At 38.6% G+C, this 245262-nt stretch overlaps 8 protein-coding genes across 25 annotated transcripts; 5 read left to right on the top strand and 3 right to left on the bottom strand.

Moving 5' to 3' along the window:
* The first annotated feature begins 23483 nt into the window (after positions 1–23483).
* PNPT1 (polyribonucleotide nucleotidyltransferase 1) lies at positions 23484–44573 on the top strand. The gene is made up of 29 exons (XM_049800221.1): positions 23484–23674; positions 24397–24457; positions 24769–24843; positions 25727–25832; positions 26854–26903; positions 27399–27462; positions 27549–27596; positions 28262–28375; positions 28640–28826; positions 29350–29401; positions 29728–29785; positions 29938–30034; positions 30131–30233; positions 31462–31532; positions 33024–33060; positions 33827–33893; positions 34005–34094; positions 34982–35035; positions 35141–35247; positions 35917–35988; positions 36086–36149; positions 37795–37878; positions 38366–38449; positions 40493–40599; positions 40690–40745; positions 41314–41392; positions 41828–41875; positions 42259–42418; positions 43208–44573. The coding sequence occupies exons 1-28, from the start codon at positions 23484–23486 to the stop codon at positions 42412–42414; spliced, it is 2382 nt and encodes a 793-aa protein (XP_049656178.1). The 3' UTR covers positions 42415–42418; positions 43208–44573.
* Positions 44574–47954: 3381 nt separating this feature from the next.
* Positions 47955–71809, top strand: PPP4R3B (protein phosphatase 4 regulatory subunit 3B). 5 transcript variants are annotated; one of them, XM_049799626.1, is made up of 16 exons: positions 47955–48478; positions 49649–49704; positions 55981–56079; positions 56263–56883; positions 60334–60411; positions 61219–61335; positions 62315–62431; positions 62846–62977; positions 63861–63963; positions 65088–65129; positions 65812–65970; positions 66679–66848; positions 68012–68151; positions 68647–68810; positions 69273–69475; positions 70095–71809. In XM_049799626.1, the coding sequence occupies exons 1-16, from the start codon at positions 48337–48339 to the stop codon at positions 70188–70190; spliced, it is 2439 nt and encodes an 812-aa protein (XP_049655583.1). In that variant the 5' UTR covers positions 47955–48336; the 3' UTR covers positions 70191–71809. The 5 variants fall into 5 exon arrangements, with proteins under 5 accessions (XP_049655583.1, XP_049655585.1, XP_049655584.1 ...); XM_049799628.1 differs by having other exon boundaries at positions 68626–68810; positions 69351–69475; XM_049799627.1 differs by having other exon boundaries at positions 47957–48459; positions 68626–68810.
* A 1793-nt stretch (positions 71810–73602) lies between these two features.
* Positions 73603–92691, bottom strand: CFAP36 (cilia and flagella associated protein 36). The gene is made up of 10 exons (XM_049799630.1): positions 92538–92691; positions 87349–87413; positions 86838–86939; positions 85813–85927; positions 84137–84224; positions 83168–83219; positions 81125–81251; positions 75999–76168; positions 75373–75528; positions 73603–73762 (listed from the first exon to the last, which is right to left on the bottom strand). The coding sequence occupies exons 1-10, from the start codon at positions 92653–92655 to the stop codon at positions 73676–73678; spliced, it is 1080 nt and encodes a 359-aa protein (XP_049655587.1). The 5' UTR covers positions 92656–92691; the 3' UTR covers positions 73603–73675.
* A 27513-nt stretch (positions 92692–120204) lies between these two features.
* CCDC88A (coiled-coil domain containing 88A) lies at positions 120205–203734 on the top strand. Of its 11 annotated transcripts, XM_049799718.1 has the most exons (34): positions 120852–121392; positions 121510–121610; positions 140016–140124; positions 144368–144437; positions 148992–149050; positions 149834–149917; positions 150480–150620; positions 151692–151861; positions 155665–155746; positions 156430–156588; positions 160248–160394; positions 161422–161566; positions 161870–162054; positions 164249–164386; positions 166912–167982; positions 168549–168676; positions 172420–172561; positions 173169–173345; positions 173866–174027; positions 176878–177155; positions 177365–177508; positions 178529–178715; positions 179087–179232; positions 179865–179957; positions 180147–180361; positions 186116–186199; positions 187237–187440; positions 187736–187807; positions 188347–188433; positions 188784–188864; positions 190335–190600; positions 192285–192774; positions 197113–197212; positions 197770–203734. In XM_049799718.1, the coding sequence occupies exons 1-33, from the start codon at positions 121330–121332 to the stop codon at positions 197175–197177; spliced, it is 5745 nt and encodes a 1914-aa protein (XP_049655675.1). In that variant the 5' UTR covers positions 120852–121329; the 3' UTR covers positions 197178–197212; positions 197770–203734. The 11 variants fall into 11 exon arrangements, with proteins under 11 accessions (XP_049655668.1, XP_049655670.1, XP_049655669.1 ...); XM_049799711.1 differs by lacking the exons at positions 197113–197212; positions 197770–203734 and adding an exon at positions 120205–120295 and having other exon boundaries at positions 121010–121392; positions 192285–194258; XM_049799713.1 differs by lacking the exons at positions 197113–197212; positions 197770–203734 and adding an exon at positions 120237–120295 and having other exon boundaries at positions 121295–121392; positions 192285–194258.
* A 144-nt stretch (positions 203735–203878) lies between these two features.
* Positions 203879–208751, bottom strand: LOC126038254 (prolyl-tRNA synthetase associated domain-containing protein 1-like). Its single transcript, XM_049799722.1, has 4 exons — positions 208278–208751; positions 207263–207364; positions 205661–205995; positions 203879–204888 (listed from the first exon to the last, which is right to left on the bottom strand). Exons 3-4 carry the CDS (start codon positions 205745–205747, stop codon positions 204451–204453), a joined length of 525 nt encoding a protein of 174 aa, XP_049655679.1. The 5' UTR covers positions 205748–205995; positions 207263–207364; positions 208278–208751; the 3' UTR covers positions 203879–204450.
* A 106-nt stretch (positions 208752–208857) lies between these two features.
* MTIF2 (mitochondrial translational initiation factor 2) lies at positions 208858–220511 on the top strand. Of its 4 annotated transcripts, none has more exons than XM_049800257.1 (15): positions 208858–208914; positions 209523–209644; positions 210324–210561; positions 211063–211168; positions 212463–212634; positions 213042–213202; positions 213628–213804; positions 214362–214501; positions 215735–215859; positions 216364–216568; positions 217430–217682; positions 218373–218513; positions 219342–219506; positions 219720–219860; positions 220257–220511. In XM_049800257.1, the coding sequence occupies exons 3-15, from the start codon at positions 210337–210339 to the stop codon at positions 220424–220426; spliced, it is 2181 nt and encodes a 726-aa protein (XP_049656214.1). In that variant the 5' UTR covers positions 208858–208914; positions 209523–209644; positions 210324–210336; the 3' UTR covers positions 220427–220511. The 4 variants fall into 4 exon arrangements, with proteins under 4 accessions (XP_049656214.1, XP_049656215.1, XP_049656213.1 ...); XM_049800258.1 differs by having other exon boundaries at positions 208865–209098; XM_049800256.1 differs by having other exon boundaries at positions 208867–209644.
* A 608-nt stretch (positions 220512–221119) lies between these two features.
* On the bottom strand, positions 221120–223300 carry RPS27A (ribosomal protein S27a). The gene is made up of 5 exons (XM_049800261.1): positions 223099–223300; positions 222577–222631; positions 222360–222445; positions 221624–221755; positions 221120–221302 (listed from the first exon to the last, which is right to left on the bottom strand). The coding sequence occupies exons 1-5, from the start codon at positions 223144–223146 to the stop codon at positions 221153–221155; spliced, it is 471 nt and encodes a 156-aa protein (XP_049656218.1). The 5' UTR covers positions 223147–223300; the 3' UTR covers positions 221120–221152.
* A 5091-nt stretch (positions 223301–228391) lies between these two features.
* On the top strand, positions 228392–236084 carry CLHC1 (clathrin heavy chain linker domain containing 1). The gene is given in 6 exon segments (XM_049800143.1): positions 228392–228526; positions 229045–229114; positions 230222–230417; positions 230420–230457; positions 233220–233421; positions 235488–236084. Coding segments are annotated over 6 exon segments (561 nt in total). The 5' UTR covers positions 228392–228485; the 3' UTR covers positions 235502–236084.
* The last annotated feature ends 9178 nt before the right edge of the window (positions 236085–245262 follow it).

The following is a 245262-nucleotide window of genomic DNA, read 5'->3' as shown; positions in this document are numbered from 1 at the left end:
GTTGTTTCTAGGTTTAAAATGGTCAGTTTTCTCTTGATAGGTGCAGAGAGGAGGCTGAAATGGCTTTTCTTCCTTCAGTCCTGGGACTTGCAGGGCACCAGACTGGTCCCTGCAGTGAATTAAGCAGCCACAAATCATCCCCAATGTCCCCAAGCTGCCAGACTCTGCCCCAAGAATTTACTCTACCTTCATGCTCTGCCAAGATTTACACCGGTTTTGTCACTAGCACTTTTAAATCTCTGCTAAATCTCTTATCTGACAATGACCCAAAATTTATAATATAGAGAGAAAAATAACATTTATATACTTATCAAATGGCATGAACAGCAGAGGCAGTTATAGCTCATACACGTGCCCAAGCCACATTCAGCCCACTTGTTCCTCCACAACTCATTGTATGCATAGACTTGGCTTAACCCATTTTATTTTCACACAGACTGTCCTGCCAACCACTCCACTCCCCGTCTGTTTGCAATATTCAGGTCTATATAAGATCACTTACAGCCCAAACTAGCCAAGCCAGAGGTTATCACACAGCTCAGGAGTGGAGATCCAGCCACTTGCCAATATATTGCTACAGGTTGGTTGAGACCTAAACACAGTTGCTGGGTGTGGGCACTGCTCTCCACACACAACATTAATCACAGCACTTTTATGGAAGCAGGGAGCTGAAATAACAGCAGCCCCTCCAAACCAAAACACAAACAGGTGAGCAGAGCAAGACGGGGACCACAGCAGGGCTGTGCAGAAACTGGAAGGTAGCTGGTATTGTTTTGGATAGGGGTGCGGTATGTGATCAAGCATGAGAGTGTCCGAAAGAAGCCCGTAATCAAAATGAGAAGGTGGTTCAGAGCCCAGACAAGAAGAGCTTTTGTACGCCACACTGCGCTAGAAAACCTGCATGTTTTTAGGAGGGAAACCTGCAGGTTCATTTGATTTTCCAGGAAAACAGGACTTTGTATGTTCCTTGCAAAGGACACAAAGCTGCAGCAAACATGCAGCAAGAGTTTGAATAGCTACTTGGATTAAAAGGGATGCTGAAATCCCAAGAAATTACATGAGAGCAAAGTGTTTGCTCAGACTTCACTATATCCTACTGGCATGACCGTTATCAATAACACGCTCCAGGAAAGTTTCTCATATAAATCTCTGTCACTGTTGGAGAAGAATCTAAATCAGGATCACATGCAAAGTTTAATAACTTCTCAGAAATAGAAGTCAGAGAAAAAGTAAAAAAAAAAAAAAAAAAAAAAAAAAAAAAAAGAAAGGACTTTGAGTAAACAGAACTTAAGGAAATAGAAATGCAAGTTCATTCACTTCCCCAAGACCACCTGAACACAGTGCAGTGGGATTATTTTGTTTGGAAGGCTCACAAATGCAAGTTTATTGTTGAATCCTGTTTCCATGACTGCAAAGAGTTGCTTATGTTTTGAATGATCATCCATGTTTCTAACTTTATAACTCTCCTATTAAAATATAGAACAGCTGCTGCCCCAGTCAGCTGTTCGGCATATGGAGCCCACCAGGGACAAAGCCCACTGTTAACACAGAGAATTATTTTTAACGCCCTAACATTTCTAAACCTCACCATCATCTCAGCAAAATGGCACGTTTCCACACTCCCCAGCTGGGGGAACACCTGCGTAATGCAAAGCTGAACTGTGCTGCATCTGGTACAAAACCCAATTTTATTTCATCTGGCCAGCAGAAAAAGTTATCAGCCCCAGTGAACAGAAACAGGGCAAAAAGTTAACTGTGTTTTATATCTGGGGAAAAGCAGATGTCTAGTTAAGATGTTTATACTGCAAACATTTCTGTGTATATTTGGAGGAAAGAAAGCTATTTAATAAAATGGAGTTGGCTTATTGTTGCCAAAGCAAATTTGAAGGACAGTACAGCAGCTTTTATCATTTTTGCATGGGAAAAAATACAGTCTGATTTTATATTGATATAGATTATGTACCTTCAACAAGTAATTTTTCTTAAAGTAAGTTATCTCAAAGTTAAATCTTTTTAAAGCCTCCCATTTATTGTGTATATTTGCTCAGCAGAAAAAAGGTGCAAACATTGTGTCACAACAACATGACAAAGTAGTATTAAAGGCTTCCCCTGACTTATTCTCTGGTATCTCAGAAAACACCTTGATACTGTATTAGGGGCTGTGTGGCCAAGTCACAAAGCAATGCTTCCAGCAGATCAAAATACTGGACTTAGGTGAGCTCCAGGTTTTGTCTGTAAACACAGTCACACTGTCAGTCACATGCCATTTCTGCTCTCGCTTGAGAGAGAAATTATTTCACTTTCCAATCCAGAATCTCAACAGTCCCAGAAGGGGAGTGCTCTGCATCTCTGCTCCCTCCCAGAAATACATCTAGATAATTAATATATTTTAATTTTAATATAATATTTTTGTAATTTCTACATAACCACACAGCACGTATATATTCAAAACAGGGCAAACGTTCCCACTAACATGCTTCAGATCAGACCTTTGAAAGTGAAAGGTGTAGCTCTCAGCTAAGCCCTTCAGCAGCTCCTACCCTGCAAACACATACTCTGGTGCACTTAATTGCATAGTTTTAATGAAACATTCTTTTTTTTCTTTTCCCCCTGAAGATGCCCCCTAAAGCCTCTGCAGTTCTCGTCTACAAAAGCTCCCTATGCAAAGGCATGCACCATCCCCATCTGTACACCCAAACAATCATACAGGACGGCTTTCAAATTTAGCAGCCTGCCAGCTGGGTTGACAAAAGTAACGTATTTATGCTGTTAAACTCTGAAACCACAATCATGAAAGTTACACAGACACCTCAAGGTCTAAATCCTGCCAATGCCACTCCACAAACATCTGAACCTGTGACCACCTCCTCTTGAGGGTCACATTTTCTTCTGGCACTTTGAGTGTTTCTGGAGTATCTATGTGCAATATATGGGAATGTTTCCTATACAGAATATATACAACAAACACCCAAGTGGGAAGTCAAAAGAGCGAAATTCTTGCAGGCGGCATGGAAACTAGGAAAACAAACAGATTTTGGAAGCTCAGAGTAAGGGCTGTAGAGGGGAAGCCAACATACCAAAACAGCAGGGTAAAAAGGCATTATTAAAATCAATAAGTCATCCTCTGAGAAGCTGAGGTTGTATACGAATGAGGAAAATAGAAATGTTCCTGAGATCTAGAAGGTCACACGTCAAAACAAACAAGGCAGGCCAAAGGAGCAACTTGCTAATGCCTGGACTAGCAAATCAAGCCTCTTCCAACCACAGCAGAAGCAACCTCCCAGGAAGCTGATGGAGCCAAGAAGTGACCCACACATTAGAGGAACAAGCAAAAAAGATAATGCCATGGCAGAAAAATGAAATGAAGCTTTCTATCACGTTCCTGGAGGAGGAATTTGGCAATACCACCGTGCCAGAGCTATTCTTACAGGGAATGTATCAAAGGACCCGCCTTGAAGAAAGAAGTGGATAGAGGAGGGGGAACAGCAAATTTTGCTAATCATATCCAGTTGTTCAGGTAAGGATGAGCATCCTCTGGAAAACAGGGACCTTGCAGTACTCCAAATATTGAGCAAAAAATGCCAAATAAAACCAAAGGGCATAAATGTAAAAGTGATGCACGTGGGGGAAAACTTATCCCAGCTTTGTTTGAACAGCAAAGGCCTCTGAACTGACCATCACATCTCAGGAGGATAATGTCAACATTATGACAGACCATTCAAAGGAAACCACAGCTCCAGAAAGCAAATCCAGCATCAGGAATAATTGGGGACAGAGCAGGGAAAAAGCTGAACATTTACACAGTTGTGTAAATCCACTACATCTTGAACACAGCAAGCAGCTTGGGTCCCATCCCCCTGACCCCTTCCTACGGCAGGATGTTGGGAATGTTAAACCTCAGATCGGTCTGAAAAATAACTGCACGAATTCACAGAAAAGCCTCCCAAGACCCATTAAATACATGGCTGTCCTGGACAGAAGCTCTTCCCCAGCACCTGCGGGCACAGGGGAAACATTTGCAGTTTGCTATTAGCAGGCCCAAAGCTGTTACACACCCTTGCCAGAAGCTCTACCATCAGCACAATGTTACCATCAGCACAATGTTACAATGCCAAATGCCTAAAAACTGAAAATCGCACCAAAAAGAAAAAGGGAGGTAGCCTGCACAAAGCATTTTGATGCTAAGTCCATCGTTTGCATTAGTAATGTTTTTGTGTGGCTGCTGTAGTCAGTCCATGGTGAACTGCCAGCACCAGGTTTAGGTGACAAGCCATTGCACCCAGCTCAGAAGTGGCCACAAAAGCATTAAAGCAAACTCTGTGAGCAGTGAATGCTTGGGGGGCTGGGGGAGAATCAGCTTCAAGGGAGCAGAATTTAACTTCTGCCCAGTTTAAAGGCACTGCCTGGGAGAAGGTAGCAGGAACCAGATCATTGCAAATAATGGTGTTTCTAGGAAAGCCATTTCTGGACACACTTGCTAGACATGAATTGACCCTTGAAGTGATTCAAAGGCTGAGGCTGAAGTTTGCATTTTCTGCTTTCTCTTCCTGTAATGAACCAGGTTCCAGACAATTTTGCAACCCAGGGTCGGTCTAAAGACTACCTGCAAAATTTAGTAAGGCAAATGTTTTGTTTCACGAGAGCTTTAAAAGCTGGCACAGGTAGGTAGGCAGCGGAAAACATGAAGCAACATGCCAAGTACTCACAGCAAGGCCGGTGATTTTGTACTAAAAACCAAATCACAAGGATCAAAATAGTAACACGAAACTTTAATGGGGTCAGAAGATTTCTGCCTTTGCCCTGGTATGCTGGAAAGGGAAGACCTAAATTATACAGTGAACATCTTCAATAAAGCACTAAAATTTCATGGACAATCAAGCAGTAGTTTCTTCTAATGTATCACAAAAGGCCACAGTTTCTTCTGTTTTCTGCAAACAGAGAGCAGATCAAGATGACATATGCTGATGTCTTACTGCAAGCCAGACTCATGCATCATTTTCCCCACTAGTGCTGGGAAACATCAGACTGGAACCACAGCGAAACCTTTGCAAGACCATCACATTTTGAGAGCCCACTCCATCTCTTAGCAAACTGGCTGCGGTTCAGCTTCCCACTTTTATCAGGAAGCTTCCCCCTCTCCAACATCCCTTTTTTCCCCCTGCTATACAGTAGACACATTGCTGGCTGTTAATTTCCATCATACCAGGTTGAAAGCTGCCCAGTTCCATCACAAGTAAACATTTTTCAGGAATATGTTTCCTTGCTCAGTTTAAGAATTTTTTTCCCCCATGTCTAGAGTTGGCAGAAATTGAAGACACAGCGACATTCTTGTGAAGCTTCAACTTGCGCTTTGCACAAAGACTGTTTGTATACAAGCATAAATAAAAGCTTAGAAAGGCACCACATTCACATCATGGCAAAGATGAAAATAAAGCTCCCCTGAAAGATTATGCACACATACACATTACAGATGCACAATACATACATGCAATACTGATATGTAAAGAAACAAGGACCCAGCCAGTACCAACATCCCAATCAAATCCACCTGCTGGCAAGGCACCAAGATAACAAACACATCTCTAAGCTGGCAGCTTGTTGGCACAGCCTTCTCCTATCATAAAATTAGCAGTTAAGTCACTATTCATCTTGACATAATTTGATGCTCGTACCTAGGCCAAAATCCCTAAACCAGGCTATTTTCCAATATTAAGTCCAGTAGCTTGGTATGTCTTTCTCTTCCCCGTATTGTGAGAGATGGCATAAGCTCTAACCAGCCTGGGAAAAAACAAAACACATTTGCAAAATTTCCAGATTCTGTCTTTAAGCATCTATTACTGAGTTTCCAAGATATTCAGTCTGAGCACTGAGTCCTCAAGGCACATTTCAGAGAGGGGTAGAGCACCCCCAGCCCACTCTCACCCATCTTTAACCTGCCTCTTCAATGGGCTTTGGGCAGCATCCCAACACATCCTCCACTGCCGCCTTTTCTTATCTGAATTCAACCCTTCCACTGCTGTGACATCACTGCAGGGATATTTTCCATCTCTGGCTGGTAGAGTATTTCTTCACCTTTGGGCTTACCCAAATTTGCAGACACTCAGGCACTTGGGATCAAGGCTTTTGCTCCAATTGCTCTTGACCAACATCACTCAAGCTGAAAACACTGTGCTTCAGGGAGGAAAAATACTACCTAGATGTTGAGAAAGATCAGCCTGCCTCTGAAAATTAGACAGTGCTTTCAAGCAGTGTAGGATATTTGGTGTCAGAGGGGTGCTTTCTCACAGCACAGGCCCCAAAATCCCACTGATCAGCTATGCAATCTGGGGTATTTCAACAGCTGTCCTCAGCAGACACTTCCTGAGGTTGCCTGGAGTCTCAAAAAGGATGTAAAATATTTGTAGTAATTCCCTGAACAAACCCAAGAGGCTTCCTCGAAGCAGAGTCCTCAGCTCTGTTGACTTGCGTTTTTAAAAGGTAATATAAATTCCACTTACACTGGTTTGTTTTGATGTTGAAAATTGGTCTCCATAGACATGGTTGAAATCATGCCCTGAAGCGCCGAGGCTGGAGCCAACAACCACACAAGCTCTTCGCCAGTACAGAGCTGAGGAGGTTTTAAAGGTGTAAATGCCATCCTGCCTGCCGCAGCGGGACTGAGAGAGTGCAGGGGAGACTAAGCAGCGACAGGGTGCCCCATCACAGACAAAAAGCCACAGTTGTGGCCACCCAGGCACAGGAGAAGTCTGTGGGGTGCCCCACCCATGTCACCCCTAACCCAAAGACCTGTCCCACTGCTCACACATTTCCTTCACCAGGCATAGAGACAAGGGGGCAAAAAGCACTAGAGAGCCCATCAGAAGACTAAAATATTATTTATTTTTAAAATGTCATTGCCCTGCAGAAGCTCCCTCAAAGGCTGACATGCACCTAGGACTGTGGTGGTGTTTGCCAAGCAGAAACAGCAATAAAAAGAAATAAGGGTGAGACAAACGGGGGAATATATGGAGAAACGACAAGTAGAGGTTTTTATATGGAAATTTATATCGAGGGTAACATTCCTGTCTAACACAAGTGTTTTAATGCTTCCGGATGCAAGCCTCAAGCCAAAATCCAGTGAGGTCTGATGTTACAATAGTGTTTAAGTTCAGGGATGCTGAACGTTTTGCAAGAGCTACAGGTTTTCTCAGCGCCAAAAACCATCCAGAAGAACAACAAAAAAGCTTTTAATTCTCCCCCAAATAACCCCTTGCAATGTCTCAGCATGAAGCAATCACGAAGCAGAAATGAGTCCTGAGGCACCAAACCGCCCAAGTTGATTTGAACATTGTGATGCACAGACCACTTCAAAACCTGCCCACCCCATCCCAATCGGGGCGGGGGGGGGGGGAGGGGGGGGAAGGAGGGGGAAGAGACAAAAAGCAGCAAAAACCGGAGAATGACCAATATTTGAGAAAGCATTATTTTCATTAAACTGTTTTCTTCCCCTTTCCAGCTCTAAGACTGCTTCTGCCTCCTGCCTCCACCACCCTGGGGGTGGTGCCATAGCCCTCCCTACCGCTGCAAAGCCCAGACAGAAAGCAGCCATCGAGGATTTCCCTGAAAGGCCAGCTCAGTTTCAAATAAAGCGCAGGATTGCTCCACCGAGGGCAATATCAGGCTGAGATCAAACAAGGAGACACGTTCCCCAGGTCTTTTTGCAACACAGCAAGCGTGAGCTCACACGAGCGATAAACTGTTCAGAACAACTTGTCCCAGAGACGCTGCTGCTCCTCCGTTGCTGCCAAGGCCCATTTCTGCTTGGGTTATGCACTATGCCAATTCCTCCCGTATAAGATTAAGCTGCCTTGAGGCAATTTCAACTTACACATCTGATATTTTGAGCATTTTCTATGCTCTGCAGCTCAGGAGCCAGTGCAGCCCGTGTACTGCCACTTCTCCTTTTCACCTCACATCACCCTTGCAAAGGTGTTCATCCCCATTTAAGGGCTCACACACCTTTTCTGGGCCTTTAAAACATCAAAGGGATAATTCAAGGAAATAATATTTCACTGAAGAGCAGAACTGAGCCATCAGTGCCATACAGGTCAACTCTGCAGGGGCATGAACCTGATAGCAAAGTGTATAGGACCTGTTTGCTTAGATATGTCCATCATACTGAAGAATAGTTTCCCAATTTTGAGACTGTTCTGGGTTTATTAAATCCCATTAGTTTATTACGAGTACCAGTAACATATCCCAGAAACAAATAAATGAGCTTTTAAGCCTAAAAGCTTAATTTCAAGACCATCCTGGGCAGCTCCAAGTTAAAGAGGCAGATACCAAATGAAAAAAAAATTAATAATCTAAATGGTCTCTGAATTCCTTATTTGTTTACTTATCTGACTACACATGAATAATTTCAGTCTAGCACAGGCCTGTTTGGGTGCCAGATCTTGTTTGCAAGTCTGCTCTGTGAAAGGCAAATGTACAGTTGAACTTGGATGCTATGCAAGTATCAGCCAGCTATTAGCGTTAATTGCTAAACAATTTTTCCAAAAACTAGATTAACTATAAAGCTCAATGCCTGCGGTTGTTGCTGGTTACTGCTGTGAGGAAAACAGTTACTAACAAAACTGGTTGGGCTCAAATTATAAATACAATTAAAATGCTGCATTTACCTAGCCAGAACAGTAACTCTATTTTATGGAGATGTGGTTTTCTGCATTAAATCCAATTTCTGTACATTTCTGTATGCAACAAGATGCACAGATCTAAAGGGACACTTGTAAGCACAGTAACCACGATCATTGTGATTCAGCTCACAAAACACCAAAAAAATTTTGCAGGTGCATGTCCAAAGCCATGGGTTAAACCATTCAGATGAAACACAATTGTGTAACAAAGTTATAAACAAGATTATGGAAAAGTGGGGAAGGAAAGAAACTTCCTGAGTGTTTGGCATTATTCTTATTAGTGATGGCTGAATTCATTTTGCCTCATTTCCAATGTAGTCAGATATTCAAATAAAACTTGAACACCATCTGTTTGCCATGATCCAGAGACAACAAAGATTGGAGACCAAAAATCATGAAGATGGCAACAGTTACACACAGATTTTGCCTGTACAATCAGTTTGTATCAGACCAGGTCTGGGATCCGCGAGAAAGGCTGTTGTCTAGCCATAACATGGAAAAAGTTTCCTCCAAATGCAAAAACATTTATAACTGAATCAGCACTGGCTTGGTGGAAAGAATATATTTACAAGGAAAAAAATTTTACAAGAAAATTTTGCAACTGTAATCAATTCCTCCATGAAAAGAATCTATGCTCAGGTCTCTGGACCAGCAAGGCAGAAAGCACTGGCTTTACAGCAAGTGGCGAGGAATAGTTTGCAAAATGTTTGCATGTCACCTGTACTCACATCTGCAAGCGTCATCACGAAATAAGAAAAAGAGCGTTGTTCCTTGCATTTTTGTAAAACTCTTAGAAATCAAGATACCTGCTGAAGTTTTTTTAGAAGGCTGGTGAAAACAGGAACATTAAAACTCCATACTGAGGAACTCCACTTAAGTAAATCAACTGAATAAAGTATCCAATAAAACGCACAAAAATCTAAAGCAAACTTAATTGTGATAACTGAGTGTAATGATGTTACATGGCAAAGCTCATCACAACAAATCACAACTGAAACTTTTCCCCACAGTATTATTAAGGGCAGGTTTCACTCCACCTAACTCAGACAACAGGAACAAGATGCACATTTTCATTTGGTACAGGAAAATCTGTGGGGAACAGGAGGGCTGAGGAAGTATATCCATAATTAACTCAATTTGGAGGCACAGTTACAGTGCAAGTGTGTGCACTAATCATTTTCCTTCTTTCACTAACATCTGTGCTCCTAATTTTGCAACCAAGAGTCGCACATTTTCCTGAACAAGAATAAATCTGTGCAAGCCTTTGCTCTGACATTTGCTCAGCACTGAGACCAAACTCTCATCCCAGCCAAAAACAGCACAACCAGGCACACAGGGTGCCCCATCCCATCCCTCTGCTATCAGCAACAAAAGTCAGGGGACACATACATCCCCTCAGGTATTTTGGGATTGCAGCATGTGTCCTGCCAAGCTACAAGGGTCAGGCTAGGAGGTGCCATCACCAGCTGCCTGGTCACAGAAGAGAAATCCCATCCAGGAAGCATTAACTAACACCCACCCAGTAAAAGGCAGGTGCTGAACAGAGACCCCAGATTGTCAGAAATGCACCCTTAGCAGTATTCTACTGCAATCCTCAAAAGCATATTCCCTCCTGCATGTAAGCAAGCCACAGGAGCCACTGGTGTTCAGGGCCAGCCCTGGCCAGGGATTCCTCTGCAGAGGCCAACAATCCCCAAACCTCGGCCAAGAAATTCGGTTTCATTCCAGCTCAGCCACTCAGGGCAAGAGGCTCACAACCTCATGGAGGCTTTAAATCCTTCCCAGGGACAAAAAAATCAGCCCTAGCCTCAAAATTTTGTGGCATGGCAAGTCAAACCCCTTTTCAGAGCACAAAGCAGAGGGGAAGAGAGGATTTTCTTTGCATCATTTTTTCTAGACAGCCTCCTTGGAGGCTGTGTGTTTGCTGGTGCCCATCAGCATCTTGCACTGTACCACTGTTATATGTAGAAACTGCTGTGCAAGTACAGCTGACCATGCACCACTGCCAGGAGGCATCAAAGCCTTAGCACAGTCTGCAGAAAGTAAAACAGCTCAAAAAAACCCCAGATGAAACTCATGCAACTAAGGTTTTAGAAAATGCTGATTATAGTGCATTTGAGAAACATTTTGCAGCCATGCAATTAAAGCCTATAACACAGCACATACCCACAAAGGCAAGATTACAGATGTAACCTGGATTTTTTACATTTCCTTTTGCACACTTGGCCACAAAACCTGAAGCTCCCAGTGTCACTTCTGCAGGGAAGCTCACATGCACGCATGGGTGATGCGAGTGCGTAACAATAACAGCCAGGCTATAAACTACACAACCAGGAGATGGGTCTACAAGGCATGAGCTTTTGATAGAGCAAGATAAAGTTCTTATTAGCATACTTTTACAACTAGCCCTCTCAAAAGTAAAAGTATCAGACCAAAGCAGGTACAGGAAGAAAATACGAGATTTCCAGATGACATCTTGTTTGTTGATCATGGAAGGGGCAGCATTACATCTGAGGATTTTGCAACTACCGAACAACTGCTTGGAATTGGAAAAAATACGTATGATCCTAAAGGGAAAAAAAAAATCACTGAAAGAAAATTAAATAAACAAGAATACATAGCTAACATGATACACTGGATATTGCTGCCCTGAGTTCATGTGTTTATACATGCCTGTACATCCACAATAGTTTTAGTATCTTGAAAACAGCAATAACAATTAAAAATTCTTTAACAATAGGTGATTTTTTTTCAGAACTGGGGTGTAAGTCCTGAAGCCAAAGGTAGAGGGATAGAGTGTCACCCATCCTGTGAACCATATGCTGAGCGTTGTTGATAAAGACCAGTCAAGTGATGCAGAGTTAAAAATCAGAGCGTACCACAGAGAAACTCCTGGTTTTCCTTTAGATGCTCTTTACAGCCACTACAGAGAGTTACAAATAACTTTAAAAGGTTAAACTGGGGGGGGTGGGATGCTCTTAGGACCTGGCAACACCTGAAAAGAGCTCAAGGCCAAACACACAGTGTGAAGTTACATGATAAATCAAAGGTTGAAGTTGAATCACTGAACTGTTGTCAGCTGGGGAGCAAATGCCGGCCATCATGAGCTGAAGTATTCCCCCTTCCTCTACTACTTTGACTTCTGCAGCTGCTATTACCCTATTAAAATTTTTTTATGTTTTTCTACACATTTCAGGTCCCAAAACACAGTTGACTATAGTTAGTTTTAAACGGCAGATACCCTTACGGCTATTAACATGTATCACTATTCTACTACTTTTACTAACAATGCTGGCATTTTTCAAGCTAGTTGCAACTTGTGTAAGTAACTATGAGTTAAACACCATATACTTAATTCCTTTACCAACCTTTCTTTCAACAATGCAGCAATGTGCAAGTACAACTATAGTAAGTGTTGACCGGATTTATAACTGGGTCCTGATTATAAATCATATTTTTATCAGCCTTAGAAACTTTTTATAGCCTTTTTCATCCTTCATTTTATAGGAATACGTGCTATCTCCTCTGATCAGAAGGACCTGTATCAAGGTATAGCTCTTATTACATGCCCCAAAAGATAACACAGACTGTTTTAAAATTTTTTTTCTCCTAAGCAGAATCCCCCAAATTAATGTAAACATTTAGGGATTCCAAGGAGTCATTCTGAAAAAATAAGTTTGAGTCTATCATATTTGTGCTCATTGTAAAATTTGAAAGATCTGTACAAAGGGATTGACCCAGCCCTGCCAAAATCAATGACATTTGTCACAGCAAGAGGATGGAGCCACCATGCTGGAAACAGATCAAGGACATGGCATGGGTTGACAAACTGCTTGATCATTAGCTCTTAAGATTAGACCTCCTTTATAAGGTGAGTGGGTGAGAATAGCAAACAAAACCCGTATCAATCACCACATCCACACACTTCCCAATTCCTATTTATACTTTGCTTTGAAATTAAAGAGAAAAATGCAAACTATCATGCCAAAGGGAAAAGAGACAGAACAGATACAATCCAAAGGATTCTGAGCTGTAAGGCTGCTGCTTTATTTCAAGCATGCCATCCACAATACAGCACTGCTGCAAATTCAGACTGTCAACATCCAACTTTTGACAAAGTTTTGAAGACTTTTTCCTTGAGTTCCATAGACAGCAAAAATCAAAAGGCTTCAATGGCTAAGGTGTTTTAATTATTGACAAGTTGTAGGCAAGCGATCATCTCCTGTCTTTTTTCCGATTTTTACATTACGTCCTCCTGTCTTTCTCCGAGACTACCAGGGTCTTTCTGCATGGCACCACCAGCAACTTTGAGGCCTCCAGAGCTTTGGTCTTTGTTAGAGAGGCCCTATTAATCACCGTCTTCTCTTTTTCTTCTCTTACTTGAAAATGCTTTTTAAAATTAAAACACTCAGTTAAAAGAAAACGGATCCAGCGTGAAAACGTCAGTAATCATTAAATAACTATTTCAAAACATCATATCCACAGCTAAATAGTCATGACTAGCTTTTCAAAGGATTTGAAAAGTTTGAAAATGAGTTCCAAATTCACCTTCTAGACTGTTTTTGTGCCATCACCTGACACAACACAGATCAATCACATTTTGCCTTCAAATCACCCATCTTCACCCCATGCTCCATTGCCAGCTTGAGCCATGTCATCAATCCTTATTGCTGCCTTCATCTCATCATCTTGTTTAATTACCACCTCTTTTACTCATCCATTTGGTACCCTAATCCCCAACACAAAGCCTTTCACCATTGTCTTGCCCTAAAACAGGCAACAGCCCCGCAAGGTGCTGCAGGACAGAGGCAGACCCCAAACCCACAGCCACACTCCCAAGCAGAGCAGTGGCCAAAGGGATTTTAATTGGGCAAATGCATCCTCACATGACAGCAAGAGACAGCTCATGTTTCTCCCTGACAGAAATAGGAAAGCAATAAAGGAAATACATCAGGCCTTAAAGTTATAATTCCTTTAAAATTTGTCAAAAATTTAAGGCAATAGTGACTGTAGTCCCACTATCTTATGGGTTACCACACAACAAAATCCCAGACAATAACTGTTTGGGTTTTTTTAAAATGCATTTAAAAATAGATTTAATTTACATGCCTTTTCTTTGCATTACACACTGGATCAGACAGCTACTTGCCAATCAAACAAGGGTCTCTGTTTTAGACACACACACCCCCCTGAAAGGATGCCCACCCTCTGTCTGCCACTGTCATTTGCTCAGTTTTCAGCCCTGGGCAAGTAATTCAGGGCCTCAGGTCGTTTCAGACCTATTTGTATTCCCTGGTATTTATCATAATTCCTATCATAATCATTTAAAATCATTGTTGTTGGCTCTTGACAGCCAACAACAGTCTGCATGGCCTCATAAGTTGGTACAGAGAGAAGCCCCAAGCAGTGCTCAGCCCTCAGATGGGATTTTTGGGGAGAGGTTGCCAGAGTACAAATCATTTTACCTTGGGCACTGAAAAACTGAATTGACAGTAAATGAGCACAAACATCTGGAAGCTTTGTGCATTACACATGATGTTCACTTACATTTCTTTTTAAACTAACTCAAGATACAGATCACAAAAGTAATTTGTAGCGTTAGAAGTGGTGCTAATTGAGTTTCCAAAAACAGGTATCTAAAGTTATCCCATACAGAGTGCTTTTGCATTTATTTGTTAAATTCTGGCTGTTTTGTTAAGAATACAGCACTGAATGCTCAGAGCTTATGTAAATGCCTGAAAAGGTTTAAAATCACACCCCTAGGTCCTCCTTTTTAAACCATGGACTTAGTGGCTCTTCAGCCACTCTTCACTCCCATTGCACACACAAAGGGGAGAGTGCTGTCTCTCATAAATTTTGTAAAATTTACCATTTGTGTAGATTTTCCCTTTCACTTCAAATTAAACAAAAATTATTTTCTGTGCCACTCATTCATCCCTGCAAGTTAAAAATTGCCCATATTTCATCTGATCACAATGAAGAGCTGAGCTGGGAATTTATCTCAAGGATTAGATAGCTATTAAGTAACATGTAATGAAAAAAAAACCTGTTGTTTTCTATTGTTCCACAAATATCCAGTCTATCTTCTGATGTTTCCAAGCAAGCTGTGGAGGAGTTCCGTGAGCAGAAGCTGCACTCTGCGGGCATCTCCATAAAATAGCCGGAACCCAGCTTGGACTGCAACAGGAGAACCATATGCCTTGGTCAGCTAACCAGTGCCATCGTATGGCAGAAGATTAAATAGAGAAAGATGTGCAAAATAACTCATTTTAGGGTTTTCCTCTGTCCGGGGAGCTTGCTACAAATGTGGGCAGGGTATTCTCAATTTCTTCAAGACCCCAGCAGAAATACATAGCACAAGGGATAGTCTCCAGGATGAACATGTGATGTTTGACACTGCTCCGGAAGAAACACAGTTATCCAGCAAACTGTTTAAAAGCAGTAACTCTCACTGTAGTTGCTCATCCCTCTGATTTTTCTGGTAAAGCTAAAGATGATTAAGTGACACATCTTAAGGGAAGAGAAACTTTGTTGTCAGACAAGGTGACTTTTAAAGCCTTTTACTGAGCTCTGCAAGGCATTCTCTCAGCCAGGAATTGGGATAACAAGAGAAAGGGACTTCCAAACATTAACAATGGCACTGCCTGAGACCTACAGGGCCAAAGCTGCACTGCTTTGGTAGATGCTCCCTTACTCCTGCTTGCAGGGTGTTCTTTTATTAAAGACTCCTTCCCTCAATATTGTTTCTCCAACCACACCAGCTGCTGCCTCAGCTAAAGGGGACCACCCTCTCACACTCATTTACACCTAGTGGCATTCACCCAGCCTTTACAAATTACTACAAATTTCCCCCCACTTCATGACATTCCTCTTTTTTCCAACCCAAATGCCCTCATTTATGACCACACAACAAATAAGAACCAAGTATTTCAGGTCCATCTACTCATCCCTTTCATCTGTCTGACCCCATCATCATCCCCCAGCTCCCCAGCACAAGCCTCAGCCCCAGCTCAATACCCACCACCAAAGCATACTTACCACTTCAAAAAGGATGTTTACTTCAAAGACACTAAACATACTTAAAAGAAATATTTGGGGTAGCATTTGAGATTATGCAAACAGGCCTATGTATTTAGTAAGTAAACACACATGTATACAAATACATATGTAGTAAGTAAATACATATGTATAAAAACAGGACCCCCATATGGATACCACCACCTGTCCCAACCACTGGCCTGAAATATTCCTGTTTCCAGGGGAGCTGCTGAAAGAGAAAGCAGCTCAATAAAAACTGGCATAAAATATGAAGGTAACTCTTTTGAGAGGACAGACTTCGTTACAGGGAATAATTTTGCTTTAAGAAGGGGATGCAAATACACATTAATACTATCTTGCAGCATGTGCAGATAATGGTTTCAGAAGAACCTGAACTTAAGCCATCAGATTAAATGAATTAAGGTAGTTTCAACAGCCAAAGGACCCAAATCCACAGCTCCCAGAAAGCATTACAGCTCTACTTCAGTACCTGGCCAAGGACATTAAAATTTCCAGAAAGAAGAATTACAAACCATGTCTTTATTTCCAATATAGAGGGTTTTCTATGAGCATATATAACAATTTCTTTTAGCAGCAGACAGGCACCCCCCATCACCCTGCAAAACTGCTCTTGCAAGCTCACATTAACATGTTTTAGTCAAAGCCTGTGCGCAGTTACAAAGTCCCTGCACCTGAATATACAAGTTTTCACTAGAGACCCTCAGTTTTAAGGACTGCTCCCACCCTATGTATCTGCCGAGCTCATTTTTAACCTGCCAGAAGACGGCAAAAGACCCAATTGCCCAGTCTTTTTTTCACATAAAGCATATCTTAAAGCTGACTTGTTGGAGACACATTACATCCCATGCACTAGCAGAACACCTTGATTGAAAACACTTTGCTGAACATTAAGAACGTTTTATTCTCCACTTAATACAATAGGACACAGAAGAGCCCAGGCAAACATGAGGGGGTTGACTCCACCTGTTCAAGTGAGGAGCCTGTCTTGTCTTTGTTGTTTTGTCTGTGTTGTTTTCTAACACAACTGGGGAAAAAATAGCAGCTGTTTTCCTGAAGTCTTTCACTAATTTTAGATTTCACAGCAATAAAAATCATAACTCAAATATCTTGGAAGCTTATTACTCAAAAGAAAAAAAAGTATGATAGACTGTATGTGTCTATTACAGTGGGTATGATAGATTGTATGTAAACACATAAGTTATATATACATACATACACACACAGTGATTACTGTCATATCCAAATAGCTTTCCTAAAGAAAAAAAAAATTTCCTCTGACAACTGTTCAATCATCTGCCTTACTTGCATTTCATAGGGTGTTACCCCCGCAACTCACTTCAAAAATCACAGCACTGGTTTGGGAAAAGGGGATTTGCATCTGCAACTGCTTCATACGGGTTCAAGCACCTGCCTAAGAGAAATACTTGGTTGTAAACATCTCCAACTTACTCAGCAGGCCAGCAATGCTTGGGATGATCACAGGCTTTAAATTTAGTTACCTACATCCTCTGCTTGAACCTATCCTTCATTCCCATAAACAAGGCACACGCAGTACTACTGCATCACACCTCCTTCCTGCCCAGGGAGTAGGGCAATGTATAGACCACAAGTACTCAGGAAAGAAGGGAAGGATGACTGGTGCTGCCCTAAAATAGGATGAGATACAGGTGCCCCACCAAGATAATGCAAGTCAGGAGTCAGATAGCTGTGGCTGGGTAGCTTGTTTAATGCCATCAGCCTACCTTATTACTTTTACTCTGAAACCCCTCATTCAAATAAAAGATTACAACCACCTGCCACAAAAGGTTTGATTATTAAGTTCATCCAAATGAGTTTTCTCAAGAAAACAGTGAGATTTACTCAAGTAATCATTACAGCTAATACAAGCTAAGGAAATCTAGCAGCATCTAAAAGCTATCACAAGAGATATGGCAGGGAATTAAAGTAGAGCTAAACATGACAAAAATAGGGAGAGAAGACTAAGTGAAAGAGAAAAAAAGTTTTAAAATCATGCTATTTCAATGTGTACTCCTAAGACTTCTTTAGAAAGTTAGGATAAGAGCTATGCATCCTGCTAAAACAAGTTTACCGGTTCAAAAAAAGTTACTTGCTCAGGTGTGGCATATGAGCAGGCTCTCAGGGCTACTTAATGCTGGTCCTAGTCACATTCCATAATTGTTCTTCATGGCTTATAATGAAATCAGCAGATTGAGGTATCATACCTGGGCATAGTGGTATGGCTGGAACGCTACTGAGAAACTTTACTGGAACAGTAACAGGCACAATCTCTTACCACCATTGTCCTTATCTGTAATGAAGGCAAAAAAAGGGAAAAATAAATCACTGTTGGAATTTTGTTTATTATTATTTAAGGTAAGTGCTCTCTTTGTCATTCCCCATGAGTTGCTTTCACGTAGCCAAGTTTGTGCAATGGGTTCCACTCCCCCTCCCCCCCCCCGCCCCGAAATTTAAAAAAATAAAATAAGTACGTATAACTTCATGCAAAGACTATTTAAGGAGCTCAATTTAATCTTACAGTATAAAGTAGCATATAAACTTAAGCCCAGGAGAAAGCAGAGCCATAAGAAGCTATCCAGTGGAAGAGTGTATGCAAAATGGTAGCTGTCTCTTGTTATGGAAGTTGATAATATGCTTACCATTGACTTAAAATAGGTACACATCACTTTTTTACAAGTTTTTTTGTTTTTTCTCTCTACCAGGGAGGCAGCACTTTAAATGAGACATGTATGTAGCTGCAGAATGGGGAGTGGGCTATGGATAGAATTGGGTGATCAACTACAGATGTATCCCGTCCAAAATAAGTAAGTGGCTTAAGACTGAGTGGATCATAACTAATTCTCCCCACACTTGGGAAACTTGTGGAGTTTGCTGCTGCTATCCCACAAGTTGCACCAGCACACCCAGTAAGCAGGAGAGGATGGGGCATAGACAGCCCAAAAGGGAGCTGCTTAAGCTGCTGCTGAAAGAAATGCCTACTCTTTACCATGGGATAAATATCAGTAAGACTTATACAGCATAAGAAGATGGAGTAATGTCATTACAGATATTAAACATCTTCATTTCAATGTGGCAGAGGCTGCTAGAAAAGGCTCAAAAACTACTGCTGGTCTCCAGTAAGCTTGACTAATGATCTAAAGCATATTAAAACTATAGAAACCAAGTACATATATTTTCTCAATGCTTTCCACAGAAGCTTACATGTACACATCCAAGCTATGTGGGTGTTTCAAAGAGCAGAAGGCATCTGGTGAATTCAGTGTTTTTCTTAACACTGTTCCTCTGAGCAAGTGTCTCCCAGGAGAAACTCACAGGCTTTGTATGACTTGGGAGACTTTGAAATGGTTATAGCAAAGCTTTCTGAAGAAGCAATGTAATGTTTTTTAAGAAATTTGCATTAGTACACTATTATGGAGGTGAAATTTTCAAATACAGCAAATAATTCTCTAAGCTGAAATCCTATTTTACAAAAAAGAGATACTAAGGATGGGCTCTACAAATTCTTGGCAAACTCAAGCTTTTTATGCTAAATAGCTGCAGGTATCTACATTGGTCTTGACTTTGTTGTTGTTGCTTGTTTTGGGTTTGTTGTTGTTTTTTAATTTCCAACTGATTCCTCTTGCTTTCAAGTGGAATAACTTTGCCAGGTAAACACAAATCCATAGCCAGTGGAAACAACACGTATGGTTGGTGCTCTTCTGAACAGGGCAAGAAATGAGGTAAATAGTGGCAGCTGCAGCTACTGAGACTGAAACATAGGAAAATGATCTGGTGGCACTTGGGAGAGCTGTTCTGGGGGAACGTGCCTCATATTGCTGCACAATGGGAACAACCTCCCCCACAGAAAGAGATTTTGACCTCCAGGGTCCCTCTCTGTGGGGTATGCTATGAGGGTAGCTTGCCAACCTCAAGGCTGCCAGGAGAGAAAAGCCTGCTTGGGTGATCTCTGATTTCTGGGTCAAGAAAGATTTTGGGAGGGGTTTTAGTCCTAGACATTGTTCCAAGGAGTATGCATACAAATTTTAATTAGCATTTTCAGCATGCCTGTAGGACTTTGGACAGATACATTATCAATAAAATAGCAGAGAACTCTATCTCCACATGTGCTGTCACCAGAGCTGAGATTAGCCCTTATTTATGATTGCTAAACATCTGTGGGTAGGCCATTCACAGCAGAGGTCCCTTGGCTCTGGAGCTCGTTATTTCTCTTGTTGAGGAGTCCAAATGTGCTGGTCTTGAGAGCGTGGTGCGTGGACCATCTATTTGCCACATTCAGTCTTGGTTTAGGAAGACAATATAATGGGAAATATAGTCAGTAAAGCACGATCTCCCTAGGTGAGACATGAATAAGAGTATTTGCAGAGGTTAATTGTAGAAAGTGATCTTGTCAGCATGGTGTTGTACATGCAGAGTGTGGTGTTGTATAGTACAAAAAGATCAAGCATCTGTGTTAAACAGGACTGTAAAAAGACCTTTTCAGTATTTTTTGCCTACTTAAATGTTGGTGGGTGGTTCATGAGCTGTAGTTTTGAAGTTCCAGTGCAAAACATGTTTATTCTCAGTTTACTGGCATCTGCTATGCATAAGCAGAAGTTTGGAAGAAATATATCTCTTATCCTAATTCCAAACTAGATAGGGGAAATATGAATGGGGAAATAAAAGTGACGTATGTTCTTGGGTGGTGTTTCTTACTATTTATACCATTAAACTGAATGTGGATCTGGGTGGAAAAAATACCAGAGAAAAAATCTAATGAGGAGAGAGATAAAGTGCAAATCTTGCTAATAAATGAATAAAATTTTGCTTTTTCATGAGGTTAAACATTAATTTTGTTTGCTGCGTAGTATCTTGCAATTAATCTGAGTTCTTGTATCCTTTTTCTGTTACAATGGCATGCCCATAACATGTTAGCCCATGACAATTATGAAGGGCATACACTTCAGGCTTCTCATTTTGGTGAGTGTGGAAAAAGCTATCTAATAATTTTGGTTTAAGTCAAAAGATCTGTTTTCAATGCTTCCTGCTGTTTGTGAACTGTTTCACTCTTCTAATGCATGTTCAAATGGAAAAAAATAACAAGGTTAATAATAATTTTTTTAAAGCATCATTTTTTGGTGTTTATTCTGGACTTTTTTTACAACCATACATAATCTCAGCTATAGAATTCATTCTTTGGTACAAGTAATGTGGATGAATGGCTTTTTTTAAAGTTGAAGCATGTATTTTGCATGGCTGCTTCTCAAGAGTTTAGAAGTTATGGCATTTCTCTAAGATCTCAGAACAATGTCAGAATACAAGTTATGACTGTGTCATATTGCTGATGACAGAAGTCAGGAGGACAGAATGTCATGTTTCTTTTACACAGAAATTATTGAGACAGTGTCAGATGTTTGGAGCTAATGCAAAAGTGTTTGTTGTATGCTGGTTACTGTTGACAGCAAAAGTGTTCAAGAAAAACACTTTTCACATGAATTCTGTATGGTTTTGTCCCTTGTGGTGAATGGACAGTGCCTGTTAGAAAGATCTTTGCTTCTAGATCACTTCCAAGTCCTCCTTACATATTCCTCTACACCTTTGTTACGCTTCTTTCTAAATTCTGCAACATCAGTCTGTTCAACCTCAACATAGGTATATCACTTTGTGTTCATTCTCTATGAAATACTACCCTGCTGTCTCTTCTTTGCTTGTCATTTCTGTCATGTAATTCTCTGCTTTAAGTATGTTGGCTTGCCCAGTTGAATTTAAACTTTAAAAGCCCTAAGTAACCACCTTCTGTGCTTAACAGAAGACAAGATTTGTGTTGCTCATCTCTCTTGTTTTAGAGGAATGCTTCCAACCACGCCTTTATCACTTCTATGAAATAAAATACCTTTTTGTAACAGTATAGAGCTTTGAACAGCTATTTGCTGTGAGCTAGAGAATAGCAATTTTAATGAGTAATAATGACATAAAAATATTTCCAAACAATCCTGTTTGTCAGCAGCAACGTAAATGTGAATTCAGGCAAACATGGTGAACATTCTTGCTTTGCCACCTAATATATTTTTGTACCAAATAAAACTGCACCAATGAATTCTGAATCTGGATAAAGTTAACGGTCCTTTTGCCCAGCCCAGATCCTAAGTTTCTGGATCACTCATCTTATTTCTTTCTTCTGTCTTGCCAAAAAGATAAGAAACATGTTGGCACAGAAGAAAAATTATTACTTGGACTGTTCTCCCAGCCAATGAATCTGTTTTCTATAAATGCAGCTTTAACATAAAAATCCAATTAGGTAGACAGAAAAGATTAGTAAACAACAAGCAATATCAAAATAGTATTAGAAACAAACTAGTAATAAAGAGTGTTAATTTTTTCAATAAATATCCCTCAAATTTAAATTGTTAAGTCCAGATCACAGATGAGTTTAAGATGAAGTGTGACCATTTGTATTAATTTAATCCTGCACAGATCTCACTGTTGGGGTGATCAGGTCTCCATGATCACATGACTGTTCTGTCATGCTCACAGACATAGATAATAACAAAGTAATTACTAATCTCTTTTGCTTTATACAAGTGAGCAATAATCTGTCTGAAGAATAATTAATGTATCAACAAAACCACTGTCCCATAAGTGTAACGTTCTGTTGCGCTCTGAGCATGTAACAGCACAACAAATATTTTAACTGGCAAGCCTTCCTGATAAGCAGTAACAACTGTTGTGACCCTCCTCTTGCACTCTGAAAAATATTTTGGTGTTCCTGGCTTAAGAGTGCTAAGGATGACTATTCTTGCCTTACCAAGGAGAAAAGCGAGGAACGGCGTGATGGAGTCACGCCTTCAGTTACTTGAGACGAGTGTGACCTTGAAGTTGGGTGTGAATCTCTTGACGCTGTTGCCGTGCTCCATTTGCCAGACCCTGCTATGGAATCTGTGGTTAATACAGCTGTAAGATTAATTACTAAAAAGATAAAAGGGGCCAAATTACAATTCTTCATTTTGAAATGGGCTGGGGGGGGGGGTGTTATAGTTTTGAAAACAGGAGGCACAGAGCAAGGTCTTCTAGGCAAATTAATTCCAAATGTATGTATTTTTCCTTTCAAGTGTGAGCTTATGCCGGCACCGACTCATTCAGCCATGCTCCTGAAGGAAGGGCCCTGATTTTTTTGACTGTGTAACATGTACTAATTTTTCCACACCAGGCGTTTGCGGCTGCTGTCACTCAGCAGCAATACTGGGCCGAAGGCGCAGGCTGCCGAGCCTGGGGCAGCCGGACCAGGCCTCGCCGGTGCAAAGGTGCCACAAAGTCTCCTGAGGTGCCAATGGCGGGAGGGAGGTGGCAGCCCTGGTGCAGGTGTCCTCCCCCTCGGTCTGGGCCCCTTTTGGGCTGGCCTCCCCCAGATTTTGGTCTGAGCCTGCTCTAAAGCCGTCTCACACCCAGGGGCCGCCACGGAGCATTTTCTGCCGCTTTTAACCTCAGACTTCTCAGCAGGGCCCCGCCGGAGGCCCCCGAGCCGCCGCGTTCGCGCGCTCTGCACCGCGTGAGCCTCCTCAGCCGCCGTAGCCGGCGGTGCTCCGCCAGGGGGCGCAGGGACGCGCTGGCGCTGCGGAACCGAAACTAAACCGCCGGTCCGAAAGCCAATCGGTTTCGAGCTTACTGCGCGGGAGCCGTCCCCCTCTCCCCGCCGCTTCCGAGAGCCAATCGGGTGGCGGCTGCCGTTGGGGTTGCCTCTTCCTGCCCGCCGGCGTCATGGCGGCCGCCACCACGAGCTGTCGCCGCGTCGCGCTCGGCGGTTTGGCCGTCGGGGCCGCGGCGCGATGGCGGCGGCTGCTGCTACCGGGCGGCTGCGTGCTGCGGTTGGCGCCCGCCCGCGGGGCGGCGGCGGCGGCGGCGGCGGAGCCCGGGCCCTGCCGGACGGTGACGGTGGAAGTGGGGGGCAGGTGAGGGGCGGCAGCGGGGAGGCGCGTTGCGGGTGCTCCCCGCTCCTGGGCCTGGGCTGCGGCTCTGGCTGAGGGGCGGCTTTCGGTACCGGCGGTGGGGAGGGGGCCGGCGGGCCCCAGGACCCCGGTCGTCGGCGGCGGCGAGAGAGCCGTGCGGGGTGGTGGGTTGAACAAACGTGAGGAGAAGTTGCCGCCGATCCTCCTGCCGTGCCGTTCCTCGCCCTCCGCGGGTGAGCAGCAGGCGTATTTCCTTCCCTTTCCTGTACGGAAGGGAGAATGTTCCGCAGCTGTGGCGGGAAAAGGTGTTTCGTGGGTGCGCAGGCAGCTCCCCTTCTCCGTGAGGGTACAGCAGGTGTGCATTGCGTTTTCTGGCGGCAAAATTAAAATCCAGCTTGAACAGGTGGGTGATTCCTCCTCGCCCGGCGTGAGGGAAGCATTGCGGCTCTAAGCCACATATGTTGCTGTAGGTGACATCCCGTGTGGCTGGCTGCAAGTCTTTGCTTCAAGGTGAAAGAAGCAGGACATTTGAGACAGAAGCATGTTGAAGTTAAGGGGGTTTGGTCACTTTTGGTCCGAGGGTTTCAATTTCCGGATCTAATCAGGATTTTTATGTCTAATACGGAGCGTAGCCTACATTCTGTATAGTTGGTGCTGTAGATGAATGCAGAAGTTACTGGAAAATTTGAATTCACTGTGAGTAACAGATTATTTCTTTCTGACAGAAAGATGGAACTGTCTTCTGGAAAACTTGCTAGGTTTGCTGATGGATCTGCTGTTGTTCAGGTAAAAAAAAAAAGTTAAAATTTGTGCAACTTCAAAATTTCTGGATCTGAACAGTCATTGTTAGGACATCAGAGCCTATTGAAAGGATACAGAGCCTCAAGTGGCAGTTTAATCCCTAATGAATGTACAGCTGTGTTCTGTAGGAAAGAAAATTGTTTGAAAAGCAAAAATAATGGTGTGAGTCATGGATTTACGTAGTTGTTTTCTGCAAAGAATATTCCGGTGTTTTAGTTTGTGAATAAGTTTAGGACTTCAGACAATATTTTAGCTGCAGGTAATTTAATTTTTTTTTCTTTTTTTCCTTAATCCAGCTAGGTGACACAGCAGTAATGGTCACAGCAGTCAGTAAAACTAAGCCTTCTGCATCTCAGTTTATGCCATTAGTGGTAAGTACTAATGACAAAATTAGTTTTGTGATAATCAGTGGTAGCCTCAGTGGTAGTAGTTATTAAATAGTGGAGTTCAAGATGCTGGGAGGAGTGAGGAGTGCAGTCAGCAGCCTACAGACCCTGAATTTCAGAATAGCAGTTTATGATAAAATGACTAGACCTATGGATGAGGGATGAGCACTGGATATTGTATACCTTGACTTTAGCAAGGATTTCTACAAAAGCCTTTGTACCAAAAAAAGTCTTTCTACAAAAGCTCTTTGTCTGCCACAACATCTATGTTCAAATATTATATTTTAGATGTGTGAAAGACTGTTTGGAGTATGAGGCTCAAACGGTTGTGGTTATTGAGGGTTGTGGTTATTAAGGTTTAATGATGCCTGTTCTACCTTGAGGCTGAATAAGAGTGAGTTCCTCAGGGGGTCTGTCCTGGAAAGAGGCCTGTTTCCTACTTGTATTGGTGACCTGGAATGCCTGCTCATCAAGTTTACAGATGACACCAAACTGGGGGAGTGCAAATGATACGCTCAGAAGCAGGGCTGCTGTCCGGAGGGACCAGAGGCTGGAGGAATGGGCTGACAGGAACCTTATGAAATTCTGACAAACATGAAGTCCTGAACTTGGGGTGCACTAGTGCCCTGCAGCAGTTCAAGCTGGGGTCTAACTGGCTGGGCAGCCCATATATGATCTAGAATGGGAGAGCCCATTTGAGCATCAAGACAGAGCCTTGAATAATGTCACCTGAATTCAGCGTTGACCTTGCTCTGAGCAGGGGATTGGATTATAGGCCTTTGGAGGCACCCCTTCTAACCTGAATGGTTCTGTGGCTCTGAAATAAGTAATCTGTTGTCTTTAGGAATCCCTGTTTTATTATTAAAAGGTTGACTACCGTCAGAAAGCTGCTGCAGCAGGAAGAATTCCTACAAACTATCTAAGAAGAGAACTTGGTTCCACTGATAAAGAAATTCTTACGAGCAGAGTAATAGGTAGGCTGGAACACTTTATTGATGATGTATTTTAAATATTTTGTAATATTCTCAAGAATGTTTGAAAATATAGTGATTTATAACTGCTCTTTGCAGAGTTGATTGTTTCTGCAGTAATGTCAGAAGAAAACAAACTTGTAGTTTCTTGTTTATCAGTACTGATTTTTAAAACGATATATCAACTGGGGCTGTGTCTGTATTCCTTTATATATAAAAAGCCTGGATCTTGAGAAACGTTGTTGTCACCTTTGTTGATATTAAGATCTCATCCTAACTGCAGAGATAACATCCCAACAGTTGCACATCTGTCTGGACAGGTAGAAGAGACAACCAAGCTAAACTCTGAAATACAAAGAGGCAGACTTACTGATTGGTATAGACTTATTCTCTCCCTCTTGATTCTGCTTGAAAAGTCATCTCCATCATGGCTATCTCCATTGATGAATGAGATAAGGCCTTGAAATTCAACATTTATATAAAACTGATGTCAAATACATCAGCGTCTTAAGACAGCAGTGAAAAGAATTAGGAGAGGGAACAGCCTATAAGGCCTAGGCTGTTACAGAGTCCTGTACACTTCAGACTGCAAAAAAATTAATAGGAAATCTACACATTATGGAAATAATGCAGTATTATGAACATACACACTTTTGTTGCCTTTCTCTGTTTGAGGACTGTGTCCCTTCATTGAAGAGATTTCTAGTGAAATACTATTTAATAGATTATTTGTATCCTAAAGCATAGAAGACTTTTTCAATGTTTTTACCTTGTGTTACCTGACAGTGGGTACACTCACCCAACTAACTCTCACTCTACTCTGAGTGCTATTGAAATTTTAGAGTTGATTATATGTCATACTAAATTTCCTTCAGGGTTCTCTGCCTTTTCTCTTCTTTTTTTGTTTGACTGGGTCTTTCATTTAAACCATGTTGTCAGTTTCTTCTGGGGTTATTACAAGGCAAATTGAATACTAACTACTGAAAACCAAATACTTCTTAGACTTGGAATATTTCTTTTGCAGATCGGTCAATCAGACCACTCTTTCCAGTAGGCTACTTTTATGATACACAGGTAGGTCACGTTCGCTGTCCTTAACTATAGCTACCTTCAGAATGGGAAACCTGGGTACATCCAGTGAAAATTTCACGATACAGGCATTGTTTTAAGAAAAGCAAGTTCTCATTAGCATCCAGGAGGGGTTTACACTTTGCAAAACAGTCTAAGAGTGTAATGCTGCTTTTTAGTTTGTCATTTCCTTATCCTAAATTATTTTTATTACATGCTAGTTTCCAAATCTTGTTGTAGAGATACAGGAACAAAATTCAAATATCCTCTGTACAACAGAGGAAAGAAAGGCTAATAATATATGTTATATGATACGGTATGATATTATACATTAGTGGGTTTTTGTGACCTTTCTAGATTAATTACCTGAAGAAATTTTCATTTGCAGTATAGGCCTGGATAAATATGTGGAATGTTTTGTTTTATTGTTCTTAGCTTTGTATTGACAGCTAATAAAAATGTATAGGTCAAAATTATTCATTGTCTTTTATCTTATGCCAGATCCTTTGTAATCTTTTAGCAGTAGATGGCGTCAATGATCCTGATGTTCTGGCAATTAATGGAGGTAAGAGGATGTTTAAATCACACATGAGCAGTTATTTTTAATGTGATCCATTTTTTTCTAATACAGATTTTATCTCTTCATTCTAGCTTCTGCAGCACTTGCATTATCTGATATCCCATGGAATGGTCCTATTGGTAAGTAAATATTTTGAAATGATGATGATTTGAACATAACGGAAGACTTAGACCACAGTTCATGCTTTCTTTTTTAACAAGAATCTGAATTTGAAGTCTGCTAACTTTTGGTTCAAGTATTGAAAATAATTATACAATGGATAGCATTATTGCACTTGAAAGCACTATTTTTTTCTGGACTAAATATACTTCTGGAAGGATTTATATTCCAATATAGTAATGACTTAATTTTTTTTCTTTAGAGAAACTTAGTCTTGAAAAGCATCATTTGGAAAATAGCTCAAAAAGAATACTTCTTTATTTCATTGTGAATATTTTTTGGAGAAGAGAAATGATCTAGCCAAGGACAAATGCTTAGTTGTAGTTTCCTTTCACCTGCCTTTTTTCTAAAAAACGTATTCAAATGACTAAAAAAACCTAATAGACTTACAGCCTTGTGTATAATGCTGCTTGGCATTATATGCCCTACCCAGTAATACTAACCAAAAGAAATTAAAGAACAGATAATTTTGCCTTACAGTTTTGTTCTGATTATATAGCTCATGTTTTAAAATTAATCCATAGCTTTAATTGCTGTTTTTAGATGTATAATTTTCAAACTTAAATGACACCTTAAAAGAACTTACTTATTATAATAATAATAGTTTTCTGGGGTTTCTTTGTAGGTGCAGTAAGGGTAGGACTGGTTGATGGAGAAACCATTATCAATCCAACTCGAAAACAGATGTCTTCTAGTGCTTTAAATTTAGTTATTGCTGGAGCTCCACAAAATCAAGTTGGTAAGTAGGTTAATTATTAGTATGTCTTGAGTGTTTGAAAATCAGGTAGGTGCCTCTTTGCAGATATTTGCCTAATCTTTGAAACTTGTGTTTTTACACAATAGTAGGAATAAACAACAGTGATAGGTTAGGTACCTTCTGGTTAGGTGAAGTAAATTCCATTATATTTATGCAGTTGAATGTTAATGTTTTTCCTCAGCTGAGTTAGATTGTTATTGAACAATAAAAAAGTAATTTACTTAATTTTTAACTTTCCATTGATAGTTATGTTGGAAGCAAGTGCCGAGAATATATTGCAACAAGACTTCTGTCATGCCATCAAAGTAGGGGTGAAGCATACCCAGCAAATAATTCAGGGAATTCAACAACTAGTGAAAGAACAAGGTGTTGTCAAGAGAACTGTTCAGAAGTTATTTGTTGCTCCTGAAGAGATTGTGGAATGCGTGAAGAAGTAAGTTCAGAACAAATAATTTTGATCTGAATTATGTTAAGTGACTCAAAATGCTTATTTAATGATCATTTAATTTGATGATTTCTGTTTAGATAGTTTGGGTGTTTTGTTTAACAAAATAGCATGTTTTGTAAGTTCAGAATTACTTGCTGCATTTTCCATAGAGACTTAGGAACACAGCCTTCAGCTCTCTGGCTTTATACTTAGTAAGAAGGACAGAGCAAAACAAATACCCTGAAAATTCAGTAAAGGAATTATAAGTTAATATGCCATTCTTGTGGAATGGTTACAAGAGAAGTCAGGATGTTGGTGTGTAGGATCCTTATGGTGGAAGTGATAACTAGTTTGAGAGGGGTGGTGGGAGAGCAGGCAGGAAGGACAGCTGGGGCTAGTAATGTTTATGAATGTCAGTCTGGTGATTTGATATTGCTAGTGAAAACAAACATTTAATCCTCAAAAGAAACTAATTGTGTAATTGTTTTTTAAGCTGTGATTTCAAAAATTGTTTCTTTTCTTCTGAAAGACTTGCTTTTAACAAGATCTATGCAGTGTTCACAGATTCCAGCCATGATAAAGTAAGTAATCAGTTCAAACGTGATATAATTATTTTTAATTAATATCATAATGAAACTGTAGTAAGATTTAGTTTAAGCTAATGTTAATAAAAACTCTTCTCCTCTTCTGCATGTATTTGCAATAGTAATAATAAATTGTTCTGTAAATTCTTATCTACCCGAGTATTTGTTTGCAGTATGTTACTGATCTTTTAATTTGTGTGAGAATCCTAATCCTTATTCTTGGGAGTTTTAGGGAATTTTAAACTAAGCAAAAACACAACAACCCAAACCTCCTTTGTTGTTCTGCCTTGTAGAGTTAACTGGTTTCAAATCCTGTGTTCTAGATTTCTAGAGATGAAGCAATTAACAAGATAAGGCTTGAAACAGAAGAACAGCTGAAAGGTATTATTTTCTCCTTTCTTAATATTTAGAGAATGCTTAAATGGAGCTAGCACCACTTAGAATTACAGTGTGCTCTTTGGCCAAGCTATTTTAGCAGAAGTTCTATAAAATTAATTTTCCAACTTCAGATGCAATTTCTTTTTTATACCCAGAAAAATTTCCGGAGGCTGAGCCTTATGAAATCATAGAATCTTTCAATATGGTTTCAAAGGATATTTTCAGAAATCTTGTTCTGAATGAATATAGAAGGTAAGTATATCAAACGCCTACTGAATAATATTTCTGTCAACTTTTTGTCCCAGCCTTTAGTTCCATTGATCTCATAATTTCTGCTTGTAACTGTAGGTGCGATGGGAGAGATTTGACTTCCCTCAGAGATATTAAATGTGAAGTGAACATGTTTAAAATGCTTCATGGATCAGCGTTATTTCAGAGAGGTCAAACACAGGTAGTATCTTTAAACGTCAGAAACTATAAATTAATTTATCGAAAGCTGAAAGATTTGTATCTTTCATTTAAATGCAAAGTTTCCTTTTTCTTCACATTCAAATAGTAATAACTAGAAAACAGTTTAGATTTAATTAAAATACATCTGAGTCCATTAAGACAGTAGACAAAGCTTGGCTCCTTGCTACATGAACAGGACAGATATAAGCATATGTGCCCAGAATGAGTATGGTAAGCATTATTGTGTCTTTAGACTTTCTGAAGAATGTCTAGTAACCAAAGTTAGAAGCTGTAAGGATTCTCCTTGTTCAGATCAGGTTGGCAGGTTTGGGGCATTTTTGGTTGGTTAGGTTTTGTCTTGGGAGTAGGTGGTTTGAGAAGAAAGCTTTCCGATTCGGGATGGCTTGAAGTAAAATTGCTTGTTAATAAGATAAGTCCAAAATCATACCTTTTTCATCCCTCTAGATAGACTCTTATGTTAGAGATACTTGTTGAAACAAAAGATTTTAATGTAAAATATAATCTTGCTCATTTTTAGAAAAATGGGTGACTGAGTGGTATGCAGGACAGTGCTAAATTGTGTATGTCATGAGAAGTCTTTTAAAAGAAACTTCATATATAACCTGGACTAAATAGGGAAGTTGTACCCAAAAAACTACCTTGAGATTTATTTTTTTCTTTTTTTTGCCAAAAGTGTCAGATATTGGGTGGATTGAATTAAGAATGTACTCAAGATTTGGTCTCCCATATTTTTATAGCTCATTTTCCTAGAAGGCTGTCAGCTGTTGATCTGACTTAGTACAGGGTACATGGGTAGTTGCAAACAGTGATTTATTCCTCAATGTTGCTCCTTCTTACCCCACTAAAAAAACATATGCTGCAAGTCTATGTGATAAACAGGCTTGCTCTTTTGCACAACGTGGTGGCTGTATCTTGCCCTGGCTCTTAAAGTTGTTTGGTTTCTTAGTGAACAAACTATTCGAGGCTCCTACTAGGTTAAGAAGCATTAAATTAGTATTTTTAAATGTGATCACCTGTAAGATTATACAAGCTTTACAGATTATGAGTAAGTTTGTGCTATGAAGGAAAAAAAAGTTTGCAGAGGTGGTAGGTGATGGCATCATATTTGTTGCTGAAATCATTCTTTTTGATTCTTCATAAACAGTAAAAGTTGTGAAAGGTGGAAGTGTTTAAGAGCAATTTATTTACCCTCTCTCTTTTTAATTTAGGTTCTCTGTACAGTTACGTTTGACTCTCTAGAATCAAGTGTAAAATCAGACCTTATTTCAACAGCAGTGAGGTATGTACATCTTTTGGTGTTTTGTTGGTAATAAAAAAGGGTGAGCATTTAAGCACATTTGATAAAAATTCCTTGAACTTTGACATATATATATATTCATTAGGACTGAAAAAATGTGTAAAATTAGGCTTTGAAGTGGCCTGTTCTCAGAAGATCTTGACAATTGTTTTTTGTGAAGGTGACATTAACTCCATAGGCACACATTTGAAATTGGACAGTATTACAAGTAACATCCAGTCTGGTTTCAAGAGAAAGAAAATAGTGACTTACTCTTGAATCTGTAAAACTGTGTCCATATACCAAGTCTCTTTAAATAAACAGTTGATGAAAGTTGATTCTCTTTGTTCCAAGTATTTATTATCACACTTGGAACTTGATATCTGTTCTATTTATTTAATCTGTTTCTCAGATGTTTTGAAGTTTTGCTCGATAGGTTGGATGCAGGTAGCCTGTGAAGTGCTGTTCTGTTTATCAAGTTTGGTTTGAATGGAAAATAAAATAAAGAGCAGATAATTTCGTGGGGTTCCCCCCCCCCCCCCCCCCCCCCCCGCAACTGAATCAGCCTATCTATATATTCCCATTTTGTCTCAAAATAAAAATGTTCAGAAGGTGAAAATATTTGTGTTCTTAATGGAGTAAGGAAGATTTAACTTACAATGTAGCAAGCAAGTCCTTGTGCTGTTAACATTTTATTGCTGAGGGCTAACTTGTTGGGGAGGAGAAACTCCTTCCCTTTAAAGCTGCAGTTCAGTGATCTCATCCCACCAGTGTTGCAGCTTCTACATTTTGATGTGTCAGCTTTGTGTTAGTTAATTTTTTTGGCCTAGAGGTGTTTGTCCATAGTATGTAATTTTGGTATTCTTGGAAATTAGTTTGTGCTAAATAATGGATTTTAATTAGCACTCATTGCATTGCTTCGTGAATGAGAGATTGCCTCTATGTGAAACTACGGGCAAGTCTTGACTTGAAGCAACTTTATAGATTAGCTTTTTTGTATTGATTGCTAAGAGTCAAGTCTTGTGGTACTTCAGTAACTTTTTCGAGCATGCTTTTTTCATTTAATCAAGAGCTATTTTGTGGTTACAGATATTTTCAGTATTCATTCTGAGCACTTACTTTTCTGAGTCCTTACTGCAATGTGTACAGTAAGATGCTGCTGTTATTGAAATTTGAATATTATTTTTTTTCTTGCTTCAGACACACCAAAACCAGCATAAGAAACTGATAGGGCCTATTCTATTCTAAACAGCTAGGGAAACTGTTTTAATGATGATGATTAGCACATGAGATTTTTTTCTTTGTAGACTGTGCTTTTTCATGTGTTTACTCCACAGAAAACCTTTGGGAAAATGTGGGTGATCAGCAAATCTATTGATTCATTGTTTTTTCTGGGTCTATTTGTAAGCATAACTGAATATAATCTTACGTATTATTGTATGTAAGACATGTTTGGTTGCTCTTTTTTGACATGGTCTTGTTTTTAATTAATAGTGGAATAAAAGATAAAAACTTCATGCTGCATTATGAGGTGAGTTTTACCATGTCACAGTTTTCTGCATGATTCACAGAAGGGCTTCATACCTTGCTTTTAAAGGTGAAATTGATCACTTCCAAGGATATAAATTATCTCTAGATTTGTTAAAATGTATTAACTCTAATTCATATGTAAATTTATACTGCAGTTTGTGAACAAAAGTGCTGGTTTCCTAAAAAGCCCTAGATAATTTGTAAATTGCCATTTTATACTGCCTTTTTAAAATCTTAACATTGGGTTAGCCCCTTAAGAATGGGATATTACTGAAAGCACAATTAACCTGCTTTATTATTTTTAGTAAACTCTATTAATAGTGTTCAGCTGACATACTGCACCAATAGTAAATAAGTGCTTTTACATCTTGGATCTCTCAGCCTTTGGAACTTGCCCAAAGTATTTCGTACAGGCAGCAGGCTTATCTTGTTCCATTATATGTATGACAGAAACAAGATTTCTGATATGTTGTTTGACGAGTTTAATTGGAGTAAGCGTGTGTTGGTTTTCAGGTACCTTGCGACTGCTTTATTCTCTTTTGTTCAGTGGAAGTAAAACATTTACTAAACGCTACCTAAACTGGTCCTGGTTTGCAAACCGGGTGACTGATGGAAGTCCTGTAGTGGTTTGATTTTATTTTTTTTTAAAACTTGTTTTTTCCTTGAGATGCACAAAAACTTAAAAAGAATTTTTTTCTAAATGTATGTTTTAAAATGGAGAAAAAATATTAGTTAATTTTCTATATACACATTTTTTTACTTCATAGTTTCCTCCTTATGCAACTAATGAGATTGGCAAAGTTACTAGTATGAACAGAAGAGAACTTGGACATGGTAAGTTCAGACTAGAGAAGTCCCATGCTGTAAGTTTTAATATTTTGCCTGATTGTTTTTATTTATGGATCACTTGGTGTTTTGTTGTGTTTTGTTCGTTTTTTTTAACAGGTGCACTGGCAGAAAGAGCTCTGAAACCAATTATTCCCCAGGATTTCCCATTCACAATACGAGTTACTTCTGAAGTCTTAGAGTCAAATGGTATTATGACTTTCTTATTTTTAACTTAGTGCTAGGGACTAAATTTGGCTCTTAAAAAAACCTGAGTTGGACACACTTGAGTTGTAGGCATTTTAGGTAATAGATTTCATTTTTAACCTTCTTAATCTTGATAGCTCTATTACCTGAAGTACTTAAAATAAAAAGGATGTATGTGGTCATGAACAATGGACCTTTCTTTCCATTTGTGTGATAGCACAGTATCAGTATGAGAGGCAAACATAAATTCTGAGTTTAAGAAAATGGTATTTGGCGGCATTTTTATGCTACAGAGTAAGGAAAATAAATCAGCATGTATTGAGACCCATTCTTCAGTGTTTAATCACAGCTGGTACCCTTACTGACTTAGTGGTAACTTCTAGCTGGCTGTTTTGTTCTCTCCCATCTCCCCAGTTTGGGAGAGAGCTATCCATTTCACCTTTCTGCAGATTCCCGTGTGTGGCAGGAAGCTCCCTGAGGTCCACCTCCTATTTCATAGCACTGTAGTGAGATTAGGTGGGTTGCAGAAGGGGTTAGTGCACAAAAGGAAGGAGTCCCATTTGCAGCTTCCTGTGAAACCCACAGTTTCCTTGTTTAGAATATTTAATGTTCATTGTGGTGTTTGAGGGGTTTTGGTATCAGTATCATAAAAGATTAAAAGTATATTATGCGTTTCTTGTTAAAATTACTTATGCTACAGAAAAATTCTAATTGTAATTATTTATTGTGGTATGTGTGGTGCTGTACAGTATTTTCTAGCAGCAAGTTAATTGTCAAACTGTCATTGAAGAATATCACTAGCAAGTTTTGTTTAGATACTCCTGACCATTGTTTAATACTTCCACCCCCTCCCCCCCCCCCCCCCCCCCCGTATTCTTCTAACTCTGTAGGGTCGTCTTCAATGGCTTCTGCATGTGGTGGAAGTTTGGCATTAATGGATGCAGGTACAAAATATGGCACTTAAAAGGATAAACTACATATGATAACGTGTTACAGGATTTGTAAATGGCCAAAGGTTATAAAAATGTATTTTTATTTACTACTATTAGGAGTTCCAGTATCAAGTGCAGTGGCAGGTGTAGCAATAGGTCTCATTACCAAATGCAGTGTGGAAAAAGGAGATATTGAGGACTATCGCTTGCTGACAGACATCCTGGTGAGTGTTTCTGGTACTGTTGGTTTTATTGCTGCTTAATTCTATAAAATACATTCTACGGCCTTCTTTTGTAACTGTTTACCCAGTTACTTCAGGAACATACACTACTGGAAATATTGAATAGTTTTATCTTCTCTGTTTTGTCTCCCAAACTCCTCCCTTATTTCACAAAATCTCTGTGAAATGTCCAGTCATGTTTCTTAGTTTTTTGTAATTACTCAGTTATTTCTTTTAAGCTCTCTCTTTCCAATTAATTTTGTCTTTTCTCTTGGGAGAAGGAGATTAATAATTCTTGAATAATTTACTGAAAAACACAATGTATTGGATGGAGAATGAGCACTTGACAAAGTTGCTGGGGCGGGGAAATGCACATTATCGTGTTGCTGATGCTTGTTCCTGTGGCAGCCACTGCTAGTAGAAAATCAACTGTGGATCTGTTGTTCAGGAACTAGTGCATGAAAGCTCTTAATTTATAAGGAGAGAAAGGAACAGTGTTAATCAAAAACAGCAAAATAAGGTTGAAGAAAAACACGTGAGTCTCAGCAGTAATTCCAAGTCTGCAGAACTACTTTGTGGCTTATTGAAACACAGAATGTACTTTTAGTATAACGAGGCTTGACGGTGGGATAAAGTTACTCCAATTTGCTTTCTTTCTGTCTATGCTGGTAGGGAATTGAAGATTACTATGGTGATATGGATTTCAAGATGGCAGGTACTAATAAAGGAATAACTGCCTTGCAGGTATCGTAACATTAAATCTTCCTAAAATGGAACACTGAAAATGTATCTAAAAAAGCTTTCCTTGCATATTGATGTAACTTGACTCTTTTTGTATTAGGCTGATCTAAAACTGCCAGGAATACCAGTAAAAATTGTAATGGAAGCTATTCAGCAAGCTACAGGTAGGTCCATATTGTATTTGCACCCATTTTATCATATTAAGTGATAAATTGTATTAAATTCTAAGTTTTATGAAACTAAATAATAAATTACTAATTTTTTTGTTCTCATCGTGGAAAAAAGCTGCTGTCTTCAAAGAAACTGGGCTGGTTTCGGTGTTGTCTGTTATACTTCCATATAGGCACTTCATGCAAAATAAACAGCTTTTTGTGTTGGAGGAGAGCATTCAATCTCCAAAAAAGCCAGGCCCTTCCCACCACACTTAAGTCTCATATTATTGTACATAATGTCAGTGAAATTGTCTGCTGCTCCTGGAGGTTACTTTTTATTAAAACAGAACAAAAATGGTGTGATATTAACAGTCACCAGTTTAGTACAATGGGTAACTTGTTTTGAAAAATTGCAATAAAATTAGTGGCATAGCAAAGTGGGGAGGGAGTGAACTTATACAGAAGAGCAACATCAGGGTAGAGGAATACATTAAGAAATATTTACATGCAGTATTTTGGATTTGACTGATGGAAGTACAATATTACTGGGCCATGTCAGTTTATAAAATTTTTGTCATACTGTGTGAAACCATATGTGGTGAGTTGGGGAAAAGAGGTTTATTTTGTGCTGTGTGATATATCAGTAAAAAGGATTGTTAAAAATAAGCTCCAAACTAACTTTAAAGTAAACTTCAGACTAATTTTTAAATGTGTCTTGAGCAGCGAGTTCTTAGAACTTAAGTAAAAGTCCATGTCATCTCAGGGAGTTGATGGTTAAGATCTAGCGGCTTGGTACCCTGTGAATAACAGAGGTGTAAAGGCTGCAGTGCAGCTTTGCTCACTGAAACTGGATTGCTTTTGATTGGTGAAAGTTGGGAGAGCGAGGAGGCATCTGTTGCTAGTTAAATATGTTAAGTGTTACCGTAACACCAAAATGGATTTGGACTAACACAAAACATCCTATTACATGACTTTTTTTAAAAATCCAACAGAATAATGTTATAGAAAGAGTAGCAAAAACTATTTCTTATTTACCATAAATTCAGCTATATTTACTATTGAAATTTACTGCTGTCTGTATTCTGACATGCACAGCTAAAATATTCTTAAGCCATACGAAGAACTGAAGCTACAAGCTTTAATAAGGATTTAACTAGTTGTAAGAGAAAATTTTCAACTTGATTGCAATAACAAGATTTTAGTAAGAAAACCCTTACTAAAATGTAAGAACCAGTAATTCCTATTTAATGGTATATCACTTAAGGCAGCTCAGCTGAAGTTCCGGGCCAGTGTATTATGACATAACTAATCAAGGCTAGACCTTGTTGCTTTTATAGGCACTGTGATTTATTTAAATAATACACCGAAACAGAATTCTCTGTAATGTTCTAGGCTGCATAAAATCAATAAATGTGCTGAAGGCATAGGTTTTGCATACACAGAGCAAAATGTTGGTACCACAACAAACATGGCGCTACCTGAAGTGTGTTAAGTTACCAAGATAAATTCTGAAGTTAGGCAAGAGGCAGACTTTATGAACAGATGTTTATCTACTTTATAACAAAAACTGCATAAATTTATTTTAATCTTACACAAAACTCTTTATTTTTCCTCCCCCCCCCCCCCCCCCCCCCCCCAAAAAAAAACCACCTCACAGCTGCGAAGAGGGAGATTTTACAAATTATGAACCAAACACTGGCAAAACCCAGACCTAACAGAAAAGAAAGTGGACCAGTTGTAGGTAATGTTAGTTGTATGTTGATAAGAATGCATAACTTTTATAATTAACTTTTTAACAATAAGCTGCTGCTTAAAACAGCTTTTTCAATGAATGTTTGTTATATGTTTCTGCACCTGCCTCTGGGGGTTATTTTTCTCCTTTTTTTTTGAGCTGAATTTTTGGTTTTTATTGCCATGTGAGGCAGCACTGTACTATTTCACTATATACCAGAAAACAGAATTAAACTGAAGTTATGTGAAACTCTCACAAAATCAGAGTGGATATAGATGTCAGTATTGGCATGGCTTAAAGTAATTTACACTCATCAAAGTATTTGTATTTTACGTTTTCATTTATTTCAATTCTTAAGTGTAATTATGTCAATGTTCAGCAAATAATACAAGTAGCTATAGAAGCTTAAAATGTAAATGAATGTGACTAATTTTTTGTGATAGCTTTCGAGATTATTATATTTAGAATTTCTAAGTATTTTTAAATGTTCTTTCAGAAACTATCCATGTTCCATTATCAAAAAGGTTAAGATTTGTTGGTCCTGGGGCCTATAATCTGAAAAAACTTCAAGCACAGACTGGTAAGATATTCTTACTTCAGGTGACAATTTATTTTAATGTGTTACTAGCTTCTCTTTTCTATACAAAAATTACTAGTGTGGAGTTTTAATTAGTGGATCTTGGTAGCACAGGTATTACTAGCACAGCTATTGCTAAATCTTAGTTCTATCTTTATGTTCTTTCAGAAACTGTAAGTAGCTAAACTTAAACTTCCCAAATTGTTCTGTAGATCACCTCCATAAAACTGGCATTTGTGCTTTGGCCGCAACAACCTAATAAGTAAATAGGAAGAACTATTAAGAGAAAAGGGTACTTTTAATTTCTGCTTTATGCTGCAGACTGCAAAACAGTATTTGCCTTTGTTTTCAGACTTGCACGTTTAGCTGTTCCAATGCTCGGTACAAACTGAGCCTGTACTGTATCTTGATAAGAGGTGCATGTATTTTGAAGAGCTAGGTGAAGCTCACTTCAGCCACGCTTAGTTGTGTAGATTCTCTCTGTAAAAGTGCTTGCCATTTGTTTTGCAGCAGGAATTCCTGGAAGCTTAGTGCATGTTTGATGGTGTTTTTCAGGGCTTGCAGAAGAGGCAATTAAAGGTTCATCTAGGGACAGTATTGCAGAGTGTTGAATGAAAGTTGTAAAGTCAAGCAAGTCTGATCAGGAATATGCTGAAGTGTAGATCAAATCTATGCAGCTTCTCTTCCTAGAAGCTAAAGCTTTTTTGCTGTGGTTATGAGGGGACATTGAACTCTTTCCTACAGTGCTCATTGACTGTTTCCCTAGGATTCTGTGAAGAGCTTGTGTACACTGTTAACGTGCTGGCATATGTTAGAAATCCAATTCGCTACCCCATTGTAGGAATGACCTGTACTGCGGCTTAAACGGGTAGCAAGTAGTGCGACAAAAGTTTCCTGAACTTGTTATATTTCTTGGAATAAATTGATTTTACTTGTTTACACAGTGGTTTGTCCTGCCTGGCCCTCAGTGCCAAATTCAAAGTTGATGTCTCTTTCACTAGCGTTTCCTAAATAGGGCAATTGATACTTTGGTTGAGATAAATGCAGACTGACAGGTCACTTAGAATTACGCCTATAGCTTGATGTTGTGGTTGCCCTTGGAAGTGAATGAACGGAATTTGTAAAGCATTAAGTGTTTCTGAGAGGCTACACTGTTAAAAACCTTTGTTCAAATGACTGAAACCAGTGAAACTAGACATAGTGCACCCTTACCATCTCTCCAAGGCGATGAAGGTAATATTCAACCAGTAGTCAGCCATTGTAGCAGAGGTGAATTTCTGCTGTGATATTAAATACATCAGACTTCTTTTATGAGCACTTTGTTGTAAATGCAAATTCTTCCCTTTATTGCTTAATATAGTACAACTTCCTTACTTGTTCCCTACTTTCAGAAAGCTAAAAATTAAAAAAGACTGATGTCTATGGACTATCAAGTAGGTGTTCTGCTTCAGCTGCTTTGGACTTGAAACTCTTTTTAATGCTCAGGCTAGCTTGATTAGTGCTTCTCACGGGATTAGGGTGGAGAAAAGGAGGAAAAATCATACTTCCCTTTGGTTGCAAGCCTATGCAGTCTGTTAGCTAGAAAACTAGTCTAGAGGTGCAAAGAATTTTACCATGCAATCTTGCTATGTTCTGGCTCTGAAACACTTTAATTTCCATCAGCTATTAATGAAAGCTATAGTTTTATTAAAAATTCTCTGTGAAATTCATTCATAGAAGCTGAGATTCTTTCATAAAATCAAAATTTTTTCAATCATTTTTTTCCTGCCATAAAAGGATTATAATAACAATTTTGTGTTCCTATATGGAACACAAGTTTGTCCAGGTATTTAGTAAGCATACCTGTAACATGGCTTCCATTAAGTTGCATGTAAAGCTGTCCAACGCCTAATCTGAAGAAGATTCAAAATGATTAGGACTTTCAGATCTTAATGAGTCTGTGAAAAATCATTTTGCTCTATGCAAGTCTTACTGAATGTAACTTTTCTGCTTGCTGAAACAGTAGCAATGTTCACATAAATCCTCTCCTTAAATTCTCTTTCTAAGGTGTAACTGTAAGTCAGCTGGATGAAGAAACTTATTCTGTGTTTGCCCCCACACCTGGTGCTATGCATGAAGCAAGAGAATTTATCCGTGAAATCTGCAAAGATGATGTAAGGACAAACTTTTGTTGTTAGCTTTTTAAAACTGCATTTTGTGAATTTGTGTCTTACTGTTTTCTTTTTCTCCCCCCCCCACTACAGCAGGAAGTTAATTTGGAATTTGGTGCAGTTTATACAGCCACGATAACTGAAATAAGGTATAAAAACTGCTCTGGAGTTGAAGTATAAATTAGTTTATTTACATAGCTATATTCCTGATTCCTCAATATGATGTAAAGTAATTGATTTTTAAGGATGCCAAACTTAACTGGTGACCTTGGCACCTGCATAATTCTTGATATTTTCTCTGTTGAAAATATTACTGTGTTTCTTAATAAGGCTGTTTATTTTTGCTGCTTGTTTAGTTACTGGAATGTCTCTATAAATAAAACCTAAGGCCTTTTTCATCTTTGTATCTGAGAGAGGTGGTAGGAATTTCCTTTTCACTTTTCAGTCCAATGTTTGTCTTGCAAAAATTACATGCACTTTTTGGATGGTACTTATTACTGTAAAATACTGTCCTGAAATAAGTAATTTCCATCCACTTCAATTAAGGAAAAATGGGTGGACACGTTATGGTTGATAAAAGATTTTTTAGAAAGAGGGGAGTAAAATCTTGTTTATGAGAAGTTTACTAATGCATGCTTTGGAGTCAATATGCAGAGTAAAATACCTACAGACTTCTATCGATGTATTTTAAAACAACTGTGCTCTTTTCTGTTGCAGAGATTCTGGAGTGATGGTAAAATTGTATCCAAACATGACACCAGTGTTACTTCATAATTCACAACTTGATCAAAGAAAGGTAATACATGCTTAAACAAGTATAAACTAGACACTTGTACTTGTTTTTAATTGATTCTCACTAAACGTAGTCTCCATTAGCTGTAACACACATACTGTTGTTCTAGAGTCCATTTTTATGTTAAAAGCTGTGTTGGACTAGCAGCACCTTTTTGTTTAACCTCTGCTTGCCCTGTACATAAAGCTGCAAATAATCAAACTATATGCTTGCTACAATCCTACTGTTTATGCTTTTATGCACATCACCAAGTTCTTTAGATCTCCAATACCCTTTTCTATGTAACATGTAGAAACCAGTTATTTGTAAGGTAGTGTTGAGCCACTATGATTGTCTGAAGCATAGCATGAAGAATTCCTAAAAGAAGGAACTTTTGTAACTAATCTTAAAAAATTAATCACACTGAAATAATTTTTTCTGAAAAACACTGTGTTCTAGATTAAACATCCTAGTGCCTTGGGATTAGAAGTTGGACAAGAAATTCAGGTAATTTTTTTTTTAATTTTAAGATGCTAACAAACTGCTGTTCATGTTTTGGAATTTGAGTGAATTTTTTATTTTGTGTTTATGAAGAAAATATTTTGCCATATCACATTCCCTTTCTATGCTAGTTAAAGGCCTGATCACTACAAATTAGATTTATTTAGTGTCATACTCCTGCTATCTAGGCACCACATTAATTTGACAGAGCTATATAGGCTAAATGGTGCCTATTGTTTATGGCTTTTCTAGTGTCAAATTGGAAAAAAAAAAAGGAAACCAAAAAACCCAAAACCAACTAAAAAAATGCAAACCACTACCTTTTAAGGAAAATGCTATTTCCAGCTCTTTAAGTTGGCCAGTCTTAAAGTGGCTTGTTTTCTTAACAGGTTAAATACTTTGGACGTGATCCAACTGATGGTAGAATGAGGCTTTCACGTAAAATTCTACAGTCACCAGCCACAACTGTGCTTAAAACCCTAACTGACAAAAACAGTATTGTCTTGGGAGGTACTGTTCCCCAGTCCTCTACTTCATCCCAGTGACCAGGTAAGGCCATAAGAACAACTTAAGATGACTCAGTACTGCACTTTCTTTACAACTATTGTGAAGAATTGTATCAATCTGGTTTTTATGTTGTACAGTTAACCTTCAGTGGTGTGCAAATACTGCTTGCCAGCTGTGTTGCAGCATGTTGTAAGTTAGTGACTGCCCTTTCATGTGCTGCAGTTGTAAAGAGCTTGATATTGTAAAATTGGCATCCAGTTTCAGCATCCTAGACAGTCTACTTTCTCCAAAACAAACTTATTTGTTAATCTACAACATCTGTGTAAGCATTCCCTCTTCTCTACCTTGCCACCATTTTCTTAAAAGGAAAAAAAACCCCAAAAAACAGAGTGGGGGAAGAGAAGAAAAAATAAGCTGCTTTCTTGGAAGTTTTGAGTCAATTAGTGGAGACTTCTCAGTCAATTAATGGAGTGCCCAAAGCTCCTCCCTAGAACTAGTTTCTCAGCGTGTATTTCACTGTTAGTAGACTTATGCCTAAACTTTTCCAAAAGCTGTTGTGTATGGTGTTTTTTTTCCTTATTGAGGCTACTAGAACAGGAAGGTAAAATTGATTACTCTTGATTGTAAAATCAAGAGCAGTTGCACAATGAGATTGGCAAATGGAAATGCAATGCACCAATGATAATTTAAGGCAATCTGTAGCAATCTTCTAGGAATGATTCACAACACTAGAAGAAATCAAAATTCACTGAAGAATTTTTTAAGAAGTGTTTCTGAATTTGATGCCTTGATATAATTAGTTGGTTACAGAGTATTTTCTCTTTCTTTCAGGAAAAAAGGCGTGATAGTTGATGGAAATACAACCAACCTTTGCTAGGATCTGTAGATGTCTACACAAGAACCTGCAGGTCAATGGTAGTGAATCATGTTTTTAAAATAGACGCTATTTATGCTTAAAGGTGATGTAGAACTTCAAAGTCTTCAAATTGATTAAAAACTCATTTAAAAGAAAAACAGAAACAACCAGTGCTCTTATCTTGTATAGCAAGGGTGAGAATCTAAGAACATGGAATTGTATAGACTGAAGAGCAGACTACATTTCAGTGCTTAAGATTCTTCTTGTTGTCATCTCAAAATAAAAATGCAAAGATGAGAAGGAAGTATTTAACAATTATATTCTGAGAGAAGGAATTCTCCTCTATACTTGGCTGATGAGCTATGACTGTAGTTGAGAGGCACAGTTGGCCAGTTTTACTGGATTTTCAGTGTACAGGATTGGAATGTTGAGCAAAACATAGCTCAAGACTTAGAAGTATCACCTTTAACATGATTGACACTGTTTCAGATAAATACATCAGTAACTGTTGTAGGGTTCAGACTTGCTAAAATATCTGAGCAGAAGGGGAACAAAACTACCTGGCTGAAACATCATCGTTTGTTATCTGGGTTCATTAACACTGAATTTTAAAATATATAATGAAAACATTAAGATGAAAATAATTGTTTTGGCATAAACAATTGATAAATCATCCCCCTAAAACCTCCTCATTAAGAGTGTCACAATTTCTCTATTGACTATGTTCCGTCAATGGATTCACTGGTCTTTTAGACTTCAAAACATTTCCCAGAGGCTCATAAGAACAACTTGTTTTTCTACTGTGAGGTACAGACTTTGAAAAATCAAAGAGGTGTCCCTTCTGATGTTCACCAATTTGTAGATAGACCTAATAAGAAAATCAACTTCCCACCTGATGGCAAGTGGGCTCTGGACCTCCTGAAAGGAAAAAAAAAACAAAAAACAAAAACCACTGGGGAGAGGAGAAATGTGAATATGCAGTAAAAAATTTTCTGTGTTCTGCCTTTTTTTTTTTTTTTATTCTAAGTTAAAATATTAAAGAAGAAAAAAATGATTGGCTGCTGCCTTTATCGTTGTCTGTCTGTCTTTCATCATATAAGACTGAAAAATCCTGGACAGTGTTAATGAAATAATGTAGACAAATGTTAAAATACCTGAACAGAAGATGAAATGTTTCCTTTTCTCATATCTGTTCTCAGAAATTGCCCTCTGCAATCTAAGTAGTTTTCCAAGGTTTAGCTTCTTTCATTGTAGAAAAACTTCTGTAAGGCTCCTCTTAGTAGAACAGATGGATGTTCTAGTTACTGAAATACTACATAAAATACTAACTTTAGGAGTGGGTTTGTTGGTTTGGTGTTTGCTTTTTTTAGCTTGCACATTACCAGTAGCATGCTTGCATCTGAATGTGAAAATCATGATTTATGAGCCAAAAGAATCCCATTCTTTCCTGTAAAAGTATTTTCTTGCCTGCAGTAACAGGAGTATCAATGATTTGTGTGATAGGTCGTGGTCTCAGTAAATCAACTGTTGGAGTGCTGGGGGGTTTTCTGTTTGCTAGATGAAAAAGTAGGAAAAAAAGATTTTATTTTTTTTTTATGTACCTGTGACAGAACCTGTACAGTCAGCCTGACTTTCTGCACTTGTAACAAGTTTTAGACCCTATGGGAAGGGGTGGAAAAAAATATGCTTGGGAACTGTCTGGGAAGAGCACAAACCAGCTGCTCTTACCTGAGGAGAGAAATGCGATGGAATCCAAGAATTGAGTGTGTGTCAGTCTGAACCTTCCCAGAGGGAAAGCAGGCTGGTTTCAGACATCCCAGGTTCACCTGAGAGGCGTCAGTAGTGGCAGGTTGGACCGTGGCAGGAGGCACTTGACTCTCAGGTGATATCATCTGTGATCAGAGAGCATGTAGGTTAATAGTGCTTGAGAGAGCAAACTCAGCCCTATTGCAGTAGCTGTTTTTTCATGTTTGAAATAGTGAATTTTGTCTCTACTGCCCTAGATAATTAGCATCTGTAATGACCCATCTTAAATGGAGCCATCAAAAGGAATTGCTTTGGAAAGTGAAGCTGGGCAGTTGCAGCATTACAGCAGGTCAAGAGGGCCAGAAATGCATTTATTTGACCAAAACTGAATTTTTCACACAGGTGCAAAGCATCGGGAGCTGGGTATCTTTAAAGGCTGGCAATAAATATAACAAGTACTATAAAAAAAGCATAAGGGCTGGCCTAATTGTACTTCTGGGATTACATGCCAGAGGGAATAATACAGTCTCTTAATTTCACTACAAGAAATTTTAAGTGATTTAGGAATGGGTTGTCTGTCTTGGTTCTGAAAACAACAAAAAAGATTAGAGCTCCCTGCTGCTCCATGTTGTGACACTTGATGACTCGCTCTGTCTGCAGCCTACCCTAACAAAATTCTTTGTTTTGATGAAGAATAGAGAACTCTGCCTAAGAGCTATAGCTTTTTCTCTTTGTGGTAATGGGGAGAGATGAGCTACTGGCAGGTGCAGTGCCACGATGAAAAAGTGCTGCTTTGCTTTCTCTGAATCTTACAATGCAGAGATTCAGATTTATTGCTTTCCTGGTCTTGTATTTACCCTGGTTTTAAGTCAGATATGTAAGAGCTGTTGGGGCAAGTCTTGCATATCTTCTTCAGGCAAAGTCCCCCAGAATTGACTTGCTTTTTATCGGTATAGATGGCAAGATCATGCTGTGGTTTCTAACACTCCAGGCTGTGGAGTCCTGGATGCTCTTCTGGGTAAAAAGGAGGCCCGCATCCGAGGGAATGCAATCTGGGTGTATTCTGGAGTGGCATTTTTCCACAGAGGTCATTGATTTATATGCCTGGAGAGGTCATGGATTTATTTCACAGCTTAAGCAGAGAAACGGTTTTTCATGCCACTTCTAGCTTATGTATCTCCTATTCCTTCTGTAGCTGTTCACCATGACGGACGAGAATTTGGTCCAGAATATTCTGCTGTGATTTCATGCTGTTCTGCATATCTGGAGAAGTACTGCATTTAATCTTGAGTAGGAGAGGCCATGCTTAATTTTACGCCCTTGGTTTGAAGAGGTAAAGAGCATGCGTAGAAGTTCTTGCAGAGTGGAGGGAGAGTTTGCAAGTGGCAGATGTCCTGAAGCAGCAATAAGCTGTGGCCATTGGGGTTTGTGTTTCTTTTCGTGTGTTTTCTTTTTACTGAGTTTTCACTGAGGCAGAAATATGCCTGACTTGTAAAACCTTGAGGGGATGGGGCCATGTAATGCGGAAAAGGCCACCAACGTGTAGTGGGGAAGGCTTGTGTAGAACCCAACTGTAAACTGTTTAATCTGACTTTCAAACCATGGTTGGTGAAACCACTAATATAACATGGCCTTTTGTGCAGTTACTGACTTAATTATCCATAATGATATGATGAATGTATCCTAAAGTATGTTCCTATACTGTATACAGCTAAAGATAAGTGTTTATGATAGTTTTCAGAGGTGTATATTACACTTGTCATCTTTTTGCAAAGAAAACTCATGATTGTGTGTCTTCCATGGCCCCTGTTAATGATGAAAATCAGGGCTTGATTGAGCTTGAATCCTGGATCTACAGAACCCCAATTAACGGTGCTTCTCTTAACCTTTCTTAGAGGTGGGTTGTTTTGCACATGTTAAATAAGCAGGCTGACCAGTCCTTGGACCATGAGGCTGCCTCTTAACGAATGTGAAAGACTTTTCAGCTGTTCAGCCACACCAATGCAGCTGATTGAAAACTGCACCAAGGAATGATCAGTGGCTGTCACATACTCAGTGTGCTGAATGGCAGTAAATCTTAGAGGCGCCTGTTAAAATGAACGTCAGAGCAAAAGCTGAGACTTAAATGTTACATAGGTGTAAATTTTCTAAATCTGCCCAGAGAATGTTTTTTTAACATATGGAAGAGTCGCACATAGTTACTTATAGTGGCATATTCTGTAGTAAACTTTTTCGTTCCCTTCATCTGGAACAAGACTGAACTTTCACCAGTGAAAGGCCAGTCTTGTAAGTAAGAGCTATACCGGTGTAACTGCTTTCACCATTAGGCAAGAGCTGGAAAAGTCTTGCTTTGTCTGGGAATGAGACACACCCTGGCCGGGGGAGCCCTTCCCCTTCAGAGCCTGAAAGATTTTGTTGAGAGACACTTTCAAGCTTCCCCTTCTTCCCAAAGTCCCCGTTGTTTCACACAGCTTGACTTCTTGCAGGCTTTTGTGTCCTTTTCCCCTATTCCCATGCGAACACTGAAATGTAATTTTTTATTATTATTCTTAGTACGGAGGAAATGTGTAGCTGTTTTTTGGTAGGGAAGACTAAGATTTACAGACTCCACAAAGCCTGGCAACTGGTCTGTCTTAAATTGTACAGTTTGTAAGGACTAATGAAGCACGTTTCTCTCACGGAGAGAAGAACAGCTTCAACTGTCGTTTAGCTTTTGAGCCGCCTCTACAAAGCACGGGAACGTGCAACAAAGTGCGCTTTATGGCACGGGCGTTACGGTGCGTGCCCTGCTGCGGTAAAGGGTTGGAGTGGCACAGGCGCTGCCCCAGCCGCGCGAGTACCCGCCTCTGACTGACGGCAGGCGCTGTCCCGCTCCCCGCCTCCCCGCCTCGGCCGGAAAGCCGCTCGGGGGCGGCCCCTGCCCTGCCCTGCCCCGCCTCGGCCCGGCCCGGCCCGCCCCGCTCCGACCGCCGTCCCGTCGGCGGCGCGGCGGCAGCTGCCGGCCGCCGTAGCCCCTGCGAGGGGAGCCCGTGGCCGGGCTGGGAGGAAGAGAAAGGCGGCGAGAGTCGGGTTACAAGATGGCGGCGGCGCTGCGGTAGCTGCTGAGGCGGCGGAGCGGCGCCAGCGAGGGCCCGAGCCGGGGCGCGGCGTCGCTCTCTCGCCGTCGGGGAGCCATGAAAAGCGGCGCGTTAAAGGCCCCGCGGTGCCCCTGAGCGGCCCGGCGGCCCCGCTTCCTCCCCCCCCGGCCCTCGTTCCGACTCCCGCCCCCCCCCCCCCCCCCCCCCCCACCCCCCGGAGGCGGAGCGGGCCCGGGCCTGGGCCCGGGGCCGGCGCGGAGGCCCGAGGCCGGGGCTGCACCATGTCGGACACCCGTCGGCGGGTGAAGGTCTACACCCTCAACGAGGATCGGCAATGGGACGACAGGGGCACCGGGCACGTCTCCTCCACCTACGTGGAGCGGCTGAAGGGGATGTCGCTGCTGGTGCGCGCCGAGTCGGACGGTGAGAGCGTGGCCGGGGCTGCGCGGAGGCCTAGGCCGCCCGCCGCCGCCGCCCGGGCCCGGGCCTCCTCCCCTCGCCCCCCCGCGGCACCGGCCCTTGCCGAGCAGCCCGCCCGGCTCCGGCGCCCTCGCCGCCCCGCTCGGCAGGGCTGACACCCGCCGCCGCCGCCGCCGGGCTTGGCTGCTGCTGCCTTACCTCCCCGCGCTTATCGGAGAAGACCCCAGAGGATTTTATTGTTATTATCTTCTTTCCCCTTTCTTTCCTTTAGCTCGCGGTTCCGTTCAAAGTTTCCTTCCCCCGATAAGCCGCCGCAGTGTTTACCACCGTGGCCCTAGACTTTCCCCCTTCCAGTTACCCTGGCCGGCTGCATCTCTTTTGGCTGACCGGAGATGAAGTTGTTACGTGTGACGACATCTTGTTCGTTTTCAAAATAATTTTATTCGCTTTTGAAGGGCGCTTTTCCTCCCCTTTTTGCTACTATAAAAAGTTGGTTGCTTGGTTGGGTTTTATTCCCCCTAGAAATTCGCTGATTGCCTTCGAGTTGTGTGGTGTTCCTCATGTTTTATTGCACTTTAAAGTCACCTTAAGGGTCTCTCTTGGAGGGGGGAGGGTTCCTGCTCACCACTTTGTCAGCCGACAGGTGCTAATGTGCTAAATAAACCACCTAAGACTGGTATAAATTACTCTGGAGCTGTTGCCAGGATACATACACTACTTGCATACACAAGATAAAGTCCCTGGGTTTATAGTATCTAGATGATTCACTTCTGAAGGACAGTTGAAGGAAATAATAGCAAATGGCCCACATGGCTTCTGTGGGCAAAAACATTTTTATGCTGGGTAGCGTGTTACCTGGTGCAAATTTGAATAGGTTTGCTAAACGGCTAGTCATTGCACCAGGTGTTAGGAGAAAAAACAGTGCTACAGAGAATTTTGGTTTAAATTAGAAGACAAAAATACATTTCAATATGGATATTTCTGTTGAATTGTGTCTTAACCTGGCTTATTTTAGGGAATTGTGTTTAAAGAAGGTGGTTCTCCTGGACTTTCTGTAAGATGCAGATTAAGTTGAGGATATGTTGGCTGGCACGTAGGCGGTCGTTGTATGTAAGATGCATGGAGGTGTTTATTTTGTTAAACTCAGTAAATATTTCTCTGTACCTTTTTCAGGTTCACTACTGTTAGAATCGAAGATAAATCCAAATACTGCGTATCAAAAACAGCAGGCAAGTATTATTGCTAGGCTTTATTTTTTCTGATTACCGATGCAGAGGAATTGTTTTGTGCTCAAAGTAATTGCATTTTTCAGAAAAAGAGGAAGGCAGCATGACATTGAATTGTCGATGGTGTTTTTCATAGAGGTGAAAAACTTGCCTAGCAGCCTGTAGGTGCTATAATACTTCGCATCCTAGGAATTAAAATGTGGGTCTCCTAAAAAAACACCTTTTGGACTTAAGGCTTTGAAGAGAATATATGCAATTTGGATAAATATTGAAGTCATTATAGGAAAAAGAGTTACAAACATACACGTGTAACTTTTGTCTCCCATCCTAGGCCGTGCGAAGTAATTGACGAATTAGGAAGGCAAAACTTTGGCCGGCTCTGTTACGGCATATTTACTTCTTGAGGTCTTTTTCTGGAAATAACACGAAGGAATTTGTGGGACTTCTTTCATTGTTACTGTTCAAGTTTTTGTTTTAAGCCTTGAAAACTTCTGCTATCCTAAGTAAAGTGACTAGCCATGGTGAGACTTAATTGCACGGTTGCCTTTCCTGGGGGTAAGCCTTCTGCAAAACAAAGAAGTAAAACAGTTGGGAGCTATGTTAATAGGTCATTTTTGCTTAATCCACTAAAAAAATTAGCTTACTAAATCTCTTCTGCTTTTACTGTTTTTTCCTTTTTCTGCATTAATTTTTGGTGTGTCTGCCTACATTGTTCTCATGGTTATTACTGGGGTTTTTTCTGGCTGTTCCTTTGTTCTACGGTAGATTCTCTGTTCCTTTTGTTCAGTGTTTTATACTGCTCTTCATCATTATGGTATCCAGAAGTGTTTAAGCACTAGAAAATGGCAATTTTCTTCTTCGTAAATCATGAAGAGACAAATCTTTAAGGATTGTGTTTGTTTTGGTGACAAGTTATGTTAGGAGAATTTGAGGAGAGTTTGTTAGCCCTTGAGCACAGGCTGGTTCACTGTAGGTTAGGAGCAAGTCAGAGTTTTGGGCCTAGCTTTTCAGAAGGCTCTGTTTTCTGTGGTTTGTACTTTTCACTTGTTAGATATTGGTGGTTTTAGTCAGGTGGGTGACAGTCGTAGGCTTTCCTTGGGCGGGCCATGCTGAGGAAGGACGACAGTCTTCATGGAGCTCTGCAGGGCTCTGAAAGTCAAGAGCCTTGAACTGCTTCCTGTTTAGTAGAGGAAACTAATACATAATGAAACACGAATGCAGATTATGTTGCTGTAAAATTTTAAAATGCTTCCTTCTGCAACCTGTTTTCTGAAACTTCATACAACTGGTTATTTTAAAGCCACCTTTACTTAATTAGCAGCAACATTTCAAGTGACTTAAGTAGCTTTTGTTGTCATTTTTCTTGTGCAAGTCTCTGTAGGTTGTAGTTTTGAGAAACTCAGGCTGAGGTTTATTTTGGTTGGCTGTTATTACTGGTTCTAATGCTTGTGTGTCCTTGTGGCTGGAATCATTTGCTTCACTGTTCACTCTTTTGAAGAAGTTTGGTTTGGGGTTTTTTTTGAAGAGGAATAATGATTTTTGGTTTCCAGAGACAGGTTCTAGGTTTGTCTAACCTCTGAAATCATACAGCTTTTAGTTGACAGAGCTTTGTCCTCAAGTTTTATGTGCTTCCTTCTGAGCAGAGTAGCAAAAAGCAGACCTTAGTGTAGCATTCCCATGCTTTTCTCAGTTTGTGAGATTTCAGTCTCATCGGTAAAAGATTGTAGTATTTAAACCTGGGCATCTCAGGAACAGACCCGTTTTAAAAACGGTGGAAAGATTTAGGTAAAATGTTTTGGTTAACCAGAGATGAAGAGAGGTGGTCTTCCTTACTGTCCCTACCTGAATGTTTAAGTCTGTTGCATAGGTAGCCTCAAGACTTGGAGGCTGTACTGCTCTGCCCAGGGCAGATGCTTGTACGTGAATGGCAGCATGGAGGAGAGCTCTCTCTTCCACTTGCCAGAGTTCAACTGCAGATTTTCATTAAGGTGCTGATCATCTTGGGTTTGGGGAAAGCTGCAAGATGGTGCACCTTGATGGAAAGGAAACATGCCCTGGCTGCACATCTGTCTTCATATAAATTACTTGAATGGACTTAGAGGATAGTTATCCCTTAAATTGTGATTTCCGGAACAACATTCTGTGAAAAAAGAAAACCAACTGATTTTTAGTTGCTGTGGGTCAGTCTGTGATTCCCAGATACTGTTTGTGCTAAGTAGTACTATAACTATTGACTAACTGTAAACAGGGCAGGCTTGTTATCTGCCTTCTTGAATCGTGTTTGTGGTCACTAGCTTTTGTGCGGAATTCAATTCTATTGAGGTGTTAGGGATATTATAATCATGACCTCTTTCTCCAGAGAAATAGGACTTGGGTTGGGCATAGGTGCCAGGCTGCTCAGCATACAAGATAAAAGAATCTCTAGTTGCATGTATCCAGAGAACATTAGAGCTTGAAGAGCTTTAGATCCCCCCTGCATTTTGGGGCATAGACTTTGAGAGTTACATACCTCCACCAGACACCTGGTCTTGGCCAAGTGGCAGGGTCAGATGTGTTCTGGAAGCTCTAGCAGGAGCCATTTTTAAAAAGTTGTTGCCACACCCCTTTGCTGTTCTACCCCCTGCTTGAGGTTACTGTTCCCTGGCAAAACTGGCAGAAGAGCGTGTCTTCAGTGAGAAATCAGATGGATCAATTCATGTGCCCTGTTCTTCTGGCTCAGTTACGAGGGCAGTAATTTTCAGTTGCGTGGCTGTAAGACATGTAAGACTGCTACAGAAATCCTTGCTGTGAACACTGCCTTCTGATGCTAACTCTCCTTTAGGTGTGCTCTATCAGTTTTGAGATCTGAGATGAAGAATGTGTGCAAATACTGTCTTTCACGCAGAGTTGCCATCACTCATGTGACAACAGCAATCTGCATGAGGCATAATTGGAGTTACTTGAGGCCAGGATTTAACACATTTGCAGGGGTGCTGTTAAAGCCAGCCTGAGCAGTTGCCAGGGGGCTTCTTCACTCCTCTTGCATGCCAGCATGAGTATTCATGTTACTGTTCGACAGGTTAGATGTAGGAACTGATTCAGTTGAAATACCTCTTTTTTTGCTGGATTAATATTTATCAGCATGTGTTCCCCCATCTGGTTCACCGTACAGCATGCTTGTGCTGGCGCAGGGGGATTGAGGGGCCAGTGCAGGAACAAGGAGAGGTGGAGTAGCAGACATTGTGCAAACCAGTACCGACACTGAAGAGGGGTTTGAACTACTCTCTTAGTTCAAATTGTTGTTCTGAATTAATCTCTTCTTTTGTTTGTCTTTATATTGTGTTTGGGTGAACTGAGGAACATTGCTGTTGCTTGTCAATGGAGCAGTGTCGTGGGTACTAATCTAAGCAGGTGGGCGTGGTAGTCTCTCGCAGCAGCTAGGCCTGGAAGATGTCTCCCTGTGGTCTTCATGGGTTGTCTTAGGTCATGCAGGAAGTGTACGCCAGATGAGTAGATTTTGTGTTGGTATTGGAGAATTATTTTCTGATGACATTCTCTTTCAGTCTTTCAGAAATATTTTGGGAGAAACTTACATAACTTCTGCTTTGTGTGGGCAGTACGGATTGTAATGAGTACCATTCAGTAACTCGAGAATTTGCACAAAATTTTTGAGTGCAGTCTCTATGGATGCATGCAGTCATTTAAGTTACTGTGCTATATCTTTTATTTGAATTGTTGTGGGCTATGAATAAGACCTCGTCATGTATGTGTCCTTCTTTGTTCGTTGAGGCACCTCTGAGTCTCAGCTTACCTGGAAGTGTATTGATTTTGAGTGTCAGGGCATCAGTACTTTCACAGAACATTTCAAGATAAACATTTCAGATTTTGAGTTCTGTAATAGCTATAAATTTGTACTTAAGAATTGTTATTTTTTGTTTAATCTCTGAAAGAGAACCAGGCCAGGGAGCGCATCATACTTTTCTGTGCCCACAGTTGACAATTATTATTATTTTTTCCTTGAAGCCCAGCTCAACTGCTTGTTCTAAAATGGCACACTGTAAACATAGAGATTCAGCTGTCTGTGAGCTGGAGACGAAGGTGGACAGCTGTGAGCAAAAACTGTGTCAGCTATATGAAGCTGTACCATTTGTGCACGTGAATCAGAGCCTGAAAGCAGGGAGACTACCTATTAATATTTGTGACTCTAGGACAAAAATGCAAGTGCAATATAGGACACTGTAGTATAAATAAACAACTCTCATAAACAGCATTAAAACCATAGTGCAGTAAGCTTAGTTCTTTCCAGAACAGGAAAACCTGGTTTCTTCAAATGAATATGTAAAAAATGAGAAAAAAAAAAAAATTAGGTTGTGCAAATGCTGTTGTGTTTAGTGTGGCCTATGATGATGTTTTGGGGGAAGGAAGCTGATCTATTGGTCGGCATTTGTCAACAATGATGCTGTAAGAAAAAGATGTTATGCCAAGCCTTTTTTTAAAAAGTAAAAAGATAAACCCCCCAAAACATGCAACTATATATGGACATTGAGAGATTAAGATTACTGTAGAAATTAACTGAAGAATTAATGCCATCAGTGATGCTGATTTTCATTCATTTCCAGAGTGATAATTGTAGCAGCTGGTAAGTTGAGTGTGTTGAGAGAGACTTTTGTTTTTCCGATAGCTGTGCTGATGGAAGAGTTTACCTGCTGTCCCACACCAGCTGCTTGTCAGCAGTCCTGTCCCAAATGTTAGTCCCTTCTCATCTGCCGTGGGAAGTACTCACTAGTGCTCCCTGCCCAGATAATTGCGTTAACAAGGGTCTGTTTAAACCATCTAAACTAACCTGATTTTGATCGAAAACAATTAAGAAATGCTGACTGACAGTAGGTTCCAAGAATAGCAATGATCACTTGGTATTTATTATGTTTTTGTTCCTCTGTCTTTGGTGGATACATGAAGGATGGTGACTGGATAGTTGTATGATACCATGTTGCTGATTGGCCTTGGAGCAGAGGGAACACCTTACAGATAGTAATCAATCAGCTTCATCTTTTCCTGTCATTTGGTGTACAAAGCAAACCAAGAAGTACTTTTGGGGTAAAGATGTGAGGGAGCAATGGCAGTGTCTGTTTCTTGTTGCCCCTGAAGTTTCCTAAGGTGTATGGGGTATCTGTAAGCTAGTCGTTTGTTTGGGTTTGGTTGCTAGGCTTAAAGGTATCACTTTGCATATTTATTTACAATAAGTGATGCATAAGGTAAAGACTTAAAAGCCTTGATAAGTTGTGTGGTGAATATTGACCTTTGTAAAGGTGGGAAGTAAATTACCTTATTGACCATTAAGCAAGGGCTTGCTGGTGGTTTGTTTTCTTTTAAAAAAAAAAAAAGATGTGGTAACAGTTCAGGAAGTCAACAAACTTGGTGGAGTGTTGAACCGTTTTGCTGGAGCTCATCAAATGCACTGCAGAGTTAGCAGAGTACCATTCAGTTTTGAACATTTTAACATGAAGATGAGTTTCCTGTAGGATGCTGAACTATATATAACAGGCTTATATATATAACAGGCTTACATTCCTCACAGTACAGCAGCAAGTGTCCTAATAAAACCTCATTAAAAAAACCTTTTTAGTCTATTCAGAAATTCCAGCGAATCGTCCAGATATACTGTGCAAGTGCACAAATTGAATTGATAGAGGCAATATTAACAGAGGAAAAACAAACAACTTGCTCAAATGAAAATAACTGTTGGCAAGATGTTTGTAGCTTTAGTAAGAACTGAGGAGTTTTATGTTATTCATGCTGTATGTCTTTTCATTCAGAAAAGAATATTTTAATGTCGGGCATTATTTCTCACATTGCTAAGGCTGTATTAAACCGTTTCTGAGGCGGAAACACTGTAAGCTTGGTTTCTTGTTTCTGTTTTATCAAATATGAAAAGACTTAAATTGTTACATTGCAGGTTTTCTTAATCTCCTACAATATGTGCATTCCCCTTTCAGGATTGTTGGCTCAGAAGTATGTTGCAGAAAAATGCCATTTATAAGTGTTTCAGATATGAAGAAAAGTATATTTAAATATATAATATGTAAGGTAGTGGTCATAAAGTAGCAATAAAGAAAGATGATGTCCCCTATGGCAGAACAGGTGATTTAATGTTTTAGTGTCTTATGTTCTTTTTTGACAAGTGTAACTTTAAATAAAATTATTTCTTCTTTAGATGTACGACTTAACAGAATACAGATTAACACACAGTATAGACCTGTTTCAGATATAATTATTTTTTTTGTTTTTTGTCTTGAACAGGACACCCTGATTGTTTGGTCAGAAGCAGAAAACTATGATTTAGCACTGAGTTTTCAAGAAAAAGCTGGCTGTGATGAAATTTGGGAAAAAATCTGCCAGGTACATTTAACTTCAAATACTCTCTTTCTTCCAAATGTTTTAATTTCTTCTGTGACTCCATGTATTTGTGCTGTAATTTTTAAACCTACTTGTAAAATAAGCACATGTTATTTCAGTTATTGACTTGATTATTTTTATATATGTTTTGAGATAAGACAGTAATTGTGTGTGCTTTCTTCTTAGGTTCAAGGTAAGGATCCTTCAGTGGAAGTCACACAGGACCTTATTGAGTCAGAAGAGGAACACATAGAAGAAATGCCTGAAACTAGTCCTTTGATCGACCTTCCTACTTGTGAACTCAACAAACTTGAAGAGATTGCTGACCTAGTTACCTCTGTTCTCTCCTCACCCATCCGTAGAGAAAAGCTAGCACTGGCCTTGGAGAATGAAGGCTATATTAAAAAACTGTTACAGCTTTTCCAAGTCTGCGAGAATTTAGAGAACACCGAAGGCTTACATCATTTGTATGAAATTATTAGAGGAATTTTGTTCCTCAACAAAGCAACTCTGTTTGAGGTGATGTTTTCTGATGAGTGTATTATGGATGTTGTTGGATGCCTTGAATATGATCCTTCTTTGGCTCAGCCAAAACGGCACAGGGAGTTCTTGACCAAAACAGCAAAATTTAAGGAGGTTATTCCTATAACAGACTCTGAACTCAGGCAAAAAATCCACCAGACTTACAGGGTACAGTATATTCAGGACATCATCTTGCCGACACCATCTGTTTTTGAAGAGAATTTTCTTTCTACCCTCACTTCCTTTATTTTCTTCAACAAAGTTGAGATTGTCAGTATGTTGCAGGTAAGTGGTTTTTAATATGGTTTAGATGGATTATGTATAGATACCTCTAGCTGTAGATTTGAAATTGATTACAGATCTTTAACACTGTGTAAGTTAATCATACAGGCTTTCATTTGCATAATGTTTTGAATGTTTCCCCTCATTTCTGTTACCTTTTATTTTGTACTTTAAAAAAGGTAGATTTCAGGTGAGTATATTAATGTTTTTAATGGGTTGTAAACAGTAAAATATTCTTCTTGATTCACAAGCAACATACACATTTTGAGCTGTTTTTGTATAGGTATTTAGGGAACAAGAAACTTTTTGTATTCTATATGAGGGACGTGTGATGTTTTTATAGCAAGTTCTGAATCTGATTCAAAAAAACGTGTTCAGAACCATTCCTGTTATACTACTGTTGCTTTATGGTACTGATTTCAGATGTTTGTGTTGTAGTATAATGTAATTTGGGTTTTTTCTTCATACTGATATGCAAAAGTAATGATAAATAACCAATGTGTTACTATATGAAAAAACTTACTGCATACTTTGTAGTCAGAAGCAGGCTTAAAAGTAGTTGGTTGTGACAACCAAGCTGGACCATGGAAGGAGCCATGGTAAAGAGCTGTGTGTGAACTTCATGACACTTCGTGTATTTTCAGTTCATATTTTGTTGTGCAAGCTAATGGGTACCAAAGTGGTTTTATTCCATTTCTGATCCATGTCCTTAGAAAAATGGTACGTTTGTGTAGAATAGAACATCACAAACCTGTTGGTTTTGAGTGTGGATAGTCTCTGTGCAATAGGAAGATGGAGTGGAGAAGAGGAGGGTAGTTAAAATTGTGGAAAAAGAGAGGCACTGGAGAAATAACATTACTATAAGGAATATTTCTAAAGAATGTAGTAGAGGACTGGAAAAAAATCAAAACTAAAGAATTGTAGATAATTGCATGAATAAGCTTTTGGGCTTCTTTCTACTTCCTTCTTTCTAGTTGAATAGCAGAAAGAAACTAAAAAGTAGATTCCACTTGCAAAATAAATGACTTTGTGTTAAAGGATTTCCCTTTGTATTCTTTTTCATATATTACTTCTCTAAAACCAAAAATAAATTCAGTATTATTCTCCTGAGGCTACAGTCCTGTTTCCATTTAGAGATTTTTTAACTCGAAAGTTCTTTATTTTTCACTTAGGCTTTACTGTACTGAATATTTAATTATGTCTTAACAGAAAACTATTATTTCCTGTTACTCTAGTAGTCTTTGAAAAAATCCTCTGAAATCCTCTGACAGTTCTTTGCTACTCTGTCACTGCTGTCTTTGCCATAGTAGAGAGAGTATATGTCACATAGGTTTGCCTCACTGTTTTAAAGACTGTAATTGAGGCGTGCATGATGATTTACAAATAATGTTGATACTTTCATCATTTGAACTGCCTTGAGAAGTACAAACTAAGAGGCAGCACACACAGAAGAGATGTTATTGATAGCACGCCTGAGGAAAATTACATGGTAGTATGGACCTCAGGTTCAGGACTGTTGTCGCAGTCCCCTGGTGTAAATCAGCTGCTTCTTGTGGCACAAGAACTCTAAAGCTCCTTTGGGTTTGGTGAACACATTAGGAGTCTTGTTACCCTAAATACATCAGCAAAGCTCCCTAGGAGAATGCAGTTTATAGGAGTAACAGATTGTGTTTGCTACAGCAGTAAAGCTCCTTTCTACGTGCCACGAAGCAGTAGATCCCAGCACTGCTATCGATGAAGGGCAGCCACGTGGGAAACTGAGCGAGCATGCAAAGCAAACCTAGATCCATCTTGCGCTTTAGGACATCAGGACTACACTGCGGCAGCCTTATACAAGCAAGAGATCTTTCTGTTGCCAGGTGTTCTGTAGTGAGGATTTTCTAGCCTATTTGTTGTTGATTGTGGTACGGTTGGGTTTTTTTTAACAGGCTTAATCAAGCTGTTAAAGCCAGCAAAGCTTAGAATAAACTAAGTCTGTGTGTTTTGCACTCTCTCTGATGTTGATTCCAGGTATCATTTGTTTGTAAAGCACTTCTTTCCCCACGTCTTAAAATTTTCAGGAAAAAAAATTGGGAGCCTTCGGCTGGCATTCCTGTAACTGTAAAAATTCTGTATTTTGTTAGCTAATAAAGCACGCAGTTTTTAGCAACAGCACACAGGAATAACGGAGAAGTAAGCACCCGCTACATTATGCAGTATAATGTTTATTGGAATGCTGCTATTGTGTTCATGTTTGTTCAATGCATGAGTAAAGTTCGTAGAGTTGAATCAGTACAATGACACATAATTTTGTAATGCTGTAGCATAACGTTACTATTTGCTTTAAAATTTATATTGTATTTAAAAGGTAACAGAGACATTTGATTTGAGAGAATGCCAACACTATTTTCCATGGGAAGGAGTCCAGAGAAATCGATGCACAAGAGGGCAGAAAGTGCCCAAACAGTCCCAAACAGTTCAGAGATGATGATGTTCACCCTGGTTTTCTTGTATCTCTTGAGTATTAAGCAACAGTGTGACTGAAAAGCTTAACAAGGAGTAGAAATATTGTCCTATATGTACTTGAAAATAAGTATCTCTTGGTAGTAGAGGATCTGAATATGAAAAGCAAATAATACTCAAAAAAGTTTTCCAGATTGGAAAAGCTGAGCTTAATGCAAGGTGGGGGGCGGGGGGGCTTATTTTGAGAGCAAGGTTAATGGGGACATGGCTGTGGCAAACTCATAATGTGTTAATCTAGTCATCCTTGCATAGGTGGACTGAAAAAATGTTGGTGATGTTGCAGATCCAAAATAGCGTAACTGATATGTGTGTGACATGAACAGTGTAGTGTGAATGGCATAGATGCAGCATGGTGAAAACTGTATCTTGATTGGCAACTTCTGATGTAGAAGTGTCCAGGTTGCCTTCCTGGGAGGTTACAGGCACAGTGCAGGGAGGGAGCCTGGAACAAAGACGCTCATTTTCTGGAATTTTGATGCATGGGGGTGGGTGGCAAATCGTACAGTGAGTATGTGGGGTGGGGCAGAGCTGTAAACCACAGGGGTAGCATGGCAGAGAAGGAAAGGAAGTGACACTTTCCCTAGAGACTAGTCATTCAGAAGGCAGTTCTAGTAAACATTGCCTATGCTCAGCTTTCACATGGTTCTGGTCTCCTGGACCTGCTTCCGCTGCGCAGAATGAGTACTGAAACAATACACTGGAAGTGATCCTCCTGAATGTGTACCCCTGCATTTCCCTTTTTTGTGATAAAATAATGGAGGTGTGGAGAAAAAATAGAAAAAAAACCCCCTTATGTACCGAATCTTCTAATGTATTTGTTTATTTGTAATTTAGCATCGTAGTTAAGCTTAAATTAAGTTTGACTTTCTACAGTGTGGGATCCAATAAAGATTGATGTTTTAACTTTTAAGGGGCATTGTGTAAGTTGTATTCTTCTTATGTGTTACACAGGAAGATGAGAAATTTTTGTCTGAAGTTTTTGCACAATTAACAGATGAAGCTACAGATGATGACAAACGATGTGAATTGGTAAGCCAGTGGTCTTGGTGGTTCTTTGAATGCTTTAAACTACAGAGATTAAGTAGAAATACTGAAACTGTTCTGCTAGTTCTGCAGTCATTGAGGTATTTCTGTAACTCTAGAATCATTTCCAGTGTAGCTTAGTCTTCATTTATGTACTCACTATAAAAATACTTCTTGCAAGGTGAGCTGTGATTTATTTGTTCTAAATAATTATTTTATTGTTGAGAAAGTACTAGCACTAAGTTGACTTCCTAGTCTTAAAGGTATACTTTCTTCCAAGTACTCTTCAACATACCGTATCACTTATATTTGTCATGTAAGCACTGCTTTTTTCCCCTGTATTTTACTCTTTCAAAAAGATCTTTCAAGTCCTATGACTGAGGATTACCAGTAGTCCCTTAATATGTATTAAAAACTTTATTTATCCTTGACTATGTTTATCAGCTTAAATTGGCCTATTAAAATCTTGCTTTCAGCAAGGGAGGCATCTTTGCTCTTTCAAACAAAAGGCATGCCAGATAGGAGCATAAACCCTTCATATACTAGGTGTGATAAAATAGCTACAAGGTGACTGTATTTCTTTCTGAGGTAAATTGCAATGTCTTAAACTATTTGATTTGTTTATGTACTTTCTTTTGCTTTCCTTTGTTGATGTTGTTGAAGGTTGGAGGAGAGAGAACTAGAATAATACCATTTTCTAGGAAGGCACATACAAGCCAGTATACAGACTCTGATACAAATTGTAACAGTTTCCTACTTTCTGAGAGTTTTCTGAATCAAATACACCTTAAATTATTTTTTCCTATATGATAGGTTAACTTTTTCAAGGAATTCTGCGCATTTTCTCAGACGTTACAACCTCAGAACAGAGATGCATTTTTCAAAACTTTGGCAAAGTTGGGAATTCTTCCAGCTCTTGAAATTGTAATGGTAAGTGAAAACTTAAAGCTGATTTAAAAAAAAAATTAAACCCCAACAGCTATTTAACCCATTTTACAGATCTACTAAGCACCTCTTTGTAAGTTTGATTGGACAGCTTTGCTCTGTTGAAAGTTGAAGTTTATTGTAACGTTCAGAATCCAAAAGATGCCTACAGTTTTCTGAAGTAGCCCGAGTTTATTGCTGTTATTATTTTTACTTTGCGTGATGGAGAAGTCTGTAGTAAATGTAGTCCTTTTGACAATGTAGTGTAAAAACTGAAAGATCCTCTTTTTCATGTGACAGCTTGATTTGTTGTTGTTGTTGTTGGAACAGAGCCAAAGAAGTATTTTTAGATAATCTTGGAACTTGTTCCTATCCGAAAGATTACGTAATCCTGTCTTTTCGGAGGTATAAAGCAGATTAATCTATCTTAATCAGTAATGTGGAAACATAATTTTTTTCACTCCTTTGGTTGAAGCAGCTGTTGCTGCCTGACCATTGCAATTCATGTGTCAGTGCTGCTGTTACTCAGAAACTACGAATTCAAGGGGTTTTATATTCTTGAGTAATAACCTTGACTGTTACGAAAACATAAGTCATATAGATGTTCAGTGATTAAATGAATGCTAATCTTACTATTCTTTTCCAGGGCTAGACCGGTCTAACGTTTCCTGTTACGTTAATATTTTAGGTTTAGAAATTGTACAGTTCTCAGAAAAAATCCTATACCTTAAGCAAACTTATTAATAAATCACAATATAAAAGTTTTCTGCTTAAATTAGGGCTATCAACTTCACAGAGAGCCTTGCATTCTTTCTAAAGGCTGTTTTGGGGTTTTTTTTTTTTCTGTAACTGTATTACCATGTCTCTTGCAGAAACTTTTGGAATAAAATGTTCTCAAAACTTTTAACTCCCTATTCTTTGCAGCTTTACTTGAGAATAAATACCAAACTTTATTTACTTTGATAAATTAATCTCTTTTTATTAGGGAATGGATGATCTGCAAGTTAGATCTGCTGCTACAGATATATTTTCTTATCTAGTAGAATTTAGTCCATCCATGGTCCGAGAATTTGTAATGCAAGAGGCCCAGCAAAGTGACGATGTAAGTAAAAGTGTTTTGGAGTGTGTTGAATATACTAGTTTTAGAGCAAATGGGGGGGGGGGGGGGGGGGGGGGAACAAACCAGCAAAACAAACCTCTCCAGAATTTGGAGTATGGTTATCCCAAAAATGTAGATTCTAGTAACATAGGAAAAAGTAGATTTGATACAAAAATTCCTGTTGGTGTTCCATGTGTTTACAGTACTAAGATTGTAGGTCTGCCTAACATGATTTTATGTGAGGAGGGTTGTGCTTGACGGAACTCCAGTGTCTAAATGCAACTCTGAATTTTTCTGTTTCACTTAAATTTAAAAAAAAAAAGAAGGAAATCTAATACAGAAACTAGGGAAATCATTCCACTATTGAAAGTGTCTCTAATTATTTTGTGGTTTGTTTGTTTGGGGCCTTTTTTGCAGGATATTCTCCTCATCAATGTGGTCATTGAGCAGATGATCTGCGATACTGATCCTGAACTTGGGGGAGCTGTTCAGCTAATGGGGCTTTTGCGTACTTTGATAGACCCAGAGAATATGTTGGCCACAGCTAATGTAAGAAAATACAAAGGGGTAAAGATACTTTACTGTCTCAGCAAAATGAAAAACCTGATATTCTCTATTACTGTTGTTGTTGTTAGAGGATTTAAAAAAAAAAAAAGACATTTTCTTTTTTTGTGTGTGTGTTGTGTGTGGTCTGATACTGATTTTAAACAAGCTAAAAAATAAGCTAAAATTTCCATTAACTTTTGATAATAAAATGTTTGTGTGTGTGGCATTGTGCAAGTATTTATTAAACCAAGCAGTCCCATGTTCAGTGATACAGCACTCTTTATGTTCTTGAATTCCAAATTGTACGTGTGTTTAGATGTCAAAGTGAGAATAGGAAATTTGTAGAAATTTGCTTTAAAACTTGGATCATTCCTTTCTTTCAACTGCTGACGTTCTGAATCCAAACCAAAGTACAATGTATTTGTAATTTAATGCATACTGCATGTAAGAGAACGCATTTTAATCTTACTCGTGTATTGAAACACATATATTATATAGAAAGTAGTGAAATGGACCAGTTGATACTTTTTTCAGTGTAAAAAAGTTGGCAGGTTGTTACGGATAAAATTACTGCATTTAAGAATGGTTTCTGCAAATTTTATCAAGCGCTTTGAGCCATTGATGTATTTTCAGTATATATTTGCATCCATGGTGGGGATTTTTTTGTTGCTAGCTAGTTTGGTTTGATGTCTCACAGGTCTTTTCCCAAAATAAAGAAATACATCTTCTTTGAGTGAAGATATTGTTGTAGGTCCAACCAAAAAGATACAGGCAGACCTGAAGGAGGTGACAGAATCTTTGTAGGCTGTTTCTTATGTTACTACTCTTTCTTATGTAAAAGGTTATATACAAATGCCAGTATTTAATAAAGTTGTATTTGTTTCAGAAAACAGAAAAAAGCGAATTTCTCAATTTCTTCTACAACCATTGTATGCATGTTCTTACTGCACCGCTTCTGGCTAATACATCAGAAGATAAATGTGAAAAAGGTAATGTGGTTTTGTTTGGTTTGGGTTTTTTTCCCCCTTTAAGTCTTGTAATGTTTTCAAGTGACTTACAATCCTGGTAACAGTGATACGCCTGTGATGCAAGCAGGGAAGACAGTTGCTGAAAATTGTTGTTCCCCCAGTGATAGCGGTTCTGTGGGCAGCAGTTTTAATAGCCCTTTCTTGCAGCTTTGAATGAGAACCTATCTTTATATTGTGCTTTGTAAAATAGGTATCTCCCTGATGTGTATTGTTGTTACTAGTTTTACTAGTATAATTTTAAAGAATATTTGCTGTAAAGCAGAGAGTATCTTTAGTTCATAGGTACTTTTTTCTAAAAGTTTACAAAAATGCTGTGACATTCATCAGTGATTACATTATTCCAAGCATCAGGTGTGCTCAAGTGATTAACTCCAAAGCCTAGTTTTTACTTGGCTGTAGTATAGAAGTGCTGAAAGAAATCTCTTCAAAGAAATGCAACTTGGAACTCCTTTATCTAGTTCCTTTTTTATTTTTTCCTGGTGACAGTAAAAGAATTGGAAATCTCCGTTTGGCGCACGCAAATAATACTCATTGGTTTGGCTCTAGTGCTTTACAAACAGAAATTTAACATCATTACAACCTCTTGAGTCAGACTTTTTTCTGAATGCTCATTCAAGAGATTAAATTAAATCACACCAATACATATTTGGTAAAAACATTTCTTTCATCTTACCCATCTTCTCATCTTAAGTGTTAAGTCAAAAAATACATCTTTTATGCATTTTATGTGAAAACAAAACTTGCATCTATAGTACTCGTTTTATAATATTATTCGAAAAATTTAGAATAGGCACTTTCTTTTAGTCTAAGTAGGAATAATATTCTGAAGTATCAGATTACATATTTTCACCTAGTTGAATCTGAAACTTTGTAATGTAAATTGAATACAGAAATCTCAGCTGGCATGCATTCTTGCTGTATGTTTATTTCCCTATAGCTTACAAAAATTTTTGATTTGATGAAAAGTTTGAACAGCTGGTAGAATTGATTGTTTATCCCCAGCTTTTAAATATTTACAGTGCTTTGAAAACCTTTTTCTCGTTTTTGTTTTTGTTTTGTTTTTTTTTTTATTTTCTATTTATCAGATGCAGTAGTTGGGTCCACTAAGAGTAATACAATTTGTCCTGGTAAGTTTTAATTGACCTTGAGTTTTGAAACTTGTCTTGTATTTTGTGTGTGGTGGTTTTATTTACCAAAAAAAAAAAAAAAAAGTCCATACTTTTTTTTTTTAATACTTTTTATTGAAATAGATGTAGGTGCTTTGCTTCATTTGAGATGACAGGAAGGTGAATTAACATGTTCATCCGCTCTTGAGTTACTGGGTTTCACTTTTTTTTTTCTTCCTAGTTAACCTTGCTACTGAAAGTTTAAATCATTGTTAGCGGAATCTGTACTAAAAAGACATAGCTGAGCTTTTACAGTTTGGATTTTTATCTGTGCAGGCTTCTTTTTTGACCATTATGAAAAGACATTGCTAATTAGGTTCACATGAATACAGGTCTGACTGGCTTTTTTCTTTTAACTACAAACCATTAGTCTGGATTGCCATAACCAGTAACTCGCTGATCCTGGAAGATCAATTCAGGGTGATTTTTGAGACTGAAGGGAAAAAAAAAAAAAAGCGCCAAATTTGCATTTGTTGTTTTGTTCTGACATAATGTCTTACTTCCTAAAAGAATCCAGTCCGCCACTAAAAATGTTTCAGGAACTGTAATAGCAACTGAGCTTGGTGATGATTTGGTGCATGACACTATATATATTTTTTTCTTTTTTTTTTTTTATAACTTAAGGCATTAATTTTTCTTGTAGATAATTATCAAACGGCACAACTACTTGCCTTAATTTTGGAGCTGCTTACTTTTTGTGTGGAACACCACACATATCACATCAAGAATTACATTATGAACAAAGATTTGCTAAGAAGAGTCCTGGTCTTGATGAATTCCAAACACACGTTTCTGGCCTTGTGTGAGTATGGAGCTGTTGTGATACCCTCCTTCAAGGCTTTCTGTGTACTGTGTGGAATGTGTATGAGTAAAAGTGTGTACTTAAATTCAAAATTCCTGTTAATTTCTGATTTATTACTGACTAGCTGTTAAGTAATTTCGAAAAAAAGGTAGCAGGTATCTGTTAATGTAGACCAATGCAGTTTATGGTGGAAGGAGAACTGTTGTATATTTTGAAGTCCACAGTGATCCTTTCAGGTCTTTATGACAGTAAGGATCATTTGTGATCAGCTGTCTTATTTAAATGGAAATACTGTCATTTCGTAATAACATCATAAATCTAGTGCTCCTTGTGGAGAGTGAATGAAATTTTGTGAACCTTGGTATTTAAAGAACAGGGGCTAATTCTGGGACGCGCCCACAGAAAAGCATGGGAATGAGCTAATAATTCAACTTAGCCTGTGCTGAAGTTTATTGCTGCTGTATTTCAAAAATAAATTCATGGACACTGATCATATTCAAATACCGAGGATAGTAAAAAATGAAAGAAAGGTTACCTGTCAGCAAATGTTTCTTCTGAACTTTCAGAAAGTGTTTTTTAATGCTCTTGGTTTGGGGGTGCATCTTCTTAGTAACGTCAGGTCAGTTTTTTTGGTTCTTTCCAACAGAAGCAGATTGGAGCCCTGGCATGTAGTTATTAAATTCTTGATTTTTTTTTTTCTTGATATAGGTGCTCTTCGCTTTATGAGGAGGATAATTGGCCTAAAAGATGAATTTTATAACCGCTATATCACCAAGGGAAACCTGTTTGAACCAGTTATAAATGCTCTGTTGGATAATGGAACTAGGTACAATCTGCTCAACTCTGCTGTGATTGAGCTGTTTGAATTCATAAGAGTGGTAAGTTAAGCAGCTTCTTCAGCTCTCGCGTGTATGTGGCATCTCGGGTAGAAATACAAAATCCAAATCTTTCCCTTGCAATAGGGTGTTACTACTTAAAATCACAAACTAAAAATCCCATAGGTAAGTACCCAAATAGAAAGGAGCCGGTAAGCTGCTTTGTGCTTGTTCTACTTGATTGTCCTATCACAGAGTTTGTGTCCGCCCTATTTACATAGAAGTCTGTGTAAAAGTATCCTGCAGATTCAGTTCTTCGAAGTGGTTGGATGTGTTGTTTCTGGACCAAACTTTGAAGTGAGGGACTAAGTGAAATGTGTTGCATCTGAGTAAATCTGGGTATTATTGGTTCTAAATGAGACTAATTTGACTATAAATTTGAATGATCATTGTCCTTTAAAACCCTAGACACATGCTTTCTTAGCCAGAGTCAGCTTTGAATTGGTAGCTTTTCCACTGGCAGCATTTGTGGGAACAACATATATCTGGACAGGACAGACAGGACAAGCAGGAGTGCCCAGTTGGTTGTACTGCTGGGGTAGAAAACAAGGACTTGCAACAGCTCCTGAGCTACTCGCTGCAAATGCCTCGATTTGTGGGAGTCTTCTCAGGGAATCTTTGTGGTCTGGGAAAATGAAGGGCAGTTTTTAGCCGTAGGATATTGTAGCTGCTGTCTTTTCCAGCAAGAAGAAAATGCCTTGTGTCTCCAGGTGACTTTTGCCAGCATGGTGCAAACATTAAGATTTGCCTGACACGCTGAGATTTGTTAGGTGGTGACTGACAAAAAGGTGCCTCATCCTGTGTGTGCTGCTGTAGTTACTGAGGGTGAGGGAGCGCGCTAAAAAGTGTGGGGAGAGCAGGGCACAGCTGGACTCCTGTTCTTCTCAAGAAGGCTTAATCCTACATAGCAAGCATCATGGTTTAATCAAACTATCACGAGTAGAATTGGGATGATACTGAGTATATTGTCCATTTATATGGGAAATTTAATAATTATTTCTAGATTTCAGCTTTTTTATTAAAGAGGAATCTGATGACTTCACATCTGTTCCTTACAATAATGTTTTGACTCTGGACAATGAATCAGTTACTTTTAAAACACTAAAGCTTTCTGAACTTCTGCGTGTTAGTATTTGAGACTGAAATACTGGTTTGTTCTCATGCAGGAAGATATTAAGTCCCTTATTGCACATATAGTTGAAAACTTTTATAATGCACTTGAATCTATCGAATATGTTCAGACATTCAAGGGACTGAAGACAAAATACGAGCAAGAAAAAGACCGACAAAACCAGAAGCTGAACAGGTACGACCCAGTTGCAATGTATTCTGGGACTTTCATGGAATGCCATTAGGTAGTCGCTTCTTACTGCTGGTTGATTTTTTTTCTTTCCTGGAGGGCAGAAAAAGCAGAAGGCTGGGATTGGGGTTGTTTCTCATTCTTGATGAAAACTTCTTCAATTAGAGCAAACCCCCATCTGACTTTCCTTGTGGCCTGCTGTAGTACAGTTCATATTTGTCAGTATATTAAATGTTACATTCAGAAAACTCTCAGCTTATGAAGGGCAGAATCTTCTGTCACTCAGAGTTAGGGTTCGGTCTGCCTTTTTGTCAGCTGGTATTCTGGTGAAGCTTATGTTGACAGTAGAGTGGGGGACAGAGCTGGACTGTCTTCTCAAACACACTGAATTCACTCTAAAGCATCAGAAGCCATTTCTGATCCTGGCGGAGTCTGAAACAGCAAGCAAAACTTGAATCACTTGTCATGTGTCTCTTACAGTGTTCCATCTATATTGCGTAGCAATAGATTTCGCAGAGATGCAAGAGCCTTAGAGGAGGATGAAGAAATGTGGTTCAATGAAGATGAAGAGGAAGAAGGTGAAGCTGTTGTACCTCCAGTTGAGAAATCAAAACAGGATGATGATTTTCCAGATAGCTATGAAAAATTTATGGAAACTAAAAAAGGTATTTACTCCGTTTCACTTTGTCAGCACTGGAAGTGCTCTGTGCCACATAACGTGGAGTATAATGTAAACAAACCAGCTGCTTGTGCTCTGTATAAGCCGGAGTAAGCGTATTCTGTGTAATTAAGTAATGAATTCTTAACATGTCTTTGCAAGCTAGTTTAGGATTAAAATAATGAGTTAAATTGCTCCAAGTGTGCATCTTGTTTAAATGACATTCAAAAGCAAAACTTCACATGCGCTCGTGCGTGCTGAGTGAGCAATGTCCCCTCATCCACAGCATCTGTGCCATGCTCGGTTTGAATGCTCGCGTGCTTTGGATGAGGTCAGTAGGTGAGCCCTTGATTTAAACTGAATTAAAAAGATAAAAAAAGGCGGCTTTTGCCCTGTGATTATGCTGTGATGTGGATTGTACTCCATGGTGTACAGCTGATACCTAAGTATGCAAATGTTTGTCCCTCAGCTAAGGAGAGTGAAGACAAAGAGAATCTTCCAAAAAGGACTTCAGCTGGGGGATTCAAATTCACTTTTTCCCACTCAGCCAGCGCAGCCAATGGTGCAAACGGCACAAACAGTAAATCCGTGGCAGCTCAGACGTCGCCAGCGAGCTCCAATGGCTCCTCTTCAAAGAACGCAACCCTGACCACAGCGGTGACAGCCACGAAGGTGGGAGAACTTGTACAAAAGCTGCTGTTCTCGCTTAGGACAGCAGAGCAGTATCGTGAGACTTTACTGGTTGTAATGTCATAAGGTCTCCAGGCAGGGTATCTTATTGACATGTAAATTCATCCAAAGGCCTGCCTAGTTAAACCCTTACTACTTTTGGGGAAGGTTTAAGGAAGTATTAGGTGGACTGGAGTCTGTTGGTGATCTGGTGGGCAGAGTTTAATCTTGCATCTTCTGCCTCATTTAGCGGCTCCCACTCCTCAGCTCTAACTGTCCAGTTGCTGCTCTGTGTGTGTGTGATACACATAGGAGATTGCGTTTTTCTCTGGATTAATGTTAGTGCCCTCCTGCCATCAGGGAATTAGTAAGTGTTTTTAAGCGGATGAAATACAGTAAGTAAGAATTCCGAGGCCAGATCCAGAGGAGCAACCATGTCTCAAGACATGGGGTCTTAGAATGAAAAAACCATCACCAAGAAACCTTCTGTGGCAGGCTTGCATGTCCCGGGCAGGTTGGCTGGGGGTTATATACTAAAATTGCATGTTGCTGGGTATTTTTTTCAATGTGAGATTTTCTTTTTTTTTTCTTTTTTTTTTCTTCTTTTTTTTTAAATTGGCAGGGAAGTCTAGTTGGCCTAGTGGATTATCCTGATGATGAAGATGATGATGAAGAGGAGGAGACATCTCCAAGGAAAAGACCTCGTCTGGGTTCATAAATGAAACCAAAACTTTGGAATAAAAACTTTTATTATGGGGTTTCAAATGCTGCAACTGTTTTAAGAGCTAAAAAGGATCTGATTCAGAAAGCTTTCTCCCATGAGTATATAAGATAATACAAGGAGTAGCAAAAGAAACTCAGTTATCAGCTAGAAAGGGTTAGTTCTGTAAACACAAAGCTTCCAAGGAACTGAATATCTTTCTAGTAAGTAAGGAGTCTGCCATTCAGGCTGTCAAAAAAATGAAAAATTAAAAAAAAAAAAAGGGTTAGTATTCACAGAACCTGGATGATGGCTTCTCAGCAAGGAAAGTCTCAGGTGTCGGGAGGGCAGGGGGAGGGAAAGGTATGGTAAACACTTTTTTAAAAATATTGCAGGGTTTCCCCAGCGTTTAACAGAAGTAGAAAAAAATCAAGCTTAAATTTTGAACCCAGTAATCTTAATTTTGTAATGGTGCTGTCAGTTGTGTTCTTTTAGCAATGCCTCTTTTAAAAAAAATTTTAAGGGAAAACTAACTGTTTGCCTAAGAACAATCCAGATTTTGGGACCATTTCTTACCAATTAAATCGCATTTCTCATGGTTGGAGGGAGGGACACTGCAGTTATAGTGCATGTTGAGTTGTTTAAAACAGTTAAAAGTAAGTTTTAATTTGTATTTTTCAAGAGAAAATGGAAGCTGGATGCAAAATGGATGGGTTTGCTTGTTTTTTTTGATTAGACATCCAGTCATATCTATGCCAAGGAACGATCGCTTCCAAAATAGCTCCAGGAGCTGCTTGTGTCAAAGTGGTGCTGTACACGGCACACCCGAGTAGCTGTCAGCTTCACGTTGTGGAAGATACCGAATTTGAATCACTTTCTGTGTTGTTAAACGAGCTGTCTCTTCTCGGAGCAGCAAGCCATTTTCCTGTTTGCGAGTTTAATTTGCGTAATTGAGGTGGTAATAAGAAACACTAACAGGTTTTTCATAGTGATGAATTTAGCGGCGTTTTAACACCAAAGTCATTTTGGACCAAGATGGAATTATTACTAACAGAACACTGGTCTTTGAGGCAGAATCGACAAGCAGCACCTGAACCTGGGTGTAATACGAAAAGCTGCTTTTTTAACAAATAAAAGCACATTCCATGTAGGTAAGCAAACTGCGACAAAAATAGATGAGTTGATGGTGATAAGAGGCAAACAGTCCAGGTTTTATTTGCAAGAGCAGCAAGTGAACTGTAAATATTTTAATGTTAGTTTGCCCATATGTGATCTGAGATCATGATGAAGTGAGAGGAAATTGATGTGTCAGAAATGTTAAAATACGAAACCAGCTGCAATCCACCACATAGATCACTCTTGTAATATGTGTTATGGGTCCATTTCTCCTGGAATAGTTTAAACTGAAGCAGTTTCTCTGTTTTGGAGATTTTTGTAGTTAATTTTAATTTTAGCTATCGTTTGGAAAAAGATGGGCTGTCTGTGTAGATATGAAGTATAGTTTTTTCCATAAAACAGAAGTTTATTTTGTATTAAAAATACCACTGTACTTGTTTTACACCATTTGTATACATGTGGTGATATTAATGCTGAACTGTAAAATTCAGGAATTAAAATGTGACCCTGTAATTCCATAATTATTGCTTTTGTTTGGTTTGTTGTACATGGTAAGTTAACTCAGAATTTTAAATGTGGCCATTTTAGAATATTTTTTAAGATAGCTATCCATGCAGTTTTATAAAGTAACTCTATACCACTAGATGAAATCCCAGAGGGAATGTGTGAGTTCTTCCCGACGCATTAAGCTAGACCCAAGCATTCTGATGGATGATAGGACCTGGGGACAGTGGTGTTGCCCTCTGCAGGCTCCAGGCGACCAAGAATGGGACTCCTCAGTTTTCACCTGTGTGATGAAACGCCCTGTCAGCTCCAAACGCAGAGGATCTGAGGAAGTGTTTGCTGGTAAAGCGTAGCTCCAGTGTCATCGTCGTGCGCTCGCTCTCCTGCTCACGATCATCTGGTTCTCTTCCTGATGAGTCTTTTCTCTCCATCCGTAACGATGACTAACTTCCTCCAGCGGTCTACACGCTACGTGTGCAGCAGTTATGTGGTATGTGCCTTTACTCACCTGAGGCTGAAAAATTGCGTCACCTGGTCTGCGGACCCGAGTTGTCCCAATTCTCTTTAACAGCTACCCAGAACAAGTTCTCTGGGGGGCTCCGACAGAAGTGTGTTAGTTCCTGCTCTGTTCCCCACCACCCCAGCTCTTCCCTGAAGTACTGTAAGGAGCTTTAAAAATACTTTCAGACCAACCTGAGGTTTTTTTTACAGCAAAAACAAGAATGTCATGAATTTTTATAGTTCCTACAGAAAGACTGCATAAAGTGGCATTAGATGTCCCGTTAAAAAAAAAAAAAAAAATTACAATCCCTGTAGAAGGTGACATGCAGCACTCTTTTTAACTGGCTTTTGTCTGGGGCTGTCACCCCCACAGACGCTGTTTCCCAGTCTGACCTGGTCGGTGCTGCCTGGGTTCTGCCTGGGGGCAGCTGCGTTCCCGTGCCTGGGGTCCTTCCACGACCGCTCTTTTTGGAAAAGAAAAGAACATCTGCCAACATGTATCAGTTATAAATACTATTTTAATAAAAAGTTACATTGAAACTTGAATTGGTGGGTTGTTTCTTTTAATGTGAGTTACTGTTGCAGTCGGCTGTGTAATGACATAGTGCAAAGGATAGCCTCTCTCCTGGCTTCAGTTTAAGTCTGTCAAAGCTGAACCAGTAAACAAGATTTTTAAAGATTTCTATTTTGAATCCAAATTGCTGGTGAAATCCCTAGCTTTTACTTTGTAACTAAAGCAATTAGTTTTACTTGAAGTTGCATTTATAGCAGAACAGAACCTAAGGACTGGTAAACTGTCTCAAAAGTATGTAAAGCAATGTAATCCAGAGTTAATATGTACATGTCTTGACTCCAAGCTGCATCATCTTTCTCAAAAATACGATGGTCATAGTTGAACTTCCATGTGAATTTAGACTTTATTACATTGCACAGCTGAAAAATAGTAATTTCTTTATAATATTCTAATAAGAGCAACAAAGTTCTATAATTTTAAAAATAAAAAAGTTAAAATTTCTAATGCATTCAGAATGGTTCACATAGGAATTACTTTTAACAGATCTCACTATCTGCGTTTGTTCTATATAGTATCGACTGGCAGAGACCAGTAGCTTAGCAAATCTGAATGCTGCAGGGATGTTAAATGGCCTCCCTGATGAACAGGTTCCAGCAGAAGTCAGGCGGTTTCCAGCATTCTGGAAAATAAGCAGTTTTTAGTGTATTTCAGTGTAATTTTCAATACATTATAACGTACTGAATTGCTTGTCTGAAAGTTCTATAAAACTAAGTGTAATATTGGAAAACAAATCCATTCAATTATTGATGATATAATTTATTCTAAAAACATACTTATGTTCTTGGGGTCTGCAATGAGCTTCTTAAGATTACCGCTTGTTAATAACTTCTTCTTTTAGTTTTTCGGCAAGCATTTTCCTCTTCTGTAGTAACCTTTGCTTCTCTTCTGACATTTCCTAAAAACAAAGTGAAAAAACATTGCAATGAACTGCATGGCTTTCCTGGTAGGTGGTCTGACTTCGAACGCTAACCGCTAACCAGAGGTGGCAGCCAGATCTGGTAGCCGACACATGGTTTCTCCAGCAAGGAGCAGCCACGTAACATCACCTGCAAACCTGAGGCTGCAGCAGCTGTCCTTCAAACTCACTTGCTCTCCAGAATGATTTAGAAAAATACTATTATTCTATTTCTTGAGAACTGGATCTCAGGATGCAGATGACTGGCTCTTTACATCAATCTGCCTTTTTTCCACTGCACCATACCGATCTTTTTGAGAGGACTAACCTCAAATTCAATGGGTGCTGCTTAGTTGTTTTCAAAGTTCCCCAATCAACAGTATTTTGGGCATGTTCTGAGCACAATAAAATGCTCAGCAATGCTGAAAAATACTCAGTGGCAATAGAAGATCTCCAGTCTGAAGTATGTGCTCTGTAAAGAAGAGTAGTGATTTGATTTTCTTTTTTTTTTTTTTTAAACTTAACAGTTCCTACATTGTTTTGTGTGGGTTTTAAGGTCTTCTAGATTCCTCATTTGTGTTGAGAGTTTTCAAGCATTTCTTTCCATATAAATGTAGATTAGATCTACTTGTGACAAATGCATTAAGTCATATTAACCATAACAATGATTAACAAAAAAGTTTGTGTTTCTTTTTCTGATAAAGACCTCTATATTGGTAGAGCTTTATCCTGTCATAGGATTCCGAGGGTTTTTTGTTGGTACTTTCTTTCCCCAATAGGATTTACTACTTTTTTCCCCAAACTAGATTTTCTATCATCTCCATGATGCAAGGATTTTTTTGTGATGTCAGCACTTGTTTTAAGTCAAGGAAGATAGCGGTTAATTCACTAAGTACCTTCACGCATGTCTCTGAAGAGAGACCAGCCTTCAGACAGAATGAGACCGAGGAAGGAGCTGACTGCCAGCTGTACCCCCTCCAAGAGGGCACACGGCTCTCACTGTGTCCTACGCGTCCAACCCTCCCCCAGACTTGGTTTTTTTCTGTTGGAAGCAACTGGGTAGACAACAGCAGCATCCACCCTTTGGAATGCCTTATCTTTCTAAAAGGTACCATTATTATGTCACTTCTATATCCAGTGGTTGATGGACAGAAATCAAGGATTTCTTTCTTTGAAATAAGCCCAAAACTTGGAACAAAAAAGAACAGAGTGAATTTGTTACCTCTGTAAGAAAAGACTGTGAAAGAAAAATGTTTTTTTTTCCATTTCAGCTGGAGAAAAAAAAAAATCCCAGAGATTTAAGGGAGCCCAAACGGTAGGTCACAGACTAGGAGAAAACCAGCATTTAATTTAAGTTTATGAATGGCTAAATCATGAGGATTTGATGATACTGAAGCAAAATAATGCTAACTTAATCACTAAAAGAAGTTCTAGCCTTATAAGTTTCTGCAAACACAGTAACTTAAAAATACTTCCTTTCTACTTCCCCCACATTTTTTTTTTTTTGTTTACCCTGCTATAATATTCAGGAGCAACATCAACATCTTCACTGAAATCATCTGTGTTTTTTATAAAGTGAGCAGGATGATTAAAATGTTTGAATCCTTCACCTCTTTAGGAGATGACTCCTCTTCTTTCTGGTCAGTGTTCATTGGTAACAGTACATTATTTCTCGACTCCTTCTTTGTAGCCATCAGCATGTCTCGTTTTTTCTTCAGGTAGTCCTCTCGTTGCTTCAGCTGCTGTTTTTCAAGTTCTGATAAATTCTGGAATTTTTTTTTTAAAATATATTTTGAAATTAACTTTTGGTATGCATGGCATGTGAGATAAAAGCATTTACGTCACATTTGCCCCCGAAATTAGTAGCTGAAAAAAAAAATCCAAGTTGAAGTTTCAAGCCAGAGCTGTCTGCTAAGAAATTATCATGGGACAAAGGCTGAATGCTGAATTCTATTCTAAAACTAGAATGAAGACCTGAATTTTATGCAAATTAAACTAGTGAATACCAAAAAATACTGTTTGCATGCTGGTTTAAAAAAAAAACCCAACAACAACAAAGACCAAAAACCCCAAACGAAACCAACCAACCAACAACAAAACCACCTGATTACAATACTAGAAAATACATATATTTAAATGTAATACTGTCTTAAATATATATTCTAAATGTAATCCTGTCTTTTTGCATTCCAGTTCTATGTTTGGGGGTTTTTATTTTTGTTTGTTTTAAACTTACAGGTCCTTTCATCCCAGCTTTTTGCGCTGCATTTTCTGAACACTTTCCAGCTGACCTTTTCTTAATGTCTTCTTTCCCTTTGGTACAAGATGGCTGAGGTAAGCTTTCTGTTCCTTTTTGTAACGTGCATACTGGTTTTAAGTCTTCCCTCGCAGATTTCCTAGATTCCCCTAAGCAGCAATTTTACATAAAAAACAGTGAGAAAGAATAGAAATGTATAAAATAAGAAAATAAATTGGTGTTTATTTCCATATCCAGATGTCCTTCTGATGAAATGGAAAACTTAAAAAAAAAAAAAAAAAAAATATCACATTTCTCCCCTTTTATTAATAAAACTTTCTTTCAAAAAACACAGATACTGTATTTGTAGTATGAAAGCAATTAAATAATGCTTTACATCGTAAGTACCCCTACTGCAATAAGTTATAAATTGTCAAATGCTTGGAATGTAATTTCATATTCAGCGTTCTAATAGTCAGTTCATATTGAGATTGCACTTTCAATTTCTGTCTTGGCAAGCCGCGCCAGTCGTCAGCAGCTTCGAAGGCGCACTTTAGCCAACTCTAAGCGTGCTGGTTCAGCTTTCAGCTTCAGAGAAAGGAATCAGAAAATACTGTATTTAAGTGAACTTGTACAGGAGAGGGGGGAAGCGAAGCTGAAGAGGTGGAAAGCGTTACACTGACACAGCTCAGTGACTCCTCTTCAGAACTAGCCTTGCCCTGGCCTGGGGACATAGCGGGAACCCACCAGGTTTCTGACCCTGGCAGGGCTCAGAGCCCCAGACGGGCTGGGCTGGCTGGTGGGTGCCAGGGGAGCTCTGGGCACCCTTGGTGCAATCAAGGCTCAGGCAACTTCTGGTGTCTTCCGCTCCTTATCAAGTCCCTCACCTTGTGTACGATAACAGTCCTGCACGATACCCTGTTTGCCTCCTGCTTTTCTCCGGGACAAATGCTGCCTGCTCTGCCAAAGAAAAGTAACCCTGTCCTGATTCCAGCTGTGCCTTTCATATCTCTGCAGGTACCGAGGTTAGTTTTGCTTTGTATCCTGCCGAACTCCATGGTGTCCGAGATGGTGTCATGGTTACCGAGGTCAGAGTCAAAGCCTCTCCAGTCACCGGACTGTAGGGCAAGGTACGTTTGCAGAAGTTTACTAAGACTTCTCTTGACTTGACCTACAACTACTCCCAGGTAGAGGTAAGTTGCTGCGCCTACTATACTTTTATTAAAAATGAAAATATGCCTGAATATACCCATATAGATGCAAGAATACAGGTAGTGAAATACAAATTTTACTGTGTACAGTTTGAGTCTATCCATAATATCCGAGCTGATACACGTAACTGAATGTAGTTGATTGTAATTCTACTGTGCTGGACCATGGATTTCTGCTGTAATGCTGAGAAATAACTCACACGAGTATTAAGGTATGAGTACTCTCCTTGGTCTCTACCAGTCCACAGTAACAGATGACAAAGCTAGCTCTACTGAACGTAGTGCAGGATTAACACCACTCAATCATTTAAGTTACAAGTAATACACGTTTAGCTCTTCAACATTGCTGCTTTCTTTAGTACAGAAAATTACAAGATTGTGAAAAGGTAGGGCGAAAAGCACAGGAGAGGAAGCGTAATTCAAAGTACAGAAAACAAAACCAGGACAGAAATGTAAAACAAAGTTCAAGCTGAAGAATTGGCATTTCACTGAAATATGTCTGCTGGAAGTCTTGATGCTCCAAAGAATGTCAGTTTATGACAGATAAAAGTTCTTAGAGTTCTGTGAGAGGTGACAGTTAGAATTGCTAGGAAAAAAATCCTCACGCTATAGTTGTCTGATTAAAAAGCGGGGGACGGATGGACGGGACGGGAACCAAACCACACACTGCATGCCAAATACCTACCCCATAACAAATGTTATGATTAAGGAAAACTACTCACCAGAAAGTAGTTCTTTGAAATGTGTTGTGTGTATGTAAATTTACACTGTTGCTGTCCATATTGCAAACACTCAAGCTGGAGATGTTTGTGTCTTAGCAGTACCTGTAGGATGTGATCATAGGACCCTCAGTGTCACTTAACCCACGAACCTGAAAAGACACTGAGAAGAGAGGGGAAGGAGGGTGGGTAGTGAACGTACAAATAGACAGCACATCTCAAAGAATTACAGTTACTGGTATGTAACACTTTTTTTCCTTTGAGAACTTGTCTATATGTACATTCACACTGTGGGTGACTAAGCAACAGTCTTTTCCACGTGGACAATTCTTTCAGAATCTTCTCAAAATACAAGCACCCAGGACCACTCCAGCAGATGCTGCATCCTTCTTATCCACATGATACACGCAGCTCAGTGCCAACACAAGTGCAACTTTTGAAGCAGCTGCCCTGCAGGTACCCAGAAAGGGAAGTGTTCTCCAAGAATGCTGGAAAAGTCACTTGCACTCCAAGGTGTTGAGCATGACCTTTACTATGACATTCACCCTTCTGATCTCTCCATACTGCAACAAGTTGGGTGGTCAAAGTACAGGAGGAATGGTTTTGCAAGATCTAATCTGTAAACTATTTGTAACGGGCTCACCAAAGGGAAATTAAGAAAATTAAGGGAACTACCATTAAATCTGAATTTGTTATACAGTGGAAAACTTTAAAGGGTCCACAGACTGAAATCCTGGGTCTCAAGGTGAAGGGGAAATAGCAAGAGATAATAAAAACCCTGTGTATCTGAAGGAAGAGAAATATATGCCAGACTAGAGGGAATGAAAAACAAATTTTAAAAAGTTCTTCCTTTTCCTGACTCCAGGAACTCATTCATGCAAGGGCCATGTTGCTGAGGCAGCTGATACTCCCTAGGTACAGGATTCCTCCCCACGCTCAGGTTGAGAGTCGTGTTCCTCCGTAACACAACCCTACGAGTGAGAACACGGAGCCAGGATCTGAGCACAGGTCTGATGGGCTGTGAGGGTCAGGGGCCGACTGAGGTGAGAGAAGAGCAGCTCTTCTGCCAACCTAGAGGGGCACAAACCATCAGTGAAAGGTTCTTGCTGTTTCTGTTCCCAGAGTTGTATCTGGCACCAGGAGGAAGTCAAGTGGAAGTCATTATCCAAGACGAACCTTGAGTTGGGAGCCCATATTTTGGAAGCAGGCAATAACAGACTGGTCTGGAGGCCGGTCCTTGGTTCTGTGTGAGAAAGGGGTCTGGAAGAAGATGATTGCCAGTATAGATTCTTCTTGATTTTTTCCACCACTACCCAAACCCACTTTTCTAAAAGGTGATACCAGATAAGCTGTGACAAACTTTCTCAGTTTGGTGAGAATCTACGCTGCCACAAGATGCCAATTCTACAAGGCTGAAGATTTCCAAGGAGCTAAATTTTTTGTAGACCTGTCTCTTCTTTGGCATTTAAAGAGCATGAGAATGCTCAGCACCAGCTCAGCAGGCACTTGGACAGCACAGAAGAAGGGCTGCACTCAGTGCTGAGAAGTCTTGACTCCTGAGCTCCAAGATCTCCTGTCTCTCAAGCACAGGATTAAGTCCTGCAGACAGAGTATTTGCTAGGAACATGCCTTCCTCCTGAACCAGGAAAACAGCCGCTGCAGGATAGACATAGTTTAGAGGCACCATTGCAAGGTGGCGCAACTATGCAAAAATAAGAGGAGTAAAAGCAGGCTGGGAGAAGAGAAAGAAGAATGTGAATATACCTGCAGACCTTCTGCATACTTCTGAGGGTAGAAGGGAGAGAAGACGACTTCACATAAATGTAACAAAACCTCAGCAGGAGGACAGAAGGGATAAAAGCAGAAAAAAAGATATTTAAAAGGTTAGTGACACAATTTATTCAAGTTTCCTAATGTGAAAGACACTAAGTTTAAAAGAACAGAGGGTCCTACAACCACTTCATCTGTTAACAGCCATCAAATGAAAAAGCAAGGAGCAAGTATGCCTCAGGTACTACCAAGGCTAAAAGTATCCAGCTCAAGTGTCTGTGATATGAAAACTTCCAGTGTGAATGCATACAAAGCCAAGTACAAGCCATGGGAAAAATGTAACTAAAGAAAGCACAGACTATTATTTCCCAAAGTTGGAATTATATTCTTGGAAGTGACCTTAGAATATTCATGTTACAAATTTTTCACACGCTCATGAGAGAGCGGATCCCACTGATACGCAACCTGTTTTTGAAGATCACCTCTGTATACCTATATACATAGATACATGTGTGTATATACATGCATACCTATATGTGTGTGTGCATGTATACACATGTATACATACTCACATATATATGCTTCTTATCACCTAAGAATTTTCCTGCTTTCCTGAACAGGTCAGCACCCTTGTGCTTGAGCTGCAGCACAAACATATCAAGAGCACCTCCATCACAACCGGTGATTCCTTTTTTTTCTCCTCTCTGTAAAAACTACTGGCTTGGTCATGCTCTCGAGTAAATAATCATCTACAAAACGATTCAGACAATTTTCACTACACAACTTGGGTGAAGTTCAAGACTTCTTATAAGAGCTCTCCTTAGTATTGTGAGTTGGTAAGCATCACAATCCCACTCAAAAACAAAAATGTAAAATTGAGAAGATTAAAATGAGTAACAAAAATCTGAACCAAAGGCAAGAAGATTCAGTTTGGTGGTCTGACAATTCGGCTTGAATGAATCTTAACAGTTTAAGGTTGGTTCCTTCAGAAACATTTGATTGCTATCAAGAAATCTTGTACAGTTATAAATTAAATCTATAATAGCCATACACAGGGAGAGAAAGCATAACTTTTCAGTGAATGATTCACAACTGTCTACAGGGAACATACTGTTCTTAACAGTAATGGTGGCATAAGCAGAGTAAATTGAAAGATGAAAACTGCTGTTAGACTCCTGTATTTCTCCTCCAATTGGACATGTCTTATAACATCACTGAATAAAAAAACAACTCATGTTGGAAGGCATTTCTGCAGGCCACCTAGTGCAAATACCCTGCTCAAAGCAAGGCTAACTGCAAAGCCAGGATGGTTTACTCACAGCCTTATTCAGCCAAGTTCTTAAAATCTTGATAGGAGTGGACTCTTCAATAATTTGAAAATACTACCGTATTGCATGCTCAGCATTGCTCTTTCCCATAAAATTACCTAACGGAAATCTTGGAGTTTCTTCCGAAACATCAGCTCCCTCAGCAGATTCCTTAACTTTTACAGCTTCTCTTGAATCTCCTGGAAAACCGTAGGTAACATCTGGTGATTTAAGTTTATCATGTGCCTTAAATTAAAAAACAAACAAACAAAACCAAGCATTACCTTTCTTGGCACTGTACTTCAGGCATTAAACTGTCAGCACAAAGAAAGCTCCAAAAGAACTTTCAGTTAAAATCAGGTTGTTTACACTACGTATTGCATTGTCAAAGTGAACACAAGCAAACTACTTATTTTGTTTCACTGATAGGAAGGTTCTCACTGGCTTATAGTCATAAGTCAGCATTTTTTATTTTAGTTCAAAACCTGTTCCCTAATCAACAGTCAGAATTTAGAATATTAGGTAAATTGGTATCTTGTTTCCCAGCTACAAATAGATAATGTAGGAGGGTTGTTTTGCCACACTCTGCCTGTGACTTTCAAGCAGATGTCTGTCCACCAGAAATATGCAATACAGTAAGAGAACCAGGAATATACACTGAAGTTACCACAGAAATAGAGAAATAACCAGCTGAATGGAAACAACAGGTCTGGATAATCTTTCACACTATTGCTTCACTTCTACACTTGTCTGGGAAATCTTGACAACACAACCCCCCCTCTCAAAATAGTAAAGCCAGCTGGGATTTCCCCAGAAAATGTCTATGCTGTTCATCAACCATCTAATTCATGTCAGAACCCCCCAGCATTAATAAAAATGTTAAATTATTTTGTATTAAAATATTCTCTAACGAAAACATATTATTGAACAATAACTATCACGTTCTCTGTCCAGGTGAACTTGACTGGGGCCTCTGAAATCTGGCTTGTTTATCAAAAATATTGATATTCTTGGCTGGTCTATAAAGATTTGGATAAGCCTGCATCTTAATACAACTTGAATTCTTAAAATGAGCGAAAGCTTTAGTTTCCTGGTGGTTTTGTGAGAAATGTTACTTATTTCCTGGAATGTATCATTGTAGTGTGGGATAGAAGAGTTTTGTCACCTCTTTTCTACAGTGTCAGACACTGGGAGAGAGGTTTAATTTGATAGAATATCACAACTGTTTGGGACTTGCATTCAATAGCATAGCTATCATCTGCACCTCTTATGGGTTTGAATTCAGGAGTAGGGTTGGAAATAAAGTGTGGACCTCTGCACTAGCTACATTTGGTCTCCAGGCGGTTTCCTTTGTCAGTTCAGGCTGAAGAAACAGTGCTTTCTCTTTTCAAATTTAGTATGCTCAATTTCCCAATAACAGGAAAGAATAGAAGAGCAATTATGCTCCCTTTTGAAACAGCCTACAATTCCAGCTATTTTTATATGTTTTCCCAGTGAAGGGGAGGTTTATTGCCACTATTCTACCATAGTTAATTTCAATTTCCATTTGTTTCTCAGTTGCTGAATGATTGCCAATTTAGCCAGTCCCCATTTACATTCAGTTACCTTTCTACATGGTTTATTCTGATGGAGACCAACCAATGGTCTAACTTGGAGAGGATTTCTGGTTCCTGGTGATTAGATTCTGGCAGTATTGTATAGACTTAATGAATAACTAACTATACTGTCTATGAAGTGATCCTTAAAATTCCCGAAGGATTATGAATGCTGTAATCTCTAAGAAGCTTATACTTTGAAGTCTCTTTGATCTTGACAATATTAGTAATTCAGATGTTCTCTGGATCTGAAAGGTTGACATCCATTACCAGGATTTTAGAATTCAGACACCGAAGAAGGAATATACTTATCGTATGAACTCCACCAAATGGCTGATAGTTAATGGTATCATGTATAACACTAGTGTCAATGACACCATCACGAAAAGCATAAACAACAGAACAGACCTTTCAAAAAGAAGTGTCAGTAAGACCTTCCTGACAGACCTTTTGTTTGCTTAGGATGGTACACATTGCCTTAAAGTGATACAGTCGACACTCGGGACAGGAATATCAGAGTATTTCTTAATCATCAACATAACTCATTGGGAAAGGCAAGATACTCACTTCTTCAGTCCTCTTCCTTTCTTGCTCTATTTCATATTCTTCCTTAGATTTTCTGTAACACAAAATACAAGTAAATACTCAAAACTTCTTTAATATTAGTAACTTTTAGGTAAATCTAGCACTGCTTAAATATTTGAGGACTATCAAAACAATTACAAGCTAATATGAATTTGTTAGTACCCAAAATACTTCCATGACTTAAATGAAAATGCACTCTTAATAGAAATAATTATGATAAACACACAGAACTCACCATCCTCGGTCTGTCTTTCCCTGTGCAAAAATAATTGTGTAAGAATTTCCACGGCTTATCTATCCCTTGCTTCACTTGCTTATTTAAAGACAGGAAGGGAATTATTTCCAGAATACAGAGGGAAAATAGCATAATTTAACATAATGTGAATGGATTAATCTGCTATTTGTTTATGTTTATACACATGTGAACTGGGAGTGGAGGACAATCCATAAAAGTTGTATCAGTCCTCACATCATCTTAGATCATAGCAATAGTCTTTGAACACAACTAAGGAGAAAGCTGGAGAAAGCAATAAACCATACTGCAAAAGCAGAATTTGTCTTTCCAAAGCTTTAATGTTTAGGGTTTTCCCTGAATGGATTACAGGTAGTGTGCTCCTATTGTCCAGAGGCATCTCACCCAGGTCTAACTTTAGGTCCACCTGGTGTTTCAGGGGAGAATGGAAATGATGGGGCTCAAAGTTGCACATCATTCCATGCACCACCAAGACAATTCATCATGGCAGAGCGGTTATCTCTCAGTCTTTAAATATTCCTGATCACACCCACTGTCTAGCACCATTCCTTTTCTCTTAGGTAGGATTTTGACAAGAACATTCATGTCATCTGTAAGATGAAGGCAGTTCCCTGGAAAAGGCTGGAAGACTTATGCCCTACATACTTTTATTTTTTATTTTAAAATAATGTACAAAGTAGGGCTGATTAATTTTTTACCTTAGAACCTCCCTTAGTATTTTCATTTCTTCTTGTTCAATTTCACTGAATACATCAGAACCCTCTGTCAAACAGTCGGGCAACACACCTATTAAAAAAAATGCCAAAATTTATGCATTACTCTAAAGAAAATTATTTTGTACTCCATTTGGCATCATTCTTCAGGCAGAGGGAAGGAAAAAAACCAAACCAAAACACACAAACCAACATCCAATTCTTCCTCCCTGTAACTGTTTCCAAAAAGATTCTGGACCCTGAGCATCAAGTTGCTAGTAGCCAAAAGGCAAAGGTTTCTGAACTACAAAAGTTTTGCCATCTAAGGGCACAGCACAAGCCATACTCTGCATTGACCATTATATGGCATTTCCTATAGACTGCAATTCAGCCACAGCTAACTGAACCATTTTCAAATTTATATGAAACTTGAAATTTAAAAATTATTCTCCGAAAAAAAACATGCATGCATGTCCTGGTTTCGACTGGGATAGAGTTAACTGTCTTCCTAGTAGCTGGTATAGTGGTATGTTTTGGGTTCAGTATGAGAAGAATGTTGATAACACTGATGTTTTCAGTTGTTGCTCAGTAGTGTTTAGACCAAGTCAAGGATTTTTCAGCTTCTCATGCCCAGCCAGTAAGAAGGCTGGAGGGGCACAAGAAGTTGGGAGGGGACACAACCAGGACAGCTGACCCAAACTGGCCAAAGGGGTTTTTCTATACCATGTGACATCATGCCCAGTATATAAACTGGGGGGAGTGGGGGCAGGGCAATTGCCACTTGGGAACAAACTGGGTGTTGATCGGTGGGTGGTGAGCAATTGCACTGTGCATCACTTCTATATTCCAATCCTTTTATTATTATTATTGTCATTTTATTATTGTTATTATTATCATTATTAGTTTCTTCCTTTCTGTTCTATTAAACTGTTCTTATCTCAACCCATGAGTCTTACTTTTTTTTTCCCCCTGATTCTCTCCCCCATCCCACTGGGTGGGGGGGGGGGGGCGGCGGGCAGTGAGTTGCTGCGTGGTGCTTAGTTGCTGGCTGGGGTTAAATCACAACCATGCAGTAAAAAAGAAAAAACAAAATGTTAAAACTAAAGACATGGAAGAAAGGAATGGGTAGATGAAAATCCTTTCAGAAACGTCAGAGCAGCAGAGTTGGGTGTAAATTATTTTCTCTTATTTAAAAGTATGGATGTATTAGCATGACAAAGGCTGTAACTACTGCTTTCATTTTTTCATATGTAACTGTACAGTGTGAACTGCAAAGTAAGCGCAGCTGATAGTACAGCATTGTTGCTATGCAAGCAGCATAATTCAAATTATCAATATTGCAATTGTTGATGAACTGATGTAATTGTTTTAACACTCAAACTTATCATGAAAATTCTTCAACAAAAAAACCGTAAGTGAAGTTTCACACAAAAGTTTAGACAGAAAAACAGAACTGAAAAATTTGTTAATTTAAAAAGTAGCATAGACAACTGTCGCTGAAAATACAAGCCAAGGGCTGAATATTGAAATCCTAGTCCCAGTAAAATCAGCCGAGTGTTTTCCATTAACTTGAGCTGGAATTGAACCAGTATTCCATACTCATTTATGAACGGATTACAGAGTCATCAAAAGAGCACTAAAAAGATGAAAAGCAGTGAAACCCCACATTTACCACTTCTTACCATTCCTTTCTTTAATGATCCTAATAGCTTGCAATTGCATTTCAATATTTTTCTGTACCATCATTTTTTTAAATAGTCTAAAATCTTCTGCTGCCAACACTGTTTGCAAAATGGCCTGTGGGAGGGAAACATGCACAAAATTAGAAACTCTAGAGAAATCATAACCATCTCAGTCTGCTTGAAATTATGTTAAGATTTAAGTTCTGTGGAGCATGTTTTTAATAATTAGATTTAATTCTCCTATCTGTCTATTTTTCCAGCCATACAAGTTGAGCTAGTAGTCAAGAAAATAATTTGATGGTTTATGTCTTTAGATCAACATGTCTACAATAATATTATCACAAAACCTGGAGGGTTTCCCAGTGTAAGTTTACAACAGCAATTCATTTGACTTCCTGAACAAATGTGTAAGCTTGAGTGAGGAATGTGCGCTCCGAAGAAGCTTGTTACGCATGTAGGAAGATACATGTCAGCAAAGCCCAATTAATACTGGCAGAAGCTCCCACTCCTCTGCCCAATATACCCAAGACAATTCTGAAAGATGTTTTTGAGCAGGTGAAGGGCTGCCTAACCATGCCTTGTCTTCTCAAGGCCAATGTTCCTCTTGCAGATTTTACTCTTTTCTTATAAAATCAAAGGAAAACATCTTTTATTTTATGAAATATGTCTATTGTTTTAATCTTTAAGTTTGTCTGCTACCGTAAACAGACTGAAGACTAACATAAAGCTGAAAAATATGCAAATAAAGGTGACAGAAACACCCTAAGCTTAGAGGTTTATTTTAGAAAACACAAAGCATAGAAGACGAATCTCAAAAGGTGTCCGACACCACACAATTATCTGTCATTATTTTCAAGATGTGCATTTTTCTGGTCAAAGTTCATAATATAAACAAACATATTATGTTCTAGGAAATTACAGTTTAACAAGAAAACTTTTCAAAGTTTCATCTCCACCCTGCCGTATCAGTGAAAATATAAAGCTAAAAATTAAATCTATATATTCTTAAACAAAGGAAAATTTACCTGTGAAGTGTGTGTCTTTGCAAGAGGAGATGAAAAAGCTTCTTGAAATTTCTCTTCATTAATTCCAACTTCTTTAAGATAGTCTTCTAATAATTTCTCAACCTGTAAGAAAGTATAAACCTTACTTTCTAAGAGGTTTTTCCCTAAGAATCATATGATTTTTTTCATAATTGTATATTCTTCTCTGCTGACTTTGTTTTTTAAGACTCAAAGGAAAATAATTGCAATAGTATAACTGATTTTTCAGATATTTTTAATTAAAATTAATGTATGTAACACAGCATAAGAGACATGACTGTGTGTTAAAGTTTCTTTTTACATATCTGGTGTTTAAGCATAAAAGTGCATATGAAAAGGATGACTCAAAGGATTTCTAAATAACACTTAAGACAGGCAATATTAGAAAATTCTAAATAAAAAGATAACACAATTAGAAGTTCATCTAAATACTACTTTAACATTTTAAATTATACTTCTTAGAAATCTACCACAAATAGTGAATAGTGCTCACCAGAGCTTGGTACTCCTGATAAATTTCTGTGTAAGACAACTTGCTTTCCTCTTCATCATCAAAAACTGTGGAAAAAAAACCAAACCAAACCACACACACACACACACACACACACACATTTTGGAGTTATTGTACGCAACACAAATTAACTTAGGCCTTAAAGAGAAAGATTAACCTTTACAAGGTAATATATTTAATCATATGAAAATATAGGCCATGACTGATAATCATAATGTATTTTTCCACACATTCAGGTTAAGCATGTACTTCTGGTAATTTAATGTAATTAAATTTCATAATATAATACCAGGAAAATGCATCTTCATTACAGAAGCAGATTTCTAAGCAAGTTGAGCATTCAGCAGATACGTACACTAAAAAGTAAGATTTAATACAAGAACTACCACAAGAACTTGTGTAAGGTTGTTCTAAGATGGCAGATGACATACATAAAGCAGGAAATTTCTCTCTCTCTACATGTATTTACGTGGAGGATGTAGTGATGACTTAAAAAAAAAAATTTTAAAATGCCATTCATTTAGCAAGAAGCCAAGGTGATACAGGAAAATGAGACCCTGCCCGCATAAAAACAGATAACCCCAAAGAAGAAATCTGCTGCAGGTAAGTTATTTTTTAATTATATCCATCCTGTTTTAGACAAAATAGGCATCTGTATAATATAGGCCGTATTAATCATATTCGTGTAAGTTCATATTAAGAACTCGTGACTGGAAATATCAAGCTCATGATCTCTACGCTTGCGGAATAGATGGAAGAAGCAGAAAATAAAGAGAAACTGAAAAATAGGGTTTGGGGTTTTTTTAATTTACTTTTTTTTCATGTCAACAATGAACAGAGGTAATGTAGAACCTAGCAATTAAAGCAGAGGCTTAGAAATAAGATTTCCTCAATCCCCTTCAAGATTAGCCACTAGTCACTTCCCATGCGCATGCTTTGAAGTAATTTGAAGAATGGGAATTCTGCTTAAATTGGTGAATTAGTGTGATTTAGTCTTCATATATATTTGACATCTCTGATAGAAGATTGTACTGATGCACATAGAACTAGTATAACTTTCACACAAATTTAGAGTGACTTTTAGAAAGCATCATTTCCCAGCTGTAACAGCCCAGAGGCAATGTCGCTTTGAAGCTTGATAAGGTGTGATGCAAGATGGCTGTTCCTAAACCAGAAAGTACTTGCATCACTTTTTAACATCCTACAGCAGTGCAATGATAGAAATCTAATCAAACAGTTCAGGCCCTCTAAATAAGGAAGGGAAACTTGCTTTTTAAGTGACATAATCTGGAAAACCAACATTTGCTGTTGTTTCATTTTTTGCACAAGGGAAGTTTTTTTCATGAAAGGACTTAAACCAAAAAAAATAAAAGCTTTAAAAATATCCAGGGATGAGTTCAAATGGTAGAAAAAGTACTATAAATCTTACTTTAAAAAAAATTCAGCTCCTATGGCAACCACCATATTACCAAACCCAAGAGGGTGAAGACACTTAACTGCCTCTATTGTCTTCTGCATCTCCTCCCCTCTGGGGGGGATCTCCCTTACAGCCCTTGCAGACCCCAACCTTTGTCTTGGTTTCTGTGTTCCCTTCCACCTCCTACTGTTCCTTCCCACCCTGGGCACCCGAAGGAGGGGTGACACAGAGATGTCACTCCGCAGTCAGTGTCCATGCCAATAGCTAGCCTCAGGCTGCCAAGGGGATGCTTCCAAGTCCTCCTCCTCCTCCTTCCACAGCTGCAGGACAACTCGGAAAGCAGAGTGGAAAGCCTGCACAAACTGCTCTCTGTTCTCAGGCTCTGAACAAAAAGAGGATAAAGTGCCAAGTAAAGCAAGCTGCGGTTAGCATCTCCTCTGAGTTAAGTGGCATTAAGGAGTACTTTGAATGGAGACCTTGGATTTTCTTGAGTCAGGGCTCCTAAATCATGTAGTCATTATTTTCCTTAAGATTTTGGCACAGAGTCTTTTTTCCTGTCGGGCGACCAAAGATGTGAAGAACCACTGTATCAAGATAAGCCAGGGGACCCGGATATCCTGGGAGACAAACTCATCATTTTCCTGTTAATATTGAAAATCTTTGCTAGGAGCCCTCAAACAGGATGAGCGTTAAGTCAAGTTTGAGTTCTCCCTGCTAGACTGAGCCACTGACTCATCTGACCTCGCAGACAAGAGCTAGTAAGCAAACCTGAGGGAACTCTTCTTTTTCTCCCCCAGTCCTCACTGACTGTCAAGGCGGCTCTGTGCTGGGAGGGAAGGGAATCACAGGCAACAATATCTGTTTATTCCTTTTGTATCTTGTCTTTATCTTCTGGTGCTCAGAACTATGAATAATCTGAATAAAACTGATAAGACCTCTCGACTTAAATACATACCCACTGATTTAACTTCAGTTTCACAGCAACATAAAAGGAAATTAATCAAGCCATGAGAAATTAATCAAGGCCCCAGAAAGAGAGAGAGAGAGAAAGCAAAGAATTATCAACAGCTGGAAAACCAGCAGGATCATTTATAAGTTGAAGTGCAAGGACTTGGCCTAAGTAACTACAGTTCCAAAATAAATTCCTTACATAGCAATTACCAAAATACAAATTCTATTTTTGAGGACTCACAAATTATTGTCAGTTAATCAAAATGTTGCTAATTTTCTTGTTCAGCCCAAAGACTGAATGTCTTGAGAACTAAAAGAATTCTGTCCTGACAAAATATCTCAGTAAAAAAAACAGCAGTGGAATCAGCACAGTACATTTATAGAAAGGAAAAGAAATAGCACAGATATCTGCAACTAAAACTTCTAATTTTTTTAACTGTGCTTCTTAGCAACCCTAGCACTGCAGTAACACTTCTTTAGCCTTTTCTTTTTTCTCAGTAGCATCTGAGAGTTGTCCAACAGCACTCTGTAGCACAAATGATGCCTTGGAAGATCATTTACTGCAAGGGATTTCCCTACTTTGTTCGTCCAATTTCTTACGTAGAAACAAACTGGCAGGAAGCGACCATTATGTAAGCCTGCCTCACACTACATGGAAATTTACAGAGGTTCCATAAATCTTCTTACTGCCAGTAAATTCCCCTCAACCTTCTAAAGAGAGATCATTGCTCCAGAGAGAGATAATAAATTCCCCCGATTCCTAAACCTAGACCCTTTGCGTGATAAACACTTTGCTGACTTAAAGTTGAGACAGACTTCCCAAAAGAAAACCTCTAGTCTAGAGTTCTCTATTGCTTCCTAGCTATAAAGAGTCTCACAGCTTTACCTTTCTCATTTCCCGTTATACTAAGGAAAGGTGTACATACTCACAATGATCTTGCCTCACGCAAAAGGTAGAAACAATTCAGAATAACCAAGAAGCAACTTGTTTAGAAGCTGTAATTGGAATCAGAGGTGCATCCGTTTCACGAGTACGAAATAAAAATTCTTAACAGACCCTAACAAGAATGACTGCACAACAAAAGACACAGCCGGCCCCTGCTGAGGCCAACCATTACAGAAGCTGTTCTGGAGCCCGCAGCAGGATGGAGGGGAGGAAGGAGTAAGCTCAAGCAGTTACAATACTTCAATAGTAAGAAGCATTCTACTTTGAGCCTGATGTTAGTAAGCCCCTAAAAATAAAATGTATTTGGAAGCCTTAGTTTCCTGACTTCAGTATTTTAAAGTCAAAATTATTAATGAATCCTGCATCCTCTCAGATGATACTAAAGGAACAGATTTTATTCATAGTAGCTGTAGAAAGTTATCCCAAATTAGTCTATGGCAACATGCTTTAATAATTCTCACGTGTGAATGTCTGCAGGCTGGGCAGGATCACGGGCCATCATGTTCTCAAACATGCGTGGGGTTTTTTTCAGTAATCACAAAAGAAAGCTTCCTTTTTTCTAAAGAACTTAAGCAATGCTTTCAGATTTGCCCAAACTGTAATTAATTTGCTACCATTAAGGATCCAGGTGTTCTTTGGCAGCAGAAAATTTGTTCCATAAGTAGCAGAGCTAATTTAGCCAAATCTCTACTGCAGAAAGTCTATTTCCTCCTTTCCTCACTACATACATACACTTATACAGGTCTCCTCAGGCACCTTTACCTGGAGCTACAGGTCTATCCCAGTCCTCCCTCTCACTGCCTATACTTCCAGTTTACCAAGGCTGTTCCTCAAATTACTCCACGATTCCCCTCAGTTCCTTCTTGAGGAAGAAAAGGAAGTTGAACTAGAGTTGCTTCCAAGCTGAACTCATGCACAGGACCACCTACAAAACGTAACTGGTAACTTGACTTCTAGTGCTGGCTATCATTTTTTGAGAGGCATTAACTTACGGTTTCTCATCTCTTAACTGCCAACATTCACAAAATCGCAGGAGTTTAACTTTGGGCCTTCTAATCTTCTGTCCAACTGCCCAAACAGCAATTTTAATCGTACTGTGCCGTTTCCTAAGGAAAAACATCTAGCTATGGAAAAGTATTAAAGGCCTCCAACTGCTTTCTAGCCATGTCAGGGTATTACGCGCAGCAGAACGAAGAACTCGTTTAGGTGTCATACTGTAAGCTCATGCCATAATCCCCTCTACGAGCTAATGAATGCAAATTACCACAGCCTGACTAACGGCTCGCCCAGGGGAGACCGGCTTTCCGAGGGCGAGGCACCCCCTCCCCAAAAACGGCGGGAAAGCGCAGGCGATGGCTGTGCGAAACCCGACGAGCCCCCCCGCGGGATCGCTCTCGGACGGCGCCTGCGGGGACCGTCCCCAACACCGGCCCGAGGGGCCAAGCGCCCGTTTGCCCCCGCAAAACCTGCTGCGCAGGGAGAGCCCCGGCCGGTGCCGGCAGCGGCGGTGAGGGGCCAGGGCCGCGGTGAGGGGCCTGGCGCGCCCCCCCACCCCGGGTGCCCCCCGGAGTGTGCCCGCACTGAGGCCGCAGCCCCGTCCCGTGCCCCCGGCCGGGCGGCCGTGGGCTGGGAGACGGGGGCGGCAGCGGGGGGCAACCAACCCCCAACGCAGCCTGAGGGCAGCGGGCCGCCCCAGCGCGGCGGGTGCGCATGCGCAGCCGCCCCGGCAGAGGGGACGGGGCCCCCCGTAGCGGCGGCGGATCCGGGGGACCCGCGCCCCGCCGCGGGGCCGAGTGGAGACCGCCCCGGCCCGGCCCGGCCCGGCCCTGCCCTGCCCTGCCTAGCCCCGCCGCTCACCCTCGCACTTCTGTTCCATGAACTCCAGGATGGGGATGGACCAGGCGGGCCCCCGCAGGAACCCGGCGATAGTGTCCACCACCCACTCCACGTCGCCCTCCTCCTCCTCTGCCGCCATCGCCGGGGCCGCCGGGGGAGGGACGGCGAACGGCGCGGACGCCCGTCGCTGTAGCAACCGGCGTCACGGGGCGGGGGCGCGCGCGCCTCACGTGGGCCACGCGCCGCCCGCCCGCGCGCTCTCCCGCCCCGCCCTGGCGGCGGTTCCCGGCCAGTGCGGAGGAGCTGCGGTAGCGAGCGAGGGGTTCGGGGCTGCTCTAGCGGCATCCCCGTGTCATCGGGTCCCGGCTCTGAGGGAGGTGCGGCTTATCCGCCACAAGCACATCGGCCTCGGAAGACTGAGCGGAGACGACGCCTGGGGCGGAGGGGGGGGGGGGGGGGGCGCGTTTAAGGCGGCACCTGGCGCTGCCCGGCAAAACGACCGAGAAAGCGGCCTTGTTAAGCTGAGGGCAGCCGGCGACGGGCTCGGGGGTACCTTCGAAAGACAGCGGTGACGAGTTAGCCCTGCTGACCGAATGGGGGTGAGGGGGGCGCCGGCCGGGAGGACCGGGTGCGAAGTCAGCCGGCTGGCAGCTGCTGCCCGGCATCTCCCGGCCTCCCATGTGCTCGATGGTTCTGGAAAGCTGTGAAGATAGTCACAAACGACGAGGTTCGTTACTTAACCAATTTCAAGGCGAGAATAACGGGGCAGGGGAACGGGTTGCCTGGCCGGGCTGCGGCTTCCCGGTCTGCGGGGGTAATGAGGCTGTGATGGGACAAGGCCCTGAGAAACACGGTCTGAGGGCCCTGTGCCCTCCAGGGATGCCCAGCTGCTTCATAATTATTCCGTCAGTCTCAGGTTTACAGTACAATAGAGGTTGGCTTTATAGATCCTGGATGATGGAAGGCTCTTGTTAACCGGTAGTTTGTCACCCACAGAGTGCTGTGGTGTTGCATAGCAAACAATAACTCTTAGGTTCCTTCTTAGCTGTTTGTTGTACCCGGTGCTCTAGTTCCAGATACCTGAATTTCAAATGTTAATCACTCATCAGGCCTTCATGGGAACATGAATACCTCAGCATAATTTGTAACTTAGTAATACTGTAAACACCCTGAGGAAATAATTTTACAAGGCAATATGTAAGAAGGTTTACATTGAAACTTAAAATTGTTTGGGTACTCTTTCTTAGGGCTGGTATTTGTGTCCACATTCCTTTTCTCCACTAAAATTAATGTAACTTCTGTCATTGTCCTCATCTGTTACACTGCTGAAAGACTGAGAAGTTTTTCCTGATGTATAAATTTATTTCCCTCCTAATGTTGGATGACTGCCTGCCTTACTTGTGTGTGTTACTGGTAAGTTTTTATATTAAAAAAACCCAAACCCCACAACCAAAACTCTTTGAAACCTATTAATCCTTTTTTTTATTCTATCCTTGTTAGAGGGGGTTTTTATGCAAGGAAGGAAAAGTGGTACAGTGGTCGTTCCAGTTAGTTACATCAGGCTCTATTCTTGTTCTTCCTCAAGAAAAACTCTCAGACCTTAATGAGATTTCACCTGCATAAAGATTCAGTGCTGGGTGTAGACTAACTTATTTTCATCTCAACGGTAACAATTCTACGCTCTTTTCACTTTAGAGAAACACCTGATCAGCTGTGCTTAACTTAATCATTTTAATAAGAGACTGCACTGGAACATTTTCAAATTTTCCTTTTGCAGGTCACTTTAACTCCCTTTACACCATCAGTGGTCCCATTTCTACAGCCAGTTTTGTGGTCTGAGACTATCAGTAGTATGAAGGTATTACTTCTCTACTCTAGAAAAGCTACCTTAGATTTGATTGTTCACATAATTTAATTACTAGTTCACGCTTACATGGTTGTAAAGTATGTTCATCTCTTGCATATATAAATTGTTATATAGGAGTAGCAGCACTTTAAGCTGCCAGCAGTTACTCTGTGCTATGTAAGGTTATGCTAGCTCTACTTGCACTGGCAAAAACCAATGCTTATATCTTGGTTATCTTTCCAAAATCTGTTCTGCTTTCTCTAAAGCTTCTTGTAATGTTGCACAATTAATGGCTTTAGAAAATAAGTTGCTTTTCGAGTAGTGTTTTGCACCCTAAGTCTCTGCGCCACAGTAACCTCTTCTTCCCCAGCACCCCCACCAAGCATCATGCCCGCTGCACAGGGCCCATGAGTAAGGGATCCCTTCCCACTGGTCGCACGGCTTCAGAAGTGTCAGGTACGTGGGAGGATGTGTGGCCGCGTCCCCTCACTGCCACAGCACCCCTGCAGTCCTTGTCAGCCCTTCCTTCCACCCACTGCTGTGCTGGCAAATCCCTGCTGATAACAACTTTGCAAGAGAGGGGCAATAAACACCCAACATGAAATGAAACTGGAAAACCTGAGAAAGGAATCGGGCAGGGCTCAGACCAGAAAAACCTGGCGTTTTATACATTTCTTCTCCTTTGAATGAAGCAGGTAAAAACCCGTAACAGAAACGTATGCTTGGAAACTAAAGAGGATCTAACATTCAGCTATGACTTCTCAAAAAGGGTAGCATGTATTTCAACACATAGGGCATTTTGTACATCATACCAGAGAGCTCACAATGTGTACCTCACTTAGCAGAATTAATCTGAAATCTTAAGCATCTCGATTTCTCTAATCGCTATTGATGCTGAGATTAATTGTATTAAGGAGGTCATAATGCAAAACCAATTTTGTTCTTTGCATCACACGCTTGCGTATCAGTGCACGTAGCTGTATTATAGGACATGCCAAAAATGTCTGACTTTTCTTGCTTCTGCTAGCAATATGTTTGTGTCTGGTGAGGTCAGCTGAGATGTCTCTAACAGCTCGGACACTGAGAAAAATCTGCTTATTCTTTCAGTGTGGGTAATCTTATTTTTCACTTTTTATTTGTTGCAGAAAATTTAAAGCATTTCATCATAGTTCCAAGAAAAATTGCTGGAGCAATGAATATGAGGGAATTCTGTCCACTATAATCAAAACCATTTTATCACCTCACATGAAACTGCCCAATATTACTATGTTCTGTTCTTAGATGTCAGGGGGAACACCTGAGTTAGTGTTTTAGTTGTTAGTAGCACAAAAGAGCAGGAAATGCTCTCGTGTCTGACTCACAAAAGAGCAATTATTGCTTAATTTTCTGTCTTCTCTGTACAAGTTACTATATTGGACATTTTGACATACTCTTGGTTCATTGCTTTATATATATACTGACAAGCAAATTTGGTCAAGCCTTTCCAGTCTCTGCATACCGCTGAATTCTTTATGTCAGTACACAATTCTCTTCACCTCCAATGGGTTCCACTCATATGCGTAATGCAGCAAATCACAAAGCCCAAAGTATCTTTTCTTCAGTCTCTCTTTATGAAGTAATTCTTGCACTAAATAGCTAGATTATTTTTTTAATTTCTCACAAGTATCTGGAAAATATGCTAGTATATAATTTCTGTTGCTTTATTAATGCCTCCTAAAAGTTTGTTCTTAAGCCTAATTAAGTATAAAATGAAGCTTATAAACTATTAATTTTGCATGTGTCTTTAGAACAGAAATATTGAACAGTTACAGTCCAAGTAAAGCCCTATATCTGAACGTAGTTTGTCAATCCATGAACATTTTACTAGATTGCATCTCATCGTGTGTGACGGAAGCCTGCATTAAGGGGCTAGCCTAACTCCTCTCTGGCATCAAAATACAAAATTGCAGTAGCAGCACAACTTGTAAATATTTTCCTCTGGAGAAAATGGCCATGAAAAAAGCACACAAGATCAAGAGGAAAGCAGTTCTGCTAACTGCTGATTGAATCTTGACGTGTCTAATGGTGTCTTTCTGTCTGCACTTAGACCTATAGCACAATAAGGAAGTCTGAAATTCCAAAATCTTGAGAATATCGGACTTCTCATTGGTGAATGCCAATGTTGATCTGTTACTGCATTTTTTAATTTATTTATCTTTGGGTAAAAAAAAAAAATAAATCAGTCTCCCTTCTTTTATTAGGCCCTGTTTCACAGTATTTGTTTCACTATTGTATATATTCAGGCTCTAAGGACATTTACAGGATAGGCAGTCTGGGTGTTATCTGTGCTAGTTTTGGTATTTGAAAAAGTTAGAAGACTATCCATGCTCCTAATTTTTAGTTTATTGAAGATAGTCAAAACTAATGAATTTGAAAAATAAAAAGAGGCAAAAAGTAGGGCAGATAAGCTTTTAGCTGTTGGCAAAGCAAAGCTAGTTTTTACATCACCTTTAATGTCTTCCTTTTAGTCTTTTCAGTGTGGATAATTTTGTTGATGTTTGAACAATTTTGAGGATATTGGCAAAGGTGCAATACCTAGATTTACAGTTATAGTAAACAGTCTTATTATTACTCTTTTCTTAAGGCTTTAATTCTTCCATCCACCTAATTTGTAATATCTAATAAATGGTCTTACAACTGTAACAACTATAAATATTTTCACCTTAGTAAACCTAATACAACTTTTCTAATTTGTTTTTATAAATTTTCGTTTGGGAGGGATTTTTTTAGGGAATAATTGTATCTCTGAAATTCCAGTCTTATTTTATAAATCTGACCTCAAAGAGAACCCTGATCTCAAGCTATCTTCTGGAAAACTGTGGTGCAAAGGCCTTTTTCTTCATGGTGCAAAGGCCTTTTTCTTCATGGAAACTATGGGCCTGTAGGGTGGGAGCAGACCCTGAGCAGCTGTAGTGCACTCCACTTTTTCTGTGTAGCAAAGGTATACTTAGACTGTCCTTGACATATTTTTATCTAACTTGTTCTTCAAAACTTCTAATAAAAGAGATTCTATAACCTTCCCTGTATCCAATTTTTCCTACTAGACCCACAAATACAGGGCCATTAAATGTAATGGAAAGGCTATAGGAACACAGTGTAATTGTATATTTAACAATGTGGGAAAAAAGGTACATCACACACTGTATTTAAAATGTATAAAGTACTGTGATGTTCTCCTCCGTTACTTTAAAAAAATTCAAATGGTTTCAAGCTTAAATTATGATTCGTTAAGGCCTCTAAATTTGTGCAGTTCATAAATTTTTAAGCTGTTGTTTTTACTCCAGCAAAACATGAACAGTTCTGCAAATTGCAGGCCAGAATGTTTATTCATATGAATGTCATGGGAAAATGGGCAGAGCTTCTCACATCAGCGGTGTAGCTCCCTTGAGTATTAGTTTGTAAGGTTAAGCCTTATGACTACAAGCTTGCTCGCTTAGATTGACTGGCTTATGTGCGTGCACTTTCTCTTCATCTTCTATCTGACCCCTCCAGAGAAAAGCAGCCTGAAGTCAGTAGCCAGACGATTAAAGAGTAGCACATTTCTTTTGTCTGGGAACTCAGTCAAGATTTGTTTCCCGACTATCCAGCTGCAAAACACTTACTATGAGAAAAAAGAAACCATGGGAGTCTGCTTTATGGCAGCAAGACTGCTCTTCCAAAAGAATCTATATTTATATAAAACAGAAAAAACATATACCAAACACTATCTTCTCACATGTATTTTGATTCACAGGGCAAACATTATGGTCAGAGCTAAAGCTCTGTATCCTGTTTATTATACATAGGTCTCACATGGATGTCAGCATATACATTCCCTGGCAATGCCTTGCACATATTTTTCATTCCCCCTTTTTTTTTCCTTATGCAACAGCACATGCAAAAATATACTAAAAATGTAAGTTCATATTTTTATTCTTTTTTATTTTTCATCAGGAAGAAATTGAGTATGTTCTAGCATGTGGGGGGAGCTTTATGTGCTCAATTTAACATACGCTTAGGAAAGTGGTTTGTACTCAGCAGTCCTTACATAAAATGTTTAATTAAGCCTTTTGCCAATATCATTAAGTTTGTACAACACAGTGTGCCTCTGGCACCTAATTTAACACACGAACATTCTCATTTTTTTCCCCAGTAATATTCTTCAGTCTAATAGGCAGAGTTAAATGTGACTTTTGAATAAAAGGTCAAAAGCTAAAATACTAATCAGTCTGGTTTTATTTGCAATTACTTATTGATGAGGGTTTTTTTGTCAAATATGGTGTAATTCAGTGACTTCTTTGTACTTTAGTCAAAGCTAAAATAGAAGTTAATTTGGTTCTAAGGAACACAAACACATTGAAGAAGTGCTTCAAGTCAAATAAGGAATCATGAGTTATCTTAATTTTCCTCCCCTTAGGGATATTGAGCTCCTGCAGGAACTTCTAAAGATCTTCCTATTTAGGTCATTTTCTTTTGTTTTATAAAGCTTTGTCTTGTCTTTTGTGACATGAATGTTTTATACAAATGTAAGGCTGTTTCATGAGTATTCATCCTGCGTCGGATGCCATTCCTAGCTCTGCACTTCCAAAAGCAGGGTGGGTACCAAAAAGATTCAGGAAGGTCACTGTCCAGCAAATGGTTCCTTTTTGCAGCGGGGCGGAGAAAGCCAACGTAAGAGCCCTGTTACAGGCACCAGTTCTCCTTTGGCGCTCACTTACCCAAACCCTCCCATTGTTGGGATGCTGAAGAGGGAACCAGAACTGTTTTCCACCATTAGCATGGGGTTCGGAGTAGCAACTTGGCTCCTTACTTACTTGCTCCCTACTAAATCTGTGCATAAGTCTAAAAGGTTTTAATAGAGACACAAAAATATTCTTAACACAGTCCCTGTTCTCTTTTATCCTGTCATATTTTTCAACTGTCTTCTGCAATACAAATGTCAGAAATGACTATTGAATATTTTTATAAAAAATGAGCAGACTGTTACTAAGAAACTACCAGACCCTGCTGACTCCAACCCCCCCCTCTATTTTTAAGAGACGCTACCATTCATATTTTAAGCTTTTCATATAATGATAATAATGCTTCTTAGCTAAATTATCTAATCTTAAAAGCATCTAAAGCATCCAACATCTAATGCTTTCACCTTATGATTTGTGGAAATAAGAGATACTAAAAAGTACAAGATTACTTGTTTCTTCCCTCTTTTTTTTTCTTTTTCATTTATATGCTTGCTATAAACTGTAAACCATGAACATTTTACCCACACATTTATCCAAAAGTCTATCCATACATTTGATTTCATATATTTTCCCAAAGACATTTTGTTCTTCATTTACCAAAAATAGGATTTATTCAGATATATACATGTATATGTTTCATAGGAATTTTCTCCTCACATTGATGAAGTATTTTAGTAGTATTTTAGTAATTGCTGTAGTGCTTTTACCATTATTTTTTCTGTGGTGTCTGCTCATCTTGAATTCTGAAAAGCCTTGCATTGATTTAGATTTTTCTGTGCAACTTCAGTTGATTGTTATTGAGGGAAGATTAACTAGGGCAAGGTGAATTCTATGGTTTGATTTGAAGCCTGTGAGTTTTGTTATTCTAATCTCTTCTGGCATGAAGCTCTGCAGCTATGAGCAAGTTAAAAAAAAAAGAAAAAAAGAAAAAAGCCCTGTCTCCTTCATTTTGAAGTAGACAGTTTCATTGAACCAGGAGAGATAGCATGGGAAGCCCTAACTGTGGAGCATGAAATGGTATCGGTAAGGGTATGAGATGGTTAGAAACCCTGAGCAAAATGCTGAAATTCATTGGCCACTGCAGAATACAAGCATGTTAGTTATTCTCCCAGTTGTTCCCTGTGTGTGACAGAAATGGAAATCCTCTGAAATAACTAATGAATTTTGTTATTATGGTTACTGCAGTCTGTACTGTCTGAATACGTGAAATTATTTAATAGGAGACTATACAAATAAAGAGCAAGTCAGAGAATGATAGCTCAAAATAAGCCATTTCTCTGGCTACCTCTCCCCTCTCCATTCCCCCTTCCTCCCTACAGACAATGTTGTGAAGGCAAAATGGCCAAACTGCTGTCTTGGGAAATTGTGCAAGTGACAAAAGCTGACATACACATGTATGTACAAATTTCTGACATGCACCAGTGCTGGAAGATTTAAGAATTATAACATTTAAAAAGGTTGCTCTAGACTGCCATTCTAAAACTATTTATGTCCCATGTTCAGAAGAACTGAAGGGCCTTTAAAGCAGCAATCTTTAGACCTCAGGTTACCAGGGTCTGGTTCTCACTTTCAGCTGACACTTGTTTATACAACATGAGATAGGTCCAGCAGGAAATATATTCAATAGCCTCATAGTTAGATTACACAAAAGATCTGAGATATGGCTGTTCAAAGTCCCTGGACTAAATCAGGAAAACCATCTTCCTACAGCTTTAGAATAGGTTTTTACCACTAAGATAGGATCTCCCATAATAAACTACATCCTAAAGCAGAGAAAACTTTGCTGAAGTTTAATCTAAATTGAAGATACATGTTTTAAAAAAAAAGGTATCTTCCAGTTGTTTCAATGGCAATTAAGAAGTGGTTCTCTGAACTGTCAAAGGCCTCTCCTGACTGATGCTGGCAGCCATGAGAGTGGAGGGAGAGAAGGGTAGAAGCTGGCTCATGTGATATTACTGCCAGAAGCAAAGAATGGAACAAAAGAGTAGTTCACCCTGTGGTTGTGACACTTTGCTGTTTTATAAATCAGGCAAAATTTCCAAGGTTAATGCTTTCACTGCTTTATACTATTGCCATATTCCAGTCCAAAAGTTTAAAAATGTATGTAACCATGGCCAAGTCTAAATCTAAATTCCAGAAATACATTGAGTTGAAGCTGACTGCTGTTGTAATAGTTCTAAGCATTTTGACATGTTTTCTTCCCATGAGCAGCACCTTCTTCTTGCAAGGGTTACGCTTGGTCTCATTGTTCAGCCAGTAACTGATCTCAGGCATTCGCAAAATTGGGAAAAGTTCCCTTGTGACTCTTCATTCTTAATTACAAATTAAGACATGACCCTTAATTAGACTACATGTGGAAGAGTTTCCCTGCCATTCTGGAGTTCAGAAGTGTCTTCCCCTGTCCTGCTGTAACCACAAAGGCTGTCAGCACAACACTGCTGACACCACAAAGTGTTGTAGCTGTTGCCAATAAAAAAAAAAGCCTCATGGCCTGGTCTGAGCATTGGTATTACACAAGCAAAAGGAGCATCTTCTGGGTCCACACTACCATAGTCGGTAAAAGTTTGTAGCGTGCAGCAGGATATCTAGTGGTCTTAAAGGAATTTCTGACATTTATTAGTAGTATTTCACTCCATGCTTACAACTGCTGTAAAATAGCAGTGTAAATAATGTAGAACTTCTCTATGAGATAATACTGTATTTCAGTCTCACCAGCAATTTCATGTAATCAGTATAATTAGATTAGGATTGATTATTGTGTAATGGGTTATGGTCAAGGGCTCTGAAGATAGCTCTGACTGGAATTTTGACATTTTCCTTTTAAATTTAAACATAAATCCTGAGCACACATATACTATCTGTGGTTCTTTTAAAACATTTTAAGTTTAAAATAGGATGGTTTTTCTCCCAAGGTGCTGTTTCTTTCAGCAAGAATTTGACTGAGACAGAGAATCTCCTTTTCTCTGCCATAGAAAAAGCTGTCAGAGGGTGCCAGTAGTGAGGGACAGTAAGAGTTACTGCCTCTGGGAATTCAGGCCCTGAAAAATCACAGGTCCATCCCGAATCTAGTGGAAGCAGGATGATACTATGCCAGGGAATTCAAACTATTTTGCTGGTTTTAATAAAAATTAAAATAGGAATCCTGAGTTCACGTAGCAACTGTGTATCTTCTGGATAAGATATATTCACAGCATCATTTCTCCACTGGAGTTGACTATTTGACATAGTTTTGAGACAAAATCTTATCTGAAGGCCAGCACACAGATCAAAGGTCTCTGGATATAGCACAGTATGATGGTTTAATATAATTCAGCAATTTCCTTTGTCAAATTCTGATGATTAACTAATTTTGACATTAGCAAACTATCTAGTGTATTGCAAACATACATATAACCCTATGAAGCAGTCTGAAGATCACATATTAAAACATATTTTAATATATTTTTCAGACTAAAATTGTTGCATGAAGTCAGAAACCAAATGCTTCTTTGACTAATGCAGTATTATGATAACAAAATGTAAGAATTTCCTAGATATATTACTTTCTCAGCATGTGTTAATATCTTCTATTTACCCAGCATCACGGAGATGGGTGACATAGATTCTAATTTTGCATTTAGACATTGTCAAACAACTTCTAGAGTTAAATAGATTTCACAGTAGATAAAATTGATTTCAGCTGATTTGTCCCTATTGCAAGGGCCCAGGCTGTACCTTAATCACCCTTTCCAGCCTCACCTGAGCAACCCACACACACACTCCCCCAGCTCATTGGCCCAGGAGCCCCATTTGAGCTTGTTCAGGTGCTGGCCTCTGTTGTTTGAGCTCAGCTGTAGGTAGGTTTGTGTTCAGTCCAGTCTCTTGCTGCTTCTGAGGGGCTTTCTGGTTCTGCTGGTTATCCTGCCTTGTCTGAGGCTTTTTTTGGGGTGACAGCACCTGTTACTATCACCAAATTCACCCTGCTTGGCTGCTGCAGGACTGTACACTGGTTGGTAAAGTCTGTGTTGTTCCTTGTGTTGTTATGGCCCCTGACTCCCCTTGAGTAGCCCCACTTCTGCTCTTTCTATATCTTTATTTTAGGTGCATCTAAAGTAAAAAAACTAAACAAGTCTACTGTAACCTTTGCTCATTAGTACCACAAAAGCCTTTCACAAATACGGCACCTCGCAAATGCAACATTGTTCATTATGAAATAACTCAGAATGGCTTTACACTTAAAAGCTAAATACACCGTGCAAGGGTTTTCAGGCTTCATTCAGTGTTGAAAACAGCCATCATTCGTGTATTTCATGAAGTGAGCTGTTCATTGCTGCTCTGCAGCTAGAAGTAGGTTACAGCAGTCAGTCAGTATGTAACAGAGGCTACAAGCTCAGTGACAAACTGTGCCAGAATTCTTTAGATGATGCAAATGTTGTTAAATTTTTGGGTTTTTCCTCAGATGGGCAAAAGTTTTACTCTCACGTCTGTCAGTTTTGTATGATGCACATTAAGATGTTTTTTACACAGTCTAATCTGCATAAGTATTTGGGTTTGGAGCATTATTGTAGTTTTAAAGTGAATCTCCAGGCTGTCCACTTACCGCATGTTGATTTGGTTTAGTGTGCTGGAAGGTTTGTCTCTGTTGAGCACCAAATACCCATTGCCTTCTAAAAAGTTCTGAAACAACGGCTGGTCCTCAGGCCAGCTTTGAACAATGCATGAGCTTGTTCAGGGGTACCAGCCGAAAATTACTTTTAGCTAAAACTCTTGAACTGCATACATGGTATTCTCAGCACCATCTACTGATTTTATTTTATTGTACTAAAGTAGTAAGTAATACAGCCTTAGCTTTGGTCGTAGTCTGCATTGTTAACCTTACCGACAACACAGTAATACTTAAACTCCTTCAAAGCTGACAGAAGCATGACCCTGTTTTTGAGCTTTGCCTAACTAGATAACTTATGCTCATAATTGCCTTAAGAGAAGATAAACTGATCTAAGTTGATTTAACTTTCACTCTGTCCCATGTTCTAATCTAAAGAATGCAGCAATAAATTGCCAAATGCTAGGGCATTTTTCTTACTGCAGTATAAGAGTAGGAAAAAGTCAGGGAACATGACTGCCACAAGTCCTTGATAATAATAGTTAAAAAAAAAAAATTCTTAGCCTTAGAAGTTGTATATGGATTTTTGGGAAAGATCTTGTCTGGTTTTGAGGTTGTGAAACTTTCTATACAAGTTGCAGATCCCTCTTTTGAATCTAATGTCTTTAGCCAAGTGTCATGCAAGCTAAGCAGAAAGACTTCTATTACATACCAGCTAGTTTCATTTTCCCTTCAGTTTTTAACACTTTAGGAAATATGGACTTTAATTTCTTTTTAGAACTTCCCTTTAAAAAGGCTACTCAATACTAGGATTACTGAAGTGTTACCTGAGGATATACGGAGAGGAGAATAGATCTAAAGGCTGCCCAGCTTTGGAGTTTTGTAGTCTGCATAGTGCAAGGAAGAATCTTACAGGCAACGGCTAGGGACATGAGTCTGTTTTGAGTCATTCAGTCTTACCACAGGGCTTGGCTTTCAAGGAGGCATTTAGTACTACACAGACAAAAGTGCTGGTTGTGGGGGCTCTTTGGAAGAACCTAACTAGAGTTTGCATTTCTGATTTTTATTATCCACGTGTTTCAGTTGCCCCCAAGAACTCTGGCTAATGGCATTTTATTGTTGATTGTAAAAGCCAGGAAAAAAAAAAAAGACAATGCATTAGAGTAATTCACAGAAACTGTGCTTATACTTCTGAAACAGAAAAATCAATTGGATATACAAGGAAGAAATATTTCAGTGGAGATACAGATGGAAGTGTTTTGTACAGAACATAGTCTGCCCTGTTTCATAGTTTTCAGATGTATAGAACGTGGTAGCAAGTCAGCTGTTGGAAGAATTATGCAAATTAGATTAGCAAATTATATATGCTAGAGAGCATAACTTTGTCCCATTTGCCAATGTGTGTTATCCGTCTTCCCGGAGTAGAAAAGATTCCATGCTAACAATTAATGCTATAGCTGTGGCAGCTCAGTTGTGATAAAGCCACAGGTTCAGGGTGACACCATAGTGTCAGGGTGACTTTTCTGGAGATCTAAGCAAGGCTCACAAACTCATCGCACAACCACATCAGCTCTCATCATTGCTGCAATTGGCCTCCCAAAAGCTTGCAGGTTTGATGGGCACTGGTCAGTAAGGTTTCTAAAGGAGCTCTCCAGTTGCTTAAGAGAGTAGATGGAACCAGTGTTCCTATTTCTACTGTTCTTCACAATTTTAATGTTAGGCCTCTCAATTTCTAAGTAGGAAAAAGCTATACTGTTATAATGCTCTGGCAAGGTTTACTTGTGAGCCAACGTTACCCACTACAAACAAAGGTAGGTGAGGGGAAACATTTGATTTTAGCATCACTGGGAAAGATTTGCCACCATAGACAGCACTGTGAAGAATAATCGTGTTGCTACTTCACTCTTACTCTGGTATTTCCTTTTTATTGTCTGCTAAGGTGCCACCTAATCAGGCTTATACCAGAGGCTCCATTTGGAACAGAGCAAGAGATGAGGATGTGTTGTACATGGCTAGGACCTGCTGAGCAGTATTTTCCTGAATATCTGAATACAACTGCCATATTAGTACGTGTGACAACAGCAAGACACAATAAAGCAGAGTTGGGAGATGAGGAGTGGAGCCTTTCACAACTTTAAGAACAGACTAAATGATAGTAGCATAAGCAGGGCTGCTTGTGTTCCTATTTGGAGGACAGACTGAGTGTAGAATTCCAGTGCATGCATGGTTTTCATTAAGCTTTGTGTAACTTTTCATAGTTGATTTTTATGAAAGCACCATGAGTTATTCAAGTAGTTTAAATTTGTGGACTCTGTATTCAGGATATGGGATTTCTACTTATGATTTAATGTTATGATTTAAAAAGAACAATTTGTAAACTATGCTTTTATAGAATATTCATTATCAAGTGATGTTGCATGTAACTTTGTGGGTTACTTTGTGACTGTATGACGGATTACCTCACAGTAGAACTCAAAGCTGGGAGCCATGCTGTCATAGGACTTCACCCACTGTGTGTCTTACTCATGCTTTTTTAACCTTATAAAACTTCCTAAGTATGGGAAGTGTATAAAACTTCTCAAGACTCTTTATAAAGGTGTGAACAAGCAGGATGTTTAGATTTTGTAGAAAACAAAGATAGGAAATGGAGTGGTACAAAAATGAGTGATTTCAAATTAGTGATAACAATGCAAGGCAAGACAGTGTGAAGTACTTGGTGCGTAAAGCTTTTCACTGTGTCCTTTTTTTTCTAGTTCTCCTTTCTCGAGAGGCAGATGACTGAAAGCCACCCTACTTTTCATCTGAAGGGATCAGAGGTCAGCAACTAGCTTTTGTTTTCAATAGCCTGTAGGTAGAAAGACTGATCGGACAGGCTTTGAGATAAACTGCTATTCCCAATATGAAGAGGCTTTGCGGATCTTCTAAGACCAGGTTTATAATTCCTTAACTCTTTGTTTTTTGTTGGTTAGGGGGTTTTTATTGTTTTAGGGTGGTTTTTTTTGGGGGGGTGGGGGACACGCTTATGATGTTTTCTTAGTCAGTTCCTAATACTGGGATACTGCCACACCCAAGGTTCCTCAGAGCTCAGTATCTGTTCTTAAGATGTTTGCCATGATTGGCTGTAGTAGATGGCCCTCTGCAAGGTTTGATGGTCTTCTGATGTTTTGCATATTACCATAGTGGGCTGGCAAGCAGGGCTCTGAGGCTCATGGGATGCAGTTAATCCATGCTTTTGCACTCTTGAAGAAATCCTGGCAGTACTTTAGGCTGTGAAGAGAGTTGGATGGAGGACAAGGTTGGGGGGAGGTAAGAATTGCATTTGAGACTCTGCTGGGAGTCTTAATACTGGTAATGTGTTCAGTGTGATAAAGTAGAAAAAGTGCTTGTTTGGGAAAGCTGACAAGAGACCAGCAAGATACATTTCTCTGCTACAGATCAGAAGATTCCTTTCTGACACTTTACCTGGCTGTACAGGCTTAGCTTACTATTTTAGAGCAAACAACAAAGCAACTCTGCATTGCAGTGCCAGAGCAGTAATAGAGCACTTCCTGTACTTAAAATTCAATTTTACATTCCCTGCAGAAATACACATGGTTTTCAGTGAAATAAATACAGTTTAGCATGTTTGGTATTAATATGTTTGGTATTAATATTATTGGCTCCTTGCTGTTTGTATGCATTTTTGTGCCAGAATAATTTTATATGAGAAAAATATGTTTTGAAAGCTTTCGTACAGATGAAATGCAATACTTTTTACTTGGAAAATGCCTCCAAAAGGCCTCATGTGGTGTTCTGTGCTGTATACTAATCTATAATATGATGGAGTGATTCAAACTGACCTCCACAAAATGTTTAGCTCCTTGCTACATACCCAGCGAACACTTTCTGTGGTAGAATTTTCATTTGTAAATCCAGGATGCCAGAGGGGATAACAGGTGGGAAAGAGAAGTACTTCCAGAGTGGCAAACTGAAGCTGAACCCACATGAAAGGATGGGATGGTGGTTGAGGAAGTCATTGAGCAAAAGGTACTATTTAATCCTGAAGACTGTAGTGATGCTGTTTTGTGCCAGGCCTTCAGTGCATTCACCACTGAATACATGAGTGAGTAGGTTTGACACTAAGAAGTCAGGACAGGGAGCTCAAAAAGATAAGGTAATAGTTTGTGACAGGCTGAATGATGTTCTGGTTGGTTAGGAGCAGATGACTTGAGATATACAGGGCAAGACTGATTCTAAACAGAATCCTCTGTAGTCACCACTTTAGTGTGCCTGATTAGGGGAGGAAAAACATCTACGCAATATGCTAGTATCTGATATGATTTTTTTTTTAAGGTGCATATTGAGTCTGCATCATGAAGTGTAATGCTAATGGCATACAGCAATGGCAGGTGTAACGAGTCACAAGATAAATGCCAACAAGCCAAGGTCTCAATTGCAGGACTGGATCTTTGGGTGTGCACAGGAATTGATAGCTGGCAGATAAAAGGGCTGAGAGATATGTTAGCAGGGTCTAATTCAGCACGTTCCCTCTCCTTTAAGGCTCAGCCAGTCTCTTGCATAAGACCCTCTGAATCTAATGTGAGTCCTATAAGTACAAAGGATGGTGGAGCTCTAATAATGACACTAGATCACATAAGCAAACTGCATGGTTTTGTGAGAAGGCAAGTTGTGTGGTAAAACACCTGGGCGACTGCAAAATAACATATAGCTCTGAGGCATCAATATGAAAGTTAGTATAAACTTGCTATGCCATCAGATAACTACTTTCTAACAGAAGCATATGTGTAATATCTTGCCTGTTACTGCAAACTAAGATTTGCATCGTATGGATGCAGATCACTTCAATAAGCAGTAACTGATCTCAGTACAATTAATTTGTTCCATTTCCCTATGTGGGCACACCCTGTAACAGCAGCAACTCTTGATTTTAAAATCAGCAGTTCTTTTACTAAATTTTATACACATGACACGTTCAGAATTTCTCATATGCTGTTCCTCCTGTATTTTTTCAGTGTCAGGAAACTTTTGTTTTAGTGTGCTTTCGCCTTTTCTTCTAATAATCTGGTGTATCATAATACATCTTGCCTATTTATTTCTGAAATCCTTCTTACCTGCTCAAGTTTCTGAATTTTTTTCCCATTTTCATCTTTTGAAGCAAAGCATTTTTATGTCGGTCTTTACTGCAAACCTGCATTGTTATTTTTTAGATTTGTCAGACTTTTTTTTTTTTCTTCCTGTTTTAGAGAGAGCATTGCTTTTGGGAGGCTGGCATTTTGGGGTGCTTTCTAGCTTTGAAAAATGATTAAAAAGTATTTGTTCTATCATTTTTAGGTCTCATATTTCATAGCATGGCAAATGTTCAAAGTGGGGAAAAAAAAAAGTCATTGTTCTCAATGATTCTTTCCTGTATGCCTCTAATGGTATCTACACATAGTTACTTGGCAATGTGATAATAACTTGTGTGGAACTGCTGAGATGGGTTTAAATGAGTCTGCTCAGATACTAGTAGAAATTTAGCTATAATAGTAGAGGCTGCGCAAACCCACTAAACACTGCTCTCAGTAAACATGCAGGAGTTGAAGCCAGCGTTACTATAGCTATGCTGATAATATTTTAACTGGTTTATTGGTTTCCAGTTTGGACAGAACTTTGAGCTGCAGGCACACTTGAGCTCTGCAGACAGATGTATCCTGAGTCAAATGAGTGCCTCATCAGCATTAGCAGGCTGTGGTGGGTTGACCGTGGTTGGATGCCAGGTGCCCACCAAAGCCGCTCTATCACTCCCCCTCCTCAGCTGGACGGGGGAGAGAAAATATAACAAAAGGCTCTTGGGTCAAGATAAGGACAGTTTAATAAAGTGATAGCAAAGGTTGTGCGTGAAAGCAAATTAAAAACAAATGATGTTACTCTCTACTTCCCATCAGCAGGCGACGTCTAGCCGCTTCTCAGGAAGCAGGGCTTCAGTACATGTAGTGGTTGCTCCGGAAGACAAAAATGCCCCCCCTTCTGTCTCCCTTCACTTAGCTTTTATATCTGAGCTGACGTCATATGGTATGGAATATATGTTTGGTTAGTTTAGGTCAGTTGTCCTGGTTATGTCCAATCCCAAGATCTTACCCCGCCCCAGACTGCCACTGAGGGGAGGACAAAAATGTTGGAGAGACAGCCTTGATGCTGTGCCAGCACTGCTCAGCAGTAGCCAAAACATTGGTGTGCTATCAACACCTTTTCTAGCTACTGATGCAGAGCACAGTGCTATGAGGGCTGCTATGGGGAGTATTAACTCCATCTCAGCCAGACCCAATACACAGGCCGAAGTAGAAGGCATACAGGACCTGTGATGTCATTTTCTCAAAATGTTGGGATCACAGAGGGTTGAGTCTGAGAACTTTGTCTACTTTAATGGTCCTACAAGTATCATCCTCAATACAAAATTGCAGAATTTGTCCTATAGTTGGATACAACAATTTAGTTATGCGTTTTTAGGTAGAGCCAAAATTACAGAGAGGTTTGGAAGCAAAAAGGATTGTTTGCATCCACATTAGCCTAATAGAAAATCTGTAGAAATATCATAAATGTGTGCAACTTTCTGGGGCCTTATTTGTAGATAAAAGTACTATATTTAGTTTACCTTGTAGTTGAACAGTCATCCTCAAGCCCCCTATTCCTACGCATATACAGAAAAAAAATCTCCTCAAGAGGGCACTATTGGTTTGAGCACAATACAGAGGAGGTGCCTTTCATCTTCATTTTCCTATGTAGTACATTGACAATACAGCCTGAGATGCTCCTAGATTGACTTTCAAGTCACAGAATAAGCTAAAATAAGTGTTACATAAGGTAAAGGATCTTCAATTCTGGTATAAAGTAAATCTAGTTATGTAATGTCTACAGCCAGAATTTTGACTTTCACTTAAAATAGCATCATACTAGGAATGAAGGCTTATTATTTAGAAATTTGGTATTTACTTGACTTAGCTGTTTCACTGTTTTTCTTATTCCTTCTGCAGCTACTATTTTTTTTGGTGTAAAAGAAGGAGGGGAAATCAACTGTCACTATATGTGACGTTGTGGATTTCCTGCTGTTACAGACTAGAATACATAAATTGAGCAGACCCACAGTGACAGTGAAAAATGTGATACTTATGGGAAGAATTTATTTGGTAATTTACAGGTAGCTTCCTGCTTGGTGTCTGTTTCCCAAACCCATGATAACTGAACTGCAATTTATTTTTAAACCTTTATGCTATTAAGCTTCTTTTACTACTTCTTGAACAGTTGGATTTCTCTTTGTTATCATTGTTATTAAGCACTGGGGTAATTATTAGCTCTTCAAAAAGCAGACACGTAAATATGATATTATCTATCATAACAATGCCATCACAAAACAGCCCAAGAAAAATTGGCAGTAAGGAAAGAAAATTACATTGATACCCCACTTTTTTATCAATTGTCTTGCTGCAAGAGCATTTAGTACATAAAACTGTATGTCTCATACCCTTGAATGAGAAATTCCTTCGAAGAAACAAGCCTTGTATGCTTCACAAGAAGGATTAGCAATTCCTAAATGCCTGACTAATTTCTTAAACACAGTCCATGTTGCTATAAAGGAAACGACAGTACTTTTAATAGTTTGCTGTTACATGATTCCACTTAACTGCATCAAGACAAGAGCAGTAAAAGAAAGAACTAGACAGCAAAAGATCTGAGCTCAGAGCAGAACAGTTATGATGTCAAGTTAATCTGAATAATTTGCAAGAGTGTATATCCAGTCAGTGTAGAAGGATCAGCTCTGAAATGTTAAAAAAAGCCTCACAAGCTGGAGGCATGTCAGTCATCTTTTTGATGGAACTATGGATGAATTGGGTAAAGTATCAAGGGTTCAGATGGTGATAATTTGAGTCAGAGGTTACTTGTAGGCTATTTCCACTATTAGTAACCCTGTCCTCTGCAACAGCTTCTGCTTTTCTGCCAGCTGCTATCTGTTCTGCTGTATTCCAAATGCATCACCCCAGGATGAAAGCTTCAGCTCCAGCAGAGATCTCATCAGAGTCAGAAGACCTCTTGATACTTTGAGATAATGATTATTATTAGTGCCAACACCCCTTTTGGGTGACTGTCAGACTAAACTATAGCACAAAATTGGCTATGCTAGTTTGTTAATTAATTTTGTTTGTAAAATACTCCTCTGAGGGAGAGGGAATAAATGTTACCATTAAGGACTTAAATAGGCTTTCAGATGAAATACCATAACCAGCTGCAGGTCAGCAACAAACCATTCTTTGTTAAGGTGTTTTCCTTTTACAGAGATACAGATTTAACAAGCTGAATAATCTCATCTTTTTAAGGTAGACTGTTAAGGTGGACTAGTACTATGATCAAAAATATCCTGTAGGTCATAGTAGTTGAAAAGAATTTTAAGGATTAAATTTTGAAGTATTAATTATTTTAGTATAGTGTTTTCTGAAAAACCCTGTGAAAAGGGCTACAATGTTATCCTACTTACAGTTAATATTTTATACATTTTTTGACCTGTTACTAATATTTAAAAGTAATAATCTTAAGCAAAAATAAACCCTTTCTGGACCACACAAGAATTATCAAACTGGAATCAAGACTGAGATACACAGAAGTCAGAATTCTAATCTTACCCAGGTTATTAAAAAATATCAAACAAATCAAATAATTTTAGCAGATTGCTGATTAATATAAGCATTAGAAAATCAGTAATGTTTGAAATTGCTTCATAATAGATTAAAAAACAAATCTGATATCTCAGTATAAGCCTGAAATTATGGGGAAAAATTACTCTTTTGCCAAACCATCCCTTGACCTTTAAGCTACCAGCACACTATGCTATACCCTTAACTTGGATCATCTCAGAAATCTTGTTACAAAGCAGTATGTAAAAAAAATCAAGAACTTCAGTATTGTATGACCACATTAGGAAAAAATAGAGCATTTTATAAGTATATAAAGCTGCTGTGAAGAATCCACACAAGGAAGATATTTAGATGCTGGAAAGGAATATACAGGAAACAGGTGTTGATATGACAGTGGTTCAGGAAAGCCTTAACAAAATGACCAAATGTATCACTGTAGGTTTTAGCAGAAGGAACATTAGCCATCACAGAAAAATACTTGAATAAAAATTTTTAAAAATGGGGTAGATTTGGGTAAAAAATGGCAGGATAAAAATATCAGAAAATAAGAGAAAGGGAAATAGGTAAGAAGTTCAGATTTTTTTAATGTGTGATAGTGGTCACTATTTTAATTGCTTCTACTTAACATCATTTTTCTATTTAGTATAATGGTAGCTATCACACTGTGATCGTATACCTAATAAGAACCTTGGAGTTCCTTCTCAAGATTACTTCTAATAGACTACCGAAAATAACCTAGGTATTGTTACTATACACCATTAGCTCATTCAGTAGATGTAATAGAAGTGAAGATGATATGAACATGCCAGTAATTATGTGCTACTGAAAACAGCCCTAGCGTTTACTGTGATTCACAAAACCTGCTCTGAATCAATGCATTGGAATTTTGAGGTGCATTTACAAACCTTTATGGCTTATTTTCCAGAGATGAGCTGGAATAGTAAGAATTCCAATCTTGTGTTCATCTCCAATTACATTGATTTCACAATTAAACTGGTGTCACAGTGAATTGAACCATCTGGACATAATGCAAACAAAGGGGTCTTACAGTTAACAGTGGCCTCTGAAAGAGGTGTGAATGAGTAGGCTGTTCCCAGTTTTAGATGGCTCGTGATCCACACTCTTGCAAGAAGCTTAATCAGGAATGCTATCTAGTAAGTGTAATTACCATTTTTTATCCAGCATTAATTATTTTCTGTGACCTTCAGTTTTTTCTATTAATTAGTTCAAATGTTTTAATATCAGTCTTTTTCATGTAATGATGTAAAAGAATAACTTGTGTTTTCTTGGTCTATAAGCTTGTCAAAGGATTTTCCCAAAGGCAAAATAGGGATTTCGTAAAAGCTTTCAATTGTTTCACTAGTATTTCATAGAGAGAAAAGCTGTTTTCAGACGTAAATAATTTGACAAATAACCAGGGGTGAAGTCAGACATGAAAATGAATAGATAATCCTGAGGGAGGGAGCTGAGAAGAACAGAGATTTGAACAGAAATTATTCTACTACAATTATATTCTTAGTGCTGTATATTTTTCATTCTTCTTGTGGGCATATCTAAGTCCATGCACAAAACCTGAAATCTCAAACACAAATGTACTCCATCCGGTTCATTATTTACTGACCTGGGGAAGATCCTAAACACCATCTCCAGCTGGTGAGGAATGCCTCTCTAATGAGACATGCTAACATCAAAGGTGGTGCAGGGCTCCATGTGAAATTGAAGCTAATAACCTCTGCTGAGCTGATAAATATGGGTTTCATGCCAGCATTGCCCAAGCTACTGGGGTCAAGTGACATCAAGACTGCAAAAACGTGGATGAAAGTAGGGAGGTACCAGCAAGAATCTGTGGCAAAGGATAGGGAGGCAATTACCAGTAATGTGGTGCTGTGTGAAGCAAAGCAAACTTAATGTCATAATAAAATGAAACTGAGGCAACTGGAGTTTGAAGAGGTAAGAAGGTCTTTCCCAAGGGATACAAAACCTCTTCTGTTCTGCTAAGCTGAATGGTGAGAGTGCCCTATACTAAAAGAAAGCACTAGAGAAGAAAATCAGCTCAACATTTCTGGATGTTAGGGATCCAAGATGGCATAGTGCTGTTGATACAATTAACAGTGTCTTGTTTTTCTAGCCACCAATCTGCATATACACAGCTAGCTGTAATTGCTAACAATTAGCAGACTGGGCTGCACTTTGCTTCTTGTCAGACGAAATGCATAGCGTGCCCTGTAATTCATCTTCCTGACCTAGTTCATAAGAAACACTACTCATACTGGCAGGAACTTGTTTGACAGAAGGCATGTCAGCAAGAGCTTTTGCTCAGTCTCACTCTGCTGGCCACAACAGAAGTTAGTACCAACGCTATTGTCCTAGGTAACTGCTGTTCTTGCTGTAGTGTTTAACGCTCGCTTTCAAAAAAAAAAAAAAAAAAATCTGTCTTCTTTGTATGCAGCAAATAACAAAGGGAAGTTCATAGACAACATCATTACGAGATTGTAGTTCACAGAAGAAAGTCAGAAAGACAGATAAATGTTTTATTGGCTAAGCAGAAAAAAGATCTGAATTGTAATACTAAGTTCAAATGCTTTTTACTTTTTTGTAAGGCAACATTTGTCTGACATTCTCTTAGGAGTCTAAGCCTATGGAAATATTTAGGAATGGCTATTAAAATTAAAAATCAAGATAAATACTTTGTTGTTTATTTTTGATCACATTGGCTGACTTGCCACAGTAACATCCTTCCTGCCAGTCCAACTGATTGAAAAGGAACAAAAAGCTGTAAGTACCTCCTTCTTCAGATGAATAGCAGTATTAAATATAATACTTTCACCAACTGTTTCACAGTTTAAGTACCCATGTAGTTCTTCAAGTAAATTAAGACTTGTCTAACATGCAATTCAGTGATACAGTAGGAGTTAGAATCTGGCTCTACTGTTGCAGTTCTACCCCTGTCAATATACTGCATTGACCTCTCGAGTTTAAGATGCAGAGAATTTAAAAAAGGTAGTTAAGTACTTAAAGTTAGAACTTATAATCAAGTCATTGTTTATTTTTAACAACAAATCATTATTGGAAGCTACCACTAGATTTGTGTGAATGTGCTAGATTGTACTTTTAAATGTAATTCAATTCAAAATTATGGATTCAATATCCACATGGCTAAAAAGGAATCAGATTGATGTGTTTATGTTAGCTAGGCATGGCTGGAAATGGTAAACACCTGTTCTTGCAACTAGCATTCTGCCTGACAGGAAATTCTGATGTATTTGCATTGATGCTGATGCAGAGAACTGGCCTGGATCACAGATATCCATACAGGATATTGTCTGCTGTCTCTATACTTACTTCTTGCTACTTGGTATAGGTATAACTGGACATAAACTGTAAAATGTCTGGGGTCTCAAAAAAGCCTTAAATGGACAGCAGTCACTTTCCCCAAGCCCCTACTGTTTGGTTCTTAATTTTTCACTCTAAATACTCTCATTCTGAGGTTACTTACAGTTCTTGCTCAGAAAATTCCCTTAAAGTTGATGGGGAATTTTGGTAACATCAGAGCAGATGCAGTAGCAGGGAAGAAATTTTGAAGAATTGCTGTGCAATTTCCACTTCATTATTCATGTTAGAGAGGGATTTCCCCTTCCTCCCACTCCTGTGGAACAAGAAGTAACTTTTAGTCTACTGCACTGGTGGGACCTTTGGGAATTCCCAGCCATACTTGAAAAGACTCAACCCTTCAGTGCCCTTACTCTTCCCTTTATTGCCCCATCTATTCCTATAGCCTTGGTTTGATAGGGGAAACAAGTTTCTCTGGCAGAAATCATAGGACAAGGAAGGTGACTGCCCTTCTCATTAGCTTGCAGTTTTCACTAGCCACTGTCCTGTCAAGTCAGTCCGTATTCAGAAAACTCTAGTTCTGACTGCACTTTCATAACCCTGCTGTGGATCCCAAGCATCCACACTTGATTCCTGTTTTGCCCTCTTCTGAAGTTTCGTCAGGCCAGGCAAAGGCCTAGCAACCTGGCAGTGCATATCAGTAGGCACAAACAGCAGCAAGATCTTTCTCTCTGCCACCTCTTTCCTTTGCTTATGTAGGAGAGGAAGAGAAAACCACTGTCTCTTGCATCAGCTAAAGATGGGTAGATTGTTTACACTCTTCTCCCCAAACAGTCCCCTCCCTTGGCTCACTGTGGGCAGGCCTGACCAGAAATCCTTTGACAAACTCTGACGAGGTAAATGGGGCTGTACACAGTGACGCTTTCCTGCTGTCTGCAGAATTAAGGCATCACTTTGTGTTCTAGTAATTCAATTTTTATTTTGCAACAACAGGCATGTGAGAAAAACAAGTTAAAGTGAGATCATAAGGTAATTCTGTAATTTGTATATCTGGGGTCTAGGCACAGATTGTTTATAATTTCCCCTGTCTTCTGTGTGGAATCTTTGTGATACCAAAGGAGATGCACTAGAAATGAGATGGCGATACTTTACCTGTAGAAGATCAAACACTACATTTCAAATAACAAGGTTAATCTCTAAATCTGTTCTTTCAGAAGTAGTAGGTCACATACCATATTAAATACTGACATGTCTGGTCTAGAGAATGGAGATGTGAGAGAACAAGACTACTCTCTGTGCATTTTTTTTTTTTCAAATTATAAAAAGGATAATTTAAATTCCAAAATATTCCTAGAATAGTTAAAACCTAAGTTTAATGACAAAGTTTCTGCACTTTATTGTTTCAAAGTAAAAGAATCATTCAAACTATCTTAACAGTTCAATTATAGCCAAAATGGAGTATTTTACTTTCCAAGGAGAAGATAGAGGTATAATTTCAAACTGAATCATACGGTTTAGGAGAGCTGCATGTACACTAATGAAATCTGAAGGCTAGAGTGTGATCTTTAGGAGGTGTACAGTGCTGGAATTATGAGAGGAGGAGCAAAGATAGGTTCTTACCATCTTAGGTGGCCCACTGGTTTGTTAATTGAGGAAGTGGTACTGGTCTAAGCATACACCTCAATAGACACCTGAGAGTCCAGATGCTCCACTGTGGAGGTGAAGGACTGGAGGGAGGAGGATTTCAGTCAGCTCACAGTTTGAGACATAAGCAACCACCTGTTACCAGCCTTCTCTGCTTCTGGGTCAGTTAATTCAAGTTGCCAACTTCCTCAGCTGGTACTAAATTGTAGTAGGAAAGTGCTGGGATTTACTACTATAAGTGTAGTCATCAAACTTGCTTTTAGGAGTCTTTCCAGGTAAAAAAGTGCTAAAACAATGCAGCCAAATACATCACAAGCTACAGGTTATAGTGATGTTGCCCTGCCACTTGAAGTAGAGCTGTGACTTCTAAGTATTTCCTAGATCAATACTCCTGAAAGCCAAGCTAAAAATTGAAGCCTTCCATATTCAGTTTGGGATCAGAAAAACAACTCAAAAGACAAACCTATCTTTCTACCTTTTAATTCATTTCAAGGGATGTCTGTCAAACAAGGACTTGGCAATCAAAGGTAGACAGCTTCCTGTCCTATGGCGGGTTGCCTCACCTCTCTTAGATGGCTGCATTTTAAATAACTAGCTTGCATTGCCCTGCAGCTGAGCACAAGAGAGTGAGTGTGCCTGGTCCAGGAGCGGCCCAACTGGTCAAGCTTGGCTAAACCAGTAGGTACCAATGATATCCCTACCATGTGTAGGTATCCTGCCAGTGCCTACATGATGAACGCTAAAGGCAATTGAACAATCTGTAGCTCATCCAATTTCTTCTAGTTATTACTGCACTGTAAATAGCTACCCTTTCAGCAATTTGTTCTGATTGGTATCTGTGTACACCTGAAAATAAGATAAATATGCTTACACTTGGCTTGACAAAGTATAAGCTACAGAAACTACAGGGCTTCTCCACAGGTTTTGAGGGCCCTTGGTCTAAAAAAAAACCCCAACAAAACAACAAATCCAAATAAAAACAAAACTCATATGACTGTTTCTGGACACCTTTTCTGAAATCTTCTCTTGTACTAATCTCCAGATCTAATAAGGAACTGTAAATCATCTGAGATAAAACAGCTTACAATGTATTTCATAAAGATATTAAGCAGTATTTATCTAAAATAAATATTGTCTCTCTGCAGGAACAGTGACCAACAGCAATGCTGAGAATGCATGCAAACTGGATGGTGTGGATGGAAGTAAAAACATCTGAAACTGTTTAATCTTTATCTCAATGCTATGAAATAAATCTCAGTATAAAATGTTTTTCAGGAACTCATGAGACAGCTGTGTTATTAACATGTAACTACTACATGGGCTATCAACTTCTACTAGTCAGTCTCTAATTCCTAGGAATTGCTTTATGCCAAAGTCATTACTGCCTCATTAGAGCCCACAAGAAACAAAATGATGAGCCAGGGAAGTTCCATAGTATTGCATGCACAATTGCATATTACATACTGTTGCCAGATACAGGGAACTTAGTGGTTGGTTAATCAGGCTTTTACAAAAATGCTTTTGTAGTTGCCTTTAAGGGCTAGTAGTTTATTGGCAGTTATTTCACCCATGGATCACCAGATTCTTATTCAGATCCAAGACAGCAGATTTTTCCTTTGCTCTTATTTCCTCTGTTTCGCAGGAGGACTAAGAGTTTACTCCAAAGATCTGGTTTGGGAGGGAAACACCTGATTTTTGCTCAAAACGTACAATTGTGAGAATCAAAACAAAGTCATTTAACTATGCAACTTTGTTTAAAAAAAACCTCTAAAATACAGATTACATACTAATATTTCAAGGTCTATAATTTATTTGTCTAATCTTTTAGTTAGACAATCTCTTCAGTTTCACATGTGGGGAAAAGGTCATGATTGGAATTTCTTTTCCTAATCTTGGACTATTAGGATAAATACTATATCCAGTACTTGGGTTAAAAAAAAATAATCTGTTTAGTTGTTACTGTGATGTTTTTCACAAGGACTTAATTTCAGTCACTTTCACTGCACTGTTTTGTGTTTTGGTGGGATTTTTTTTACCGTGCATGTAAAACTAAAGGTATTTGGCAAAATGCTGTTGCAATTTATACTACATGGAAGAGAAGCTGGATTTAGTTTGAGAGTTTGTAAAATGCTTTGTCAATAAAGTACATAATCTATTAAGCAGATACGGTCCTGTATGTTAATGCAGTATTGGAGATCTGAAACACAAGTGCCAAGAGATAGCTTAAGGACAATAGCTTAGGCAAGCAAATTGCTTGTCATAATTTGCTTTTCTGTAACCAGGTCGCCCCCCTCCCTGCGCTCCTCTTTCCCCGCTAAATCTCTCCAGAAGGCTGGATTTTGCGTTAACGTGGGTGTGTCTAGATTTCACCTCCTTAGGAAAAAAACCTGTCCTCCTTCCCCCTCCCCCGAAAGGCGGGAGACTGGGTTGGGGTGCGTGCGGATCGTGCAATTAATCCCCCATATTTCTCTTCAAGGGCGTCAGTGGCTCCCCTTCCCCACCCCCCTTTCTTCCCCCCCGACGAGTTTTTCCTCACGGGCACCTTTTTTCCCAAAGGGGAATCGAAGAGCACCTCCCTCCCGCACCTCGGGGGCAGAGCTGCGTGTACCAGGCCCCTGCCGCTTCTTCTTCTCCTCCTCCTGCTGCTGCGGGGCAGAGGCTGCCCGCCCTCCCGCCTCAGCCGCCCCCCTCACGCGGCGCAGCCGTTGGGCTCGCGCACCGCCGCAGCGCCGCGGCCGTGCGCGCGCCGGGCACGAGTCCTGCAGCGGTTTCTCCCCCCTCCCCCCCCCCGCGCTACTCCCCGTCGGCCCCGCCCCTTATCTAATTGCGCCGCCATCCCCGAGCGGCGGTTGAGGGCGGTGGGGGGGAAGGAAGGGACCCGGGGTGGCGGAGGGATAACAGGCTTCCGCACACAGACCGAGGCGGAGGGATCCATACGCTAGAACCGCCCGTCGGTGAGGGAGGGAGGAGGGGGTGAGAGATGCGGAGCGGGCGGGGTGGCTGAGGCGAGGTGGCCGTTATTTGGGAGAAGGGGGTGGGAAGCGGAGCTGGTGCCGCGGGAGGCTGCCGCGGGGGGGGTGGGGGGGTGGGGGAGGCGGGTGGCAGAGTTGCAGGCGAACAGCTGGACCCGGGCATTAGGGCTGGGGAGGGGGTCAGGGGGGCTCCAGGAGCGGGGGGGGCGGGGGGCAAGGCGGCGGGGGGCTGAGGAGAGAGCTGAGGGGAAGGGACGGGGGGAGCGGCCCAGCGCGGGGGAAGGGCGAGGTTGTGGGGCGAGGCGGCGTGTGCCGGTCCTGTCCCTATCTTGCGTCGTAGTTTAGTGGAAAATGGAAGGTTTTAGAAAAGGGAACTGATTTAAAATAGCCTCTCATCCCTGCCGGGGGCTGGTTCCTTTTCTGCGGGCTGTCTGTGCCATTGCGGGAGGGGGGGGGGGGAGGGGGGGGGATGGAGGGCAGAGGGATTCTCTTGTGTGCAGAAGGAGCCTGGGGGGCTTAGCTGTGAGTGGGGGTGGGGGTCTCTGCCCCTCTTTGCCTCTTCCCTTCTGGATTATATTTTTTTTGTGGGGAAGGGGCAGCATGAGCTTGCAGAGTTTTACTGGAATTTCTCCTTTTCTGAGGAGCTGCCGCTGCTGAAGCAGATTTTTCCTTCCTTTCTTTTTTTGTCTGATGCAGAATCCCAGTAGCTAGGCAGCCTCCCTCTTTTCTTTCCTTCCTTCCTTCTGCCCCTTCGGTATGTAGAAGGGGAGAGACATCAATGGAAAGGCTGAAATACGCGTAGATGGACTTCCAAATGAATTTTTTCTTGAAAGAGGAAGATAAATCCCAGTTGCCAGTGCACTGAATTTTTGTTGCTGTTGCATTGCTTGGTAAAAATGGGGTTCGCTTACTCCAGCTAAATCCTTGGAGCATTTCAGAGAGTTGCTACAGTGAAGGACTTCTTGTATTTTTTTACATCAGAGGAGCTACATTGATGTTAACCTTTTTTTTGTAAAATGGAGAACGAAATATTCACACCCCTTTTGGAACAGTTTATGGCTAGCCCTCTTGTCACCTGGGTAAGCATTCCTTTTTCCTCACACATTAGTCTATTTGCTCATTGTTTGAAGACAAATGCCTTGCGGCAGAGAATAAGGTGGAGTTAGTGTCACAGTGGTGATGATTATATGTTTTAGGTTAAGACATTTGGACCGTTAGCTGGAGGAAATGGGACCAACCTGGAAGAATATGTGGCGCTAGTGGATGGTGTGTTTCTGAACGAAGTCATGCTGCAAATGTAAGTGTGTGCAAGTTGTGCCTTGGGTTTATTTTTTTTGCTCTTGTCTTGTTTCTCCGGTATGTTTTGCTTTCTTGCGAAAACTCCCTCCCCCCCCCCCCCCCATTGACCTTGTAAATTTCTTTTATACCTGGAGTAGTCATGTGGTCAGTTAAGAGGAGATTTTGGAGCATAACAGATACTCTTTACAGTTTAATGTCCAAGTGATGTATTTGCAGGATGTATAGTGTAATACAGGCTGAATCATGATATGTAGAACTTACTGGAAAATTGGATGACTGTAAATAGTTTCCCAGATTTCCACTGAGAAGCATAAAGGTTCATTCTCATGCTCATAAACAAAATTTTGAATAAACTTGCTTAGCTAATAAGATTCTGATATATATCTTAGTTCACATGACAAACAATTTAAGGATCGTATGCGAGTCACCTAATGTTTTTTACTGAGCGAATGGACCATCCTTTAACTTCTTCCACTTTATTTTTCACAGTTCCAAATTAGAGTAGATAGCAGATGTGCAGTAAAGCTGATATTTTAATTGAGTGTAGAATGTTTTCTGTCTGTGAACTACAGAAGAAACATTTTTACATGGTTTTGTAAATTGTTTATTGAAAACCTCTGATTGTTAGAAAAAATTCTTTATAACTTTAGCAACTTTTTGTTAATCATAGTTTGGACTGGAATATTGCCCACTACTGTAATGCTAGAGAGTAACACTTGTCAAGTGATATAATCATAAAAATGTTACTAGTGGAAAAAATTTCTTCATACCTTCTTTTTATTTTCTGATATTTTAAGTCTTTACAGAGAAATAAATCTCTTGGTTGTATAAGTATGAAAAAATGTAGGCTTATGGATGGCTGGATAGATATAGATACCTCAGTGTGTGAGCAGCTTGTGTTGACAGCTGTTCCTCAGGAAAGCTGCTCAGTGATGAGCATCTTTTTACTCTGTTTATAGTTTTTACTCATATTTAGTACTTTAAAAGTTTTTGCTGTTGGTATTCAGCTTGTAGAACTAATATATATAAAAAGACCTACACATTACCACATCTAAGTTTGAATTCACATCCTTTTGAAACCAGTATTTTCTTTGTCACCTATTTCTCTTCAGCTAAAATTCCAAGTATTCACTTCTGTAATATTGAGACACATGGATAACTTGCTGGAATTAAACTTTCTGAAAAAAATCTGAGTGGCTCTGGCATATTTTAATAAGAATTTTAAGTAATGCATTCACTGAAGCATACTGTTTTTATTTTACAATTTTTTTTTCTTGGACTGCATGTAAATTAAGTAGCTTGTCAATTATGACCATGCATTTAACATGTAGAGCTTCTATTTGGTAAAAAACGTTTGACAGCTGGAAGGTCAGTTTAGTAGTGGAACTGGAACAAGGTGATTTTGAAGAATACAGTCTTGAAATTAAACTTTATCAGTATTTTTTTTTTTAATACTAAGAGTATAAATTGATATCTGGCACATATGTTGGATACTTGTATGTAAAATGGAAAGCTGCTGAGAGGGACCATCCCTATGCTTAAGGCACTGTGTGTTCAATTTGGCTTTGACTTTGTGCATCTTTGATCCCATACCATGATTACTGTAGTTTACTTAGGAGGAGTTGTGTATGTGTAAAAAACAAAAAAAAACCCCAACAAAACAAAACAAAAAAACCACATGAGATGTAAATTTAAAATAAAATAGTTTCTACCTTAAACTAGAGGTGTGTGTAAAAGGGCTGGTGTGGTGTATAAATAAAACTAATTTTACAGATATGTAACTACACTGGAAGGTGTATTTAAAATACATTTTTTGGGGACTGAAATATGTTATGATTGATTGCTACTTAGATTTCAAGCTTCCAGAACTCTGTTCTTATTTGGGGGTGGGGTAGGGGGTTAGTTTGTTCTGGTTTTTTTGCAAGGATTGAAAGAGGGGAAAAAATGTTTCATATTTTGCAGACAGATTCCATCACTGGTGAAGTCACTGTGGAAACCTGTGTTAACTTATAGTCCTGTTCACTCTGAATATCTACCTATTAAACATGTGTCTTCATTTGCAAAAAAACATTTAAAAGATGCAGCTCCAACTAATCATCAATATAACTTATTTTCAGTGTTTTCCATTTTATTAGTAGCTCTCTTTTTTTTTCCTTTCAGTCTTAACTACCATACATTCAGGAAATGTGGCAGAAAAATTTGTATCACCTGACTTCAAAAGCAAAATATTTTTCTTCAGAATGTTTGTGGTTTGTTTTTTTTTTTTTTTAAAAGCTCTCAATGACTTACTTCACATGACAACTAGAGATCTGCGCTTAGGACCTCTGGCACTCTTAGAAGCTTTAGAGAAATGTTGTTCTTGCAGAAGTCACCAGGAGTGCCATTCATGGAAGTATGTGGAAAGCACCACTAGAAGTTGGGATTTTTTACATGAGTTGTGTTATATGGTGCTTACAACTTCCACTGGTTTTGAGATATTTAAGGCTGTTCATGTTTTGGTGTGAGAATACAGCTAGTGCATACCTGTCAGCTAAGGGCTTTGTGATGTGGTGGTGGTGTACGTCTGTTCCTATGGTTTGAAAGCCATGGCAGCATTAGATGCCTTAAAGGGCATTAAAAGCATGAACAAGTGGAGACTGTTAGTGGTGCTGTGGTCCTGCTTTATATGGACTTAAATACTTTATTTTTGCCAAGTGTTGAAAAAACAAATTCTGTGACCATAAAAGTAAGTGTTAATATTGGATTAAGCACAGTTTGTAAACAGTTACACAATCAAAAAAAGTGGCTTTGTTACTTAGAGAAGGTTTTTTGTTAAGTTACAGAAGAGTTAATCCTGCCTTCTGTCAGCTACAAGTGAGAGTTGTTAGTATGGCATTTGTTTCTCCTTGTGCTTGTCTAGACCAAATTTATTTTCAACAATTGTAATGATTCAGACAGAGGAAATAGATAACAGCATTGGAATAGCTGCAGGATAATGGTACCAAGATGGTCAGGTTTTATCAGCATTGAGTTTATTAGTACCTTATACATGAGAAAGACTAATTCATTGCATTCCTTGTATGTGTTTTGCTTTTGACTTTTTGGACAGTTTAGTACATAAGAAAATTACACAGATTCCATTTGGTGTCCAGTTACAACTGAAGAGCTCTTCCTTTGCTGGAGATGCTACAGGCCAATTTTATTATTTTATTTTTTAAATTTTATTTTTAATTAAGGAGACTTCCAGTGTTACAATATTAGCTCCTAACTTGAAAGAATGTCTCTCATTTCCTGTTTAAATTTAGGTCCAGTTCTTAAAAAGTATTCGGTTACCTACCTTCTGCTGGGATCAGTCAGTATCTGATACCTCTGGATAGAAACCCATCTGTCTTTCTAAATCTGAGCCTTTATCTTTGTGTTCTTTGAAACAAAAAGGGGTCATGCTTCTTGGAAATAAATCAGAATGCAAGAGATCACTGCAGTGCTCTTCTGCCATGGAGGGAGGTGGAGGAACATGCCAAGAATACTGTATAACTTTACTATACCACTATAATACTTCCACCATTATGAAGTGCTCATATACTTGAGTAAATGTTATGTATACTACTAAAATAAATGAAACGGTATAATTCAACGGATTAGTCACCTGTTGCGCATCTAGGTGCAGTTACAGTAAAATAAGACTTCGTTGTCCTAGAGATAATTTTCCAGAACCTGACTAACACCGCCTCATTTTTTTTAGTCTTAGTATTGTACTGTTTGTATACTCCTCTGATCCAAAAAGATTAAGGTATTCTTACAGAAACACTCATTTTCTGAGTGTTTTTTATTTTCACTTCTGATAGGTCTTGTTCTCTGATACTTGTTAATTGAATTCCAAGAGGATTGTGTAAGAAATGCTGAAAGTCTTGTAGCAGTAATGAACTGTGGTTCCCAAACAGACAAGAGTCTTACTAGTTCCTTTGAATAAAAATAGACAGCTGCAAGTAATTGAAAGATTGGGACTTTCATTACATTTAGCACCACCATTAATATTTGGTCAAGTAACAAAGACCTGAAACTGAATTTTAATGGTTTTATTTTACTATGCTTTGTATTTGTGGTCATGGATCTGTTTTAAAGGAACCATTGGACAAATACTGTATGCAGAATTCGTAATGTATAGAACCGAACTCTGAAACTAAGTTAATTTAATCCACTGTCTGGAGAACCTGTCTGCTTTCATCACAGTGTTCCATTCATAACTTTTGTCTTAATTGAACATATTAATCAATACTGTCCACATCAGTTGTTGCATCCAGACATGCTGAAAACTACTTCAAAGGATGAAGTACTTTGTTGTTCTCCTGTTTTTCTCCCTTTTGCCGTTCTCCCACAGTTTTTCACTGACTGGATCCACATGCAGGTCTTTCATGCCCATAGAATTTTCCAGGTGGACTGGCTGGCTGTTTCCTTCCACCACTCTGGTGGTGTGTGCCTAGAATGTGTAGACTGCTTCATTGACTTCTTTCTGAGCTCTTAGTCTTTAGTTGTATGCTTTTTTCCAAACAGTTGAGCTTGCCAGCCCATACTTCTGGCTTGCCTATATCTTCCCCTGAAAACTGGACTCCATCCCTAGTGCTTGAGCCAGCTGCCTGACTCTGTGAAAGAGTGCAGGAACATGCATGCCAATCCAATTAACTTTCTTGTGAAGAAGACCAAATAGCAAGAGGCAGCTTTGGCCAGGTTCTGACTGGGCAGGGAAATGGAAAAAAGTTTTGGGGAAAATGGAATTGGTGAGTTTGACAGTAGAAATATGAGCATGTATTTTAGAAAAAAGTCAAATATTATTAAGTCTGCACCTTTCTCACTTTCTTGAAGCAAATGCATTTGATTCACACTTTTCAGACGTGCTCTGGTGGGCTTCCACAGATGCAGGGTGGACGTCACTCTAGTAGTTTGTGAGAGTTGTTGCTCTTAAGAGTGGTTCTGCAGCAGTAGGGCCTAGATTTTTCTTATGGAAAGCTGAATTTTTAACGCTCATTTTTTTTTGTAAAGAAGCAAATTCTTTAATAAATGGTCCAGCAGAATGTGCACCATAGTCAAGGTTGTTGGAATTAAAAACTTTTGATTACAAAAAAGGAAAAGATAGTTCTTATAGTGTAATGAAGATTAATTTTAGACTTGAACATCTGCTTGCAGTGAGCTTTAAACTGGGCAAATGAAGAGGGCATAGGCTGATACCTGAGGTGCTTGGGTTTTTGATAGCTGAAGGGCAAAAAAAGCATAGGTTGAACATGGAGTGCTTGAAGTGTTTGATCTTATGTCTCTGTTTTACTAGGGTGGTTTTTTTATGCTTTGGTACCCTTTCCCACAGTTGATGTCCACTTCCGTTCATCCTGTCTACTCTTGATTTATTTCCGTGCAGTAAAGTATTCTGCGGTTCACTCTTGTTTCTTGCAGTATTTGGAAGATTACGAAGTAAATAATCTAACCTTCCTCTGCATGTATATGTTCACTTCTTTGCTCTCTTCTTCATGTGCAATCTTCAGTATCTTTCTTTGACTCTGTCCCTGTACTACCTATCCCATCCTTAGTCTAGGGTAGTAGCTGGGGCCAGGGAATAAAAGCTGGGGCCAGGGAATAAAAGCTGAGTTAAATATATCTTAATACATACAGGGGTGCTCTATTGCATCTATCTACCTGTTCCATAAATAGCAATCTTAGGTGAAAGATCTAAAAGTAACTTGTTTCAGCACTGAAAATATTCTGGCAAGGAAACAACATATATTCACTATGGCGTTACAGTTTTATTTTCAGAGTATTTTGCATTTCACTCACATGCTACATGCTGTTTCAAAGCACTACGAAAATAATGAAGTAAGCTTACAAAAAGCTTTCTAGGCACATGTTTTATGTGTTTCATTGTCAGGAAAGTTAAGTAAGAGTGTACCGACAAACTGTCTCCTTCTGTGACATAGCTCAGTTAAGGCTGTTGTATATGTAGAGATGTATGTATACTTCGTTGAAGACTACAAGGCAGAGATGCCAGAGCAAGGTAATGGAGGAGATACAGCCACAGACACAGTGTAGCACTACTGAATAGAGCTGCCCTTACAGAAGGGAGAGTCGGCTTCAGCTGAAGTCACAGGACCGTGCGGGGAATGCCACGAGTAGGAGTTTGAGCCAGGGGAAGACAACTCCTGGTTTTGCACTAGTAGCTCTGCTGTGTGCTTCAGCGGTTCAGGGGTGATGGCTGAGTGGTTCATCTAAGCATCATTTGCCCTTAGCAGCACCCGATGTTGAGGCTGGGTGAGGTTTCCAGCTGGCTGTAAAATTTCTGTTTGCAGGGCTGACTCTGCTCTTTACCTGCCTCTGCTTCTGTACTGCCACTGTCCTGGCTGCCTGTGTTGTAAGGAAAGGCAATACAGAACTTGATTTGCTCTAATTTTTGTGCCAGAAAGTCAGTTTGCCCAAGTGGCTGAGATGCCTTGACCCACCCTACAATGTTGCCATGTTTCTTGGTAGTATAGCAGCAGTAAAATCCAGAGTTTTAGGTTAACTACAAATCTTACCTGGGCTGATCAGCTTGCATTTTTCACTGGCAAGGCTGCATTTCTTCAGGTTTCATGGCTAATTTGGGGATCTCTACACCACAAACCCTTGCAAAATGTTGCTGTGCTCTGATCTTTCTTTTAAAAACTAATCTAGTTAACTGACAAATTGGTTGCTAAATCAAGCACACCTTAATCCTATGCTAAATTTGAGAAGCTTACTTCTATTTTTCCTCATTTGTTTCTTCTGTAAAGAAGGGGCTTTTTAGCTTTGTGTTCTTTCATATGTTCCTCTTATTTCTGGTTCCTCCTCCTTTTTCTCTAAACGAAATACCAATTTGTTGCCTGCCTTGTCTTTCATACTGCACCACTTTTCCCTACATAGTAATTATTTAGGGATCAAGACATTTTTTCAAAGTGCTGCTTTGTTAGAGCACATGACCTCAGTGGTCAGAGATTATTTGGTAATAACCGTGTGGGAGTCTCTTGTTTGTTTGTTTGCTTTGTTTTAAAGAATCCTGTAGTTATGCCTTAAGATCCTCCAAAGAGGCATGGCCTCTTAGGCAGTTGTTGTTAAGCAGTATTTACAAAATGCCCCCACTTTGTTTCATTGGACTAACTGATGTTAAGGCATTGAATCGAAGCAAGGATACTGCTTGACCCAAACTGGTTTGGTGTGCTTTGCCTTTGGCTTACTCTGAGGAAAAAGCAAAAAATATCTTGTTTTGTGGTTTTGGATTGGGAAATAGGGAGGGATGAACTTGTAAGTGGCTTGTATTATATCCCTGGCTATTGGTGAATCTTTGAATGTGTTGCACATTTAGATATACTCGGAAACTTGCTTCCTTTTCTATAGTGAGAGGAGATAAGAGTCTGCTTAGGTTTATTACAGAATATTATCCTATTTTAAGCTGGAGGGAAATATTTGGCCTAGTTTTTGTTTGTGTAGTATCTTTGTTTTTCTTAAATAAGCCCTTGAGCAAAAAAATGTCTGGTGTAATTTCCTGGTAGCTTGGGAATATACTTGCTGTATATTTAGTGTATTGTGTATGCCAGCCAAAAATAAAATACAGATACTAGTTGATGTATGATAGAATGTAGACAAATGTCATACTTACAGAGTGCTGGTTTGTATCTTAACAAGAATATTAGTGTTTTAAGATGAAAATAATGCATTTCTTTTACAGGCCCTTATGTGTATGCATATCTTGGAGGTTTGGGTAGTTAACAGGGTTAAGGTCCTTCATGTACTGCTCTATTTGTATCTAGATCAGTAGGGGATTGTATGTGTATTGATGTGCACACAAAATTTGCAACACATGGCAGTTAGTGTGCTGAAGCAATGAAGTTGCTCATGTGGATAAAATTTTTACAAGAAATGTGACTTTTCTTTGGCAATCCCCTTATATCTAGGAGCCTTGTATTTGAATTTGTCTCATTCTCTGGAATAATCTGTACAAAGGGCTCAGATCTGTCGCTTGCTAGTCTAAAAATTGGTATGGAAAAAGATGAAGATGTGTATTTTATTGTTACTAATTTACTTATAGAAGGTTTATTGTACTTCTTAAGAAAGGGAAATTCTAGAATCATAACATTCTAACCAAAAGTATTTAACAGAAATCTTTGTGGCACTATATTTACAACTTAAGATCTTTTTAGTCACTGAAATTGCAATATTCAGGTAGCTTTGGTGTCATCTCACTACAATGATCTTACATCAGTATTTCCTGTGCTTTTTAATACTCAGTGTGCTGAGATGCTTACCTATGGTTAGACTATTTTGAATCTGAAGTACTAACTAATTATTTTTGAGAATTTATAGCTTCAGCAAAGTTCAAAGTAAAGAATAAAACAAGTGAACGTTTTTTCAAGTCTTCCAAAGGAGAAATTATTTTTGGTAGTGCTATGACTATCAAATAAAGCAAAGTACATGCTGCTGTCGTGCTGAAAATTGGTTAGGGTAGAAGAGAAAAACTCATATATACAAACTTGATAATCTCGTAAGAGGTTTTTTAAGCTTAAATAAAGAAGACTGCATAAGTGTGTATTGCTTTTAAATCCTACATAAGTTATTTTCCCTTATATTAATATTTTAAATATCTTAGAATGTTCCACAAATGTCATTTGGTAGGGGCAATAAGTGTTTATTTGCTTCTCTTCTCTACTGCTTGTTGCCTCCTATCTTTCATGACAACTTTCTGGCCCTATTCTGCTTCTCCTATAACTGTTTCCGATGTTCCTTCCAAACTACTACCTGTATGTTTGCAGAATGTTCTTTCCAAGGTAGATTGTAAAAATGTTTTCTCACTTTATGCCCTCTGATGTTTGGTGTAAAGTCATGCTGCATCTTGTGATCCAGACCTATGAGTGCTTACTTATGTAAAGCTAATCATACCGTTGTCACCCTATTATTGTGGATGTAAATGGTTGCAGTGTTTTAATGGTCAGTTACATTGAGGCATTAATCACAAAGTCAAATAGTTTTCAGTTATTCTTCTAATCAGTACCAGACTGAATAGATCCTAAAATGTGAACTCATTTCAGAAGTAGAAGACATTTCCCCTGACGGGGAAAAAAACACACAATGCTTAAACTAGGAAGCAAAACTTCAGTATTCATTGTCCTCAGTGCTTTGTTTCTGTGGTATGTTCATCTTCTTTCTTGCTTGTCCTTTGTAGACTGTATGCACTCACATCCTGTGCTACCTTTTTGTTTTAGTTCAATTTGGAAAGCAGTACAGTGCAAGTATTACAGCAGTCTAATTTTACCTTTTCAAACAATATTTGCTACTAGGCCTTTTGCAATTAAAAAAACCAACGAACCAACCAACCAAAAAAAACCAACAAGACGAGACCCTTGTAAGATATTTAGATTTGTTGAAGTCAGACTTCCTGGTTCTCATCTGCTTGCTCAAAAAAAGTTTTGTTTGTCAAGTTGTTTCTTCTAGGAATTTTCAATTATTTAATACCCAGGAGTGTTTATTTTGTGTGAAAATGTTAAGTGTTCTGTGATGCTCTGAATCCTAGAGATTTTCCTTTCCATCAGGGAAACTTCTTAATTTGGTGGAAGACAGCTTACCTTTTGCTAGCTGTGGAGCAGAGGCTGATCCACATTCTCATTGATTGTTGTGGGGAGCTTACCCAGGTTACTTGGTGCAGTGAGTAATGATTCAGCATTTTCAATTTTTGGTAGAAAGCTTTTTTTTTTTTTGACATAGTACCTTTTAGTGTGATAGGAAAAGAATACATTTGATAGTCAAGTTGAAACAATAGCAGTAAAGTTGTTTCATACTATGTGATGGTAAAGACAGCTGTTGGTCTGTAAGCTTGGAAGTTAAGGATTTTGGGGAGGTGTTAATTCAGTCATACAAGTGTGTGCTTAGTAAATGACAGGTGAACTGTTTTATTTCCTCTCTGTTTTCTCTGATGTTTTGCTCCACCTGCATGCATCTTCCTTATTACTACTAAGGAAAAGAGAAAGGACAAAAAATAAATCTGGGCTGTTCTGGACACTGCTGTTTTTAAAACCCTGGGAAGGAGAAATTAAAGAGCAGTCACCAGACCCCTTGAATATACTATGATTTTGTCTGACTGTTTGCACATTCATGTGTAAACCTGGGAGTGTACAGATGTGAGGGGATGTCTCTTCATGCAAATAATACCACTAACAGTGGGACCACCCAGCAGAGCAGTTGTTGGTCAGAGCAGCCTTGAAGCCATGAGGCGCAGCAGGTTCATATTGATGGAGAAGGGGGAGACAGCACAAAGGCTTATGGCACTGCTTCAGATACAGCTATTCTAGCACACTTCAACCATCAGTGATTAGGCAGCTCCTCTGCTGTGAGTGCCAAACGGAGGTTAGGCATTGTACAGCTACCCTGCGAGGAGTTCAGCCTGGTCAGATGCTGCAGAGCTAAGGCAGCAAGTAGGAACGCTGTCTGCATGTGCTCAGTATCTACTCATATGTTCTTGGCAGTGTTCCCAGTGATCCCCACCAGCCAGTCGATTAGTTGTAGGCTACTTGGTTGTCTTTTTGTAAAAGTAGGCATAGGGCTTCAGCCTCCTAATAGTTTATGATGTTGGACATAATCCTAGGAAATGAGGTTTTTGTGCAAGGGCCGTAAGGCTTTTGATGTTAGACCTACTTCCTACTCACATTAGCATGGGGCAAAACAACTTTGATACAACTGTTGAACTTCTGGCACATAAAGTCAATCTTTGCTAAGTGCAGAGTTAGCAAAGTGTCCTTAAATTGAGGTATTAATATGCAGCTTATTTTGGGGTAAAGGATATCTCAGCATTTGTAATGGTATCTTTAGACGTTTGAGCAGATGTCTGCAGGACTACATGATCATTTTAACCATGCATTGATTGCTGCTTGAGCAGTGTTGTCTCAAGGGCAGAAATAAAGGTGTTTTACAAGTAAGAGGTAGATTGTCATAAATGCCCACTAAAAAGGCAAAGAAGAGTGGTCAGTGTAAATCACAACATTTGCTTGCTTATTGCAAGTTAGGATTAGAGCATCCTTTTACTGGATCCTGTGTAAGTGCACAAAGATGCAATGGCTAAGCAGGGTTGAAAAGTGAACACTTGAGCAAGTCTAGAACATGCATCTCTTGCATCTTCGGCAAGTCAGACTGCGACTCTCCAGTTGTAATAGTCAAGTGTGCATTGTGTAATACCATCAGGCCATCACATTGTTCAGTATCATCAATACATTACAGCCTCAGGGCTTGCATGCCTTGTATGGTGCCCTTTGAGAGGTGGAAGGATTTTATTGCCATCAATTTTTCAGGTAAGAATGTGCCAAGTTAGTTCTCTGCACACTTCAGCAGTGGATAGTCTGTGTCACAAATTATTCTTTAGGGAAGTCATCCATTTAAATCCATTTCTATCAACAGAGAAGTCCTGATGAATGTGTGCCAAAGGTGTAGAAAAGGAGTGTTAAGATTTTTTTCTTTATCTTTTTGATAAATTTAGCATGGAAATATCTTTGACGGCAGAAATTGATCATACTGGCAGATGCAGGAGGAGTTTGAAGTATGCCATCTTGTACCAACGTTTCTAGAATGTGTGTGATCACAAGTTTCAGATACTGACAGTATCGTACTTCAGAATCTGCCCCATTATTTGATACTGTAACTCCTGCAGACTGACCTTCTGACTATGATTGATTTTAAAAATGATCAAACAGTACACTGGTGAAGGCCAGTGCTGCTTTTGTCCCATATACAGAGGTGCTTCTAATAACTCCATTGCCTCAGTGTATTGCTTTGTCTGGTGTTGCTTCAAATGTTTAAAGCAAATTGGAGATTATCAATTATTCTTCAGTGAAGGCCCTGGTTTTATTTTAACTTTCACAGTAAAAGGACACTGCTGCATTGAATTTCTTTGTAAAACACATTTTGTACATGTTTATTATTTTTTTGCTAATAGTAAATAATGGAAATGCTGCTTTATTATTTGAGATCTATCCAAACATTCTGGTATCAGTAATTACTGAAATATTTGGAAGAGAGCAAGAGTAAGCTTCAGTATTCTATTTAATGGGACTTTGCAAAAAAAATACAACTTTAGTAGGCAAGAAACGTTTATGTGTAAAAGTGAATACTGTGCTACTGGAAGCTAAAACAGACAGAGTAACAGTCAATATTTATTACCTTTGGAGATGTACACTTGTGTAGAATTTTTTCCAAATTGCTTGTTTCAACATTTCACTGTACTTAAATACATTCAAACAATGTTATATTTAAAATTAGAGTGGGTTATAGTACTAGACTTAATCATTAAGTACCATCAAGGAACAGATGGCAAGAGAGGACACAACTGGTTTGCAGTCTGCATAGATTTAAGCATGAAGCCATTAAGCTATCATATTCCCATTTCTGATAGATTTTGGTCAATGAAAAATTAAAGACGCATAATCCCTGATTATATGAAGTCTCAATCTGTAATTCATGACACTGGTAGTATTTCAAAATCACTGAAGTTCTCTGTGTAATCAGTAGTTTTAAACTAATGCATTATTGGGATGGATGCTCTTGTCTGTTTTTATTGCTATTGAAATTAATGTATCTTGTCATAAGTAGGTTGCTTTTAAATGTAAAATTGCTTAAGGGTATCTTTTACTGCTCAGCTTCCTATTGACTTCTAGATAGATTTGCCCTATTTTGCTAGGCTATTTGCCACTGAAGCAGTCCAGTATCTCCACCTAGTAAAAGGAGCGACTCAGAGTTCAGAGCATGTATTGCCTTAAAAATGTTTATAGTGTAACTAACATAGTAGCCACTAGAATACTATGTTTTTAAAAAACTGGGTTTAAAAGCTATCTTTTACAAAGCTTTATTTTAGAATCCATTTATTTTCAAAATTATTTCATTTGCATCTTGTCGTGTTCCCAACAGCATGTACTAGTTTATTTCAGTCGTATTGGACTAAATGTATTCTAATAAGTAGAATTGTTTAGTATTAATAAAAATGTAATTATATTATTAAAATTTTCCAGGTCATAAAAATTAAACAATTCAACATATGGACACAAATAATTTATTAGAATCTCTAATAAAGTAGTTGCCAAAAAAAGTAAACTAGTTTAAAAGATGCATGCTCTTGAAAGCAATATGGGTTTTGGCAATTTATGTTTAGAATTTTATCTTTTGGAATGAAAAATATTTGCACATTATATTTAATTAGTTTTTCTCATTAGTTATTTCAAATGCTTGATAAGAAAATTAGTATGTCTATTCTTGGCTTGGACCACTCTGACAAAACAGTTATACAAACAACATATAATGGAAAATGTGTAGATAACATCATGCCGTGTTATTTCCTCTTTGAGAGGAACGAGTTAAGACATCAATACTTAAGAAGATGGACTATATTGACTAAATGAAGATTATTTAAAATGGTGTTTTGTGGATTAAGGAGACTACTGAGCTTTAAAGTTGGAGGCTTTGAGAGAAAAAGGCCTGGTTATCAGTATTGGGAATGAAGGTGGGTTTATTTTTTAAAACAATGAATCTCCTGCTGAAGGACCTAATCACAGTTATTTTGGTAACAGTGCATGGTGTGAGAAGTTATCTGTCAGGCCTGTTCTTGGCTCTTCGATACACTTTGCAAGTCAAAACTGAGAGTTCGAACGTAATCTGAAAGCTAGAAATCAGTGACCAAAGATCAGGGAACACTGGTAAATGCAAACACTGAAGGGTTCTTCTATCAAGTGGCCTCTATTTTAAGTGTTTATGTTTCAATGGGTGGGTCATTTTAATAGGTAGCCTATTAATATTATGTGTTTATGAAGTATAATAATTTAAATCTTTCTAATAACTTTATTTCATTAAATTACCATTGTACAGAGGTAAAGTCCTCTTTGCACTGGAAGGTATTGAGAGCAGGATTCCACTCCAGGAAGAGTTAGAAGATGACCTTTTTTTCAAGTAAAAGTCATCCTAGTCATTGCTAACATGTTGATTGAGAGTGTCAAAGACAACTTACCTCTCTTGTTTGAAGGATAATGAGCCAATACAACAATCTTCACAAAAAAAGTAACAAAATCAAAGAAATAAAACTCCCTACTAGCTATAGTGAGTTATTGAAAAATTAAGATTATTAAAATAAATTTATTCTGTGCACCAGGTTGTTGTGAAGCTGACATTCTGATTTTAATTGTTGATAGTCTGTTCTAGAGCACATCTGTGGCCCAAGTTTTCCCAGCAAAATTCACAATCTCAGTAAACTGTTTCCTGCAATTCATGCCCAAAAAAAAATAATAAAAAAAAAATTGAATGCTTTCTGGTTTAAGATACAGGAATGAATCATTTTGACCCAAAACAGTGTAACTTTTATCAAAAAAGAAGCCTGGAATTTCCATAAATTTTAAGGAATATGTGTCAGCCATTGAACTGGTCTTGATAGATGAAGATACACACCACATTAAAAAAACCCAAACCCATATATATATATACACACACACATATACAGGAGGAGGGGGATACACAGGGTGAATTGGTGGAAATAAAAGAATGTTACTTTACTTTCAACAGTAGTTGGAAGATTTAAAAAATCTTTTATATGTATCAACATTAACTTTGACCACAAGGCTAATACCACAGGATTTCTGATTATCTTTGTTAATGCATAATTTGGTAGAGTTGATCCATACATGATTTCTAAGGATTAAGATGGAGAAGATGAAACATAAGAATGATTTGCTGTAGTACTGTTGCCAAGCGTCTGCTAAAGTGTTCTAAAAGTGCTCACATTCCGTTAGTATCTGTTAGTGCTGCATTTGACACACATGAATTATTTATTTTTGTACTGTGAGGAGAAGTGCTGGTATTCAGGAGAAAAGTCCAGGACAAGTGTAATGACATCCTACAGTTCCTGATCTTGCCCAGGTGTTATGACTTCTGATTTCAAAAATTTATTTTCATATCATCAAGTAAAACGCAAAGATCATGTGCTGTATCTTTGGTGTATGCGAGCCTCAGTAGTGAAATATTGTCCAGCAAAACATGAAGATGGAAGTGGTGACAAAGGTGTGGAACTAGGAATTTGTGTCGTAGGAAATCCTGGGCTCTAATTGCCCATTTTTTTTCCTCCTTCTCACAGATATCCTTGGCACTGATTGTTTCTGCTGCTGTTCAGGAGTTTGTTTCTGTGTTCATTTCCCATTTGTAGTATTGGGAGAGTAACAATTTGTCTTAAGAGTGTGCAAAGATTTACGTTTACATAACATTATGAAGACGTAGTGCTATGCAAATGTTAAAATTTTTGTTCTTACAAGATCTATCTAAATTTTCTAGTGCAGCTTTTGAAATTAGAAAGTGTAAAGCCTGAGCTTTTATGACAGTTGTGTTTTGAGTTGTTGTGTTTTGAGTTCTTGTGGTTGCACACTAATTTTTGTGTTGATACTAAAATAAGAGTTATTACAATATTCAGGAAATTCTAGTGCCCTCTATTTTGAGTGCTCTAAAGGGAGAGTCATCTAAAATATATGGCTGTAGAAATGCTGCTGAAGATGATGAAAAAGCCTGGAGATAATCTGATAGTCATTAAGATTAAAGATGAAGATTAAGGGCCCAAATCGGCCTTTTGGAGATATGAATGTAGAAATAGGAGACTTCAGCTGATCTCTGTACAGCATCAGGTCAGAAGGATTTATCCTGGATTTTCTCTTCTGATTTTAACAAATTTGAATGAATTCAGTTTGGAAAGGAGTTCAGTTCTGCATATCTGCAAAGCATAATCATTTTTAGTCCATTTAGTTCCTTTTGTAGCTACAGGTTGGCTGAATCAATCCAAGGTGACATCTTAGTCACATAGTTTCGGCTAATATGTTCTGAAATGCTTTAATTGTTTATAGTATTTTTAGGCACGTGGTGATGAGCATTTAGGAATGAGGCAATTACCCGTGTAAGAATCTGTGTCCTAATTTTCCTAGATTTATATTCATGTACTCGAGAGAAAAAAGATGCTATGCTTACTGCTTTACTTTTAAAAAATGACTGTGTTGGAGGTGTGTTTTTTATATGATCCGACTTCCTTTCCTGGCAGTGTTTTTTCTATGTTATTTCTATTCATGCTTAGAAGCCAGGAAATTGTGATAGCAATAAACTGAAGAAAAGCCATAAATATATCTTTAAAAAATTCTAACATGCTAAAACCAAAGAAAGCTGTAAAAGGCAAATAGAAGTTTGTTTAGGTAACTTAAATTTAAATGAAAAATATGTAAATTTTGTCGACAGCGATACTAGTACAAAGAGCACGTGAAACTATGAAAGTGATAAACTGCATTAAAGTAATTCAGGATGGTACTATGTTCAGTGAAATAGAGGGAATAGCTCATTTTGGGGGGTTGGTGGTTTACACTTACACATTAGTTGAATTGAGTATCTGTATAGAAATGTATGAATCATATATATGTATCGATGATCTTGTAGACTACTTCCATGTAGTTTCTTCAGATAAAATATTTATCAGTTCCATATGGTGCATGTTCTTTTTCTGCTGTCCTCTGCACAGCCTTCAGTTTATGTGCATCAGTAGCATCTGGCTTTCAGGTTGCAGGTCGTAGGTGTCCTACCAAGACAATTCATGCTGACGTGTAACCTGCTCTGTTCAGTCTCTTCCTAAGGAACTCTGCAAGAATTTGCTGTGTGATGGATGTGCTTTTCGACAGGCAGTTCCTATTCTCCAGGGGCAGATGTACCTGTATGTCACCTGGCAATACAGTATGCCCAAGTAATTGAGGGAAGGCCTGTGGTGAGCCTTTGCATGCTGCTTAGAACCCAGGTGATTCATGTGTGAAAGAAATACAAATGCAGACCTTCCCTGAAGTGTGACTCTCTAGTAACTGAAGCATCATCTGTACCATGTAAAGAGTAACTACCTGTCTTTTAGACAGCACTTATACTAAAAAACCTGAAGAATTGGGGGGGTTGGCAATGGCATTTCTTTTTCCTTGGTGTTTGGTTGTGTCCACTACAATATTCAGGTGATTTTTGTGTTATAGCAAGTTACTCTTCTTCCTGCATTTGATTCCTGAGTATAATCCTTTGCCTGTACATGTTGTTACTGAATTCCATTATAGTGCTGTCACACCACTTCTGCACTTTATCAGGATCATTCTCAATTGCCATAGTGTTCTTTGAAGTTTTTTGGTTGTTTTTTCTTATTCCTCCCAATTTTTGCCAATGGCAGTTCTGATAACTGTATTCTGTGTTCCATTGTCTAAATCGTGAATGGCAATGTTGAATAAAACGAAGCCCAGCAGACACACACCCTTGTAGGAACCTCCAGTTTGACAGCGAGAAGTTGGTAGTTTCTTGTTTGAGTGCAGTATTCCAGTCAGCTGCACATTTATCTGACAATAATATCATTAAACAATACGATAATATAATTAAATATCAAAAGTTGCATTGTGCAACTGTATCAAGTATCTTTGTAAAAGTTAAGAAACTTCACATTGGCCATCCCTTATGAATTCTCAAAGCCTTTTACAGGGTGTCCTGGAGGAGTTGCATTGGTCCTGTATTGTTTTCCTTGAAAAATCACAGTGAATGTTGTCACACTGTCTTGTATGGGGTTAATAACTTGGTATGTTATGAGGTAGGGAAAAAGGGTGACTCATCTGCATTTTCTCAGATCCTTTCTACTTTGTGAAGGAAAAATGTATTGATGCCTCTCTGAAGCCATGATAAACCCAGAGAAAAATCTGGTGGTATGTGAGAGTACATGACAAAACCTCCCAATTAATAATACCTTTTTTGACAGATTTCAGTCATCTGTAAATAAAATTAATATAACTTAATGTGTGTTAGCATGATGTATTTCATATTCCTCATTGGTCTAAAAGTTAAAACTTACATTCTGGTTTTGTGCCTCAAGATAGTAAAATAGCATCGTAGAGTTTTTCAGTTTATAGACATTCATTAACGTAGCCAGTCTGAATTCTGTTATTCATCATTGTCTGCATCAGTGAGTATCATTCCTGATGTCTGCAGTGTGTGCTGGAATATTTACATTATAGCTATATTCTGCTTTCTGTATTCTGTCAGGGATGGGCCTGCTTGTGGAGAAGTGCAGAGCCATAAAAACTTTGTTCTTGCATTCATTCTCTGGTAATTGTGATGGGTGCTCCCAATTACATACTGCATTAATAGCCAAAAAGGGTGCTAATCTGACTAGTTGTATTGGAGACATGTTTCAAGTTACTTCCTTCTGCCTTTGGCAGTCACTTCCACAAATCCTTATTTACTTGTGGAGGGGAAAAAAGTGGCATGGTAACTGAGACAAGAAGTTGTTACGCTGGCACATTAACTATATAATTTGTTTTATATAGAGACTTTAAAGGTTAATGTTCAGTGTGGTTTTGTGTTTTTTTTTTTTCAGTAATCCAAAGTCTGCTAATCAGAGGATAAACAAAAAAGTAAACAATGATGCATCGTTAAGGATTCAAAATTTGTCTATTTTGGTGAAACAAATAAAAACTTACTATCAGGTCAGTAATTGTTTCTTGTATTATGTTTTACCTAGAATTCTTTCCAAGTATTCCTTAATAGTTATGCCTCTAAGGGTAACAATAATAAGACTAACATTTTGAGATATTGTATGGATGGTTATTTTTTTATAAATCTGCTCAGATTTTTTATCATGCTTAATTTACAGGTATAGTAGTAGTCTAGAAACACTTGTATGTGAATGATAATATGTTTATATGATAGGTATTCTGCATCTTTGCTCCTATAGTACATTAAGCAGTATCAGTTGGTATTTTCTGAATTGAGGCAAGTTTTGTGCCTATGAGAGAAATTATTAAACGTGCATTTAGTCTTTATCAATGAAATCTTTGTAAGAAAACATGATAAATTTTATTGGTTATAGAATTAATTTGATTTCAGTAGGAAAAAAATCAGTGAGATGATAACAATCAGGTGGGAATTCATAGTAAATGCAGTGATTATCTAATTTAGAGCTGTAAAATAGCCATTGAATTTTTGTGGGTTTTGCGATAGGTAAGAGCTGGTACTATGCCTTCTAGATGCAGAGCCTGAATAGAGTGGTGTACACATGGACATGCAGTAGTAGGACACTGCAGATACCACCAGCATCCCTTACAGCGTGTCTTTCAGTGCCCTCCCACAATTCCCTGCACCTTTCTGCCAGGAGAGTCCAGAGCTGGGAGAAAATCTCCTTTATCTGCCTCTTAATAGTGGGTGCATCATGACAGAGCCTGTACTGTTGTATGCTTTTCCTTGTGTGTACACACATAGTACATGTTCTCAAAAACTCCAAAGTGCAGTGAAAATTCCCAGCTGTCACTTACTGCAGAGGTCAACCACTGTACATCTTTCTAGCTAGCACTTTGAGCTTCTGCATACTTCACATCATTCTTTTCTTGGCAGCTACTGTGTGTGGGTATAAATGCTGCCTAGTAAGACCCATACGCTTTTCCATTTCCTGATGGTAGTCATTTTTGACCAGGCATCAGTGTTTCACAACTGGTGCAACAGGAGGCACAAACACGGACAGGATTGATCTTTATTTGAATACAAAGCATTCCCCGTGCTTCTTTGGCCTTATAGTATCAGCCAGTCCTAGTGCTGTTGCACTAGGCAGAATCGCTTGCGTTTAGGTAGCTTACCTTTGAATGATTCAGGATTGTTAATGTTGCTCCAAACCTTTGTGTTAGAAATAATTTATTATGGCTTTTTTTAAAACAAAAAAGTATTCTTACTCAATAAATGTTAAAATCAGTCACCATGCCTTTAATGGTTCAAGTTTGCCCTGTGGACGTCCAAGCTGTATGGAACTGCGTAGACCTTTTCCCCCCTTTCCATCCCCAGTCTCTCAGGCTCCTGGTACAAGTGAGGGAACTTGCAAACACTGCAGGTCTGGCATTTTAGTAGGAGTAAAGGCATTTAGTAGCCAAACTGGAACACTTGTTCAAATTTAAAATTGCTTTTTGCACGTGGGCATGTCTGATTGAACATCAACACATGTTGCTGATGGTCGCTCAGGCGTGCCCACATGTGTACAGGGAGGTGTATGCCTTGTGGTAGTTTACTGGTTTTGGAGAGAAGTGTTGAAGGATGGACTGTAGTCGTTTCCTCTCAAACTTAGTGTGGCCTGGCAGCTGGGGTTTTCCCACAGGCTGTGTATGGGTTAGCAAGGCAGCATAGCAAACTCGGTTTCAAGAAGGGGTCAGTTTAGTTCCTGCTACCTGTGAAATTACCCAAGGCAGAAAAGCTAGTGCTTGACAAATGCCTTGGAATCAATCCAAGAGGCCTCTCATAGCCTGGGGTATGCCTTGACAGAGGTGTGAGCCCTTACACCTGAGTGCTTTGGGCAGCTGTCTACACAGGTATCATGCTTGGTATATGTTCTGAATGGGGTGCCTGAGAGTAGTGGAGCATAGAAGTTAATCATTGTATTGAGATACGAGATTAATTAATGTCTGGAATACTGCAGTAGGGATAAGATATTAAAGGATATAGGGTTTTTTAATTTTTAGCATTCTGTTATCCTAACTCTTAAAACTCTTTATTGTGAGCTTGTCCACGCTGGGTTATTCCATGTGTTTTTATAACATCTCTGGAAAACATTCTCAATTTAGCAAATAATTGCATCAGTGTTGTGTATATGTACTTGTCAAAAAAAAGGGCACTGATAGAATATAACATTCAAAATTAAAATGTCATGTTAGACTACAGAAGTTTTTTGGTTCCTCTGTCATCTTTGTTCTTTTCTGTAATTACAATTGCATCTTCTTTTTCCAGTGAAGCTGCTTTACTTCCTTAGAGCATCACCAAACTCTTACTAGGTCCCAAACCAGTCTTTTGAGCCTATGCATTTCCTGGCAGCATAAGAGTATGGAATTGTTCTCAGCAGCTGATTCAGGAGAACTGATCCACCTATTGGGTTTTGTGGGCTTTGGAGGTTTTATACAGTTTTATCCATGGCTCCCATGGGTGCTCTGTCAGCCTCATTTGACGGATGACATGTGAGTCTTTCATAAAATAAATGCTAATGAACTCTACAAGTTTGTACAAGCAAGGCAGAATTCTGTAAATAGGCTTAGTTTATTTTTGCAGGTTAAATAACAGTTAAAATAAATATGTGAATTTTGGGAGACACAGGTTCCAATGTCAGGTTTTTAATAGAAGCAGTCATTTCAAAAGTAAACACAAATTGAGAGCAGTTGCACCAAGCTTATTGATGAAGTTAACACTGTGTGACAGAAAAGGTGGTAGACATCTTTCAAGCAAGGTAGAGGTGTTGTAACAAAAGAGGTGAGAATGTCATTAGTCCATAGAGGACACATTTCTTGGTTACCCCTACTTGTACTCTGCCTCACAGTAAGAAAAGCTTTATAATAGCGTCATGGAATTATTTGAGCTATTACAAAAAAACCAAACAACAAAAAAGCCACCAAGCCCCCACTTTTTAAAGTATGTGATTTTCTTTCATAGTAGCTATAAATATGCATTGAATTACTTATATTTTATCTGTTCTTTATTGATTTAAAACTTTCTGTGGTGCACTTCATATCTTTTTTTTATTATTTGAAAATTGTCATCAAGATCTCAGAAGTACAAGAGTCATGGTTGGTTGAAATTCATATTTGAGTAGGTCAAAGCTATTTTCTCCTTCCTTATAATTTGTCTTGGGCATGTGCAGTAAGTACATATTTTTCAGTTGAGTATTAATCAATTCAGATATAATTTTTTATGTCCTATGTTAACTAGTGGGAACTTTCAAGTATAGCTATAGCTAATAATTTCTACAGGTGTTTTTCAAGGAATGCTGTCATTTTTCAAACATGACTTAAAATGAGTTGACTTTTATGTTAGGTTTTTAGCTTACAATAATGACACATAATACGTGTCTTTTGGATATAAAGCGGTGATGGTTCTGGAATACATAGCTTTTGAGTATGAACACTTTATGTATTAATGAATCTGTCACTGTGGAAAAACAAAAAGCATGACTCCAGAGCTACTGATGGGATGGCATCTGCTGTGAGTAAACATCTGGGAACAGGAGGAGGACTATTCTGCTTCAGAAGAATTAGGCTCTGTCTAGACTGGGGATTTGACCTGATTACAGCCATTACTGGCTGACAGAAACTATCCATTGATACAGTCTATAGAAGAGATAGGCAAAGCTGCTGCTTGAGTTCGTGGGACTTAACCGAACTAAAACTCCGCCCGATCATGCAAATAGGATTTTGTAGCTTTATATTCAGGATTGTCCCAGCATAACTGCAGGGCAAAAACTAATTTTCACATCCACGTTTCGGTGAGGCCATCGAGACTATGGACATGAAATAGAGGAAGTTGATATTTTGTAGTATAAATGCAATTTAGAGCAAATAAAATAAACATCTGTCAGTAAGCTAGTCAGAGAAACCAGAACACTAATGATTTAAAGGGGTTTTGCTACATTCTGAGACACAGGATCTAGTTGGCTTAAGATCCATAAGCCAGCTCATTGCCACAAGAGGATTTTACCATGTTGAGATGATCTTGCAAACCAATAAAACAAAGCTTTTGTAGAAGTAATTCATATTTGTAAAGTTTTTTTTAATTAGAGTCCAAATAATTAAGTATTGAACACGCATATATTAAGACCTGAAAAATTTTAAACTACTTATGTAATACTGATTTCTCTGTGGTGGTTAGTATTTGTTTGCTTTCATTCGATACATATGATTTAAATAATATTTTAATTAACTTTTATAGGAGAATTTGCAGCAGTTGATCATGATGTCTTTGCCAAATGTATTAATAATTGGCAAAAATCCTTTTTCTGGTAAGTTTACTTTTAACTAAGATGAAAATTTATATTGATGTAATAATACATATTGTTTCACTGGGAATAAAATTAATATAGGATTAAGCCTTTCAACAGAAGATGGTGTAAATACTTTTAGCAAATAAGTGGTTTAATAATGAGTAACATTTTCTTTGTTCACACCAAAGGTCCACACTTTACAAAAATGTGTTCTGTCCAAACCTCAGCACTGGCTGTCATTAGGATTTATATTGAAACGAAGTGCATTTCCCAGCAACCAGTGAGCCACTGATATGACAGAGTATAAGTTTCATGTATTCCCAGCTACTACGCTCTCAACTTTCTTTATCTAAGCCACCCCTGAGAAAATTGGCAGTTGAGTGAATCTCACTTGATCCAACTCCTAATCCTTGTTTTTCCTTCCCCGAAACTCTCCTGCTTCTCTTGCATCGTTACCTGAAAAATATTGCAATTACCTTCTTGCTTTCTCCCCTGAACTGACACTCTCTTCTCCATGCTCCCACCTTCTCTGCTTCCAGCTCTGAGAGTTGCAATTTTCAGACCAAGAAAATTAGCCTGTATGGACCCAGCTGACTATCCACAGCCACTTGGGAATCTCTGCACCATGCTCTCAATTCCAGAAGCACGGAGCAGACACACCTGGCCTGCATGGAGCCACTATGGATTGGGCAGAATTTATTTACTTGGGTCTAATGTGTCCCAGGTGTTCTACTTCTGATGTTCTAGCACCTCAGCAGAGAGGTTAGGAACTACTCTAACAGGCTGTGTAGCTTCCCCTGGCTTTTTTTATTTAAGATGTCTTATATGCCATGCTTCTGTGTGAGACAAATTTTTCTCATGAGCAAGAAGAACCATCTGTGTTACCTCACTTTTCAGTTTCAGGGTTCATAACATTGATACTTTCCACATCCCATCTGCATATATCCCATTTATGTAGGTATCTTTATTTAATATTTTTTATTTTTGCTTTCTGCTTTTGAATATTGCTGCTTTTGCTTCTGAGGTCACAGCCTTTTAAGTTTTTATGTGTGTAGATGCTGTAATCTATCATATGCACCAAGAAGTGTGAATGTGGTCTCTTCTTTTCCAAAAGAATAGAATCCATCATGCTTTTATATTTTGATTCCAGACTTAAGATTTTTGAAAGACTCCATGGATTTGCCTAGAAACCAGATTTAGTAGAGAATGGATTAAAAAAAAAAGGGTCATAGTATTGTTTTTGTAGTGACATTTTTTATTCTCTTCAAGATACTGAGACAAAATATGTCTTAACAATAGTGCAGTATAAGATGAAATTTTATTAAAAATGCACTGCAAAAATCCACAAAGATAATTTAGTATTCAGTTGTCTACATAAAAAACTATGCTTTAGTCATTAATAAGAAGGCTTCTTCCTGTTTTGGGACCTCAGCTAAGTCTAGCTTTTGTGGTTTGGCAGCTGGAACCTCTGGTGGTATAGGCATTGCTCTCCTGTGGGGACATAAGGACTTTACTGTAGCATAGCCCACATATTAAAAAAAACCTTGTTGTGCACGGACGATATTATTGAAAATGTTTCAGATTCCTGCCTGAGTTCCTAATGGAGTTTGATCTGAATCAGAAGATAGACCTGTTCTTTTGGGTTCCATCCAGAACCTTTCCCCTTTGAAAGTTAGGACTGTTCTTGCTATGTCAACTTGAAGAGGACCTCATCCCTACAGGGATTTTTAAGCTTTTTTTTCTTTAGTGGGCAAATGTAGTAAAATCAAACCTCAGTGACCTTTTGAGAGACAGTGTACATCTAACTGCATCAAGGCAAGCCCCCATAGTAAAAGTTGATTCTCTGACAATGATTCGGATTTGGTCCACTAAAGCTTAGGCTGTAGCTGTCATTTTTCACAGGAATGTTTTCCAGTTTTTCCCCTTTGCACTACTTTGTACTTGAGGAATGATTAGTAGACAAATACCAGAAGATGACAAATTGCAGAAAGCAAGGGCAGATAAGATTTAAGAAAGAGAAGTGTGTTTGTCTGTATCAGAGGCAGTTGGCTAATAAAGGAAAATGAAGATAGAATGCTGGATTTGAGCTCTGCTAAAAAAGAGTTCATCAAGAAGAGAGACTTTATCAAGAAGCACTTCAGTTGAGCTAATTGGCAGGAAGCCAGTTTGAGGAGAAAATGGGAGAAGAGCTACAGCCTGTGGCTGTAAATGTTAAGTTAAATTACAGAGGAAAAGGAGAAAGGAGATAATGATGAGGCAAATGTTCTATAACAGGGGAAGAGGAAAGATAAAAACAAGTTCATATTTTTGAGGGAGCAAGCCAGGGGAGGATGGAAGGCTGCAGAGGGTATGAAAGTCGCGGGTAAGAGTGAGTGCAGAGAAGATTGAAGGATAGGATAGGGTAGGGACAAAGTTCAAGCAGCAAGTTGGAGAGTGTAGAAGAGAATGATCTATTTCTGCATTTGTGATGGAGAAAAAGGAAGAAAAACACACAAGATGGTTGGTAGCCATGGGAAGCTGAAGTTGTTCAATATTTTACCATGTTCCTTCAGGGAATGTGGGGGAGAGACATGGAAACTATGTTCAGGTAGGCTTTTAAAAGCCAGTCAAGAGATGCTGAAGCAGTGTGCAAATGAGCATCCGAAGAGGAGTTCAGGGATTGGTTTAAAAAAAAAAAAAAAAAGTGATAAATCTATTGGGATAAGTGAATGTAGGATGTGAGATGTTGGGATGGATTCCTTCTATTACAATATTCTGGTTAACCTTTTTTGATTAAGGCAGTCAGCCAGGTGGAATTCCCCTTCTTTAGCTGAAGTAGCATGCTTCTCATGAAACATGTTTATTGATGTTTTCTATTTCTATGTAAAAGACTTCACAACTCGAGTCTTTGGGATACAAGAAGTCTGTATAAATGATTAAAGATCTCCCATTTGACTTCGTGTTCTTTGTAACTTACCTACTTGACAAACCTCTTTTGAAAAATTGAAACGTTACATGTTGGTTGGGATTATACATACCTCCCTCTAAAAGAAGCAGGTTGAGTCATTGTTGGAAAAAGGCTCTCGAATTAGTATTATAATGCACAGAGAACTCCTGAAGCTATGGGGAGAATGGAGAAGCTTAGCATTTGTCTTTCATCTCTGCTTTATGGCAGCAGGCTTGACTCTTCACTGAAAGCTAGTCAAAATCATTAAGAGTTCTGTATCCTTTTTGGCCTTTTCTTGATTTCTTTTTAATTTCATCTTTTGATCAAGATTACCTTGTATCTGTAACTTTTTGAGAAGGATTTTACATTTGTTTCACTTACAAGGTACTGTAGTGGATCAAATCAAAGGACAATTTTGCAAGTGCTTGTAAGTGAATGGTTACGTCTTTCTTATGTGGGGGTTCATCCAAAATAGACTTAGTTGCCCAATGTAGAAGATTGCAAACTGCCATTTAGGAAAGAAGGTTCTAGTTGAGTTTTCTTTTAGATGCTTATAATCATCTCATGGTCATTGGAGATCACCTGTGATTACCGAGCCCTTTAAAAAAAGGGACTTCAGTAACTTAGGTCAGGTTCAAGAATGTCTGTGCGTACTTCAGTACATGGTAGACATTCACTGTTTGCTATTTGGACTGAGAGTGAATCTGTTGGTATTGGCAGTAGTTAGACCAGCTGTGTTGCAGAGTACAGTTTTGCAGAATAAAGGTCAGATTTCTAGCCAGACCCAGCATTATTATATTTGATAGCATAGCTTTTGTCTGGTTAGCTAACAATGAAATAAACTATTGGCTGAAATCCAGAGTATATTGTAGAAAAGATGCTATTAGGACCCTTTTGTTCCTAGATAGCCCAATGGATAGAGTTTTCTGTTTTAGTAAAGCAAAATGATATATGACCATATAGAATTTAATTTCAGCTAGTCTAAGCTATTTTGCCATCCTTAAAGCATTTGCTTTATGGCATTTATATTCTAGATATAGTGTATATTTAGTAGCAATATGAGGACATTTTGAAAGTAAAAAGTAAAAAACGTCTTTACTGATCTTTAAACAGAGTTATTTAACTTAAGCTTCTTTAGGAGACTTAAGATGCTTAAGGCCAGATTTGGAAATACATTTTGATTTTTAGATGTGCAGATGAATATCTAATACAGCTTTATAAAATAATTTAAATGAACTTGTCACCTTACTCTTACAGCTTGGGGGCGGCGGATAATTTAAGCAGTTTTGTTACTATCTCAAGATAGCTGAGATGACAGTTGGAAACTCGTAGGTCTCCAAAGCACTTTTGAAAGTGTCACTCTGAAGTTTTGCTTTACGAAGGGCTGAAATGATGTTTTTTTCCGTTTGAAACGATGATGAGTGTTAAGCCATTTGTTAACACTGTAAGTTGGCAGTTAAATGGCAAAAAAGGACTAAGTTGAAAGCTGGAAAGATGGGGGTTTCTTCATCTTTTTGTTTTCTAAACTAGGTTAACTTAAATTATATGAAAACAATGAGAAAACCTGATGGTTTCTGAGGGATAAGGGAAGAAGCTCAGATTACCATTTTACACCTACCATTTTTTTGTTCTTGTTTTCCTCTTAGAGCCAGGTACTGAAGAAATAAAAAAACTCCTCTTGCTTTTACTTGGTTGTGCAGTTCAGGTAAGTTTAATTATGTTTATATCTGTATGAAATGGTTTAAGTGTTCTTGATCTCTTTTCTGACTATTTTAATACCTGAGGTGGTATACAACTTTGACCCTCCTTCCTCTAGTCGTACTATTGCATTCCTTGAAAATCTGGATATTCTTATAGTTAAAATGTCTACAAGTGTACACCTCTTAGTTTTATTGTACAAATATAGCAAACTGTTTATATAGTATTTCTAATAGTTTATGAATGGCAATATTGTTAATTCACCTGATACTGTAAAGAAAGGAAGACAATGGTAAAGTACTGAAGGATTATCTTACTGAAACTGATATATTTTACTGAAACTGTTTCATGTGTTTAATAAACTTTTTGATGGACTGCTGTTCTTATTAGGAAAGTTTGTACTATTCAGCTAATTAAACTGAAAAATTAGAATCAGTTATATGTTTGTAACATCTTAAATAAGCAACCTGAGTACTAGAGAAGACAGTGAAAAAATACCTGTGGAACTCACTAGCATAAAATGTGAATAAGTAGCTGTTTTAAGAAACCTCTCCCTTGCCCCGTTTCAGTACCTGTTTTTTCTTTATCGTTAGTCTTGAAAGTTATAATTACTGTAACATGGCATAAATGAAGTATTTATTGGTCAACAGAATTATTAGATAATAATTTAGTAATGTGATCATTGTAATGTCAGTTTTGTCATTTTTAGCTGTTAGAAATACAAAGGAAGAATGAAAATACTTGTGAGTATACATATAAAAGTATATCAAATAGATGTCTTTCTTTTTAGTGTCAGAAAAAAGAAGAATTTATTGAAAGAATACAAGGTCTGGATTTTGACACTAGAGCAGCTGTTGCAGCCCATATTCAAGAGGTATATTGGGGGTTTTGTGCTTTTAATTTTTTTGGACGTGGATTATTGTAAGAAGATTAATTGCATTTGTTCAAAAGCAAGTAAATCAAATTTGTGATTTGTATATCTATTGGTTTTAGTAAGCAAAAAATGCCTTTACCTTTTAACTTTATTCACAAAAAGATTGCATGATAAGCTCTTTTGGATTACATTGTTAAAGCAGTACCAGGGAGCAAGTTTGTTGCTCCAAGAATTTCTTAGAATTACAGCAAATTTACTTAAGTGAAATGTTCATATGCAAATTTATTTATAAAAATATAATTCAAATCCCATATATGTGATATGTAATATATATTTTGTCATAGCCACATTTTGCTTTTTATTTTGCCAGAAGTACAAGGTACTACTTTCAGGAAGACAAGGAACTGTTCCATTACGTACAATTTAGTTTGTTTTAAATGTTTTTTCATACTTTGTCTAGAGAATTTAACCCATAGAGTTTCAGCTTTATTTCCTTTATGCTTCTTTTCCACTCTTATAATTTAAAGAGGATGTTTCTTCTCTTCCATTTCATTCTGTGTAGGTAACTCATAATCAGGAGAATGTGTTTGATCTGCAGTGGATGGATGTCATTGTATTGACACAAGAATATGTTGAACCTCTCTTGAAGAATATGGCATTACATTTAAAAAGACTCATAGATGAAAGGGATGAGCACTCAGAGGTATGGATGTGGTTTGTTGCTTAAGAGAAATATAGTAAATAATTTTTTTTAAGATGATACAGCTTACCATTTTTGTAACTAATAGTTTAATGTATGTTCTGTCAACATATTTAAGCAAGGATTCCTTACTGCCAGAAAGTTGTTTCAGGTAGTTATGGTGTACATACTAGTTGTTGAATACTGTGACAAACTAGAAAAGATAATAGCAGATGATCTTTTTCATGTAACCAGAGTCTGAAACAACTTTAAATAACATTCATCGGTAGTTGAAGACAGAAAATCCAAAGCTGTATCATCTGAAGTCTCCAGGAATCAGTAATCTATCAGTTTGCAAGCCAATTGCTGAAAGATGCCTGTTACGTTACTGTGTCCTATTGTACAGGTTTGAGTGAACTGGAGTAGAATCCATACTAGGAGAGGAGGCTTTACAAGCTTATCGTGAGGCACAATTATTGTACTGTGTGAGAATCAAGAAATAGAAATGTATTTAATAAAAATTGCAAGTTATGAATCATCTTGTTGGTCCCATATTTGCCCCTCAGTAGAGTGTGGACATCTTAATGTTGCAATTATTCCAAGTACTCCTTTGACAGTTAGCAACTGTCTTTCCAGTTCACGGACTTGACAAGAGTAAAACAGAAACTTAACCGTGAGGGGAGAGGATGTATGGTAATGGTTTTTTGCAACACAAAGCAAAAGTATTTGAAGCTGAAGAGTGTCAGCTTTTTTAGAGAGATATATTTATTCTCATGTTCAAGGAATTCTTGCCCTTTCATTACCCAATCCATTCTGAGCACTGATAATTTTGTGGATTTAAAAGTCTAAATTTGAGTAGTTTAAGAACAGCCAAACAGTACTGTTAAATAGCTGTGACTATTTGCGTTAGGTATACAGGTGTATGTAGGGCTTCTAACTTCTTTTATGGCAAAACTTTTCCATTATTCTTGCTTCATTTCAGTCTTTGATTTACTAAGGGACTGAATGATACTAGTTTCTGACATAAATGGCTCTCTGAATGCAATTGTGTACTTTGTTTCTCTCTCTCTCTCTCTCTCTCTCTTAATTTCTTAGACTATAATAGAACTCTCAGAAGAACGGGACTGTCTCCGTTTTCTACCTCATGCATCGGCAGCACAATCACCTTGTGGATCTCCTGGCATGAAACGCACTGAAAGCAGACAGCACCTATCAGTAGAGCTAGCAGATGCCAAAGCAAAGATAAGAAGGCTTAGGCAAGAGCTGTGAGTACATGTAGATTGCAGAAATGTGTTGAGAGTCATAGGGTTTTAAGATGTTGTTGATTTCGCACAATTGTAGTACTCTGTAGACAAACTCTTTCAACTCTTTCTCTGTAGACAAATTCTTTAAAATGTTAAACTACAGTTTTAAATGTTGGGGTTTTTTTTGGTTTTTGCACCCCAGAAAGCATATTTTTAAAATGTAAGCATATTTGTGGACTAGTGTGACAAATACAACTTTTCATCTGTGATTGTCTTAATTTGTATTATATTGATGTTTTAACCATACACATACTGAAATCAGTGAATGAGTGCTGTGGCTATTTTGTATCTTTTGTACTCTGAACTTTCTGAAAAACTATGTTTGAGCAATCTCTTGAGTGTGTTAGAATACAGCAATGGGCTCTCCACTCTACATAAATTGTTTGCTTTATAGAAATACTCATGGCTAATCTAATGCAGCGTTGCCTTTTTCTTTTACATATTGTGTCCATATTGTTGTTTGAGGCAAGTTCTTTGTGCTTCCTCTATTGTTCGTTATAATTAATGAATCTCTGACTATAGTTTTAATATATCTGTATTCATGTATGTTTCTAAGAGAAGAGCTTTGCAGTTGAGCCAGTTGTGGGGTGACACACTTAAGAACAATTACATGGGGCAGACAGGTAGGGACTGGAAGCAAGAGCTGTGTCCTGACCGTTCAAGGATTAGTGGCAAAACCGTCCTTTTTAAAAGGAGGTAGTGCTGTAGTGATTCCTTATCAGCAGCATGATTAAGTTACCTGTTTCTTGTTGGAAACAGAGTAAGAAATAGTCATCTGTGGTTCATTCGTGGTTAGGAAACGTTTAGATTTGTTGCAGATAGGAAAAAAAATATCATTAGAATAACTTTTTGTCCCCCATCTTTGTAGAAGATTCCTCATCTGCACACCACTTGTTTGCTCATGCCCTTCAATACTGATCCACTTTTACCTGCCATGCTGCTCTACAGAGAAAAGTGAAAGAAAGAAAATTATGCAAACTAAACTCCACTAAATCTCTTGAACCACTGCAAACCTAGATGCAGAAATAGACTTTGAGATTATTGGCAGGGGGTGGTTATTTATGTCTAAGGAATAATGTAATTTGTAAAATGGGTAACTTTTGTAGCTTGGGTCAGTTATGGTTTCTTACAGTTTCCAACTTGGTACCTTCATCCAGTTAAGGGATTGCTCTCTTCTTCCCCTGGTGCTGACCCCTTAGCTAAGAGGTATATTCCCCTCTTTCACCTCATTCAAGTACTGTGAAAAATCAGTCCCACTAACAAAGAACTCTGGTTTTTCATATTCTAATGAAAACCCTTTTTATCCCTTCTCTATTATGAAGAAAACTGATTCAGTAAGTATCAGTGGGTACTTATTCTGTCTTCATAGTCTAGGAACAAATCTGAGCAGTAGTGAAGAGTTAAAGAGAACAGTAATAGTCCAGTGGAGAATCTGTTTCTCCCTGTAGCAATGTGTAATGTTGTTTAAGCAGAGTGAAGTACATGCAGTCTGAACTTAAAATACAGATGTTAAATCTGAAGAGACTCAATATGTATAGTAACTTGCCTATAGTTTAGAAACAGCATAAATAAAGATTTCCTTAATCCAGCAATGCTCATGAGGAGAGGAGGCAGGTAAAATTAAATTAAAAGTTGAAGGTAGCATAAGTCACAATTATCAGCTTGCTGCCCTTGTCTTACCAGAGTTTGTTGATCAGATCATCCTAGCTGGCTGGATTAAGTATCTGGTTGATTTACTCAGAGGATCCCCTTCCCCCACTACATCTTGGTCTTCATGAAGAATAGAGGACAAAAAGATAGGCTCTTTTTTCTGATGTCTGTATTATTATGTGTCTACTGAAATGAGCCCGCCCAGGATATTCTATAAACAGCTGCACCAAGAAAATTAGTGAAAAAATTGCTGTTATTAGTTTGATTGACAGTTAATAGATAGCCTAAACAGTGAACACTGGTATGTTCTGTATAATTTAGTACAATCCTCTCTAGTCTGTAGCTGAAGCATGCAATTAGGGCAACAGTGATGGCTCGGAACAGTTCACGTTTTGCACCCTATTTGAATTCAGTTCGTAAATAAATTTCCTTTACTTGTAACAGTATATTTAAAATACTAGACTGATAAATGGTCTGTAGCATTTGGTATTAAAAGCTGCATCTATTTGATAAATTTAAAATCAGATTCATTCCAGAGTTGAAAATATTCATCTTAAAATTTACAATCTGGTTTTGGCAGTGAACCTTCATACCTGGTTTAATATGCATTGCAGCTAACATAATTTCATACAAAAGGTCTGTAAAGATTATTTTTTCAGTTGGATGCAAAACAATGATTTGAGGCTTGTAATACAGAAACTCCAGAACTGGATATTGCACATCTGATTTTCTGTATTAAGTCCTGTGTGTTTTGATGTAGAATGATAATATCAGAATATGAATGTTAATAGAAAACTTCCAGTAATCTAACATAATACAGCATACATTTTTAATTTTTTATGCTTTCTGAACACCTATGTAAAGGGAAAGCTTTGATATGTGCTGTGGACAGTGATGTTGCAGTGAGCTTTACATAGATGAACCCTTGTATACTTGTAGGCTGTCAACAACCTTTCTGAAACAGTGTATGGTTGCAAAAAGATCATTCATTGTGAGATTGGCTCTTTTAAAAACAACTGTTGTAGTTTTGTTTAAAACGAATATATTTTTTTCTCAGTATAATTACTTCTAGATTGTATTATACATTTCAGTCCATTAAATTCTCTTATCTCCCCCTTCTCTACTTCTCTTTTGTTTCACACTTGTATTCCAAAATATTAAATAGTATAGTAACATGTTTGAATAAGCAATGTATCTTTTAGCAGTATGCAATATTGGATATGACAGGTTTTTTCAATAGTGAATGCTGTTTGCTCTGAGGTGCAGTTCAATTTTGAACATTAGGTATTCTGTGTCTTTGAGAGAATTAAATATTTCCCTTGCCCTTACTCACTGTTTCACAAACTCATTAGTTAACAAACTCATTTTTTGAGCATCGAGAAATAAGTGTTAGCTGGAAGTTAAGAATGAGTGCTGTAAGAATTGTAGTATTCTGTGTCAAATTGGTTTTGTTACAAACTTCTGAATCGACTAAAACAGACACTATGTTGTTTCCATAAAAAGAAAATTTATTATGCTTTTCATAAAATTATTAAAGTTATTAAGTGGTATCCTCTCTTAATGAGTAAAGGCATCTGAAAACCTTAATTCTTCTCTAAGAAAAAGAAAAATTACAGAAGTATAAAAGTGCTTTTTAAACTGGCTTTACCTGATCTGTGACAGGATGCGTCAGTGGTCATGGTCTGGTTCTTCTGGAAAAATATTTAGACCTTTGGAATGTATATTTTGGAATTATTCTAAGTTTACTTTTGGATGTGAATCTCCTGGTACATGTCATGTGTATTGTCTCGGGTTTTTTTACCAAAAAAATCTGTTATCACAAAAAAAATCCCTTATTACACCCTAATGTTTTCTGCCCCACATAAGTAGGAAATCTTAGTGAACAATTTAAAGGACTATGAAAAATCTGACCAAATTTGAAAGATTAGATGTAGACTAAAACCTAAAGAATATGTAAAGTATAATGGCATACCTAAGTTTTACACTGTGATGTCCTTGAAATCCTGGATTAGAACAAGGAAGTCTCACAAATCTCAGTATTTTGTTCTCAAATGAGATGCTGATTATAATATTTTGCAGTCATATTTAGCTGTTTTGTGTTTTCTCTTTTTAAGTGAGGAAAAGACTGAGCAGTTGCTTGACTGTAAACAAGAATTTGAACAGATGGAAGCTGAACTGAAGAGACTTCAGCAAGAGGTATGGGTTTTGTATATCTATTGTTTAAAAAAAAGTGGGCAAAAAGAAGTTGCCGTGACCAGAACACCACCACCCCCCTTTTTTTTTTATTTTTTTTTTTTTCATTAGGAAGTATGTTTTCATGCACTCTGAATACAGTCTTTTGTAATTTATTCCTTTATTTGGTCAGGTATGCTGAAAAAATAGTTAGGTTAGTATTTCTTTTCTATTTTTTTGTTTTGTTTCCACATTCAAGCAGTTTACCACCACCATATCCTATGAATGTACATGTGCTGAATATTTCTCAAAAATAATGCAACCAAATTTTGTCTGGTTTTCTTTATACTTTGAGTCTATGTGTTGATAATGAGGGAAAACATCTGATTAATTTATTATTAGGATATGAGTGTATAAAATTGTTGCGTGTCATTTGAGAATATTACCTGTGAGAGAAATGTGCTGTTCTGAAATATACAAATGTGTACATATCTCTCCTTGAAAAAGGCCAATGTAGTTTTCTTGGAAATATATTATCTGGACTGAGCCTCTAAAATACTTTTTTTTCTTTTTTTCTTTACCTTTCTCAGAATTAACTTATATCCCTCTGGGTTACCCAGATTTAAATAATGAAGCATCTATGTTATTCTTCAGCACGCAATGTCCAGTATTCTTGGCTTTAATTTCTGTATTTTCATATTTTCCAGAATATGAATTTACTCTCAGATGCCCGTTCTGCCAGAGTGTACAGAGATGAATTAGATGCCCTTCGTGAGAAGGCAATTCGAGTTGACAAGCTTGAAAGTGAAGTCAGCCGGTATAAAGAGAGGCTGCATGATATTGAATTCTACAAAGCTAGAGTGGAGGTATATTAAGGGGAAAAAAAATACTGAATAATCATAATTTTTTGTTTGCTGTGGCTTTTTCATAGTTATTTTGATGATTTAAACATTGGCATGTGAAAACAGTGTTATAACTTTTCGCTGTGGGATATATGATAGTTAGTCTTCTGTGATAAATTACAGTTTTTATGTAAGACTCCCTATGTCTAATGGCATGCAGTTTCATTTGAAGTCAGCAGTATTTACCATAGCTCTAAGCTAGTAAGATCAGTAGTAGCCTCTGTTTAGGGTATATAATATATATTGAGAAACCTAAGGAGGAATTAATTAGAAATATGCTATAAATGTAATAATTTCTCTCTCCTCTTGCGGGTCTCCTAAGAGAAGGTAATTTCCTAAGTAAAGTGTTAAGGAAATAGTGGCTATGCAGATAAAAGAGTATAGGATGATGGCATTCTGTGGATAAAATATACTAAAAAACTGACACAAGGCAAGAGAGACTTACAGTTCTGTCATGAATTAGAAGTTTAGGAAACAAATCAATGTGCCGGATTTCATTCGGCCATTGTGCTGTCTGTAAATGGCAAGTTTGTTGGGCAAATGCCAAGGTGGCAGAATTTGTGAAAGAAACAATTACTTGTGGGAGTCAAAACTAATGAAAGTTTAAAGAAATTTTCAAGGTAAAAAAAAAAAAAGACTCCTAGAAAAGCAGGGAGAACTCGAAGTGAACACTTGTTGGAAAAAATATTACATTGCCTAGATATAGTTGCTGACATATTGGTATGAAGCCCTTTCTTTAGGGTAAAAATGACTAAAAAGCAAAACCAGAAGCAACCCCAAAAAGATATTAGGCTAAGCTGTGACACAGAATATTTTTACATAACTTCTTCATTTAATATGGCCTCTTGGATTCACAGGCCTGTATGGGATCTTGGGAACTCATTCAGTCCTTCTGAATGGCAATACGTTTAAACATGGTATTTCTTGGATAGTCATACCACTCCAAATGAATGCTTGGCATTAATGAGTGCATTAAGACCCGAGTGATGAAGTGTCCACAGCCTTTCATAGCAGCCTCTTCTCTGAAGACTGTGACATGTCATGTGTCCTCTTTTGTAGCTCTTTGTGCTTTGCAGCCCACAGCATTCCGCTTTATAAGGTGTTTTTTCTGTTCTCTGGGTTCTGTCTTATTTCATATCTTTCTTAAAATGGAGTTCCTAAAACTAGATCTCATACTCTAACTACAGCTTTACCAGTTCTGAATAAGGTGGAAAGATGACTTTTCTCTACACCTTCTAATATAGTAACTCCTAAGCAACATCTCAACACTGTGATCTGTGGTAACCTCCAGATTTTCTTCCCACTAAACTGTTGCCTAGTCATGATACAATATCCCCAGTATTTTAGTTACCACATCTGAAAAATGTCACAGTACTAATGACCAATGATATAGCATCCTCTGGGAAGAGACTTCTTTCATTAAATGTTTAAAAGTTAAAATGTTTTAATGAATGTATACTTCGTATGTCACAGCATAAAATAGCTACTACTGATAAAAGCTACTGTTGATGAGAGGGGAAAAACTGCAAGGCAAAAATCAAATCTTTGTAATGTTCAATTGTAGATGCTTCGTCCAAAACTTCTAATAATATCTTTAGTCACAAATAAAGCACATCAACTGACACGGGAGTTACTAGCTTTTTAATGGAAAATGACATGGATAGTTTTTTTCAAGTGAACTGCAATGTTGAAAAGTTAATAATAGACTGTATTGAGAGATAAGTTTCATGGTGCAGATTAAAACACTGCTAAAAGGGCGTTAGACATTTATGATATTTTAAAAATAGTCATGGTCCCCAAGACTTTTTTTTTTTAAGATAACTTCTTAGCCTTGCTTGTGGAAATTAATTTTATCATCTTACTGTGTAATGTGAAATAATTTGAAATTGGAAGAAACTTTCTCAAGGTACACTAAACACAGACCTTAACAGCTGTCATTGAAATATCCATTCTTGAGGAGGCTCCAAAGCTGCCTTCACATGCCACTTAAAAACAAAGGCTGGTAACTACTTTCTAACTCTGGATCTTTTCTCAGTGTTTGACATACTTTAAACAAGATATTGCTGTTCAACTTGAGTTCAGTGATAGAGGTCTAGTGCTGTGATTTATGCTATCAAAGTTGTTGGCTGTTACCGATGTATGGTGTAATAGGTTAGCATACGTGAGTCTGCTGGAAAATCAGGTGCTGTGAGTGGTGAGCATTATCATCAGCCTGCCTGTGTATGAGAAAACCTTTGTATGTGAGCTATTTGAAAATCATCTTACATGAATGACTTCATAGACTGTCTATATCTGCTACTGTTGTAAGAGGGACCGAAAGCATATGGTTAAAAAAAATTGGTAAATTAGTGTACACGATTTGAAAACAGTGGAAATTTTATTTTCATAGAATTTTTAAATTAGTAAAAAACCTAAAATTTGTTTACATGTTTCATAGCTTGTAAACTATCTGATTTTTCAAGCATGCTTGAATAGTGACAGATGTTAATTAGTTGCCTTAGCTTCATAATAATAATAATAATTATAAGTTAATATTTGTGTAGGGAGGAGTATGAAGGATAAATATTTATGTTATATTCACTGATCTTTTTTCAGATTTTGCAGCTGACTGCATGCTGAAGTTTGAAAAGTTTTGTCTTTATATCATGAGTAAAATTGCCAATTATATGTTTTGACATGTTATTATTTTCATCAGATGCCATTAAAAAAAATAGTCCTCTATGTACATAAATTAAAGCTGTTTAGAACCTTTCAATATGGCTGGTTGTATTTTAAGAATACAGATGAATTTTCAGCATCACGTCCTGACTTTGGGCTTAAGTAAGTTTGCCCAGTGGCCTGTAAACCTGATTATGGTCTGTAGAAACTGACTGCCTTAAGTTTTGTTCTCCATTTCCTGCAACACAAACATTAGTAAGTTCAATCTGATATTAAGATAAATTATGGACTTGAAAGGAGCATCTACATCTGTCTCCAGGCTTTGACAGTGACCAAGAGTAGATGCTTAGAGGAGACTAAAAGAACAGGGCAAGGACTTGGTGATACTTTCCCATTGTGCTCTCCCAGCCTCCAGCAGTCTCTGCTCTGGAAAATCATACTCAGAGGTGGTACTTTTGAGCTTTTTGGCTCTCTCTTGCATGAATTAGATAACTTCTCAACACATGTAAGCCTTTTCATCTACACAACTGTGTAGCAATAAGCTTCACAACTCAATTACATGATGTGTGAAGTATTTTTGTTTGGTTTGAGCCTGACACCTGTAATTTTTATTTGATGTCAGCCTTTTGCTTAGCTGTAGTCCGTATACATGCAGTACACCTTTCCAGGTTAATTCTCAAATCACATGGTTTGATTGTGATTATGAACGCCTAATTTATTCTTAATGGTTTAGGGACTATTTAATTTCTCTTATGTTATGTAAAATTTTCTTTTCATAAAAATTTCGTAGTTTGCAGTTATGTAAAATTGCTGTAAAATTGTTTTTTATCGAAGTCAGTTACAGCTTCCAAATGAATATTTTAGCATTAGAGCAATGTTTCTAAGACTAGATATGATGTGTATCAAAGTTTGTATTAATAAGGAAATATCTTTTTTGTGAGATTTTTGTTGCTTAATTCTTGCAGGAGTTAAAGGAAGACAATCAAGTGTTGCTAGAAACAAAGACAATGTTGGAAGATCAGTTAGAGGGGACCCGAGCCCGTTCTGATAAATTACATGAGTTAGAAAAAGAGAACCTACAATTAAAAGCTAAATTACATGATATGGAGATGGTAAGTGTAAATGGAAGATGACAAAGACAACTGATACGTATTGAATTTCACTTCCATTTTTAATAAAAGAACAACTTCCAGTGAAAATGATGTGGTAGAGGAGAAAGGTATGTCTTGATTTACGAACACTTTTCAGATACGGTTTCCTGCAGTAGCTTTGGTTCTGCATCGGGAGGGAAAAATTGCAAAGGCAGTACTCTTTTTAAAGGCAATACAGAGTTTAACTGGATAGCTAAAATATAATAAGTACTAGAGACCATAAGGATGATAGAATCAATTTTTTTTATATATATGAAGATAGTCTGTTGTCACTTAAATACTTAGATAAAAGATGTTATTCATCTTTCAAATTCTGGCAATACAGTGACATATTTTTCGGGTTATTCCCAAAATAATTTTTGTTTTTAACCAGCTCTTCTCCAAAAAGTAAATATTCTAAAATATAAAGTAATAATTTGCCTGCGTGGTTTGTGTTGTTTTAGTTTTCCTTAAGGTGTGACAGATTATTACCTTCTGTTTACTTTCATTTTCTGCAAAGTATTGAGAGTTGCAGCTGCAACTTAACTCCTGTTAAACTAGCATGTGTGGGGAGAGGGGTTTATAAAGAGCCAGGTGAGACACTCTCATCATGGACCTAGTCCTGTTACAGCTTTTTGTGTCAAAGTAGTCTTATGATAGTTTAGAGAAGATGAAATTTTGCTTCTCTGTCCATTTGTTTTTCATGTGTGCTACCAAGCTGTGCTTATCATGTATACTTTCTTTCCTGATGTTCTGAGAATTGAACTTTCAAAAAGAGTAAGTAGTCATTGCCATAGGTAATAAGAGATTCTTCTCTGCGTATTTTTCTTTACTGATTGTTACATTTCTCTTCGATGTTCTCCATAATTTTGTCCATTCCTTGCTGTCTCACTGTGTATTAGCAAATCAGAAAATGTACTTCGCATTTCTCTGTGGCATACTAGATACTAAAATACTTTGTGCTTGTTGAGACTCTTTTTTTAAAGTTACATGTGAAATAATTTTTAAGGAGCGTGATATGGACAGAAAGAAGATTGAGGAACTCATGGAGGAAAATATGACTCTAGAAATGGCTCAGAAACAAAGTATGGATGAATCATTGCATCTTGGCTGGGAACTTGAACAGATGAATAGGACTACTGAACTTTCTGAAGGTAAACATAGTAATACTAGCAAACTGATAAAATAGAAAACTTGAAAGCTCGGAGACTGGACAGCATTATGAAACTACAGGTCCTTATTTCTGAAGTACAGAGCTTTTGTCCAGTGGAGAGATGTGACAGTTTAGGGTTGGTTTTGTTTTTTGGGTTTTTTTTGCTTGCTTTTATTGTGGTTGGTTTGGTTTTGGTTTTGTTGTTGGTTTTTAAAGGCTTTTAAATCCCCTAAGCCGTAAAAATGCGAAATGCAAGAACTCCAGGTAATAAGTAATTTTTTTAATGGTGTTTTTTCTCTTACAGTGCCACAGAAATCACTTGGTCATGAGGTAAATGAACTGACATCAAGCAGATTACTGAAGCTGGAAATGGAAAACCAAAGTTTACTGAAGACAGTGGAAGAACTACAAAGTGCAGTGGGTTCTGCAGAAGGCAGTACTTCAAGAATTCTGAAAATGGAAAAAGAAAACCAAAGACTTAGCAAAAAGGTAATCATCAGTGTATGTTTGAACTGTGTATGAGTTGCCTAATGATGCTTGTCATTTTCTTTCTAAAGGCTAATTTTATGAATGGCCTTTATTTTGGGTAAAGTATTACTATGGTCTAAATGATGTTATGGTGTTTGTTAGTTTATGGTAAAAAAGAAAACCTCAGAGAGGTTTTTCTCTAATTATGCTTTTTTATTAATGATGTTAGAATGGGACCATTTTATTCAGAAAGGTCTTACACCAGCAAAGGGAGAAAAATCAATATGTTAATATTGGGGATATAATAAGTAATGGAAGTATTTTATGAAACTTGAGACCATTATTTTAACTTTTGTAATTACTAAGCAGGGGAAAGTATGTGTACATAGACGTATTAGCTAGTCTTCACCTAAGCAGAAAACTTGGTCATGTGTCCTCATTCATGAGAGAAAATGGGCCAAGGAATTGATGAGCACATGAATGGGAGGAGTTTGTCTGATTTATCTGTGCTGATCTACGCTATTTTGCTCTCCAAATTATGCATATCAAATAGAGTAATTTAGTTAGTGTTATTTATAGAGAATAAAAATTGGAAAAAACCCGGGAGCTAATTACAGTGGAGTAAAATGTCTAAAGTTTCTGAAATAGCTTTTACTTCAGCAGATATTTCAGGTGTTAGACTATTCTTAGAGAAGAGTGGGTAAGAGATAATTAAAAAAATAAAATTGAAAGAAATCCCTACTGTATTCCATACTTCCATGCTTTTTCTGATTTCTTAATGATACAGTATTTTTTGCAGTAGCCTGTGTGCTGCTTTGAGTTTCTCTGTACAGTACCAGAAAGACAGCTGGGAGGGTACAAGAGAAAGGAATAGGTATAAGGAGCAAGCAATAGTAGGTCCTCGTGGTTGTCTGATACTGTTTTTATTACTTTGGATGTCTGGCGACATGTCCTCTTTCTCACTGCCCCTAAAACCAGTGTTCTGAACGGTGATCACTTCAGCAAAAAGCATGAAGTTGAACAAAATGTCTGTTACAAATCCCATATACAGTGTCTACTTCTATCTGGACGTGCTTTGTCTTAAAAAAACCTGTTAATATAGAGTCTTATAAATACGAGATACAGTGACCACAGGAGCTCCACTCCCAGTGCCTAGAAGGCAGTTGGGCAGGCGATGGGTAAATTTGGTTCCCAGACACAGTCTGACTGCATCCCTGCTGGAGCAATTGAGCCAGTTACTTCTCCTTTGCAAAAACCAATGAAAGGGCCAATAACCCTGTAAAACATGCATTGGTCTACTAAGCAAGGGTCCAGGAAAATCTGAATTTGAGAGGAAGAGGGAAGCAAAAGACTGGTCAAGCATTAGTATTCTCATCCTAAGAGAAAGATTTAATTCAGGTTCTGGCCTAACCAATGCCATGCTTTTTGCATATTTCAGATCAACAAATTGCTTCACGAAGGAACAAATTCCATTCAACTACCTTTTTGTGATTTTTATTTCTCAGTATTACTAGCAGAAATTTAATGTATAATTCAGATAACTCGTTTCTAAAAGTATTCTTCCTGCCTGGGGTCTGAGTTATGTCTAGACTCCTCTAGGATCAGGTAATGTGGACGAGGGACTTGACCTAGAATATAAACCTTTCAGCAGATGCTGAGCAGAGATGTTGCTTCTAAGTAATTGATTATAACTTACATGTGACAGAAAAATCACACTTGGTTATTTTCACTTGTAAACAGTTTTGCTGTCTGGTGACCTTGCGAGTTGGAACCATGTGACAAAATAAACCTGTCTATTTAATTCCCAAGGAATCATCATAAGTATCTCTTGAAATAGTTAAGTAAGATCAAACAACATTAAACCCTTATAAGTTAAAAGGGTATTGGAGGAGCAGTATAAATCTCACTAAAATGGAGTTTTAAGAGGGGAAAAAAAGGTCCTTGAGGAAATATTCAGAGCCTAATAAAATCTGACCTTTTCTTTTTTTTTAATGCAAAAGTACTCTATAGATACAATCATCTGAGCCAGGGAGAAAATTCTGGCAGAATTAAATTTATTCCTAGAAGAGATGAATTGTTTCAGATAAAGAATAGAAAATTCCATTTTATTCTTTCCTTTAACCTTTATTTCTATAAGGATACCTTCAACCCAGCTAAGAGTAATACTATTGTCATTTTTAAGTACATTTTTAAAAATTTGTTTCTTTTTCCCTAGCTTGAAGAGCTAGAGAATGAAATTAGCCAAGAGAAACAAAGTCTTCAGAACAGTCAAAATTTGAGTAAAGATTTGATGAAAGAAAAAGCACAGCTTGAAAAGACACTTGAAGCACTTCGAGAAAACTCAGAGCGACAAGTGAGTAGTAGAATCAAAAGTCTTAATGCTGCATTGTACTGTACTGTTCTCCTTTTGTACTTTTTTACAGGCATAAAGGGATTGTAAATGTAGCAGATTTGCCAGAAGTACATATCTGCAGCAAAATAGCTTGTCTAAGACCTGCAGCCAGTGAGAGACATGACTCATTTTTAGCTGAGGCCTTACTGTTAGTTTTAGAACTTCTTAGTGTTTTGTAATGCTTCTGTGGCTTTCGTGGGCTATGCGTTTGCTATAGTTGCTGAGAGGGTGTAGCTCAGCCAAAAAAGAAAATTGGGAACTTTGGAGGTAAGCCAAACACCTCTCAATGGAAGAAAACAGGTTCCAGACAGCTGGTCAGTGTTTGAAGTAATGTCGGAGTATTAATGAGAATTACAGCAGCCTGCCCCTCAAAGGGACCCGACAGAGACCAATGTAGCAGAGCTGGTCTGCTGCTCCGTTGCTGACTCTCTTCCTCCTGTGTTGCTTGCAGTCTTGTTTATCTGCGGTAGGAACCATCATATGCAGCTTCGTAATACTCCCCTATACTAGAATGTTTTCTAGCTGTGGCTTGTATGTGGATAGCAGAATTTATTTTTGGTTGCCAGAAACTGGCATCTGGGTCTTTGTAAAAGATTTGAGCTGTATTTGGGAGGGGACTGAATATCACTGATGTATCTTTATCTAAGGGGTGCTGACATCTTCTAAAGGTCTTTGCAGAGTAATTCAGAGGACCTGTGGAAGGCAGCCACTAGGAAACAAGAGTTATGGAAAGTGGTGGAAATACCATCTTTAGTAATAAAGTCTTTCAGAATTATAACTGGAGTTACCTTTCATAAATTCCACTGATACTTCTTGATGAGATGGACATTTTTTAGTTTAAATTTAGAAGTATGGTGTTTTGGAATACAGAATACTGTATTTAAAAAATCCTGAAATTTTTTAAAGGCCCAATGTAATCGGTAAATGAAACTCCAGACTTGGAAAAGAAAGAAAGAAAGAAAAAAAAGCTTGGCATTGAAGCTTTACTTTCATTTAAAGAGAACAATGGGAATAATTTTAAAGAAAATATGCCAGCTTGTCTTGTTTAGAAGTGTTCTTCATTACAGTAATTGATTTGTATGTTGTATTAGAAGTGTACTCTAAAGGGGGTAAAACTTTCTGGAATAATTCATAAGTCCCAATTTGACCATCATGGGATACATGTGTTGTTTTAAACGTGTTGGAGTAAGACTGGCATTTCACTGGGACTATTTCTGCTTAAAAATAATGTACTTAGGAGCTGTGATGGGTTAGCAGTATCTTTCAGGTCTTTTACAAATCCTGTGCTTAAACTTATTGGAGGGGACTGTACAAGGTTCATTTGATTTCATAAAAAAATTACGGATGCATTGATCATGATTTTTTGTTAAGTTTGGATTATAGAAGCAGAATTCATGAAAAGTAATTATGCATGTTTGGTGACATAACAGATTATGTAAAGAAGTGTTACAAAGTTGTGGTTTTAGACATCTGTTAATTAGTTTCTTATTAATCGTTTCCGAACAGTTTGTCATTGCTGGGAACAGAGCCGTAGATCCTGTAATTAATAGTTACATTCAGACTTAAATATAAAAGAACAGTCTATAATTTTCTCAGTTTGTTTCTCATTGCAGCTAGTACTTCTGCTTTTCTCCTAAACAGCTTATTGTTGAAACATCTCTTATGCTATGTTTATTAGTGTATTCTTAAATATTGATCTAAACAGTTTCCTGCATTTTGCTGTCTGTTGTTACATACCCAAATAATTTGAAATTATTTGGAGTAACTGAAAAAGTCAGTGAAATACTAAAAATTAAGATGTAAATGTTGCCTTTATCCTTGAAGTAGATCTGGGAATATGTTACCTAAGAAAATTCAGTTCTAGTATGATTTACTTTCTTTGGAAGCTGTTTTGAAACAGCATGTCCAAGGGTCCTTTTTAACTCAAAAATTAATGTAACTTTGATGTGTTTCTTCCCAAAATGTTACTGACTCTGATCACAATGCCCTCATATCCCACAGACCACCTCTATTTTTTCCAAGTGAAAGACACTTTTGCAGCTCCCACACCTCTCTCCATCTCAAGTTTGGTTTAGAACTTGACTGCAGTTTTGTTCTTTGTGGACATATATCTCTGGAAATTACAGAGTTTAAGAAAAATAATCTAAATCTGGGTAAACGCAAATGAAAATTAAATTACTCTAAGTAGTAGATACAGCTTTGTTTAGATTTATGCTTTGTTAGTTTTATGTTATTTACTAATATCCAAGAGGAAGATATTTGAAGATTCACTTTGACTTACTCGTTGTCAAACTTCCCCTGAGTACATACATAATGTTTGTAATGCTTCAAATAAATGCCAGTACAGTAATTTATTTTTTTAAACTTAAAATAAAAGGGAAATATAATGTAATCTTATTATCTTAGTAGCTTTCAGTTTATATATGGAAGTAATTACTTGTTGGCATATTGTTTACCAGAGTTTACAATTTTTCTACCCAAATTAGATTAAGCTATTAGAACAAGAAAATGAACATTTGAATCAAACTGTAGCTTCTCTAAGACAACGCTCACAAATCAGTGCTGAAGCGAGAATGAAAGAAATTGAAAAAGAAAATAAAATCCTTCATGAGTCTATTAAAGAGACCAGCAGTAAGTTAAATAAGACTGAATTTGAAAAAAGACAAGTCAGGAAAGAACTGGAACACTATAAAGAGAAAGGGGAGAGAGCAGAAGAACTTGAGAATGAGCTGCATCATCTGGAGAAGGAAAACGAATTATTACAGAAAAAAATTACTAACTTAAAAATCACTTGTGAGAAGATAGAGGCCTTAGAACAAGAAAACTCAGACCTGGAAATGGAAAACAGAAAACTGAAAAAAACTTTGGATAGCGTAAAAAATCTCACTTTTCAATTGGAATCCTTAGAAAAGGAAAATTCACAACTCGATGAAGAAAATTTAGAATTAAGAAGAACAATTGAATCCTTGAAGTGTACAAGCATTAAAGTGGCGCAGTTACAATTAGAAAATAAGGAACTGGAGAGTGAAAAGGAGCAACTTAAAAAAAGCCTTGAACTCATGAAAGCCTCGTTTAAGAAAACTGAACGCTTGGAAGTCAGCTACCAAGGCCTAGACACAGAAAACCAACGGCTACAGAAAGCCCTTGAAAACAGCAATAAGAAGATTCAGCAATTAGAAAGTGAATTACAAGACTTAGAGTCTGAAAATCAGACTCTGCAAAAGAACTTAGAAGAGTTAAAAATCTCTAGTAAGCGCCTAGAGCAATTGGAAAAGGAGAATAAGTTGTTAGAGCAAGAGACTTCTCAACTGGAAAAAGATAAGAAACAGCTAGAAAAAGAAAACAAAAGGCTTCGACAACAAGCAGAAATTAAAGATAGCACTTTAGAAGAAAACAATGTAAAAATTAGTAATCTGGAAAAGGAAAATAAATCTTTATTTAAAGAAATAGTTGTATATAAAGAGTCATGTGTACGCCTGAAAGAACTAGAAAAAGAAAATAAAGAACTGGTGAAAAGAGCTACCATTGATAAGAAAACCCTTGTCACTTTACGAGAGGTAAACAGAAATTAGTTACCATTCCTGTCGTCATCTGTTTGTAATGTAGAGAAATTATATCTGTATTTTTTTAAAAAAAAGTTTGTATTTTGTATTTTTTATGCTTTAATGTATATACTATTAGCATCTTTTTAATGTTTACAGTAGGGAAGGCATTAGATAATCAAAATTTATATAATCAATAATCAAATGGAATAATATAATCATATTACACTTAATTCTGTAAGGTTGCTTACAGACTGTCATGGAGCCTTTGTTAAACGAACGTTGTTCAGATTCTTGATATATTTGTTCTGTCTGAAACAATTCCACTTCACCGTGAAGTTCAAGACCAAATTTCAAAGGGAAGTTCTACAGAAAGGGACTAGACAATTACAGTGAAATCATATTATAGTTAAAAATCTAATATCTGATACAGCTGAAAGCTAATAATTGGAAGGAAAGGAGAGTTAACATTGAGTTATTCAAGTCATGTAGCAATAAAAGACTCTTGCCTTGACAGTTGTAGAATTAAGGCTACAGTATTTTATTTATATGATAATACTGACTAATTTTTTCTGCATAAGGACTTGGTGAATGAAAAATTGAAGACCCAACAAATGAACAACGATCTAGAAAAACTTGCCCATGAACTTGAAAAAATAGGCTTAAACAAGGAGCGTCTCTTGCACGATGAGCAGAGCAGTGATGACAGGTGAGAATGTCAAGGCCTACCTGGAACAGTGTAGAAATGAGGGTCTCTCTTATTCATTAAGATGAAATGGTTTTACAGACTGTTTTTGTGGCACACTTGAGACCCAAACTAGAACTTGCTGCTATTTGAAATTAATAAGGTAGTTGATGCACTTTTACATTTAGCTGTCTGTGAAAGTGCGTTACCACTTTTTCTTACTAAGAAATTTCTTCAAGTATGTCACTAGATACAGGTAATGTGTAATTAAAATGTTTTATGTTCTAGTTAGCAGCAGAAACAGTAGCTATAAAAGATAATAGGCCCAAAGTGTTTTTCTTTTTCCTTTTTGACTGCTTGACTGAAAGAAATGTTTTTTTACTCTTTTGTAACATAATGGTTACTTTAAACTGTCTCACTCTTTCCTTACAACTATTTCCTTCTATTTCTTCCTACCAAAAGGAAGCTGTTTGCATTCCCGCTTACACAGGCTGGGAAGTATCCGATACTTGAGTGTCTCCAAAACTTCGTACTGGCTCTATCAGTCTACCACACCTGCCGTTATAAAGCAGCTGCTATCTTGACATCTGTTTCCTCTACTGTATGTTGTGTTGTGTCTTATCCTGCAGGGATTTAGGGAAGATTTGTGACAGGAGAAAAGCAGACTGGTGTATAGGCTTTTAGCCAGTCTTTATTTCACAATGTTATTCAGTTGTGCTCTTCAAATTGAAAAAAAAAAAAAAAAAAAGCTGCTGTCATGATCTGTTATTACTATTGATTGTCATGAACATGTAGATTGATTTTAGGCCCTCTATATTAAAAGAGAACCAAACAAATTCTCCCCCCCCCCCCCCCCCCCTTCAGTTTCCCTTTCTTGCTGCCAGTGCTCTGTTACTGGGGTGGTGCCAGAATCCTGTAGGGGGAATCTGTTACCACCTCTTGTTTTCTGCTGGTGTCTTTCATCTGCCTTTCTCAGCTCACAAATGAGGAGGTCTTATGTCAAGAAAAGTCCTCAGAACTTTGAGTAGTGTGATTTCTTCCAACTTAAGCATGACTGTGTACCAGACAGTGCATAGTATGTGTTTGGTTTGTCCTTAGGTGAATATACTATACAAAGAAGAACAAATCCTTGAGTTAAGTTGAAGCTTAAACTGCTTAGATGAAGAAGTCCAGACTGAGCAACACTTTTCTAAATCACATTGTAGATTCCAAGCGGTTGGAGTGAGCACTCCCACAAAGGGAGAAAATTTTGCTCTGTAAAGGTGCTTTTGCAAATAGTACTACATGGAAAGATTTATGAGTCTAATTCTACTTTTCAGACAAGAGACAATGGCACTTGTCCTTTACAAGTGCTCATACTTCTAAAGATGAGACGTTGTGGGTTCACTTCTCATAGGTTAGTTGGTTTATGACACTGTATGAATTATAACCTTGGGCCATACAATACTAGTGTTTCCTTTGCATTTTAGAGAATGGATCTGTAAATTATAATTTGGAAGAAAATTTGGAGTTACATGTCTCTGTGGAATGGGGAGTTTTTTCCAGCTTTCATTAAATTATAATCTAAATGAGCTTTCAACATACTTCTGGCACCTGTCATGACCTGTTTTATTTCTTCCTTTGCTTCCAGGTTACCTGTGTGTGGGAATTACACAAATAAATAATTTTCTTTTCATTCCCCTCACCTTCCCTTAGTGCTCTTCCAATGGGTATTCCTTTTTCAAGTAATCAATGCATGTTTTTTGCTGTGTATATATTGTATATTAAGAGCACAGCCCAGAGAGCAGGCTTAAGAATTGTATAGTGGTTGACCTGCACTTGGCACATGTCTACTGCTGGCTTTAGATCTCTTGTGTAATTTGGTGCTGCTTGGGTGCACTGTGATAAGAACAGCTCATGCTTAATTCTGTGCAGATTGCTTTGCAGCAGGAGATAATGCCTTTCTAGAAAGGTGTTCATGGCAAACTTGATTGTCCAGCGCTGACCATGTGAAAGCACCACAAAAGCAGATGGAGTATTTGATGGTACGAGATATTTGGGTATCAGACTGGGTATGATATGCCTGTTCAGGCTGATCTGTGGGGAGGTGTGCAATAAGCTTTACAGCTTGAAGCTTACCCAGAACATTATCTAAAGTCTACCTATGAGCTCAGGCTTGTGACCATACCTTTCTTTATATTATTGCCTAGCTGAGGCATTAGCAATTGTTTCATCTGGCCTGTAGTAAAGCTAGGTTTGTTATGGCCAGAATTACTTCTCAGTATATTTTTGGTCTGCCCCTCTCATTTTGATGAGAGATATTAAAAGTGCACAATTTTTCGCTCCCTGGTGGGAGAGAGCTGGTTGTGGGGGTCTCTTGTATAATGTTCTTGGTAGCACTTCAGAGTCTTTCTGTCGGGGCCTAAGCTGACCACATTTGATAAGTTAACGTTGAAGTGTTTTCCATTTTCTCTTGCCTTTCAAATGGCTGTTGTCTCTAGCCAAAAGATGTGTGGACTTTGACCCTGAATCTGAAATACCCAAATGTCAATGATTCTAGAAAATTTGTACCATCTTTCATTATTAGGTGTTCAAAAGGACACTGGAGATTGGGTCTCTGCTATTAGTCTTTTTCTTTCTTTGTTTTCTATGTAATTGTATAACTTTGCAGTAACAGAAATTCTTACTTGTAGCTGAATATATGCTTCAGCTCAAGAAGATGAAATGTTATCTATTCTACTAGTCATAGACTGCCTACTGTTTCTGAAGTCCCTGAGAATTACTTGTCATACCTTAAAATCTAGGATTCTCATCCTACTACATGATGCTACTGGACAGCTTTCTACTTATTAATTCTCTTACCATTGGTTTTCTGCTCCAGTTCCTGACTAGATCTAATGCCGTTGTTCATTCAGGAGTCTCTTGTAATCTATTCTGTTCACTAAACTGATAGATTCTTCAGCAGTCAAGATTGAAAAGAGGGATATCAGGAGTTTGTCTTATTTTATCCTACTGTGGGGAGAAGTGGGATGTTTTGCAGATTCTGAGTACACGTACAGTGACTGAACTGCTTAAAAGTGATTTATGAGTGTGTTTTTCAGTATTTTCTAAAAAGGAGATACTGTTCTAAACCAATAGATTCTAAATCTGACCACTTCTCTCCCAAATATGTGGTTTGGGTTTTTCAGGTGCCCTACAATATTGTAAGTATGGTAAAAAATGGAAGCTTTACACATCAGGAGTGGTAGCAGTCTTAAAATATCAGCAGCTGGGCTGAGTGAGCAGTTAGCACATTCATACATCAAATGAGTATGCACCTGCAAAGTACTGTGTTCCATCTCCTTCCCTAGTGCCTCCTCTTCTCGAGCTGACAGGAAATGGAAATTGATTAAAATCTTGCTCTCCAAATACTTCACATCCTAATTTAGTTCAGGTCCCTGCTGGATCCACTGGAGTGGAGCCAGAAGGAAGAGTGCTGTCATCACACACACACTAATGATCCAAATAAAGCCAGCATGCTACTGGTGTGGCTGAACATGGCTTTTTGTATGGCTAATATGTTTTAAAAGTAAGAAGGATTCAAAAACGTTTCTGACTCCTGTCCTCTGTTTGTTTAGACATAGGACTTGATATTAATACTGAGGTGTCTTCATGCTTTTGAGTAGAGTCAGCATTCAAGGATTTTTCAATGTAGCTATAAGGCTACTGTTTCAGAACATTTTAGAATTTAAATAACCTCAAATAATTTTTGAAATACAGACTTTTTTGTGTGTGATGTCATTGATCAGTAGGTACAAGCTTTTGGAATCAAAATTAGAATCCACACTTAAGAAGTCTCTTGAAATAAAAGAAGAAAAAATTGCTGCTTTGGAGGCTCGTTTAGAAGAATCAACAAATTTAAACCAGCAACTCCGTCAGGAACTTAAAACAGTAAGGAGAACAACATTTTTTCTATAACATTATATTACTCCTGTACCAGCTATTGTTATTTCAACACTTGACCTTTTGTGTAAAACAGCAAAAGATGGGAATTGTTCAGGTAATGTAAAGCAGGAAAAAGGTATGGCTGCCTTTTAAGATTGCGGTAATGCATGACCGGTGTTGAAAAGTTGAGTTTGTTTGCCATCGAATATGTCAGGTGGATAAATAATCTCAAGTTGATTTGATTTGGGAGGCCCAAAGTAGTCATTTTCGGTTACATTTTCTGATCTTGAACAACCTGAGTGGACTGGTTAAAAAAGGAAATACAATCTCCTTGGTTGCAGGACTTTTATAAAAAAGTTGGGGGATACAGTTGAATGCACTGAAAAAGAAAATAGAGGTCTCTTCCTGTTACACAGGTGTTTGTTAGGGTTGAGCTATCTATATCCATAAATAATTTATACATCTTCTCCCCAAATATACACAAAAAGCAAATTTACAAATACAATAACATAGCGCTTTCTGTTCTCTGAAAAGTGGTATTGTCATGTAATAAACTAGAATGTAGAAAATGGAAAATTTCAAACCCAGTGTAAGTTGTCCTAAATAATTTCAGGTGAAAAAGAACTATGAAGCTCTCAAGCAAAGACAAGAAGAGGAAAGGATGGTTCAGAATTCTCCTCCAAGAAGTGGAGAAGAAAATCAATCTGTCCATAAGTGGGAGAAAGAAAATCAAGAAACTACTAGAGAATTATTGAAAGTTAAAGATCGATTAATCGAAGTGGAAAGGAATGTAAGATGTGTTTTACATATTACTCTGATTTTACTTATTTGTAGTGAGCTTTTCCAGCAATATGAATGAGAGTGTTGTTAAGAAAGTATGCAATTTATCACATAGTTTATGTACCAAGCAGAGCATGAATTAAATATAGTTTATGAAGTAGCTGGATTCTGCACTTGACCAGCATTTAAAAGGAAATGGGGAAACCTGAATTTGCCCTTTTGAATCCACAGATACCTCTTAAATCATTCTTATATAATCTTTATTTATGTGAGTCATGGAGATTTTTCTACTACTTCTCCATAGGTACAATATTAGTTACCCATTTTTTCAATTTTAACCTGTAGTGATAACATCACTGTGTGTTATTCTGTTACTCTGTTGATTTACAGTTTTGTTTCACCCTGTAAATCTCTACAAAGTCATGCTGCTTTGTTTGTTTTGGAGAAGCAAGGTTTTTTTCTTGAAGTTCAGTAACCAGCTCTGAACTCAGATTTCTTTTTTTATTTTATTTTATTATTAATGTTCAAAGAATGCGACACTGCAGGCAGAGAAGCAAGCACTGAAGACACAATTAAAGCAACTTGAGACACAGAACAGCAATCTGCAGGCTCAGATTCTTGCACTTCAGAGGCAGACTGTTTCTCTACAGGAACAAAATACAACTCTACAAACTCAAAATGCCAAGCTGCAGGTAGTATTTTCCTATTCTACTTTCAGAAACAAAATTAATTCAAAGTTTTTTCAAATGAAAGCTTTAAGGTTAATGGCCATAACATATTATAGGTCACTTTTCGCTTCTGGTACAGACATGGAAAAGAAAGTAATGTGCGAATAATCTGCACTAAGAGCAGCCAAATAATTTTTGTGTTTGCTGATCAATAATAACATTTCTAGAAGTTGGTTTTAATCCTTCATGTTGGTGCAGTTTAAACTCTTGACTTTATACTTAGGAGTAGATTGTCTTATCCGGTCTTCTAAGATAAGGTTGGGTTTTTTTTAATTTCTTTTTTTACTTCTAAATTAGGTCAGGGAAATAGTGTGTCCAAAGAGACTCTAATAAATTTAGTATTTTGTCTATTTTTATAAATAGAGTTTTTTTAAAAAAAAGTAAAAGCCATACTTAAGAGGAAAATCAAGATGTTGGTAAGTACAGAAGACTTGAAAAAAAACCCTTTGAAAACTACAAGAATATGTGAAGATTGAATTCCGATGCAGAGGCTAAAAAGGTAACGTGTGACCATGGAAATCATAAAAATGGTTGCACACAGAATCTTCCAGTTCTTATGGCCAAAATTCAGATGGCGTTGTTCATACTTTAAAGGTTATTAAATACATCTCTCTTTTTTTTCTCTGATAAATGAAATATTCTTGTTAATGGATCTAATGCTTTTGGGAGCTCTAAGAATCAAAACTAAAGAGGAAATACAAAGTCCACAATTCAGAAATATAAACAGTGTCAGAAATGACAGAGGATGGAAGGAAGTCAAAGAGTGAAGGAGTCTTTAAATGTGTAAACAAATAATGCATTTTGTGAATGCCTCAAGTTATCATCCTGTCTCTTTCTGGAAAGCAGAAGACAGTTGTACCACAGATGCACTTTCTATCTACCACATTGAAATCTAATTAGTGCACAGTACTCCCCTTTGTGGCTGGCAAGCCTATGAACAGAACATTTGTGCACACACTGTATCTCATCTAGTCATTAAAATTTAGTGGATGTGGGCATGGAAATATACCATTTTAAACAGATGAGACTGTATTTCTGGGATTCAGAAGTCTTTGAGTGTTTTGTAATACCATTTGTCAAAAAAACAGGAATATCTATGTAGTTCCTTTTTTGCCTCATGAATTGCACAACAGCACAGGCCTTTCCTATCTGATAAACATGGAGAGTGAATTAACTGTAGATATTTGAAATCGAGACAGTGAATTGGGAGGAGGAAGTGTTTTCTGCCTTTAATTTTTTTTTTTTTTTTTTTTTTGGCGGTGAACCTCACCAAGCAATGTAATTTTTGTTGCCAGGAATGACTAAATAATTTTATACCCAACAGACTGAGAAAGGGAGGAGTTATCCTTCCTTGAGAATTCAGCTGTTTTGCTCATAGCTTCAGGCGAGTTGCAAGACAACTCTACAATCAACTCTAAACCAAAATGAAAGGTGAAATATGTTCATGAAAATAAGAGTGATTAGTTAAATCTGAAGTGCAAACTAGGCTGGTCTACATGGACTATGTCAACACTGTTCTTGGGCAAATGTAATTCTACTACAACAGTAGTTGAAATAGAAGAGAAACGATGTCCTAAAGGATAACTGGGAATGCTGAACTAAATCAAGTTCAGAATTCAGCCTGGGAAGTTTCACAGCATACACTTGCCTTCAGACATTACTTCATTTCCAGTGAAAGGTTCAGCTTTCTCATCTGTAACAAAGAATGCTGCAATGCCAACAGAAAGGGATTTGTTCCTTAGTAACAGCATGCACTGGAGTGATAGGTTTTTTTGTTTTGGTGGGTTTTTTTTGTTTGGTTGGTTTTTTCCCTTAATAGATACCTGAGGGTATTGGAAGCCTCAGTATTTTTTGGTTTTCATCTCTTGAATAGGAAGGAGAAACTAGCCTAATACAGGTCAGACAACAAGCACATTAGGTATCATCAGTTCTTTAAGATATCCAAGGACTAGGTTAATCTTTCCAGAGGCCCACAAAGTAAAGTTGTTGTTGTTGTTCTCTCTTTAAAATCTGCCTAATGTAAAAGGCTTTAGTGTATTTATAGACATTAATACTGTTTGACATAATTATTGGAGAAATCACACTCTTCTGCAAGAAGAGTACTTCCCACCAGATCTCACAACATGTACATAAAGTGATCAACTGACATTACTGTTGCTGGAAGAGAACCTTGAATGGCAGTTCCTCAGTAAAACAGAATATGGGCAGTTCTTTCCAGGTGCTATCATTTTATTTCCCTTTCTCTCTGTTAAATAGATGCTACTGTTTGCAGTCTCATTGTAAAGGATATGTGGGTTCAATAAGGGTTTTACGGTGACAGTAGAGATTCTGTACAATAAAGATTTTTTAAAAAAACAATAATCTATGCCAATATGGAAGTTCCTTTCATTTTAGTCATGTCACAGATTTGGCTTATGTGATATGAGGATCACTAGTGATCCATTTCTCCAAGATAATTTTGATGCTAGAGCTGTTAATGCCAAGAGGAAAATATGCCTGTCATCTAGATAGCACTTTTAACAGATATTTGAAGGTAAATAATTCGATTCCTCCCCCTCTCCCCTGTGTCATTTCAAGCATATGCTTAAGGGCTTTCTTGCAATACTGCTATAAAAATATTCTTGGAATATTCTGAATTGGAATTGCCTACTGGGATACAAGAAAAAAGTATTCCCATTAAAGGTTGTCAGGTAATTGAACAACTAGAAGGTTGCTGAGATGCTACTCAAGAAGTCTTTCAATAGGAGGAGACAGACAAGACAATCTAGACTATGAAATTAATTTGCAACTCTTGTCAAATGTTTATGACTGCAGGTTGAAAATTCCACCCTTAATTCTCAAAGCACATCTCTTATGAATCAGAATGCACAGCTGTTGATCCAGCAGTCTGCTTTAGAAAATGAAAACGAATGTGTGCTCAAGGAACGTGAGGATCTGAAATCATTGTATGATTCACTTCTGAAAGATCATGAAAAGCTGGAACACCTGCATGAACGCCAAGCTTCTGAGTATGAATCTCTGATTGCTAAACATGGAAGTCTTAAATCTGCACACAAAAATCTGGAGGTGGAGCATAAGGACTTGGAAGATAGGTAAATACTAATATGCATGAGTGAAATTAGAGTCTGCAATTCCTGAGCAAAAAGCAAAAAATGCTGTATAACTAGTATGAATAAAATTAGTATTACTAAAATATTTAACATTAAGATCTTAAAACTTTGAAAGATCACCTTTTTAAAAAAATTTCCATATTTTCTTTTATTCCAAAAAAAGAAACTTAAATGTGATTTTTTGTTTGCAGGTACAATCAGTTGCTGAAACAGAAAGTGCAGCTGGAAGAATTGGAGAAAGTACTCAAGATAGAACAGGAGAAAATGCTGCAGCAAAATGAAAAACATGAAACTGTAGCAGCAGAGTATAAAAAACTTCGTGATGAAAATGAAAGGTAAAGCAGAAGTCTGATATGTGTGTTAGTGGAGCTCTGAGTGCTTGCCAGTACAGTCTAAACAAGTGTTGTATGCTCTCACATTTCTTAATACCTGATGCTGCAATTCACGACACTTATGATCCATACCTTAAAGCAACTCCACTCTGTTGGTCTGTGGCACAGTCATTTTAGAAAAACTCAGCGGGGAGTGGGGGGAACCAACACAACAAAGAGTTATTATATCCTGAGGATACTGAATTCCACATAGCATCTTGAGGAATGCCAGGCGAAACGCTGTGCAGTATGGTTGTGAGCTGTAGAGGCAGCAAGCCACTCTGCATGAGTTGCTTAAGGAGCAAGATAACTGAGGTTAATGCTAGCAGTAGAAATGCAGTGGGTGGTGAAGCTCTGCTTGACCCCTGCAGCTGAGGTGTAGATTGCTCTAAGCAGTTGGGTTTAATAGTAGTATTTACATAGCATGATACTTCCCCCTTTAAGAAGAGCCATTAAGATTTGTTCGTCTGGCAAAGAGGCTCACAATTAAATGCCTCCTACCTTTGGTGTTGTGTGAGGAGAATTAGTAGGAACTGGAGGTTGTTTTTAGAAAAGGACATGGCAGGGCCCAGTAGGGACAAAGGGAGCCCAGGAATCAATACATGCCACCTCCATGATTGCCAAAGTTTGGACCGTTCCTATTTACTTACTGGTTTGTGTTGGCAAGAAATTCTAGCTGTTTTCTAAGATTCTTGTATTTTGAAAAGTGGCATCCTAAAACTAGTTGCAACATCCACATTTAGAAATCCTGCTTTATTTCTAAACATACAGAGAACCCAGAGTGTTTGGCTTAAAGGCAGAACGCATACCTAGGAAAATTAGACTGACATGACTTACCTACATTATGTGATAGTAAGAAATTCTTATGCGTATTCTATGGAGTAGTATAGAGCCTTTAAAATTTCATGTTTCAGAGGGAATGTGGGTAATGAATACGTTTACTTCTATCTGCATGTATTCTTTTATGGTATCTTTTAATTCCAGGCTTACTCATACATACAGTCAGCTCTTGAGAGAGAATGAAGTTCTCCAAACTGATCATAAGAATTTGAAAACATTACTGAACAATTCCAAACTAGAACAAACACGATTAGAAGCTGAGTTTTCTAAACTCAAAGAACAGTACCAACAACTGGATATTACATCAACAAAACTAAATAATCAGTGTGAGGTATGTGAGAATTACGCTATTTTTTGTGACTGGTATAATTGTAATATATAAGTGAATTTTTAGATTCATAAAATCATATGAAGTGCTTGAGAATTAGTCATTTGGTTTATAGATAATGAAGTAGGTCTGAAGACAAATTAATTTGCCTGTTGTACAGGCAATACAAAAATTGGCTCGTGTTACGTAAACTGTTTTAAGTTATTTAAAGCATCAAGGAGGCTTTTATCAGTTGAGTCATGATTTAGTTAAGTTTTGTGTTTGATTTGACTATCAGAATCCTTTGTAGCCCTTAATTGTCTTGCTAATCTCATTATCTGTGTGTAAAATATGCTCACATCTATATGCATGTACTGTTTTGTATATTTTAACAGCTGCTTAGCCAGCTTAAAGGAAATCTGGAGGAGGAAAACAGACATCTACTAGATCAAATTCAGACATTAATGCTACAGAATAGAACATTACTTGAGCAGAATATGGAAAGCAAAGATCTCTTCCATGTAGAGCAAAGGCAGTACATGTGAGTTTTTAAAACAATGAAATTACTGTGATTAGTGCAGTTAGACTTATACCTGTATTTTTTAAAAAAATCTTCCGTTCTATATAGAAATTAACATGTGTGCTATTTCTGAAATGTTTCTCTTTTTAAAATAAAAATTTAAATTATATATGAAAAGTAGATAAAATATGAACATTATATTTTTAGTTCTAAAGGATCAGTGCAACCGTGTTCATTACTGATGATGCAAATGAGGAATACAAATGTTACTTATTCCTCATTCTATTACAAGCAAAGTTCCTAGATTTGTTTGTAAGCTGTAAACTTTTTTAGTGAATTTGAGAGAAGAGAAAATGTGCTTGTCGAAGTGATTCTGTTAGAGCCTATATGCACTTTATTGTTACTAAAAAAGGGGGAAAATTCTGTTGTGTAATAAAGGCAAGTGGAATTTTTTTCAATTTTATAACATGAAACGTTTAAGACTGCTTGTTTGCTGTTTATCTTTCTTGATTTTTCAGTAAGAAACAAGTCTTATATAAGAAATCCTTATGAAAAGTGACAACTTTCAGATAACAGATATCCAAAGGAACGTGCTACTCACACGTTTTACATACATTTTTGAGGCATACATTATCATTAATTTCTGTTTACAGTGACAAGCTAAATGAATTAAGGCGACAGAAGGAGAAATTGGAGGAGAAGATAATGGATCAGTATAAATTTTATGAACCATCTCCGCCAAGAAGGTACTGATGAACATGATATAAAAATAAACACAAATCTAAAACATGACATACCTATTCTGTTCTAGCTGAAAATCAATATTTCATTAAATTTCAGGGGAGCAGAATCATGTCTGTGTTCTTGCATGCAAATTAAGAAAAGTCTGAAGGCATAAGTAATGTATTATAAATGTACTGTATTATTGATAACAGAAGGGGCAACTGGATTACTCTGAAAATGAGGAAGTTGATAAAATCTAAGAAGGATGTTAATCGAGAACGTTTGAAGTCTGTGACCCTTACACCTACCCGTTCAGAATCCAGTGAAGGATTTCTTCAGCTGCCCCACCAGGACAGTCAGGATAGTTCCTCTGTGGGCTCAAACTCTCTTGAAGATGGCCAGACCCTGGGGACCAAAAAGAGTAGTAGTGAGTACTGCAAAACATTTTTTTCTTTTAACAATTCTTGGCTAAATGTTTTTTTTAAATATGATTAATGATTAAAAATTAAGAGGTGCTGGAAAAGGCTATGTGTTTTGGAGGATTTTTAAAGATAATTTTTTAAATCTTCAGGAACGAAGCCTGAACTAATTTATTAATGAGAGATTTATACTGACTTCGTGCAGACTCCTTTAGCGTTTGGGCAGGAACTAACTTTTAGCATTCCTGTACCTCTAAATGTAAGCATTAAAATACATTTACAGTGCTTGGGTAGGATAAAGCCCGAACTATTACTGGGCCAGGTGAGCAGAATTTTGGGTAGAATGTCAGATGCCACCACTAGTCCCCTTTTTTGTTTCTCCCTCTTGTCCCAGCATGAATCCTTCCCCTTGTCTTGGAAGTGTTTTCCAAGCTGTGCCAGTGCTAACATCCTTTAGTTGCTAAAAAGATCTTCTGTCTGTCTGAAGTTGTTCCTCTAGAATCTCACAAAATGAACAGTGAAGAATTTTGATACTACTTGAATATGCAATAGGAAGAGTTAATGAAGAGACATAACCTGTTAAAAAGATATGAATTGTTACTGATCCTAAAGATTAGAGTTAAGTAGCTGAGGGAGAGAATGAGGAGCATTACAGAGATGTGGATAGAATAAGAATGTTCCAGACACAATTTGCTAACCTTGAAAGAGCCTGATGGCCATCATATTAGGATGCCCACAGTATAAAAGGCCAGATTCTGTGCAACACGTACATTTATTATCTATATTTTTTGTTATCTACTTTTGGCATGAATCATAAACTGCCCAGTTTCTCACAGCTTGAGAGATAATATTACAGCCAAGTTATCAGGTTATAATGATTCTATTTCATAATTATGCACCAAAAGCATTTTGGCTGTGCATGTAAAAGCATCACAATACACGTGTATTAACATTCACTTCAGATCTTTGCAATACTTTTTTAAAATCTGGTGTCTTGGGTTTCAAAAGACAGCAGACCAATATTCTGGGGTTTGTGCCAGCTATGAAGTTGCTGTGTTAGAAATGATTAAAGCCATTGTGATCTATTTTTTTCCTTCTGTACTTACTGCAGAAGCTTAGTCAAAGTTAAAAACATCCAAAAACACTATTTCAGGGAAACTTAAAATCAGATTTGTGAGTATTTTTTTAATAACCGAAGAAAATAATAAGTTTAAGGGTACATTTTATCAATTCTGTTGTTAACTTGTCAATTTGGAAAGCATGGCGTTTTTCAGTGTAAGGGTCTGTGAAGGTTCAGAATGGGTATTTTTGAATTTTAAACAAAGCAGCTGTTGGTTTTACATATAAACTATAAGTCTTGTGGAATTCAGGAGTGACTGAAGCTATAGTGGCTGTATTTGCAAGTGTGTTAGTTTCAATCAAGAATGTGCATGCTTTGGTTCAGACCATCTGCATCTGAGTCAATGATGCCAAGGTCTGGAAGGACTCTTATGTGACAATTTTCTTTGCATGATACTTGCGACCTTGTAGTGTGAAGTTACCCTCCTGGTGGAGCCATGGTTGAAGTTACAGTGGCTGATCCTCAAAAGAGGTTTGAAGTTGTTCAGACCTCATTAATTTTCTACTCCATGGACCTTGTTCATGTTCCCTTTAATCCCAGTGTATTTATCCACAAACTGGAAGGACTGATCTAATTCTGGATCGTAACCTTCCTCCATTACACATGTTGCCCTGGAAACCACAGGTTTTGATAGAATTTGGATGAATTATATGCCAATTCAATGCTGGCAATCTTACTGAGACAGTTTGTGTCTGACAAAGTTAAGAGAATATCTCAGTATGAGAAGTACTGATAATGGTGCACGTTTTGCAGTCTCTTTCTTCTGCTTTTAGAATGACTGTAAATTCTAAATATCAAGATACTGTGGCTCCTTTCTTTTCTGTAAGAAGTGGCTTAGCAGTAGTGGCTTCCACTGAAAGAAGCTACAAGAAAGAGAAAACCTGTGAGTTGCTGCTTGTCTATGCAAATGCTCAGGTATTGTAGCTTTCCACACTGGTTGGAGGCAGTTTTTGGTATGGGAAGAGACAAGTTCTGTTACACCCTGATCTCCTGCGTCTGGGAATGGAGATGGCTCCAGAGGGACCTGCTGAGGTAAAATGTCCTGTGTGTCCTTCAGAGGCAAGAGGAGACAGCTTACGTTCCCCAAATTGCAGTCACTGGCACAAATCAGTGGTGGTCTCAAAAGCTAGAGGACAGAGTATCTGACATAGTCATCTTTGAGATGTATAGGTTTCCTATCCCATATCCCCTGTCAGAGGAAGTGAGAGGAGATACTGATTCCAAAATTAATTATCCTGCTGCTACTACTACTGATAAATAATTTGCTATGTGAAATCTGTAGATTTTCTTTTTTTGAAGGTGGTGATGGAGTCTGTTTTCCTAATACAGGATGCTTTCTCACACAAATATTTTCAAGAGACCTGTTCTCTTACAAAGATAGGTGATTGTGGCGCAAAAATCAGGTTACCCTGTTCTGCAGAGAAGACGGCACCTGAGGGCTCACAGAGTGCTTGAAGCCCTTGTCTGATTCCAGAGGCCCTCTGGAAAGGAGGGGGTGCCTGTATGGCTGTTACTGTATGCAGCATAAGTTATATCCTGCAGGCAGTGTGGATACTGTGTGCTCCTTTGACTGCAGAGTTTCATCTTTGCTTTTCATATCTGTACTCAGTGTGTGAATCAGGTGAGTACCACAGATCTGACATCTACTTTGTGTGGAGCCTTTCATCTCAGGTGGGATGGAATACCATTCTGAGCTTTTGCATAGAAAACCCAAGGCAGGCAAGTGGATTTTTTTTTTTCTGTGGAGAAAAACAGATACTTCTGCTAGCTTCCACTTTAGCCATTTCAGATTATTAACAATGTCCCAGGGAATTAAGGCTACTAAGTAAGCCTGTCATCTTTAAATAGTAGTACCAGTAGCAGACACATCATATCATAGAAGTAAAAGTAGTGTATTGGGCTCCATTTTCTATTACCAAAACATTTAAAAGATGTCTGCCTAACATTTTCCTGTGTGCATGAACAAAACAATTTGAGGATTTTAATACTATCCATACAGAATTCCCCAGAGTATTTCTGGCAAACAGTAGGAGGATTACAAAATGGGAGATTCCTGATCAATGGAGGAATTCTGCAATACTTATCATTCACTCTCAGTTCAGAAAGCAAGAACATGTTCATAGAATACTGAAAAGGGAAAGAAAAGTTAATGAATTATAACTAGAGTTCTTTGAGTAGGTGATTACTAAGACCGAAATAGTCCTCTTGCCATCCCGTTTTTAAGGTCTGTTGGAATGAAGGTTTAAAGAGCTAAAGCTGCCTAAGCTAAACTTTGTGGTGTCCTGTTTGTTTCTGCTGTAGCTCTGCCATTCCAGTATTTTTTTTGCAGGACATTTCTTTAGTTGTATTCTATGCAGAAATGAATTACATAATTCCTCCTCTCAAGGAGGTTGCATTTTACCAAAGGACAGGTTTTGATGTATGATTTCCAAGACATCAGTAGTTGCAGTGGAGTTTTCTGTTTGGTACAGTTGCTGAGAGCCATAAATCAGTCCTTTTGGAGGTGATCTGTATTAATGAACAAGAATCACAGATGACTCTAGTGATTCTTGAACATCCTCTGGTTACTTTTTAATAAGATTAGAGTGGGTGTTTTTAATTAAGAGGGATCAGTTATCTTGTCATAAAGGATTATAGAGGGATCAGTTATCTCGTCTATGAGGGATTATAGAAGTTACAAAAGAATCATGTTTCACCATGATGACAAAAAGTAGAAATAGAACAGAATTACTTCTTTGGTTTGATGGCATTAGAGCTAAAACTGAGTAGTCAGCTGTTAGAAAATGTCTCACGCTGTGCCTCATATTCCTTTGGCAGGGAGCTATTAAAAAATCTATGTACTTACATATAAATTAGGTAGACAACATGCATGTCTCCTTTATGGGAGGTTTAGCAGCCTCTCCCCTTTTTTGAGCCAGTCAACATCTATGCTTATGTTGGTTTTGGCTTATTTTCTCAGGATCTACAAGAGGATTAATGCTTTATTGATCTGAAAAAAACCCAAACAAATGGTTATTTTGAAGTACCTACAAGTATATGTACATAATAAAAAATACCTGTATACCTACATAGTGAAAAATTCAAAGGTGAAATTGTATTTAGTGTACTCCTAACTTATATAGGTAGCACATACACCTTTCTTTTCTCCCTGTTCATCCCCACCCCACATCATAAGGACCTGACATAGGAGGGTGTTTGCTGTCCCTCTCCAGTCAAGATAGGGTTATACTCTGCAACTGTGAAAACTTATGTCTTTATTTTGGCCACTTGTGGCTGTGCCAATCATGCATTTGTTGGAAGCTGTAAAATGTATTGCATTGTAAACTTCTTACTCAAAGTGCAAACACAGAATAGTATGATGGAGAGGGAGATTTATTCCTCTTGCAATGTAGTTCATGTGCACTTGTAAATGCATGTGTATATATGCAGTGCTGTATAAAATAGAAACTGCTGTATAACAAGCTGCTGGTTGAGCAGAAAACGAAGGCAAATGACAAAGCACGTGTCCCAAAGTGACTTCAGAGAGATAAAATAAGCAGATCTTGGGCTGATAGACTGGACTACACTGCTTTCATATCTGCATAAATAAGAACTTTTTATGCATTTCTTTCTGGATCTCTACATGCCAGTTGTTTGCATGTGGCTCCTGTACGCTTGGCAGTCAGCTGACATTTATCTGATGCTTCAAAATGCAGGTGTCTGCCAGTAATCAGTTACTAATGCAGAATAGCTGAATCTAAGGACAAGATTAATTTGTGATTTCCCCCTCATCCATCTTTCAATACTATTTGTAATTTTAACTCCATCTCCTGCTAGTACGTATCTCAATTTTCCCTTGGCCCTTCCAAAATGTTACAGCAACGCTCACATTTGGATATTGTTTTGCTATGATTTTTTTAATCTTTGGTATTTTTTCAGCTAAAAAAATTGGTGTATACCATTCCAGCCAATAAATCTTGATTTTATTTTTCTTATTACAGATTTGAATATTTGAATATATAGTGCATTATTTCAGTAAAATATTAAAATCATTGCACACAAACAGTAGATTGAACTTAAGGGTCATGTAATTTTTCTACAAGACAGCAGATGACCAAAATGTAACAAATGAAGACTGATAATAGATTGTGTCCTACTAGCGATGCAGGGTAAAACATTACCAAAGTTATTAATCTAAAAGTAATGATGTGAACACATTTTAAAGTAGAAGTTGTACTTAGAGTTGCTTTCATTATAAGCTTTTTTTGCTTCATGTTTTTCTTTATGTTCAAGAAATGTTATTTTTCACAGTAAAAACTATATAATCATCAATTTCTGTAATCATCTGCAAAGAAGTTATATTTATTTTTTCAAGAGCTTGGCAGTTAGAACTTTCAAACTGTATTACACTCTTCACCGTTATTTTCGGTGCATTTCTGAATATATTAAAATTTTCATAGTGTAGTTTTCATATTTCAGTGTAGTTTTCATATTTCATTATCACACAGAAGCATGATAATGATAGTTTTTAGCATAGCATACATAGCTTAAACTCAGACATTCATTTCTGTCCTTAGTTTCAACATTTAACTTCCATCTGTTCTTCTCCCTTTTTTTCTTTCATTTCCCTGTTTCCGTTTTTCCTCATGCTATGACATAAAAGTGGTTGCACTGAAAAGACTGCCCTTTTTGAGGAACAGACCGAAGGAAAAAGACAAAATGAAGGCCTTCTACCGTCGCTCCATGTGTAAGACTTTATGACAGTTCAGCTTCTTTTAAATGGCTACACTGGCTTCCATTACTAATTTTTCACTAACCTCTCCCTGGACTGCGCTGTATTTTTCCTCCTATTTTGCAATGTGCAAGTCCTGCTACAATACAAGGAGCTGGAGCTTTTTTTCTTTTTTTTTTTTAACCTTGGCACTGAATACTTTATATATGTGCACATGTGCACACACCCCCACACACATATTTACATGCACAAGCACATGCACATACATAAATATATATTCAGTGCATTGTGATTGCATATATTTGTATATATAGTTGTCTATATACACATGTCTCTGTGTATATAAATTTACAGTGCACTGTCTTAACCTAAATAGTTCCAAATTACACATTTCATAAGCCTTTTGTTAAGAAATCACTGTAATTTTTTGTTTAAAGAAAGTGTAGAAAATAGTGCAAGGCTGTATGGTGGTCTGTCACTCTCCAAGTATTCATCAGTTGTTGTTGCCAAAATGTTGTATTGATTTATTTTATTTTATTTTTTAACGAGGGGTGGACAATTTTCTCTAGTTTTGTGAAGTAAAGGTGGATATCATCAGATGTCATCTTTTTCAGATCCTTTTATGTGTTATTATGTAAAATAGAGTATCCCTGCAGTAACCTGCACTATGCAAGGATCCCATATCATTGTTGACATTATGTTGTATTAGCACTTTTGCCCATTTTATCCTTATTCATTCCATTTTATCATTGCAAACAGTATATCAAAGCTTCTAACATATATATTACATATCACTGCAGCACAAGCATGGCGATTATACCTAATAAAATTAGTTTTAAGAACCATACTGAACTGAAGGAAGTCTCCGACTTATAACACTTCACATTCATTGAGCTGATTGCATGTCATAACATGGATAATCTTGTGTTTATATCTTCCAGTATTCAATACGCTTCAATGCTTAGAAAACTGTCAAACACTTTGCAATACAAAATAAGAACAGAAGCAAATACATTGACCATGCTGATCATTTGCTTTCATTTGCATCCCAGCCATGAATGACCTGGTGCAGTCCATGGTCCTAGCAGGAGGACAATGGACAGGTAGTTCTGAGCATCTGGAGGGTCCTGATGATATATCTACGGGTAAAAGGAGGAAAGAATTGGGAGCTATGGCCTTCTCTACTACAGCCATCAACTTTGCAACTGTCAACTCTTCTACAGGCTTCAGATCCAAGCAGTTGCTAAATAATAAAGGTATAGGTAGAAGCTTTTTGCACCGTGATGTGACTATGTGTAACAACAATTTCATGTAAATATTGGTTTTACTTACATTTTAAGTTTTACAGAAAAAAGCAACCTTAATAATTGAGTTGCAGTGCTAAGATACTGAATAGGTTTAATAACTGCCTTATTTTTCCTACAGAATGTTACCTAAGTAAAAATGGATTGGTTTGAAAATTTTTTTTAGTGTATTTTACAGATGATAAATACTTTAATAATCTTTTCATTTTATTTTATTTTACATCTTCTTTTATGTCTCTGGGTACAGATACTACATCCTTTGAAGATGTAAGCCCACAAGGTATTAGTGATGATTCTAGTACAGGATCAAGAGTTCATGGTAAGATGTAAACTTTAATTAAATGAATTAAGGATATATTATGTGAATGTTAATGAAGTTTGCAAAAAAAAGTGAATGGCATTGTTACAAGTGAGCATGCTTTCTGTGAATGCGTATCTCTTGAATGTATAATATCATCTCTTCAGATTATTCTTTTCTTTCTTAACTACTATATCAGATAGATGTTCTATATATCTAATAGAAAGTATCTATGAAGTGCATCTGAACAGGATCAAAACATTTTCCCTTTTAAGAATTTATTTGGTGTTAATAGTAAAATAAAAGAAGTTATAATGTTAATCCTAAAAGAACTAAATCTAAATCTGGCCTGATTTTACAATGTTTATTGTTCAGCAAAACCTAAATTTGTCAGGTACTGTATCTTATAAAATCATTACATGTTTCTTCAAGCAAAGCTATGAAGTGAAAGCTATAACAGATTATTTAGAAGTGAAGTTTTAACTCCAGTAAAAACACTTACAATTAGTATGAGCAACAAACATTTTTGAAGATAACTGCATTTCCCTTGTATTGGATAGGAGTACAGGACATTATCTGTGCAGATGCTCTTGCTCCTCCTGTTCGTGGCATTTCAACAATGTGCAAGGTTCCTTGTCAAATCTGTTGTAAGTGACCTAATCACGAGCAGCTTTCTGCATGCCCATCCTTTCATCTGTAAAATCCTGGTTTCCCACTAACCAATCAGTTTCAATTCTAAATGTACACTATTTCTCTCTTCCTCTCCCTTGTACCTTACTATTCCTGTAGTGCCCTTTTCTAAAGTGTCCTCTTGGACTGCCTGGAAATCCCTTCGCTTTCTGATCTGTAAGAAACCACTTTGTTGACAAATGGGCATGCTCAGCCTGTGAACTAGTGCATGATTCCTGCCTCTGAGCATTCTGTGATCAGAATGTAAAGGTACCGTGTCATCTGCTAAAACTTTGTTCATCATGGTGTCTCCTAATTTTCCATTTAGCTTCCAGACCAGCCAGCCTTGATAGTGGCAGAACATCCACTAGCAATAGCAATAACAATGCTTCAATCCATGAAGTCAAAGGTATGCTGTAGGTGAATTTACATACATGCTTCATTTTCATTTCTCTAAGATCATCTATATAGGATAAAAAAAAACCAACAAAACAAAAACCAAACAAAAAAACCCAGAAAAATTCCCACAACACACCACAGCATGTTTTTCTTTAAGCATTTTATAGCCTTCATACCCCAAATTAGGAAAGGATACAGGTATTAATAGAACTTACATTTTTAATAAATATTAGAAGGGTGATATTAGTATATAAGTTTCAAACTATTTTAAACCAAACCTAACCCAAGTAACAACGTTACAAAATAAAATTTCCCCCCAAATTACTTTAAAATCACTTATTTTTAAGCAGAGAAGTTGCTCCGTTTTTTTCTCCTAGCATCCTACTATGTGTGCACTGCTGCTGTAAAGCTGTATAGTGTACAGCACAAACCGGAGAAAATGGCATATGTAATACCATCCTGTAAACTTTTATATTTTATTTTTAAAAGATGAGTAACATTCTTGGTTTTAACAATATTTTCTAAATTTCTTATATTATCAGCCTTAATATATTTTTGTTTATAATGGCCGTTCTAGTGGGACATCATTGTACATACTAGACTAGAACGCTGCCAACTCAAGACTTCATTTAATATTCATGGCTTGCATTTTTTAAACAGTATGTCTTTGTTTGGAAATTCAGAGATGAATGCTAGCTTAAGATTTTTATTAGTTTATTTTCTGTCTGTTTCATTAATCCCTTCTATAAAAGATTCTTTGAGGTAGTCCTTGCCCCAGTTTCCATACAGTATTAGAAATTTCTGCTGTAAACAATTTATCTTTCTTTAAACATAAGTTCATTTCTTAGGAGTAACTTGAAGTAGGAAATACTTGATTATTAATCAGTATTTTTCAATCAATTCACAATTATTGAAAAATAAAAAGAATTGGTGTTGTGGAATTTATTTTGCATTTAATGCTATATGCTTCCTTCAGCTCACAGTTGTAATAAACTAGAAGTAATGGCAGAAACTGTTGGAGAAGCAGCATTCCTGAATAGTTCTTGTTGAAGAACTATGTTGAAGAAAATATTTTCTTTCAATTGTGTCCTTTGTATTTCATTTAATATAAAACTCATTAATAGTATATTAGAGTGTGTGCCTCACAGTGATGCTGAACAAGAGTGGAGGCATATCTTTAGCCTCTTGGAGTATAGTATTATGTAGATGGAGGCCCATCTGGGGGGGGTGGGGGTGGTGTTTGGTTTTTTTTCAAAAAAATCATGTCACGTTTAAAGAGCTTTAAGAGGTAAGTCAGGGGAGTATAATTGTATTAATATATTTGATTTGAATAAAAAAGGACAGTGGGATTTTTTAGTATTTTAAATAGAATTATTGTTAACTGAATCTGATAATGTTCCAGATTTGAATAAGGTTATACTGTTTAACAGCTTTCATACATTTTTCTTATGGAAATACTTAATACCATTTACCCCAAAAGCAGGTGCAGTTAACAGTCAAAGCAGGCCTCAAAGTCACAGCAGCGGAGAATTTAGTCTGCTACATGAACATGAGGCTTGGTCTAGCAGCGGCAGCAGTCCTATTCAGTATTTGAAAGGTCATACAAGGTCTAGTCCTGTGCTTCAGCAAAGAACGCCTGAAACACTGGATAGTCATGGAAAACAGATCAAAACCGGTTCTCCTGGAAGTGAAGTTGTTACCCTGCAACAGTTTTTAGAAGAAAGCAACAAGAGTACCTCAAGCGAGGTTAGTTTTAAAAACATTTTAACTACGTATTATCCCATATATGGGCACAGAATTAATAGAAGACTTATAGTGAGTAGAATTGCTTTAAAACTTTATGGAGATATTGGTTACACCTGCATTAAGCAGTAGTGTGGACTGTATCCTGATAAACTAGTCTTGCTGTATTACACACAAAATCATTTGGAATTTCGCAGCTTGACCCTTTCTGGGTTACTGAATTAGGTAAGGAAGTTGATCTCTACTGCACAAAGTTGTCCAGTGTACTGATGCATGGTACGCTTATCAGAGTTCAAATAGAAGGCCATGAACTCAAAGTAGGTTTACTTTTCTTCTTCCAGTTCAGCTCTTGTATTCAGTAGGAGCTGTTGTTAGATCTGTTTTACATCAACAGGAAGGAAGACGCTTTACTTCATTACCTGAGGAGAGACTCGTCTGCTTCAGTTTAGTCTTTTTAACTCTACTGAGCAAAAAAAAATTACCTTGGAGCTCACGCAAATCTGAGAGGAGTAAGACAAAGAGAATGTTTCTGTAAATCAGTGGCAGTTTGTTAAAAGCCCCAAATCACCTTGTCTCTGCTAGTATTCCAATTTCTTCATCATTAGTTCTTGAGTAGATCTGTCCGAAACCTGGAAGTGCTCTAGGATAAAGCAAGCCAGTTACTGTGACTAGGTCTATCAAGAGTAAGGATCAGACTCCATCTATTTTTAATGACACAATTGAAATTGAAAAATATACATTCACAGCTGAATTGATTGGGGGTTCTCTGTGACTTTAGTCTGGACTAAATTTCCAGGGTTTTTGTTAGATACTTAAAATTATATCTCACCTCTGGTCTCTCTGACAAGGATTTTTGTTTTTTAAGTATTAGACAACACTTTTCTGGCAATAGAAATAAAAGAAACCACCTGAGTCATCAAGTCTAGTCCACTGCTGTTCATGAATCACAGAATCCCTTTCATAGCGTCACAGAATCATTCAGGTTGGAAGGGTATTCAAGAGGTCTCTTTCAAACCTTCTGCCAGAGCATTTCCTTAATGCTCCTAGCTTTATTCTTTCCAAATTGTCTCTTTTACCATTTTGAAAAAGGCTGAAGTCTTTCTCCACTGAGTCTTTGAATAGTATTCACCTAAACTTTTTTTTCTAGCTCTGAAGTCTTTTCTCCAAAAAGAAAAAATCAGGAACTGTGCGGTCCAGATTTAGGCACCAAGGGTGCCTTAAAGTTAGCTGCTTTGTATTACTTTCTGAGATTTTTGTCTTTACTGTTTGAGTGTATAAAGAACTAAAGCATTTCATTTTAATTTAAGCTTATCCAGATGATCAGTGCAAGTTAAAATAATCATCCATATGAAATTACTTAGGAAGTGTTAATGAGCAGTGGCAGAGAGCAAGTGAGTGAGAAGATGAAGTTTTGATTGTCTGATTTGTTGAATTAATCAGCATTACAGGAACTAACTTCAGATAGTTGTGATCTGTCTGACACCTAGTTTTCAAAGTACTTGTAAGCTGTACAGAAGAGTCATGAGTATGTACGGTAAATGTGTAATACCACTTTTAGATCTGAGAAATTTAAAAAAAACCAAACAAAAAACTTTTAAGATTTTTTTTATTAATGTCCAGAAAGATTGCTTAAGAAATGTCAAAATTGCAATTCGTAAATTTATAAGATATTTCATTTTTTTGACAGATGAAATCTATGAGTGAAGAGAATCTTTTAGATGAAGTCATGAAAAGCTTATCTGAATCTGTGGAGCTGACAGGAAAGGAAAAGCTGAGAAAACAGCAGTCTGCCGGTTGTGGTATTGTGAGATCATTAAGTGTAAAAAATACAGTTGATTTCTCAGATGGACGATCCGTTAAACCAGAACAGCTTGTAAGGCCTAGCCTTCGTAAAACTGAAGATACCTACTTCACTAGCTCCCCTATAAAATTTACATCAGGCGCTCAAGGAAAGGCCAAATCAGTTAAAGAAAAGATACAAGCAACTGTATCACAGCGACAATCAAGAGATTGCAATCCTTATGCTACCTTACCTCGCGCAAGCAGCGTGATTTCTACAGCAGAAGGAACTACTCGAAGGACAAGCATTCATGATTTTTTGTCTAAGGACAGTAGGCAACCTGTATCAGTTGATCCAGCTCCATCTACCGCTGACAGAAGTGTTCCATCAACCTCTAGTGAGTACTCAGCACACCAGTTATCCTCTAATTTTTTTCACTGTGTGGCTTACAGAGTAGATTGTGTTCCACAAAGCGATATAGCTAATACAGTTAAACCATGTAATTTAGGATGTAACTCTGATGTGCCTAAGACTTCAAGGATGGAAAGGTCAAATTTTTGTGAGAGAACTTTGCTAAGCACAGGTGTGTTTGATGATAAAGTCAGTATATCTAGTAATGACAGCACAGGATCATTTACTGTGGCTCAGCCATTTTTGTCCCTTAACACTGAATTAGTTAGTAATATAAGTGGCTTGCCTCAAAGGTCTACATCAAAAACAACTGATCAGGCAAATCTGTCAGCATTTAGATCAGTACCAAAAAACCAAGAACAGCCTTCTGCTAATCAGAAATCTGATCAGACTGACCTATGGTCGGTTCTAACTAATGAATTTGTTCCTACCACCTGTGTAAACACTAGTGAGGCTGAATCCCTGCTACTGGTTTCTGAAGATAATAAAACTGTGTGGTATGAGTATGGTTGTGTGTGATAAGGAAGTTGTATTACTAAATATATATATAGTCTATTATGACATATAGGTGTTCTTCTCAATGTCCACTGGATTCAGAGAAAATTTCACTACAATGAAAAAATAATTTCTTGTTAGACCTGTGGGTCGTTGTTTTCTAAGAACAATGGCATAGGGCTCAGTTTTGTACTCTAGCATGTTTGAATGTAAAATTGTAACCTCACCAAAGTTTGCATGAAACATTAATTGCACTGTATATATTTTGCATGCCTTTAAAAGTCTTCATAATACAAGCTATATTTTTATTTCTTGCACATTACAAATATTTTGGTTTTTTCCTGTATGTTACTGAATGCATGTTAAACCAATGGCATGCTGCATTGCCAAAAATGGCACAGTGAACAACATACTTTCCGGTATAAAGACAGTACTTTCCAGTTGTGCTTGTGCTTTCAGATGTATCAGTAACACATTGGTTATGTATTTGGAGTAAAAATACTCCCCTCCCTGCCCCCCCCCCCCCCCCCCCTTCTTTCAAAAGGGAGATACTAATGAAAAAAAACCATTTAGAGAGATTTCAGTGTCTTACCCCTTTCATTTATGCCATGTCCTGGCACTTTGCACAAGGAACAGGTTATAGCCCAATAATTCAGTGCCTCTAGCTTGCACAATAAATATGAATTACTGATCATACTTACTAAAATATTTGAACATTAATAAATACAAAGACCATTCATAATCCTAAATAGAAATTATAATTCTTATGAAGAAATAATAAATAGTCACATGATATGCAGCACTTGTAATGAAAAAATGACCCTTTCCACCTTTTCCCTTTTGTATGCTTTGTCTTTCCACGTCTGGTGTACAAATGTGGTGAAGTGTACGGTTTTATTAGGAGTCAAATAACAGAGTTATATGAGACTCCTTGTGATGTATGGTAATAAAAACCTGTGTTGATTATGGTGGAAATTCATTTTTTCTTCCTAACAGAAGTAACACTAATATAATAGTAAATAAGATGTGTAACAAAATAACAGGAAAACTGTTAAATTAACACAGTTAAATAAAAGAAAAAATAACAAGTTTGCTTGCAGAATCTTAGGAGTATAAGAATGCTTAAGCTAATAACTCATTAAATCCCAGATGACCAGCTGAAGAGAAATGTTGAAAAGTAATTTCTTAATATGCTACTGTCTTTGCAATTGCTTGAAGCTTCTTAATTGTAAATACAAACAGAGTTTAAAATCGTGTCATACTTAAACTACAATTACATGAGGCTTTAGACAGTAGCACTTTATTGCAAGAGGAAATAGTTACTGACAGTTATTGTAGGCCAAAATTACATACGCTATAAAAAAACTGAATGAAAATATATCTAGAGGAAAAAATATTTAAAATTGAAAATAACTATTAAAAATAATGAGTTGTCATATTATGATTTTTACAGTTTAATTTATTTTGCCAGCAGTTTTGTGGCGGTTATGGTACTGCTGTGTGGGTTGACCTTTAATTCCTTAGTGTTTAACTAAGGAAGGGTAGAAGTGCTGCAAATACCCAGTTCCTCAAGGAAAACCAGCAGACATCCCATATGTTAGTCTATAAGGTCTCCATTTCATACAGGAGAATTGGTGATAAAATGCAGAGATAGCCCTTTCCAGAGTTCCAGCTACATTTCAAGGTGGGGAAAAGGAATGGGAGGAGAGGATTGGATGTTTCAAAGACATTCTATGGAGGGTAAAATTACTGTTTCAAAACGTAAAGCAGCATCCTTTAACACATCTGCAGGCATCCATTATTATTGGGCTGATAAATTTCTTGCTTTTCTTCAGTGTTGTTCACAGCATGTTGTTAGTTACTGCTGTATTCACTCTAGAATTATCTCACCATTAAAAAAAAAAAAAAAAGCAAATCCAAATCTGAAGTACAATCTTAATTTTGCATACATTTACTCTCACACAGCAAGATCATTGTTCTGATCCTGGGTCATGTCATTTGACTTGATTTCTATTAATCTATAGATGTGTTTGAATTGGCTTTGAGATGAACAGTGCTGTTACCTGAAGCGACACGTGCATAATACATTTTGCAAGTTAAGAAATTCTAGAGAAAATCTTCTTAGCTCTGAGAGTACTTACTATAAACTCATACTGTTCTACCAGTATCTGTGTTTTTCTTAACTGATTGCAAGCCTGTGTCTTGCAGTGAGGCTGCTTGTTATGATCAGAACAAGGTTCATAGCTAGAGGTAGTATCTTCTATTTAGATCAGATGCTATTGTTCAAGAAATCAGATAAGCTTTCAGGGATGCTATTATCTCGTTTGCCAGCTTTGTCTTGATTAGGTCTTTAGACTGTCATAGCTACAAAAAATACCGGTATTGTCTCCAGATACATTACGAACTCTCCAGCATGACCACTAAACCCCGATTGGAATCATGAGCAAGGCCAAGGTCTAAAGAGAAATTTTAAAGGTTACCCCTTTAGAGTGAAGCTAAAGCTTGCTATCCAGGCAACAAAATACATTTTATACATTTTTTTTCCAGCCACTGCCCATGGGGCACTTCAGTTTGCAGTTTCTTTTCACAGCACTAAGCTTTCACGTACAAACCAAATCTGATAGTGAGTATTAATACCTGATATTTAATGCCTTTTGAGCCTGTGTTTTACCTTATTCCATTGGGCGGGGGGGGGCGGGGCGGAGCAGTATTAAAACAGCTTCTCTCTTAAATACAAAGGGCTTCAGAATAACTGAGTGCTAGTGTCTCTGATCCTCTGTGGGAGTTCTAGACTAGCCTCATCCAGCTCAAGCTACTATTTTGCATCATTTTACAAATTTGTGATGAATTGCATTTCAGTTCTGAGGATAATAACTTTTGGTGCTCCTATTTTTGCTGCGTTGAGTTCAGCTGCAGCAGCAAAAGCATGCTGCTAAAGATTATTTTTTTATGTATCTGAATAATAAATTGTCAACATTTCTTTATTGTATATGAAAGAAAACAATGTTTTCATGTAGAGAAGGATTATTTTTCCTCCACTTTTTGGTCTTTGTGCTTTAACAATAACATCATGGATGTCGTCTTCCGTCTGTGCTTAAATAGTGGAAAGATCTGTGAAACTCCTTTCAGACCCAAGCACTACTGCTCCTCGGCCATTCAAATGGCTGACTGTAAAACACATGGTGCACTCATTCCTTGGACCTTGCTGCCTTTAAAAATTATAAGCTAGGACTTTGCATGGTAACTATAAACATTAAATATATTGCTGCTGGCCAAAAAAGGTTTTATTGTTCAAGCTTAATAATGTCCTTGCAGTTAAGATTTGCTTGATGCTTTGCTTTAAGTGAATAGTAAATTAAGATACTGCATTTTGCATGTTCAAGCTGTTGCATGCAAAGATGATTTTCTGTTTTGCAGAATTGAATGTGAACATCTCTGTCAGTGTGTAGCAGGTAAAAATGCAACGATGAGTTAAGTTCTCTGCTAGGTTCAGTCAGCCTTAATTACATCTGATTATTTTTTTTTCCTTTTCATAGATGCAGAAATTTAGGGTTAGTGTATCTAAAACTTAAGTATATCTGATTGTGGCTTTGAAAATAATACCTGGTTATTCTAAAAGCTAAGATGAATTTTAATGAGTGTAGTTGAGTAGGTACTTCCATTGAGTTTCTTCTATCCCTCTCCTCTGTCCTTTTTTCTAAAAAAAAACAAAAAAAAGTGTTTATATATCCTTTTGCTCTACTAATAAGTAGAATGTATTTTAATGCATGAGGGTTTTTTTCTTGTCCTGATAAACACAATGAATAACATGAAATGCTTTTCTCTGCAGATGTGGAAGCTATCCCAGAAAGCAGAAATTCAAAAAGCAGGTCTAGGGAGCAACAAAGCTCCTAATTCTATTACCCACTACATGAGATGTGGGCCAAGTGGTGAGTTTCCTGCCCAAAATGTAAATGAGATTAATTTCATTTACAACAAACTAACAGCATTACATATAAGAACAAGTGCACATTGCATTAACCAGATGTAAATACTGCTTGCTTAACTGGCTTCTGTCTTGCTTATTAGTTAAGCCAGAACAGGTTGTATTACGGCAGTTATTTTGCCTGTGTAGGCAGGGAACTTCATCCCATTTAGCCTTTTGCCTGTAAAAATTATATTTATTTTTATTTTTCAAATTTCTCGGGAGAAGAAACTTCAAAGAAATCACATTAAGAAGTAATATTGAAGTCAGTTCTTAGAAAGGGACAGATGAATCTAAAAGAATAGTTTAACAACATACAGAGTATTCTATACTACAAGGAAACTGCCTTTTTATAAAAGCTTGTCTTTGGCATTCTGTCCTTCTCTTGACTTCATTAAAACATCTTTGATGCATGCTATTAGTGCTGTTAGTTCTGTTAGTGACTTAACTCTGTATTTTATACTTCTATACTTTAAGCTTTTCTTATGTTCTTTTCTCTTTCTACCTTTCAACTGAACACAGAGAGAAAAGTGTCCTTCAGTATCTCAGTATGAAGCCTTTATATCTGAAGTAACAAGACAGCGACTGTAGGAATCATTAATAAATATTAAGGGAATTTTTTACATTCTTCGTGACTAGAGCAGGCAAGAAATAAAAACCTACCTACCTACCTTCCTTCCTTCCTTGAATCAAGGAGCTCTACTGGAGTCTACTGCCGAAAATTTGTAGATGGTCTTAGGAATTATTGCACATTGCACTGTTAAGATCTACTGAATAAAGGACAGTTCTCATCTCCCTAAGGACCAAGAATTTTAAGGTCTCAAGAATTACTCCAAGGGAAAAAAAAACAAACTTCTTTCATCTTCTGTTTATGAAATTAGCCACTGATTTGCTTAAGCTTCTGCTAATAATTAGCCAAAAAAACCAATAACTAGCAGTTTATACTTACTTCTGTAAATCTAAAATAAATGCTGTAGTATTTTGTTGAAATTGACTGTATATACAGATACAAAAACCTCACAGCTTGCTGGCACTTCACTGCCTTATTTGGTTAGCATAATCTGCATGAAATTGCTCTTTAAAAAGTTTATGCTGATTTTTGTTGCATAGTGCAAGAGAAAAAATTGTTTACATACATGGAAAAGTTCGATAACTAACAGAAGTGGGAGTCATGGGATAATCGTATTACATAGAAATTGTTTGTCATTTGTGTTTTTCACATTCCCAAGTTATTCTGCATATATATGTTCAGATGTTTGTGACAGGAAATTGTCAGGTATGATTTTTCTATAACTTTTATTTTAATATAAGGCTGTTTTCAACAAATGGCGCTTCCAGGATAAGACTGTCTTACAATGTTTGTGTATTGACTAATTTTTGTTATTGTTTGTCTTTTGACATGAGCTGATTGTGGCTTAGGAGGTTTCTTGATGGCAAAACGAAATGTAAATAATATCATATGCATTTTACAATCAGTTCCCCTTAAGGTTATCTTTTAATAGTAAGATACATTTTGTTCATTACTGATTTATATTAAAGTCAACAAATGTTATCGGTACATTCAATGGTTGCATACATTTGTTGTCTTGAAAGCATTTGCAGAGAGCTCAAAGGAAGTGTACGTGAACTTCTAAGCAGATCCAAAATGAGTTACCATAATTACGTTTTATTACAAACCAGTAAGCACATTCATATTCCTATGATAAAGGGTTAAGTTAATGGTGTAACCTCCTAGTGTCCTGTTTTCCAACAGGCGTGTACGTAACTTCATCTACAGCTATCTCCATTCACATAAGTAAAGGTAAGCGTGACATTACTTGCAGAAGTAGGTTTGCAGACTACCTGCAAATTGATCGCGCTGCTGCTTAGACTCTGTGGTAGAGCCACGACAACTTCAACTTTATAAAAGCTTGATTCTTGAGGCTTACAGGTTTTATCATTTGTGAAGTCTCAAGCCATCAGGGACAGCTGGAACAGAATCATCTTTCACTGGAGAGAGAATGCAGTTCAGCAGATTCAAAAGCCTAGTGGCAAGTCATTTTTTTATTTCCCTGAAAGTTTGTCAAAAAGGGGAAAAAAGAGGAAAGTTCGATAAGCTTTAGAAGGGGACATTTTCTGGTTTTTTTTTTTCTTAAAATGATTTCCTTCTGAAATACTTTTTATGATAAAATGTGCTAAAAGATCTAGATCTAAACAGAATATTTTGGTTATACAATATAAATACTTGGTTCAGCCTGGGATTGTTTTCACAGAGACTTTAAACATTTTTTGGTTTTTCTCTTAAGTGAAAATAGGACCAATTCTGTAGCTTTCCAACATCCAGAATTTCCATTCTTCCTCTGAAGATGTTTCTGGTTTTTCATTAAAATCATTGGTTTATTTTCATTACCAATTCACACTAGCATCCGTTTCTGGTCCCTTATTCTCGGTGTCAAGATTTTCACTGATTTCAGTGGAAGCATGGTGAGTTTTGCAGAGCATCAACATATATTGGCAATCCCGGGCGTGTTCTGAAGCCCAGAGCAATCCTGAAGTGCAGCTCCGCAATAGTTTTGTAGGCAGCCAGAGCTCAGTTTGCATTTGGAATATTTTCCCATGTTGTAACTGACACTGTGACATTTTTGAGAAGGATTTGGGGCATTCCAAGCCATGCAATGACAGCTATGAGATGTCACCAGAGGGGTGGGTGGGATGGATGGCAGTGGCTGGAAGACGTGCAGTATGTCAGGGCCTGTATGGCTGTACACAGGTAATCTGCGTGTTCCCATATGCACTCAAAGCTCAGGGCACAGCTGAGTTTCTGCCCCAATACCAAGCGGGACAGACAGAGCCCTGGTGTGCCTGGGAGGAAGAGTACTACTCTAAGTACAGTAAGAATCTGGTGTCAAGCCTGATTTCTTTGCCATTCCTGTACTGCAGCACAGGTAGAGCCATAGAGACTGAAGGAAGAGTTGCCTTTACAGAATTTCATAGGCAAAGATAGGAAGTCTGGGATGCCGGTAGCCATTACCGAAGGCATAGCTGTTATGAGAGAGAATTGAAATACCATAAATGTTAGGAAAGTATCTCTGATTATAAATTACAGTATTTTCAAGCTCCTTTCAGGGTCTGATTGTGACAGGATTCTCTGAGCTCTCTTGACAACAGAGAACTGATGCATTTCAAACTATTGAACTCTAACCATTTGGTAGCATTACTATTTTTAGAAGAACATTGTGTGTCTTGAATTAACAGATTCAAACTGTAGTGCCAAATGCTGTCTGTATTCACAGAATCCAAACCACTGTGTGTGTGTGTCTAGGTAGATTCTCCGAGACCCTGGGAATTAGGCAAGAGTGGCATGGCATATTGCCACGACTGCACGGCACGCGCTTCTCTATGAGGAGCGTTGCTGGGCAATCATAATCTGTCCTCACTGCACGTGGCTGTGTCTTTTTTTGTTACACGGGCATCTCCCGATGTTTCAGTTATTAGCTTAGCTTTCTTCTGTATTCATTAAGTTGTCCAAGATTACCTGTCACAATGCTTGCTTTTTGCATATTATTACACTTTCTTAAAGCATTCATGCAATCACAGCCAGGGTGTAGTCACAAACTTTGCAATTACTATTTGACTGATAATGTGTATTAGAAATGAACCCCCCTCATCCAAAAACCTCTGCAAAGTTTCCTCGTACAAGAGAATCAGCAAGAGTTTGGGGGCAGATTTCATCCTGCTGGGGCAGAGGCTAGCGTAGGACAGGTTTGTGTGCCAGAGTCCCGGCTAGTGCCTGTCTGTGCCATTGTAAGCAGGTTTCAACCCACTTTGTATCGGTACAGAGGCCAGAGTGGGATTTGGGGTTGTATTTGCTAAATTAGCCAAAAGCAGCACCGGGGATATGTTTCCATTTAAGAGATCAGAATCCACTTCTCCCAGCACTTTGTTTTGCAAAGAAGTTTCAGAGCAGAAGAGCAGTCGGGAGGTTCACCGTGCTCTGATGATTTTTAAATTATTTTCTTTTTTCTTGATCTTTCCAGTCTGTGCCCTTAAAATAAAATAAAAATGGAAGTTTAATTTGGGAGCCGCTTCAGATTTTCTGAAACACGAACTCCCAGGAGAAGAACATGGCAGCTGTTGGACAGCATACAAGAGTACACACACAGCTTTTTACCACTAGAGTTGCCAAATCTGTCACTGTTAGTTCAAGATTACAAAAGAGGTTGTAGTAATTTTTATTTACTTTTCTGATAGTCTGCTGAGGATTTAGTTAACATTCCCAACATGTATTATTTCTAAACTTTTTCCAAGGCATGATGCAGCCTCAACAAAGGAGCTCATGTATGATTTTTAGAGTTAGATGATAATGTATATGTAAATAATGCTTTGATATTAATAAAACTGCCTTAAAGGAATGTACCTAGGTGTGAAACAAAACTTTAAAAGCTCTTATTTAAAACTGTAATTTCCTTTACGTATTGATTTTTTTAATGTTTGCCATTGTATACATTTATTAATGATGTTATTAAAATGCCAAACCAAATAATTTTTATTCTTATTTTGTGTGTACATTTATACACACTTTTTCTGGAAACTGATGTTACTGGAAGGATATTGGTTTTAAGTAATGGCGCTGTAGTCAGTTGGTGATGTGTTCAGTGAGTATTTCTTCCGGAAGGAAACCGGTAAAACTAGCAGAATTTTTCTGGATGGTGTGTAGTTTCGTGTTGTTTACTTGTGTAGACCTGTGTAGCTTTTAACTATAGACTATTTTGATAGTATTTAAAAAAAAAGACACTAATTTCATAAGTAAATACAAAAATAAATCCTTATAGATTTGTCAAGTGTAGTATTTGAAACTTTGATTTTGCTTGGTCATTATTTTTGCTGAGACAAGTCTCAGACTCTCTTCTGATGACAAAGGTAGTTAAATTTTAGGTAGTACAGATCTTAAGATTTGTGAAGTATAGTAAACTGCTATTGTGCACATGTCTTTAAAACAGTTTCTCACACTTAAGCTTTCTGGATTTAAAAACCTTCACAAGTCAAATTTAGTATTTTTCTTGGAGTGGTAAAGAATTATGGGCTATTACAAAGAAGAAACCTTAAAGGGCCAGGAGAGTGAGTGGCAGGCAGAGGGTAAGATAAATTTTACTTTTAAAGACACATAAGACTGTATCTTAATATCTAGCTAATTTAGCAACACATTTGTTGGTCCAGAGTTCATTAACCAATCCAATATTCCCAAATAGCAGATGTCCCTTTCAGTCTTTTGTTTGACAGCAAATATAAAATCACATGTGTCTGGACATCTTTCTAGTGACTTTTCTATAGCTTCAGCATTTTTAGGTCACTTCTTTCCCATTTGAGATGACTGCCATGATAGATGGGGCTGGTTTGTGTCTTTCTAAGGTGGAAGGGAGAATTTAAACTGCTGTGTTATTTTCTGTCATTAAGTTCACACCTCTGAGAACAGGTGCCAAATCCTTCAGAAATTAAGGAAACCATGTTAAGGATATTGGTGAAGTAACTTGCCGTGTCCTAGAAGATGCTTTTTTCTTACTCAGTTAATGGTAGTTATTCATTCTATAGAATTAAAGATTTCACTTTCTTACAGGGGGGGAAAAACAATCCAACACACAAATGTTGATGTTCTCATAGAAGTGTCTTGGCCATCTAGAATGAGACTGAGTCAGATGGGCTGATTTTTGCCTTGTGTTTCTTTTGAAGTGTTTCCCTTTGTCATTGTTAGTATTGCATCCTTTAGTGTGATGCAGTAGCAAATAGTCGCCCAAGATCGCAAGTCCTTTTATGTGTGTTTTCTTCACTCTTCTGTATTCTTTATTTCTGTTCTGCCTCAACTTGTGTTCACACTACTGCTTGCCTTTAGGTGTGGCTTGTATGTGACATTTTTGTTAGGCTGTGTTCAAAAGCCCCTTTCCCCCCCCATCACCTTCAGATTTTGCCCCTGGCATTCACTGCTCCCCATCTTTGGGTTTTGTGTGGGTACTCATTGCTACAGTGTGTTTATGGGACTTAAGGAGTTTCTGCTGCTTCTGTTTTCAACACACGATGTGTCTGAAGGGCATTTTATTCATTTAGGTGGGAGAGAGGAGGAGAAAGGATTAGATTAGAACTTTAATGTTGAGAATGTACTGGTCTTGTTCTTGTGACAGTAGATAACTCTTCCATACTAAATATATATCTAGTGAAAGCCAAATCAACTTCCCCTCAGCCTCTTAAACCCACTGATGTTTGTACATGCAGTCCCCTTCTCCTGAAGGGAAAAGCTCAAGTACAGCTACTTGCTGTACCATTCTTCCCACTCCTGTAGGTGCTGGCTAAGGCTACGGTGGAGCAGAGAAGATGCATGTCCTCCATGGGTTTGTGAATCTGTAAAAAAGGCGCACAAAAGTTAATACAGTTCTGAGTTTTATTGGCTTTCCTCCCAGGTGTCACCAAAACAATACTCCACCTGGTCAGGAACCCCCACTAACGTTCCTCCTTGGACCACTCCTGCCAGGAGGCAGGCTGGTAGTGGGTCACACCCCCGCCCCTGCCTGCTGTTCGGGGGGCTCCCTCCTATTCTGCCGTTTCTGGAGAGGCACGAAAAAGGGGCGAGGCACGTGCCTATCTTCATGGGGCAATCACCAGAAGACTTCATCATTTCCCAAGGGGAGGATGCTGTGAAAATGCAACTAAAAACATAGACAATCAAATGTGTTTTCTGTAGTGTAGGCGACTTGTTTTTTATTAGGTAAAAATAATAAAAAGAAAGCAATGTGTAGTAGCAGATAAATGGGTACAGGTACACAATTGAGACATCTCCATCCTGTGTGTACTGACAAGTATTTTAGAACTTTTAAGTTATTTGTTACTTCCTAATGCTGTTAAGTTTAAACCTTCAAGGCCAGTACTAGGCACAGGAAGTTCCAGTTTTAACCATTTTATCAATAAACAGTGTAACATTATTTAAGTAACACCTTCTCTACTTACTGGTTACTTAGTGGTAGATTGCAAACATGTCTTTTTAGGAGTATTCTGTTAAACTTCTAACAACCTGAAGACAGTATTTTTTCCTCACCAGATTATACAATATAAACTTAGACAATTGAAAAAATAAAAAAAGAGTAAGCCTGGGCTTTTTTTCAGATTTTATTTGTAATGAGACTTTCATCAGTTTTGCTCTATAAAATCTATGCCTAGGAATAGAAAAGCGAGCTTCATCTACTTTGTATTTTCATCAAACTGTATGATGATGGGATCATGGCCTGTCGATCTCACAAACTTCAAAAAGTCGTTGGGGCTTAAGCCCATGGTTGCAGAATTTGTCATTGGATGGAAATACACCTTTTCATGGCCGCCCTCCAGAAAGTCAGCATCCAGCACAAACCTCACGTCTCCCTGGTCACAGAAGAGGGCTAGAGGTGTTGCACAGCCCTGGCCCACTTTCAGCTTTTCCAGCATGGCGTTTTCATCAGCAAATCTTAGGTTTCCACTTCCGACACCCAGTTTTTTAGCAAGATCATTTAAATTGACTTGCCTGTTGTGCAGAACAGTCACCAGCCAGAACCCTTTCTTCTTTTTGTCTTTAAGAAAAAGGTTTTTACTGTGACCTCCCTTCATGTGTTGGACATGGGGCATCATTTCTTCAACAGTGAACACCTGGAAAATACAAATGGTGTTGTGTGAGACTCTGTATCCCATAAGACTTTTAGTTGCGTACTGGCAGGTAGCTTTTGTTAAATACTTATTAAATACTGACTGTTACACTCAGCCTAAAAGCTGTACGCTTTTATGAAGAAATTTTAAAAACATGAATAAAATGTGACATACTGTTCCTGCACACTGTCCGAATCATCTCTGTCTGATGTATACAGCGAAAGTATCACACTTGAAAAAGGCAGGCCTGACAGCACTCCTTTTTGCCAGCTCCAGTCCAGACAGGCTGGAAAGATGTGGTGTGTGCACTTTTAACTGTAGTGAGAAAAAGTTTGGAAAGCATCCTCCAGGCTGGTGGCTTCGTGGTGAAAAAGTGGATGGGCCGCAGCTCCTGGAACAGTTGGGGAACTGGAGGGGAAAAGGGGATCTGGGGGACAGAAACCTGGAGGGGATGCAACTCGACGTCTGTGCTCAGAATAGCCCCAAAACCCCAAACGTTGCCTGCCAGGCCCAGCCCCTGTAGATCCATTTGGTGAGAAATTCCATACTGATAACTTATCATGCTAAAAAATGGCGCATAGGGCACAAAACTACCGTGTAACCTGCTCTGTCCTGTTGGCGCGTAGAGTTTTATTGCCGGATTTAAAGATCCGGAGGGTGCCGAGAGGCAGCGCGGCAGGCCGCTGCCGGCCCAGCCCCCTCGGAAGGGGCCGGGGCAGCGCCAAGGCCGGCAGCGAGAGACGGCGGCGGCGGTGGTGGTGGCGGCGGCCCTTACCTGGGGGTGCTCGGCGGTGACCGTGGCGATCCCCAAGTCCCGCAGCCGCTGCGCCAGCGACTCCCGCAGCTCCGGCGCCGCCGCCATCGCCGTCCCGCTCCGCCGGGGCCAGGCGGGAGGGGCGGGAAAGCCGCCTCCTCCGCCCCTCCCGTCGGGCCGCGCCCTGTCGAGCGGCGCCTGGCGTGGCGTTGAAATGGCGGCCTGCCCCTCACACGGCAGCCCCGGCGTCCGTGCCGGCCCCTGCCAGGGCAGCGGCCGGAGCCCGCCCTGGGAAGGCTGCACTGGAGCCAGGCCGCTGAACGAGGTCCGTCAGCAGCTTCTGAGCAAGAAGTGAGCTGTAAATAGAATACCTTTGCAGTAAGTTTTCATGAGGGAAAAAAAAAACCCCTAAGCTTCAGACCTGGGTGTAACGGCTGAACGCATTATTGCTGTAACATGTCTAATGTGGAAGTTGTTTGGGCTTTTTTGTTATAATTTAGAGCTGCACTGTGCGAGCACAGAGCGGACTACAAAAAATTAGCACTCTTGGCCATCGGGTCGAGCTGAAAGCTGGGCAATAGGAGCCAGTTGCTGAGGCCCCTGCCTTAAAGCCAAACATGGGAACGGGGTGCCCGGAGAGGCTCCAAAAGACGTCTGTCTGTGGAGATACTCCAAACCCCATGGGACGCCATCCCAGGCAGCCTGCTTGCTGTCTACTGACCCTGCTTGAGCCAGGGGTTGAGACCATCTCCAGAGGGGCCTTCCCACCTCTGCAGTTCTGTGACACACCAGAGACCAGAGCTTGCTGTCTCCTTAGGGGCAGAAAAATCCGGCTGTCCCTCCCTCCCGTCTTGCCGCTCCATGAGCCTCCTGCTGTCCTCCTTCAGCCTCGCCTAGCTGGAGAACAAAGCTCTCCATAACACTTCTCCGTATGACTCCCTGTACCTCCACTCCCACGCAGTTCACGTCCAGTATGAGCTCTATTTGTTTCAAATACTGGTTTCAGAATAGGTATTTCTCTCAGACATATTCGTATTAAATTTTTTGTACCTGTGCTTACTCTAATTTCAGGTGCTAGCTTGTTGCCTATGTACAGTTTTGCTGAAAATGTTGCTGTTAAGTAAGGAAGTTGAGAAAAATTCAAAGCCAGAAAAATCAGACCCAGGTAAGCTACTCAGTTAAAGCTACACACTAAAAATCAGAACTGCGTAATCAAATGTGTTTTTTTAAAGGCAACCAATAATAATCAAGAATTACAACTAAGGGACAAAGCCAAGCATTAACGGCCACATAGTTAAGCGGAAAGTATTTCTGCAACCCAAACCATCATCCTGACCTATGACATCAGGAATTATTTGTTTTCAGTTTGCCCTTCAGAAAAACAGGCAATCTGTAATAAAGCTTTAAATTAAAACAGTATGAGTCTGTGGTTAAGAGACATGTGGATAAAATATGATCCCATGCTAATTCCCAGAGCCTTACAGCAGCACACAGAAAGATTTCCAGGCAGCATCCAACGGAAGATCAACTCAAAAAGCAGATTTGCAGTAAACTCTGGTGACTGTTCTGCATGCTAAATTTATCTTTCAAATAAAACGTTTTTCAGGTCAATCCCAGACTCACCGGACAGTCCCATCGCACGAAGGACGCATTGCCCTCAGCATGTGGGCCAGCAGCTCTGTGGTGTCCATGTGTTTGCGCCGTCTTTCTGCCTGACTTGTCTCCCTGTGCAGGAACACAGACTGCCCTTTGCACAACCTTTGATATTTAAGCTTTTTTTACTGTGATTTATGTGAGATTATTTTTCCCATTTTACCTCTGGAGAAACACTCGAGGGCCCTGTGCATTATAAGGTATCAGCAGCTGGCACATTCATCAGCAGATGGTGCCTTTGAAATACAGGACACTTTTTTTGTCAGTGCTCGGCATAAATGGCCAAATACTTGCTGAAGCGAGATACTGAGGGCAGCAAAACACGTAGCTACCACCCATTGCAAGCGTGCCGAAAACCACCTGTGTGAAGTACCGCAAGTCCCGCATTACAGGCAAAGCCTGTCAAACACACAGCTCAAACATACGTGGAGGAAATGATGGTTATGACTCATAACACACCGTTTGCAGCCACCTGATGGAGATGGCCGTAGAAGCAGTGCTGTCCCAAGCAGACCCCAAGGCTAAAGGATGTCACAGGATGTAACCTGGGATTATCTCTGGGTTTTACAAAAGGCATTATCGAGGGAACATTAAGGATTTTTCAAAAACCACTTACAGAGCTTCTTCTTAGTTTTGGGTTTTTTTTTTTTCCCTAGTCTACTAAGTGATATTATTTTCCAGATGCCAAATTAGGGAGAATTTCCAAAAAAATCAGCCATGTTAAAGCTTTAGACTGGAGGTGGGCAGGAGGACATTGCAAAGAAAAGCAACCATCTTCTGGCAGGCAGGAGAAAACCAAATTTAAGTGTGTGTATGTATACATATATATATGTATGTTATTAATCGACAGAGCCAATTCAATATAGAATTCATATATTTATTGAGAATAGCAGGCAAGCAGCGCTGGGCGGCCGGGGAGTCAGCACTCCACCTACGGCTCGCAACTTCCTGTTATAGTTACATTCCTTTTATACAGTTCATGTACCTCTTTCTTGTAAGTCTCGGCCTTGTCCTGCTTCCTCTTTCTTCGCTCGTGCAGGTTTGTTACTGGGCAGATTCGGTCGATCTTCTCAAGGGGGGAGTGTCTTGTGATGTAGAGAAGTGCAGTCGTGGCAGAGTTAACCCCCTTACCTGGTAAATTATAGCCGTTGCCCTTTTCCCGTGACCTTTACGCAACATTTAGGCAAGCCTTGCTCTTTACACAAAGCATTTGCCCAATCACAATATGTCCCTTCCCCCTTCCCGATTGGTATGTAAGCCTTATTGCCTTCTTTTACTTCAACACGAATTACACAATGTCAGGGAACAATTTGGTTCCCTGTCGATTACACATCTAAAAAATAATTCCCGAAACCCTAGGATGAGGGTAAGACGGCTCGGAGAAGGCCGGCAGCCTTCGGGTCGGCGCCGCCCGGGACCCTACTCCCGTCAGGGGATCTCCGGCCTCCTGTGAGGAGAAGCTCCGCCCCCGCCCGGGGAGCCGAGCGTGGCGGCGCGCGCCGCCGGCCGCTACTGCGCCGGCGCGGTGCCCTCGCTCCACCCGGCGCGTGCGCAGAGAGCGGCTCGCCCGGCGTCGGGCGGGGAGGGCGAAGCGGGGAGCGGGCGTTGGGTTCCCTCAGCGGGTCTGTCAGGGCGGAGGGCCGGGCCGGGCCGGGCCGGGCAAGCCAGCGCTGTCCCGATGCGGGGGACAGCGGGGGAAAGGTCTGGGGGGGGCTGCGGTTGCAGGGAGGGCTGCAGCTGGCGGGTCTCGGGAGCTTGGCGGCCGCAAGGTGGGGGTCGTTGCGGTGTAGTCCCGCTCGCAGCAGGGTGAGACTGTTTCTGAGGCAGCCGTTCGTGTTGGTTCCCCCCCTCTCCCTCCTCCCCCGGGGGTGAAGGCGGTTTGTTAGGCGAAAGGCCTGTGTAGCCTGGCGGCTTCTCTGCAGTAGTAGCCAAAACGATGAGCATGAGAGCAGTACGAGCTAGAGGGGTGCGCCTGTCCCGGCCAGTGGTGACCCGCGGGCCCCGAGAGCCAGGAGTGGTTTCTGTGCAGTTAGCAACCTCGCGTGGATTTCTTCTCTGTGAGCTTGTCCGGCCTCGCCTTGACCTTATGTTAGTTTTCGGTCTATGCAGCGTCTTGCAGCAGCCCCTCGGTTTTACCGATTCTGCCCCTTTAAAGTTCTCTTTAGGGGCGGGGAAAAAAAAAAAAAGTTGCTTTTGGTTGGTTAGTTTGTCATCTGCTCACTTCCTGCAGGTAGCCGGAGACAGGAGAGTTGTTAAAGGGACCGCAGTCATTCTGAGAGGCACTGATTTCACTCATTTGGAGCTGCTTGGAAGATGGTACAAAGCCACCTTTTTTGAGAGAAGACACAGAAGGTACAGAGAATGGTATCACTGAGCAGAAGAACGAAATAGGCAACTCTGAACAAGGAGAGTAGTTCAAATAGGAAACTGTTGTACAGGATAATTAGCAAAATTACTCAAACCAAAGTTAAGATGGTTAAAACAAGATGTGGGATGATCTGATAGAAGCATCTTGGAAAGCTTAATTGCTAAGCCAGGGCTTAGCCTCAAAGGACATCTCTGTCCATGTGACAACACTGGTATTACTACAATGCTATAGTCTTTTACTGGTGGTATATGCTCACGTAAGCGACATTTTGCAAATGTGTTTTACTGGCTTAGAGAGGTAGGTTGCACCTGGATCACTCTATCAATATAGCATGAGGAGTGCAAATACCCCTTTTTTCCTAGGTAGCATCAAAGAACCTGAAATGGGGACTTTAGTAGTTTATATCAAAGATCGTTGGAGATAGGTGAAAGATTTGTAAGCTGTGGCAGTATTAGTAGATCTGTGTGTCTGCAGTGGGACAGTGGAGAAAGGTGAAGTACTTAAGGAAACTGAAAAACTGAAACAGTTACTAAATAGTTCAACTTTCTCAGTGTTAAAAAGCCTGTTTTGAAAGATAACATTTGTGCCTTGTGTTCCTGTCCGTATTATCATAGGAAAGAGGATCTTTCAGCTTTGAGACTGATTTCAGTGTGTCCTTTATAGTTTCAGTGAGGAAATGAATCGAGGGTTGATACTACAGTTTGAAAATCTGGTGCAGTTACGTGTTGCTTGCCGGCAGCTGCGTACTCTTTCCTACAGAAAAGTTTACAGAGCACAATGGAAGCCTGTGCAATCATCTGCGCATCCCGTGTGGTCTGTTCTTCTGTATCCGCGGTTCTGGCAAAAAGACAAATTAATCAGTGTTGCCTTACTGCAATGCAGACATCTAGCTACAAAGGAGGTAATTAATAAAATTCAGTAATCTCTGTTTTTATGTGAAATTTCAAAGTACAAGAGCTCAGTTTAAGCATTTTAATTACAAAAAAAGAGAGATTAATTAATGAATATAGAGAAGTTATTATACATTTGTAAGACAAAATGTACTTAATGTATGACTGTATTGTGACTCCCTCTCAAATATTGACTTAAAGGGCTTATACCAGCAGCATCGTGAATCTCGCAGAGGCAGGAGGAAGTTATTACAAACAAAAATGAAAATTTTGTTGATTTTTTCCTTGTTTTGAAAAATTAAAAATGAAAAAAGATTTTAGTATGCTATACGTTTTAAATACTGAGTACAAATCTGTTAAATCATTCATTTATTGTAATTCATTAGTATTGTAGTAAAAAAAGATGCATTTACATCATATAGCTTGAGACCATTGTCTTTTTAATATTGTGTTCATTATTTCTTAGTTTATGTCAGCTATGTGTTCCTATATACGTGTCTAATTCCACATAGGGGACAAAAAAGAAGAAAAAGAAGATACCACTGACAAAAGGTGAAGTGGAGATAAGGCAGAAGATGACTGTTGAGGAACTTGCACGAGCTATGGGTAAAGATATAGGTGAGAGCCTGCTCTGTTGTTTGAGATTGAATGAAACACAGCAGTTAAAAATCTATCATGCCACTTTCATGAGTGGTAAAGGCAAAGATGAGTACAATGGCATTAGTTAGCGGGTGCTAATCCCTCCCTTAGCAAGGTAGACTGCACCCATAGCAAAGAAAATGTTGGTAGACACAATGGCAGACTAACAAGGAAAAAAAAGTCAGGCCATCCAAAGTACCAGGCAAGACATTTTGATGTGAAGAAGCCAGGACTCTCTTCTGTCTCCAGCAGAAAGGCTTCAGATCCATGTAGACTGCTCTTTATGACTGTGTTTCCTAAGTGCTAGATTATTCTGGAAGGAAAAATGTTGCACCCTGGTTTGTCGAAGCTGGACCCCTGTAAGTAAAGAATTCATGGCTAAAGAGAGAAGGCACAAAAGAGCTTCAGTCCTTATTCCAACCCTGGGAGCAGGAATCTTGGATTCAGGAGCAATATGTATTTCATTAAAACAGTCATTTGATTAACTGGGAACAGGCAGGACTTGTCTGGAAACACTCCCCTCGAGGTGACTGCCCTAACAACTGGCCTAAAGAAGCAGGCTTGTGCTTTTAATCCCATGAACCATTCCTGGTTGTATAGTGGCTCAGCTTGACCAGCTTTCAGTGATGTTTTAGGAGGGTTACTAGCATGTTTTGACTATTGACATTTGAAGTAATTCCATACCTGCGTAATACCAATCCCCAATGTCTTTTTATCCAGCTGGGTACTTTTTCTGCCAAACTTCCCTCTCAGCAATGAGGAGAGAAGCAGAAAAGTCTGTCATGTCTTGCTGTACATTTCTGATATAGATTTGTAGTGGTACTTAGGCCAACAGGTAGTAATTTTTGACTGCTGCAGTATGTTCTGTATCTCTACCACCAAGGAAGGTGGCATATGAACAGATTTATCAAATTTCCTTCCTCCTTGAATTGCTTCTTAGCTATTTGATTTAGATGAGTTTCAGTTGGTTTGTTCTTGGGGGTTAATGGGAAAGTAGTCTATGAAAATCTGAGTGAAAAAAAAACATTGTCGCATCTAATGAGGCAGTCATTTTCAGTATACCTTTCTGAATCAAGTTCTTCATTGCAAGTATGTAGTGTAACAGGAACTTTTAGATAAATCTAACTAAAGGGAGAACGCTTGGTGAATGAAACATATTAGCACGATACAAACTACTAATGAAAAAGTCTTAAACTGTATGAAGTGGTGGCGGGGGGGTTGTCCCACATGTTTTTGTGGATGTAATTGTTAAATGCCTTTATTTTTTAATCAGATCATATTTATGAAGCACTGCTATACACAGACGTTGACCTTGATTCACTGGAACCAGATTCTGTCTTGTATGAAGACCATATCAAGCTGATTGTTAAAAAATCAGGAATGAAGTATAAATCGGCAAAACTGAAAGAGGAAAAAGAAAGAGAAAACACGGATGCTGTGAAAAGGTAAGCTCTGTTCTTTTTGGGTCTTTTTATCCTATTTGTTTCTGCAAGTGTTTTTCATGTACTGTATTTTCTTTGTTGTGATGGTATGTTGATAATACCTGATATGGCCACAATCTGATAATTTTTAAAAGATAAAGCTTACTATTTTGATTTCTTTGGCCATAAAACTGAAGAAAAGCCAATTCTTCTTTGATATACTGAATCGCTGTATTAATTGATGCAGCAGTAAGACTAAGAGGGCTAACTGTGTAGTGTAGCTAGGATTTATGATCATGGTGGGGAGAAGCTAGCCTCACCTGTTGATCACTGAGTTCTGGTAAATGGCTCTTCATTAGGCACAGTGGACATGCATGTCTCTCAGTAAACTTTTTTGGTACTTACAAAACAAGTTCTTGTTCTAATTGTAGGCCTCCTGCAGACCCAGCATTACTAACCCCACGGCCCCCGGTTGTTACTATCTTGGGCCACGTTGATCATGGGAAAACAACCTTACTTGATAGTCTACGAAAAACTCAAGTGGCATCAATGGAAGCAGGAGGCATTACGCAACACATTGGTGCTTTTCTTGGTATGATTGAAGTGTACGTGCTTGTGTATAAAATGGTTTACTCTCTATCTTGCATAGCGGGCTGACTTGCTGCCAGTTCATCAGGCGAAAAATGTCGTGGCATAAACAGCTTGTATGTAAGCAGTGAAAAAGGAAATCATAACTTGTGATAACTGCCGTAAGTGTGGATGGGACTTTGAAGTGTATTGTCTGCACAGTTGAAATTATATTTAGACTATTTTGGATTATGAAGGTTCCCAGGGCACTTTTTCTTTCCTGAGGAGTCAAAAGCACCTTTGACCTCCACGCCAACAGTTACCTGTCTGCCTAAAATATGTCACTACTATTAAGAAAGTTCTTGAAGGAGTGATGCTTGATGTACAATAGGTCAAATAAAGCTATGTGAAATGCTGATTTTAAAACATACCATATGCATTTTTTCACAGTGCACTTGCCCTCTGGGGAAAAGATAACTTTTCTTGATACTCCTGGACATGCAGCTTTTTCAGCCATGCGAGCAAGAGGTACCAATGTTACTGACATCGTCATACTGGTTGTCGCAGCAGAAGATGGAGTAATGCAACAAACTATAGAATCCATTCAACATGCTAAAAATGCAGGAGGTATGGCGTTTAACTTTGTTAACGGTACATTTTGAAGTGAGCGGCAAGCCCAGTACACAAAGTTAATATACAAGATGTGTGTTACTATGCAGTTCAAATAATGAGTGCTTTGCAAACGTTTATTCACCTCTCAAAAGAAACTCCTTGAATTGTAATCCACAGAGCTTGGGAAGTAACTGTTGTCCCATTCCTTCTCCCCTGGGAAGGTGTTTGAAAATACACTGAATGTTGCAGTAATACATAAAGAGAGTAAAATACTAATATTTTTTTGCAGGACTTGCAGGTTTACCAGAAGAGCACTCAAAGGGAGTGTGTGCGGGATTTATTGTTGGGGGGGGGAGGGGTCCTTTCCCATATTAGGATAACTCCTCTAGCTTACGCACGGTTGCTCAGATCTCTGCGGCTGCTCAATAGGCACCAAGTGAGATCATTTGTTCTAAGTGGTCATAACCTGCTCTAACCTTTTATTGCAGTAGCAGCTGCTACTAGCAATAACCTTTTACTGCTAGTAGCAGCAAGTTTTGGTTAGGTTGGTAATGAGTTTGTTCTCTTTTTAGTTCCTCTTATCCTCGCCATTAATAAGTGTGACAAACCTGAAGCTGATCCTGAAAGAGTAAAGAAGGAATTGCTGGCTCATGATGTGGTCTGTGAAGAGTTTGGAGGTGATGTTCAAGCTGTAAATATTTCTGCACTCAAGGTAAAGTTTTGGTGGAAAAAATTTTGGTGTTCCTGGGTGTCTAATATATGCATACAGACGCATTTTTATTTGGCAGCTGGAAAATAAAATGCTTATCTTCCTGGTATTTGACACCTTACCATGAGCCAAGCGCTGCTGGCTCTCACCAGAATTATTTGAAACATGCTCCTATCGTATTTTGAGGCTCAGACCTTCAGTGAGCAATAATAATCTCATTTTTCTTCTGGAAATTTAGTGGATATTTTTCAGGTTAACCCTAATTTCTGTTTCCTCATATATTTGCTGAGTGTATGGAATCAGTGCAAAATCAATGTCAGTGATAACGCTATGCATGAGGAGAAAAATTCAAACAAGGGTGAAGAAATATTTTCCTAACACATGCCTAATCACAGGAACATAGTTTCATAGCAGTCTTACAAGATTTGCCATCTTATCCTTGCAAACAACTGATAGGTAAAAACCGAATTTAAATCTGAACTTGAGGTTTGTGGTGGCCAAAGCAGCTTTGTCCAAACTGACGAAGCAGTGCCTTAGCCTTATTGCTATCTTTCTAAATGCATCCCAAGTAATTTTCTAAAATTTCAGGCAAGTTCAAGACCTTTTGAAGTCATGCTCTTACACTTAAAATAGGCGTACATAAAAATGGCTTCTCCATTCACCTCTCTAGCATACGTTTTGCCCTAATTTCCTGTAGACCTGGATCTGATGACTGACAGCTAGCTTGTTGTACCTGTTGTCAAAAATAAAATGTAATTAGAACAAAGAGGGGGGGGGGGGGGGGGGTGTGAAGAAAACAGACCAACAGTTTTGTCTCTTTGATGTCCTGGAGTCTTGACTGGGTGATAGATGTAATCAAGTTTCAATTTGGCTGTTCAGGTGTTTTGTTTGGGTTTTGGGTTTTTTTAATTTGTATTGCTAATGTAGCAGAATATTGCAAGGTCTTTTTCTGCATGCTTGACCTGGATGCTATGAACAGAGAAGCAAAGAAACTGTCCTTCCAAATGTTTTGTGCATTCTGGACTGGCTGTGCAGCAGTCTTAATAGTTCATTACTTCAGTGCCATCTTGCCTTGAAGGCAAAGGGATCTGTGCTATTGGACTGTATTGCATCATTAGAAATTCTGAATAAAATGGTGGAATTTGGCGCTAAGATTTCAACTCTGATCTTACTGTTATTGGGCGTTTGGTGTTTCCTTTATACTTTATATATTATTTTGTGCATGGCTTTATGCAGGGTGAAAACCTGATGGTTTTAGCAGAAGCAACTGTTGCGTTAGCAGAGATGTTAGAACTGAAGGCAGATTCCACAGGTTTGGTAGAGGGGACTGTAATTGAGTCTCGCAAAGACAAAGGGAAAGGGTAAGTAATCTGCCACCTTTCCAACTTTAATGAAGCCATTTGTAACAATGGAGAGATACTGTTCAGGTGGTTTGTACCTCAATATTTATGTTTAACATTGAACTTTTTGTTGTTGTTTTTAGATAAAACTGGAACAGTTTCTTTGCGGTGTTTGTAACTAAACCATTGAAGTGTTGAATTCTAGAAAGTTGTTGGGGTTTTGGGTTTTTGCACAGGGTGGACTGTCACTTGATGTGTAAAATCAGTCTGTTGCTGATTTCACAAATGCCAAGTTTTGTATTGATCTGCAGAAATGAAAAGAGTACAGTACAGGTTTTGGGCTTTTGCAAGTCACTTTGAAATTTTATTAGTGCTCTAATAAAAAGTGTCATAGGAATTTTCTGCCTGTGATCGATCACAAGTATGTTCTGTTTTGTCTTTGCTTACCTGTGCTAACCATGAAAACTGTGAGGAGTCACTTTAATTTTGTCTGTTATGGTTTTTTTTTCCTCTGCTCTTCACTAGTCCAGTTACCACAGCCATCATCCAAAGAGGAACTCTGAGAAAAGGCTGTGTTCTGGTTGCAGGGAAGACCTGGGCAAAAGTGCGTTTCATGTTTGATGAGAATGGCAAAGCTGTAGATGCAGCCTCTCCAGGTATCCCAGTGGAAATCATGGGCTGGAAGGAAGTCCCTTCAGCAGGAGATGAAATCCTTGAAGTAGAATCTGAGGTACAGAAAAAACTGTTTAATGGAAACTTTATATGGCAGGATGAGAAGGAGCTGAGTTAAAAAATAAGTGATAGCTTTCATTCTAAATAACCTGGATAATCTGATGAAAGATGAAGGCCGAGCAGGGGTATTAAGAGACCTGAGCTAGGTGTTCTGTAAGAGGAATGAGGATTTGCATATTGTCTCTTTATTTTCCACTGTCCCCACCTCTCCCCTGCCAGACTGTCCTCTCATCTCCATGCACCCAGATTAACCTGCTTTACAGTCACATGAAGAAAGCAGGCTGTCTCTGGAATTAAAGATGAATCACCTTTGGTTCATGCTTTTGCTTCTCAGGTCATCCTGCCTTCCTCCACACTTTGTTTGCAATGACTGGAGTCCTGAATGGCTTCTGCTGGGGTAATCTGGGATGTGTTTAATGTGTTCCTTTTCTAAAGGCACGGAGGACTTTTCTCTTTCACATGATTACACTATCATTTTACCTAGAGAACAGTCCAGTACTTAATGGTATCAGTGTTTTATTTTTAGAATGAGAGAACTGGTTTCTGACAAAATAATATGCATGAAATATAGCTTGAAATAGGTGTTGTGAGAGCTGGACAAATACCACAGGAAAGAATGAACAGTAATTTATTCTCCTCTCCAGTGTGGAGGTACCGTAAAAATAGGCCTTGGGTGATGTTGTATCCCAGGGAGGAAGCTGTTGTGCTCGTTCTCTGCCATCCTTGCAACAAAATCTTTTGTTAAATATGAAAGAAAATGACTGAGCCTGTAGAGAAGATGCAGAAGGATGAAACTGCATTAATGTGTAGTTTTCTGATGCAATGCTTTGAAAGGTAATGTTTCTGTCTTCCTCCACAGCAAAGGGCGCATGAAGTTGTGGCTTGGAGAACCTATGTTGAACAACAGGAGAAGATGAAAAGGGAGATGGAAGTTATTGAAGAAAAGCAGAAGGAACACAGGATGGAATATGAGAAGAAGCAACAGAAGCTAGCCCATCTGACCTGGAGACAGAGGAAGGCAGTGCTGTACAAGGCCAATAAGCATCTAATGTTTTCAAAGCCTAAAGAGAGAACAGAGATGGACAAAAACATGCTATCAGTAATTGTTAAAGGTGCTGTCCTATTCTGTTTACTCCTCCTTTGTTTTTGTGCTTCTCAAATGCTCAATCTGAAGCATAGCTCTAAATTATTAACTAAATGTCTTACCAGAAGTTTGATCAGCTTAAAACTGAACAGATTATTGACTTTCTCTCAGTAAGGGGCAGGGCATCAGAAAACATCCGGTGGTCAGAAGGATGCGCTTCCAGCAGGGCCAGAGGAACAGGAAAGTTTATGAGCCCAACCCCCTTACCTAGCAACTCCTGAGAAAAACCCGTATGACTGTCTAAATATATATAAATTAAAAAGTATATATTAAAAAAAATACAAGCTATATGAGCAGCAGTACTGCATCAGCAAAATGAAGGACAAAAACAATTATGTGTTGGTTCAAGTGGGACAGGAGGAACTTGGTTTGACCTCACATTTAATGATACATAAGCAGTGATAGTAGTAGCTGAAAAACTATGCAAAGTTGACCTGAAAATGACAGCAGATATGGAGCCTCTGGTCCTATTGTATTTATTTGGTTCATTTTTGGAATTAGTAGACTTGTTAGATGTATTTTAACGTGCTACTGAAAATACAGTAAGAATGACAGATGTCAAAAGACTTTGTTGCATGGAAGTTGTCATTTCCTTAGTTCTACTTCAGTGTTTCTTTGGTGTATACCAAGTCAGCAATACTTCCATTTGTACACGCAGGTGATGTAGATGGATCTGTTGAAGCTATTCTGAACATTCTGGACAGCTATGATGCTGAAGATGAATGTAAATTGGATATCATCCATTTTGGAATGGGAGATATCAGTGAAACCGATATAAATCTTGCTGAAGCATTTAATGGTGAGTGTGTGTTTAAAAATCCATTTACAATTAGTACAAACTCTTCATTGAAATGGGTAGGTCTCATTCTGGTTTTGTTTTCTCAATAATAATTAGCAGCATCAATAAGGTAAACTTACATGTATCTTAAAAATGTTCCCTGTAACAACAAACAGTAGCAGGCCGGGAAGGCTAAAAATATCATGAAAATGGAAGGACTCCGACAAGCTGTTGCCAGTAGTTGTTAAGGTTAAACTCTTGACTCTTCAGGTTGCTTTATGATGCTTAAAACAGGGCAAAGCTGGTAAAGTAGGTTACTAGCTTACTTACCCTTTTGCTCAGGGAGGTAACTGGAAAGACTGTCAGTTGTTCTTGTTCATACCCCGTAATTCTCACCTGCTGTAGAGGGTGTGTGGTCCTTGGACCTGCCATAGTCCACAGCTGGATGAGAATGATTTAGAGTTTACTTCCAGCTTAATTTGGACAACCAAGCTGTTTTTCCAGCCCAAAAATGGGAGGTTCTTGTCCCTTTCCGTAAGCTCTGGTGAGCTGTGTGTAAGCCTTAGTTTCTGCTTTGATACCTCCAGTTCTGTCATCGGGGGACTTCTCTGTGAGGGTTTTTTTGAGCCATTTGTCTTGATACAAGGTTAGTAGCAGTTGATGTGCGATAGTGGGTGAAGTAAATGGTCCCTCCTTAAAAGGGAAGCAGTAGTAAAATGCCGTTTCTTGTTTTGCTGACCGCTAATTCTAACCTGTGCTGCAAGTTCAACATACAGAATAGACACAGCAGCCACTTTCACTTAAAGAGCGATCTCTTGTAGTCATCACTTGCCAATTTTTATTTATCAGGTGTTATATTTGGATTCAGTGTGAAAGCCAATGACAGCATTAAACAGCTGGCTGCTAAAAAGGGAATAAAAATTAAACTTCACAATATCATCTACAAATTTATTGAAGACTTGAAAGATGAGCTAAATAGCAGACTACCCCCATCTGTGGTGGAGAACACAATAGGTGAGTCTTCATGGACTGTTAAATTTTTGCTTCGTAATGTGGCCTTTTATTCTCCAATGAAATATTTGGTACAATAGGAACATTTCATATCCCTCTGTAGTTGCTTTTTTGTTTTGTTATAAAGCTGGGCAAGTGGAATAGCGTACCTTGCTTCTACTTATTGCGAGTTTGTTATTCTTGTGTGCTTCATACAACTTTACTTTTTTCTTTTAGGGGAAGCTTCTGTTCTCAACATCTTCTCTGTTACAGTAGGAAAAAGCAAAATTCCAGTAGCTGGATGCAGAGTACAGAAGGGGCTGCTAGACAAAAAAATGAAATTTAAGTTAATCCGTAATGGGGATGTTATTTGGAAAGGTAAGTGCAATTGCCATAAAACGTGTATTTGCATTCAGAATTAGACACTGCTATTTCCCTGTTGAGTTAGTGCAAAATGCGTGCATCTTATCGTAGGGCAATCCTGTATGTGATTTAGGATGGAATTGCTTCAACTAGAGCCACTGTGCTGTTTGTTAGCCAGACTCTAACAGCTGCCCACTCTGCTAGGAAAGCAGTAGCATCACAGGCTTTACCTGCTGAAAAGGACTGATGTCTGACGTTGATTAGCTGAGAGTGCTCACAATCCTTATTTTTTCTTGCTTTCAGTTTGTAGCTACAAGGTGAAACATTAATTCTGTAAGAAGGGCAAACCAAAACACTTTCATGCTCTGATGTTAGTGGGCTCTCTTTCTTTGATGCACTTTCTCTTTGTAGGATCTTTATCATCACTGAGGCATCATAAAGATGATGTCCAGGTAATAAAAACAGGTATGGATTGTGGACTGAGTTTGGACAAGCATATAGAATTCAGTATTGGAGATGAAATTATCTGTTATGAAGAAAAAGAAGTTCAACAGACAACTTCGTGGGATCCAGGATTTTAAAATTTGAATACACTAACACCAAACAACATGTATTATTCCTGCCTGGCCTTCAACTCTTAACATTAAATGAACTTTCGGAGATGCATATGAGCTTCTTTATATGTGATGTTTATATAACAAAGTTCAGCTTTTAAAGCTCCCAGCCTACCTTACTGGAAAATGGGATAAACTACAACAGTTAATTGCAAGCACTTCAAGTGTCTAAAATCATCATGGTATAAATATTTGATAGCTATTCTGGAAACAAGACATAGTCAAGCCCTCTTCTTCCCCTGCCCCCCTCCCCCCCATCCCCACCTTGGTGCTGCTACACAGTTTTTCAGTATGTAGTCTGCATTTTCTTAGGACTCTACTACCTTTTTCCCTAGCATTGCCCAACTTGTAGACATGACTTCAGACCTCTTGATCTCCTATTTTTCCAGATTAGAACTACTGTACTGTCTACTCCTCTCAGGTTTAAAGAGACCACTTCTAAGGTTAGCTAGCATGTTGTGGGGTTTTTTTCTCTGACATTGCTGCCCATTATCTCCTTTGAAGGAGGCTTAACTAACCAAAACCACTCTAAGTTCAGTTCTAGAGTCAAAGTATTTCACTGTAGTTGGCAGTCAGCATCCAAAGTTTCACAGGTTTTTCTCACTTATCACCAGAGAGGACATACAGTGCCACAGGAAGCAGAAATAAATCCTTAAACCGTATAGAACTTCAGATTTTTATTGTCTGGTACATTTACTTGTCTTCTGGTTTATTGAAGCAGTATGTCAGACAGCACTTGCCACAATAGTGTCTGTCAAAGTGACTAGCCATGAAGACTCCAGCTCCACATTCCTCAGAGGGGCACTCCCGGCGCAGACGACTGATCTTGCCGTTCTCATCCACCTGGGAAGAGCAAAGACGCAACAATTCATATATACTCAGCACCTTTTAGCACCAATGATATTTTTGAGTGTTTTTCTTTGGCAAAGTAGTTTTTGTGATAGTTACTACATCAAACTTCTTGAAGCAAAGTTCAGAAGTGCCCAACGGCAACAGTCAGTTTCTCATCTATTTAACAGGTGGGATATTTGCAGATAGAAGGACTTTATATGCACCAGGCTACATGCAGGCTCATTACAGGCTGCATATCCTGTAACCAGTCCCTTCCTGATGACAGCAGTGCTTTTTGTCAAGTTTCCCCTAGGGTTTGTTCTATATACATACCTTGTAGTACTTGAGCACTGCAAGCTTAACCTTCTTTCTCTTATGCTTGTTCTTCTTGGGAGTAGTGTAAGACTTCTTCTTTCTTTTCTTGGCACCGCCACGAAGTCTCAGCACAAGATGAAGCGTTGATTCCTATTTGTAAAATACATGAAATAGACTCAAAATGCTTTCTCAAGACAAAAGTAGTACTGAATCAGGCTGCTGCTTTTATCTACAGAAAGTAGCTGTTGAGCAGCAGGCAATTAGGAAAGCTCCAGAAGGATATTTGCTCCAGAAAACAGTAGCCTGCCGCATCCCAAACCCCAGAAGGTTCAGTTACTGTATGATCTGTTGTGCCTATATTCCTCAGTTCTAACTGCAGTTGCAGAATAGTTTCATGAAAGCTATTTGTTGCTCCTCCTTTCTAGTTAATCTGGCAGACAGGAGCAAGATTTTTCACGTTAGCCCCCGAAATCAGCTCACCACACTGTGCCAAGGGCCAGGGCTGACAGAAGGGAAGCACTGGAAGCAGAAGCTGTGAGAAATGTTTTCTTCTGACCTGACACTATAGACTGGGCTGCAGCAACAGTTGGTTCCAGTCCTAGTACATCCCCAGTCAGAAGTGCTACCCAACCCTAAATCAACTGATTTGGTTGAATCCATTTGAAGCATTTCTTAGGCCCAGCAGCAAAGGTCAGTCTGCTCAGACAGACCCAGCTAGTTGGTACTACACCACTGCTCAGCCTTTCCTACTCACTTTTTGAATATTGTAGTCAGACAGCGTGCGTCCATCTTCTAGCTGCTTACCAGCAAAAATCAGTCGCTGCTGATCTGGAGGAATGCCTAATGGTGACATAAATCAAGATTAAATGACATTCTGTAATAAAATAACAAGTTGCTGCAGACAATCACATCTGCGTAGGATACAGATCAGTCCAACAGAGAAGGGAATAAGAAGTGCATCTGGAACTTACCCTCCTTATCCTGGATCTTAGTTTTTACATTTTCTATAGTATCAGAAGGCTCAACCTGTTACAAAACAGAAGAGGGGCGTGAAAATGCGCTTTGCCTTTTAACTAGACCAGGCAAGCAGACGAGCCATGAGGAGCTTCAGAGTCACGGCCTGAACGTTCGGCCGGCTCGGCCCCGCACGGGGCAGCCAGCTCCGGGCAGGCCCGGCAAGCGGGGCGCGCCAAGGCCCCGGGCAGCGGCCGGGCCGGCTTTCTCCGCGTATCCCGACATTTCCGTGGCCCAGAAGGCACCGGCCGGCCCGACGGCGGCCGCGCTGCAGCACACGGGGCAGCACGGGAAGCCCGAGGAGGGCGGGCGCGGCCCCGCCGCCGCCGCCGCCGTACGGGGCCGAGATGCGGCGAGGCCTGCCCGACCTCCGCCGCCCCGGGCCCGGGCGGGGGGTCGCGCCTCCGCAGGGCAAAGCGAAACCCTTCCCTCGCCCGCCGGGGCAGCGCGATGAGGAGGCCGCGGCGGCGGCGGCTCACCTCGAGAGTGATGGTTTTCCCCGTGAGGGTCTTCACGAAGATCTGCATGGCGAGGCCGGCACCTGCGGGGGAGAGGCGGGGAGGGGACGACGACGACGCGGCCACGCGTGCGGCCGCGGAGCGAAGACTCAGCCGCGACCTGCTCGCGGAATGGCGGCTCCCCGAAAGAGCGCTGCGCCGGCCCGCACGGGGTTTCCACCCGCGCCGGAGGAGGGGCGGGCGGCGCGGCGGGACTACGGCTCCCGGCGCGCCCCGCCGTCGCCAGCGGCGCTGGGGCATGCCGGGAGCCGTAGTCCCGGCCGAGGGGTGCCGTGGGAGTGGTAGTCGGGAGGGGGCGCGGTGGGGAGGGGGAATTACGGCTCCCACAGTGCACCGCGGGTCGGCTCGCGCAGCGGGAGCGGGCAACGGTCGATGGGGGGCCTGAGGAGAGGAGGCGGCGGCGGGGCTGCTAGGGAGGGGGTTCCTCAGCCCGCCTCAGGGCCGCTAACGGGGTGCGCGGGTGCTGTCTTTGTAGGGAAGCGTTATGCACACTATAGCTGCGTTTGGCGGTGGCCGTTGGTGTTGGGATTGCGGGTTTTTCACGTAGCGGTGTCTCCCCAGGTTTGCACTGCAGGGTGAAATCCCAGAAATCGGTGTCCTCGCCTCGGTCCGGCCCTGTGGAGGCAGTTTAAAAACGTCTTAAGGCCACCTCGCCGCTTGCAGGTTTCCTCAGACCAATGCCAAATTTATCTGGGTTTGTAGGGCAAATACTTTTAGTTAGAAAAGCCATAGGTAAGTTAGGAATAGAGGAGCACTGAGAATCATGTTAACTTGGAAATTACTTGTTAGGTGGTTTTATGCTTATGAATTGAATATGTGAAGTGTTAGAGCAGAATGAAGACTTGCTTGAGTACACGAGTATCACCTGATGCTATTTTAACAATTTTAACTCTTCTTCTAGGTTTTGATCTGAGGCAGTTGTTGAAAAAAAGGAGGAAAGAGGTTTAGGCTTTGTGTGAGAAAGGTGCTATGTTGCTCTGCCAAACCATCGTGTGGGAGCAGAGGAACGTTCTGTTCTCTCCCACTCTTTTTTTAGAAGGACAGGAGATTTCTGCAGTGTACGAACATATTTATTGACAGAAACTGAGAAGGTGGGTTGCACTGAGCAAGGACCATCTGAGGAGTGTGTTTCATTATATACAGTAGTGCATTTGACAAGGTAACAAACGCTTTTCAGGTAAATGAGCAATGAACAGTAACTAATAAGTAAAAAGTGGTTTGGTGTTGCTTTGTCTTCTGGAGGAAAAGGGTATAAGCAGACCGATTGTGACCTGTTGGTGTTGTTACAGAAATCAAGGATTGGTATATTTTCAGCTGTGTTTTATGCTCCTCTGTACGCTGCAGTCAAATATAAGCCACGAGGATGAATTCATACTACCAGAAGTTACAGTAGGGTTCATGCTTGATAACCACTTTTCTTAACTTTATGGCAGTTTTGAAATGATAAAGCATTATAATGCTGTCCTAAAACACGAAAAAAAATCTACATAACTAAAAAGACTATGACATATATCCCATATGCTCTGTATCAGCATTAACGGCTCTTCAGTTCAGCTGAAAGGTTATTGCTGAAGTTACTGAAGGACTCCTGCCTGCCTGATTGTGTCTGCCTTTTTCAGATGCTGACTGAGATGGGAGGTGCCAAGAATAAGTAAAGATTCTTAGTTTTCCAGATGGATAGGAATAAGGGTTACTGGGTCTGCTTTTAAATCTTGAGTCGGACTGGTATTTTAAGACATGAAAATGCATAGCCCCTGCCTCTTTGGGTTTCCACAGCTGTAAGTGCTAAGGACATAGAATCATAGAATTGTTTAGGTTGGAAAAGACCTTCAAGATCATCGAGTCCAACCATCAACCATGTCCACTAAACCATGTCCTGAAGTGCCTTGTCTACACGCTTTTTGAATATTTCCAGGGATGGTGACTCCACCACTTCCCTGGGCAGCCTGTTCCAATGTCTGACAACCCTTTCAGTAAAGAAATTTTTCCTAATATCCAATCTAAACCTCCCCTGCTGCAACTTGAGGCCATTTCCTCTCATTCTATCACTCACTAGTTACTTGATGGAAGAGACCAGTACCCACCTCACTACCACCTACTTTCAGGTAGTTGTAGAGAGCGATAAGGTCTCCCCTCAGCCTCCTTTTCTCCAGGCTAAACAACCCCAGTTCCCTCAGCTGCTCCTCATAAGACTTGTGCTCCAGGCCCCTCAGCAACTTGGTTGCCCTTCTCTGGACACGCTCCAGCACCTCAATGTCTTTCCTGTCATGAGGGGCCCAAAACTGAACACAGTACTCGAGGTGCAGCCTCACCAGTGCTGAGTACAGGGGGATGATCGCTTCCCTGCTCCTGCTGGCCACACTATTTCTGATACAGGCCGTAATGGGACATGTAGTACCCATCTAGAGAAAATACCTTTTATTACATAGAAATGGTTGCTGCAGCTGCCCAAATAAGTGCTGATTGCCTTAGTCTTTAATAACATTTGCAATTAACAAATCTGAGGTAAGCTTAGAGGCTGTATTTCACAATGTAAGACTTTTCTGTGTTTTCATCATCTTGAGCAATGTTACTTGCTTTTGGGGCTGTTTTTTATTATATTAAAGCAGCACTATGAAGCTTCCTCTAAGGAGTATTATTTTGTCTATTCATTTTATTTTAAACCTATCATGCTTATCAGAAAGTTCCAGAAAGTTGTTTTTCTGTTAATTCTCTCCATATAAATGTTGCATCCAAAAATACATTCATGGATAATAGAGTACGTTACTGCATACAAGAATATCCTGACTTAAGTCAAACAGGAATATGAGGCATTTATTGCCAGAATCAAGAATGGCGAAAAGACTGCATTTTTTCTTCATGGGAGATTAAAGGAAAAGAGCAAGGGAGCTTGAAAACAGTAAGTTATCTCTAATAATGTTTAGAGGAAAATATGTTGTTTTAATTAGGACATGAATAATTTAGTCATATCTGGCTTCTCTCATTTATATTTTTTAAATGTTTCAATTCTTGTTTTATTTTTATATGGAAGCTGCCAATGATTGTGTAAAACCTTGCTAATGTGGTGTTAGATTTCTGCTCTTAACATCCTGGTGCTGATTCTTGTGCAGTCAAACTTGAGGTGTAATCAGCAAAGGCTTTGCTTGCAGAGAAACTGGAAGATCAGGCTTGGAAGTTAAACAAACACACAGATTCTCTCCACCTGTAAAAACAATATAGCCTCAAAGTGAGGCTATTGCATTGCTAAAATGCACTGTCTGAGGTTGAGAAATACGGAAAAGTGAGTGAATTGCTCACTTTTTCTCATTTACTGTCTTGTATTGAGGGAGTATTGTTATGGAGCTGCAGTGTGTAGTAGGATTCCCAAGAGAGCCAGTTATCTTGCCATATGCAGTCTGAAGTAGAATAATGTGGTAAACTGGGGGGACAGGCTTTACTGAGAAAAGCAGAACGGTATGGCAGCAAGTATAGTTCAACAACTTCTGGTACTGATATCCTTGCAACCTGATGGGTAAAAAGAACAAGGTAACAGCTTCTGTTTTACTTTTGTTGTTGTTGTTTGTGGGTTTTTTTTTTTCCCTCCAGAATAAAAGCTATTCAGAAGTATTCTGCAAAAATTAAAAATGTAATATCAGAAATTCATAATGTGAGAAAGTACCCTCTGAAACCTTTGGCAGCCCAGAGAAAACAGCACATCCTCTTAAGCCCATCCCAGGTAAATCTGATATCCTGCTGGTTTGAGAGTTTATTCTACATTAAATAATTTTAAAAAGAAATATATAAAACCAAAACTAAAACAAACAACCCCAAAAACTAAGCCACCCAGGGTAGTGCAATGTATCAGCAAAATGCAAATCCCTTTGCTGGAATGCAGAACAGCAGTGACCCAGTAGAAATAGGGAGGTGTAGTCTTGAAGAATAATGTATTCAGAGGGTCTTTGCTTTTGTGGGAAGCTGCCCCAGAGGGGGGGCACAGCCTGCATTACTGTTACCAGCCGGCTTTACTGCCCACAGTTGGGAGCTCATGAAAGGCATTTTCTTCTCCCACGAGCCTGAGTGTAGAAGGATCACTCAGCTTGGATTCTCTTTCTAAACGTCTCAGACGGGTGCTGGAATTGAAAAAAGAAAGAGGAAAAAAGTATATCCCTCTGCAAAAAAAGACTAAGTAAGAACAAGAACTCCTGCACTTACTGGCCTTATGAGATACAGCTGAACCAAAGAGAAAAGCTGAAGCTCAGGTTCAAGTTTATATCTGCAAATATTTTTAATTTAGATGTGTTCCTTATGTCACATAGACTTTCTTTTTGTCTTATGGATTGAGGTTCCATACATTGATCAATTATTAACTTAGATACTGTTGATACTATGATGAAGATTTCTTGATTTGGATAACTGTGCTGATCACATACACCTTTCCCTCTAACTATCCACAGACAAACTCAAGTTTTGTTAGTTGCAAATGCTATTTCTGCTGGGGCAAAATTGGACAAGATTGTCACCCTGCAAGATCTCCTCTCTCAGATCATGAAAAAGAAAATTGATGAAAGAGGTAAAGTCATTAAAAATGAAATGTCAGAACAATTGAGAATGAGGGTATGAGACTAGACAATCAGCAATAGTGGATTAAGAGTTTGGTCTTTAAGATGATATCTTTTATTCCTGTCTGGTAACTTTTGAGGGCACTGACAGGAAAACCGAGTTTAACTGATGCTGTAAAAGGTGTTTCCTAAACAATCATCTGCTTAAGGAGATTGTTTCAGTTCTTTGGGGGAAAAGAAAATAATCCTCAGTTTTAAAAAAATATGTTTTCACATAAATGTATCAGTTGGTAAAGTTTGTGGTTATTTGTTTTGTTGTTTTTTCATTTTTTTAAATGCTTTAACAATTTCAACTCTGATTTGCTTGTTGAGATAGTGATGTGGTCATTCTACATTGCCATGTTTTATATTTTGGCTCTTGATGTCCCTAGTAAAATGGCTGAAGATTCACTTCAATATTTTGAAAAATAAAAATAATATGGTTATTGTGCTCTGCATCAGCAGTTTGCAATGTCATAGTTAATACATCATATTGAATGCAGTCCTTCCAGGACACATTCTTTTTGTGACCCTTTTGGTGTTTGTAAAAAGTGCTGGTGTTGCAGCCGTGCAGGTTAAGTCAATTGTTTATCCGTTTTCAGGGGTTCTTTGGCCCTTTTTCTAAAGGGACTGAAATTGAAAAGACCAGCTGTTTCCTGTGTGGTGAAAACTGACAGGCTAATCTTAAATATATTTCTGTGTGTACAGATGAAAATGCGCAACTTGAGGGTTTTTCAAGTGTCCAGATGCCTGGAGGAAATTGGACATTAGATGCCTTTGAAAATCCCAGTAATGCAACTGTCTACTTCTAGGTGCCTGGATCTCACTGCTAATACAATCCCTTGATATTAAAAATAAGAATTAGTTCATCAATTCATCTCGTATAGCCTGCTGTGTAACTGTTACACAGAAGTAACTCTTTACTATTTCTGGCCATTGATTAATTAGATTAGTCCTTCCCAAATCACAGTCTTTTAGAAGACATATTAAAATATAGTTCTCTTCTCTTCCCAGTTGCCCACAGATAACTGAACTCCCTTGTAGGTTTCTCAAAGTTTTCATTATGAACACTGTCAGAAGCACTAGGTAGTGAGGCAGAAGAGATGTAACTGGACGTGTGGAAACAAAACTGCTGCTTCATACTGGAAAATGGTGTGATGAAGATGTACTAGGTTTAAATACTTATATTTTGAAGCTGTGTATTCTCAGTGTTTGGGTTTCTTGACTAGATTGCTATACCATTAGCCAAGCATTTTATGTATGTATCTGTGTATTTAGTGTCTGTATAACGTATCATGTTCTGTACTTTTTTTTTCTTCCTCATTCCTAGTTTCAGTGACTTACTTCCAAGTGGTCAGTATGATGCTGCAGCAACTTACACAGTAAACTCTCCTAGGGGAATTCTTTGAAAGGAAGAAGCTCTGAAGTATCTTAAGTGTAAGAACTTGATAATTGGGTCCATTCTTACAGGATTTTAGTTGATGTCAGTCTAGTCATTTCAGTGCTTAAGAATTTGGGATTTATCAAATAAGAATTGTTTGTGTGGGTTTGAAGCTTATGTTTAATATTCCAAATTGAAGGTAAGAAAAGCTGTAAGGCTTTTTTTTTTCCTCCTTTGTTGTATGTTAAGGACATGCCCTAAGAGGCAGAAAAGGAGATAGCTAACTCACAACCGCTGCTTTTCTTACTGTTGGTGAGGTGTTGGGTTAAGCAGTGATCTTAAGGTCTAGTATAAAGCTGTTCCTAACGCAGTGCTGAAACTGTTTTATTTCTACTGAGAAGTTATGTGCAATAGGCAAGAGCAAAGGTCCACCTGCTAGTTTGAATGTCCAGACCTTACTGTTACGTGTGTAAATTACTCAAGCCTAGTCTTTTGAGTCATAAAGCAATATTCTAGTTAGATTCATTAAAATTAGTTTCTGAAATCTAAGGTACATAAAGACTATTGATGATTTTAAATATCCAGATAAATACAAAATAGTCTTTCTAATTTTGTCTTCCTCTCAGTGTTTTTGTTTGCATTTGGCAACACAAAATTCAGCGATATTGATGATGTCAGAGACTGAAGCAGTGCAGTATTTTGTCCCTCCTTTGAAGGAGCCATAGGAGCATTGCTGAACTCTACAAGATCAGTGTTTCTTTTTGCATATTTTATTGCCTTTTGTTCAAGTTTTAAAGGCAATAACTGAGAGAAAAAACTGTGATAAACTAATGTTCAGGATCTGTATCACAAAACTACAAAATTTGTAGTCCTGGTAGCAGATGTTATATCTTCTATATTCTCACTTGAAAAACTATATGTTTTAAAGACTACCCTCCCCACCCTGAGATTTACCCATTACCTGTCAATGGTAAAATACTATCATGAACCCTCTGCCTTCAGTTTTGAGCAATCTTCATTTGGAGTAATTAACAAAGGATCTGATATGTCTCAAAAGATTTAGTAAAAATTTTGTCAGAGGCATTTGGTGGGTCTCAGCAAACAAAGTCTAAAACTGAAGTCTTAAATAGTGAAAGATACTTTTCTGGGTGCCCAGCCAATGACTTTTGTTTTCGTCCTCATAGCTATTAGCTGCCTTAATGGAAGAAATATCCTTTTGTTGAAGTATTTTGACACTCTGATAAACTCAAGTGCTGCAGCTGGACACCCTCCAAATTCAGCCATAACTCTGGAAGCAATCAAATGTGTATTGTCTGAAAAGAATGAAATCTATTAACACACTGGGTTAAACAGCAAAGGTATGTCATTCTGCACTGAGATTCACGGAGGGGTATGCCATCCTCCATTACTTCCCAAGTCATGAGGCTTTGCCTTTTCTTCAAAGTAAATCCTTTCAAACAAAACACAACAAAAAATACATTAATGGATTCTTTTTTGTTGAATCCTAAATTCAATACAAGGGTAGACCAAAAAAGCAGTATTAACAGCTCCTTCTGAAGGGCACATTTTGTTTTGGTTGCCGTCAGCCTTTCTTACAGCATTTTAGACTCCAGTTTTGTTTGAGACTCTTTTCTCTTACATTGTACTTAAAAAATATACGGATATAAGATTTTCACAGCCTACTGTGGATTAAGAAACCACAATTACTATGATATGAATTTCTTTCATTTTATTGGCAACGTCAGTACCAGATCCAAATTTTCAAACACAATTACATTAAAAACGTGCCTAAACTGTAAACCCTGTACCTGCACTTGACCTCTGTTTTCTCCATTTATGGGGAGAAGATACAATCATACCTGAATTTCTAGAAATGCATCTGTTTCTGCATTTTTGATTTGGAGAAGACATTTAAGCTGTGAGAGATATGTTTTTCTAATACAGTGTAGATTTGTTTGAAATGGTGAAAATCCTGCTAGAACAGTCTGGTACTGAATTAACTCTAATGGGTGCCTCTCTGCTGAAAGACTTTTGTGAAGAGCAACAGCGTTCTGTAATGCTAGCCCATATTGCAGTTTTAAATTGAGATTCTAAACCACCTTGTGTCAGGACGAAAACACCACTTCTTTGTTTCAGTCCTAACCCATAAGCTATCCTACTAATGCAAAAAACCTGTTACAGTCTGCCATTTTGACATGCTGAAATCATCATTGTTCTTATAGTAATAAGACCTAGCTAGTTACAACATCACAGTGAAACAGTGTTTCCGAAGCCATGCTTTATGACCACCTTGGGAATCATAAAATGTTACTAAATGCAATGTTAGTAGGCAACAGCTTAGTTCCTCTAGGGTGGAAGAGCAAAAAGCAGCTGTAATTTCTAGTTCCAAGTATTACAGATGTTTGCAGTAGTGAGGGATCTGCAAATTGCTTTTATTTGTTTGCTGGAGAAGCCTGTTGAAAAATACTCTATTACTGAAACATAATGATGCCTTGTTTGTATAGGAAAATAGGAGCTTTACCTCCGATTAAGTTCTGTACTGGTTTTAAAACAGTCTTTTGCAAATACCAAAAATAAATAAATAAACTCTAAACCACTTAGATTTTAGGCAAAACTGGTAGCAACACCTGTAGCAGACAGGTTACATAACACTTGACAGTATAAATCCCTGTAATTACCACACTATTTTGTTGCACTATGTTATACAATAATTGCCATGCTACTGTGCCACTGTAATTGTGGCAAAATTTTATCTGTTTCCCATTCCTGTGTCCTTACGTAGAATTTCTTAGGAAAGTGTTAAAGCCAGCTGAGCTACTTCTGAGAGTCATACTACAAAATAGCTTGGTTTTGATAATATGGCAAAATTTCCTCCAGTCTTTCTTTGAATCTTTGTACTTTGGAGAAAATGTGAAGTTGGATAGCAACCTATGGCTATTGCTGTTTTCTGTTCTAATAATCCCAGGAAATCTGACTAGGCTTCTAAAACTCACTTTTTTTGGACATGTTCCTCTGAGTTTATTGTGAGACTGACAACAAAAATTACAAATACCACCGGTACTGAGTAGACTGGCTTCCACAGGCTGTGCTGTGGAAAGCCCAGCCATGGCCGCTCTGCTCCCTCATAGCTTGGGAACAACACAAGCATTTCCTTATTCCTGAAACCAGCCTTGAATCTCCCATGTCCAGGAACACTGTAAGGCTGCAGTTGTTCCTCCCAACTACCAGGGACTGGAATTACAGTAATCTCTGAAAGACACGTCCTATTGCTTCCTATTGCTTTCAGTGCTCTTAGAGCCCTCTCTGCTGCAGTTGAGAGATTAAAGAAAAGCAGGAAGAGGCTACTTTCTCAAATATGGAGAATTAAGGCTGCAAGAGGGGCAGAAGAGCTGAAAGGGGTATAGTTTAATACTTACACATGCAGAAATACGCCCATCTACACAATCCACTTGTTGTAGCTTGTTTTGAAATATTCCAAAGTGTCTTGGTTTTGGCTGGGTTAGAGTTAATTTTCTTCCTAGTGGCTGGTATAGTGCTGTGTTTTGGATTTAGGATGAGAACAATGTTGATAACACATGGATGTTTTAGTCATTGCTGAGCAGTGCTTACACTAAGTCAAGGACTTTTCAGCTTCTCATGCTGTCCTGCCAGCAAGGAGGCCGGGGGTACACAAAAAGCTGGGAGGGGACACAGCCAGGACAGCTGACCTAAACTGGCCAAAGGAGTATTCCATACCATGTGATGTCATGCTCAGTATATAAAGTAAGGGGAAAGCTGGCCAGGGGACTGCTGCTCAGGAACAGGCTGGGCATTGGTCGGTTGGCGGTGAGCAATTGTTTTTCATGTGCGTCACTTGTTTTTCTTGTGTTTTATTTCCCTCTCTTTCTTTTATTTTCCTTTTCATTACAATTTTTAATTATTATTATGTTTTGTTTCAATTATTAAACTCTTCTTACCTCAACCCACAAGTTTTGTTACTTTTACCCTTCCGATTCACTCCCCCATCCCGCCGGGGGTGAATGAGTGGCGGTGTGCTGCTTAGTTGCCGGCTGGGGTTAAACCACAACAAAGTTACGGAACACACTAGTGATGCTGATTTCTTTTATTACCTTGTCTTCTTCCAGTTAACCTTTTTTGAGGCAGTAGGAGATATTATTTATGACTATGGGAAAGTGGAACCAAGCGACAAGTCAAAATGCCTGGCTTTGGCTGAAGTCACATATGGTCAGTCTGGTGCACACAAAAAAGTTGCTTTGTGCCTATATGAACAGCACCGAATTTCTGGAGCAATGGATTATATTCAGCAACTGGAGCATTTTTCTTCAGGTAACTAATAAGGCACTTGTATTGTCTTTCATGATTGTTCTACAATATGTTTATTTCAGGTTTAACAGTGATGTTTTTGACCACATTTATATAGCAATCGTTTGAAGTGAATACAAATATCTGAACTTCTGTCATGTTTACTGAGATGTCAAGAGCTCTGTTAAATGTCCCTATGTGTTTTATCATAATGTCAATACATGCAGGCTCTGATGAAGTAAGGAATTACTTTTTGTATACCTGCTAAAAAATCTCCACAGCATTTTGGCAAGGACCCCAGTAGGAAACTGGGGGGGTTCTCATAGCCTACAGGTCCAAAACCAAGGTTGATTTGGCCCTCTCTGGTGGATCGTGGGTTCATTAATCAAATGATTAAAGGAAAGAAGGGTGCCCTGTGTTCTTTCTTAGGTTCCTTTCTACTTAGTCGCCTTCTGGTGGTGTCCTTTTTTTCTTCTATATGTATTCTTGCTTAGACTGTTGTTGCTCAGTTGAGCTACAGTTTTTCATTCTTCTTTTATTTTCTGGTCATATTTCAGATAATTTTAAGGGAGGATTTTCAGGTTATCATGTCTTCTAGGGTTTGTTGATTTTCTCATTCCATGAGATTTCTAGATAATTACAGGAAAAAAATTTCTTATATATATTTTTTTCAAGTAAAAGGTTAGATTTTAATGTCACCACTAGGTTTTCCACAGTGTTCAGCGAAATCAGTCAAGATCATTGTAGGTTTTTATGGTGAGGAAAGGGAGAGGTAACCATATGCAAATACATAATAAACTTGATATTTGATGTTTCAGAAGATTATTTCTTTCTATTGGAAAACTGTCCTAGCATTGCATTAATTCACTGTCTCAGTCAACAATGGATTAGAAAACCACTGTTTTCATCTATGGGGGCTACAATCCTGTCTTTTATCTCAGCTGATCACAAAAAGCATGGTTTTGAGCTATTGGAGGAAATGAGCAAGAAAAGTAAGCACAGCAAAATTTTAATAACAAACTTCTAAACTTGAAATTTTAATTCAACTCCTACTTCAGCCTATAAATTACTTTGGTTTCAGTGCTCCTAGTTTGTAATGTGATCTGAATAAAAGCTTTTTCCTTCACAGGGAGCTGAACTGTGCATTCTCGCATCTTCTGGAGCTCCGAGGGATGAGGGTCACTGTGCCAGATTTGAGGGCCCATCCTGCTTGCACTCACACACAGGTTCAGTCTGTGCCCCCCTTGGGGCAACCCTGCCACTGAAAGAACTCTGCAGGCACTTTGCTTGCTTCTAGCAGACCCTCTATAGTCAGGCTCTTGGGCAACCTGCAACTTCAGCACTTACTGCTTAGGACACAAAAAAATAAACAAAGTCCTACTGTTCTAAGGTTTGTAGGTTTTTAGAGGGACTCTTTTTTGTGCTGCCAGACACAGTGGCAGAAGCTCTTCAGGCAGCATGAACTCAAGCCAAGGGCAGACAGCTGCAACAAACCACATGGGCAGCAAGTGCCAGGTTCTGAAACTACTGTGCAGACAAACTAATACTTAACTGCCTGGACTTGCCCAGGAAAAGTGCTTAAATTTAAAGACAATATTTCTGAAAATTAGGTTTTCTGCACCCAGGGATGGTTGTTGGCATCTATTGTGCTTATTGTGTCTTGCTCCAGTAAACTGCCCTTAACTTCAGTGCCTGCAATTACCCTGTCATTCTATTGCTCTTACAGGTTTCAGAAGTGATTTTGAGTGCAATCAGGGGGTTTCAAACTTTTAAAATTAAAATAAACACTGTTTTTCTTATGGGTCTTCAATCAGCTTTCTTTTTTTTTTTAACTCAGTCTTAGGATTTATAATCCATCCGGAAAAACCGTGAATGATTTGTGCAGTATGCTTATTATGGATAGTACAAAGCTCATTAGGGCAAATGCAGGATCTTTAAATATGGTTGTTTTTTTCTTGGATGCATTTGAACACATTATTATAAATGATACCGTCTGTACTTTGGAAGACTGGAATAAGATAGAAGTTGCTTGTGCAGAAAATAAGCATGAAAAGTTATCTCAGAAAATCGTGTTGATTCTCACCTCACAGGATGGAGTGTTTGAAAATTCGCCACTTGATGAAAAAAGATGGAAGGTTAATGGAACATGTTTTGTGGTAGTTTTTCTGTGTAACAGCAGAGGGAGCTCTTACAGCAGTCAAGCGAAGAATCCTTTTCACTCTTTGTATGAACCGTAGTAAACAGAAACAGAAACAGTGCTGAGAATAATTTTACCATTGAAGCCTGAGCCTGATGGAAAACTACCAGACAAGACTCTTAACAAGCAGCAGCAATGAACTATGTAAACATTTCCTTCTGAGACAGGTATGTAAGCACATGGTAATCTTTTAATGGAACTTATCTTCGAGAATGGAATGCAAAGCCACTATGAGATAAAGAGGCACAGGATGCCTCAAGACTGCACAGGTGTCCCTGAAACCCATCCAAGGATTATGATGTGCATGTGGAGATGGGTGGTTACTTATGTTAATGAGTTCTCAGAAAAGTCATGAACACGCTAATTATTTTGTGAATATGTATATATAACTTGCATATAAATTGTGACTTGACGCGGCGCACGTATTAGGAGGAGCGATCAATCCCCTGTGCGCCTAGCACTGCAATAAAGAATACCTACTTAACAGTCATCCTGACTATTGAGTCCTAATTTCAGCTTTTCATGGCAACACCATCAAATATCAGTTATTTGTCCCTTTTAATATGTCCCTGTGAGAATGTGTGCATGTTTGTATTTTGTTTAACTGAAAATGTATTCTTAGTGTAGAAGATAGATAGCTGGTGTGTTGTACCCTGGAATGGTACGGTGTGGTAATGGTATGCATATACTTCCCATCCTGTTCTCAGCTTCAGTACATCATGCCTGTCCTTTAGTATAGTGCTGGAGGCAGGTACTGCTCAGGGTTTAGAATCAGCATGGGTACAGGAAGCTGCTCCGAGTGGATCATCATTCTGAGGGAGCTGGACAAAGGGCATTGTACAGTGTAGATGTACCCTGATGCCTTGGTCTTTTGGGTTTGTTTTGGTTTTTTTTTGTTCCAGGCCATCACTGGAGTCATAGTACAAGTTAGATTATCACGGTAATCTAACAAATCCTGCCAAAATACAACAAATGTCTACTTAGAACAAATTTAGGCTTCAGTTACATGCATCCACCTGCTCTTTGGATTGCTGTGGGAATTGTGTGTTTTGAGGACCATATTACACTGTAAGAGCTAGTACAGGAACTTAGCTTACACTGATTATCAAGAGATGGGTAATTCAGTCTTAGGGAAAGGAAGATGTCCAGCTGCAGTCATACATCAGCAGATTCACTGGGTGCATGTTGGCAGAGCTGCTTCTTAGCTCTCAGCCCACAAGAAGTAAAACCAGGAAGAATACTGACTGTTATTTACTGTTGTCACTGTCCTACCTGTTCCCAAATAACAGATATCTCTATAATTAAGCTAGATATAACTACTGATGGTTTGTTTTAATTTCAAGACATTTTGGCACTTTTTAAAAGCTGCTGGGCCATATTGATTGTTCGGATAAATCTGCAGAGTTAGGATTCAGAAGAGAACTTTCTTTAAAAGAGAAGAATTGCAAGTCTACAGATATTCTAAGTATTGTGTGGATGAGCAACAGGGAAAGGTATGCAAGTTCAGTTTTCAACATGCAGAATAACATGTCCTGTAAATATAACCCTTAAGTTAAATCTTTAAATGTAGAGATATCTTCTGAAATAAATTAGTGTTAAATATTTTTTTCTAGTAATGCCTGCCGCTTAGTAGTGTGTTTCCAAATGCCTGTGAATTATTACTGCTCTGAAGAGCTTGCAATTTATGCAAATTTTATTAGGGATACCCTCCTTCTAATGAGCATTAGAACTTCTACCTCAAGAGTGGTTCAAATCTATCAAAGACTGGGCAGTTCAGTGGTGCTTGGAGTGTGTTCAGTGCTGTAGAAAAAGGTAAGTTCTGTGACCCTGGGAAGTAGGGCCTTGCCAGGATACTTTTGTAGTTGTCTTAGTGGATCACATTTTTTCCTAGGTCGGATTTTTTTAACCTGATGCAGCATTTTCTGTACTCATCTGCTATGCTGAGAAGGAATTTCTAGCATTTTTAAAAATCAAAGGGCAGTTGATACAATCCTGTTTGCCGGCAGGAGGGGAGAAAGAGGTGATACTGTCAATAGAATGTGAGAACAGAGATTTAATATATTTATTAAAGCCACAGTTTAAAGAACATATTCAGGAATAAATTACTTGGGTGATGTCTGCTTTACATATCATTGCAGCTGAATTTTGACTAATGTTCAATTACATTTGCCAGAATTACTGAGGGTGAACTACAAATTAAGAATGGTTTTCCCTTTTAGTGCTTTTTGCTATTCATGTTACTGAAATTAATGTAATCCTGCTATTATGAATGTATATGTTGATGCAGATACTCCAAGAGCAGTAAGGTGAAAAGGTCAACACTGGTGGCTTCTGTGGGATTTCTGAACACAGAATAGGGCCCTGAGCAAGTGCTTATGCTTGGGGGGGGGGGAAGTATTTCACACTGTTTGCGGATACAGGCTAGTATACTTTGGAGACTGCTTGGTTTTATAAGAAATGCAGGGAGCATGAAATGTTTATTTTCAGACTGAGATTGTTTTAGCTGTCCAGACTGTTACTTCTGTAACAGAACTAGAGCATTCATTACTGACACCTGACCTTTTCCTTAACTCAGCTTGACACCACCTGAGTGACCACAGACTTCTGCACTTTTTGATTATGAAATGCAGAGCAGTCGAATTCCACACGAGAGGTTTTTCCAGAGTCTGGTATCATCACACATGATGAATGCAGAGGTCAATAGCCATTCCTTTTCCCACTTACATAATTTAATTTAGTTATGAAGTTCTAGAATTTTATTTGTGACCAACTTGTGTTGTAAAGTTCAAACCTGAAGTATAGTTAAATACAAGGCATAAGCAAGGGATCAGAAAGAACGGCCAAGTATATTTTGTATGCCAGCAAAGGGGAGGTGTAAAGTCTCAGAAGTAGTAATACACCTTCATGGAAAATTGGAGAGTCCATGCTAAGTGAAAATTGATTTATTATTATACATTGCTATGACTACTGAAACTTCAGGTTCAATTTTCTCATTTCATTTTATGCTGGTGGATGTATATTAATTTTAATGGTGCTGTTTCTTAGATATGTAATGAGTGACAAAAGATCAAATCTGGTTAGTTGTCACACTGATTATAAGATAAGATGGGGTGTTTGACCTTAGACACACTGTATATATCATAACTCAATTTACAGTGTAACATACATTGGATTTTGACCAAAAGGATGAAAACAATGAATGCAAGGATCACTGACATTCTTACTGCACAGAAGCTGGCATCATACAAGAAAGCAGTGCAGATGTAACTGTGATAGTCTCCAGAGTGATTTCATGGTTCTTGTTTAATATTTGCAGCAGCTGAAAAATGAAAGTGCTTGTTAAATCAAACAAGACAGTGATGGGCTAAACCACAAAATTTTATTCCTTTTCTTTATAGCCCTTTTTTTCTGTACAGAAGTGATTTCTAACAAGGATACATGATCAAATGGCAAGCCTGAGGTACGTGCTTCTTCAGTTGACCTATTTACTTGCTAGCTGGTTTGTATTAAGCATTCTCTGGAAGTTTTAGAAATCATGCTGCATAAGGAAAACAATGCAAGTGCAGTGTCAAATGTATAGTCTCTAGAGCAAATACAACTGTTACTGGGGAGGACTGTGCTGGTGTTGCCTTATATGCCTTATTTTCCTTCAGAAGAACTTGGTGTCTCCCAATCCAAGAATCAGTTGCTAATCATGTATTGGGATTTAAAGCAATTTAGACCTGTGTGTTTTATTCAGCAACCTCAAGAATTTTCAGTCACTTCATCTTGAAAAAAATAAAAACTGTCTTAAAAATTCTGTTTAGCAAGGTGACAATATACTTTTACCCAAAGTGTCCGTAAAAGCCAAGTAGTATTTTAGTAATATTCAAACACCCAAAGTTACATATAAAGAAGAGATGGAATTTCAAAAAGCTAGAGACATCTGTAAATGCCTAAGCAAGTTTAAAAATCTGTTCTTTACAAAACTTTGTCCCCAGTCTCAGACATTATTTTGAAGAATAGTTATCCAGTTTCACAGACAGAGAAGTAGGAGAGTTGTCTTGTCACCTCACTGTTAAGAGAGATTCTGAAACATTTTGGATACTGGCAGTATTCCTATTTCTTTTTTCTCTTATTTATTAATCAAACTCAGAATTTTCTTTGTCTTGGATAAAATAGTCTGGTCAAAATATAATAAAGGGGTTTAAAAGTGAGTTTTAAAAATACTTCAAGAGTGAACAAAATTTACAGGTACGCAGCATTGTGATCCAATGCCATTTATTATTGCCAAGCTCTGACTAGCTGACTTAATTCCTATGTCTACTTGACTGGTGTGCTGCACACACCTCCTCCAAATGCAGACTTCACAAAGATCAGCCACAGATTTATACCTTGATTTAATGAAGAAATTAGGCTCTTACAAGATATGTGCTAAATGGGAGATTAAAGATACCAGAATGAGAGGAAATGTTGTGAGGTTAGTTATGTAGCCTAGTGCCCAGGTCACTTACCTGAAGGAGGAAATCATAAGCTGTGCTTCCTGCTTCATGGAATTATTCTGTCTTAAAATTAATTAATTATTCTGTCTTTAAGTTAATTCATTATTCACTGGAAACAGTACAAAGCCCATTCAAGATCCACTTCCCAGGTGAGTGCCCTTGCCACATGTAAGATAGTTTTGCTCCATCTCCACTAAGAAATTTCATTAGAGCTTAAAGAAGTGATAATACTATTTTTATTGCATTCTTGTCTTTGTGAGATGGCTTTTTATGTTACTCTGGCAAGTTTTATGGAGAGAAGGAGATGGCCAACTTAGATAGCTTTTTGCATGCTTTATCCACGAAACTCTGAATGTGATGTGAGAGTTAGGTTTTCTGAAGTTACCAAAAGCAAAATACAATTTTGTGATACAGCTTTCATCAAATGCAAATCACAGGTAGAACAGTATAAAAGAGTTTGTATTGATAAACAGACAAGATATGATACAAGATATTGATACAGGTTTATGTTGATAAGAGTCCATCAGCAATATTCAGTAGGACCTTTTAAGGAAAATTAAGATACTCCATTTTAAAATATTTTTTAAAATGTTATTTCTTCAGGCTCTTCTCATTATTTCACTTTTTTTCTTCTAGCTTTCTTGTATCCCCATGGGCCAATTATCCTCATACTTCAAATCACAGAATGGTAGGGGGCAATCTTTCACTGGTGGAAGATTAATGATATCAGCATGGTGACCTATATGTTAAATGTGGTCTATTTCCATCCTTCTGTAATCCCATTGAAATCCATGAGTCACACGAACGATGTTTGGCCCTACGCCTTTTCCTTTACTAAATTTTATGACCCTGTGAGCCTCCCTTCTCTTTTTGAAAGCTGTATATACAGTCATCTGATTTGCATCATTGCTGAAGCCATTAGTCAGAAAGAGCTGTTGAAGAGGCAGCACTGGATATACCTGACCAATTATCTAAGCTCTCCCAAGCACAATTACTTATGTCCTAGATGTGTTAACATTGTTTTGACAGGTGATTTTGAAACTTCCAGATACATTGAGAAAAGCTGATGGTTTTATTCCAAATGAAGTGATGGAATCTGCTATCTAGACACAGCACTCCAGACTTCATTAATTAAAGCTTCTCTCTGAATTTAGTAAGCCATAAATTCTGGACTGTGTTTTGCTGCAGTGATATTCACTCTGACTATTCTGCTGGATAGCTGAGAATGGAAGTAGGTTATCTCTGAAGATAACAGAGCAAAAATGACGTATTAGTTTCTGAGCTTTTGTGGTTGGGTTCTGTCAAGCTTGAACTCCAGTTGTCCTCTATTTTATGCTCAACAAAAATAAACCTAGTCCAAAAAATAAATTTAAAAAGTGCTATAAATACAGTGCAGGGGACAGAATTAGCAAGCATGCAGCTACTAAAGGCAGATTTGATAAGCTGGAGTAAATTAATTTTGAATGAAGCTCTCACCGATATGAAATTTAAAAGGTCAAATCATTTTCCAGTAACTCACCATTAACCCCTGATGTAACTGGAACCTCTAACTAACTAAGTTTCTACTTCAGAAGTAAAAACTAAATAACAATAAAAAAGAGAGTGAAATGTCATAGTAGCTACACTCGTTTAGGTCTGCAATCCCTGATATTTTTTGTTTTATTTTAACAAGACTGGTTCTAATATCTGTTAAGAAGTATTATCGCACATAATTCCATGCTTTATGTTCAATGTGTTACTTTGCTCAAATGCAGGGAAAACTGCACAACCCTCTCTCCTGCAATCAGCAGAGCAACAAGTAGTCAATTACAATCATTTTGATCATACACCATCATGTGAGGGGGGAAACAACCTGTAGTGTTTCATTTACTGTAGGAACACAAAACCGTATAAGCAGAATGCTTTTTTTTTTTTTAAAGGATTTTTTTCCTATAAAACAATATTAGAAAAGAAATCTCTGCTGGATATCTTGCAGAGATTATTGTTTCTTGTACAGTGATAGCAGCAAGACTACATTCTCATTTTACCAGATATTGTTCAAATACCAAGAAACAGACAGCAATGATGAAAAGAAAGCAAAATACAAATACTGAAGTGGATCTGGAAAGGTCATTGATAGATGCTTTTGTTCTGGTTACTTTTCTGAATTCTAAAATACACAAAGAAAAGAGCAAAGGGAGAGACAGACACATCATAATAATATGAAATTTCTGGAGTGGATTATTGTGACTGTAGAGATTAATTACCAGTTAATTTGTACTTCTGAGTTCTATTAGGACCAGAATTAGAGTGTAACAAATGCGGCTGCTTTGTGAATATAATCGGTGTGAGGATAAGCTAAACGACTATTTGTTTGACAGTCTTGAGTGTTAGGTTATTTTATTCATACTTGAACAAAAATATAAGGTGGCTGCAAAATCCCCAGCAACTAGTAAGGAGGTTACACCTAACTCAAGGCACCTAACTCAGCTGAACTGTTAATTTCCTGAGGCTGCTACCGTTGCTATTGTGCATTGCAGGGTCAGAACGCAGTGCTGTTGCCAATAGCACACAACTGGGCCAGAACCCTCTCCCTGCTCCTCTCCTCAGCTGCAGTTGCTCAGGCAACAAGATCATTCAGCAGCAGAAAAGCACAGAAGGAAACTGTAAGGAGTGGGAGGAGAGACATTTCCCAGGGGCTATAGAAAGGGTGGAGGAAAGAGGAGGGAGAATATTGGTACATGTCTCAGAGAAGATATTTGCCCTTGTTTTTGCATAGACAATGGTGCCAGAGGCTGCTTCAAAGCACTTCAGTTAAACTTTTTTCTAAATTTCCTATTTGGAGTAGCTTCTTCCCCTGTCTTGGCTTTTGAAAGAGGTGAGCAGATCAAATGAGGTGCCTGGTGTTGGACACTGTTAATATCCTCCTGTATCCTGGAACAGGATTCTTAAGGAGTCATTTAGGTGCCTTTATCTGGTAAACTTGGTATGAGGCATCTGATCTAGTCAAATGCAAGCTGAGGTTTGTGTTGGGCCAACACCAAAGCTGTTCTGGCACACACCTGCATCCTTCAGGGGAGCAATAGGACCTCTAGGAGCAATTGTCAGGACTTGGGACATCTTCTCCCCTTGGCTCTCAGGAGATCAGGGTATGTATCTCAGGCCTCTTGCCCTATGAAGGTTTTTGGTAACTGGCTTACCAAAAGATAGTATCTATGATTATCCTCCTGTGGGAGCAGAGAAAATATAAAAAAAAACCCCAAGAACAACAACCCCCCATTTTTCTACAAATACATTTGCAGTATTAATACCATTATCAAAGCTGTTACAGGTGAGGACTTGGTACTGAAATTTCTTTAAACTTAACACTGAGGAAAAATAAATGTTTCGTACTTCTAAACAGTATCTCTTCATTATCATTTGTTTTAATAGCTATTTTGTCAGTAGCAGAACATGAATACTCTGTAGGCTTTACTGCATTCTGCCTTTGCAATTCTGATTTCCAATGAATTAATATTGATTGACCGAACTAACATCTATTTTTATCACATCTCATGAAGGATCCCGTTTTTCCTTCACATACATTTTATTGCTGTTCTCTGTTAGCTGTTTTGTGCAAAAAAGCTTTACGTTACGTCTGAGTCCATATGAAAAAGAAGCATTTTAATCTTTAAAGGTTGCATTGCAGTCAAAGTTTCTATCGATAACCAGATTTTTCTACTTAATTGTGATGAATGATACTGTTTGGATCAACCTGTTTGTTGTCATTTTTTTAAAGTTCTGGTGAATTCTTACAGTGATGCCTACAAAAATCTTCATCACGACTGTATGATTAGTACTTCTCATGTTGGCCAACATTATTATCTCATTGCTTCCCTTGTAGAAAATTTACATGTGTTGTCTCTCATCTTAGTAAATTCTTTGGAGCACTGATTGTCTTTTGTTCTATATATAGTACCCTGCAAATGAAGTCTTGTTTACAATCAGGGGTCTTGTGCAGCATGGTAATAGAAATCATAACGTCTTCCTGTATGTTCTTCCATTAAAATTGGTAAAGATGGCAGCAACAGAACAATGATGTTAACAGACTTGTTAATGCTGTTTGGGCTGGGCTGTGTAGCACTCCCAAAAGCTGCAGCATGCTGATGGACGTGGTTTTGCCACTGCTTCGGAACAAATATGCATTCAAATTTTTACACTTGCCTCCTCATTTGAAGTTCACCTCTTGAAAAGAACAGCTGGCTAAGTTTGTATCGGTCCTGGTGGAGGAAATAATTTGGAATAAGATGCAGAGTTTAGAATCCATAAGAGGAATAAATCGATTTCATGAGATCAAGTAAGATAAGTGGAAAGGTGCCAGAAGGTGAAGAAAAGTTAGTTAAGGGTCACCTGGAAGGTGAAATAAAAAACTCCGTAATGAGAGTGGTGTGGAAAGAACATAAGATCAGGGGTGGTGATTTAGGCACTTAATTGGTATTTAATGTCTTATGGCAGAGCATCCAGGATCTCACATTGATGGAGAGCTGCAACTTTGTACCACAAATGTGCGATATTATTCCATAAAAATGGAAGTTTCATGTCACCAGGTACATAAATAGTTGGTTTTGTTTTGTTACCCTTTTTGTCACTGAAAGAATGGATGGCTCACGAACAGAAAGAGTGGAGAGGGAGAGTATATTGCATATAGGGAGGAAAAAGCTGCACAGAAAGGAAAATGCAGAAAGGAAAGCTGAAAGAGGGAACCCATATGGAAGTGAGGAAGGAGGAAAGATAAGGGGAAAGTTCAATACTGTTTCTGAACTTTCAGATAGAAAAACAAAACAGGAGAGAACCCTAGAAGAGGATAGAAGATACAGAAGTTTAAGGAAGCATAGGCAATCTTTGAGTTGGGAAAACAAACAATGCAGATGTTTCTGGGTAAACAGCGGGGAATGCTAAAGAAAGCAACCACAAATTAATAAAAAAAGATTGAAGGAATGTCAGAAGACAGGCATATCTTTATTTTTCAGGTAGAAAAGACTGTCATCCAGTGGCCCTTCAGCTGATGGATGTATACAGCTTTTATGCCTTTCATTTTTAATTCCTGTGGGGATTCTGTGGTTTTTTTATTTATTTTTGGTATACTTCCTTTTCACCGAGCTTTTCAGTAGGAGATACAGAAGCCCAAAGAATGAATGGAATTGTTTACAGTCATATCAGTATTGAAAT

The sequence above is a fragment of the Accipiter gentilis genome, chromosome 5 (assembly GCF_929443795.1).
Source record: "Accipiter gentilis chromosome 5, bAccGen1.1, whole genome shotgun sequence".
Taxonomy (NCBI): domain Eukaryota; kingdom Metazoa; phylum Chordata; class Aves; order Accipitriformes; family Accipitridae; genus Astur; species Astur gentilis.
This window is presented reverse-complemented; position numbering and strand designations above follow the sequence as displayed.

What these genes read in the sequence shown, in the direction of transcription:
- PNPT1 (XM_049800221.1), top strand. Translation starts at nt 23,484, where the DNA reads ATGGCGGCCGCCACCACGAGCTGTCGCCGCGTCGCGCTCGGCGGTTTG. An exon ending in CTCAGTTTATGCCATTAGTG is followed by an intron (nt 24,844 to 25,726) that starts GTAAGTACTAAT and finishes TATTATTAAAAG; the next exon opens with GTTGACTACCGTCAGAAAGC. An exon ending in AAAACTTCAAGCACAGACTG is followed by an intron (nt 38,450 to 40,492) that starts GTAAGATATTCT and finishes TCTCTTTCTAAG; the next exon opens with GTGTAACTGTAAGTCAGCTG.
- PPP4R3B (XM_049799625.1), top strand. Translation starts at nt 48,337, where the DNA reads ATGTCGGACACCCGTCGGCGGGTGAAGGTCTACACCCTCAACGAGGAT. An exon ending in ACACACGTTTCTGGCCTTGT is followed by an intron (nt 65,971 to 66,678) that starts GTGAGTATGGAG and finishes TTCTTGATATAG; the next exon opens with GTGCTCTTCGCTTTATGAGG. An exon ending in ATTTATGGAAACTAAAAAAG is followed by an intron (nt 68,811 to 69,272) that starts GTATTTACTCCG and finishes TTTGTCCCTCAG; the next exon opens with CTAAGGAGAGTGAAGACAAA.
- CFAP36 (XM_049799630.1), bottom strand. Translation starts at nt 92,655, where the DNA reads ATGGCGGCAGAGGAGGAGGAGGGCGACGTGGAGTGGGTGGTGGACACT. An exon ending in CATGGAACAGAAGTGCGAGG is followed by an intron (nt 87,414 to 92,537) that starts GTGAGCGGCGGG and finishes TTTTTTCCACAG; the next exon opens with TTTTTGATGATGAAGAGGAA. An exon ending in AACTCCAAGATTTCCGTTAG is followed by an intron (nt 76,169 to 81,124) that starts GTAATTTTATGG and finishes ATTGCTGCTTAG; the next exon opens with GGGAATCTAGGAAATCTGCG.
- CCDC88A (XM_049799711.1), top strand. Translation starts at nt 121,330, where the DNA reads ATGGAGAACGAAATATTCACACCCCTTTTGGAACAGTTTATGGCTAGC. An exon ending in CTTCGTGATGAAAATGAAAG is followed by an intron (nt 177,509 to 178,528) that starts GTAAAGCAGAAG and finishes TTTTAATTCCAG; the next exon opens with GCTTACTCATACATACAGTC. An exon ending in CTTCTACCGTCGCTCCATGT is followed by an intron (nt 186,200 to 187,236) that starts GTAAGACTTTAT and finishes TTTGCATCCCAG; the next exon opens with CCATGAATGACCTGGTGCAG.
- LOC126038254 (XM_049799722.1), bottom strand. Translation starts at nt 205,747, where the DNA reads ATGGCGGCGGCGCCGGAGCTGCGGGAGTCGCTGGCGCAGCGGCTGCGG. An exon ending in TCACCGCCGAGCACCCCCAG is followed by an intron (nt 204,889 to 205,660) that starts GTAAGGGCCGCC and finishes TGTATTTTCCAG; the next exon opens with GTGTTCACTGTTGAAGAAAT.
- MTIF2 (XM_049800256.1), top strand. Translation starts at nt 209,229, where the DNA reads ATGAGCATGAGAGCAGTACGAGCTAGAGGGGTGCGCCTGTCCCGGCCA. An exon ending in TCCTTGAAGTAGAATCTGAG is followed by an intron (nt 216,569 to 217,429) that starts GTACAGAAAAAA and finishes CTTCCTCCACAG; the next exon opens with CAAAGGGCGCATGAAGTTGT. An exon ending in TGTGGTGGAGAACACAATAG is followed by an intron (nt 219,507 to 219,719) that starts GTGAGTCTTCAT and finishes TTTTTCTTTTAG; the next exon opens with GGGAAGCTTCTGTTCTCAAC.
- RPS27A (XM_049800261.1), bottom strand. Translation starts at nt 223,146, where the DNA reads ATGCAGATCTTCGTGAAGACCCTCACGGGGAAAACCATCACTCTCGAG. An exon ending in TAAGATCCAGGATAAGGAGG is followed by an intron (nt 222,446 to 222,576) that starts GTAAGTTCCAGA and finishes TGTCACCATTAG; the next exon opens with GCATTCCTCCAGATCAGCAG. An exon ending in CTGACTACAATATTCAAAAA is followed by an intron (nt 221,756 to 222,359) that starts GTGAGTAGGAAA and finishes TTTTACAAATAG; the next exon opens with GAATCAACGCTTCATCTTGT.